This window comes from Pleurodeles waltl, chromosome 12 (genome assembly GCF_031143425.1).
Source record: "Pleurodeles waltl isolate 20211129_DDA chromosome 12, aPleWal1.hap1.20221129, whole genome shotgun sequence".
Classification (NCBI taxonomy): Eukaryota; Metazoa; Chordata; class Amphibia; order Caudata; family Salamandridae; genus Pleurodeles; species Pleurodeles waltl.
Genome location: NC_090451.1, coordinates 202,784,790 through 203,073,147, shown reverse-complemented (window position 1 = coordinate 203,073,147; position 288,358 = coordinate 202,784,790). Strand labels below are relative to the sequence as shown.

The following is a 288,358-nucleotide window of genomic DNA, read 5'->3' as shown; positions in this document are numbered from 1 at the left end:
TATCTACTGTAGTTAGAGGATGGTGTAAAAGGACATTTCCTGCCTACTTCCAATGACGAAAGGGGGTCTTCGATGCATACATGTATACTATTAATTTAAAAAAAGGTGCATGCGAAACCAAAGTTCAAAGTTTTAAAAAACAACGTAATTACAACATTTGTAATTTACGAAACTCCTTTTTGTATATTAGGATGCATTTGAAATGTTTTTTTTTTTATTTCACTCTAGTACCCTTCAAATGGATCATAAAACAGCATATTTGCCATAAACAGAGAGCCTATTCTTTAGTAACACAATGCTGTGGAAATCCCTCAACTGACAGACTTGTTATTTCATTAGCAGTAAAAATGTTGTTAATAGTAACAAGCCTTGGTGAAGCCAGTCGGTCTCCCTTTTCCAGTAGTTGTTGGTCACCTCCATTGATTTTGCAGAGTCCTGTGAAACTGTATCGGTACTGGAAGCCAGCAATTTCAGAATGATATTCTCTATACTCCTAATATGGCTCTCACGTTGTCTTGGAAGTATTGAAAATAACATTCAGCCAAATGTGAACATAATTTTCAAAGATTGCGGCTATATTGTACCTTGACACAATGTGGCAGCCATCTTGAACGTATAGAAACTATATATCCAAGATGACTTGCCACATTGTGCCTATACACAGTGTGGTGGCCATCTTGGAGTATAGAAACTATTTTTCCAAGTTGTCCAGCTACTGATAATCGCTTTTCCTATGCCTTTTTACTAACATTGGCAAACTCAAAGAACTGCAGGCTGTAGGAAGACAGGGAGAGGTGGTGGAAGGAAAAGGGAGAGGCAATGAGCTGTAGCAGCCTCGATGCCACCGAGAAGGGCAGAATGGAATATGAGTTCAGTGTGGGAAGAGAGGCAGTGATTGCTGGAGATGGGGAGAGAGTGAGACGGTGGAGGTAGGGATAGGTTGCGAGTGTACGAGAATAAGAGAAAAGAGCTAGACAGAGAATCAGCAGGACATGCACACCCACAGAGTGCTGAGTCACTAATGCCACAGAAAAAAACAACGAAAAATAGTTTCCTGATATCAGCTGTCAAGGGATGCACTGAACCAATCAAAACTCAGGTTAAAACCTAAATGTTCTTACATTAACCTGTTGTCCAGCAGAAGCAATTGATCCTCCCAAGCTTACTCAACCTCACATCTCATTGGCATGCCTTGAGTACAAATGAATTGGATGAAATGAAAACAGGAAGTCTTCGGAGAGCTGCTGAATATGCCTCTTGCTCCTATCAATCTCTTCATTCATGTCTGAATGATCAACGGATTGTATACCTAGATTTAAATATAGCTCCAAAATATGTAAATCAAGTAATGACACAGAATAACTATAATGAGACCACCTGCCTTAATGGAAAAAAGAACATGGGACGTAGCAGCAATCACATCTATACCAAAGTTTCAGGTTAGTCCAGTTTTATTCTCTTAATGTGCACATGGGGGTATGTTCTACGCACTATAAATGCATGTATCTCTGAATGTAAATAACAGTATATTTCCAGTAATAACGTCACCTGTTTACCCGCAAAGACCACATGACTGTCTCAGGCGGTGTTGTCTGAGGTTTATCCTGAAGCTGCAACCTCCAAGGCCTGTAACATATCTGTCACCTAATCCACCTCTCTCATGCCCACATTTCTTATTTATCCTGTCACAAACACATTAGTCACATATTCAAAACAATTTATATCATTTGCACTTTCATATATGTATATTACCATAACATAATAATACATTTCTTTCCCCTTTTTGTATTTTTTAAGTTTTTTAACACAAATCACATTCCAGTTACAGCACTGATTAATCTTGAGTGTTCTCCACCAAGCTCTCTGAGAAGTAATATTTATCCTCAGACTTTACAAAGTTCAGACAATAAATGTTCCCCATGAAAATTAATTTTTCACAAATTGTCTCGTGTGTCTAAGTGGCACTGTTATCTAATTTACATTAATCATTTGCTTGACGAGGACTAATTTATTATGAGATCATTCTGTATTTAAGTATTATTTCTATTTAGACAAGCAAATCCACAAGATGACTATTTGTTCACTTGCTTAGTTCTGCAACTAACCTTAATACTGTAGCTCGTTTTCTTTGGCAAATACTCATCCTTTGGTGCTAAGGATTCTGTTTTTATTTCCAGGTGACAAGGATTGTTGAAAGAAGCCAAAACCAAGTTAAAAAATGCTGAGCCAAATGGAGGAGAAGGAAGCGGTATAAAGTAGTGCAGGGACATAATATTTCCTCCATACTGAAAACACCTGAGAGCTAAGATTGAGTTTGAAATGCCCATACGAGCTCCCCATATGTATTTGCCTAATAAGACTCTGAAGGACCTGACATTAAATAAAAAAGGTGTCCACATTAGTAGCTGAGATCTGGGAGATCTCGCAAGATGTGGAACCCGAGTCCCACAAGGCTCCTGAAACCATGAGACTGCAGCAGTCCAAATCTTAACTCTGACTTTTGTTAAAGAAGCAGGCAACAAGGAATTAACCTTGCGTGTCTTTGAGCTGGACCAGCACAAGAATAGGGAGGAAAACCAATGAACCGGGAGCAGCAAATTGAAACAGACATGAAAGCTATCACATTTTACTGAGAGGCCTACAAGTGTTGCTCTCCAGACACTCTGAAATATTACATTATGTTCATCAATACATTTGTGCCCGTTGTTATCATGTTCATTGAAATATTTCACTATTTGTGTACTATGTTATTTTGAATATTAAGAATACTGTTTAACTCCTCTAACAATGTCGTTTTGAAAATATAGCCTTTGTCTTTTTCATTGTTCATTCGAAATAGGGTTCTATTGTGTGATTTAATAAAATTCACCTGAAGCCCATGAAAACATATGCTCTCTTTAATTTTCATTTCAAGATCCAAGATTATTTTATGAAATCATAAAGTAAACATTAACATTTTAAATTCTAGTAGTAGCTATCCAATGCTTGAGGCATAAAGATAATAAAAATGACATTTGCAGAATTGGGCTACATATACTTATTTGTATTTACATTCTAGTTTTGAAAAACAGGTTGGAATTCATGCAAAATTGTCATCTTTATGTGTTTTATGTTTGTAATTAATGATGTGGATTATGAAACAATGGGATTACCTCAAATTTGAACATCGTTGGATGCACGTAATTCCTATCACCGACTACTTGAAGTGGATTTTCTAATTTTAGCAAATTGCAATGCTTAAGATAATTTCAAGTCAGTTCTACTGGGCCCAACGGTGGGTGCTGTAGCCTTTTATTACGGATGTCCCAGGGGCTGACCTAGTATGGGATCTGGGCAAGTAGATCAAATACTATCCCTTCAGCACTTGACTCTCAGTAGGAGTGCAGGTCCAGCAATCTAAGGCTCTTAGGGGGAGGTAGGTGTACACAGACTCAAGACTCAAAATGCACATAGTAATTGCAATAACTGATTATCCAGTCAGATACCAGCATTTGTGATGAAAGTAGTATTTAAAAGCATACAAAGCATAAAAAACACACACTAAATAATAGTCACAGCATCTCACGGTTGGCCCACTAGCATCATCCTGGGTTGTATCCCCGAGACCCTCTTTTCCTTCTAGTGGGGCAGGTTATTCCACCTTCAATAAAGGAGATGACTTTCAGAAGTGGCCCACGCTAGTCACAATGCAACAAAATCTGTGTTTCACCTTAAGAATCAACTTTAGCAGCTCTATGTGATTAGTTCATGTAAGTCCCCAGAAGCTCTGCCCACCTAGAACAGTTTTAACCAACCTGTTAGCAGGAGGCAAGTACTAAAGGACATGGGCACGTTTTTGCAGGCTCAGGACCCTCCCTCGATGCGAGAGGACTGCAAACTCTTGCCAGCTTTTCCCAATGACGTGTCAGGGCAGCCACAATCTCCAGATGGCCCATTTTGTTGTCTGACACTTTCACCACAGTTCCTTTGGCTGTTGCTTAAGTGTTACCATGGCAGTGGCCTTCTAGGGCAGGGCACTTGTGGCTAATCCCCTGGCTGGGATCCTCTTGGCATGACATTCTAGGGCAATAGCTCTGACTTCACAGTGGCAATAGCCCTAACTGTCATACAGGGGTTGCTGACTTCATACAGCATAGGCGACGGCCCTAAGTTCACTATGGCCTCCACTTGGCATACAGGGGGCACTTACTTCCATGAGAAAGGACAGACAGCTCACACTCTCACAACAGTCCCAGCTAGATGAGATGTCTCATACTTCGTCCACTGGGATCAACTCGACAGGATCCCCACTTGGTCTCACTCCCTCCAAAAGCTCCCCTTCTCCTCCCAGGGTCTGCTGGTCTTGGCAAGCAGGCAGAAGACTCGTGACCGAGGATCAGGGCAAGTGGTCTTGAATTCTTAGGTGATTGCCCCCCTCATGCAGCAAGGAGACTAGCAGGTCTTGTCCCCTAGTCCTGGTTACAACAGCTAGAAGCTTGGTGATCTTCTTTCCACGCTGGTGCACAGTACTGTTGAAACACTTAGTATATATCCAGACACAGATGAGATTTAGTGTTGGATCCTTTGAAACCTGTTTTGTGGTTGTAGACTCCCTTTGAAGTGCCCTCTTACCTGTCCAGTCCTATATGAAAGGAACATTGTGCCACAGCAGGAGCATCTGCAGTTCCAAGTGACCCACCACACAGGCCAAGGGAATAACCGGATATCACATCCACTGAAATATACCTCACAAAGGTTCAGAGGCTTATGTCCTCTTTTCTATTATAATTCTCTGGTCCAACAGTGCCAACCTTATCAGACTCACCATCTCACCTGACAATAAGCCCAGGCCCCACTGAGCAGTAACTCTTTCTTGAATATTGATGTACACAGAGGAAACTCCACTCCCCTTCCTCCAGTGTGTGCATTCCCAGCCCTCAGAAATGTCAGCAATCCACATCTCCTTTCTGGGGGTTTGCAATCCTCGCTTCCAGCCAGCCTTTTCAATGCCCTGGGCTTCCAAAATGAAATCCAAAGACATCCATGTCTTGTACCATCCAGAAGTAAACATACAAACCAGCACACACATTCAGTCATCACACACTGCATGGCGCTACATAGAGACATCATGTAGGCTAAGGGTGACTTAAGTTCACAGTTGTGGAACCTTACGTAAGTTGGCCGGTAGGCTCCACTTCGATGACCCAGGTAACAAGGCTTGTTCACACTACTGATTACTTTATAACACAAAACAGGTATTTTGCCACCACTGTGCTTGTGTTATTTAACTCCTAGCAAGAGCTCTAGTCTTCTACCACTACAAGGGTAACTCATACAGAGCCCCTCCCAATCTAACAACATCACATTAGCATGAGACAGGCCTTAGTCATGGCAAACATGCATTATCCATGTTTGCCCATGTAAAAGATATCAGTAGCAGATTTCCAGATATCCATGCCGTTGGGGCACTCAGGGTAGGGATGCGCATCTGTCATTGTGAAGGGGACTTTTCCTTCCCAACAGATGAGAACCATGTTCACTTATTAGTAATGTATGAGGATGAATTAGGACAAAACTAGAATAGGCTGAACTATGATTGGGAAGATCAGTGAGCTAGTAGCCACAGTTATTATTGTGTGCGGTTCAGGTCTTGCCATGTATGGTACTTTCTGACCGACTTGAACAAAGTGCCTTTACTTGGTGTTTCAACAGACCAGAAGCTACTTAACAACATATCTCATTCCAAAGAACTGCATATACTATATAAATGGGCTGAACACTCCTTAATTGGAAGATCGTAATGTGGGGTTGTATTCCCAGACTTTCTGGACATGGTTACAGTGGTGGTACAAAGCATTCTTATACATCCAATCCTGATGTGTCAATGCATCGAGATACAGGAGATAAGGGTGAAGGGGTATCCCAAACTTTGCAGTTGTATTTCTATCTCTGAACTCCATATTGTTGTCATGTCACCTACTCCCCACAGCATACCTAACTCCGAGAACACCCATCATTTACGGAAAAGGGATCGGTCTCATGGCCAAAGCAGCACACATCTGTGGGCACATTTAGGGACTTGCTCCCACTAGTCCAGTCTCCTAGGGTCGAGGCCGACCACGAAATTGATACCCTGAGGACATCTCGGCCTACAGACTGGATAGGGAGCAACACCATCACAGACAAACGGTGGGGTCTAGTCCGGTGCCTGAGCCATCATAGAGTCAGTGGCCCTAATGGTGGCTTCGTATCTCATCCATTTACTCTTTTAGTCCTGAAATCCTCAGCACCACCTTGCCTGCCAGGTTGTGGGTCATTCCATTCTCATGAATAACAGAGACAACATGGTCACCTATTGCATTTCAGATGCAAATCAGTCTGTCTGTAAGCCAGTACATAGGGGTGAAGTGAACTCATCTGACCAATGCTGCATTATTTTCATTCACTGATGGTAGGCTCAGCTGATGTGAGTAAAACAATGGGTGATGTAGACTGGACAAGGGCTGCAGGCAAAGGAATTATTTTGTAGTTTTCATGTGTGGTTTTACCCTGGTTTGCCTACTGCACAGATTGACTCCTTAATAACACAACAAAGAGATATGAACAAACAACCCACTGACACTGAACTAGGGGTTTGAGTCACACATACTGGTATAGGAGTAGGTCTGACTTACTCTTGAAGTACTATTGGTTCACTCATGGAAGTCAGTAATAAGCCACGAGCTGGATACAGTAAAATATTTGTGAATCAAACCCATTGACTCTATCAGCCAAATGTACAACCCCCGCCCACCCGGCTCCATGGTCACAGTAAACTGCTTTGTTGCCGTAAGGTATGTACCCAACATTTATCTCTGCATGGGTCATGAAACTGGGTACTAAGTGGTAACAAGCCATAACTGAGGGGTGTACACAAAACACAACCTTAAGGATATATGTTTGGAGTAGTCACTTGCATTGGGTAGGGGACTACTGTTGTCTGGTTAGACATATATTTGGTAGAACAGTATGAGACAAAATGCTGCCCAACCAATGCTGCTCTGAGGCTTTGCCATGGAACTATGATTGTCTCTTAGAGATGGGCAAACTGTTCAACATGAGTATGAATTTGATGCTAAGAATTTACTGGAACAAAACTGTAGGCACACTAGTCTTTGCTGCTGGTTAGGTCCCTAAAACGAACTATTCCTCTCTTAGCTTGTTACAAATTATCTGAGTGAGCAATTCTGCTTGAGACGTGGTTGCAGCAACTCAATGCCGCCTCAGCGCCTGAATCCATGTGCTCCAGGAGATTTCTGGGGGGCTACTACTGTTGTGGATCCCCTTATTCTTTTAGGCTGGCATCACAGCAACATGTTTGTTTGCATAGCAAGAGGCCCATTGGGGTATGGTGCTTTTATCCTGTAAGATGACTCCCATTATTATTGTTTCATGTGCTCGTGCAATAACTTCTAAAGTTTTGTACGATTTCCTGAAATATCACAAGAATTCCCGAAAAATCGCAGGTGCCTCCTAGGTTGCTGGGTTTCTTGGAGGGGCAGTGAATAGCAAGGCTTTGTTCATCACTGCCCACATCCCTCCCTTCCATCATATAAACCTTGCTGGGCTAAGGAGTGCCAACATTTTCCCAAGGAATCCTCTGCCAGCAGCTCAGGCAGGGTCTATTGCACATCTCTCCAACTTTTGGACTCATGTGTTATAGTCCTCTAGATCTGAACCTCTACATCTCTTGCAGAACCTTAGGTCTCAAGTACACTTCAGCCACAGCTACCTCCCACCTGCCTAATCATTGTCTCACACCCGGTATTTCGGCAGACATGTCCTGCCCACGCAGACCATTAGACCACCCTTCCATTGCAAGGAGATGCCTGTGTGTGGTGTCAACCCCAGCAGCTCCTTCCTGCAATGCCACCTATGGATGGCAACAAGAGCATCCATCCAAATCTCATACCCCCTCTAAAAACTGCCATTAACTCCAGGAACCGAGCCACTGCATCGATCTACTTCATGATTCTGTTGGAGGGGACCGTTGTACTGACTCCTGTTTAAGGGAAGAAATTATTTATTAGGATGACGAAGATACTTCGATGATACTTTATGATTTTGGCGCTCATGGAACCTTTGCTTTGTATTTGAATTCAGTGCCTTTCATTGACTTCTCTATGCCAGTCTTGTTGGTGTCATTAGTGTGTTAGGGGTGTAGTGTTGAGCTGCTTGTATTCCCTTCTCTGCTGAGTTTGCTTTCCTCATCAATGGATTTAGGGTTTTATTTTATTTTATTCCACTCCGAGGCATCCCCATGGTAAGTGGTAATACTGAGAAATTTCAATGCAATTTGCTCTGAAATCACAATAATAGCTGATGCCACGTTGATTCAGTTAGTGCCATTCACCGTGGCATGCATGCTGTGTATGGCCTGTACTGCTTTATTCTCATGCTTGGCTTGACTAAGCGAGGATTCACAAATGACTAGCTCAGCATCTGGAAGTTTACATTTCTGGTATCCAAGGTATTTTTCAGTTCTTCTCGTGAGAAAGCTGTGCACCTGCTACCTGAGTTTCAGTTTCAGTTTCTGTCACGTGCATTCTCACTTGATGTGTGAAGAAAAACCTACAAAAACTTCTGCAACTAGGGGAGGGGTTCGCATTAGGTGCTCACTAGCTGATGGAACGGAAATGCTTCTGCTTTGCATAACGATTTTGCACTTTTCTTGTTTTGCTGAATAAACATCACTTCAAATATGTGTATAAGTGATTTGTCTTATGTTCAACTCTTTTCATAGACTTTTGTTTCCAATTGTTATGTTGATTTATCTTCACTCCCCTATTCTTCACTGTTCACTCTTCTCTAGCCCTCTTCTTCCATCTGCTTTCTTCTTCCATCCTTTACCTTACTATTTAATTGCCCCCTCCACTCTCCTCCCTTATTCCTACTCCTTTCTTGCCCTCTCCCCCATCCACTCCCATCTTCACTCTTCTCTTCTTATATCCTCTTATCTCCTCTCGTGTTTCCTTTCTTCACCTCTCTACCCCTTCACACCCGCTCCACTCCTCTCCTTTCCATTCCCCTCCTCATATGCCCTGACTTTAGGTTACTTCTGTCATATTTAGAGGCAGGTGGAGGCCTGGAAGGAGAGCTCGTACTTTCTTTCAGCATTGTGTTACTGCAAATGAATGGCTCCTTTCTCGTATAGCCAGTAGTGCCTTTCATGTGATGTGCGCCTTGGCTGGGAACAGGCACTGGAGGCCACACCGAGCACAGCTAGACCCTCACATCTAGCCACCAAAACCAGCAGCTCATCAGGGGAAAAGAAGATGTACCCTGCAGTATCACTTTACAACTTGTGAAGAGATACACTGAGATTTGATATCTTCAGACTTTCTCAAGTTTTATGTCTATATAAAGGTGTGTAGGTTTATCTGTGCTCCATCTGAATCTTAGGTGTGTTTGTCTATGTGAGTAATCACACAAACAACCATTTGTGTACCTTACAATACAAACTATTCTTTGTATGTAATAAGTGCTTGGTACTACTCAGCAGCACCTACTTGATCGCCCTTAGCATAACAAGAGACTGTATTGAAATTTGCAAGAATTCAAACTTACGCCAGGCAGTTACTTGTAGTCAGTGGGTGCAGAACGCACAGTGCTATTTCACCAGGATTCTAGCTTGTGACCTGCAAGTTCCAGAAGGCCTTCTGGAGCAAAATAATTAATCCAGTGAGCTATCTTACATAAAATAATAATTAGCTACCTTCAGGTTTCAAACAGTGCTCCTCAATAGACCTAAACAAAAAAAGGGGGACTGGAGGGACCGGGAGGTTATATGGTCCAGTGTACAGTCTCCCAAATATAATCCTATGAATTAGAGTACACTGTTCCAAACTACTCTGACTTCCTGGGAGACCTGGGGTCTCAGGAGAAAGGGCCCTCAACATCACAATGGATGACTAGCATCATCATCGGGAAATGCTCCTCGCCAGGCCGGCACTGCAACGCCTGACGGGCTCCCCGAAGGGGGGCTCTTACGCTGTGCTGTTCTAATAGTCAACTAATATGTTCTACTAATTAAGCGTGGAAGCCTACAACAGGAGTAGGCTAGGGTTGGAGAGAACAGGAAAAAAGTTTAAAATTGGTTATTCATCACACCAAAACATCATACCTTTAATCAGTATAGGGTGGATGAAGACCAAGATTAAAAAAATGAGTGAGAGTCACACTGGAGTGCAATGCTCAAATGACTCTCAAAACAACAAACCTAGGGGACTATAAGTGATATAGTACCTCTACACCAAGGTCAACATGTTTCACGTCCTTACGGTCCAGCCGGATCCATGGACGCTTCATCAGGACCAAAAAAAGATTAAACTTCTTCTCCAAAATACAACAAAAGATTTTAAACGCCCTAACTTTAGGACTGAAAACAGTCACTTACATTGAAGGATGGGGGAGCCCGCCAGGCGTTGCAGTGCCGGCCTGGCGAGGAGCATTTCCCGATGATGATGCTAGTCGTCCATTGTGATGCTTGAGGGCCCTTGCTCCTGAGACCCCAGGTCTCCCAGGAAGTCAGAGTAGTTTGGAACAGTGCCCTCCTCAATAGACCACCTGCTATACTTCGTAATGAATCAAACCTGTGACCAGAGATTACACACCCAGGTCTTCAGCAAGTTATCTTACCAGCTGTATAACTTGAATAAGGTTACATTTGCATACATTTTGCAACATGTACCTTAACAATACAATTTCTTAAAATGCAGCTTGTATGTGACTAGTGAAGCATGAACAGCTTCACTGTCACCTTTCCATGTTGCCAGTTTCTTTGGCAGTAGAATTCAGAAAAAAAATAATTTGCAGGCTGATATTGACTCTGCCTCCCCTAAATCCTTCTCTTTCTGCCACCACAAACCCACCCCTAATTTGTGGGTTCCTAGAATATTTTTTCATGGATAGCACTATCAATGGGATTACACAGTCAGCTCATAAACTCATAACTCCTTTAGCCAGTCACAACTTGTTATCCATCACCACTTTCCATAACGAGATATTCAACCATACACTTAAATCAAACTACACGTCCTGAAATACAATGTTGTTGACTGAAAAGCCTGATCTAGATGAATTTGTCTTGTGTGCTGTGCTTAGTTTGTAAAAGAAGCAGTGATGGTGCCTGAAGCTTTGCACAGAAGCCCGGGGTCAGCGCCATTACGTCAGTGCACCGAATACCAAAACTGCATAGTTTTCAATCTACTTTTGCCTTAGTAATCAAATACCAAACAATCTGTTCACTTTTATCACATTTTTGCATGTTCATGCTTTCTCCCTTTGTGGCTTTTTTACCACTTTTATGTTCCTCCATCTTTCCGATTTGTGGGTATTCCCCTTTCTTGCTCTAGGTAAATATCTGAGGCGGAAATCTAAGTGCTGGTCCCAAAGAAGAGGTGCCAGTGGCCCCGTCTGCAAACACCCAGTCCAATTAAGTACTGGCAGTGTGATAAGGGGAGGGGGATTGACAGCTATGCTTTCACCGGCGCTCACTGCTGGGCACTGGGCACTGGTTTTTCCTCCTCACACTTTGACTGAAAAGAAGAGTAAGGATAGAAAGGGGAAAGAAGAATTAAGAAAAAGGCGAACGAACTGTGACATAGGGAAAACAAAAAACGGAGCCTGCTAGAATAAAAGGCCGATTGGGCCATAATCAATTCTGTGCTGCTTTGGTATTCGGTACGCTCAATATTCGGTAGCACCGGATTCTGAGTAAAACCTTGGGACCCGCATTTATTCTTTTACAAATTGAGCACGAACTACAAGTCAGAGAACACACACATTATTCTGTCCATGGCACTCCCACGGAGTAGTCCGCTACCCATCCTCAAACTCCATACCAGTGGCGTAACATAGGCTCCCGCGGTGAGGGGGTGGGCGAGCCCCAGGGGGCCCCCTCAGCACAGTACACTGTGCGCGGGTGGAAGGCTGGGTGCACGGTGGAGGGGGCCTCTCCAGGTGCTTTGCAAGGAGGGTGGGCGCTGAAGTTTCCTTACGCCACTGCTCAAACGCATCAGAGCCTCGTCGGGTATAAGAAGCGCAATATAAATTCAGCCGCGGAGTTCCCTGCTGAGTGGCCAGGCACAGGCTAAGCAGCTCGTGCAGCTGGGTCCAGTGTTAGTTGAAGCGCGTGCCATAAAGTTAACCAATAAAGCAGCGGACACCCGCACGCTTGCACCTGTTCCCTGGCGGGGCGGGGGCTCTCTGAAGCCGGACAGAGGAGACCGCGCCCCATGCACTTGTTCCCCTCCGCCTTATTGGTCTATTGGCGGCTTTATGCAAATGAGCTTTATTTGCGCCTGACCCGCGGGGAATGTCCAGCTGTAGCAGCGCGAGCCGGAGGTAGAGCGTGGCACGCGCCGGTCTCTGTCTGCAGCGTAGGGGTACTCTTGACCAGGAGGACAGGATCACCCCTAGACCCCGAAACAGCCAGCAAAGTGATACTCCAACCCAGTGGTCAGAGCTGCGATTCGGAGAACGTGACACCCAAGAGATTTGAGAAGTAGAACTCCTGGGGGAACGAAACTCCCCTGAAGCAAGAGAACATCAGAACACGGGAGCCTGGGGTGCACCCAGTCCGAGTTATTCAAGGCATACCATCGCCCAGTGCACTCCAAGACGCCCATGGCCTAGCGTGTCCGAGAACTCGGGTGATGTGAGGCACGCCACTACCGCCAGGGACCCCTAGAAACGCAGTAGTGGTGTAAATTAAGACTAGCTGCACCCAGAAAACCCACCATCTAGGTGATCTGCTGAACCCCAAAACTCCGCACCAGGATAACCTAAAAATCATAATTGCCAGGGCAACTCCATCCACTAGGGTATCCGAACAAACGCATCATCGAGCCAGTGAACTCTCAACACCTGGGAAATAACTGCCAGCTAGGGAACAAAAGCAACCAGGGGAATCCTAAAACTGTGGAGACTAGAGTGCCCATGAGCGATAAGAATAAGCCAACCACCCAAGAGAGAAGTATCTAAGGGGACCCCGACACACCAGTGGAAACGTATCTGGCATCAGAGCCACAGCATCGCAGAGCAGGGTCGCCCCTAGAGGGAGCGGGCTCTGGAGGGGCAGGGGCGGGGCGTGGCGTTCTTGGTAGCAGTAGCACCCGAAGGAGCAGGGGGCACTGCGTCACTGGCAGTCCACGGGGCAGCAGCACTGCCCCACGACTCAAGGGCGCCAAGACTCAAGTGGGGCTCAGGAGGAGTGGGCACATTAGCAGCCCCTCTGGCAGCAGTAACAAGGGGGCACGCAGTGGGGATCTAGCGGCAATCGGGGGCTCTTACTAGAAAGTGAAAGATTATAACCCGCAAGGACCTCCTCGGAACCCCAAGGGAGCAATTCCACAATTGTAATTAATATCCCCCAGCTGAGAGTCCACAGCGCTGGAGCCCTGTCACCAAAGCCACTAAGAGCACCCGAAGCGTTTGGGCAAACTTTGTCACCCGGAAGCTCAACATCCTCAATCAAGCATTGAAGTGTGAAGCAGAAACATCCAGAAGAGCTGCTAGAAGCCCTCAATGTTATACGAGCACCCCGGCGTCTAAAGGAGGGGGTGGGGCAACACGACTCGGTTCCGAAGGAGGCGGACATATCCAGCACCAAAGGAGACAGTCTGGCCTAGCATCGTCAGCGACAGGTAGTCCCCCTGACACCATGCCCAGGTCCTTCCTGGTGAAGAAGCCTTCCAGCCACAAGATCCCCGACTACGGGCAACTGGAGACCCGGAGAGGTAACGCAGTGTGAATGGGGAGTCTGGACAGATACTGGGGTAGGTTGCTGCAGCCTGGTAAGGGTTACCAGATGTTGCCATGTCACCAGCCTTCCTTGTTTTTTTTCAGTTCTGGGCTTTCCAATTACAAACCTTGGTTAAGTTCTGTTTAGTCTCACTGGAGCAAACGAAGACTACAACTCCCAGAATGCACTGTTGTTTGCTAGTAGCTCCTGAATGACTCTAGGTGTTCCTCATGTCATGAAACCTCTGGTACACCTATCTTGTGTGCTTTTTGAGCTAGGATACCGCGGTGCCTAGAAAGTAATTTTGCAGCGATATGTCACTCTGCCGATGAGTCTTTTACCTGTAAACTGCCATGCGTCATCACTTTGAAATTAGTCCAGTTTATGGCTTTTCAGGCAGCCGCACGGGTCATTCTGGGTAGTATGATAACACAAAACAATAACAAACCCCTCGCGACATAGACTATGATGAGGGACCCTAAGCCTCCCATCCCTCACATATACTCATTGGCTCGGGGTGAATTAGGGCCGTCTGAAGAGTTGCCCCCTGCGCCACAGAGGCCTGCGTTACATCCCTGATTCTGTGGTTTCTAGGAACATACCTTCTGCTCACAGAACAGCAGTATTGGCGGTGGTCACCACCTTTTCACTTGTATCCATTCTATTGACAAACAAAATACCCCCCACAGGCTTCAGTGAAGCCACCCATTTCTCAAAGCTATATCGCGCTCCAAAAAACTGTTGATTCTCTAGTCAAGTTAATCAGGGCCACCTCGAATTATGCGGTAGGTGGTGGCCAAATTATGTGGCAGTGTTGACTAAATTATGTAACAAGGCAAACTATACGACACATTGCGGCATATTTTGTGGTAGAATTACTTCATTACTTTGTCATTTTTAAACTTCTTCAAAATGTCTACGTGTAGGTTTCACCTCACTAGCCCCAGTTTAAACCACGGATTTTGCAATATGCAGCGGAAAGGTGCCCAGTCGACCTTTGTAAAGGGCCTTCCACTGCATGGCAAAGTCTTGATGCGTTTAGTAACTTTTGGTCCATTTCAGCTAGAAACATTTTGTTTTGTTTAAATCAGCAGACTGTGCAGCTGGTGATGGATAATGTGGCAAATCCACAATTATGCTAAAAATGCAGCAGCCGCAAAATAGCATAATTCCAGTGGCTCTGGCGTTTATGGATTCACCCTTTTAAATGCCTGACTTCATCTTAATTGAACATTTGCCATGTAGGGAACTGGTTCAGGTTACTCAAAGAGCAGATCAAGCCATGAAGCTGCTATGCAATTGACACACACAAAGCGGTATAGGGCAGACACAGGCTGCAGGGCATGCTTTGTCGCTATAGTCCATCTTTCTCACACAGAGCCCGAGCACAGCTCAGACTGCAGTAGCAATGCAAGACACACTTTCGTTTTGCCTTTTTCCAGCGAAGTAATTGAACACTGTGTTCCCAAATACACAGTTTTAAGCCTTTGTGATGCTAGTCTGGAGCACCCGTACGCTTCTAGTTGCTCTGAAGCTTAATTTGTGCTGGGGTTTGTGAGTATTGGGTACCAGCACTCATGTTTGGGGACCAGGACTTCTTTTTTATTATCAGACTCTGACCTAGAGCAACACAGAAATTAAGAAAAGGGAAAAAAGGAGAGGAGAGGCCTAGGACCATCATGACAAAGAGAGAAAGCAGGGATGAATATGGACTAACATGAATGAGAAACTGACTGAAGTCTAGGGTGGTGGATGGAAGAGGCATGAGGTGGAATTGAGACTAAGCAGCTTTGGTTTTTGGCAACCCTAGCATTCAGCTGCTAGGGCGGAGGAGCATCACCCCCCACCAGCAGCAGCAGCTGCCAAACCTCTGCAATACAGCGATAATAAACTATGTTTATTATCATGGTATTGTAGAAGGGACGGGGCTGATAAGCACAGAGGGGCAGTGCTCAGCACTCCTCCTCAGTGCGCATGTATGTTTAGCCGGCTGCCACAGGCTGGCCAAACATACATGCGCACTAAGCTCTGTCCAACCTTGCACTGCAGTGCCGGGTTGGAGAGAGCTGGCAGACTCTCCCAGTCTGCCTGGGTGCGCCTTGGCTGGATGCTGTGACCAATCGGAATGCTGCTGTCATGCTGCCAGCAGCGTTCAGATTGACTGCAGGGCAGGCTGGGAGCCTGTGCTTGCGGCGAAGCAAAGAGAAGCTGAGCAGCAGTGGCTTCAGTTACATTTTTTTATTTTATTTTTATTATTAACTCTCCCCTTGCCCCCCCCCGCATGCTGCAAGCCACTCCTGTTCAGTGGCACCAGCGGTGGGCTCCCTTAGGACCCTGCAGTTAGTGTTTTAACACATTACACAATCAAATAGCTCAGGGGCTCTCTCTCTCACACACACACACACACATACACACACACACACACACGTGGCAGGCATGATTTTCTCATGAGAAAATACATGTGTGTGTGATAGTCTCTCAAAAAGTTTGGTCAAACGATTAATGGGTTTGACCACCACACTTGTGGCATATTGAAGGGTGGCAGTCCCATTTTTATTTTATTTTATTTTTTAGGTCGAGCGTGCAAGCACTCTGATGTGTTGTAATCTCTCTGTGGGCTTTTAACTATGCCCACTGCATGCCCATCACTATCACTTGTTCATGGGCTTGCCTCTCAAAAATCTTTTGTTATCATCGGTAAATGCTTTACGCTTGTCCCTCCTTGGGGCAGTTTTGTTACCCCCTTACCCCCTTTGGCCATTGACCCTGTTACATGGATAATTGCACGTTTGCCGATGTGTTTCACTGCAAGCAAACTTCTTTTTCCTTTTGTGCCGGAGCTGCACCTTCACCAGTGACGGGCAGGACGCAACCATCTCAGATGCATCCTACTCAACACCTGCTCCATCCACAATCACGCCATCAAACTCTGGAACCTACTCGACTCAGCCTTCCCGGACGTCACCTTCCTGACTGAGACCTGGATGAACCCCTCCTCGGCGACCGACATCGCCATAGCCATCCCGGACGGCTACAAGATCACCCGTAGGGACCGCACCAACAGACCAGGAGGAGGCATCACCATCGTCCACAGGAATATCATCAGAATCGCAACCAGCACTGAAGATACCCTCAGCGCCACCGAACCCCTACACTTCCAGATCCACTCCCATCCAAACGCATTGACAACAATGCACCCAGCTGTAAGGAGCTCTTCAACATCGTGAGGGAACTCTCCAACCCCGGTTCCAACACCAATGACATCCCTCCATTGGTAAACCTCTGAGACTCCCTAGCCACCTTCTTCTACCGCAAGATCGAGACATCCATGACAGCTTCAACACCCAGACCCTCGTCAACCACCCACACCACAGACTCCCAGCCACATCAACCTCCTGATCTCTTGGGCCCCGTTAATGACGACAACACCATCAAAATCATGAACACCATCCACTGCGGCTCACCATCTGACCCCTGCCCTCACCACATCTTCAACAAAGCTAGCTCCGTCATTGCACCCCAACTACGGAAGATCATCAATATCTTCTTCGAGACCTCCACCATCCCGGAGAGCTGGAAACAGACCATGATCAACACCATTCTCAGTAAACCCAAGGCGGACCCAAAGGACCTCAAGAACTTCCGGTCCTTCTCCCTGCTCCCCTTCCTGGCAAAAGTCATCAAGAAGATGGTCAACAGACAACTGACCCGCTTCCTCGAGGAGAACAACACTCTGGGCTCATCCCAATCTGGATTCTGCAGCAACCACAGCACCTAAACCGCCCTTATCGCTGCCACAGATGACATCAGGACCCTACTTGACAATAGCAAAACCACAGCCCTCATCCTCCTGGACCTCTCGGCCGCCTTCAACACAGTCTGCCACCACACCCTACGCACACGCCTCAACGATGCAGGGTTCTGCGACAGAGCCCTGGACTGGATCAACTCCTTCCTCACTGACAGGACCCAGAGAGTCCGCCTCCCTCCATTCCACTCTGAAGCCAACAAGATCATCTGCGGCGTACCCCAAGGGTCCTCCCTCAGCCTGACCCTCTTTAATGTCTACATGACACCGCTCGCAAACATCGTCCAATCGCACAACCTCAACATCTTCTCATACGCTGACGACACTCAGCTGATCCTCTCCCTTACCAAGGACCCCACCACCGCCAAAATCATCTTCCACAAAGGAATGAAAGCCATCGCCGAATGGATGAAGAATAGCTGCCTGAAACTGACAAGACTGAGGTCCTCATCCTCGGCTCCACCCCTCCGCCTGGGACAACTCCTGGTGGCCTGCCGCACTGGGAACTGCACAGCTACCCACCAACCATGCACGCAACCCAGGGTTTATCCTGGACTCATCGATATCAATGACCAAGCAAGTCAACACTGTCTCTTCCTCCTGCTTCAACACCCTCCGCATGCTTTGGAAGATCTACGGATGGATCCCCACCGGAACCAGAAGGACCAAAGCCCTTGTAAGCATCAGACTGGACTACGGCAACGCCCTCCACGCAGGAACCACGGCCAAGCTCCAGAAAAGACTGCAGCCATACAGAACGCCTCCGCACGCCTCATCATGGACATCCCCCGCCACAGCCACAGCCACATCAAAGGCTATCTGAGAGACCTGCATTGTTCCCCTTCAACAAGAGAACCACGTTCAAGCTCCTCCACCACTGCACAACGCCAGACCAGAATACCTCAACAGATGACTCACCTTCTGCACCCCAACCTACCAGCTTCGTTCCGCTGACATTGCCCTCGCCACTGTTCCACGCATCCATAGAACGACTGCCGTGGCAGATAGTTCTCCCACCCCAACGCAAGACGTGAAACACCCTTCCTATCCACCCGCGATAGACGCAGGACCTGCTAACCTTCAGGAGACACCTCAAGACCTGGCTGTTTGAGCAGCAGAAGCACCCACCCCACCCCCGCACCTTGAGACCCTCACAAGTGAGTAGTGCGCTTTACAAATGCTAGGATTGATTGATAGTCTCTCCTTCGCACTCATGGCGGCCGTGGCGCTTTGAATTTGCTTGCTTTTGTCAACTGTTTACTTTTCATTTTCAAATTGTTGCAAGAAAATTCCAGTTAGGAATTTACAACGCTAATAGCTCTAACTCGAGCAAACTCAAGACCTATTGCATTGAAAATGCTTGTTTATTATGCTGAATGGTGGTATTCTTATGTCTGCAATATGTTAATGAGTTAGTTATGGACATATTTTAGTTGCTCATGTGCGACATTCTCATGTACGTGTTTGCAGTTTGCTGCTGTTTGACATTGCCCATCTATAAGCTGCAGATGCCCACACCCTTCCCCAATCCATGCTGCACCACACCGGATGTACTTGCAGGCATACCTCAAGCCCTGTTTCTGAATTTGCGCCTATCACAGGCTGCCAGTGTCTATCTTAACATGGGATCAGTGTGCCATGCGTGCGCTCACATGCACTAGGGCAAGGTGCACTCACAGGTGTGGATAATGTCCTATACCAGTGGTTCCCAACCTTTTGACTTCTGTGGACCCCCATCTTATCAATACTGGAGCCCGGGGACCCCCACTGACTCATTATTGGAATCCGGGGACCCCCACTAAGTCATTACTGATAGTTGGAACCTAATATTATTAAATGTTCTAAGCAGTCGCGGACCCCCTGAGGATGCTTCGCGGACCCCCAGGGGTCCCCGGCCCACAGGTTGGGAACCACTGTCCTATACTGTGCAAGTTTCTTGCTGAAAATCCCAGAAACGTTCAACACAGCCCAGACAGGCCACCTAGCCAGCAGCACCACACAAAAACTAATAGCCGGCAGACAACAGGAATCTCACTGACCAATAAGATTGTAAGAAAAGTGTCCAGCTGTTGCCCTGCCTTACCTGGACTAACCACAGCCTTGCAGCTCAGTGAGTAAAACGCTGCCACCTAACCATTGTAAACAACCACTACTGGTCCTCTGGCAGTGAACCCAAATATTCGACCTTGTTATCATACAGGGTGCACAATGCAGTCCCAGGAATGGGCCAGAGCACACTACCCCAGGGCACAAGTGGGCGCAGATGCACGGAGTACCTACTATTTTTAGAAAGGGGACTCTGTTCCCTTTATCCCAACGCTGAGAAGTGTTCCTTAACTAACTGCAAATGTGAAGCACTTTTGTACTGTGCGGCTAAAGAACACCAGCAGGAAACAAGCACGCATTAACAGCAAGTTCGATGTTAAAAAAAAAAAAAAAAATGTACACCTAGCACTTTTTATATCGTCACTAAAAGCAGTTGTAAAAAATATAATTTACACGTTTCACACGTCTTAAAAAATACTCTCACTTTGAGCCATCTCCAAGCTCAGTTGCACCTTTAATATGTGGGGAAAAACGTGACGTATTAAAACTAATAAAATGTCCTTTTTTGCATTCAGCTGTGATGATGTTAATTTGTTATTTCTGAAAAAATAGGTCCTTGACCTTTTTAAGTAGGGGTTATTGTAAGATCATAGCGCCATTTCTTGTGACATCACTTCCTGTGTCGCGGTTTGTGAATTGGGTGACCTCTGGTGCCACCAAGCGCCCTTACACCAAAACTAATATCAAGACGGAGTTACCCGCCTCTGGGTTTTGTTTCATATCAGCTCATGTATGCACAACGCAGTGTTTTCAAAGAATCAGACTCGGAGCCTAGACGTGGAGCGTCTTATGCCTTTAATCAAACACGTACATATAATACATACATAATGTATTTTACACAAACTATTTCACTCTCGGAGATGGGGAAGACCGGATGAACAAATTGGCAGTTATAGCTTCCATCAGAGATCAAATCTTTAATTGTTGGTGATAAACATTTTGATTGTAACTGCTGTACACGCGTATGTTGCTTTCCTTCGGATCCTCTGTTGTCTATAATACTTGCATCACTTTTGTATCGAGACCTACGAGTGGGGAAATGCCTGGGAACGTGCGTTAGAATATACAAATACTTAGCTGAGCACCGAAGCCTTGCAGCCTGCAAAGCGATGCTCCCAACAATATAACCAGGCCCTCTGGCATTATTAGGTTCTGCAGCCGCGGCGATTATCGCATAATTATGGATTTACCACATCATTCATCATTTGCTGCATGATCTGCAGGTTTTAACAAAAACATTGTTTCTGCCGCTAATGAATCAAGTTACAAAAAATATGGCGACTCGGACTCCTGCGTCCCGAACACTTTTCTCAAAGGTTGACTGGTCATCTTTACGTTGGTTGTTGCTGGTGTTTAAATTGTTACTAGTAACGTGAACTCTTTTCTCAGACATTGTTAACAGGTGTAAAAATAACAAAAGAATGAAGTAATGCTATCCCTAAATATCACGCATTATGCAGCACCATTTACCTTTTCTTGCTGCATAATTTGTTCAAACCTGCTATATAATTTATTCCTTCTCTGCCGCATATTCCCAGTGGCCCTGAATGTAACACATTCTTCATCCATACCTAAGTTCACAATAACAACATAACATTAGATACATAACCACACCCTCAGACAAACAGCACTACACGATGCCATCCTGCTGGCAAAGCCAAGCAGCCCTAAGAACACATCCCACTCTGGATACAATCTCTCCCTGAACTAACAGTTGAGACCGTCTGTGACCTTCAAATATATAGTAAAGCACTAAAGACATAGAATTCTCAAAGGTAATGGATCCACATAATCTAACCAATGTCTTACAGATACCAGTTCCACAACAACAACGGAACACATTAGATAAACTCACAGCACAAAAGCCAGTTTGTTGGTAAAATAATGCTAGTCAACAGTGCACACCCCCTCTCCCTCATTCATCTCTCACAGAACTAAAAGAAAATATTAGAACATCTGGCAGACCGATGAATATGACACAGCATAAAAATCACTCCTTTAGCAAAGGAAGGCCTCCTACCTGCACAACCCACAATAACTGTCTGGGCAGTGGACTGCAGTCCACCTTCATGAAATCGGGCAGCTGAGTCCTGTTTCCATTGACTCTGGCAAACTTGCCATTCTCCAGTTATGGTCACACTGTGTTCTTTTTTAATTTTTTATGTCACAGCCTACCAGACAGCACATCTGTCTGGTTTGCTAAAGGCATCTTAGGGACATTCAGAAAGCTGACCTACGAATGTATTCTTTCCTTTGCTTGCCATTGGATTTGTGGTTTGTAACTTACATTTTCCTGCTTTCTATTTGCTGGCTTTATTTGTTTTAGACTGTCAAGCATGAGTTTGTGCCTTCTCTTGCCAAAACCTTATTTACAGTATCCTTCTGAGTGCTTCCTTTCTGTAAATAGGCGTGTAAATCTTGTTCTTATCTCATCACATTTGCTGTGCATTCAAAGACCGAGGTCCACTGTGAGGCGTTGTCTTCCAAGGGTGCTTGTTTAGTTTTCTTTCTCTGAATTTAAAGTGAGAGGATTTATGTGACAATCTTGCTGGAAACTGGGGGTATGAAAGAGTATTTTTCTAATATACGACAACATCTAAATGAACTGAAGTATTTAAGAATATATCAGAATTAGTAACACAACAAAGCACTTTTTTTGTATTTTCTAGACCACTGCTCTCTACAACACTGCACTCTGACACTCTACTCTGCAACACTGCACATTCTGCCACTGAATACTGCATTACTCTACTCCGCACTGCACTACGCTACTCCACTCTATGCTACTGCACTCTACTATGCACCACTCAATGCTATTACACTTTGCACCACTCTATGCCACTCAACTCTGCCCCACTGCCCTCTGCATCACTCAACTCTGCACTGTTGCACACTGCACTGTACTAAGCACTAATCTAATCTAGGCCATTGCATTCTATAACGCTGCATTGTATGCCGCTAAATACAATGTCATTGCACTCAATGCCACTGCACTCTATGCCACTATAGTCTGCAACACTCGACGCCAGTGCGCTTTACACCAGTCCGCACTACGCTACTTCAGTGTATGCCACTCTACGAGACTCCAATGTATGCCACTCCAATACATGACACTCTGCCATCTCCACTCTACAACACTCCACTCCATTCTTCGCCATTCCTTTTTACAACACTCCACGTCACTCTTCTCTATGACACTAGCTTTTAGCCATGCTGAGCAGCAGTCATGCTGGCGTACAACATGGCTAAACACATTGGCAAAGCAAATAACTCCTGCATAGGCAAAACCTATTGGCTTTGCCAATGCTTACTTCCTTTGAAACCATAATCAAAACCATTATTGAACAGGTCCTTCATTACAAGACCAGATACAATCACCTTGCCACAATTACAGTGCTGAATGATAAACTTAAGATCTGTGGGGAAGGGCACCCCAAGACTGCAAAGGGCGATACAAGGCAAATGGCAGAACCCCTGATTACAAATTGTTAGAAATGGGATCTCTAGTTGGCAGTGATTTGCACCCTGTCCAAGTAGTGACCCTCACTCTAGTTAGGGTAAGGGAACCACACAGCTAAGAGAACCTATGCTCACCCTTTTGGTAGCTTGGCTCAAGCAGCCAGGCTTATCTCAGAGGCAATGTGTAAAGTATTTGTACACACACAAACGCACATACAGTAACACTGTGAAAACACCACAAAAGTACTCCATGCAAGTTTAGAAAAATAGGCAATATTTATCTGGGCAAAACAACAGAAATTTAACATACTCAAGTAAAGATACACATTTCTAAAGATTAAATCTTAGTGTGGTGCTTAGAAACACAATAGCTCCAATGTCATTCCCAACAGCCCATTGCCACTCGCGAGGGAGTGCGGGTCGGTCAGAGTTGTACGGACGCCAGGTACAGTACCTTGGAAAACATGGAACCAGATGTTGCATGGAGTTTGGGAGGTGAGGCGTCGCTAGGTAGGGGAGGTGAGGCGTCGGTTCCTTATGGTTGCAGGGGAGGTGATGCGGCGTCAGTGGCGAGGTGTCGATTCCTTACGTCAAGACATGAGACGTCGACTTTGTGGTGTCATGATCACGCCACAGGTGCTGCAGCAGAGTTGGGTGTCACGAATGTCAGTAACATGGCATTCAGGACTCCCTTTGGTGGGACTTCAGAGGCACTGCGGCAGCGACAATCCATCGCCATCTGTCATGGTTGTTGGACTAAGCGGGGTCCATGGCTCTGGTGCAGGCAGCAGCGCAGTGTTGGACAGCGGCGCCCGTTCTGGAGTCGATGTGCTTGTTTCTTCTTGGTTAAACCAGAACTTACTCCTAAGGGTCCAGGAACTGGATTTGGCACCACTGGGTAAGTTGGGTCTCTCAGCAAGAGAGCCCATGTGCTGGCAGATGAAGTCTTTGATGCCCCTGATACTTCTTGACAGAAGGCAAACTCAGTCCAAGCCCTTGGAGAACCTTTGGAATCGGCATGTAGAAAGCAAAGTCCAGTCCTTTCACTCCTAGGACAGATGCAGCAGGCCAGCACAACCAAGGAGCAAGCAGAGTGGCAGTCCCACCTACAGCATCTAGCACTTCTTCCTTTGCAGAATGTCCTCAGTCCAGAATGATTCTAACTTTGTGGGGTCGAGGTCCAGTACTTACACTAATTTCTGCCTTTTGAACTAGGCAGACTTCAAAGAAAAGTGTTTGTAGTGCACAATACCCTACCTTTCTTGCCCTGGCCCCTGACACAGTCCAGAGACTGCTTTGTGTAAGGACAGACACATCCCTATTCAGGTACAAGTGTCCGCTCCGCCCACCACTCTAGCTCAGGAAGACCCATCAGGATATGCAGTGCACACCTCGGCTTTATGTTTAGGCCTGTCTAGAGTGAATTCCCAAACAGCCCAACTGTCATCCTGACTCATAAGTGTATTCCACAGGCAGGCAAAAGCACAGAATGGTTAAGAAAGAAAATTATGACTTTCTAAAATATGTATTTTCAAAACTATAATTTAAAAAACTGCTTCACCAAAATATGTATTTTTAAATTGTGAGCTTAGAAACCCCAAACTCCATATCTCCATCTGCTCCCAATCGGTAATTACACTTAATAGATATTTCAAGGCAATCCCCATGCTACAATAGTGAAAAACAAATGTAGCAGTAATTAACTATCAGGACATGTAAAACACACTAATACATGTCTTACCTTTCAAATACACTACACCCTGCCCTTGGGGCTGCACTGGGCCTACCGTAGGGGTGACTTACATGTAGTAAAAGGGAAAGTTTGGGCCTGGCAAGTGGGTGCATTTGCCAGGTAGAAATATCAGTTTCCAACAGCCCACACACACTGCAGTGGCAGGACTGAGACATGTTTACAGTTCTACTCATGTGAGTGACACAATCAGTGCTGCAGGCCCACCAGTAGCATTGCATTTACAAGCCCTGAGCACACATGGTGCACTATGCTAAGGACTTACTAGTAAATCAAATATGCCAATCATGGATAAACCAATCACAAATACCATTTAGACAAAGAGCACTTGCACTGTAGCCCTGGTCAGTAGTGGTAAAGTGCCCAAAGTCCTAAAACCAGCAAAAACGAAATTCCGCATAGGATCAAAAACAGGAGATCAGAAGTAAAAAGGCTGGAGAAACCAGGCTAAGAGCTGACAGGTCTAACTGAAATGCTGATAAACTCACATCACTGTCTCTTATGTATAATGCACACAGCAACTCTGAGGCACAATTTGGTCCGACAAATTTCAAATCCCTGCTAATATGTTGCCTGAAATGAATTCTGTGTATTAGAAGTAAGGAAGCCTGCCCCAGTACATTGCTGATTTAGTGTATAGTGTGCACTTTTCAAGCAATAGATATAAATAAATGGGTCAGTTTGCATACTGTATCTTCCTAATTGATTTGCCAGCTCTACAGTGGGCACATCAACCCACTGAGTGTTCTTACTAGCTGCATTATAAATTGTCGATATCCCTGGTTATTTTATTCCCCGTCTTGAAGGATGCATGTGTAATTTACAACAGCAAATGTTATGATCTGCAGTGAGGTGTCGGGGTGTTGTGTATGTAGGAAGTCTGACTGATTGCTGACCATTGGAGGTAGGGCACCATATCACTCGTCCTGTTTAGGGTGGACAGACTGATGTCCTATTTTTTTCTGTTTGTCACCACCAGGAAAAACATGGTGGTCACAGAGAGGAAATCTAATGACCTCACACCAAGGGGAATAAAGTCATAGTGAGGGGCTCATTTGTTACTTGTTTATAAATTTTAAAAAACCTTCCACTTTGGAACGGCGGTGATGCCTCTGAAGGTACAGAGATCACTGAGATCACTGCTCGGCCGGCAGTGATCTCTAAACCCGAAGAGCATTAGTCTGTCAGGGATGGGTGATGTCCTCCATCAACCAGACTGACAGACTACCACCTGCCAAACTCTAAATCAGGCACTTGGTATTGTATTTGAGCATTTATATTGCACTTTATCTCATTGTGGGGTGCCAAAGCACATTTTCAGATGAGTGGCACGCTAACGCTATGCCTGGGGGGGTAGGGGAGGTTGTGTGGCTAGAAGAGTGCTGTATTTATTGCCACCCTAGGTGGGAAGCGTTTTTGTGTTGCGCATGAGTGACAAGAGAGGTGCTGCCCTCAGCTGGTGGAGTAGGAAATGAGAGATAGGCACACAAAATGTATTTGTAATAAGCTGGCAGGTATAATTTACTCTGCAGGCCCCATGTTACGTTTCACGGTTCCTATTTTAAAAGAGGCAAAGATTTACCTGGATGGTCTGTAGCTTGTCCTTCGCCTTAGAAGAGAAAAGTGAAAACGCTGGATTTTGACTTTTGTTATTAGTTCTTTTTAGTTATGTCTAGCAGTATTACTTATTTTCAGAGTGTTGTGTGGCAACATAAGGCCTCTTCAAAGCGCCTGGGCTGTTTGGGGCTGAGAGAGTAAATGAAGAAATATAGTAATTAAAAATAAATCCTGTCCAGTGGAGACTGCCTGTAAAATAAGATTGTGAGTTGTATATCATTTACCGGTTTGTGTAGTCATTTAAGGTACGTTCAGGGGGTACACGAGGACATTGTTGGTTCTTTAATTATTTTAAAGTTAGAAGACGTGGCAATACCTAACATTTTAAAAACAAGTTAATTTAGGCTGCTGTCCATTTTACTTTTTCTTTCCATTATTTGTATTCTAGCTTTTTGCCTTTCTTGCTGTTGTTTTGCCTTAACTATTTAACTTAGGCCCTATGCCCAACTTGCCCCAGAAATCAATTTGCTCACAGCATAGCCTCCTGTCCCCTGGGTCTAGGGTTTGACTGTCCCTGGGCCGCAGAGATCATTCAGGCTTTTGTTTGCTGTGTCTGTAACTTCTGCCTGAAGTGCAGCCTCCCTTCAACATTAGCTGTTTGTTCTGTACACTGACCGTGAGCACATGTTTGAGATCCGCTCCACACCATTGTGTGAAATCCTCAGTGCTGGCGCTGAGGTAGGTAATGTGTTACTTGTGCTGTGGATTTCAGAGGGACACACAGGTCTCTGGACGAGCAACTGCCCTTGAAAGTCCAGTAGGTTGTGGCTGGGGCCTAATCAGCTGCAGGGGAGGTGGATTGGCTGATAAGGAAATCAGTGAAACCTCCAATAAGGAGGTTTCTCTAAAAGGTCGATGGGCCATTGTTACTGGCATGACTAGAGGCGTACGACTGACTGTTCTATCCCGCCAGCCTTTTGGATGCCCCTCCTTTTCTGGGAAATGTCCCTATTTTCTACAGGTCAGCGTTTTGCCAATATTTAAGTGACCCTTCCCCAGACACTAGGCATTCAGGGCCCCAAAAACTGTGCGATGAAGTGAGCGTGTTTTTTTCATTTTGTTATGGATTTTACACCGAGTTGTACAGTACAAATGCTGCTCTAGAAGAGCCACAGTGATAGCACATTTACTGGATTTGCATTGAAAAAATAAATAATTCCTATTAAGATAGGATAAATGTCAGCTTTGCTCGAATAGATATCCCGAAAATACCCATATAACTTATGGAAGCGGGTATTTAATACTTTATAATGCAGGGTATTGCCCTGCCCTTAAATAAATCCTTGGTTCTCTTGCTCCCTGTGAACGAGTATGGTTGCAAAGACGTAATGCAAAACCTATACTTCAACCTTGAACATCCCAATGTACAGCTAATAATTTGTTGCAACAACGTACTTTAGGGAGTTTAATGTAAGTCACTTTCAAACAACAGTATATTTGAGCTAATGTGCTGACCTGCAAAGGGATTCTTATGAAATGAAATCTAGCCTTGAAAAAAGGCTAACATCCTGCCATAACTTTCTCCTTTCTACGGTGCATTTCAGGACAGCCAGCTCTCTTCTTTGAGTAGCTGCCTCATTTTCTTATTACAGGTGAGTGCTGATGTCACATCTAAACTGCAAGTAGACATTTTTTATACACGGATTGCAGACTTCATTGCAATATATTAAAAACAATGCTTTCCTAAGCCACCAATTAGCTTTCACTTTTGCAGCCAATCATAAGGAGAGAGTTAAGGCTCTGGAATCCTGTTGTGGGTGACTAGATTCCTTTATCCCAGTGATCTTCTCCCTCCCACACAGTTATTTCACTCAGTATTTTGTACAAGCAGGTTAACTGTTGGGAGAATAATCAATCATAAGCTAAAGGTTAATGGTGAACAGCGTCAGAGCAAGGCACATGGTATTTAGGTCTCGTCTAAGACCGTGAGCATTCGCTGTCACATCAGTACCTTAAAAAAAAAAAAAAAAATCTATAAAGGGACTTTTAGCCAGGCCATTACTTACCATGGGTTGGATTCATTGTCACTCTTGTTTTCTTTCTTTTCATTAGTGAGTGTGTGCCTTCCCATGTTGGCTTCATGTCATCCCCATGTTTTTATTTTCTTCCCTGAAGCATGGACCAAGTACTGATTGCTGTCTTGATCAGTGTTCTTCCGCATTGCTTGCACATGGATTTTAGTCTTTTTTTTTCTTTTTCTTGGTGAGTGAGTTTTGTTTCTATGTTCCACACTGCAATGCCGCTCTATCACTTTTTTGAGGTGCTTTTATGCCTCATTGTTTTGCTGGTTCATCTAGTGTCCACTTCTCTTTCTGCTCAATGTTTGCTTTCCAGATTTCTCAAAATTTCATGTTCTAGTAAGCCGCTTTTCGCTGGCCTGTATTGTCCAAGCCACATAACACAACAAAACACTTTATTAAATGTGAATAATGTTATATGTTGCAGAATTCACTACGGGTGGGTTTATGACTCTTCCTCATTTTGGCTCCTTCCCTATAATGCTGCCTTCCTTCCCAATTTGGGAAAGCCATAGTAAGTTGCATGTTTTTAAATTGTACCACCTGGGTCATTGGTGCCTGCCTAAATGCAGGGGTACGCATGCAGTTAGCTGGTCATAGGTTTATGTCTTAACGCGCCGTGCCATACTCCTACCATAATCTACTATACAATACCAGACCATGACATACCATATTATACAATAACAGATCATAACATATTATACTATAACAAATAACAATAAGACTATACCATACAATACCAAACAATCCACATTATTTCATACTGTATTATACAATAAAAGGTCAGACCGTACAATATCATAATATGCAATCAAGTCACCCTCACCTCCCTTTACCTCAACTTCTACCCACCCCAGAACACTCAAGTCACCCTCACTTCCTTTTACCTCTAAACAACCTTCAACCCTTAAGTCACACTCGCCTCCCGTTATTTCAACTCTATAACCTTCAAATCACCCTCACCTCCTTTTACCTACCCTCGCCTACCTACACTGAGCCCTGAAATCACCTCACCTCCCTTTATCTCTACCCATCCCATAACCCTTGAGTCACCCTCACTTCACTTTAATTTAACTCTAATCACTCTATAATACTCAAGTCTCCCTCATTCCCTTTCCCCCTACCCACCTGAGAATCCTCAAGCCATCATCACCTTCCTTTACTTCTACCCAACCCTGAACCCTCAAGACACCCTCACCTGCCTTTACCTCTACCCAAATCTCAGCCCTCAAGTCACCCTCACCTCCCTTTACACTATCCCGGAGTCCTAAGGTCACCCTCACTTCCCTATGCCTCTATCCACCCATGAGCCCTCAAATCATCATCACCTCCCTTTAGCTTTACCTACCTCAGAACCCTCAAGTCACCCTCACCTCCTTTTACTTCTACCCAACCCAGAGCCCTCAAGTCACCCTTGCCTCTGTTTACCTCTATCTCCCCCTGAACCCACAAATCACCCCACCTCCTTATCCCTACACCCACCCCTGAGCCCTCAAGTCTCCCTCACCTCCCTTTGCCTCTACCCATCACTAAACCCTAAAATCACTTTTTATTAAGTTTGATAAAAGGTTTATCAAATAAAAAAATACCGACATGGTACTTACCTGTGTGCTAAAGGCTGTGAGGTAAAGGCTGTTCCCCTCAGACAGGACCCAAGTGTTCTGGGGGCACTGTTCATTGTTTTATTTCCTTTAGTATGTTTGGCAAATAACTTCTCTCTGACAGTTTATACCCTTCCTCCCACACCCTACACTTTAGGTCTCACCTGAGACCGTGCTTGCTCTGTCACTTGTGGGACATTTTGTTCACTTAGGGTGTTTAGAGCCCACCCTTTGCTTACCATTGGTTGGCTTAATCGTCACTCATTTCCTTCTCCTTTTTTCAGCCAGTGCTAGCTGTACCTCCTCTTCGTATGTTTGTCCCTAGCCTGGAGCATGACCCAAGTACTGCTTCCTTTGCACTGTGTCCTTACACTGCTTGCTGCTTTCAGAGGTACTTTTTCGATTTTACTTACACCACCTTCCTCACACATTGTTGCTTCTTAACATCCTCTTGCATTGTTACTTGTCTAGTCCATCCTTTCTCCATTGTTGCTTGCTCTCCATACCCCACACCCTCCCTCCTCATTGCTTGCCCCCTGTCTCGCCAGAAAGAAGTACCCAAAAGTCGTGCCAACATGTGTTGGGATGCTATAAAGATGCAAACAGCACTACACTCCCTGCTTTGCATGGCCTTTTTAGTGCTGTCTTCATGCATAGCAAAAAACATCAAGCTTCAGCTCAGACGTATGATAATTAAGCATTTTTTGTGACTTCCATACTAGGAAAACTTATAATTGCCCCTCACTGTCGGCACTGGCTGCATTATAGTGCTTCGTTTTTAATTTTCAGCCAAGTTGATCAGCATCTGCACTGCTGTAAAACATGGCTAAAAGAAACTGACAAACCCAATAGCTCTCCTATAAGTGAGGTCTATTGACTTTATCAATGCTTGCTCAACTGTGTAATTAATTAAGTTCAGATCAGAACAACATTCGTCCATTGCTTCACTCTTTGTCCTGCAGGTCAATCAGTCAATCAGGGATTTGTAGAGCGCAGCTATTCACCCATGAGGGTCTGAAGGTGTTGATTGGGGGTGAGGGGACTGCTACTGACCGAACAGCCAGGTCTTGACCTGTCTCCTGAAGGGAAGTAAGTCCTGTGTCTGACATAGGTGGGTGGGAAGAGTGTTTCATGTCTTGGTGGCGAGGTGGGAGAACGATCTGCCGCCGGTGGTCATTCTGTGGATGTGTGGGACGGTGGCGAGGGCAAGGTAAGCAGAGCGAAGCTGTTAGGTCGGGTGTAGAAGGAGAGCCGTCTGTTGAGGTATTCTGGTCTGGTGTTGTGTAGTGCCTTGTGAGCATGGGTGAGGAGTTTGAACGTGATTTTCTTGTTGACGGGGAGCCACTGCAGGTCTCTCAGGTGGGCTGTGATGTGGCGGGGGATGTCCAGGATGAGGCGTGCAGAGGTGTTCTGTATGTGTTGCAGTCTTTTCTGGAGCTTGGCTGTGGTTCCTGCGTAGAGGGTGTTGCCGTAGTCCAGTTTGCTGCTTACGAGGGCTTGGGTGACCGTCCTTCTGGTTTCAGTGGGGATCCATTTGTGGATCTTCCAAAGCATGCAAAGGGTGTTGAAGCTGGAGGAAGAGAGGGCATTGACTTGCTGGGCCATTGATAGCGATGAGTCCCAGGTTGCATGCGTGGTCGGTGGTTGTCGGTGCGGTTCCCAGTGTGGCAGGAGTCGTTCCATGCAGAGGGGTTGGAGGCGAAGATGAGGACCTCAGTTTTGTCAGAATTCAGTTTCAGGCAGCTGTTCTTCATTCGGCGATGGCCTTCATTCCTTCGTTAAGGTTGGTTTTGGCAGAGGCGTGGTCCTTGGTGAGGGAGAGGATCAGCTGGGTGTCATTGGTGTATGAGATGATGTTGGTGTTGTGAGATCAGGCAATGTTTGTGAGCGGCACCATGTACACGTTGAAGAGGGTCGGGCTGAGGGACGATCCCTGGGGTATGCCGCAGAAGATTTTGGTGGCTTCAGAGTGGAATGGAGGGATGCTCACTCTCTGAGTTCTGCTGGTGAAGAAGGAGGTGATCCAGTCCAGGGCTCTGTCGCTGATACCTGCGTCGTTGAGGCGTGTGCGTAGGATGTGGTGACAGATGGTGTTGAATGCGGCCGAGAGGTCCAGGAGGATGAGGGCCGTGGTTTCGCCATTGTCGAGTATGATCTTGATATCGTCGGTGGCAGCGATAAGTGCAGTTTCGGTGCTGTGGCTGCTGCGGAATCCGGATTGGGACAGGTCCAGAGTGTTGTTCTCCTTGACGAAATGGGTCAGTTGTTTGTTGACAATGTTCTCGATTATTTTTGCCAGGAAGGGGAGCAGGGAGATGGGCCGGAAGTTCTTGAGGTCCTCTGAGGTCCGCCTTGAGTTTCTTGAGGAGGGCGTTGATCTCGGTGTGATTCCAGCTCTCCGGGAAGGTGGTGGTCGCAAAGGAACTGTTGATGATCTTCCGCAGTTGGCGTGCGATGACGGAGCTTGCTTTGTTGAAGATGTGGTGAGGGCAGGAGTCGGATGGTGAGCCAGAGTGGATGGTATTCATGTTTTTGATGGTGTTGTTGACGTGGGTCCAGGAGAGCAGGAGGCTGTTGGGCGATAAGTCTGTGGTGTAGGTGGTTGACAGGGAGGTCTAGGTATTGAAGCTGTCATGGATGTCTGGGATCTTGCGGTAGAAGGTGGCTAGGGAGTCGCAGAGGTCTTGTGATGGTGGGATGTCGTTGATGTTGGAGCTTGGGTTGGAGAGTTCCTTCACGATGTTGAAGAGCTCCTGGTAGCTGTGTGCATTGTTGATGCGTTCTTTGACTGCGGTTCTTTTGGCGGTTCGGATTAGTTGGTGGTGTCGGCAGATGGCGTTCTTGAAGGCTGTGTGGTTGTCCGGTGTCTGTTCTTGGTGCCACTTTTTCTCTAGTCTTCGGCCTGTTTGCTTGGATTCTTGGGAGGTCGGCGGTGAACCAGAAGGCCTTTCTGTCTGTGCGTCTGTTAGAGGGTTTCTTGATCGGGCGAGAGTGTTGGCACAGTTGTCGATCCATTGCCTGAGGTTGTGGCCTGCTGTGTCGTTGTCGGCGGTGTTGACATCGACACAGCCGTCACAGAAGGTGTTCCACCTACTGTGATGGCTACCCTGAGAGCAAAGTCTTCCTGAATGTTAAAAATAACGTACAAAAATGTCTTCATGTCCCGATTTAATTTACAAGAAACAGTCCAAAAATAATAACTGTGTTTTACTTAAGTGTGCATGCAGGGTCCTGAGTGTGCACATTGCAATCGAAAATATGTACCTATGCTAAGTGTAAATACTTCACCACAAATGTGCAATTTATTTAATATACCTGGCACACTTTTTTGTGTCTGTTCTCAGCAGTCCACTATCTTAAATAGAAACTAATCTTTGATATATAAAATATAAGTTAAATATGATTCCCATCATCAAGATCTTGCAATCATGCTGTTTAAAGCCCTTTAAGCAAGACTGCAGCAAAATAATGTTATTCTAATCATGTTTTGCAAAGAGTGTCGAGGAATCCTTGGTTGACACTCTTCCAAAAGTACTTCTGGGCTTTTGTTTGTACATTTCTGTACCAAAGCTGGAAATGTGATATTTGGATACTGCAATTCACTTCTGTTCCTAGCTGGTTGCCTGTTCTAAAATCAGAATATGGATTCTGTCTTTTATTTGCCTTTATTTGCTACTTTCTTTTGAATTACTGCATAAAAGATCTCTATTTGCTCCCTCCCTTTGGACCCTTCCTTTTCCAGATCATGTTTTAGTTCTCACCTACACATTGCATGTACTGTGCTGCAAGACATAAGGTACACATCGCCATAGTAGTTCTAGGCCCTCAAGGGAACTGCTTTGTATATGGATCAGGTGCATCGCCTTTGGAATGGCAAAGGAGCGTCACCCCACTGGCTGAGCCATCAGCTATAAAATAAAACAATATTTTACAACTGTTTTGTTTTTCAGCTGCTTGCTCAGCCAGCATGTGCAGGGAGGGGTGGGGCTTGGACGGGGGAGGAGGAGTGGAGTGCACTAACGCGCATGTCAGTTTGGCTGGCTGTGCTGGCCAAACTGACATGCGCACTTAGGTTTCTCCAACCCAGCTGTATTGCACAGCCGGGTTGGAGAAACTGCACAGACCCCAGTGCACTGACTGAGCGGCAGACTAAGCTGCTCAGACCAATCCTGACGTTGCTCTCATGCTAGGTATAGCATGAGTGCATCATGAGGAATGCAAGAGCGAGCCTGTGCTGCTGCCCCAGGGACTCTGGGACACCAGGAGAGCAGAGGAGCAAGGCAGCAGGCAGCTGTGGCGGTGGAACGGTAAGGTTTTAAAAAAAAATATTTATATTATTTTATTTCACCCCCCTGCCGTTTTTCTCTGCCCACACCTCCCCTTGAGAATTGCAGCGGCCACCGCTGATATGAATGTGCTCCTCGTGAAAGAGCAGAATGTAATCGCTCAGAGTGAAGTTAGCAATGGATAAAGTGGGTTGATTTACTGCCCAATGTTATATACCATAATGGAAGGAAGAACGTATTTAAATGACACAATAACAATCAAATTGATGGAGAGGGCTGGCTGAAAGCCCCTAGAAGTAAGAATATGAGCTAAGTTCTTTTGATTTTACTAAATTTCTATGTATAACATCGCACCTAAAAATAGAAAGTCAGGCAATCGAATGTTGGAGCAGCAGGTCTATACCATCCATTATTGATCCTGCACTTCTTCATTGTCATTAATGGAGCTATCCACATACTGTTCTAAAACCTTGTATTGACTGCTACGTCAAACGTGTTGCGTGCAGTGCACTGCTGTTCCTGGTGAGAAAACACAAGTTCTCAGTTCTCTAGGGTGAACAGGCGTTGATGCAGTCATTTCACCATTATTTGAATAATTGTGTGTGCAGAGAGACGGGTATCAAAATAAATCCTCACATTTTTCTCTCAGATATTGCTGAAGGCCCAGATGTTTCCAGTGTCTCTATACTCCCTGTTGTGTGCCAGAATGAGGCAGCACCTCCTTTCTGCTGTGGAAACCCTTGGGACAGGAGCTCTGTCATCACACGGATATCGCTGGACACTGACAACAAAGAGAGCGTCAATTACAGCACCAGAACCATAGATATCGGCCTGAATGACTCACCGCACCACAGGGCTCTGGTCACCCCGCTCAAAGACACCCTGAACAATCTCCACTTCCCATCGTCACCAAGCACAAAAAGAAGGCCAGAGCTCGAGCATTGCAAGGAAGTATCCAACAGACTCCCCAGCGTGCAGAATACCTCTGCCTCGGAGGTACCGGCAAGGTTTGACTGCTGTGACTGCCACAGGTCCTACCACACGTTTTCTGGCCTTGCCAAGCACAGGCAGCTTCAATGTGTGCTTTCGTCCCGGAAGAACTTCAGCTGCAAGTACTGCGAGAAGGAATATGTGAGCTTGGGTGCTCTCAAGATGCACATCCGCACCCACACTCTCCCCTGTGTCTGCAGAATTTGCAGCAAGGCCTTCTCCCGCCCCTGGCTGCTACAGGGACACATCCGCACACACACAGGTAAGACGGAGTCAATATGCATATATGAAACCCTATGTGTAGAGTCCTTAGCGTAGCAGAGAGAGAGTCTTTACTGGTCTGCAGTGTGTAAGACTGTTTGTCGGTTACATGACTCAGTCATAAAATGACTCAACTCTTTTTTTTTTTTTTTTTTTTTACCGTGGCGCAAAAATAGCATTTCACATCAGTGGTTGCAGTCTTATGCTGTTGTGCTACTTGATGGAAGGTTGCAGGCCAGATTACATTACAACAGTACAAAGTCTTTTGAGTGAACGAATCAAATTTAGTGATTCAGTCATCTTTTTCATTGAAAAAGTCAGTCAAGATGTTGGTTCTAAAGCCATATGTGTTTGCAAGTGTAAATAACACCTTGACCCTGAAACAGGTCTGAAGATCTCCTAGGCTGTAAGCCATCTTTTTTAAATACCTTGAGATAGAAAGGTGTCCTCTTAAGAACATTGCAGAGGTCGTGGGGAGAATGGTCCTGATTTGTTGTCTGGTTGTGTTCCTTCCACAGCAAGCTTTCAGGAGTTTCTACCAGAGTACCAACCGACTGCTAGGATCCTCTCAGCTACTCTTCCTAGCTCTGAATAGGCTTATTGTTAGCTTCTTCTTCTTCGTGGTTATAAGACTGTTTCATCCGTCACTTGTGTACTTACCTAGAGCCTTCATCTCTTATGAGAAAATGTCACAATTTCTTCTCTGCCACCTCCTTGGTGAGTTGGTTAACTCTTCAGAGAACTGTTGTTGCCTGCCTTTTCCATGTGTACATTTGTCTAGCTATTTCACCCTTGTTGCATAGTGAGTTATCCCCTTCCAGTTGGCCAAAATAATAGCTGTTCATGATCTGCACTTTATCAATCTTTACCTGTCCCTTACAAAATGCGTCACTTCTCCAATTCCCTAAAGGATCCAATTCCCTAATTCCTGCAATAAGAATGCAGATAGCAAAATCAGTGGTAACTGCAGACCGCTTGTGCCAGTCCTAGTAATCTTCACCACCTGAACTGAGGAAATTATCCCCAAACTGCACCTTCAGGACACACATAAATGTCAACTGATTTAGGCTGTACCCAAGCACGGTGACATTGTCTAGAAGTACCCTTATTGGGGTGTCCTGTGTGAGTTTTGTCATTTACCATTGGTGCCCTCCATTGTGAATAGCTAAGTTACCCCCCTTTGGGCGTTTAGGAGTCTCAGGGTGGCAAGGATGTACAGTTATGGGTTGCTAGCTCCTTCAGGGCCAGAGATGACCTCAAAGGTTATCATAGCTCCTAAGCGCTAGGTGCTATATTTCCACTAACATTGGCTTTAAGGCCAATGTTACCTTATGCAGCTTGGTTTAGGAAGGCTGATATTGGAAGCTCTTTGGCCTCTAGTTCATGGGACTCAGGTCTGTTCTCTGGGTTCCACTCTGGGACCAAGAGGTCGAATAACATGTGCCACCCCTAAAAATATAGTCTGCGACAAAAATAAAAGATGACATTTAAAAAAAAATAAAGCCCAGACACCCACCAGCAAAACAACTATGAAACTGAAAGTGATGGAGTATGTCCGGTTTTCCCTATGCAGATACTTCAAGTCAGTTCGTCCTTATGTATATCTTTGGCCAATTGTGTCTCCGGGGGGGAGTGATGTAGCCTTTGGCCAGCTCTATGTGACCAGGAGGCATCACGGAACTGCACCTTGTCAAGCACGTTAATTTGTCCAACTATTTCTCATTGCAAAACAGAGTTGTTCTGCTTGAAAAGTTTAAATTTGGCTTTGGGATTATGTGTGTGTATATACGTATTATGTGTGTGTGTGTGTGTGTGTGTGTATAGATATATATACAAACACACACAAAGGCAATTTTTTGTTGTTGTTGAGAAAACGTGTATTATATATCTATATCTAACACACTCTTTCCCATTGACCTCTTAGGACTCCCACAGGTTTTATCTGTGGCCCGATGTGTGTCCCCACTAAAATTGACTTCTAGCAGTGTGACTACTTCTTGCATGCGCAGGCCCATGGTTTGACGGGCAGGTAGGGATTCCTCCTCTACCCTGGTCTCAGTGGCAAGGCGACACTACATTGCAGGATCTGGGCCATCTAACGCAGGCTTTGCCCTTTGACCCTGATCCTCCTTCAACAGTGTCAGACCGAGAACACTGAAATGCAAGTACCCACATTTTTGGGGAGGCTACAAGAGGAGCCAAATAAGGAACCAGTGCCAGTGTGCTCCTCGATGCTGCAGTGCTATGGAATTAATAAGAAGCTAAAGAGCTGCTGTATCGCATGGGTCTCCAAAAGGTCTATCGCGGACTACCAGTAGCTCTCGGGCTACTTCAGGTTAGCTCACACATGCTAATTACCTGTCAGTTGGTTTGACAATAGGCAGCCGCTCAAATGCTAAGGCAGCCACTTAACAGGGAATTATCATGTGCAAGCTAATGTGAAGTAACCTTAGAGCTACTGGTAAGTCACGATCGACCTGTTGGAGACCCCTTTGACCTAAACGCTGACTTTAGATTCTGTAGATTCTTAAAACAAAAGTTAAGGGAAACTTGTATTCTGGCAGAAAATACGAGCCCATGCAGTGTGCCCTCTTTTTTAGGTTATACTATTCGCATATATGATTCTATTGTGCCAATCCCAATATCCATGACCTCGTCAGTCATTCTATAACCTGTAGCCCCATTCCTGCAAAATGTGGAAGACAGTCAATATCAGTTATCTGTTGTTGCTGTTGTTGATGTTTGCTTGTGTGATGTTAGTCGTGTATGTTCAGTTTAAAAGTGTTTTGCGTAGCTAAGTGAGACAGTAAGTTGTGTCTTGGGAGATCTCTGTAGCATTTTCTGTGTGTGGGTGGCTGTGCCAAGGAACTCCTGTTTTTCCAGCAGTGACTGGTTGGTTGATGTTCAGCAGCAGTAAGGTAATGTCTATGCAGCACAGTCGGTGTTCTCATGCAGTGTTGTGCCCTTGGGTGGAGTGTTTATCCTAGATTCAAGTGTTTTATGGTGTGTTCACTGTGTTTTGTGACTGTGCAGTTACGACAGAGGTTTGACAAACACATGGTACTGGTGCAAGCCTTCTGTCTGATCTGTATGTTGAAAAAGACCATTTCCTGTTCTGTTTGTAACAATGATACATCCCGGTATTGTGGAGTGGAGAGTGCAGTTGGGAATCCAATGAAAGTCTGATCATGGTAGACCGGGCTTATGTTGTGTTCCTGGTGATTTATAGTGTACTGATTCTGAATGTGGATTATGAGTTTCATGTCTTGGTCTTTGGTGAAGTATGCGTCCCTCAATTTTTCATTTATCTCAATCAGTTGTTCTCTTTCCTTGCCCCATGCGAGTGTCTCTTCTGCCACCCCCCTAAGACCTCTTTCCCCTCCCTACGTCAATAGAGCCCTTGAAGCAAAAGATACAAGTGAAGGGAGAAATTCTGCATGTTTTGAAGCAAACGATTTGAGAGAAGATTATACTGCTTTGCTGTCAAAATTAACTTCGAGTAAATCTATGCACAGCGGAAAAGTACAGAAACTTCACAAGCTTTATGAAGGACAAAATCTAGAACTTTCGCGAAACTTTACTGAGAAAATAAAATTATGCAGTCCCCTGCCTATTACAGAGGATAGCTCTTACAGTCCACCTTCAGCTTTCTGAAACTTCCCATAGTAGGAGTGTGCTGGTCCTCTTTCTGATGGAGTGTTATAACATTTTTCCATCCACTGGGCCATCCCAGTAGGCTCAGTCCTACCCATCATGCAAAGAACTGCGCTCCTATTGTCATCCTTGACAAAGCAAACCAATGTTACAACGATTGAAACAATCTGGGCAAAGGAGCGACTAGTATCTGATTTTGAAAAAACACACTATAGACCACAAGAAGCCCTTTATAAAAGTTTTGGTAAGCTCCACCCAAGAATTAAGCACCCTTCACTGGTTTCCGTTGGCCTTCAGTGAGTTAAGTTGTGCATTTCAGGATCCAAGCTCGAGTGACGTATATTTTCTGGCCTAATGGGATCATTTAGGCCACCACCTGGTGGAATCCTAATGCTGCTGCCTTACCTTGCCTTATGGAAGTATCCGCATTTCTGGCAATGCTGGCTAGTTATAGTCTGGTGACCTTCTCGGGTTCAGCTCTGTGTTGATAATGCGGGAAGGTATATTCTCTAACCAGAAATCCCTTTTCTGGCTCATTGACATAGCTTAATAGGGTCCAAATCCGGCTTGGTTAAACCTACTTGACATTGTGTATATTACCAGTTTATGCATAGTGATATGCTGATGATCTCTGCTAGAGTGACTAAAAAGTATTTTTCGCAAATTAGCAGGGTATGCAAACTACCCCGATGAGTGCCATGAGTGCGACAATATTCTTAATTTCGAACAGTCCTTCAGAACTTGACTTTTTTTTATTGAATCCTAGATCTTGTTTGTTGGTTTTACTTTTGTATTTCTCTTACCTTTCCTTCACTCTTTCTCTGCTCTCTATATTTGTCATTCCTAATTCTTTCTGGCTTTTTGTTGCATCCTCTTTGGATGCATGTGTTTATTATATAATATATTGCTTTTCTGATTGTTACATTTCTGCTGTCGCATGAAAAATAAATGGAAACATCTTTCTGAAGAGGATTTCAGTGTACAAAAAACTCACTGGCCGTTTATTGAACAATCAACACTGCAGCCGAAAGAGTAACTTGGAAATAAAAATTGAATTGCAAATCGGATAACAATGCGAAATATTTCAAATCGTTCGGTCTATTTTACTTGTCTGAACCAGGCCGGATTATGATGCAACTCCTTCAACCATTTTTTTTCATTTAGACGCTTAAATAGATTGAGACCGCATTGCTGATGGTGCAGCACGTGGCCGGCCAGAGTTTTTTGTCAATAGGTTTATTAGGTCAGAGGAAACGTTTGTCAGCTTTAAAGAAGTTGAAGTCACTACTACAAAAAAAAAATCTGCCCAAAGCACTAAAATCTACCTGCTCAGGAAATAGCCCGCCGCCTGCACAGCGAGTGTCCGAGTGTACAGCCACACTCCGCATTACAAAGGTTATGGAAGCGTAAATCAGCACAGGGGGTGGACGTCCTAGCCACTAAATTTCAACTGAACAGGCCATCAGATTATGGGCCAACACTTAGAATGCCCTGGCATGCCAACGTACTGTAACATGTAGTGGGAAACTAACTCTAGACGTTTAAAGACAATAAGAGCAGGCCTACTCCCGGGGGCACAAAGGGCGTGTGCTCACCTGGCGCACAAAGGTATTACAGAAGGGGTTCTAGATGTTTGTGTGGCCCTTTCTGTGCACCAGTGCTATTCTGAGAAGGCTGTCGCAGCTCGCTCCTATTTAAAAGGGTGGGGCGGGTGCAGTACGTGGGAAATGGGGAGGGGCGGGACGTTTAACAACAACAAAAAATAACAAAGTAAAAAAGTACCTCCTCTGTTGCCGCTGCTCCTCTGTCCCTCGTCACTGGGTCTGCAGGCTTAGGCTCCCAACTTGCCCTGCGCCATTCCTGGAGCTGCTCAGAGCAGCGTCAGGATTGGCTGGGAGTGCCCACCCAAGGTGCTGCCAGGCAAACTGGGAGCCTGGTCAGGCTCTCATAGTTTGCGGGCTGGAGAGAGCCTACAGCGCATGTGTGTTTGGCCGGCCTCTGTGCACTCCCCTCCGAAGCTGTCATCCCCTACGCACCACCTCTTTCACTACGAAGGAATAATAAACCTGGTTTAGTATTCCTTCATGGTGAAAGATTTGCAGCTTCTGCTGCTGGCGGGGGAGGGTAGGAAGGGGCCGACGCTCCTCTGCCTTTATGGAGGAGCCGCCCCTGGGCCTTCATCCATTTGCATGGGGGTATGGCGCTGTGAAAATGAGGGAACCCCTTTGCCTCTGCGCCTGCACTGTATTACAGACTCCGGCCCAAGCAGGCGCATACAGGCGCACTCACAGTGCACCACAAAAAGGGGGCGCGCTCTCAATGTGCTTCCTGAAGGCAGCCCTCTGAAGAGGGGAAAGGGTTTCCATGGACCCCTCAAACATCCCCCTGCAGGCGGGTGCAGTCATTCACTGCACCTGCCCGCAAGGGGATCTCTCTCCCTTCTTTAAAGTACAGGTATGCCACCAGCACTGTGGAACTTTGAGCCGCTTTGAAGCAAGCCACTCCATGTTGCACTGGATGTGCTGCTCTGCAGGGGGACAAGCGCATTTATCATTATAGGGTGAACTTTCCCTGTTTGGCCCTGCGCACCTATTGAAAGGTGCACCGTGGCGCAAACAAGGACAGGCATCTATCCATTTAATAAAATGCCCCAGATCTTTCCTAAAATTACAAAACCAGGGACTAGAGTCCTGTTTGACCACCTTGCTGTCATTTCTCTGGCCTCTGAGTCAGTGTTGATGTTGATCCATTCTTTTCTTACAGAGATAAAACAGAGGTTTGATGGTCGACCTTCAACTTCTTAAGTGGTGATAAAACGTGATTCTCCTCCAGTGTTTTACAACTGTTGGCCTGTCTTATCACACGGCGAGAAATGTCTCCTGGTGACAGAAGTGCTACAATCCATGTTGGGCCCGTAAACTTCACTGGTCAGGCACCAAATAGTGGCACAACAGGTTTCTTGTATGGGTGGCAACCAGAGTATGAACATACAGACTGCATCCTTGAAGTAGAAGCGTTTTTAAGATTAGCTCACTCTAAAAATCCCTTCTATGCATTCCTTATAAACAGCATAAGTGGTTTGTGGGATCCCCAGTTCCACACAAAACATGACTATAACAACGTCCTGCATCCGAGAAACCAAGCCTGCCTAGTGCTTTGTTCCTTCTCTGTGGAAATGTGACTGTTTTTCATGCCTTGACAACATTGCAGTAGTTGTCAGGAAAGAGAAGGGTCATGATTACAGTTGTCTAGGAATCACACCAGACCATGAGTCGCAGTAATTCATCCCTATGCCACTTGGACACTTGAGGTTTGGTGAGTTTGATGTTCTGTTTGTACATAAATCCTTTTTCAGTCAAGGAGCTGACTCTATGGACCAGCCTAAAAATTGAGCTCCATACTCTGCCTAATCGTATTCAAATCAGAATACTTGCAACTACACGAGTGAAGGTCTCCCTTTTTCGTCTGCCTTGTGGGTAGGTTTTATGGATAACCAGCTGAGATTTCTTATCCTCCCAAACTGCTGTGGAGACACTAGCATTAACATAGGGTTCCTCTAAGTGGAAAATGGGGTCGGGTTTATGTCCGCATGTCACATCTCTAGTGTATCGTTGAAAGGTGCGGAAACTGCACACATACCCACAAAATAGTGGGAAGAAGTGCTAATGCAAATGAGCTTAATAGCAGAATTGAGAGGGATGTCAGGCTCGCCGTTTGTGAAGAGGAAGTTGCCATGATGGGCACACTCATTAGACGGGATACTGATGGTGAACCCCAGGACGCCAAGAGGACATCATTGCTGGCCAGGCAAGGTTTGCTGTGAGATGAACTTAGGCAGCACAACAATAACAGTCAGGAAAGATAACTCACTAAAAAAAATAGTAATGTGAGAGGGGGAAAAAACAAACAAAGTGAAGTGTTGCAGAGCCCGGTGAGGAACTGGGGGGGGAGTGTTGTTAGGCCCTTCTTACAATGCTTTGTACATTCCCTTCCTCTCAGTTCCCCCAAAGTATTCCAAGAGTGTTCTAAACTCTAGAATGTAGAGTGCTGCCTAGTCTCCCTCCCAAGTGCCACATTCTGTTCTCCATATTCTCTGTTTTGTTCCAGGTCAAAACGAAAATGTGGGCCAGATTTTGTTAGGTGTAACTTGTCAGTTCCTGCGCTAATGTGACTGCAAGTAGATCCTGCCCATATTGTGCAGGTTTGGGTTGATTTACTTTGTGTTGCATGATGTGTGTGTGGTGTGTGTGTATATATTTTTATATACGTTATATATTTATAAATCAAATTAGTTCCAATATCCATGTGGTGTGTGAATTTGTGCATAGGTTATCATTCATGGACTTGGTTGTATGTCTTTTTTTCCAGGTGAGAAGCCCTTCGCTTGTCCTCACTGCACAAGAGCCTTTGCAGATCGCTCCAATCTACGCGCCCACTTGCAGACCCACACGGACATCAAGAAGTACCAGTGCCGGGGCTGCTCCAAGACCTTCTCCCGTGTATCACTGCTCTGCAAACACCAAGACACTGGGTGTGGCCCGGTGCCACCAATGCCTCCCCTCATTGTGCCCCAAAACAGCAAGTGCCTGGCACCTAGGGAGATGGCTTAGCACTGGGGCGACCACTACCAATGAATGGATTTTGTGTGACCGTGGAGGCTTTATTTCAAACGTCAAAATCGTTAAATTGCTCTGATGCTCAATTGTTTGCCATCGGAGCAGGAAAATCTAGTGTGAAAGATACACGTGCCTCTTCATTGCCTGTAACGGCAACAGGAAGTGTGGAGTAGCAACCTTGCAACATCCAGAAGGACCACAAACAAAAATTTTGATTAAAGCAATTTCAATGAGGAGTATATTACCGGATTATCCATCAAACACTTATTGATATATCAACTTTATAATGAGAACAAAAAACTATGCATGTACGTACAGCTGTGCATTGCCCACCTACTATTTCTTGTAATTAGAGGTGGACTGGACTTTATGAAAGCTGGGGCAGTTCTCGGCAGGCAGGTGTATCCTGAAAGACCCACCTGGCTAGGACTGATACCTCTTGCGTGGCTGGTCTTTTTTCACCCCTCCTAGGCCTGTCAACGACAGCATCATATTGGGATATCTTACAATTTACCTACACACCAGTATGCCTTAGTATCCTGTCTACCAATCCTATTCGGCTAATTGTCTGAGAAGCTCTTACTAGTTTATTGAAGATCGTTGCGCCTGACCAATGGAGCACATGGTGAGGGGATAGCGGCAGGAGCTCTGGTGATGAGTAAGCCTATAAGGGAGGCTTGCTTTCCAGGTTCCTTCCCTTTACTGTGAATCTTTAGGACTGCAACAGTGCCCACTTTTCCTTGTTTGTTTAGTGTTTAAATTTAATCTGTCCATTTCGTGTTTCTCTGCACTGACGAGCCAGGTCAAATCCAGCTCCCCAAAACAGTTAAATCATTCTACACCCCTCCGTGAGAAAAGGATTATTATAGCAGAATACGAATAAGAACAAATGTATAATTTTTGTGAATACATGAAGACAATAAAATAAGTGTGCAAAATAACAATAAATTGTATTTGCTTTAGTATAGCTTGCAATCATAATGTTTCATAAAGAAAATGTCATTGTTATTGACCAGCCAGCTGCAAGTGGTAACAAACAAATTATTCTGTCAATTGCTGAGGAAAAGAAATCCGAGATTTAAAACTGTTACACAAAAGCTTATACATTCAAATTTCTAGACAGTATGGGCTACTAGCCCTCTCTCTGCGACCCATCAGGGTAGATGGTCTCTGTGGTGCATTCTGTGCACACCAACTCAAAAATAAAACCAGGGGAATCTCAACATAAAACAAAAAAGGGAAACAAAACATGGGAGGTGGACTTTGGAAGCGGGTCCAATTCTGGTTCACATCCCGTCTTGTGTATCTCATAGGAGCAGGGGCATAATTCAGGCCCCAAAGGTGCAGGGGGGTCCTCTACCCTTTCAGTGGGCCCAATTCAGACCAAAGCCGAAGTATATTTATGAGATATGGGAGACTTGGATTCCCATTATCACCTTCTGCAGGGTGACCCCGTCATTTTGTTTTACGTCTCTGCACATTAGAAGCAGCCCACCTGGAATACCAAAAAAAAGAAAAAAGTTCTAGGGAATGGCGTCACAAAGTAAAATGGTTTGTGTGGTAGAGAAGGGACAAAGGGTAAGGAAACAGCCTGCTCACTGCAGGAAATGTTCTGACTCAAGCTGTCTATCGGAGAGTTTCCTAGTGCCATCCTACAATGTCTCATTAGATAGATTGCCTACATCCATCTGAACTTTCCATCCGCCACTTGCTCCTATATGCCACTGTGCACACGGTATATATTCACAAAAGTTCTGAGCTTTGCCTTCAATACTGTTGTTTGTAAAATATGTTTCTAATTGTCCAGATCTTGCTCATAAATGTCTATCCTTATTTTCTCCCCAAGTTACTTCTTCAATTTCGCCTTCACATTGTCATTGACAGTGGTCTTCATACCAATATTATGCCAGCTAAACACAATTTAGAATCCAATAAGGGTCAAGTATATTTTCTGACCACAATTTTATCCCAATACAAATAAGTGCAGATGTAGCAAATGAGTTTCCACTTGGATAGCTGAACTCGATAACTGTCTGGGTGGTCGTCCTCTTTAGTGTATGTGAAATTGCAAAGTTTTCCCACTGCGACTTTGTGAAGTTTTTAGTTTTATAATTTTTTTAACTCCATTGCTTTTCTGAGGTCCTTGAAGTTTATGAAGATTAAAGAAAAAAAAGTGAAAAAAAACGTTCACTACCTTGCATTTACTTGTAAGAGGAAAATCTCCAGAACAAAAAAACACTCCGGACAGGAAATTCTCTCACATAGTGTTTTTGTCTAAGAGAATTGTCTTCCAGAAACTATTTTCTCGGAAAGGTCTTCTGGAAGCAAAATTTGGGGAAGATAGCAAATGTTCACACACTTGCAGAAGGGAAAAGTTTGACTGCTTCAACCAATTTCATTTTTTTTAGCTGTGGGGTCGTGCTGCAGGCACCTGCCTGGAGTTCTTGTAGTTCCACATAGGCCAGCCCGGCTCCTGGACTCGCCTCTCGTCGCCACTGTGATATGTGGCTGCTGTAATGTAGCGGGCACTCACTCCCCTGACCAGCTTCATACTTTGGGTAACACGCCGTGCCCTTCTCTTCGGTATTAATAGAAGTCGGAATCATAAAGGAAACCGCTTTATAGTAAAATCTGGTCTATATCCAGGGCGAAGCATCTAAATGCTACGAATCCACCTGTTGGAGCGGAGGAAAGAATCTTTCTGCTCTAAATAAAGCCGGATGCTTTCCCCTTCTGCAACAGTGGATGGAAAATAACTTATAAATATGCGCGCCATTCCGGTCAGGTGGAAGCGAGCCAGCGCAGGCCCAGTATTGATGCAGATGGCCGCTGCCAGCCGGGCGTTCTAATCCGGCCCCGAGCTCCGCAGGCATTGGATACTGCAAAGAAAGGATGCGATTTTCCGCTCTTCCAGATCAGTTCGATGCTAGGCCGCACCCCTTGCACGCCCTGCCCGCCACAGTATGTGGAAGATCTCCGTCATCACTGCGTAGCGAGCAATATTGGGTACAGGTATTTAATTTAGAACTAATCAACAGGGACACAGCTTCATTTGGTGCAGCAGGTGCAGTGGCAGCGGGGCCCACCGAACATTCATTCTTGCTATATTTTATAATTCAGAGATCAGCCAGGACACTGTTCTTCCTTGCACTAAGGCCCAAGACACACGGGCTAAGCTATTGCTGATCAACCTACGTCACAGAGTGTTTATGGTACCATTGTCACCGTGTGATCTCGGGGCATCTCGACACTAATGTGCCTGGAATTAAACAGCTAAGGGGGGAAACTGCTTGCACTATAAAAATACCAGTAATGCAACCCATGTTTTCATGGTTTTTTCTCAACCAGAAAGGTGTTTCCTAATTCGGCCGCCTCCATCCCCAGGCCACAGCCAGCCCCCCCCCCCCCCCCAATTGGTTGATCACTGTAGGACAAGATTTGAACCTCTACTGCTGGTGGTTCTTTAATTATATAAAAACTCAGCAAACTGTGTGTTTGTGTATATCTAAATACTGAAGCCAGAAGGAACCATTTCGGATGTCCCTGGCTGTGACATAGCACAAGATGGTGGGATAGCTTCCCCACACAGTGGAAATTTATTATCTGCATTTCTGTGGCTGGAGGGTGGAGCTCTCAACACTGATGTAAGGCGGATGTAGACAGGCCTATGTTTAGAAATTTCATGAGGACTTTGTTAGCAAGGGGCTGCTGATTAGTTCTTCCTGGAGAGAAAGGGAAAGGCCTGAGTAACCCTATGCGACCCAGGGCAAAAAATCTATATGCAATGTAGGGTAACCCTATATGGGTGATTTTACATATGCCTTTATTGGGGTACATAAGTAGTCAATTTATTCACTACTGGAATGATCACTGATTCAAGAGTGCAACTTAATTAGCATTTATTCAACTTGTAACAGTATCTCCCCGTTTTTGCTTGTTGTACAGCACATTACTAACATTATATGAATGTACACATACACATTACAGGTCCTAGTTAATAACTTGTTGAGGTGTCTCCTAATATTATTCATGTGAAAAAGTCCACCTAGTTGGCAGTACTTCCAGTTGGTCAATTTTGACCCATCCAGGAAACGCAACCCAGCTCCAAAGGTTTGGGGTTAATAATATACAATTCTTGTTAGTGAGTGGAAGACTCCAAATGTATAAACAGTTGATGCATTTTGACAAGGACAAAGGACATGTATATTTACAACCGAGATGCTGCAGCAAAAACAATTCCGAAAAAACTCAGTGCTTCTGAATCACTGGAACTAAAGAAATGTCAAGTCACTCTTCTGATGTCTCTCCCCAGTATCGCATCTCGGCTTAGGTGAACCATCCATGTTGTCCATTAGTTCTTCCTGAGCACTGCCATTTGAAATGGTGGTAAATGGTAGGACTTCCAATGAAACCCATGTGTAGAAAACTTGCTCTTTGATGTGTACATATTGTGAGTGCTTCCTTTTGGAGCCAGCCTTCATGCTGCCTTCTGTGAGAAGCATCACTTTTCGAAAGGGTACGATTGGGGAGCAGTTTGAGAAGTACACTTCAAAGAGAAACAACCCAAACCACTTCTGAAGCTTAGACGGTGTATCCATATCTTTTGCCTGGAAAATGTATTAGTGGGATCCAAACCACCCTACATTGTTTCAGTCTCCAGTTCTTCTTGAACAATGAAAGTGCTCCACAAAGTACTCAATCTGCAGTGGAACTAGGGCTGATGTCTGCCAGACAGTCCGTCTTCTGGAGGTAAGAGGACAATACCTGAAGTCATCACTTTTTGATGGAGGAGTTGACAATCTGCCTAAGGGGTCTAGAAGCCTGACTGCTGAGAGAGGGAAGGACTGTGCGCGGCCTTGAAGGAGAAGATACTGTCCAGGAAGAGATACATGTGTTTCCAGCAAGGAGAACACCAGTGAAAGTTCACAACCTTCGAGAGTGTGCCAGATGACATAACCTGCGAAGGGTCTCCCGGCCACTTTATGCAGTTTATGAAGAGAGCCGCTCCAGCTTTCTGCCAGAACATGTCCCCCAGCAGCTGGTCACTGGTTTGATCACTTGGTGCTGCCGCCACCACTGAACAAAGGACTGCATCTCCTTGAGTGGAGAACTCCTCTGTCGGAGGCTGCCACTGCCTGAAGATATCGTGGCAAGATGCAGCGTGGAGGCCACAACTACCTCTGGTGAGTGCCTACCCATAGCCAACTAAGAGGGACACTGATGCAAATTTGTCTTGCAATGCAGCCTGGAAAATCGGCCACCATGACCCCACAACAAAGAGTTCAAGCTGTGAAGGTGGGAGGATGCGACTGCATCCACTGCATGCCTGAGAATGTTGAGTGTAACTGGCAAGGAAACTGCAGGACTTCCCCTGCACTAGGGGAACAGACATGAACTCATACACACCAATGTGCACGCCTGCTAGAAACTGTTGTTTGATCTTAAAGGAACAATAAAATATTGAACTGAGCTGTATCTTAAAACAATGAGAATATCTAAGGTAATAAAGTCTAATTCTCCCTTAACCTGTGTATGGAGATGGTAATAGTGGAAATCTTGGTCTTAGCTAGAAGGACCACAATTACTGGGTTTGTAGTATCTTGCTGATAGAATGCAGCATTCAGCAACTCTGTATGTCACATCCACTGAATTGTATAGCATTTAGTTTTGTTGTTAAATTAAAAATGCTTTCTCTTTCATAAAGATAAGTACTGGGCTGGATCTTACCTTATTGTCTAAGCAAAGAGTTCCCCTCATTAGTACCAGTTTAACATCCAAATACAGCAGTAAGCAACTAAGAGATGACCTTTCAATCTTTGTGAAGGGTGTTCCACAGAAGGGGGAACACTTCACCACCAATGTTCCCTGTAAGGTGCACGAGGGCACACGCGCACCCTTCCTTCACCCACCGCGCAGGCCTCTATGCCAAGCGCACGTTTCCGCAACATCACGTCATAGCCTCCATCACACGAGAGAGTTAACACATACGTCAGCGCTGCGTTTAAAAAAAGAAACAGCACGAAAACACGTCACTCTTCCCAGCAGAGCAGGACAAGAAACGGCAGTGCAGCGACCCAGGGAGAAATCCCTACACAAGGAGAGCACCAAATGAAAGCAGGTACGTGTGCTTGTAATGTAGCATAGTGGGTCATGTATCACCTAGGTAGGAATTCATGGTTACCTACAAGTCATAGATCATGGGGGAATTCAGGGTAACTGGCACAGTTAGATGCAAATTGATGTTTCCCGGCATGTTCGAGCAGTGAGGACGTCATAGGCAATGCTGGGGCTGCCTTTTCCTTGCGGCGGAGGCTGAGAGTCAGTGAGTGCCGGCGGAGGCTAAGGCTGTTTGGAGGTGTGTGGAGGCCGGCAGTGAAGAGCCATTGCCTGGCATTGTTGGAACAGAGGTTTTCACGCTCCTTGACCCGGGAACTCGAAGTACTTGATTCTGCAGGACACCTGAAACTAGACACCGTCTTGATCCAGAGAGCGAAGTGATAACCATGAATTCTCAGTAGTCGATAGTCAAAGGAACCTTCTCAACACTACAATGTATGTGGTTGTGGAAAAAATGTAAATCCATTTTGAAATAGGCATGTAAACACATTTGATTAAAAGGTTATGTTATTGCTTGTTACGTTCTGCATGAAATGTCGATTGTAGTTTGTTGTCCAGCCCCTCCCCTTGTACGACTATGCAGGAATTCAGGATTTAATAATATTTGTATCACATTTATTCACATTTGTGTTAAATATTTGTGTTTATATATGTGTTTGTGTTGCAGTGTGCTTTCTGTACTAGGACATCATAACAGCATATCCGCTAATGTGCTCTTTAATGGCTACTTAATTTCCTGTTAATGTTAAAAGTTAAGGAGTACATACTTAATTTCACAATTTTTTAGGGAATTATCCTGTATCTTTTTACCCCTCACAGATTGTGAGTCTAAAACAGATTTTCTATCACTCATCAGTGCTCCCAATATGTGAGGCCCTATCGCCTTGCCCGTCCACTAATTTTGGGTTTGACAGGGTTGCCACCAGCCGGTATTTCACCAGCTTCACTAGTAAACTAACTTCTTGGGCCGACGCCGATAATTATGAAATATAGCCATAGGAAGGGCCACTGTTTTGTATGTGTCAATGGGATTCCTTCTTTGCATTGTTAGCTAGCTAACTAGCTGCCGAGACCGCTGTGTGTCGGAAATCCCTAATCTTGCGAAAGACTGCATGTCTGGCTGATTACACACATGCGCAGCTTGAAGACAGGAGTCCAGAGAAAGTAGCCTTCGTGGACTGTCGCAAACTTAAAACTTAGCCTCTACATTGTTGAATTCATGAAAAGATAGGTGCCAGGGACCCAGTGCTTAATTTGTAAATAACAACGTGCCAGTGCCCAAAGCCCTCCTTTTAAACATGCAGCTGCTGCAATTAAATGTGCGAACACAGAATACTGAGGCAGTGTAATCCTGACGCCATCTCGGGCCTCTTTAATCCATTCAGAGCCTCTCCCTACCCCTTCAGCTCACTCTTGCAGCTTTCTGCTTTCTCCCATTAAGATGCTTTTTCTCTTCCTTCGTCTTTCCCATGTGTGTCTTTTGCTCGTAGTAAATGCTTGAGGCAGAAAAATGAGTGCCGGGCCTCAAAAGTAAGCGCTGGTGCTCCGCACCGGAAACAACAACCACAAGTTAAGCACTGCAGGGACCATTTTTTTCCAAGGAGCCTCACAGCACAGCTGATGAATGCCAGGGTTGTTGAATACCAAGGCTATCAGTTCTTTAGTTCACTTCATGCCTCTTTCATCCACCAGTATTCTGTGCCTGCCCTAAGTTTTTTTTTTTTTCATCCATGCATTCCCACTTTGCCACTGTTTTCCTGTCTTTCTCTTGCTCCTTTTTCCCCCCCCTTTTTTTCATTTGTTTTCTGATGAATAAAAATATGCCCCAGTCCCCAAAAAAGAGTGCCAGTAGACCCCACCTACAACCACATGCTCAGATTAATCACTGAGCCGAGATTGTCCTCTCAGAGCATGAGCATATGTAGAATGATTATGACATAGGCTGGGTCTCAAAATTCTATTCCATTCGCAAAAAAGTCAGTGTGCAATTTGGGACCACTTTTTTAAATGGAATTTTCGCGCATCTGTTTCTTAATTGCTTTCTCCAAGAAAGTGCCTTGACACAAATATGGCACTCTATGTTGACACTTTTCCACCTCTCTGCCAGTCATGGAATACTTGACTCCATCCTTCATCCTGTAAAGAGTGCCAGGGTAACTAGTTTAGTACTCATGGATGAATTAATGGCACAGCAATATATTGAATATTAGTGATTTTTAGTGTTAATCAGGTCTCTGTTACTCTAAGTTGTACGGTACTATTTACTGAAATGGCTTGTTATTTGTATTTTTATAAAGCAATGTATCGCCCTCTTTGGTGATTGCAATACTTTAAAATAGATTCAAAATTTAAATTTTATGAAATTGTTTCACTTCCTTTCTGTGGGCAATAATTTCCTCCAAAAAGCATGACTCATTGAAGTATGCCAAATGGAGCTGAAAGCAGTGACACCAGAGGTCGTCTAAACTGAAACCCCAGGTAACTATTCAATTGCTCTGCAACTGTCATGTATAATGCTTTTGTAACTCCTATAACCTATGCTAAATATCTTCTTTCCAATTACAGACAGTCAGCATTTGGATTCAAACGGGCAGGCGTGAATACCAAGGAAGATCAGGTAATTCTCTAGATGTTCCAGGTCGTATTCACCCCTAGGGTGCCTTGGACGCAACGGTTACGTCCTGGGCAGCACCGCTCGGGTGCCCAGGACATAACTGTTACATCCAAGTAGGGTACCTCTGGGGAAGCGCTAGCGCTCCCCCTGGGGGCCTCTCACCCCCTCCCCTGGGCAGGGATGGAAGGGGAATCACTTCCCCTTCCAACCCTGCCCCCGCTGATTCCCCCGTGGCGTCTGATGACGTCAGAGGCCTGCCCCTCCGCACTGGAAGCTCAGCTTCCAGCGCAGATCGGAGAAGAAATGCAAAAGCATTTCTCCTCCGATCACGTGGAGGGGCCGAGAGAGGCATCAAAGGAAAGAAAAGGCCTTTACTTTCCTTTGATATGTCTCTCTGCATTTCTGCTGCCTGATTGCGATGCGATCGGGCAGCAAAAATGCCACTAGACACCAGGGAGTTTATTTATTTTTGTATTATTGAATAAGGGGAGCAGCCCCTTGGGGCAAGGGCCGCTCCCCAGGGGGGCAATTTATTTTATGTCATTTCTGCCCCCCTGGGGGCAGATCGGCATATTATAATTAGGCTGATCTGCCCCCGGGCTAAATTTGAGGTTTGCTGAGGATTGTGGGTAAGAAAACATTAGGGAATCCACGCAAGTCACACCTCCCTGGATTCCCTGGTGTGTCTAGTTTTCTGAAATGTTTGGGTTTGGTAGGTTTCCCTATATGGCTGCTGAGCCCAGGATGAAAAATGCAGGTCCTCACCGCCGCAAAAACAAGGAGTTCAGCATTTGATTATTTTGATGTGTCCACATAGTGTTTTGGGGCATTTCCTTTCTTGGGCACTAGGCCCATACAAGTGAGGTACCATTCTTATCAGGAGACTTGGGGGAACGCTGGGAGGAAGTACATTTGTGGCTCCTCTCAGATTCCAGAACTTTCTGTCACAGAAATGTAAGGAAAAAGTGTTGTTTTTTTTGCCAACTTTTGTGGTTTGCAAAGGATTCTGGGTAACAGAACCTAGTGAGGGTCCCACAAGTCACCCCATCTTGGATTCCCCTAGGTGTCTAGTTTTAAAAAAAAATGCACAGGTTTGGTAGGTTTCCCTAGGTGCCGGCTGAGCTAGAGGCCGAAATCCACAGCTTGGCACTTTGCAAAAAACAGCTCTGTTTTCTTTGGGAAAATGTGATGTGTCCATGTTGCGTTTCCTGTTGTGGGTATTAGGCCTAACCACGCAAGCGAGGTACCATTTTCCTCGGGAGACTTGGGGGAACACAGAATAGCAGAACAAGTGTGTTTCTCTACATTTTTTCCTTCCAAATGTAAGACAGTGTGTAAAAAAGACATCTATTTGAGAAATGCCCTGCAATTCTCATGCTAGTATGGGGACCCCGGAATTCAGAGATGTACAAATAACCACTGCTTCTCATCACCTTATCTTGTGCCCATTTTGGAAATACAAAGGTTTTCTTGATACCTATTTTTTACTCTATAGTTCACCAAATGAATTGCTGTATACCCGGTATAGAATAAAAACCCATTGCAAGGTGCAGCTCATTTATTGGCTCTGGGTACCTAGGGTTTTTGATGAACTTACAAGCCCTATATATCCCCACAACCAGAAGAGTCCAGCAGACATAACGGTATATTGCTTTAAAAAAATCTGACATTGCAGTAAAAAGTTACAGAGTAAAACGTGAAGAAAAATGGCAGTTTTTTTCACCTCAATTTCAATATTTTTTTAATGCAGCTGTTATTTTCTGTAGGAAAACCTTGTAGGATCTACACAAATGACCCCTGCAGAATTTTGTCTACTTTTCAGAAATGTTTAGCTTTCCGGAATCCAGCGTAGGTTTCACACCCGTTTCTGTCACTAACTGGAAGGAGGCTGTGAAAGCACAAAAAATAGTAAAACGTGGGGTATGTTCCAGTAAAATGCCAAAATTGTGTTGAAAAATGTTTTTTTCTGATTCAAGTCTGCCTGTTCCTGGAAGCTGAGAAGCTGTTGATTTTAGCACCACAAACCCTTTGTTGATGCCATTTTCAGGGGAAAAACCACAAGCCTTCTTCTGCAGCCCTTTTTTAGGGTCGAGCCTGCATTGCATGCGCTCGCGCATGCGTATCGCAGCGAGACGCTTTAGTTATTAGAAAAGGGCTCGGAAGCCCTGTCAACATCACGTCAGTGTTTTTCATTGGTTCGTGGGCTTGCCTATTAAAATCCGCTTGCTTTCATTAGTCGAAGGCATGCACACGTCATGTCTTTTCCGGGGGCTAGCCCTCCTCGAGCGAATCGACCAAGTACAGAAAACATGCGAGGCTCGCTGTTTTCTGTCGGCTCGTGGACTACTTTTTTTCTATTTTACTAGCGCGATTTCGCTTGGCAGAAGTTGAGCGCTTTACACAGTTAATTGTACTTTTTCGGGTTACGTACATAAATACACTTTTGCCGATAGTGTTGTAAACTCCTAACCCGACTTTTCACCTATCAGCTCTAACATGAGCAAACGCGAGACCCGTTGCATTGCAAATGCTTGTTCTCTTTTTCTTTTAAAAAAACAAAACAAAAGTTTTGCTGTATTATGGCTAATTTTTTGGTCTCCTTCAGGGGAACCCACAAACTCTGGGTACCTCTAGAATCCTTAGGATGTTGGAAAAAAGGAAGCAAATTTGGCGTGGGTAGCTTATGTGGACAAAACGTTATGAGGGCTTAAGCGCAAACTGCCCCAGATAGCCAAAAAAAAGGCCTGGCACCTGAGGGGGAAAAGGCCTGGCAGCGAAGGGGTTAAGGGTCTCTAGATAAATCACGTTCATGATCCACACCTTTGCTTCTATTACAGGTTTGTAGGACTGGGCAAGGTATAGATTTGAATGGGCTGACATGCGTAGAAGCATAAGGACCAGGTAATTATTTGGTAGGTACCCCATCTGTGGTCATCTGGCACATTATAATATGACAACATGCTGTAACCAACTGTTAACCATCTTTTCTTTTGTTGCAGGCATCTCAGACAGTACTGGCCATAGATGAGGACGGGCAGACTGGAGTAGCAGCAGAGTTTTTCCTTCTGATGCATCTGAGACATTGAAACAATCTCTTTTAAAGGCATCTAAGTCCCTGCACACGAACAGGCACACATGAGTAGAAGCAGAAAGACAAGGTAATAATTTAGCAGATTTTCTTTGTGGTGCACCTAGTACAGTGGAATATGACAACCTCCTTTAATCACCTTTTCTTCTGTTGCAGGCATCTCTGACAGCACTACTCATAGATTGCAAAAGGCACATGTGAGTAGAAGCAGAAAGACAAGGTAATTATTTGGTAGATTTCACTTATGATGCACCTACTACATATATAACAACATTCTTCAACTTTTTTTTTGTTTTTTTTGCAGGCTTCTTAGACAGTGCTAATCATAGGTTTGAAAAGGCAGACGTGACTACAAGCAGAAAGACCAGGTAATTATTTAGTAGTTTTTCCTTGTAGTGCATCTGAAACGTTGGAAAATAACCATGTGCTGTAACCATTTTTTTTCTTCTATTGCAGACATCTTAGACAGCGTTACATCTACAGGCAGGTGTAAGAACAAACAGAAAGGCCCAGGTAATTACTTGCTACGTTTTCCAAGAGATAGTTCAGACTTGTCTGGTAGATTGCATTAAATAGCATAAGAACCAATTTTAAATAATGTTCCTCTTTTTCTTTGCAGGCTTTGCGGCATAGTAGGCTCAGACTGATTGCCACCATAATGTTCAAGCGCAAAGCTGTGACTTCTGCAGAGAGCAGTGCTTCACCACAAAGGAAGAAATGCTGTCTTGTGTTCAAAGAAGAATGGCTGAAAGAAATTGTGGAGACTTAGAAACAGAAGTCACAGAGCAAGGTTTGCGTACAACTGGGAGAGCTATTTCTATATAATCCAGAAGCAGGTCTGATTTGGGGACTTTTCAACTGGGAAGAAATTGAGTGATAGCTGGACTACTTGAAACGCCATCAATTTACCAAAGTTCATGAATCTGCTTTGGTGACCCTAAGACATAAAAGTGCTGCTGCCAGGCTGGGTTTCGGAGTGCGCACCATGCTGACGGAAACTGCCAGTGACAGAGCAAACAGACTAGAAGTGGTGTAACGACAAAGATCCCTGCCTAAGGAGATAAAGATTCTCATCAACAATGTGTTGCTAGCAGTCAAAATGAACACTTCAATGTTATCTGTTCAAGACATCCATGACCACGTCGCATTGTATGTGAATATGACCTGACAGCTGAAGGAGCAAGAACAATGCCTTTGAGTTTTTGGAGGCCATCAACAGCGTGATGCGCTTTGACTTAGTGGCAGAACTTCACAGTGCTCGGTATCACACACTGATAGCTGATGAGAGCACGGATATTTCAGTTAAAAAATGCTCATTCTCTACTTCAAATTTCGATCTGTAACATCAACAGAGCACAAAACTGTGTTTGGGGGAATTGTAACTCTGAGTACATGCAATGCAGAGGCTATCACTATAGCTGTAAAAGACTTCTACACTGCCAATAAACTGGACCTTATGAAAATGGTCATGTTTACATCAGATGGTGCATCAGTGATGCTGGGAAAGAACAATGGTTTTGCTACTCGCCTCAAACAATCCATTCCCCATCTAGTTCAGCAGCACTGTGTTGCGCACAGAGAACATTTGGGAGTTGATAATGCCTGGAAAAAAGTGCCAGGGAAATGGAAATGGAAACATTACTGAGGACTGTCTACACTGTGTTCTCCCGCTCACCTGTAAGGAAGTCCAAGCTGGACAAAATTGCTTTGGTCACTGAATGTGAAGCGGTCTCCTTTCGGCCACTCAATGAAGTGCTGTGGCTTTCAAGGCATTTTGCTGTTGGTGCACTCTTGTGTAATTCTGAGGTTGCTCTCAAATATTTTGATCATGAAAGAGTTGAGGAGAATGACCCATTTGCTAAATATTGCTACAAAAAACTATCTGACTCAAACTACCATATTTCCTTTGCAGGACTGAATGACATTCTGGGTGAACTTGCATCTTTGTGCAAATTGTTTCAGAAAAGCTCTTTGACCACTGTTGAAGCTGTACAGTATGCAAGAGCAAATCATAAATTGGCCAACTAAAGGAACAGTACTTGGGCGACACTGTCTTTTGGAGCAACACAGTAAGAGATCTGATGGCTTTGTACAGAGAGGACCGAGAGTATGATAGTGAACCAATGTTATCTTTCATTAAACTTCTTTGTGAGCAAATGGAAAGAAGGTTCCCAGAAGAGGAATTAAAGGAATGGACAAGCTTTCATTGCCATGCAGTAACAACACAATCACAGTTTGATTTTGGGACTGAGAATGTACAGACTTGTTGAAAAGTATAAGAAGGTCTTGGTCCTTGGTGAGTGTGACACCCCTGATGATGTTGTTCAGCAATACAGAGATTATAAATATGTGGTGGCAGAAAATATAAAAAGCGGATTGTTTAGGACCTTTCAAGACATGGTGAATTTTACTCTGTGGAATGTTGCACAGTATAGTGTTGTAGCTCAGTTTGTTGATGTCCGTGCAGATTTCCAGGCTTCAAGTGCAGACTGAGAATGAGGATTCAGCCTCATGAACTCAATCAAGTCCAAATTAAGAACCCGACTCGAGGAGAGTCACCTAGATATGCTGATGAGGGCAAAGGCCTACCTCTCAAATGGGAAAGTTGACTTAGAACGAGTTTATCAGCACTGGAAGAACGGCAGGGACCGGTGAGAAAAACAAACATGTCACACATCTAATGTTGGCACCAGACTTGTCTAAACTCTGTTGCGGCTCCTCCTACAGTCCATGTGTGGGTTGGGTAAGAACATTTCTCATCCTGTCTCTTGGCAGGGACACCATGGCATTTATCAGTAGTGTGCATCAAATTGCAAATGTTAACTAATTGTACAACTTGCTCTATTTGATGTGCATGGCCCTATGCAGCATTCTGAGAGTATTCATTAAAGTTTCATAATGGTTCAACCTCCTGATTTCTGTTTTCTCTAACTGGGGTGTAGGTGGCACTTAACAGGTCATGTCCTATGGGTGTGCCACCAGGTCACAAAACTGCCTTAATGCCATATTACATGGAGCAATGTTTATACAAGTATCCCTTTTTTGCTTTAGTGGTAAAACAAAGCTATGGAGAGGCAAATTCCAAAGATCTTGGTAATTATGCGCTGCACTCGCGTGAATGGTCAATTTCTTGGCACACGTATCCTTGGCTGCAGCGCACAGAGACCTTACACTGCCGCACACAGTGGAAAAAAATTAGAGGGAACATTGTTCATCACCCTTTTAGTCTGTTTGAGCTAGAAACACTTTTTTTTTAAAAATCTGCATATTGGGAAGCACGTGATAGATTGTGGCAAACGCGGCAAGTCCTTAATTACATGGAAATTGCAGTAGCAGGAAAATCCCATAATTCCAGTGGCCCTGCCTACATGTAATAGGTGATATGTGTACGGAGTGTGACAACTTTGGTAACTCAATCTGTAAGTGTGTGCCAGATACTTAATTAGGCAGGATGCCAGTGACCTTGCTCTGGTCAGTATGCTTGTCCCTGCCCCAACGTGGGACGTGGAAGCTTACTTTTAGAAGATGGAACCCAAAGAATCTGTATTCTGAACAGTTTGCTTTCTATTGCTATGACTTAACATAAAGAAGCAATTGAAAAATGTGTAATACAACCAGGAGTGATTCTTCCATCTGCCTCATGTCTTTTCCTTCACCATGCCTGCATCTGGGCAGACTATGCATTGAAGTGGGAAGGCCAGGCCTTACTTCCTTTTCTGAGTAAGGCAGCCATACTGAGAAGCACTATACAAATACTCATTGTGCCTACCTGTGGTTAAAATGTGTGTTCACGCATATTGGTCATTAAACTCCGCTTGCATGTTTTTACTTACATATGCACAAGAAACTTGCTTCATTTGAAATAAACATTGGCAATACCATTAGGTCCTGCTTTTCGTAAACATTAAATGTCAAAGCAACTTTGTGCTGTTCCCAGATGTCCTGCAAAGAAAGTGAAATAGTGCAGCCTCCTCTTGGGCTACAAAAATATGATGCCAGAAGAGGAAGTGTGCATTGTAAGTGGCCAAGTTTAAAGGCATAAATAGCAAAATAATGCATATATTAGATACTTTTTACAAGGAGCCAGTGTTTTTGCAACAGCCATTAGAAACTATATGAGCATCCAGTGCTTATCTTTACTTTGTGAACAAAATGCTGTTAATCCAATAGTCTAAGAGAGAAAAGTAAACAAAATGAACTTGCCTGGATGATTAGTGAGGAACATTTGCCTGCAATTAAAACAAAGGGGATGGTGCCAGTGGGGGCTCTTCGGCTATGGTGGAGGAGCGTTGCCCCCCTCCGCCAGCAGCAACTGCTGCAAATCCTTTAACAATGAAAGGATATTAACCTAAGTTTATTATCCTTTCATTATTAAAGGAGCGGGCATTGGAGGTGATGAGCAGTGAGGGGAGTGCACTGTGCACTCCACTCAGAGCGCATGTGTGTTTGGCCGGCCATCTCTGGCCGGCCAAACACACACATGTGCACTGTGCTCTCTCCAGCCCGGCACTGTGTTGCCAGGCTGGAGAGAGGAGGCACAGGCTCCCAGTCTGCCTGGGAGCGCCCTGGCTGGGCACTCCCAGCAATTCCTAACGCTGCTCTGAGGAGCGTCAGGATTGGCCACAGGGCAGGCTGGGAACCTGTGCCTGCCTGCTTCTGACGGAGATGGAGGATCGGTGGCGCGGCATGCAGGTACGTTTTTTTATTTGTTAAAATTATTAATATTCCCAAATACCGCACGCCACACTCCCCCCCCCCCCCCCCCCCCCCCCCCCCCCCCCCCCCCCCCCAGTAACTGCTGCGAGCCGTGACTGGATGGTGCAACCTGTACAAAAGCCAAAAACTAGCAATTAAAATATCCACAAGGAAGTAAATAAACAAAAGAACACACATTGAGTCTGAATTGCAAGCTATGCAGTACTTGAACACTATCGCCTACGGTAACACAAATGGGACAATGTAACAGGCCACAAAATTGCTTTGCTTCTATGGACAGCTCGTCCGAGCATTGACAAACCATGAAAGCCAATGACTGTAGTGGGCTCACTCAAATCCCACTCTTTCTACGGCACTTTTTAAAAATATATATCTTTTAAAGTATTGGTAACATGAGGCCTTCCAAACACCTACAGCTATCTGTAGCGAGACTTAAACAAAAGATAAATGCAGGGCTAAAAGTTGATAGCAGGAGCCCACCACTGTCATGACGAAGCAGGGCTCGCCAAACACCAAGATTGCTTTGTTTTCTTTCCACCTCATGTCTCTTTCCTCAACCATCCTTCCCTATAGTCTCTCTAGTGCACTAAGTACACCAAAGAGAACACACTGAGGCTGAATGCAGACTAAGAAAAGGACTACCTGACCAATATCACCTATGCTACCCAACTGGGACAATGCATTCCTGCTTTCTTCCTTTGTCACTGTTTTCTTATTCCTCCTTTTTCTCCCTTTCTCTCTCTCTCTCTTGTGGATCAAAAACTGGTGAGGAAAAATAAGTCCCAGTCCCCAAAAATGAGTGCTGGTGCACAACAACTGCAACCACCAGGGCGCATTAAGCACCAGTTTTCTGAATCAACCCATTATTATACAGAGGCACCTTGGGCATACAAGGGATTGTGGATAACATGTCTGCTTACACCTGTTACAGCTGAACACAGACTACTCCCTAACCTTTTGGCTGATGTCATTCCGATCGGTGGAAAACACGTCCTGCTGACCCCCTCCTACTGCAGGAATTGCACTCTATAAAAATAGTTCCTCATGGAGCATTTGCTGGGGGTTTCTCTGGTATATTCTGGTCACCATGTTTTAAATAGCCCCTACGCTTCTATCTATATCCAGCTCCCCTCGCCTTGGCCTACAACTCAGTTACTATGTATACACCGGTGCTGGCACTGAACAACTTTCCATAGCTCAGTGGCAAATGGGAGCAGATGGTGCCGTTCCAGAAAGAACATCTGCACTAGGTCAGGCTGGATGGGGCTCAAGAGAACTGTGAATATCAATTAGCATCAGGTAGCTGGATTTCCAGGAGAGATGTTTTTCTTACTCAAGTTTGTAAACTTTTAAAAAATAGCTTTCCAACATTCATGAACTTCATGGGGCTTTAAAAATAACAAATAGCAAGAGAAAACTTCCATTAATACCACATTACGAGTTTTCCATTAACTGTGTAGGAAAATACCAGGGCTGGTATTAACAGTTCCGGGCAGTATTCCCCTGTGAGGTAAATGACATCCAGAGGTAAACTCCCCAGGATGCGGAATAACCTGCTGGACCCTGAACTACCTGATCCTTCTGCATAGGTTTAACTTTCCCATTTACCGCCTGCTCAGAGCAGCTAGTTACCGGCAGTGGTGGGGGGGTGTTGGTGCAAGTCAGTGGGAGGGGACAGGCGGTGGTGAGACTCTGTGGCCAGGCCAATCCTGGATGTGGCTGCGAAGAGCACTGGCTGCTCGCACTGCGGAGCTGAAGAGTGTGGGTGGACAAGCCTTGCGCCTGTACATCTCCAGCTGAGATTTTACCAGGTGAGGTTCTGCAAACGTTGAATCCAAGCATGGTGGCGTCAGACCAGGTAAAGTCTGGGAACACCGGATGACTCGTAGTTGTCTGGAGGAGAATCCCCCCAGGGATACCGCTCCAAGCAACTCTCATTAGGAACCCAAAAATAGCTTCACATGAGACAGTTCTATAAAAATACACAGTTAGCAGAAGTCAGCTGCAAAAAGTGTTTGCAAGAAAATTATCTTGCTAAGACTTCTCTTTGTACATAAATTCGGAAAACTCTGCAAAGTTAGCAAACTGCACTGCAAATGCAAAGTTAGTCTGGCTGCCCACCTTCAGTAGCGCCACCCCAAATCTGAATGCAGCAGTTTCTTCCGTACGCTCCCTGACTCTACTTAACCAAGCTACATTTATTTGCAATGACCCTTTTCTATGCAAACTACACTTATACAGTGCATGAGCCTTGCAGGTCCCTGTAAGACAGATGGGGGGAGAGTTGGATATGTTGCTAAAAGCAGTGGTTACTTGTGCCTGTGGTTGCAGGCGCAGGGCGCTGGCACTCATTTTGGGGCTCTTGATCCTATTTTTAACTTTCAGACTTTAACCTGCTGCAAACAAGAGAGGAGGAAAAGAAAGATAGATAAACAGTGACAAGGCTGTCTGTTGTGGCGCGTAATGTACAGGAGTAGTTGAGGGGGGCACACACACTGTGCGTCAATCCTCTGTTGGCACACGGGGAAATAAAAAATGTTTTCCCCCCCAGTATCACAGCATTTTGTGTAAATTGATAAGCCATGATCCACACATTAAAACACGTATACTCACACCCATTCATTCACAAGCACATACACGCACACACCCATTCACAGCATGCACGCACAGATATGCATGGATTGCACATTCAACAAGCACTTACTGGGATGCGGTGGTGACATCGGGTAGCAGGAGGGAGATGCAGAAAGCCCTGAGTGAATCCAGGAGGCTTTGGGGAAGAAAGGGACGGATGGAAGATCCCGCCATCTCCTCTCTTTGGCCGACCTTGCCATGGATCAGCCAATGAGAGGAGGACCTTTCCTAACTCCTTCAGTCTGTGAAAGGGTCTCTGAGACTTGCTGATCCCACCCTACACTGTGACGAGGTGTCACTCGTATACAGTTAGCCCTGAGCACTTCAGGGCTTAAACCTGAAGCACCCAGGTCTAATTCAATCAGTGACACTTCCCCTTGTCATGAGAGGAGGACCGCACCAGGCATGGTGGGTTGATGATGTCACGTCCTCAGCCCAGGAAAGCTTGGTGCCAACTAATTACCACATGCAAAAAGCCTGGCTGCCTGACCCTGATGTGGTGACTGTCTGACCTTTGTTCAGCATGACAGACAATCTTCATGCTTTGGAAGAGGGAGGAAGCAGAGCCATGCAGAACTTAATAAAGGGCCACCATAATGACAGGAATGAAAAATATCCTGCAAGAGTGAGATAACTAGACAGGAAGTGGCACTGAAACTGTAGGACAGTGGAAGAAAGAGGCATGATGTGGAATCCAGGCTAGACAGTCATGGTAATCGGCAGCACCAGCGGTGGGATCCAAAGGAGGCCTTTGGGCCCCTGCAGTTATCATTTTTATTATTTTTTTTTTTTATTTTAATTCTGCACTGCTGCAGAGCATGCCTTATACAAACAGTGCAATTTCATCAGTGTTGATTACGTCAATGTTGTTATTGGTTATGTCACTTGCGAGGTAATGTCAGGTGTACTGTGTGTATAGTTGTACAACTAATTGTAATCGGCAAGCTTTAAAAAGTTCAATTTCATAAGGTGGAGTGGTGTGTGGATATAATCACGATACATAATGCCCCTCGAACAAACGTTTGGTTCGGTGAACAGATAAACATGGATTGGCTCGGGATGAGTATAAAGAGGGACGGACGGATGAGGTCACATAGAGAGACGGACGGATTGTAGACCGCTATGTAAACAAAGACCTAAACACACGCCTAGATTAGGGTGCTCCGGGTGTCCCTGCAGCACGAGGATGGATTGAATATTTTCCAGTGGAAGCGGCTGGACCACAAACCTCCCGACGCTTTGTTGCCCAGTGCGGAACGGAGGGTATGTGCTCACTTGTCACATGTATTTCTGTTATGTGTGCCGGCGCTCGCAAACACTTGCTTCGGAAAATTGTTCAGGTGTCAACGAGCTGCAGACACCGGGCTTCTCTAGGCGGATTCCAAATGAGTTTGAAGTGATATCATGACTGCTCGCCTGTTGCAGAGCAAGAGCCAGGGACCGGTCGCAGAGCGTAAGTAATCCGAGCCTTTTTTTCCAGCACCCCCTCTGTTGACACACAGGGGAAGAAAACATTTTTATTTCCAGTATCACAGCACGTTCGGTAAATTGGGAAACCACGATTACAGCTCAGGTTTCCAAAATTACGGATGTAGCCTCTCGGTCGTGTCAGACTTTATTACTAGAACTAGTAGTCAAAAATAGGCATCTCCGCTTTGTATACCAGCTGCTCAAAACACCGCCCCTGGAATGCAGCTAGACCCAAAAAGCACATCCACAACCCACCGCTCTCCTTGAAATTTACCACACACAGTGGGAGCTCCTTCATTTTTAGGCGCAACCACAAAGTGCTCCGTCTTCTTTGGGCTTCTAACCACGCCCATGTCACGTTAGTCACTTTAATTGGTTTCTGGGCGTGCCTTTCAAAATCTTCTTGCTTTCATTAGTGAAAGGCATGCATGCGTCATGCCTTTTCTGGTGTTTAGCCCTCCTCAAGCGCACCAACCAAATACTGAAAACATACGAGGCTCGATGTTTTTTATCGTCCAGTTTCTGGACTACTTTTTCCTCTTTATTTTGCAGCGCGATCTCGCTGGGTAGTAGTCTAGCACTTTGCATGACTTCAATCCTGTTACATAGGTAACTGTACTTTTGCCAGTTACATAGATAATAGCACTTTTTCCGGCTACATGGATAATTGCACTTTTACCAATAGGTTTCTACTGCGAGCGCACTTTTATTTCCCTTTGTGTGTCTGCTTTGCGCTGATGCAGGCCGTTGGCTCGCTTATGTGAAACTTTTACTTTTCATTTTATATGGCAAGAAACGTCCGGTTAGTTATGTGAAACTGTTTTACTTAAATTTTTTTAGTTTATGTGGCAAGAAAAGTCCGGTTAGGAGTTTACAATGCTAATAGCTCTAACTCGAGCAAAAGTGAGACCCATTGCATTACAAATGCTTGTTGAAATTCTGGAATGTGCACACTTTCAAACAACCCTTCTGAGGGCACCAGTTCACTTGCCCTTACAAATTAAATTTGTTGGAGAAAAAGGTGCAATGACACGTTGGTTGTCTTATTTTGTAAGCATCTTCACCAATGTGAGCAATTTGTAATTCACTGAGTTAGATCAGTAAATAAGAAAAATAGGAAGCATTAAGGTTTTTTTTTTTTTTTTTTGTTTTTTTTTACAGGAAGTTGGGGGAGTGACATGGAGGGTGCATTTGGGGGGGCAACAAGGAGGGCCCTGGTGGAAGGAACGGAAGCTACACACAAGGCAGGGGTGGGAAAGAGAAGCAGCAGGCGAGGGAGAAAGAGGGCGTGGGTGGGAGGGAAATGACCTGACTAGGAGGGTAAGGATGGGACTGAGAAGCAAAGGGGCAAGAGATGAGGGCAATGTGGAGTGGGCAGGGGAGAAGCACAGGTGAGAAAGCAAGGCCACCTTTACTTTTATCTTTCTTCACATATAAAACCTTTTTTCATATGAGTGTTTGGGACACTTTTGTACCTTCACAGCACCACTTAACGCCTACGTCAAGTGGGTGTAAGTTTATTGCAAATGGACCCCATCATCTTAAAGGGTCAACAAGAGTCTAGCATCTCTACACCTGGAGAAAAGTTCCTGCTCCATAGTGTCAAGTCCAAATTTGGATGTCAAGAGATGAGAGACCTCCCTTGCACCAAGGGGCAGGGTTCCGCAAACCAAAAAGTATTCAATTTCCTTAGGTACACTACTCACATCAGTACTCACACTGAGCATACATACCGAACACCTAATCTAGCACAACCACATCCCACTGAAGATTTAGAAATATATATATATATATATAGCTTTAATTTTTTCATGTAAACACAATTCATAAGTTTGATCACACAATTAAAAATACAACACACACATATATATATATATATAATTCACAGGAAAAAATATATATATACAAAATTCACTGAAAAAAAACCAAAGGCTACAGGTACGTTATAGTTAGGTTCTGAATTTACTCGTTCAAAAGCATGGAAATTTAGCAGTTATAGTTAGTTTTTTCAAGTAACTATAACTCACACCCTAAGGTAACTATAGCTCACGCCCCCGCCATGCAAAGTTTTTTCTTCAATAATTTTGAGTAATTTGGGGTAATTAGCACTGCATGCCGAGGGTGTGAGTTATAGTTACCTTAGGGCACGATTTATAGTTACTTGAAAGAACTCTTTCTATAACTGCTGAATTTCTATGCTTGTGTACGATTAAATTCAGAACCTAACTAGAACGTCCTTGTAACCTTTGGTTTTCGCAATGAATTTCTATGTTTTTTTTTAACACAAAACATTAATATTTGTGTCATGTTGTGGCAAGCCAATCATGGCCCTGCTTTTTCAAAGGATCTGAGGAGGATCTACAAATCTATGGATCGGCCGAAAAAAAAGGCCAATTTTTTGCCCATGAGGGATCCCTAAGAAACCCCTCCTTGTGTCCTGTGGGACATGTTATGTTTTTACACTGTTGTTTTACCACCCCTCAGGCAATGCGAGAAACACATTTTCTGTCAGGTTGCGGCCAGCCATTCAGGGCCTTGCTTTTCCTCCGAATCCGAGGAGGATCCGCGTCCCTATATATATACATTTGTGTTCCAGTTAATTACAAGAAAACCACTGACTGGATTCACACCAAATCACAAAAAGGTCGCTTTCTGGAAAAGGACCTACCTTTCTGCCAAACTTGGTGTAATTCCTTCCAGTAGTTTTGGCAATATCGCTGTTCAAAATTCCTATGGAAAAATGAATGGAGAAAAAGCGTTTTGGGACTCCCACCTTGTTCTCGGCCCCTGCTTGACAGATCACACCAAAACTTTCCAGACAGCAGATGACGTAGCTGGCAAACTGGGTAAATTTTGTGAAGATTCATCAACCGGCACAAAAGATATAGGCAAGTAAAAAAAATGCTTTTTCCTTAGAAACTAGGTCCTACCTATACTGACCACCACTAAGTAATATATATATATATATATATATATATATATACACACACACACATATACACACACACACACAGGGGAAATCATCTGCAACAATACAATTAGTCTTTACAAGCCAACACATCTACTTTTTATGTCACCAGGTCTCCATTAATTAATTAGATAACACATACAAATCCCCAGTGCATTGCAGATTGCACCTTTAAAATATGTTGATGCATTTTGGTGGGCTCTACAAATAACAGCCACTAGATTCATCCAGTAAGGCAAAAATGACATAAACAAACATATGTTTTCGTCTGTTTGAATGAACCTACACAAGAGCATCATTCTCCATAAACCCACAAGCCTAATTCTCAAGGCATCTGTCTCCTATTTTTTCCTCCACTTTTTCAGGGATCAGAAACAAAAAACATCGCTCAGGCTCAAGGTCTATACACTATTACATAACACTAGCCTGCCAGTCCAGGCCCTCTTGGGGTGACATTCAGTCACAGGGGCCTCATTCACTCAGACCTTCTGAAAGAACATCTCAGGTGTGTCAGGTACTCTCAGTAGGCCCTCACTGTACACCTCCTAAGCAAGCATATCTAATGAAAACTTAATTCCACTCCGTTTCTTCAGTGAAACTCCCTAAAACCTATCCAACTATACCCTTGGACAGCACACCAGTGTGAGAATTCTTAGCACAAAACTGAATCACCTCTCTTGTGTCCTGGTTTCTGGCATTCAACATTCAGCCCAACAAATCGGAAGCGTATGCAGGGCTTATCCCCTCAGTAATATTGATTTTTCTAGCCAAAGTGTCATGGAAAACCCTCCTTTACTCAACTTTAGGTGCCTTGGGAAGATTGATTTATCTTCCTCACTCCAACCATCACCTGGGTTATTCTGTGGGGAGCCTTATCTGTTCTCCCTGTGGTTCCGCACTCCAAAGAGATTTTCTGGGCTGGCCAATCTGTCAGTTTTCTGACCAAGCTCTATGGGGGCCAGTGAGTGTTCTCCTCATACTGGCTTAACTAAATAAACAATGACTAAACCTGTGCTCCTTCATAATCAAATTATAGGATTATGTAATAACATTACATCCTTTCAATCATCGATCAAGTATGTTGAAACAGAGATTCACCTAATTATCGGAATCAGCCCAGATCTCCTTAATAGTACCTCCTCTTTATCTTGTATTTTGCGCACGATGCTAGCTCCAAACTGTTGACATTATCCTTCACTGCTGCAGCTAACCTTCCCAAAAATGCTGCCCCCCCCAGTGCTACTCTTCTTACAATTTCATAGATTAGGAAAGTCAAATAAATTAAACCCATTTGTCTATGTTGCTACCAACTGCATGCTTTAGTACTACTTGTGCTGGTAATTGGGGTTTTAGCTTTCCCACTCCTGCAATTCCACTAACCACAATCTTGCTGCCACTGTGAGGTTTGGATACTGGGGCGTGCCTGGAATTAAGCTCCATCTTCCTCATGCACCTACACAAGCTAAAGCAGTCTTTCACACTTCCAGGGCCAAAACAGCTGCCCCCCTACTCCACAGCAATCTTGTTTCCTCCGCCACTCATTATCTTTCTCCATACAGCTAAAGCAATCCCTACTAATTACAACTGTCCTTCAGTTTTTCTGTCTACCATCTACATTCTCTTGCTGTTACTCGGAGTGGATTGCACACGAGAAGGGTGTGAGGTTTCATAATCAAGTTTCCCTTCTGTCGCCTTGTCCTCCACTTTCACAAGAGTCATCATGGCCTGCCATTCTTTCTTACAGCTCTACAGGCTTTCTCCAGCTCAAATGTCCTTTTTTTCTTGCCCGACAAAATACCCCTCTTCATGCACTATGGCTTCATGTGTGTTGCTTGTAGAAATGGTAAAGAAGCAAAAGCGATCTCTTTAAGTATAGCAAAAATTAAAAAGGATCCACAAAATCCGAAATTTTATCCCAAAATCTGGTGAGTGGGTATGTCTTACATCTGGAAATTCTGGAGTAACTGCTACTCAGAAAAATAGGTTTGTGAATTCAGCACATAATGAAATGTGTCCATATCGAAGACAAACATCTGTCAGGTCTTACAAAATACAGCAAAAAGAAATAGTCAAGAAACCCAGTGGGAAATCTCTTTTATGACAAAGGCTATACAACCAAGCCCTATAAATAATCATCTTTCAACAGCTAAGTGTGGTATCTGGCTCAGCAACTGTAGAATCTTGCACTTGTTGGATTCTGAGAGCAAGATACAGAACACTGTATATGTCATCAGCAGGGAGTAGAATGTTATGTTCTGTACAAGAGGAGTTGCTTGGAAGAACACATGTCAAATGGATCGGATCTTGTTTTCTTCCAATAAAGATCTTCCTTCAAGCTTCTTAGAAATCCTTGCATTAATTTATCCTATAAATTCCTACACTGGCGTAGTCGGCAGGATGAGTAAGCAAGAAGATCTCAACATGTGAGACTACTGGAGTCATCAGTTTCACTGGGACATTGAGCGCTACTAAAGAGACAGCATTCTCTTCTTTGGTTGTGAGAGACCTCTACACACAGCAAGTATTTCATGTTTGAGTTCTGTTTGCTTTGTAAAATGTATTTTGTGTTGGGACAGCAGTTGGACCAGCATCGAGTTGGGGCAGGTGTAGCCGTTATCTGTGGCAGTAATTCAAACCAAATTAGACCACGTAAACTTGGTGCTTAACCCGATGGGGCCCATCCACTAATACGAGGAGGGTTCTTGTAAAAGATTATATTTCCTACTATAGGCTTCATAAAGTTTTAGGATTAGGTAGGTTTATAGGTCGTGAAGAATCGCACTAGATCTTGTAGACTAAGGAAGCGAGAAACATGTTGACCTCAATTTAGAAGCAGTATAGGGGATCTTGCACACACTACACTCCCAGATAAGTGGGTTAGTGATATTTTTGACTTTTTGGAGGGGAGACGACCTAACCTTGTTCTCTCCCCTCACTCTGGTTTTTAATCATGACAGAGGTTAGATATCCAAATAAATTATGTTTTACTTCTAGCTATTATTAACAGCACTCTTTTTTCATACCAATCCTACACAAATAGCACATACCGACTGGCAACTAACTACTGCTAAAAGATCTCAGGCAAAGAGCCCCCTTGTGGGGCCCATCAGGCATTGCAGTGCCGGCCTGACGAGGAGCATAGCCCGATGATGAAGCATGTCACCAACTGGTGAGTGAGGGCTCTTGTTCCACTATTTTTAGACTCCCAGGGACCTTTTTCTCTTTTTCTCCTCTACTAGATACAGGGATCTTTTTCCCTCTCTCTTTTTCAGTGGAACTATGTATACTGTTTTTGCTTTGGGACTTAGGTTTCACCATGAGTCAATCCTCTCATTTAATTGATGCTGCGTGACCAGAGCCGCTGCCATGTAAACAGCACATGCTATTAGTAACAGTCCAGTTGTGCTGTGTAACCAACGCCGTACACAGCGCACTTCATTAGCATCTATCAAGTTTCACCGTGTGTTAATCAGAGCTGCTGCTCGTGCACAGCACACATCATTAGTAACTATTGAAATGAGCTGTGTAGCCAAGCAACGCCCTTCATAGCACACGTCATTGGTGACTCTCCAAGCGGGCCGTGTATCTAGGCAACGATGCTTCTTATGAAATGGGTCATTGCCAGCTTTCTGGTCATGCCTATTAACCGAGCTGCGAGGCTCTTCATCCTCAGCTGATCCGTGTCCTGAGCAAACTCAACAACCCACTAAGCTATGTACAGTGCCTGTCTAAACGGCGTCTAAAGTGTTACAGCACTTCATTAGGAAATACCTCAGTGATACGCACACTGCAGTATAAGCATACTTCGCTGTTGTTACGCTGCGCTTCACTGGGAAATATTTCAGTGATACGCACACTTTTGTGAACCAGTCTTTGCGCTCTCTGATTCATTTAATGTGTCTAAATTGATGCTGCGCTTTGCCAAGAAATACCACAGTGATACGCACACTTCAGTACTAGCATATTTTGTTGTTGCTACCCTGCATTTCACTAAATGAATATTTCAGTGATGTGCACACTTTTATGAATCACTCTTTGTGTTCATTGACCGGCTTAACATCACATGTTTAACGCCACATGTTTCAGTGATACGCACACTTCTGCTAATCTGTCTTGTTTCTTATGCTACGTATCTCTCAGTGATGCACACACTTTTGTGATATGTGCTCACTATTGTTTCCATGACTTAGATGTTGTGCTTCCCATTTATACACATGTTTGATCTAAATATCTATACATTTATTGACCGTAATATATACAATATATTTTTGTATTTCATTTTATTGTTGTAGAATTTATCATGCTAAATATTCCAGCTCCTGCATTTTTCCTCTCTAGCCCAGGCACTCCGCCCGTAAAGTGGCAGAAGTGGAGAAAAGTTTTTGAACGGTATACCAAGGTTTGTGCCACTTCTTTGGGTGCGGAAAGAAAAACCTCTTTAATACTTCATTGTTTAGGATCGGAAGGTCAGGAGATTTTTGATCATTTACCTGGCCTTCCTGAAGTGGAGTTAGAAGGTTTCAATGAGTACGAGATCTGCAATAAAAATTGGCTAAACATTATCTGCCCAAAGTAAATACTATTTTAGAAAGATAGCATTTTTCTAAGAGAATGCAAAGGGAAGAAGAATCTGTAGAAGCTTATGTAAGTGAATTGAGAAAGCTAGCGTCCTCGTGGAAGTTTGGTAGCTCAGTAGAGGAACGCATATGTGATCAATTTATGTTGGGCTGTAATATTGAAAAGGTGAGGGAGCAATTGTGGTTGAGGGTCGAACCCTCACTTGATGAGGTGTTAATAATTGCTAAAAGAATAGAGCACACAAAAAAGTGTAGCGATGTCATAGTGAAAGAAGGGGAAAAAGAGTCAAAGATTCAAATTGTGAAGGAAAGATTTAAAAAAATACAATCAAGAGATAGTGGAGAAAAATATCATTCTACTTCATGTAAATGTTATAGATGTGATAGAATTGGACACCTAGCCAATGACAAAAAGTGTCCTGCACTTAAAATGGTTTGCAATAAATGTGGTGTGAAGGGACAGTTGGGGTTTGTATGCAGAAAACAAAAACTAAAGTTAAGTGTGTTGATGTGAATGGAAATCATGAAGATTTTGAGGTGATGAACTCTGACACAAGTTAATTTGCATGTGGTCAAATAGTACTGTAGGGTGAGATAAATGAGAAAAAGAAAAAACCTAGCCCTATAGATACCATTTTAGTGGAAGGTGAGGCAACCAAAGTATTATTTGACTCTGGTGCAAAAATAACTATTATCTCAAATAATTTCTTCCAATCCAAGTTAAGAGGTAAAGTTGTGTTGTTGAAACTGAATATAAAACCATGTGCATATGGTGGTGAGCCCACCAAATTACAAGGGTATTTCATTGGTCTAATTGAATACAAGGGATGATTGGTTTCCGGGGAAGATATATGTTTCAAAGAAGGGGACAGCATTATTAGTTGGTTTCATCAAGGCAATTTGGGATTAATGCTTGATCCGACTTCTGACTCTTCCATTTGCAGTAAAGACAGGAATGAAATGTTTTGTGTAGGAACAGTCTCAGATAATGAATACTTACAGAAAATAAAATCAGAGTTCCCTAATGTGTTTAGGGAAGAACTGGGGTGTTTGAAGTAATACAAGCATAACATTTTGCCTAAAGCAAATGCTCAGCCCATTATTTGCAAAGTTCGTAATGTGCTGATTGCTCTCCGTCAGGAAATGAAAGAAAAAATCCATAAGCTAAAAACTAGTGGGATCATAGAAGAAGTTGAAGGTACAGAATGGTTGGTTCCAGTTGTTGCAGCAAGGAAATCTAATGGGAGCTTACGCTTATGTGTAAATTTAAGACATTTGAACAAAAATGTAGTTGTGGATAAATAACCTTACCCAACATCTTAGGAGTTATTACTTCTACTTGGAGGAGCAAAAGTATTTAGCACTTTAGACCTCACTTCGGCCTACCATCAGGTCGAATTGGAGGAGTCATCCAGGGACTATACGTCTTTTATAACTCCTTTCAGTACCTTCAGATTTGTCAGGCTTCCCTTTGGACTAGTTTCTGCCGCATCTGTTTTTCAACGGGTAATGGAAAAAAACCTGAAAGGAATAGAGAGTGTCTGTATTTATCAAGATGACGTCCTTGTTTTTGGGAAAGATGATAATGAACATGATGTAAGGCTGAGAGAAGTTTTAAGGAGACTGGAGGAGAGTAACCTCACTCTAAAGACTCAAAAGTGCAAATTTCATACTAACACTATTAACTAGCTGGGTCATAACATTTCTGGTGATGGTATAAAACCTAAGGGGGAGCTGATGGACACGATTATAAAAATGAGTTCATCCAGATCGAAGGAGGAATTGATGACGTTTTAGGCATGGTAGAGTATTACAATAAATTTGTCAAAAACTTTTCTGATCTTAGTGTTAAAATGAGATAAATTTTTACGTAAAAGAGTTACATTTTGCTGGGACTCAGAATGTGAAGAAGAGTTTGAGAAAATGTAAAAGAAACTTAATGCAGCACCTAATTTGAGAAATTTTGGTCCAAAGAAAAAATCTATCATCACTACTGATGCCAGTATGAAAGCCTTGGGAGCAGTGTTACAGCAATCCTGCAGTAATGGTTTACACACCATAATGTTTATCTCCTGAGGACTAAAGGATGCAGAGTATAGATATTTAGTAATAGAGATGAAAGCTCTTACAGTACATTGGGCAGTGAGGAAATTGATGAAATGTTTGTGGGAGGCTGATTTTGAAATCAGAACTGATCATAAACCACTGGATTACATTTTTAATAAAAATGGGTTTGGATCTTATCTCGGGAAGAATAACTAAATGGGTGATAGCGTTACAAGAATATAGGTGCTCATTATGAACACGGCGGTAAAAAACGCTGTGTTCATGCTGGTGGTCAAAACACTAACCGCCAGCGACCCCGGAACACCGCCGGCCAAATTCTGAACATTTCAGAACACCGCCGGCGGGCGGAAATATTGTTTCCGCCCACCGGCTCACAGAAAGGCCTGGCTGGGACATTGACGGCAGCTCCACATGGAGCTGCCGTCAATGACTTTGTGCAGCAGGTGCAGTTGCACCCATCGTGCAGATCACTGCCCAAAAATCAGGCACTGACCTGCGCGACAGGGCACTGCTCCGGGGCCCCTGCACTGCCCATGCAAAGTGCATGGGCAGTACAGGGGCACCACCTCCGTCAGCCTTTCCCTGGCGGGTGAACCCGCCAGGAAAAGGCTGGTGGAAATGGGAACATTATCCGCAGGGTAGCGCAGCTACCCTGGCGGATAGTGTTTCCACTCACTGCCAGGCTGCCTGACGGCGGAAGCCTGGCGGTGAGTGAGGGCTGCCGATGGCGGCCCTCACCATGTTCAGAATATGGCGGGTTGGCCCGCCATGCCGGCTGGCGGTTTCAGCCACCAATGCAGGCGTGGCGGGCCAACCCGCCATGTTCGTAATGAGGGCCATAATTTTGAGGTTAAATATATCCCTGGTGCTGATAATGGGGTGACTGACACACTTTCAAGACTTATCCCAGTTGATGACACAGAAGTGACAACCACTGGACAGTTAGATGATGATACTGAGTGGGTCTGTGAATTAGAAATTAAAGTTATTCCTGAACAAAGGTGGAGAGAAGAACTTAGCTCAGATAAGGTGTTGTGTGAAGCCATATCCGAGGTACGCACGGGGTGGATCAACAAGAAGCAAGCTTCTGATTTGTGCAAAACGTTTTGGGGAGTAAGGGATGAACTCAGTACGGTCATGGACTTATTATTCAGAGGTGCCTTATAGTAGTCTGAGACTAGAGTTGATAAATTTGGTGCATGAGACACATCAGGGACTATCTAAAACCAAAGGGAGATTACGTACATCTTACTGGTGGTCCGGCATGGACATCCAGATTGAAATGGTTGTACGAGATTGCCTTATTTGTCTTACTTGTGATAAGTCCAAATGTACAAGAACACAACCTAGGATCATCAGGGAGCATCCCAAAGGTCCCTGGAAAGATATAGGTTTGGATATTGTTGGCCCAATGCATGGTGAAGGACAACGTATATACATAATTGTGGTGTTGGATGTTTTTTCCTGTTGGCCAAAAAATTGTTTCATGCACAATATAGAAACTAAAAATATTACTAAGCTCTTAACAGAGATAAAGGCAAGAGAAGAACACCCTGAAACTCTGCTCACAGATAATAGAGTACAATTCGTTTCTAAAGAGATGGCTGGAGCCTTAAGCAAGAGATGTATACAACATAAGAAGTGTGCACAATGTCATCCAGAAATGAATGGCTTAGTTGAGAGGTTCAACAGGGTTATTAAAGAAACTATAACCTTAGGCAAATCAAATCCTATGGACTGGAAAGTAGAAGTAAAGAAGAAGATAGAAATGTACAGATTTACTCCTCATAGTACAACTGGGAAAAAGCCTTTTGAACCATTTAAAGGGAGGCTCCCTCTTGCATTAGTAGAACCACCTTGGGTAAATAAATAAGAAATAGAACTAGGAAAAGAAAATTTAAATAGCTCTTGGAAAGAAAGGGAAGCTGTAAAACTGAGCAACAGCAAGAGGAATTTTAATGGGAGGAAAGCTGCTAAAGAAACAGAGGTAGAAGTTGGAGACTTAGGGCTATATTACGTCCTTGACGGAGGGGTTTTCTTCCATCACAAATGTGGTGGATATCCCATCCGCTGTATTATGATCCCATTATATTCAATGGAGATCGTAATACAGCGGACCAGATAGCCATCGCATTTGTGATGGAGGAAACCCCTCCGTCATTGTCGTAATAAGGCCCTTGGTTATAATTAAGCTCGCTTCAAAAAACAGTAATGAACAATATTCAGAAACCACTATGTGTTATTTGGAAATTCAACAATGTGATTAAAAACCAAAGATCACTGCATTTGGAATCTTAACAGAGTAGTGCTTATAAGAGGGAATTCTGTGGTTTCTGAAGAATTGGAAGGAGGTCTGTCTGATTCCTGTGAGAATAGTAAAGATGGTAATATCATTGTGAGGAAGTCATGTAGACTAACAGTGAAACCTGGACATTTAAGTGACTATGTATACTTTTCATTATTTTTTTGTTATTTGTAATTATAAGAATGATAAATGATAATCTTGTAAATATCTGTCAATTATTTGTGAAAGGAGGGAGGTGTGTGGTATCTGGCTCAGCAACTGTAGAATCTTGCACTTGTTGGTTTCTGAGAGCAAGATATAGAACACTGTACATATCAACAGGGAATAGAATGTTATGTTCTGAACAAGAGGAGTTGCTGGGAAGAACAGATGTCGAGCGGATGGGATCTTCTTTTCTTCTAATAAAGATCTTCCTTCAAGCTTCTTAAAAATTCTTGTGTGAATTTAGCCTCCAAATTCTCACACTAACCCTGTTTTGCCTCTCTCCTGTGCTAGCGCGCCTTGTCCTTAATAAGTACACTTACAAGGGGACTATAGGTCGATGAATCTTTTGGATCGCATAGGGTATCCTAGTCAAATCTTATGAGTAACAAACATCCACAATAATAAATTTTTGTCAACACATAATACCAAAGACTAATCCAAGAAGAAAAATACCATCACTCTTAATGAGGTTAGTTCATTTTATTCCCTATTAATGACAATTCTAATTAAAAATTAAAAAAAAACCTTTTTTCAACGAAACCATGATTACCAAACTTTATTAGCAACATGAGCAATGAATTATCAAGATCTTTTTAATATGCAACAACATTAATCGGAGCATAGCAATTCATGAGCATTGAATAATTCAGCAATATGAGCCAGTCAGTCTAAGTCAGAGTCACCATTAGTCACCCTTGTCAGCCTACCTATCTCAAATTAGTATCAGCATGTGGGTCTTCATGCGAAAACAATTTAGTAAAAAAACAATAATTTGGAAAAATCTAACTAAAAGAGAAAAACATTTTTTAAAACAGCGCAGTTGGTACCTAGAAGAAAAAGCACACATTAGTCAGTTGAGCTATAGCTACCTATCCAAGATAGATCAGCAACGAGTCAGTCTTCTTCTCCAGGTCATCAGTCATCAGCTAGGCTCGGGCTCACAAGGAGCAAGCCCAATTTTCAGCACTTTGGACAGCATCTCCTGACGTCATCAACTTTCGCCTCTCCGTTCTGTTTTCTCCTCTCATGTCATGACTTTTTATCAGGGTCTCTCAGTCCGTCCCACAATTTGCCCATTGGTCAACCTTATCAGGAGTTATGACTCTAACCTATAGTTTTTGTTTACCACTTGTCTACGTTATTTTGAGAGTCAAGTTCCATTAACATGATTGGTTCTTCTGTCGATGAGAACATCATCCGGCTCTTCAGGTAACAAAATTGTTGCCCCCAACTTAGTCTGTAGCTCCATTGTTCAAGTCCTGCAAAAGTACATTTAGCCTACTCCACACATAATTGTATCAATTTGTTCTGATTGTCTCCTGTCCGCTGGTGGGTTTGCAGATTTTGCTAGCAGTGCTCAATTTTGAACTCTGTACAGTTCAAGGTCCCTTTCTCCAGTTCCAGTCTTCAGCAGCTCATCGCGTCTCCACGTTAAGCAAGCAAGGCCCAGCGCTGACCAGGCCTCTGGTTTAGCTAAGTTAAGAATACGAAGTATCATAACATAAATTTATATCTTTCATTATAGCATATTAATACATAATATTAAACTTTCATATTATTTAGTATTGTTAACACAGATGGTGACCACTCCCTGTGGGCTCATTTTGCACATTACACGTTATTTTCAATTACTGTTAATCAAACGCCAACTTTTCTCATTAGTAAGTATACGCAGATCATTAGAATATTCTCATATTAGCATATCAGCTGCAACAGTCCCTCCTCTGATGACTAAATATGCCATCACACCTTTCTTCTGTCAAACATTACAAGTTACTTTCAGTTACATTTTGGCCTCTTCTGTTTCTATTTTCCCTATAGATTCTTCTTCTGGGTGGTTCTTCCCTCCTGTTTATTTTTAGCTCTTTTTAATTGAATTTTGTGCCATAATTTGCATGCCCCCATAATCCTAATATAATAGTGATCACAATTAAAATTCCTTGAACAATTTTCCACAATATCCCACCCCAAGTTTGACTAAACCAATTGCCTAGTGTTGCAAATCAATTCCCTACTTTTTCCCAAACTCCTGGTTCTTTCAACTCCTTCAAATCCTTACTTGCATTAGTTAAATTAGTAAGCAATTATTTTACTTCTTTCTCATTTGCAGGAATATACGAACAACAGTGCATTTCAATAATCATTTTGCAGACCCCTACATCTTTCGCCAATATTATGTCTAAAGCAAGCCTGTTTTGAAGCGTCATATCTCTACCTGCAGCTAACTCATTGTTTAGTAATAATATAGCTCTTGTAAAGTTAGTTAACATAGTATCTACTATAGTTGACAACTTTTGTATCTTGTTTGCATTTAATATAACTCCTACTGAAGGAATTACTGCTCCAAAAATATCCCCTACTATTGCAGAGGCTGTTTCTCTTCTTTGTCTTATTCGGTGTAACTCAGTCATTTTCGGTATCTTCTTCAAATCATCTATTTGATAGATTTTAGGGAATACTATTCCCAAGTAACATGTCCCATACCATCCCCTAGGGAGACGGTAATAAGCATTAAGTCCACAAATATAATAAATCCCAGGAATCACAGGGTCGGCACCATTCAACATGAACGTCCATTTACTCTGAAACAAAAACACATGCCTACATTCACTCGTTCCCACAAATAAAGTGTTGGTGCGGGATTTTGGCCTGTATATACAAAGCTTCCCTACATGTACTGTGTCTAAAGCTAACTTTCCTTGTGTTTTAATTGCAGTGTAAGCATAATCATTTTTGTAAGGCATTTCTCTAATCCTTTTTCTAGTTTTTCTTTCAATGCTTTTCTCCTATCATCAGTATGCCCAATAAAGCTCTTTTCCATGGGAGTTAATAAGCAAGTCAAATTGTTACGATGTGCATAAGCTGTGCCAAAGGTTAGTGTAGGCTCAAAGAATCCTCTAACTAATACTATATCATGATCCTTAGCTACCTTACTCAAATATCTAATTATAGGAACGAAAGAAAATACTAAGTCGTAATTTGAATACAAGTACTGAATGTACTCCTGGTTATAGAAGCGTGTTAGCAACAAACTACAAGTTATACCGTAAGTCAGAAGTAGACTATGATAAGTGACTCCTTCTTCCACAGAGGAAGGTATTTGCGTACACACAAGACAATCCTTTGCAACCATTGTATCCACATACTCTCTCAATAAACGATAAAAGACATTAGAAGACAATTCTCCCTTTGCGTTAGTCTAATCATGCAAATATTGCTTATCTAATTTAAACTTCTCTATAGCTGTTAGTGTAGTAGTTTCATGAACAGATGTAACCCTTGCTTCTTTCATCTCATGAATTGACATACCCACAATCATTATTACAAACAATATTCCACACACAATCGCCATTCCTACACTCAAATATCTACAATACCTAATATACCTCACGTTATTATCTAAATTAGCCATGATCTGTAAAGAATCAGAAAGCAGATTTTTCAACTCTTAATCAATATGCAACACAAAAATCAAAAATCTAAAAATATACTTCTTTCTTCACACTTTTAACTTCACATGACAGGACCCCTTCTTCCCTTGTCAAAATCGGTTAGCAGCTGGTCAACTCCAGGGTTTAAGTGTCATATCAGGCTATCAATGTATTTTCCGGTAAATCGGTAATCTCAACCTCTTTCTTTATTCCGCAACACAGTCTATTGTTTCTCTCCTTCAAGTTGCATCAAAATACTGATTCGGAACTTCTCTGTCAAAACAAAAGGACATAAACTCATTCTGCCAGTCACTTGTTGTGGCGTATGCCCACTCTGGTCCTGCGTACTTTCGACTTGCCACTCTCTTTCTTTTTAACCTCATTTCCCCTGTCAGTTCTCCATCACTCAGTTCATCTTTCTTTGTGGTATCTTATTCTTCCTTTATTGTTTCGTTTATTACCAAGTCCTTTTTCTTGCCTATTCGAGACTCAGGCCAATGATCCCCTTTTCTTACACCTTCTGTCAGCAATCTCTTCAAGATCGGACTTTTCTCTTTCATCTTGTCTAATGTGCCCTCTTTTTATGGGCCTGCAACAGGTTCAGGAGGAGTCAGATCACTTTTGCTTTGACCTGCCTCAACTCTTTCCCCCTCAGGCTCTGGCACTGGTTCTCCTTGTTTTTCAGTCCTTTTTGTTTGTGTCAGCACTTCTCCTGTGCATGGATCTCTTAACGTGTCTGCTGCATTGTCTCCACGTTCCGCCTCTTGATTTTCCACACCCTCGTCTCTCACCGGGGTGATTGATCCTTCTTCCGCCAATTCTGGGTCTACTTCCGGCTCAACTTGTTCTTGCTCTGGTAGAATTATTTGCATCGCTGCTGCTGGTGTTCTCAGCAACACTTTTCATGATCCTGAGGACTCACCACCTTTTTTGTATGGCTTGCATGTATCCAATTGGGTAATCCTGCACACTTTAAAGCTGTGGTAGTTGTCAACACCACTTGATATGGACCTCTCCAACGTGGCTCTAGGCAGGTTTTTTGCACATGCTTTTTGATCACGACCCAATCTCTGGCTCTCAGGTTGTGACCTGGGTCATGGATAGGTGGCAGGGTAACAGCTTGTACCTGCTGAGAAAAAGATCGAACCACATCAGCTAGACCCTTGCAGTAGTCTAACACCATATCATCTGTAATATTGACTAGAGCATTGGCTGGTATTGCTGGCAATCTCATTGCTCTTCCCATGAGAATCTCGTGTGGGGACAATCCTGTCTTCCTGTCAGGTACATTTCTCATTGACATCAACACTAAAGGCAATGCATCTAGCCATTTCAAATTTGTGGCTGTGCACATTTTGGCGATTCTTGATTTCAGGGTACTATTCATTTGTTCTACCAATCCTGATGCCTCTGGACGATAGCGCAATGTAGCTTCTGTTCAATGTTCAGTGCTGCACATAAGAGTTTAATCACTTTGTTATTGAAGTGGGCTCCCCTATCTGATTCTAAAGAGATCGGAAATCCAAACCTTTGTATCAGCTCTCTAAGCAGTAGCTTTGCAACTGTGAGACTATCATTTCTACGTGTGGGATATGCTTCAATCCAATGACTAAACACACACACAATCACCAACACGTACTTCAATCCACCACATGCATGCATTTCAATGAAATCCATTTGTATTCTGCTGAATGATCCTCCTGCTCTTCAAATGTGGCTCAAATTTACCACTGTCCCTTTTCCACATTTAATTGCTGGCAAATCACACATCAATGGCACACTACCTCAGCTGCTTGTCTAAACTTCGGATTGAACCAATCAACCTTGAACAACCTAATCATGGCATCCCTTCCAATGTGTGCCTGACCATGGTAATACCAAGCCATGTGAGACAATAGACAATTCGGTAGCACCATCTGACCCTCCTCAGATACCCAGATCTCATCTGGTCTTTGTATATATTTCAGCTTTGCCCACAGCTTTTTCTCTTCCTTGTCTGCATTTTCTTGAAATGTTTTCAAATCCTCTAAGGTGTCAATTACTTTTAGAGCAAAATTTGCGCAACTGGTCTCTTCTTCTTGCATTAGTTCCCACTTATCCTTGAACGATATACAGTTCAGGGCACAAAATCGTGCTACCTGCTCCGTATATCCATTTCCCAAGGAAATGTAGTTCTCTGGTGTGCACTGCATTTTACTATAGCAATTTCTTTAGGTAACTGTATTGCGTACAATAACTCTTTTATTCTGTCACCATTTTGTACTGGGGTTCCACTGGAGGTCATGAACCCTCTTTGTGACCACAATTGACCAAAATCATGAACAATTCCAAATCCATATTGACTATCTGTGGATATTGTCACTCGCAGCCTGGTAGAGATGTAACATGCTCTAGTGAGAGCCACCAATTCCTCCACTTGTGCTGAATATACGCCAGGAAACCAAGATGCTTTTAGGGTTCCTGTAATTGTACACACAGCATACCCTGCTCTCAATGTGCCTGTCCCATCTCTGAGGCATGAACCATCAACAAAAACAATTTGATCATTTTCTTCTCTGATATCATGTTTAGGCTTTGTACAAAGATCCGTAACCTCAAGAAATCATGCTCTATATCTTCCTCCTTTTCGACTTCAACAGTATCATTTGGCAGTAATGTTGCTGGATTCAACACTGTACATCTTTTCAAAGTAACATTTGGAGCTCCCAATATACTTGTCTCATACTTTGTCAGTCGGGCCCCCGTCAAATGTTGTGTTTTTGTTCTTGTCAGCAAAATTTAAACTGAATGTGGCACCATTACCGTCACTGGGTATCCCATGACTACCCCTTCACATTGGGAAAGACTTTGACCAACTGCGGCTACTGCTTGCAGACAACCTGGTAAAGCTGCTGCAACCGGGTCCAAGGTAGCTGAAAAATAGGCTACTGGGCGATAAGCACCTCCATGGACCTGTGTCAAGACAGACAAAGAACAAGCATCACGTTCATGGCAAAACAGTGTGAAAGGCTTTGTGTAATGAGGCATTCCCAACGCAGGAGCTCTGCACAAACTCTCTCTCAATTCAGTGAAAGCCCTCATCTGATCTTCATCTAGAGTAATGGGGTATGTAACTCCTTTGTGTGTCAATTGTTGTAAAGGCTTGGCAATCTCAGCAAAATTCAGGATCTATTGTCTACAGTATCCTACCATTCCCAGGAACATTTGCACATCTTTCTGAGAAGTCAGTGGATTTCTCTGCAAAACCATTGTAATCCTTTCTCTGGAAATTCTCCTCAACCCTTTCTCAATTTGATGACCCAAGTATTTGACAGATTTCTGACAGTATTGCAACTTTGCAGGTGAGACCTTGTGACCAAAGTCTCCCAGATGATTCAACAGAACAATCAAATCATGTTTGCATTCTTCCCTTGTTCTGGATGCAATCAATAAGTCATCAATGTTCTGTACAAGAGTCGATTGGCATGGCAATTCCAATGACTCCAGGTTCTTTTTCAGAATCTGATTAAACAAGGACGGTGACTCCGTATACCCTTGTGGAAGCCTGCACCAGCTGTAGACTTTATCTAAGAATTTGAAACTGAAAAGAAACTGACTATCCTCGTGATGTGGTACTGAAAAGAAAGCTTGTGACAGATCGACTACTGTGAACCACTCTGCCTCGCATTGAATCTGAAACAGTATCACTGCTGGACTGGGCACAATTGGGCAACACTTAACCACCATGTCATTCACTTTTCGCAAATCCTGCACAATTCGCACTTTCCCACAAGGCTTTTTCAATCCCATTATCGGTGAATTACATGGACTGCTCAACACTTCCTTCAAAACACCCTGCTTCAGGAAATCCCCTATTAATTGTGCCACTTTCATCAACATATCCTGTGGCATATTATAATGCGGACGTTTTGGAAACTCAACATTCGGCTTCAAGGGGATTTTAATTGGTTCCACACCTTTGATCAAACCCACTTATTTCCCTGTCAAATCCCAAACTTTCTCCTTCACTGTTCCCTGTAAATCTGCGTGCAACTCCTTCAAAGTGAACATTGGAAAAATCTCAATCAAAGGGTACTCTTCGAATGCTTCATTAAGAACCATGGCTGATGCCTGCTCTTCCTCTTCATCACTGTTTGTCTGGACTTCTATTCCTGCATCTGTACAATTTATGGAGCATTTGGTTTTGCACAATAAGTCTCTGCTTAACAAGGATACAGGACTTGAGTCGCACACAACAAATCTATGCAGTCCTGTATAATTTCCAATTTCGATCTGTACTGGTTCTGTAATAGGATTCGTTAATTGCCTATTCTCAACTCCCACAACCGGCACTGTTCTTCCGGAAAGGGGCAAATCTGGTGCTTCTACACTCCTTACTGTGGAGCGCGTAGCTCCAGTATCAACCAGGAATGAAACTTTATGTCCCATTACCTTTCCCTTCACAAAAGGCCCTCTCTGATCTACCTCTAGGTATGCGGCAAGAATACAGGCTCCTTCATCCGAACTGTCACTCATCCATTCATCGTTTATTTCATCCTCACTGTGAAATGGGAATTGGTGTACTGTATTGTTACTGTTATCCGATCTCTGACCATTGACCTGCTGAGTAAGCATAACTTGTTGGTGCTCCATCGGAGCTTGAGGTATGTGCATTTGCTGTCTAGGCACCATAGAAATCTGCTGCTGTACTGGTGCTAAAGAAGTAAATTGTGCTCGAGGCACCTGCATCTGTTGTACGGGCAAAAAGTTTTGACCTGGGGTTTGGACATTCGGGACTTGGCCCCTCACTATGGGGACTCTCACTGTCTGGACTGTACTGACATCACCTTGCTGAACCATTCCTTCCTGCACCATCAATGGGCACTCACGCTTCCAGTGTCCCACGTTTTCACACAGGTGACACGGCAACATCCTTTTCATGCCCTGAATGTCATTCTGAACAACCACCGTGTTCAGATCTGGACCACGCATCGCATCCATACCACATCCTCTACCCCTAACTTGAGGCTGAAACGTGATAGCTCTCTGTTGCAGCGGCATCGGCGGCACTAAAGCTCCTTGCACTCCTGATTGTGCTGCCTTAATCTGCATCACCATTGCCTTTTCCTTCAATTTCTTTTGCTTTAATTCAATCTCATCACTACAATATTTAGCATACTGCAGCACCTCATCAATCGGCTTTGCCTGCCAACAAATCAAATGATTCTTAATCATCTGCCCTACTTCAGGTCTCAACCCTTCAACAAATCTGAACACAAAATGTAACATGTCTTTTGGTTCGACTGCTTCCTTACCACTGTACTCCTTGAAAGCCTTTAACAATCTTTCATAATAGGTGTGTATTGACTGTTTGGTTTCCTGAACCGTCCCATCAATTCTCTGCCAATCAATGTTTTTCAGAGAAATCCTAGTTTTCAGAAACTCAATCACCTTATAATAATTTTTCATTACCTCGGGTGACGATGCGCCTGTAATCTTATGCCTCTCAGGTTCGCTTGTTGGCCAGTTTACCGCCCTTTTGCACTCGACACATAAGTCAGCTGGTACAACTATCTCAAACAAAGTGTTCAAGTTTTCCCACAAACTCTTGGAGAGTTTCACGAACCTCTCTGACTGTTGGTACCATTCAACTGTCTCCCTCAATTTAGGATAATCATTTGTAAAAGACAGTATGTCAATTCGATGCCATGGAACATGAACAAACTGCCCTCCTGGAATTTCCCTCATCAGTAGCATTTTGACTGCTTCTCCTTTCTCCATTCCCTCTGTTTCACCCTCTGAATCTCGTTTTCATTTATCTTTCCTTTTCGCCCATCTGCCTTCCCACTTCTCTAGTGCTCCCCAAATCTGCGCACTCTGCAGCAAGTCCCTTAAATGTGCCTTCATTCCTGCTGACCTCATGTGTTCAAAATCCTTTGCTTCGAAGTCTAATCTGTAACTTTGACTCAAATGTTTCGTTGTCTTAAGATCGATGTCATGCTTCTCTGCTACTTCTTCTAATTTCTGATGTATTTTTACAACTTCCTTTGTAATCCTCGGACACAAATACCTCAGCTCTTCTTCAGTATAGGATTCTAAACTATTCAATCCCATGGTTCCCTCAACTAATTCATTTGCCTCAATAGTTAGTCCCACTCGATTCAGTTCCTCTTCCCCTTTTGAAGCACCTTGTGAAAAATTCAAACTATCCAGCCAACTATTTAACTGCTGTGCTGTTAACCCTTGTAATGAGATGTTACTCGCATTGGTTGCTGGCAGCTGTTGTATCCCTGTTCCCGAAACTTGTGGTGTCAAGAGTCTCAGACTTTGATTAGCATCTGGCAATGGCACAAGAGGACTACATCCCACAGGAGATTTAAGCTCACCTGGACAAGTACTCGAGGATGATGTCGACTACACTGAGTCTTCCATTCCCCTTCTCCCCAAGTTCTGTGAAGTCTCAATTTGTCCCCCTGCCTCTGATTTCTTCTGGGCATATAAGGGTACCGCTGGACCAACAGTAATCAGTAGCGATATTGCATCTGGAGCTGCTCTGGAACCTGCACTTTGTGTAAGTGGTACTCCCATCTCCTGATTCATAACTGGTGCAAGATCCACTGATGTCCCTGTTAACTGATTAAGCCTCGACATATTCTGTATCTGTGCTGGTGGCAGTAACATTGGAGTCGGGTCAGTCTGAACTAGCACCGGCTGCGGATGCACCTGCTCCCTCGGCACCACAATATTTGAAACAGTCTCAAGAGTTGGTACATTCGGGTAAATTCCTGGTGCTGAAGGTGTAGGTACCTGAACTTGAGCTTCCCTGGGATGTCCCAGGAGTAGCAGGAGGGGCTGCAGCAAAAGTTCCCTGGACCCCCTGCATAAGTGGTCATAGGTGGAGGTCTATCTCTCAGTAACTGTGTAATATAATCCTCAACATCAGAATCGTCATCATCTACACAGGACTTTTTCCTTTTCTTCTTTTCCTCGCTCTCCCTTTCCTTGCTATCATCCCCTTTGTCTGAATCGTCACCTTCTGTGATTGCAGGGAACATCTTAATCTCCTTCATGGTTGCCATTCTCCATCTCTTTTGTTCCCAATCCCACCTAGCTTCGGCTGGTGGCTTTTCTATCTTCCTTATCCTTCTATTAGTCTTCAGCTTGTGCTGTTGTCTGGCCACTAGCTCCCAAACTGCTGAAGCCTCAAACTGTGCTGGTCTCGGTAACGGCCTCCTGTCATACAATGATAGTCGCAACTGGACTAAAACCCTCAAATTAAACGTTCCATGCTCTGGAAATGCTAGGGTGCCTTGCTTCAACCAAAGACAAGAAGCTATGCCCTTTTCTGTCATTACGAGATGTGCTGGACTATCCTCCGGGGGGGGGGTTGGTTCCCCCACTGAAGTCTTAATGTAAGATTCACCCTTCATCGCACTCCTTAATGCCTTCAAAGACTTCATTTTGCCTGTGTTATGTATTACAATTCAATAAATGATATGACTTTAACTCCCAAGATTCCCTTCACCCGTCGCTCAACCAATTGCCTCTCACGGACGGCTGCCAATCCGGTCGCGGCTCTCCTCAGTAACCGACCTATCCCAGCGCGGCACACACTGACGTCACACTAACACACAGCAACTGACAAAGTCTTGCGGCTTCGCCTCCCACAACTCAAATTCATTCAACTAATGCAATTATATTGCGAGCGCCTTTACCAAATAACAACTAAAACAAACCTGCTGGTTTACTACAGGAAGTGACACAATTGTTTCAGGGACCTTACAGATTTTCACTAAAAGGCACTCTCTGGGACCTTAGCTATTCTTCTTTCTCATTCCCCCACGTCTGCAAGTAAAATTTGACCTGCAAACTTTACTCTCAACTGATCTTTAGGTCTGTCCTGGTGCACATAGGACTCACCAAATTTCAGTATTTTATTCATCCAACATTCAATCAGACTTGTTGACCACGACCGATCAACCTACTAAACCAGACAGATTACAACATAAACCCAAGTGTCTCCTACACTTGTCAATATACTCCGGAGTGTTAGAACACGCAGAGTCCGTACATCACCAACAACCACGTGGACAATTTTTGAGCACAAGGTGCCACACACATATGAAGTTCAACGACTTCCCTACTCTCACACCTTTTGGAGTATGCACACTCCTAATAACCCTAATCTGGAGTACGCAAACTCCCTACTTGTCACCTCACATACATCACAATTCACCTGCGATCTGCTTAAGCTTAGGCAAGCGCAATTCTACTACTCTCATACTATTTCAAAACACACCAGGAACATACTCAACCTCACCTACGGGATCCAGGATCTGGGAAAGTCATTTCTGGCTTAAGGGAACATCATCTTTGCTACCATTGTAATTTCAGAAAAACAAAATTCAAACCTCATAAAATCTGAACAACTATAGTCAATTTTAAACTACCACCATAACCTTTACTCACCACTTAACTAGTTCCCTAAGGAAACTAACCATCAAGCTGCTACCAAAAACTGCTAGCGCGCCTAGTCCTTAGTAAGTAAATTTACAAGGGGACGCGTATAGGTCGATGAATCTTTTGGATTGCATAGGGTATCCTAGTCAACTGTTAGAAGTAAGAAACATCCACAATAATACATTTTAGTCAACACATAATACCAAAAACTAATCCAATAAGAAAAATACTATCACTCTTAATAAGGTTTGTTAGTTTTATTCCCTATTAATGACAATTATAATAACAACAAAAAAACGTTATTCAACGAAACCATGATTACCAAACTTTATTAGCAGCATGAGCAATGAATTATCAAGATCTTATTAATATGCAACAACATTAATCTGAGCATAGCAATTCATGAGCATTGAATAATTCAGCAATATGAGTCAGTCAGTTTAAGTCAAAGTCACCATTAGTCACCCTTGTCAGCCTATCTATCTCAAATTAGCAAAGCATGTGGGTCTTCATGCAAAAACAATTTAGTCAAAAACCAATAATTTAGAAAAATCTAACTAAAAGACAAAAACATTTTTTAAAACAGCGCAGTTGGTACCTAGAACAAAAAGCACACATTAGTCAGTTGAGTTATAGCTACCTATCCAAGATAGATCAACGAGTCAGTCTTCGTCTCTAGGTCATCAGTCATCAGCTAGGCTCGGGCTCACAGGGAGCAAGCCCAATTTTCAGCACTTAGGACAGCATCTCCTGACGTCATCAACTTTTGCCTCTCCGTTCTGATTTCTCTTCTCATGTCATGACTTTTTATTAGAGTCTCTCAGTCCGTCCCACAATTTGCCCATTGGTCAACCTTATCAGGTGTTATGACTCTCACCTATAGTTTTTGTTTACCATGTTATTAAGAGAGTCAAGTTCCATTAACACGATTGGTTCTTCTGTCGATGAGAACATCATCCGGCTCTTCAGGTAACTAAATTGTTGCCCCTAGCTCTTAGTCTGTAGCTCCATTGTTCAAGTCTTGGGAAAGTACATTTAGCCTACTCCACACATAATTGTATCAATTTGTTCTGATCGTCTCCTGTCCGATGGTGAGTTTAAAGATTTTTCTGGCAGTGCTCAATTTTGAACTCTGTACAGTTCAAGGTCCTTTTCTCCAGTTCCAGTCTTCCGCAGCTCATCTTGTCTCCACGTTAAGCAAGCAAGGCCCAATGCCAACCAGGCCTCTGGTTTAGCTAAGTTAAAAATGCGAAGCATCATAACATAAATGTATAACTTTCACTATAGCATATTAATACATAATATTAAACTTTCATATTATTTAGTACTGTTAACACAGATGGTGACCACTCCCCGTGGGCACATTTTGCACATTACACATTATTTTCAATTACTGTTAATCAAACGCCACATTTTCTCATTAGTAAGTATACGCAAATCATTAGAATATTCTCATATTAGCATATCAGCTGCAACACCTGTCATCATGTTTTGACTTAAAGGGTATATCTGGGCATTGGTTTCCTAAGAAGTAGAGCACTGTTGTAAGCCATACAGCCAGGACAGGCAGGGTGTCTCAACGTCATATGCACTTGGAGGCTGGGCACAGTCAAAAGGATAAATAAACACAGGTGGGACCGCCTATGGTCACTTCATCCCAAACTTGCAACCCTAATGAAACATCTTTGAGTCTTCACAAAAGCTGAGGCCCGGTGGAAATGGGCTCCTGCCTCCGAGGAAGTATGCTGAAGAGTAAAAGAACCTCTAATATATGACATAACGATGGCGCACTTCAACCCTGAACAAACGACAAGAGCTGTTGGATGACCCAAGCCTGGTGGGGCTAGGAGCAGACCATGTTCAAGAGCAAGGGAAATCATTGTGGGCCCAGGTAGTTTTTGTGAGCTGTGTGCAAACTGACGTTGAAGCCTGGTACACTCAAATCGAAAACAATGCTTTGGCAATTAAGTGTGTGTGTGCCCATTACCTCTCAAAGCATATCCACACAAAAAATAATGAAAAGTATATATCAATATATCAAAAGTCACTAAAATATGTTTCTCCTCATTGAATGTTACGTTTTCAATTTTATTGATAATGTCCATAGTGTCGCGGACATATGCTGCAGTCTTAAACACATAAGGTTTCAAAAACGTATCTACAAACTGGGCAAGAGGCTCTAATATAGAGCCACAAGCTGAAACTATCGGTCTCCCTGGGGGTTCTTCCATGTTTTTATGTATCTTAGGAAGGATATAGAAGCAAGGCGTTCTACCATCATTCTGGTTTAAAAACTCATATTCTTTTCTACTGATCCATCCTTGTTCTTTAGCTGACTGTGTCAGTGCTTCTATCTGGTGTTGAACTTGTTTAGGTGTGTTCGCTGGTAGTTCACGATAATGCGTACGATTATCTAGCTGTCTCATTACCTCTTTATTATATTGTTCACCACTCCAGATGACTATTTCCCCGCCTTTGTCAGCTGGTTTGATTACAATGTCTTTGTTCTCTGCTAAACTAGTAATGGCCTCCTTTTCTATTTTTGAACAATTATCCTTAAAGAAAACCTTTTTAGTATTGAGGGAATCCAATTCTTTTAGCACTAGCTCCTCGAAAACCTTAACTTCTTTCGGCATTTCATTCCTATCGGGTAGGAAGAAGGATTTAGGTTTCAAACCACTATTTGACCATTCTTCTGATGGAATATCCGAAGTAAAAAATGCTCTCAGCCTGATCTTACGTAAAAAATTAAGCACTTCAATTTTACTGTCTATGGGATCCTGATTTTTGATTGGAACAAAAGACAGACCTTTACTTAAAACTTGTTTCTCTGTATCAGATAAAGAATACAAAGAAAGATTGTAAATAGGAATCAGATCATCAGGCTTCATTATTGCCTCCTGTACGCTCTCCTCCTGGTGCAAAAGAAATTCTGATCTTGGAATTGATCCCTGGGGATTCCTCCCCCTCTTGCTCCCCTCCGGTTGCCTCTGCCTAAAAAAGGTTGGCCAGAGGGATATGTGGTATGGACCTCGGCCTCAGAATCTGAGGACGTATCTGAAAAGGTTATAAACTTTTTTCTGGATCTAGTACGATATTATAAATTCAAATTATTAGGGTTGTTGCTCTTATAAAAATCTGGTTTTAAGTAAGGATACACAACTGTGATATCAAAGCTCTTAATGTCCCGAGCTAGTTTAGTTGTTTTCAAACTAATCGTATTTGTTTTAAACTCAGCTATTGTTTTGTTCACAGTCTCCAATAGTTGCTGTGAGTTATGTATAGTGTTGTCTGAGCTAACCTCTTGTTCCAATTCAGCAATTTCTTTTAATTCCTCTTCACTGATTCTTAGTGCAGTTTCCACAGACAAGGCCAGCCAATCTCTTGAACATTTAGTTCCGACCCCACTAAATTGTGTCAGATATCTTGGATCACCTGTGAAGATTATGGGAATATTCCTTACTTGTAAGCCTTGTGGAATAGTGTTGTTTTTAAGATGCTCTAATAACACTTGTGCATGTAATTGCGTCCTAATGTTTTTCTTTTTAAGTTGTTTCAATTTTTCTACTTTATCAAGCTAAAGGGTATCAATCGCTGTTATTTCTCCACTAAGTAACGAAGGGAGTTCTAATAGTTTAGAAATCTGTTCTTCCGTATAACAAACAATTTGTGATTCAGACATATTGGTACTCTATTACACACCACTTTTTTTCCTTTTAAAAAAGAATTACTCAAAACTTTCAGAAGGTAGACAACTGCTCAACATTTCAAAATTTAGGTACCATAAACCCAACAGCCTCATATTGAGAAATTATTTTATCTCAACAACTCCCACACACCTCACCAGGTGTACTATCACATTTACGAAAAAGTAGGGGAGTACCCTATCACCCCAACCTGCTTAGGGTACTATCAAAGCATATCCACAAAAAATATAGCAGGCAGGGACAAATCTATTCATTAATTAAACTAACCATTAAACTCACTTCTGGTTAATAGGGAGAGTTTAAATAATTCAAAAGCACTACATAAATACCTTAAAAGATTGTTAGGTGTTTTCAGCTGGGTGCTAACCCCTTGGTCATCTTTATAAGGCAGGATCATAATGAGAATTGAGCTAGAGTTACCTTTATGAACCATTTCGTTGGGCATTTTCCATTTTGATGTATTGTTTGTGTTTAATTGTGTAGTGTAATTTATGTTACAGGTATTGATTTGTTATGTGATTATTGATGTTTTTTATATGTTCTTATGATGAGGTATGCACTGCTATCTGTGAATAAATAAATAAATATATTTGGGAAATTAATTGACCCTATTAACCAGAAGTGAGTTTACTGGTTAGTTTAATTAATTAATAGATTTGTCCCTGCCTGCTATATTTTTTGTGGCTATGCTTTGATAGTACCCTAAGCAGGTTGGGGTGATAGGGTACTCCCCTACTTTTTCGTAAACATTACCTCTCAAGGCACCCCAGAATTGCTTGGACTCTGGCCTTTTGACAAACAGGAGATACAGAGATGTAGCATTGGTCATACGGGTGTCTAATACAGAGCGAGACAGAGGTATATCTATTGCATGGCCTCCAACAAAAACTAAGTAAATGCTCAAAATGTGATAGTGATCAAGATGATTAAGGTTATCTACAAAAATGAGCTTTTCCAATCTTAACGGATAGACAAATGCATCAGTTATATTGGATGACGATGCGTTACTCACATTGTGTGGCATGCTTCAGCAGTGGCTTCCTCATCCTACCCTAAAACTCAGTGTGCAGGAGTTATTTATAAAAGACACAGGATAAATGTGGCATACAGAACAAAAAACCTAACTACAAATAGGTGAAAATAGGCTTCCTCATCCTACCCTAAACCTCAGTGTGAGGGAGTTATTTATAAAAGACACAGGATAGATGTGGCATACAGAGCAAAAAACCTAACTAAAAATATGTGGAGGTAAACCTCAGGAATTCTCTTTAATAGTAGAAACCTTCGGTACAGTCTAAAAATACACATGGATGATAACGTGGTCTAATGCCCAGTGCATCTGATTACGGCGAATATGTTTCTGGCCTCTCTAGTGACGAAGAAATGGTCAGGGGCATTTGTAAGTGCTGAAAGGTTCCCTATCTCTCAAGGAAATGGTCAGGGGCATTTGCCAGGGCTCAAAGTACCCCATCTCTCAAGTTTTCTATAGTATACATACATGTGTGGGGAAAACATGAATTCCTACCACCACATTAATGCAAGACAAAAAACCCTAATTTGGGGGTTTAATAGTCATGGCCTTATTGAAGCGGAGTAGCCCCTGCAGTTACACATTAGTCTAGGTACCACGCTCTGTTCTGTATAACATGCCGTCCTCCTGTCGATTAATGTGGAGGTAGGACTTTCAATTTGATAATGGATAACGACATTATGGTAGTGGGTAAATATTTACATCCGGCTAAGTTTTCTCATCTCTGTTAGCAGAACTAAAGCACATGCTATTCAAATATGGCCGCCGAACCGACCAGCCCTATTCCTCGTTGGCCGTGATCAACTTGTACACTTTTGACACCTGATTAGTAAAGTGGAAAGAGTTGACAGGTTTACACCTGCTTACAGCTTGCTTGGTCGGTGCGTTATGATTCCAGCCGAGGAAGTCTATCCTCTGAGCTTACCAGGCTTCTTTGTCGTAACTTTGACTCCGCCCTGAAGAGGCGGATGTTGTACCTTTCGATTCATGTTATTGGCTGAGTGGATCTACGGTGTTCTAGTGCGTTCATCTCATTGAATACTGTAGGACGTTACGTTCAAGAATCAGCCAATGGCGTGTGTGGCGTGCGATGAGCCGATGTCCCTCCACTCGGCCGGCCGGGATATGGCAATATATTAGCAGACAAGAGAGCTGAATGTGTTTGATGCCGATCAATTAAAATGTCTGCAGAGAAGAGTGTCAAAACGGTAACCTGTACTGCCCCAGTCAACATCGCCGTTATTAAATACTGTGAGTACGCTGTAGATTCTTAATGCCACGATTGCAGTGACGGGAACATCGACGGCTTGCGCTTGGTACAACTCATGTGATTCCTCTTGCAGTACGTGTGTCTGTTTTGAGTAATACTCTGCTTTGACGATTAGTTTTGTGGGTATTCTGACGTTCTGTAATACTTTTGCGAGTCATGTTTAGCGATGTTACTGCCCAGTGCTCTGACATTATTAGTATCGTGAACCTACGAATTCTCTATTTAGGTAATATTAAGCCTGTGTATGTTAGAGGTGTGAGTATTGTCGTTAATTACTTATGTAGGTACTGTTCGTTGTTATCTCTTAACAATATGTAATTGAGTATTAGCGCTGGGATTCACATTTAATGAACGAGTTCTATTGCACGGATGATCGCTGCTGTGGGAAGTTCTGTCACTGAGCATTGTGCACTGCATGCCATGTGAGTAGTTGTCTGTCACTGAAGAGTTGTGAGGGCATTGCCATTCTGTTGTGCTGAGTAATCTGACATTTAAATGTAGTAGAGTAAATAAGTAACTATCTGGTATGCCGCGTTTCCCTTTTCCCGAGTGTGTGATCTTGTGCTTGGTTTATGATGTCACAGAGTGGAATATTCTTCCTGTAGTTTCCCGTTCTCGGTACCCAGGTAGTGTACACCGCGAGGCTCAGCAGAAAGTCACTCGACTCGTCATGGGGCATACACAGGTCGCTGCCTATTATGACCTATATTTGAAGTAACGAAACTGAAGCAACCTGCTACCCTGTACCACCTGGTAATCTGCATGATGATAATTGCCTTGAAACGATTCCTATTAGTAGCAGTGTTATGAAAAGTGCTGTGACTGAGTACGGATGAAGTGTATTTTCCGTGTTTGAGTGATATCGATGCAGCTAGCTTCTGTCACTAAATACTGATGATGCCTGCACTGTTATTGGTTACTGGGGGCAGGGCTATGTGGCTGAGTTGTTGACCTTGAACTGGATAGGCTACATGCTTGACCAACAACTGGGTCACTCTGGACAAATCAGTTTACCCTTTTGAACCATGAACAGTAAATGCATGTGCTGAGTAAAGTATTATCCAGTTTATGTAACCATTCAGTGTTACTGGTAGAAACGGGTAATACATTTAATCAGTTATGCAACCGATTCTACTCTACGTATTGGATGTTCTAGTACTATTATTAAGTATACACTTGGATGGGATTAGGCGATAAAACAGGGTATAAATCTGACTGCTTATTGGCTCTCAGCCGTTGCCAAATAACTCCTGTTTAGTGAGTGAGGGAAAAACCTTTAATTACAGAATAGTGAAATAATATTTTTAAATTAGATCTCTCCTCTTGTGCAGTATACAGAGCCTGCGCTAAGGTAGGAATACCCTAGACTATGTTTAAAAGGGCTGTGTTAGGCTTGGCACACGAGTTTAGGACTCTTAATGTTGAAATCATCTGTACATCCAGAATGACATGCTTAAACTGTATGCCCGGATTTGGAGCTCTATGTATAATGTTTCTTTATACACCTTACTATAGGAAGCTGGCCTAGTGTGTGGCGAGCACCTATGGTGTTATCACCTTATACCAGGTCCAGGTATCCCCTATTAGTTAAGTGTAGGCAGTGTCTACGAAGCCAGGGCTCTCTAGAGGTAGCTGTGGATGAGCAGCCAAGACTTATCTAGGAGACATGCAAAGCATATGCAATACCACTGTAGTCTCACAGCACTTACACACATGAAAGAACAACAGAGTTTTACAAAAATAAGGGTACTTTATCATAGTAACACAAATACTAAAATACAATATAGACAATATGCCAACTGGAGGTAAGTAAACACACCATTATGTACACATTAGCAATCAGTAAATAGCATAGAAAGCAATAGGCATTGGTAAAAGCAATAGCAAATAATGAGGGCCCTAGGGGAGGGCGAAACCACCTACTAAAAAAGTGGAATGTGAAAGGCAATTCCCCCACCCAAGGAAGTGGGATCAGTAGACAGGAGCTGGAGGAATTAGGAACCCCAAGAGGTGAGTACCAGAGTGACCCCCGGTGACGAAGTGAGCAGAGGTAAGTACCTGGTTTTCCCCAAAATCAACAGGAGGACTTTGGAAGAGGATTGCGCAAGACCCATACAAGACTGGAAGAACCCAAAGGTGGATCCTGACAAAAGAGGACCTGCAAAAGAAAGGGACCAAGTCCAGTTCACAATGGAGTGTCCGGCTGTGGCAGGAGCCACTACCAATCCTTCTGTGGATGCAGGACCAGGTCGACAGTGAACGAAGAAGGTCAGCAGTGTAGCACAGGAGCAGAAGGGGAGGCCCAGAAGTGATGGACGTGATGTCTCACATAGGCGGTCGTGATGCAGTTGGTCATTGGTGCTGAAATACCACCAACAAGCCTTGGCAACTGCAAGAGTCATTGAAGAAGGTTTTGCAAGGCTGAAGAGGACCAGCAAGGTCCTGGGCACTTGACCTAAGGAGGGGAGTCCAGGGTGACCCTCAGCATCTGTGAGTCGCAATAGGAGGCAGCCCCCACAGGTGGCCCACGGGCAGCAGGCACAGGAGTCGTGGTGGGGCCCACTCAGCACACCTGAAGAGGAGCCCCACATCACTGAAGCAGCAGGCAGGAGACTGTTTTTCAGGAAGAAGTGCTGGGGACCTGGGCTCCACATAGCCTGAAGATACCTTGGAGGAGGAACAAACAAGCCTTGGTAGCTGAGTTGCGGTGCACAGGAGTACTGTCCTGCAAGGAGAGGCAAGGGCTTACTGTCTCCCAAGTTAGACAGCTGGTAGAGAGGACCAAGGGGACCACTCCAGACTACCACCTGTGATGCAGTTTCCACACAGCTCAAGAGGAGGGGGAGATCCATGCAGCCGGTCGTCGCTGCAGTTGGTGCTTGCGGATGCAGGGGAGTGACTCCTTCACTCCAAGGGAGATTCCATCTTACTACTTGTGCAGGCTGAAGACTTGTCACCCTCAGAGGATGCACAGCTGGGGAAACATTGCAGTTGCTGGAAGGAGCTAGAGAAACCATGTTGCAGATCAGAGTTGTTGCTGTAGTTGCAGATTGTCGGCTCCTGGAGGGTCCAGTTGCAATCCCAGTGGCCAGAAGATGAAATAAACGATGCAGAGGAGTCCTGCTGGAATCTTGCACGTTGAATCAGGGGACCCACTCAAAAGGGAGACCCTAAATAGGCCAGGAAGGGGGATTGGTCACCTAGCAGGGTGACCACCTATCAGGACGGGGCTGTGACATCACATGCCCATTCAGATGCTCCCAGGGGCCGTTGTCCACCTTGTATTCAAGATGGTAAAATCAAGTGGCCACCTGGAGGAGCTTTGGGAACCACGCTTGGGGTGGTGATGGACAGGGGTGTGGTACTGTCCTTTCCATTGTCCAGTTTCGTGCCAGAGCAGAGGCCAGTAGTCCCTGGACTGATGGAAACCGTTTTATGCAAGGAGGGCATCAAATGTGCCCTTCAGAGCATACCAGTGGCTTGGGGAGGTTACTCCTCCCAAGCTATGTAATACCTATTTCCAAGGGAGAGGGTGTTACCTCCCTCTCGCACAGGAAATCCTTTGTTCCGCCTTCCTCTTCCTGAGCTCGTCAAGCAGCAGGAGGGCAGAAACCTGTCTGAGTGATGGCAGCAGCACGGGATGCCCGGAAAACCCCAGAAGACTAGTAGGAGCAGTGATGGGGGTCCCCTAAAGAGCCCCCATAGTGCATGGAATTATACGACCAATACCGGCAACAGTATTGGGATATGATTCGGACATGTTTGATACCAAACATGCCCAGGTTCAGAGTTACGATTATGTATCTGGACACAGGTAGTGAGTGACCTGTGTCTGGTACACGGGTAGAATGGCTTCCCCACACTTACGAAGTCCAGTATATTAGAGCTGGAGTTTGTAGGGGCACCTCTGCTCATGCAGGGGTGCCTTCACACACAGGTACCTGCACCCAGCCCTCTGAGCTAGGAGGACCTACCATAGGGGTGACTTACAGTGACTTAGTGCAGTGACCTGTAGTGAAAGGGCGCATACACCATTTCACGCAGGCTGCAATGGCAGCCCTGCAGACACATTTTGCATGGGCTCCCATGGGTGGTACAATACATGCTGCAGCCTGTCCCGTAGGATCTCATTTAGTATATGTGCCGCCGAAGCAAGTACAATTATTCTAATGAGACTACTGGATACGGGTGGCAGAATCGCCTGTACGGCGGGGGACTGAGTCTGATTCCCGCACCATGTGATACCTGTCGGCCTGATATGGGTTCTTCCAGCTAACTAGCAGTGCCTCGTTTCCATTCAAGAGTGGGATGAATGTGGCAACCGGGCGCATGACATAGATGATTCCTCCTGTGACAAGGAGAGTAAAACACTAAAATAACCCTACCATAATGTCACTATGCTTTATAGCTATAGTTCCTACCTAAACTATGTAAGAGCACAGCATGTTAAGCTCTAATTCTGCCCTTCAGGTTTCCCCCCTGGGAAGACATCATCCCTCCATACCTGAGCAAGGAGGCCTGTGGTCTAGGGAGACACCATTCCCATATTGGCCAGGAAGCCGATAGTCTAGATAAGCAGCTGTAGCGAAGCAATCAGCATACAGTTGTGGTCATCTGGCTGAAATCTCTCTCTAACGTGTATGGGGTGAAATGGTGTTCTATAATAAATCAGCTGATGTTCTAAGAAAAGTTCCCCACGTAAGAGTGTGTTTCTGTGAATATTGGAGACAAAGCGTACCACGTTTGCCAGCAACCTATCTATACTGTAGCCTTGAGGAAAGCACAGAGTGTTGTTAAGAAAGTAGTGCTGTCCTAGGCAAAGAATGAATAGATAGAAAACAATAAAACAAGACTGCAAATGTGCCTGATGTTAATAAAACAAAGCAAGCCGAATAGAATATATCTAGGCTAAAATGCCCAGCTGCAGGCCTAAGATGCTAAAATATTGTGTATAACACTATAACTAAAATGGCTACACAACACCCTCCCCTTGCCGGTTTAAATGTGGTTCAAAGCCTAACTAAAATATATAAGTCTCTACAATTCTTTTATAAAAGCATATGTACAGAAATGTCAATAAAGACTAGTTAAAAGACACTTGAGCATAAAATAAAGGACAATTTAAAATATTAACTGTGGCTTTGAGAAGGCCGAATTCAAAAGACAGTGTTATTTTGAAAACCTCCAATTATATCCAGGGCATTTGAAGACAAGAAATCTTCCACTTCGGCAGGTGGTAAAACAGTCAAATCATCGCCAAGGAAAACCGAGGAGCACTTGTTCCAAAGCCTGAGTTCCAGCTGAGGCAGCAGCATTCCATGGTGTGCCCGACAGTGTGTTCATGGTTGCAGGATCCACGAAGGGCAGCTCATAAACGTCTTCCCGTAGCAAGTGCACCCCCAACGCGCATGTCTGGTAATGAGCCCTTAGCGAGAACATCAGCAGATCAATGTCCAATGAAAGTAAGCGCTACGTAGAAAGACAAACTTTCAGTGTACATTCAAAAGGGCACCAAAGGCATCGAAACATGGGCTGCACACAATCCAACACTGGTCTGAATAACAAAGACCAGTCACACTCTCATTGTTCTAGGCGGGTGCTCCGAAATACTGCATCATGCGTTCACAACACAGTTGCGCTGGTGGAAGCGCTATTGGTCCTCCTTGTTGTAAACGGACAGCCATTGCGCAGAAAAAGTAGCAACAGCGATATGCCACTTATTACAGCCAAAGTAATCCGAAATCCCCTGAAAACACTGGAAAATATTGAATGCATGGCTGATGGCATTAAGATGAATATAAAAGAGAAGGTGTGAACAAAACTAGAACCAATAGCCCTAAAGAAGTGCGCGATTCCAGTAGTACTGGACGCGTTGAATATTCGTCCCACGAGTTCACCAAAGTGTCTTAGAAAATTAGTACTTAAAAGGGACAGTATCTCTGCAGATAACCTCGCAACCTGAAGCGCATAGGTCTCGCGCGCAGATGTAAGCGCCACATGTTTTTGAAACAATAAAGCCTTGAGCTTGCTCAACTTGTCAAAATTCACATTTGAAGTAGCGATATAGGGCCAAATCTAAGCTACTTCCCTCTGTTTTTTAGTAGGAAAAATTACATTCCTGCAGAATGTAACAATTTGGGAGACCGAAACTACATAAGCTATTCCGACTCGCATTCCACAGCAGCTCTCACTATTAAGGAGCACATAGCTGCCATTCGAGAGCATCTGGAACGCCAGTCTAATCAAGGGGACTGGGACTCCCTTCAGATAACAAGCCAAGTTTGCTGCTGCAAGTGCAAGGACAGCTGTTTACAAACCATTGAATGACTGACAGAAATCTCACAGTTATAACCGCTAAGACAGACCTCTTTCATGCCACTGAGACATTTGTATGAGAAGAGCAGCTCCCACACCTCGTGTATGTAACTATCTCCTAGCCTTTCATATCTGCCTACTGGAATGTGTTTCAAGCAAGATGTGAATTGAAGTGTTGAAATAGGCAGATTGATGACCCCTTGTATTAACCATTCAGCAGATGGTATTTCAGCCACAATAAAAGGCAACTTTTCCAATTTCTCAATATTTGACATGACCTAAGTTGCTTCCTTCTTAGCCATTAGTTGTTGTTTTCTTGTTAAATTAAATGTTGAAAATATGTCCAGTGCACTAACGTATTGCCAGGGAACGTGACCTCCTTTCAACGTTTGTATTGTCCAACCTATCTGCATTATATATCTTAGTTGACTCTGTCTATGGTGTAAAGAGGACATGTCACTTGGTAGAAACAATGTTTGTTAGAAGTATATGTCCGGTCGGACACGGTGTTAATCCTGTTATCAACAACAGCTAATGCCTTCTGTAAGTTTTCGTGATCTATTTGCCTTAACCGGGCACACTGCGTATCAGAAGCACTTTCTACATTGTTTTCTGGGGCCTAACAGGGAATCCTGTAAATCTGTATAATTAGACAGGAGACTGAGGTGTTCTTTACCGGCATCTAGGGAGGAACTCTTCAACCATTGCTGGCATAGTTTCCCTACACTTTATGTTGTCACTATACCTGAGTGTTCCGATGACACATAGCGAGGGTCAGCCCTACTTGTTCTAAAACCCCAGAGGAGTTTACAAAACGTTTATGACACCCATTGGTATCTATTGGCCACAATAACCACCCACCAGGACGTGAAAGTGATGTATTAAATGTGCCATTTTGGACCCATTTATCAAGCTGCTCTTCAGTTGCATTGATAAACATTTGCCATTTGTAAAATTTGGTGGGGGCAGGAATAGTGGGCAAATTCAAATCCTTAATTTTTGCTAAGCCTAAACAACTTGTTTGTTGTACAGTTTCGTTTAGAAATATCATTTGAACAGGTAGCAGGCATGCTCTAAATAAAGCTTCCTTCCCCTTATTTGCCAGTTTTTTTTGTTCCCCACACTTTGTCAGTCGACTTCAACCAATATTCATAGCCTTCTATAGCCAACCGGGAAACAAAGGAATCAGAATAGATGAACTTGGTGTCAGTTAATGAAATATGTAAATTTTCCATCACTGGCAACTTAAAATAAAAAGACTGAGCATTTTTAACATTGTGCCCAGAGAAATATGCAAATTTGTCAAAAATATGTTTTTGAACACCCCAGTGGTGGAGTTGGACAATGGTCCCATTGTGTGTATTTAAAAATAGTCTTTAGGGTGCTTGCTCTATGAATTAAATGGTGTCCATATTATTTATAACAGAATATGTCTCCATAATTTTCTTTGGATTGGTAAACATCCTCATTTTCAAATAAAGTAAAATACTGCACATCAGACATCATAGAATCAACAGTTTTCACATCCCAATCATCAGAAACGACTCCAGGTAGTATTAGATCATTAATGGAAAGTTTAAACACATATGGAATTTGAATGACCTCCGTCGGGCCGTATATATCAAATGAGAGTTTATCCGAAACAAAACCCTCAGGAATTGGTATAGCTGAAATGTTCACGAAGGAGAAGTCTCTGCGGACCTTGTGGGAGGAAAAATTGGGTTTCAGGATCTCATCCACCAGTTCAACTGTAGCTCTTTCAGGAACATAATGACCATGTATCAGTAGGAAGAAAGTGATGACAAAGCCAGTCCAAAGGAGGAAAGCTAATATGGTTAAGGACAGCCACAGATAGTTCCATGGGACAATAAAGTAGTTACTTTTAAGCTAGATTATCAGCTTGGCTACACAGCAGCCCATGGGGTTCCCCTGGTGCCCCAATGCCCTTGGTACTTAAGTACCATATACTAGAGACTTAAATGGGGGCCACCCGTATGTCAATTTTGGGGTGTGCTAAGTCCTAAGCAACCACATTTAGAGGGAGAGAGCACAGCCACTGGGGTCCTGGTTTGCAGGATCCCACTGAACACAGGCAAAACACACTGACAGCAAGCAAAACATGGGGGTAACAATGCCAAAAAGAGGGTACTTTCCTACACTTACATTCTCTGATTGCTTGCTATCTCAGAAAGACTTCCCCCACTATACTCCTAAACCCCTGCTTGAAAAATTGACTTTGATGTGCTTCCACTTGATTCCTTGCCTTTCTTTCTTCAGTGATCCTCTTATTACCTTCCATCCTCTGCTTGCCTTCTATTTCTGAGTATAATCTCTGTCCCATGCCTGCCTTAATCCTTCATATTGTAATTCTGAAACTGGTTGATACCTCATTTCACAGATCACAACAACTTCTCAGTAATGCTCTTTTTACCTTTTATTGTCTGCCTGCCTTCTGTTTCTGAATATAGCCTCCTTTCGGTCTCATGACTGCCTTAATCCTTTTTATGGTAATTTAGAAATTGGCTTGATTTCATGAATCACAACCTCTCCTCTTTAAAACTCTATCCCTTTAAACTAACATTATCTAATCTCCACCAGCCTATCTATCTCACCAACCATTCACCTGAAACCAAATAGCCAACCGTAATGATCAAACCTAACTGGTATTAATATGATCTATCACAAAATAACTGGAGTAAATGTATGCAATTTTTCGTAAGAGCGCATGACTAATTGCAATGACCAATATTGACCACTACAGGGCTAAAAAAAATCACCTTTTTCTTAATTCTCACATATGATTGTACCTTCAAATATGTGAGCTCAGCATTTCTGCAGTACAAAAAAAAACGCTTTTGTTTAAGTAAACTAAAGTTTAGTGGATGCATCACAAGAATCTAACCCACGTAACCTAGGACTTCTTTTAGTTTATTAACAACATTTTCATCAGGGCAGGAATGTTTCTCAGTTTGTTTAAACACTCAATTTTAATAAATATATTTCTGATGGCTACAACTACCTGTGGATTCCGCACCTTATGAATTCACCCTTGCACCAGCATCCGACGGAAAGTCTTCTTCCCAGCGCTCCACGTCAAAGAGGACGTCACAATTGCACGGCTCCACGCAACTTTGTCTGACGTCACCGTGCCAATAAGAGGTCCTCGCCGGCGTGCTGACGTCAGTTCCCTTTTTTCCGTGCCATCGACGCTAACGGTTTTCTCCTTGCTCTCGCTTCTGTTGGAGGTTTCATCTTGTTGCTCTTTGTAGTTACAATGTCTCCCCCTAGGAAGTCCGGTTTCAAGCCATGCAGCGAGTGCGGGGATCGCATGTCGGTCACTGACCCTCATGACGATTGTCTTTGGTGCCTTAGCTCTGAGCATGATGTCGAGCAGTGTGCGTCTTGCCAGAGCATTAATCTAAAGGCGTTAAAGGAAAGGGAGGCCAAACTCTTTTTGGCCAAGACGAAGAAGGATCATAGGAGCCACCGTAGATCCTCTTCCCATGCTTCTTCGAAGAAGCATAAGAAATGGCACCGTCATGACTCTTAGTGCTTTTCGGCTCGGAGCCGATCGAGGTCTCCATCTCGTCGGCGATGTGGGACGTGAGTCCGACGGTGACCCCTCAACCCCAGAGTCCTGAGGCTTCTCCAGTTCCGTCTGTCTTTGAGGTTGTGGCACCTCCGGACAGTCCTCGATTTTCACCTGCTGCTCAGGAGTCTGATGTTCAGCAGGCACCGCTGCAACAGGGAGACCAGCGGTATCCTGCCTTCCCGGCTCCGGGAGCGAATCCGGTGGCATTTTTGAATGCCATGTTCTCTGTGTTCAAGGCCATGGCCCCTGCTGGTGCACCGGCTGGTCCCACAGGTCCATTGGCATTTTTGTTGGGCTCCCCGGCTCCGTACAAGGCGCCGCCGCTTATGCCATTCTATCTGGCATCGCCTCGTGGCCCTGTGGACCCCATGACGTCGCCTTCTAGATCTGTGGCGCCAATTTCATCACCCAGTCAGCCGGCGCCGATGGTGGAGCCACGAGCATCTTCGCGCCATTAGGATCCGTGCCGGCGCCAGATCCGAGTGATGGATTCAAACTGAGTCAACCTTCCTCTCCTGTTCCACTTCAGGTGTTGAAGCCGGTGTCTTTGATGTCGGCAAATTCCATGTCGACGCCGAGGTTGGAGGCTCGATTGAGATCACGCAGGAAGGCCTTGCGACGAGGAGGAAGAGTATCAGAGGCAGTTGTTGGAGGAAGGAGAGATTGTCGAGGCCTTGGGAGAGTACCAAGGCCTGGAGTCAGCCAGTGGGCTTGGATACTTCCCCGGAATGGAACTTGTCTTCACCGGGGGAATTTACGGAGGAGGCAGCTTCTTTTCACACAGTGATCAGGAAGACAGCAAACTTTTTGGAACTTCCATTGCCTGCTGCGGAAGTTAAGATGAACATTTTAACAGAGGTCCTGCATCCTTCTTCGGCTTCTGCAGACCCTTAGCTTCCATTCAACGAGGCTCTTACGTTACCCATATTAGAACTTTGGAGGAAGCCTGTATCGTCGCCTGCTGTGAATACAGCTGTGGCAAGGAGATAGAGTGGTGCCTGGTAATCCGTGGTTTTTATCACAACATCATACCTCGGAGAGTTTGGTGGTTCAGGCCTCTTGCTCTACACGGTCTGCTTCAGGCTCCTTCCCTGTGATTCAATCAGACAGGGAATCCAAGTGGATGGAGCAATCCGCAAAGAAGACTTTCTCATCTTTCAGCATGGCTCTCAAGGCTGGAAACGCTACCTGTGTGTTGGGTAGATATGTCCACGCCCTCATGGACTCTGCGACGGCCGTGGTTTCTGACCTGCCGCAGGATGAACGGAGACCATTTGGGGAACTCCTGTCTGATGCGCAGGCTGCGGCGAAACAAATAATCCAATCTGGCCTGGACTCTATGGACTCGGTGGCCAGGGTAATGGGTACATCTATTGCTACCAGGAGGCACGCTTGGTTGAAGTCCTCTGGGTTTTCTTCAGATGTACAGACCACCTTGTTGGATTTGTCCTTTGATGGGGAAAAACTGTTTGGAGATAAAGCGGACTCTGTCCTAGAGCGCTATAAAGATAGTTGGGCCACGGTGAAGTCTTTAGGATTGCAAGCCTCCTCTGCTACCCCTTTTAGGTCCTTTCTGAGGTTCAGGGGATTTGGATGTGGAGCAGTTTATCGAGGTAGACCCCAGTCCTCGGTCCAGCAGCCTACCAGCCTCCCATATCGGTCCTCTAGAGGGTGGGGGGGGTTAGGAAAAGAGGGGCCACCCAGCAGCACCCTACGTCATCCTCTTCCTCTGGAGGACAATAGCAAGGGAAGCAGCCCTAGTTTTCTCCCCTTTATCGACCACACTTCTCCTGTAGGTGGAAGATAACATCTTTTTCTCCACGAGTGGGAGTTAGTTACATCAGACTCATGGGTTCTAAATATTGTGAGAAAAGGAAATGCTCTCCCTTTTCAGGAGTTTCCTCTTCCCATCCCTCCCCGTCCCTCGTTTTGTTCAGAAGACCATCTCCTGTTGTTACAGCAGGAGGTTCAGACCCTATTGTCAAAAGGTGTGGTGGAGTTGGTTCCAGAGTAGGAAAGGGGTCAGGGTTGTTATTCAAGATACTTACTGATACCCAAGAAGGATGGTTGTTTGAGACCAATCCTAGACCTGAGGATTTTGAATTGGTTCCTCAAACAGGAGAAATTCAAGATGCTGACTCTAGCGCAGGTACTTCTGGCGTTGAACAAAGAGGATTGGATGGTGTCTGTCGACTTGCAGGATGCGTACTTTCATATCCCTATACTCAAGTCGCACAGGAAGTATTTCCGGTTTGTGGTGGGGTCTTACTTCAGCACCTCGCGTTTTCACAAAGGTAATGGCAGCAAGTCTCAGAAGGAAGGGGATATCAGTATTCCTTTACCTGGACGATTGGTTGATCAAAGCCAAGTCTCCAGAGCTTGTGTTGCGTCACTTGCGGATGACAACTCAGTTGTTGTTCAGGCTGGGTTTTTTGGTAAATGTACCCAAATCTCACCTGGAGCCCTCTCAACGCCTCCTGTTCATAGGGCAGTACTGGATACAACATTGAATTGGGCCTATCCTCTGCCTCAGCGGATCCAGGATATTCAGGCGTTGATTCCAATGTTTCAAAATGGAGCGGTTGTTCCAGTCCTCAAGGTCTTACGCCTCCTCGGTCTGTTCGCTTCTTGCACTCTGTTGGTCACTCATGCACGTTGGCACATGAGGGCTCTTCAGTGGTGCCTCTGCAGGCAGTGGTTTCAACACAAAGGGGATCTCGAGGAGTCGATAACGATCTCCAGAGACGCTGCAGCGGATTTACAATGGTGGTCTGTGGACGGCAACCTTTTCGCAAGGAAGCCGTTTTCACTACCGCCGCCGGTGGCCACGGTCATGACGCGGATGCTTCCACTCTAGGGTGGGGAGCTCATCTGGGGGACCTGGAGATCAAGGGCCATTGGTCTTCAGTGGAACAGACTTTTCATATCAATCTGTTGGAATTGCGGGCGATACGTCTGGCTCTCAAGGCCTTCCTCCCATTCCTTCGCAGTCCGTCAGTTCAGGTCCTGACGGACAACACTACCGCAATGTGGAGTATAAACAAGCAGGGAGGTGTAGGGTCGTATCTTCTCTGCGGAGAAGCTCTGCGTCTCTGGTCCTGGCTTCAGGACCATCGGATTTGCTTGATTGCAAATCATCTGGCCGGGTGCTCAAAGTGCGTGCGGACTTTCTGTCGGCATCTTTCGGCCGATCATGAGTGGCGTCTCCATCCGGATCTGGTCCTGCATATCTTTCAGATTTGGGGTTCTCCGGTGATGGATCTGTTTGCCACTCTGGAGAACGCGAACTGCCCGTCATTCTGCAGCCTCCAGTATCCGGTGCAAGGAGCTTTGGGGGACCCGGTTCAGATCTGTTGGTGCAACCAGTTGCTTTACACGTTTTCCCCCATACCCTTGATTCCTCGGGTTCTGAGGAAGATTCGCCCAGATTGGGCTCAGGTTATTTTAATAGCCCCGGAATGACCAAGAAGGGTGTGGTGCACGGACCTTCTCCAACTATCGCTGTGCCCTCCGCTCCGTCTCCCTCTCGGGGCAGACCTCCTCTGCAGTCGCAGGGACAGCTTCTACACCCCCACCTCCAAAGCCTGCACCTTCATGCCTGGAGATTGAACGGGGCAACCTGAGTTCCTTTTCTCTCCCACCAGATGGAGTGGATGTTATTTTATCGACCAGGCAACACTCCACTAGGTCACTTCATGCCGGCCGGTGGGCAAAATTTGTGACTTGGTGTGGAGAAAAGCAAATTGATACTTTGAAGGCCCACCTTTCTGATATTTTATTATTTGCTTTGGACTTAGCAAAGAAGGGTTGTGCAATGGCTACGGTTAAGGGTTATTTAGCTGCTCTGTCAGCCTTTCTTTGCCTCCCGGATCAGCCCTCATTGTTTAAATCGCCTATTGTGGTTAGGTTTCTTAAGGGTTTACTTTATATGTTTCCTCCCGCTCCTTTTCATGTGCCTCAGTGGGACCTAAATCTTGTTTAACTTTTTTAATGAGGTCACCATTTGAGCCCATGCACTCTTGCCCGTTAAGGTTTTTAGTGCTTAAAACAGTTTTTCTTGTTGCCATAACCCCGGCTAGGCGGGTTAGTGAGCTTCAGGCTCTTTCTGTTAAACCCCCCCTTTACCTTGTTTTTCCCAGATAAAGTGGTGTTGAAAACCAGGACGGCTTTCCTGCCAAAAGTTGTCACTCCTTTTCATATAGGGCAGGCTATTACCCTTCCATCTTTCTACCCTCCTCCTCACCCCTCAAAGGAGGAAGAAAGGCTTCACCGCTTGGACCCTAAAAGGGAACTTAGTTATTACATTGAAAGGACGAAGGACTTTCGCCTGGAAGATCAGCTGTTTGTGGGGTATATGACAGAGGAAGGGCAGAGCAGTCCATAAAAGAACAGTCTCCAGGTGGGTTACCCTTTGTATCAAGATCTGCTACCCTTAGGGGGAACCTTTTTCGCCAACGAGTATTGGAGCCCATTCCACCAGGGCTAAGTCCGCTTCTTCGGCCCTGGCAAGGGGGGTTCTGGTGGTGGATATTTGTAAGGCAGCAACTTGGGCGTCCCTCCACACCTTCGCAAAGCATTATTGCTTGGACTCTGAGGTTCAGAGGGACGGCCATTTTGCACGATCTGTGTTGCAGGATTTCTTGGTGTAATCAGATAGGCACCCACCTCCGGGTGCGGTACTGCTTTGGGACTCTATTCATAAGGTGAGGAATCCACAGGTAGTTGTATCCATCAGAAGAACAAGTTACTTACCTTCGGTAACGCTTTTTCTGGTGGATACAATAGCTACCTGTGGATTCCTCACAGTCCCACCCGCCTCTCCGTTGCCTGTCTGATTGCACTAGGATATGTGGTTGTATAGATGTATGTATATATTGATATTTTTTCTGTATATATAAATGATGGTTTTAAATATATTGCATCATGAAGGTTTTGTGTATATATGTAATTATTGGAGTTATTGTGGAGTCTGGTTTTCACCTGTTCGCCTCAAAGGCAGGTAAAAAATGGGTGAAATTGACGTCAGCAGGCTGGCAAGGACCTCTTATTGGCACAGTGACGTCAGACGGAGTCGCGTGGAGGCGTGCAATTGTGACGTCCTCGTCGAAGTGGAGAGCTGGGAAGAAGATTTTCCGTCGGATGCTGGCGCAAGGGTGAATTCATAAAGTGAGGAATCCACAGGTAGCTATTGTATCCACCAGAAAAAGCTTTCCCGAAGGGAAGTAACTGGTTCTACTAAACCATGATGTGGTAACATTGTCCTCTACATACAGTAACTTTCCTAGAAATGTCCAAAAACCTCTTCACTAACTTGCAGCCTTACTGATTAAACTATATAGTGTATTAACAATCTGTGAAAATTGGGTTTCAGAAAACACATTTTTTGCACATCAACATGTAAAGTATTCTGATTTGTTTTCAACCTACTAAAATATTTTTTTATTACACAGAAATATTTTAAAAAGGCTTTCACAACTACTGAAATATATTTTAAAATATTTGTGGTGCTGTTGGGGTAAATGTTGTGTGTTAGGAAAACCCTGACAACCTATATCCTTTTATTTTACATTCTAAGCAGCAGAGGTCTCCCAGTTCACCTTACAAAGTCCTGGAACTCTGCTGTCGGAAGGAAAATTAATTGTAAGAAAACTTACTTTTGACCTCTGTCTATGAACACAGAGCAAAAATGGCATAAGAAGAAGATTTAAAGGCATCTTTTATTGCCCTTCCACTTTTCAACTGAACAGAACTCCTGTTCAGTGTCAACTCACCAGAGGGGACGAGTAAGTATTAAAAATAGCTCAACCTGATCAAGACTCGCCAATGCGAGCAGTCAAGTGAATTTTTCGAGCCCTGCACTAGATTAACCACTAACCCTGGGTTCCAGAATAGCATGCCACTCGCCTTAAAGCGCTTCAATGCCTCATCGGGGTAATAAGCGCTATGTAAATACAATTAGCGTTAAGTAATGACCTATGTGTTTTTCCATGATACTGCCATGGAGTGTAGTGTCTTGGTGGTATAGGCAGTTTGTTGTTGGGCATTAATGATGCAAGTACCTTCAGCTACTTAGTCATAATGCTGTGGTTATTTCATAACTAATGGCACTGTGAGTATTCTCTCTCTACATTTTATTTATGAGTGTTCTCTCACATTAAACACAGATAGCACATTAACCATCAATGTTTTCACATTGCATATATGTGCTAGGGAACTTTACTTTCCCACATCCTGAGTTCACACACCCAAAGCTTGATTCCCCTCTCATAGCTTTTCACTCTATTTGTGCAATAATAATCCATAGGTAATGTGAGGCAAAACAGAACGTATCAAATGTTATCAATGCATACCAGATCTGGATACTATTGATCTCTGCTCTGAACCCCAATGTACGAAATTGGGTTATTAGTTGTGATGGATAGGAGTTCTACACAAGTAATGGGTCCACAATTGTCTCCTTATTGGGAACCAAGTACCCAAATGTAGCACCGGACTCTCTCGGGTAGCATAGCACAGCAGTCCAAGGCCTACTCAGAGGAAGTGATGTGGGCTTGTAATCTCCATTTGCTGGTACAAAAACAATGATTTATTTAAAGAAATTTGGCTAGTAGGAAAGTGAGGCACATATTTGAATCACAGAAGTATGCTTTCTTTTTTTTTGCTCACTTAAATTAATTTTGGTCAGGAAGTTCACTTGACACTAGTTAATTTTAGTCCAGTTCCTCTTGCTTACTGGCCAGTCACCTCATAGGCTACATCTGAGGGGAATGATTAAGGTGTAAGTATTAGTCTTCCATGTTGATCTCATACTCTGTTTTCTCCTTCAATTGGAATGGTGCACTTTGTCAAGGGCCCAATTGAAGAGCATCACTTGACTCCATACAGCTGTACACTATAAGTGAAGATATTACCAGAAACATTCTCCCTCTTAACGCCGAACATAACCTGTGTAATGTCTTACAGGGGGTAAAAGAGATGAAGAGCTGATTCTACCAATCAATTCATCACTCAGCGTAACTCTGCACCAGGATCAGGTTGGTATATGCTTGTGCAGTGTTAAAGCACTTTTTTTTGTTTATGCACCCACATTCTAACGTTGGGATCTTGTATGTTTTGAGGCATCAATCACTTGCCTGATTTCTTATATTTGTTAGTAATTCCTTTGTATAGAAAACAACACGGCTAATCCTCAGACTGGATTTTGTTGGTATGTATAGGGTAAACCTACCAGCAGATACTGTTACTGCATAGTACCAAGGTAACAATCACATTGCGGTCAGAACAAACTTTTTTTTTTTTTTTTGTTTTTTTTTTACATTTTTATTTTTAGATTAGAAGGGAGTGTATTTGGCATAGGATTTTGGAAAAGGTGGGAGGATGATCTTGGAGGTGGCGCCTAAGGTTTCATGCTGCCAAAGGCAACGTCCTTCACTTCGGGCACAGAAATCCTGATGAGTGGAATGGGGATGTGAGATAAGTTGAGTTCTTAAAAATATATAAACTACAAGTGGTAACGTGAGTTTGTTAATGTGTGTGGCCTTACACTAAAAATATGACAAGGCTTTTGGAAAAAGAGACTGAATGGACGTGGGGGTGGCAATATATAACTAGCAGAAAAAGGGAGGTGTGTAACTCCTGCAGAGAGCAACAGGGTCCATCTGGACTATTGTGTCTAGTTCTGAATTTTTAATGCCAATAAAGGTTGGTACTCAGTAGATGGGCATCTAAAGTGGTCAGTTAATTCTAAGCTCTTTGGTTGCATTATATACTGAAGTATCTTGAATCTGTATGCATTTAAACTTACACTTTAAAAGATCAGAAAATAATTACAAAATAGGCAACAAGTGTACTCTCACGCAGCTGCAGTGTTAACTAACTAAATCGCGTTATCAGCTTGTCATCATGTACTTCTAGCATCCCTGTGCGCTTAGTTGAAATATGACTTTCACTCATGGTCTGCATAAAGAGATAATATGGCTTGTTGAGATTTTCAGTAGAAGCAAAAGAGTTTGTGAGGAGACTGTTGCCTTCATTAGTTTTAGTTCTATCAAATTATTTGTAGCATTTCATTTATTCAGTTGGGGTAAAGTGTTTTTTGGAGAGTGAACATATTTTTCTCTCTTAGTTGAAAACCACCACCACTGCTGCAATCAGCCGAAATTTTAAAGAGGACCGCATCTGGTTGAATGGTGTAGAAGACAACATTAACCACTCACGTTTGCAGTCTTGCTTGCGAGAGGGTGAGTAACTGTTGAAGGTGAAGGTCCCCTTCCTGTAGAGCAGGGGTCTTCAAACTGAAGGGTGGACCCCCCAGTGGCTTCAAATTATCCCAAGGGGGCATCAGGCTCTGGCCCAGAGAAGCATTATGCTGGAACAAAATGAGCAGCAGTAAACCTCTCTGTAATGGGCCATCACTTACATGTTTAGTCATTTATATCCTAGCTAGGAGTCAAAAGACAAAGGACTCCAAATATTCTTAAAAAAGCCCACTTCTAATACCCACACTGTGGATACTTTTAGAATTTGGTAAGGCCTGCCAGACCAGAATAGTATGCATGGAATCATGCATTTGATTGCATTTTTAAAACAGTAACAAAACCTAACTGTGATGTTTAAATAAGTCTAGACAAATTTAAACATTGGCAGTTCAATAGAATAATTGTGAACAGTTTGGAAGGGACCCAGTTGATTTATTTATTTATTTCACCCCCCCCCCCCACCCCACTGGGGGGGCAGCATTAATAGGTTTGAAGACCTCTGCTGTAGAGGAGAAAAAAGACCAATGCCCTTATTGTTAATTGAGTTACACCACACCTGCAGTATTAAGCTAAATGGAACAGAAATGTGGCCTTCTGACTGAGTTCTCAACTATAGAACCTTGAACTAAGTAAGGTGGGTGTGGGTGTGGGTGGGTGGGTGTGTGTGTGGGTGTGTGTGTTTCAGTGTCATAGAGTGTGGTTCTCTCCTGGGGTTATGTGTGTCTCTCGTGGAAGATGGAAAAAATGTGTGACTTGTCTGTGTCACCTGTGTAGTTCAGTATTGTGAGGTGGATGTCTGGGTACATTGTATATGAGTGTAGTTTTGAAGACGGGTTGTGTTGGAGTTTTGAGTTATGGTGATGGTGATGTGTGGTTAAGATTTCCATTTTTGTTTTGTTTCTGCCTTGAATGGATTTTTACTTGTTGAAGATGGGGAAACCCATTGTCTAAAGAAGCTGGTCAGTTCCATTCCCCTGCTGTCATGTTACTGTAAACTGTAAACTTCGTACTTGTATAGCGCTCTTTTACCCTGAGGGCATCTTGGCGCTTTTACACATACCGCTGTGGAACCCTTCCTGGCTTTCCCTGTGGAGTGCCCACTCCTGGGTACCCCCAAGGTGAAGCCAGGCATCCCTAGCGCTGTTGGGGCCGTTGTGGAGATTAAGCAAGCTATTGCCCAGAGTTACAGAGTGGGACCCCATGATTAGATTGGCACCGACGCGAGAGTTATCAGGTCTGAGGAAATTGAGCCCAAGACCCGCCGAGGTGGGAATTGAACCCTGGACCCAGGCCACACCTCTGCATCAGGGTCTGCCGCTCTAACCATTGAGCCACAAACTTACTGAGTGTTAGAAATGGGATCTCTGGTTGGCAGTTGGTTTTCACCGTATCCAAGTAGGGACCCTCACTCTAGTCAGGATAAGGAAGATACCTAGCTCAGATAACCCCTGCTCACCCCCTTGGTAGCTTGGCACGAGCAGTTAGGCTTATTTCTGAAGCAATGTGTAAAGCGTGTGCACATAACACACATGAATACAGTGAAACCAATACAAAAGGACACCACACCAGTTTTAGAAAAATAGCCGATATTGATCTGTGTAAAACAAGACCAAAACAAAAAAAATCCAACATACAATAATAAAGATATGAATTTTGCAAGAATTAAGTTCAAAGTACAGTTCCTTGAAGTTGATGGCTCTCTCTGGGGCTATCACAGTGCAGTGAACAACAAATCCAACAGTTCAGGCCGGCCCCAGCATTGCGGGCCAGCTACGGTGTCGGGAAGACCCGCAAACATTACCTTGGAAATGGAGGGCGTCGGGATCCTCACAATAAGATCTGGCGTGCGATGGCTAGCGTCTGTTCCAGAGGTCGGTGCGGGGGTCGTCAGGCTCTTGAAGTCACACGCGTTGCAGATCGAACTCCAGGCTGATGACGAAGTCAGGAGCGCTAGTATAGATGGTGTTGGGGCTGCGGTTTGAATCGGGACAATGCGATGTGCCGTGCCCACAGGTCACGGTGCAGGCAGCAGCTCGGTGACAGCTTTGATATCCTTGAGACTTCCAACAGGAGGCAAGCTCTACTTCAAGCCCGAGGAGAAACTTCACCAGTAGGATACACAGCAAAGTCCAGTCTTTGTCCTCTTTACAGCAGAAGCAGCAACTGCAGGCCAACCCAGCAAAGCACACATAGCAAAGGGGCAGAACTCCTCCTCCTGCTCTTCAGCTCTTCTCCTTGGCAGAGGTTCCTCTTGATCCAGAAGTGTGGTGTTTTGGGTCCATTACTTATACCCCTTTCTGCCTTTGAAGTAGGCAAACTTCAAAGAAAAGTCTCTGTTGTTCACAAGATCCTGCCTTGCCCAGGTATGGCCCCAGTCACACAGGTTGGAGACTGCACTGTGTGAGGACAAACACAGCCCTTTCAGGTGCAAGTGTCAGCTCCTGTCTCCCCACTCTAGCTCAGGAGACTCATCAGGATATGCAGGCTACGACCTAGATCCCTTTGTGTCACTGTCTAGAGGGAATTCACAACAGCCCAACTATCAGCCTAACCCAGACGTGGAGTACACAAGCAGGCAGAGGCACAGAATGGTCTAAGCAAGAAAATGTCCGCTTTCTAAAAGTGGCATTTTTCAAACTGATAATCTAAAAAAACAACTTTACCAAAAGGTATATTTTGAAATTGTGAGTTCGCAGACCCCAAACTCTACATCTCTATCTTCCCCCACTGGGAAACTGCACTTAAAATATATTTAAAGGGAGTCCCCATGTTAACCTGTGAGAGATGGGCCTTGCAGTAGTGAAAACCAAATTTGGCAGTATCTCACTATCAGGACATGTAAAACACACCAGTACATGTCCTATCTTTAACATACACTGCACCCTGCCCATGGGGCTACCAAGGGCCTACCTTGGGGATACTTCACATATAGTGAAAGGGAAGGTTTGGGCCTGGGAAGTGGGTACACTTGCCAGGTCGACTTGGGAGTGCAAGAATATACACACAGACACTGCAGTGGCAGGTCTGAGACATGTTTACAAGGCTGCTCATGTGGGTGGCACAATCGGTGCTGCAGCCCACTAGTAGCATTTGATTTACTGGACCTGGGCACACATGGTGCACTTGACTAGGAACCTATTACTAAATTAAATATGCCAGTAATGGATAAACCAATCACCAGCACAATTTACATAGGGAGCACTTGCACTACAGCACTGATCAGCAGTGGTAAAGTGCGCAGAGACAATAAACCAGCAAAAACAGAGTCCAGCATACCATAAAAACAGGCGGTCATAAAGCAAAAAGACAGGGGAAACCAGCCAAAAGATGCCAGGTCTAACACTGAGCATCTGTGACTGCATGTCTTGTGTGCATAAATGTTGCATGGGGACATTGTGAGCGTGGACACATAGTGATAGATCCTCATGTCTGAGGAGGTCACAAGAGATGCACCTCTTTGTCCTTTGTGCAGCTGTAGCCGTTATCTATTTGTCGGCTCATTTCCTTGTATGACATGAGATGTAGAAAGCATCCTGTTGACCTGTCTCAGAGTTTCTGTGACTGCTATGTTTTTGTGCATCTGTGTGGGTATTTAAGATACATGGGTAAGCTGTATATGGGAGTGAGTGATACGGCAATGATTGTTTTCAAGGCAATCCCTGTTTTTTTGTGTTGTGTAGCAGGGTGCTAAGACTGTAATGGTGTTATTTAGAATTGTATATCTGTGTAAACACGAAACTATGCTTTTAAAAATCTTAAAAATGCAAAGATCTCCTGTGGCTACTGTACTAGACTAAAGACTTTGTGGTTGTGCAGTACATTGTGGGTTTTCAAGTTGTCTTTTAACATTAACAGCAGTGGCGCAGAAGAGGCTATGTAGTGTGCTTCTCCAACACAAATGATCATGTCTGGTAACTCCTTAACCCCTCAGCCTAGTACGAGCTTGTGTCACTTGCTCCTTTTGAACAGGACCTAAGCTATTGGCCCCAGAGGTCCTTCTTCGGGTACGTGAGGAAGTTATCCAAGCTGGATTCCAGTCTGTGAGACACATGGATTGGCTGCATAAGATGCTCCTGGTATGGTGAACCATCTGATTTATTGGTGCCTCCTGCAGGCCAGCTGCAGCCCTCCCAACATTGCTGGATAGGGAGGAATAGGAGTATAAGTTTTGTTTATTTTAGATGAATTTGTGATAATGTATTAGTTTAAGCTATGATTAGTTGAGAAAATGTATACCGTGCCATTTGTATTTATTCGTGATGTGTAGTATGAGCAACATGACCGCAGACAGGCCTAACATGTATTCAGGGTTGATCGTGTTAGCTACATTCACAGAAAGACACATTTAAAAAGATCAGTTGGTAGGAATGTAACTCACGAAGAGTAGGGCACACCTTAACTGCTTAGATAAGTATTCTGCCATTAGGGTGATATTACAAGTTTAAATGTTTGTTTTATAGCCCAAGGGGAGATATTTATTGACAATAAAGTTAGGCAGTACATCACCTGCAGGTGTGTTGAGGCTCAGGTTTTGCACATTATGAGTTCACTCTTGCATTACATGGCTGCACACTACATACAATGTTTTTGATGTAGCGGAGTTCAAGTGATTAGAGGGGACCATAAATAGCCGTGTCTCTCTTATTGCCTTAGTGTAAATTGGCAGCTCACACTGCTCCCTAGATGAGCAAGCCAAATGGACCAGCCTTTATTCAACACCTCACAATGCTCTTCAACTTCTCACATTGTCAAATTGTTCAGGTTGTGTGTTGGTAGGGGGCATTAAAACTGTTGTGGGGCAAAACTAATGTACTTGAGTAGGGCGAATAGAAAAGGCCAGTGGTGTAACAAAGACCCAGCAGCCCCTGCTGTGTGGGAAGGGACCCTCAGCACAGTAACCTGGCATGAGAGCTCCTGAGAGAGTCTGGAGGGGTCCCCTGCATGTACTTTGCAGGGGGCTCCCCCCATGTTTTGTTACACCAGTGGATAAGGAGTCACTTGATTTGGAAAATCTAAACTCATCTCCCAGCCCTTCCAATTATATATAGTACTCTGTTACTCAAAGTAGGTTCAACTTCCATACAAGTACCTTAAATATTACAATACTTATAAATGAAAACAGGTCAATGATCAGAAAACAGAAGATTGCTGATACTGTTTCAGGCACATTGTGCGCCTACTAAGTGTGTGCAGAGAATAATGTCTGGATTGCCCAGGCCAAACTGTGCCAAACGCAAGTTCCTAATATGGTGACTCACTGTGTTAGCTAACGTGAAGGAGCATTCTGTACTCAAAGCACCAAAATGAAAACAATGGGTAAACAATGACAACCTGTTCTTGTCCAGTAGGATCAGCACAGTGACTCCTTCCTGCATGTAACTACTATGTTAACTCAAAGGGACCAACAGGCAAAGGAGGGAACGAGTGATAGAATGGGCAGAGACAGCCCACTGGAAAACCCAGGAGACGACATCTGAGCAAGATTACAGGCAGCAACTCGTGAAATACTAAGAAATACACCATAATGGCTACCTGCAGGGGTTAATGGACCAAGAAAGAGAAGAACGGAAAGGAGAAGACTGATGTACAGACAGACCACTGTGCAAGTACCTGTGGGAAAGACGCACAAGTGAACTGGGCTTCGGCACAGGGTAGAAACCACAGGGACCAACCCAGAGTAGAATGATCCACTGGCAGCATAATAGAGCTGTCAGTGTGTCCCATGACAGGCACAGATGGTCTTGCTAAAGCTTCCGTCTTCCTCAGGTAGTACTAGATGGTTTGCTCAGTGGCTGCACAGCTGACACTTGTGGATTTTCAAGAAGCACCATGAGTGAAGTTTTAATTGGAATGTGGAATAAATTTAGGCCTGAGAGCTCTTCAGATATGCAGACATCAAGTGGTATTGTCAGTGATGTTCAGACCATCTGGATGCAGTGATTTTAAACAGGACATCCAGAAGTTTTCTCTGATGTCCAGTAGATCTTCCTTTAAGGCATGTTTCACAGGGAAAATCTTCAAATCTGATAGTAAATGGTCCACAAGGTTAAAATGATTGACTACAGGCTGGTCAAGTTTCTTGTTCATCATTGGTGACTTGTTGTTCCTAAAACGTGTACGGAGGTCATTCATTGTTTGGCCTACATATTGTTTTTTACAGCTTTGACGTTGGCACTAAATCCTTCAAGTAATGCATGTTGAGCAACATGTAAGATGCTGTCTTATTCCATAGGTCCTTCTTGTAACAGAGCTAGTTACTGATGATGTTTGTAAAAGGTATTCACATGTGATGCACCTTTTAGAATCACAGCAATGATCTCCTGCATTTGTTACAGCTTGCTTATGTTCAGCTCTCACATTAAGCGATTGTAAAGTGGGAGCTCTGCGGTAAGCAGTGACGGCAGACAAAGGTGGTTGTCATGAAAGAATATGATTATATTGAGGAGGGAATGAGACAGCTAATGGATACCAGCACTTACAAACCTTTAGAAACGGATCCCACAGAAGACTTGAACAGAGAAATTAAGAACATGGTTGCAAAGTACAGGAGCTTACACCTCCTTGATGAAACAGCAGATATACTTGTTCATCCCAAACCAAGACCTGAGAGATTTTATCTGCTTCCCAAAATTCACAAAATGAACAGTCCTGTCCTCCCCCATCATATCTGACAATGATACAGCCACTGAGAGACTATCTTTATTTGTCAACCTGCACCTCCAGCCCATTGTCCAAGAACTTCCATCATTTGTTAAGGACACCAGTCACTTCCTTCAGATTATTGAAAAATGTAACCAAACCTACACATTTGATGATGACACGTTTCTGGCTACATTTGATGTTGCATCATTATACACCAATATACCACATGATGATGGGCGTATGGCATTATATGAAGCTCTTAATAAAAGAACTGTGAAAAACCTATCAACAAATGTGCTTACCAACTTTGCAAGACTTATCCTTAAATCCAACAATTTTACCTTCAATGGTAAACACTATCTGCAGACACAAGGGACTTCCATGGACACCCGGATGGCTCCTTCCTTGCGTCCTTGCCATGCACAATTTTCTTATCAATAATTTTATTGCAAATTTTGCAGTGATAATATCAAAGATGCCATACCAGATCTCCTCCATCATTGATATAATAATATGTGGAGTAATTAGCTGTGCTTGGCGACGGTGCAAGTTATAATTATCCTAGGGCGCGAGCTATAGTTACTTAAAAAGAACTCTAACTATAACTGCTTGATTTCTAGGGTTTTGTACGAGTAAATTCAGAACTTATAACGTCTCTGTAACCTTTGTTTTGTTCAGTGAATATCTGTTATTTTAACGCAAAGCAATTTTAATTACTATATGTTATTCTAACCCCCACCGCACACTGCCTTCGGTTATGCATGGCAGGGGTTGGTCACAAGGCCTGGCCTGCAGCCAGGCCTTGTAGCAAAGTCCTTATAACCACCCAACCCCACGCCAAGCATGTCCCTTGGATGTGGGCAGCGCAGGACGGCCACAGGGCCTGTCTCCGTCAGTGGATCTGTGAGTGGGTGCGTGAGTGTTTGAGTGGGTCTGAAAGTGGGTGTGTGAATCTGAGTGGGTGTGAGGGGGTGCATGAGTGTCTGAGTGGGTGGGTGAGTGGACACATGAGTCTCTGAGTGAATGTATGAGTGAATTAATTGGTGTATGAATGAGACTGTGGTTTTTCTTTTAAATGTTTCCACATTCACGAACATTCGCAAATTTTTATGAATATTGTGCATGGTGACACAAAATTAATTTAAGCCCATAATGTGCACCTAAACCACAACTATATTACACCCCTGGGGTCAGGGTACCTTCACCCTGACCCCTTATGCCACATTCAGTTAGAATTTTCACCCCTGGGGACCATATCCCATGAAAATAAATGGCGGGCGCAACTTTATAGTCTGGTTGCAGTCAGCCAATTGCAGTGCTTCTTTTCGCACGCATAGTCATAAAAAATCCACGAATTTCGTGAGTTATTCGCGGCCAGAGATATACAAATTTATGTTCCTTTCGATATCTCAAAAACTACTGAACAGATTCACACCAAATAAAGGAAAGTGTAATCTGCATACAGACAGCTAGCTTTCTGGCAAATTTGGTGTAATTCTGTCTAGTGGTTCGGCCTTTAGTCGTGTCTAGAAAATCCTATGGAAATTAACATGGGAAATGCAACATTTTTTTAGCCCCCTTTTTACTCGGTCCCTGCTTGACGGATTACCCCATGCGCAACAAGAATTACTGCAACATTTTTTTTTTTTATTTAATTCCAATGGAAACATTGTCGTGTGTGTGTGTGTGTGTGTGTGTGTGTGTGTGTGTGTGTGTGTGTGTGTGTGTGTGTGTGTGTGTGTGTGTGTGTGTGTGTGTGTGTGTGTGTGTGTGTGTGTGTGTGTGTGTGTGTAGGTGTTTATTTATTTATATATATATATATATATATACATACATTCAGCATGCAGTGATAGATCCTGGAGTGGATTTAGCAATTCAGGCTTGACCTGGCGCAGAATGAGAACACTGGTATGTACAGTGTAGGGGGAGAGGCAGCCTGAGCAGGAAGATCATATACAAGGTATGTTACCAGGCTCTGGCTGGTATCTCCATGAGTGACAGTGAGCTGATTTACAAGTGCTGGATATTTTAAGCAGCAGCAGCAATACCACTGAAGATTGGGAGCAGCAGTTTAGAGCAGTGGAAAACCGGAAGCAAGAGCAGTGGAGACGGACACGCACCTGAAAAGGCAGAGAGGCATTGCAGGGTGAATGCTCTTTTGAATCATGCTATTTAAGAGCAGAAACAGCCTTGGCTGCACCTGGAGAGACACAACTGCATACCAGTCGTGTTACATCGGAAAGGGAAAAAACGTAATCGAACATCGTAGCACTGTGGTTCTTAACCTTTTGACTTCTCTGGACCTCCACTTAATCATTACTGGAACCAAGGGAGCCCCACTGCATCATTATTGGAATCTGGGGACCACCACTTAGTCATTACTGGAAACCCAGGATCCCCCCGACCATTTTCAATTATTTGAACTTCAGAACTATACAAAAATACAGAAACAAGCAGTCATCAAACAAATACACAAATGATTAAATATTTTATTTAATTCACAATTTTTAATGGTGGAGGTGTCTTAATTCGATTGAAGCCACTCATCATCCATACTGTATTCTGTGTTTTATTAATATTTAATTTTCTAAGCAGTCGCAGACCCAGAGTGCTCAAACGGTCTCCGGACCATAGTTTAAGAACTACTGTTGAAGTACATATAATGTGTGTTTTTTTTTTTTTTTGTTTTGTTTTTTTAAGTGTTCCAAATTTTCACAGACACAATCAAATACATTGTGGAACTCTAGTTTGTGAAATCCAGTACATAATCTCCACGTTTCTGAAAGTTGTTCAGTAACCTGCAGGTGTAAGAGGACAGTTTAGGTCAGGTCAAATCCTAACTGGTCTGTAAATAAAACCAAGAGTCAAGCTTGTGACACTCTCCAGTGACGTCAAAGAATTCTGCTAAGTTGAGATCCAAATACTGAAGCGTCATCATACTTCAAGTAACTGTGCCTACTCTGTCTCGGACACCGCAGCCAGTGGTTTGCATCCTACTTGTAAAGCCAACTTAGTCTCCTGGTCCTCTCTTGCATTCCTGCCCACTGTTCTACCATTGGTGGTCCTCCAAGTTCCGATGCTGTGCCATTTCCTTCTACAGAACAGCGCTTTTTAAAAATCTCATCCTTTGGTTTCCATATAACCAACATGCTGACAAAATACAAATCTTCTCCTTCCTCGTGATCTTCCCTTTCCTTACTCCGAGACACATCGCTCACAGCCATTCATCCCTGGATGGCGGAGAACTTCCTGATCATGTTAAGCCTGTTTAGATATGTTAAATGAACCAGGTCACCATATGGGAACTGAATTGCATTGCAAGACTCCCTGAACCAAGCAACTACTTCTACTTTGACAGCCTAGATGTGTGTTGCAAATCAACCTCAGGACGGCCAGAACGAGTGCAGCTGTACACAACTGACATGACCACAAACACCACATCATTGGCAGATGTGTGCTAGACAAATGACTGCTACACAACTTTTGCTATAGTATGCCCAAAGTTTCTGTTTGACAAGGTCATTTTAGTGAAATAAACAAGTGTTATAGTGTTGCAGATCTGCATTGTTTGGAAGGACACTCTGTTGTATCACGCCGCCTGCGCATCACTTGATGCCAACATCTTCAAACGCTATTTCTCATCAGATCTGCACTGTTTTGGTACAACGTGCTGTTCCAGCATGCCTCCTGTGCATCACTGGATTTAGAGAAGTATTTACTAAAGGACCTTGCTGAGTTGATATCGACAGTATAACTCCGTACATTGACTAGCAAGTGGTGCACTATATGTAATGCAGCAATTCTGTGGAAATGAGTGCTTTGTGGCAGTTTAATCACAATACATTGTTGGCTGCTGCTGAAAACGTGCTTATGTTACCAAAGTGCTTCGAATAGGTCTTTCTGTAATCAATAGCAAGCAGCTCAGTTTTGTTTCTCTGATAAGGTTAACTTGCACTCCCAGCACCCACTCACCACCCCCAGCACAGAGATTTTGTTTCCCTATGTCTAAGGACAGGCAGACACTCAAAGGAGAATTAGATGTCTATATTCAATTTATTGTATATTCCACAGAAGATACAATTGAATATAAGTTGATTTAAAAAAAAAAAAAAAAAAAACTTGAACAGTCAATGACATACATGAGTCACAAAGTCATTGCTTTAAACCATGTAGCCGCGTGTCTTTAATATTTGAAGTGCGTAACGTGGGTATGCTGTAATTTAGGACTGGGCAGACAAACGCATCACATCCCCCAATGGGAAATAAGAGGTTACTGTTGCTGTTTACAGGAGCTAATACGTTTGGCAGTTAATTATCAGAAACCTGGCCACTCCCAGTCTTAAAATTATATACATATCTAAATTAGCTCCAAGATCAAATTGAATTCTTTTAGTGAGATGATTACATAAAAGCACCACCTTTTTATGCTAATGCAATAATTATAATCTTCATCATGACTTTGTACTCTTAACAAATTTCTTTAGCCATAGTTTAAAGTAGTGTTCTTCAGTGAGTATGCTAAGCATAGCCGTAGCAAAATCTATAGAATTGAGGTTTAGTGGCAAGCAATTGAAAACATTTGTTTAGGTAAGTCAAACATTGACTGAAGCTTCTGTAAAGTTCATTACTTTTTAGGTAATATATTTCATTCAATTAAGATAACTGGTCTACAAATAGTGCCACATCCGCATAATTTGCCTATAGCCAAGTAATGTTTTCTTCAAGTGCTTTCAACTTGTGATATGATTTGATAGTGTTCCTTATCTAAACCCTGATTGATCAAAAGGAGTGAAGGTATAGGTCAATTGGTTTGTGGTAAATCTTTACTGCCATTCTCATAAAGGAGTAATCTTAATGAGCCGTTCCGTGAGGAGAAAAAATAAATGTTTTCGACAAACTGTTGGAAGAGTGGGAAAAAGGTTTTAGCCCATGCTACAGGAAAATAATGAAAGACTATTAGTGGTACCGCATCAAGGCCTTCGACCTAAGAAGACCTGAAAGTCAACATGAGTCTGCAATCATATTTACTTTCAACAACTGAGAGACCAGACAATAGTCATGCATGATGTTATAGGATTGTATTGCTATTATCATTGTGTTTTTTCATAAATCATAAAAATAAGTATGTCAACTCTGTTAACCTATTGTCATGGGAAATTTTGGTGCTACAGTCTGCAACATGTTAAGAAGCCACACAAGACCAGAAAGATTGCACGCTTCCACAACTTTGGTGCTCATGTTTGTGGTACCATGGTTGCGAAAAAAGCATCTCCTGAAGTACCTGAAGTTAAGTGTTGGTTGTTGACCTTTTGAGGCTTCCCATGGTTAATATAATATAATCTCCATTTAGATTCATAATTAGCATATACAAAATTAACACTATGAGATGCTGTATTAAGTGGAAACTGGTACCCTGTCAAAATATTATGCATGTCAGTGTATTGAGTTGAAAGACCTTTCAAAAATGGTTTCAATGTATTTTCTGAATGCTGATTCTACTTGAGTATAATTTTTCTATAGCTTTTAACCCGCCATTCAATTGTTTAAGCTTGATGGGTGGTGGAATGGACACATGGAAGGTTAGAACAAATCGCTCACAATCACTACTTCTGATCTCACCTTGTAAATAAGTCACCCTATTTCTGACTCTGAAGTCACCATATCAGTAAGTCCGTATTGGGGAAAAAAAACAGTAGCAGATTTTATCAGTTTGCAGCATTCTGTAGGAACTCGGAGTACATCACCCACTACAAGACCATTTATAATTTCCAGATTCTATTTTATTGCCTAGTCAATTAAGCACCTTTCCACCTCTCCAAATCATTGTTGTATATTAATTGCGTACCAATTCCTCTCTGAACTTAGTTACTCACAATTGCAGTATTTTTGTCTCAATGAATATAATTAATCTGTCAAAGCAAGATTGTATTGTTTCTTGCAATAGTATGATGATAGCAGCAAAACAATAGGGAAGCTGGACCTTTTCAACAAATCTATATAACCCAGCAATTTTCAGAGTTAGTAATTTTCTCTCTGTTGGGCATTATACCTCTGCATGTGAGAGCTATTAATTTGGTGTAAAGAAACCCATTGAAAAACATCAGGATTGAGCTTAGTGCTGCACACCAGCCTTGTGCCACAGCTGTCACTTGGTCACCAGCAGATGGCATCCGCTGTAATGGCTTCAGGAAACGTGTGGATAGTGAGTGAGTGGTGCTACATCTGCGATTTACGGTAGTAAAGTATTCATCCATGCCATAGCATTGAAAATCACCTGAAAAAGACTAAAGCCCTCATTATGAACACTGCGGTCGAAACCGCTGTGTTCATGCTGGCGGTCTTACTACTGACCGCCAGCGCCTCCAGAACCCTGCCGGCCGTATAAAGAACATTCCTGTGGGCCTGCAGGTGGAAACATTGTTTACGCCCGCCGACCCACAGGAATGCCTGGCCGTGATATTGACGGTGCCGCCAATGCCTCTGTGCAGTGGGTGAAGCTGCACCCGTCGCGCAGATCTCTGCCCGTAAATCGGGCAGTGACCTGCGCGATGGTGCACTGCACAGGGGCCGCTGCACTGCCCATGCCAAGTGCATGGGCAGTGCAGGGGCCCCCAGGGGTGCCCCAGTGCACCCCTTCCACCAGCCCGGAAACCCGCCAGGGAAAGGCTGGTGCCTGAGGGATTATTATCCGAGGGGTAGCACCGCTGCCCTGTCGGATGATGATGCCGACCGCCGCCAGGCTGCCTGACGGAGGCAGCCTGGCGGTGAGTGAGGGCCACATATGGCGGCCCTCCATTAGTTCATTATGTGGCGGTGTGGCCCGCCATACCGGCTGGCGGAATTTTCCGCCACCTCCGGCATGGCGGGCCATACCGCCATGTAATTGTACAAACCTCGGTTTAGATGAATGTACCTTGATCACGATGTAAGTCTCACAAGAAAAAGTCAGTTTTCATTAATTCTCCAAGTCTGTGGACATGGCTGTCTTCGTGCGGTCACCTTTTCAAATAACAGCTGTTGGTTACTTGAAACCGTTGACGGAATCAGTCTCCACAGTTGTTCAAAGTCATAGTTGACCATCACTGCTATATTCTGTTTTCAGTCCTGCAGAACCCTTTTTGATAAATGTTAGCTCATATGTCTGCACTTATGTTTCAAAAGATTATGCAAGAGGATGGAGTTCCATTCTAACAATACATCTGAAAAAATGAATAAAGTCAGTTTGCTTGGGCGAGTTAGGCACATTTTTTCCATCGTTTTTGGTAATTCTTTGCATCGTTTTAAAATCTCTTTGGTGGTTTTATTATGTAAGACTATATATAAGCCCTGTTTGTGGTAGTGGTGTGTGTCATCTTGATTTTACTCGCCCCCCCTCCCCCTCTTTTTTCTTGGCCATGTTGGTTGACAACTGAGTTGTGGCATTACCTGATCCATTCTGTATACCCAATGTTTTGTTTTCAAAGCTGTCAGATGGATTGCCTCTTTCCTCACTAGAACAACATAAAAAGTCAGCCTCCCCCTTCACCTCCGAACCCAAGGAAATCATCTGTGGAGTACCCCCAAGGATCATCGCACAGCCCCGCCCTCTTCAACACTTATATGACACCTCTGGCCAGCATCGTCAAAACCCACGGACTCCACATCATATCCTATAGCGACAACACACAACTCATCCTCTCCATCTCCAAGACCAACAGCCACAACTGCAAGACGGATGTTGCCAACTGGATGAAGGACAACTGACTGAGTGAAGCAGTCATCTCGAGCTGACTGGACTATGACAATGCTCTCTTCACAGGGATTGCTGCTCACCTCCTCCGATGAATACAGACCCTACAGAACGCTGCACCCAGACTCATCCTGGATCTCCCTAGATGAACCCACATCGCCCTAAAACTCTGGGAACTCCACCAGCTCCCTTTACAGAAAAGATGCCAGTTCAAGCTTCTGATCCACACATACATGGCCTTACACAATTGTGGACCCTCCTACTTGAACCACTGCCTGAACTTCCATCAGCCTACCAGTCACCTCTGCTCTTCTTTCTCTAACCCTCACCCCCAGCATCTGAAGTAGCAGATGCAGAGGTTGCTCCTTCTCCCACCTATCAGAAAAGACATGGAACAAGCTACCCCTTTCGTCTCCGGACCTCCCCATCTATTTCGGAGTTCTGAAAGTCCCTGAAGACCTGGCTATTTGGTTAATCAACTTGAGCCTGCCAGTGCCTAGATACTCTCAAAAGTGACCAGGAGTGCTCTACAAAACTACTGATTGCTTCATAGATTGATTGACTGATTGAAAGAGAGTTTTTCCCACTGAGTGGCTTGGATATCACACTTTTGTGTACATGACTGAGTGTTCAATCTTTAAGAACTGTGGCTAAGAGTTTTGATGAATGATTGTTTTTGGAGGTAGGCTTCTTAGGTAAGAGCTTCACAGTAAAGGATAACTCATTTTGAAATTAGAGTGCAGAAGTATCTGGTTGGGGTTTATTTCGTAAAGGAGATGTTAACATTTTATCAGCCTTTTGGGGCAATACTTAATTCATAGAACCAAGGAAATACTTGTATTTGGTCTGTTCTATTTTTTGGGGTCCACAGAGACTTCAAGATGATCAACAGTGTTGGTAGGTAGAAAATTAAACTCGAACATCCTTTTGGTATAGTCCCAGGGCTAGGGGGAACCTGTTGGTTCCTTCAGACCAGCCTTCTTATTTTCCATGTTGATGCCACAACAAGACCAGAGTTAGGACTTGATGTTTGTCCCACCAAATGAGTGCTATTAAAATAATCCAGGACTTTAGGCTTTTTAATTTTTGGAATAGCTTGACCATCTTGGACCGGGGACATACCTGGAATTATATGGTTGGGTGAAACTGGTATTGCCCCTTTAATATTGATGGGGCTCAGAGACTGTCACTATATTTCTCAGGGTCCTACTCCTTGAGAGTGACAGATCCATCATTTAACTGTCAGTATATTAGTTGTGCACATAATAATTTGATAACAGTTACATGAAACAGTTTTGATCCCTAACCAAAATAAAGGGTGTGAAGTTTCTGGCCCCTGCATGCAGGCCCTGGCCTGTCAGTTTCTTTTTTACTTCATTGGTAATGCTTAGGGACAGCTAGGAAGGTGAGCTGCCAGGCTGGAGGGGATGGAAGCCTCCCGCTCCCCCCAAGCACCACCTGTGAGACCTTCACCTGATAGTACATAGCAGAGGCAAAGGTTCAGCCGCGCAACCCCAAGTGCTGTATTAAAAAAAACGGACAAGGGATGGGTTGAAACTGTTTAAATAAATGTTAAGAATAAAACAGCACCTCCACTGGAGTTTGTGGTGAACAGGACACAGCAACATGGAGAAGGTTAGAAACTCTGCAGCAAGAGCTATGTGCAAATAACATATTTAAGGCTGCAGTAAAAATTATTCGAAATTAAACAGAACTCCTGCCTGAGTTGTATTACATAAAAGGAAGAAACGCGTGGAAGGAATACTCCAACAGTGAATTGGACGCTGTTCCAGAACCACTTTCAATAAGTGCTTCAATAAGGGCTTCATATTATACCACTGTCACTCAAACCCAAAGATTCTACTGCACTCCCCATAGCACCACTCGCCGCCAGCTACTCAGCTGCAAAACACTTTGGGTTCAACACCAACTCCACTCTGCTCTTCACTCAACATAATATCATTCAGCTCTCACAGTCTTGCCACTGCCTACCCCTGACCAACCTTCACCTCAGCTGTTGTTTTTCGTTTTATCGACAGTATAGGGTGAGAAAGGTTGAGCAGAAATGGGGCTGAAGCGGTGAGGGATGACTGGCCCAATTACAGGCCGAATGCCAAAGCACCCGAGCTTCAAAAAGTGCCTGAGACCAGGGGGTCAAGCCATTCTCCAAGTTCCAGAAAGAGAGAGGGAAGACCAAGAATTCAGCACAAGCACAGAACACAGGGCCCAGGGGTGTGGAATTTATTAAAATATCTACTTGTCCAGGGGACAGGTTGCTTCTCAAATCTACTTGTCCTGTAAAAAGATCTACTTGTCCCTTTGGTGCCATGTAGTGTGGCGACAAATTATGGCAGCAATCTCATTATGTAAGAGCTCTGATAATAGCCTCTCTGATTATGCCAGGGCTACTACCATAGTAGGGCTTGAATACTTGCGTTTCAATCCCTACTGTAGCAATTTCCTTATTTTGCCACCTTTCTGCAGATCTGCATACTGGGGCTGGAGGAAGCAGTAAGCAATAGTTCCAGGGCTGGAATGCCTTTGAGTCTGCAAACCTACTAACCTGCATGTTTTAAAGATTTTCACCAGCTTCTCTCTAATATTTTCCCATAATAAGAAAGGTTGGACATTTACTCCTGACAATGGCAGAATTAGAACTTCTTCCAGGGTTGGGAAGAAAGTGGCTGGAGGGAAGATGAACTTGCAAATGCTCAATAGATTTTCACATGAGCAAATCTACACATGCGTATTTACCCATGCTAAAATACAGTTCACCAATATTTGATAGGGGTACGACATATACCATGGGTGCACTTTTGTGACTTTAAGAATTTGGGGCCACATGTAGGTAGGTTCAGATTTGCGACCCACAAATTGCGAGTCAGAGCGACTCGCAATTTGAGATTTGCAAATCCGAATGTAGGATGGTGTCCCTGACACCATCTGTGATTCGCAAGGGCTTCGCAAATGCCCCCCTAATGAATAATCATGAGGTTGGGTCGCATTTTTCGACCCCCTTGTGAATGGCGGCCCTCAAAGGGATAGTGGCCTGCTGGAGACAGCAGACCACCATGTCTGTGACTGCTTTTCAATAAAGCAGTTTTTTGTTGTTGTTTTTTTTGTAATGCAGCCCGTTTTCCTTAAAGGAAAACGAGATGCATTACGAAAACGAAAAATGAAACGTTTTCGTTTCATTTGCCTACTCCGAAAAAATGTTTACAGTGACATTCACAATGGGGAAGGGGTCCCATTGGGACTCCTTCCCTTTTGCGAAAGTGTTAGCACCCATTTGAAATGGGTGCAAACTGCGATTGGTTTGCGCCCGCGTTCGCGGTCACAAAACAATCCTACATTGCACTGCGAGTCGCAATTAGGAAGGGAACACCCCTTCCAAATTGCGAGTCGCAAGCCCGTTTTGCGATTCGGTAACCAGGTTACCGAACCACAAAACTGGGTTTGTGCATCGCAATGTGCTTTTTGCACATCGCAAACAGCGAGAGTCGCTGTTTGCGACATGCAAAAAGCTACCTACATGTGGGTCTTGGTCCCTAATTAGGTCTGGTGTTAACTAAGACATTTTGTTTTTATTAAACTTCTATTTCTCTCTCTTTCGGCTGGCTTTACTATGAGTGATCGCATTCTGCTCTTCCACAAGGAGCATATTGGCACACAAAGTAGTTTTGTTCAGTGTCAGGAACTACAGTGGCAATCAGCGACGTAACGAAACTGGAGGGTGCCCCTTTGCAAAGAACATGGAGGAGCCCCCTCTCCAGACTCACTCAGGGCAGGTGCTGTGCTGAAGGGGCCCCCTGGAGGGCGGCTGCGGGCCGTTGTTATGCCACTGGTGGCAAATTGTGCTTTCAGATTTCAAAAACTTTTTTTTTTTTTGCCAGTGTTTGTTACAATGTTGAGGGCCTGGTCGCTCCCACAACAATAAAGTGTTACAAAAGCCATGTCAAAACAAGACACGCATTGATGAAACTAAAAGACTTATAAAAATATGTGAGATCAGTTGGCTTTGTCAGTGTTTGTTTATTTTCATGCTTCCCATAATCGTGTTGAAAATGGTTACACTGATTTTCCATTAGAAATATTTTTGGGAAATACTAGCATGCATCAACACATTTTACTAAATGACATTTCATTTGCATATAATCAGAGAGCATTCTGGGAGCATTATACTTAGCCTCATAGCCTAAACTTTTCAAACATGTGTATACACGTTTTATTTTTTTTTAGTACTGGAACCAACGTCAGTAGTGAAGTGTGACCTTAAAACATTTACTTACAGCACTCACCCTAATAATGAAGGTTTTCAAATAATGAACCATAAATACAAGTTCGAACAGCATTATCTTTTGGTAACACATTACCTCAACTGCAGAGAGTTCCACTCTCTGTAAACAGGCAGCCAAAGGGTTTGTGCTGCAGAGGGTTGGGCCTACTTGTCCCAAGGACAAAGTACACATAAAAACTTGTTGCCCTTGACCCCAAACAAGATGTCCCGGGCGTCGGGCGATAGGAATTCCACATCCCTGGGGCCAATGGCACTGGTCAATGAATGAGGGATTTGAGGGATCGGGGGAAATATGCAATGAGGGTATGAGCGCAGTAGCTGCTTCCGTGGTTCATTACACTTAGAATGAGATATTCTTTCAGGGGCCTGAAGTACCCATTTTTATAGCTGTCAACTTGCTCCTTCCAATGACCATGACTTTCAAAGAGCCCGGTTTTTTCACCTAACTACAGGTACCTAAGTTGGACTCTTTGGAGCATCTTCAGAATGTCAAATGTGAAAGAACATGCCCCAAGAAGTATTCTTATTGCTGAGGGCATCTTCCAACTGCTTTACATTTAATCACTTTAAGTATGAAAAGGTACGACTGGTGGAAAGTCGCATCACAACACAAGGCCAGTTGATAGCTAGGTGTTATGCAATTGCAAAGGAACTCTGTTGCATTGGTGTATTAAGGACAGGGATAATGGATAAACTTGTGTTTGTACCAGTAGCAGCCACTGACAAGTAGTTACCAGGGAGCCAAGCTTTTTAGTTGCTACCATCTCATTTCAAGAAGGGAGTGAGAAGTATTCCCTAAGTTTCAAAGTGTGTATAAGAGAAGCTTGAGGACTCTTTTTCCAGTTCCCTTTGGTTCTTTCAGACTTGCAAACCAAACACATCGGCCCCATGTCTTCTCTCCATCCCAGTTCTCTTAAGATAAGATCTCTTCATGTTACTGTAAATGGACAAGGGACACCAGAAGATCACTTAGCCAATTTGTTGGACTTCCAAGTACCTGTTATCCGTGTTTTATCTCGTCCTCCACCTCTCAACAGGATGCATTTCAGAAAGCCTTCTCTTTGGCATCTTCAGTTGCTTTCCAGAAACAGATAATTATTTATGTAAACTGCAGGGCACTCACCTTTTGGAAACCACCGAGACAATGCTTGATGGGCATGGTGAACACACAGTGTTACTGAAAACTTCATATGATTCATGTTGGCTGTCTCTGCCGCCATTGGTCATTTATTCTTATGTCTTGCCCAGGCACAGCTATTTGTGTCTGGCCAGCCCCACGTTTTCCCAAAAAATTCTAATAAAACTACATACAGATATGCATGCAAGCTGTGTGTGTTTTTTTTTTTTTTTTTTTTTTTTCTGTCATCCCTCTTCATCCTTTGGCCTGTGCAACTGTCATTCACATTTTACCTCCGCCCACCTCAGCAAACAACATGGGGCAGTGAGTAAGCACACTTCATTCACTGACACTCGTCCACCATGAGTGTTGGCATTTTTCCAGATCAAACTTTCGCAGCAAGAAAAAATGAGTGATCTTTAGTACAGTGGCAGCTGGGAAACGCCTTTATTTCTAGATGTAAAAAATATTTTTGCCAGATTCTTTCAGCATAATGCCTATGTGTGCAAGTAAATAACACATACTTAAGTATTGCACACTTGCCAGACATATTAACTTTGCCAACGTTTTTCTTTCCTATTAGTCACCCCTCATCTTGTTATTGGATGTAAGAATATGTGGCTCACCTTTTAAGTGATGTACTCCTCGTCTTAATTTACTATGCCTTTCCCCGCATCCTGTTTGAGATAACCCTGCTGGTCTTCGATTCTTAAGGAAGTGGAAATTGCAGCATGCAGATGTGTGGATACACAGAGGGAGGACTAGTTTTGCACCTTTGGCGAAACCAGGGTAGATTTAGCACAGTTACCAGTACAGCCCCGAGGCTGCAGTGTTCCCATACATAGTGAAAAGAACACTTTGGGTGGGGAGGGGTACAGACGTTACTACCGTGAGTAACTTCCTATTGACTTCTTTCACATGATTGGGAAGATCTTTTTTATTTCATGGGAATGTTAAAAATAGGCCAAAAAGGTTTACAAATCGCCCTCTGCATGTTTCGCAATAGCCTCCTTTTGACTTAGAGACGTGCAGCCAGTTTCCATATGAATAAAGGGCACAGGAAGGAACTGTAATATCTTCTCTGCACAGCATTTCAGATTAGGGCATTGAGGAGTGTGTGTAGCGCGTCAGTCCCACCCCCTGATAGACTGTGTAGCGCAACATTTGTGTTACCACAGATTATGTGTTTTCCACAGGTTAACATTGTTTGTAGGCAACATAGTAGCCATTTCGCAGTGTTATCAAATGTGCTACCTTTTTGCTTTTAATATGCTTATTTCTGCAGTCCGCCGCCTTGCGAGGAAGAGACGGGGAGGTGAAGAGGATGAAACTACACCATGGTCCATGTCTCAGAAAGTTCACATTGCTTCCGTCAACAACTTTCCAACAGCTGCCGGGCTGGCGTCATCTGCAGCTGGGTATGCCTGCCTTGGTGAGTCGCAGCACTACACTTTGGTGCTCCATACAGGGAATGGCTTGCCTTCGTGACAAGCTGGGAGGAAAGTTGGATAATCGGGTACTTTGCTTATCAAATCCTGGATTGGAGTGTAGCTGCCTTTTGCCAGTTAAGGTCCTGCCCATACCTGTAGGTATAAACTTACTCAAATATTGTACTTGGTGTGTAGGATGTACATGAAACTACGCATATTTATCCTTCTCTGCCATGGTACTCTTTCTTCCACAGTGCAACACTGTTTATAATCCCAGACCCTAACTGTAGCCTCCCTCCCCCTACCTTGGGTTCTCCCATTCAGTTCTTCTGGCCTCTTGAAGCAATTAGGTTTTATCTTAGGCAAATTTATATGGAGGAAACATAATGCCAACATGTTGCCTTTCTCAAAGTGCAGTAGGATTAAGGCACTGTCAACCTTGAGACAGACCATGACCATCATAAAATGTAGAGACTAGTGACATCTGATGCGCAGGGCTGCTCTGCATCAAGGATGTTAGTAGCGTAGCGAGTGAAGAGCACGTGTTATCCATTTTATAGAGAATGATGGCACTAAAGGCCACCCAGTCCCTTCTAGTCAACCTGTTTTGTTACTTTAGTCGGGGAATCCCGGCTACTTAATTTCCACATTATCAATGTCAGTACCCTAATGCTAACCATTCAAGATAGTCCTTTTCTTTTCAGTCAAACAACAACTGTGCTGTTTTAACACCTAAGTTTTGGTACTTAAAAGAAGAACAAGTAATGCTCTCTAGTCCTGCTTAGTTCTCAGCTGGGGTCCTGTGTCGTGACGGAAATCCAGCAAACATTACAAAATTATACTACGTTGCGCAGTGTCCTGGGTTCAGCTGTGATGGCACCTTCTACAACTTGTCTTTTGGGGTTGTCCTCATAACTGCAAATAGATATTATTCTCAACTTCACTCAACTGAGCCTTGATAGGAGGCTATTGTACCTTCTGTACTACGAAGATGCCAAAGAGTTTCTGTTGTCGGTATCTGTGCACAAATTTCTTGTGAATCACGGATGCCTTACGCTTCATCTCCTCAGACTGACCCCCCCCCATGAGAAAAATCTGTTTTCCACAAAGTGTTGGGTGAGAAAGGTTTTATGCAAGCAACGAGGTGGAGATGGTGAATAGCATGACGCTGATCTGTGCCTTTTTTGTCGCAGTGTATACACTCTCCAAACTGTTTGGCGTGGAGAGCGAGCTGTCAGCGATCGCCCGCCAGGGATCTGGGAGCGCATGCAGGAGCATGTACGGTGGCTTTGTGCAGTGGGTCATGGGACAAAGAGCAGATGGAAAGGATAGCCTGGCGAAGCAGGTTGAAGATGAGATGCACTGGCCGGACCTTCGAATCCTCATCCTTGTGGTGAGTGCAATTCTTATTCCATTCGTTTCGTTACTTTGTCAATTACTTGGGCCTCCAGGACGTTTCATTCAACCTTCTCCTGTAAAACTTGACGTGCACTTGGTACAGCTCCCAAGTAATATGAAAAGTTGAAACACATGGTTTGCTTGTTGCTTGTTGCTTCAAAAGCCTTGTGCTTGGGTTTGTATATTAAAGCTATAGCATCACCCACCACCAGAACCTCGCTTTTTGTCCTCCAGTAAACTTCACCCTGTCCATCGCCTTTCTCAGGGGTGTCCAGCACAGGTCCAAGAGTGCCAGAGCCAATGTAGTTTATCAGGATAGCCACATGCAGTGCTTTAAATGTGCAGGTTCTGTCCGGTACTACTTTAATTTGACAGGGAGATAACTGCACTTCTCAGCAATACATTTACTGGGAGAGTGCCAGCACCTCTCAGGAGCAAACAGGTACTCTAAAGTACCTACCCTCCTATATTTCCATCTCAAGCACTGTCCACATGAGATCAGATACAATTACATAAAATTAATCTAAATGATTTGATCAGGTCAGCAGCTCTCCAGCTACTCAAAACCCTAGAGGATAGCTTGACAATCTAGAAGACCTGTGTAATCTGCCCAATATTTCATCAGTGAGATGGTCTCCTGTGGGGTCCAGAGACTGGAGCAGGCAAGCTTCTGCACTGTCTGTTAAGAGTTTTCGATTTCCCCCACTGATGGGTAGGACTACGAGGGTTGACCTCGTTATTGGTTAGTTGAGGGGAGCTCATGGACAATTTTTCCCTCTTTCCTCCATTTTGACTTATCTAACGCAAAACATATTCTAAAGTTCAATACTTAAACCATCTCTCCTTCCTTTCATCAGATAACTTTATTTAGATCACAGAGACGTGCACCACAAAGGCTGCTTCAAAAGGCGACCAAATAACATCTTATTTGCAACATAGGAATAAACATTTGACAGACGTTTTAGAACGGGACAAGCAGCGCATTAATCAAGCAGCAACCAGTGTGGTTTGGTGAAGCCCGCGAACATGTATGTATGTATGTATGTATGTATTCATGTGGTATTTGTATAGTCCAAATCTAGCCAAAAGGCAGTGTCCAAGTCAACAAATGATGGTGGCTGGGTTCTGGGAGCAGAAGTGAACTGTTACTACATCATCATGCAATATTCCTTTAAGAGTTGTCTTTATTTCCTTCAAAATTGGAGCAGAATTGGAGTGGTCCTAATAGATACGGGGATGTTGTTCCAGAGCCTTTGTGCCTAGATGGAGCAGGCTTTCCACCTTGTTTTTTTCTTTTTTACACTTCTTTGTCTGCAGTCTGATGAAACCTTGGGAGCAGGTGTGCTCAGAGCCACCGGAGATGGGAAGCTGTCAGCCAGATACACAAGGATGCTGCATGGGGCTGATGTCATATTTCTTCAAGATGTCTTGTACTGATGCAAAAAATATAAAACATTAATTCGATCATGTTTGAACAAAAACAGCTTTAGATGTAAATGTTCCTTTTGCCAAATCTACCAAATTGGTACTCGGGAGGTATGTGTTGTGCTGATCCCGAGTGTTGTGGTCTTGGGATTCCATAGTTACCATATAGTTTTCTCAGAGCTTCTTCTTCCTGAACAAAGGGGGTTATTCTAACTTTGGAGGAGGTGTTAATCCGTCCCAAAAGTGACGGAAAAGTGACGGATTTACCACCAGCCGTATTACGAGTCCATTATATCCTATGGAACTCGTAATACGGCTGGTGGTATATCCGTCACTTTACCGTCACTTTTGGGACGGATTAACACTCCTCCAAAGTTAGAATAACCCCCATAGTCTTTCCAGCAGCCCAGCATCTTTTTACAATTCCAAAATCGCTGTGTTAGGGTTCCCACTTCAGCCTCCCATTTCGGGCCTCAATACAACTTTCTGTAATTAACTACGCAAGAGATGTAAACTTTATGGCTGATTTTACTTTGCTTTTGTTATATTAATAACCCTCAAATGAATCCACAGTGCTCCATACAGGGAATAACACAGCCCCAAAATGAATGTAAAGAAGGGTCAGGCCATGCAGCAGTTGCAATTTTCACTATTTTTTAGACTCTAGCAGGCAACTGGGGTTAGACCTTCATGCGCAAGCTCCGATCCATTCATGCCCATCCTCCTTGTTTCACATTTTACCATTTCCTTCCATTTACTTAGGTGCCTCTTGGATTATTCTGCCCATTGTTCTTGGGTTCATTTTTCAGATATTCTTTTTTCAGACAACATGATGTTTAGATATTTTATTACAAATTGAAGGCTAAATAAATATATCACACAATTAGTCTAAAACCTCTATACAAAAATTTCAAAACTCAAACTTCACGTGTTGATAGTATATTTTTTTTAAAATTGAAGGCTAAATAAATTTGATCACACAATTAGTCTAAAACCTCTCTATACAAGGGTTTCAAAACTCAGACTTCACGTGTTGATAGTGGGTCTGAGGCTGCTCGTGTTCCAGTGTAGAACAGGCATATCACAGCAGTTTGCGCTGTATTACTGCGTTAGAAAAAGATTAAAGCTTGTCTCCCCCCTATAATCACACATGCAAGCAGAAAATGTGATGGAATACTGACCAACGGAGATTTCAGTGGTTACAAAGCATTGACTTAATTATTACAGTAATCACTTTTTGTCTACCTCTGTGATCTTTCCTTAAATAGGAAGGTAGCTCAGAGTCAGGTCATGAGTTCTCTGTCCCTAGTGATTCAAGCTGCACCTGGTGAAACCCAGTTGTTATGTGTCTGGACTTACATGTGGTCCTGTCCAGAAAAATAGTTTTTTAGTCACTTGAGCTAGACTGCTTCGATTGGGCAGAACCAAAATTAGTTTGATGCCGTTTGGAGCGATTTAGTTAGGCACCAATGAGCTACAAAATAATGGAAGGCTTCCCAGAGAATTTCCGTGCAGTAAAGAGGTACTGGTTCAAACATTAACTTACATCATTTCTTTATCACCCTAGACTTAATAAAAGGCATTTACTATGCTGTACTGGACTGCTGGTGCTTGTTTGCATTCGGTATAAAACAAATGGATGTGCTTCAGGAGCAGTGATGTGCCCTTCAAGGAACCGTACTTGCATAATGCTTGTCTAATTTCCTTCCCAGGTCAGCGCAGAGCGGAAGCACATTGGCAGCACAGCGGGCATGCAGACTAGTGTAGAAACCAGCCCTCTGTTGAAGGTAAGAAACCAAGTTCACTGTGTTCCCATGGTCCTTCCTGCTTCGCTCTTTTTGCTTTGCCACTTCTCTTGGGGTGCAGAAAGCAAATTGCTAGTCTTGAACAACTTGCTATCCCTTACTCCGTCCGTCTTGAGCAAGAGCCATCTTTCCGAACTGTCCACATTTTCCCCTCGGTGATCACCATTACCTCATTAGGTGTCCTCTCAAAGTGCTGCTAACTTTGGAATTGACAGTATTTGAAGAATTGTGCTGTTATTTTTTTTAGTATCGTGCTGAGAGTGTGGTACCAGCACGGATGGAAGAGATGACAGAGGCCATCAGGCAGCGAGACTTTGAAAGGTTTGCTCAGCTAACAATGAAGGACAGCAACCAATTCCATGCCACCTGTTTGGACACCTTTCCACCCATTTTCTACCTCAATGATATCTCCAAGCGCATCATCAACTTGGTTCATCGGTATAATGACTACTATGGCCAAACCAAGGTAAAACATTTTTTGTGAACTACTAAAAAACTGCCTTGAGTCTTTCCATTCTGTCCTTTCCATAGTCCAAAACTCTGATTATATTCTTGATGTTGATAAATGCAGCGTTAGTTGAACTATTAAACAGGTGATGAGCAAATAGTGGCTTTACTTTACACATGAACTGCATTCAAGCTAATCTACTCTATGTGAATGATGAAACCAAGGAAGTAATTTGAAGATACGAAATGGGAAGATATTCTGTTCTGCATGCACTGTGGCCATGCCAGATCAGCCTTTTTCACAACCAAAGTAATCTATGCCACACACACTCTCACTTGCCTTTTTCACACTCTGTTTCCTTCTCTTTCTTGCTTTCACTTCCCATCTTTTTCTTTCTTTTCTCTGTCTTCCTTTTTCCCACCTGTTCCTGTTTCTCTTAAGTCACTTCTGTTTTGCAAGCCTTTGGGACTAACCAAGATCAATTCTTTGTGCCAAGGTAATCACTTTCTTATGACTTATGGAAAAACTAAGTTGATGTATTTTATGAACTTTGGGGTAAAAACTGTACTGCTCTATTCAACATCTGCCTTGTCCAACACTGGCCAGCTATCATACAGTACCTTTCATTTGTAAAGCAATGTAACAGTTGTTCAATTGATGCATTGCTTAAATTAAGATAACATTTTATGTACATTGTAAGGCAGTGCTGTTAAATCCACACTTGCATTGGGCTGAGAAAGTTGTTCTTTTCTTTTTAAGAGTTGGCATTTAAAGGCCCTATGTTCAAGATATAAAAGACGTTGTATTTTGGCAAATTGTAGGAATTGTTCATAAAGGCATGCAAGTGTAATATCTATTCTAGGGTGAACTCAAGTACCCTCTCTCCATCAACTCTCCGAGAACTCAATCAGGATTTTTTATACAGTTCACTTTTGTTATGCAGGTGGCATACACATTTGACGCAGGGCCCAATGCTGTGATTTTCACTCTGGAACCAGTTATGAACGAGTTTGTGGAGGTGGTAAAGGGCTGCTTTCCTCCTGAGTCCAATGGAGGCCCGTAAGTACCAATCCATTTAGCAAATTTCCAATATTTGCTCTAAAGCGAGTCCAGAAAACCAATGTAGGCAACTTAACTTTCTGTATTAATTCACTGTGATTTCTTTCTTAGTATTTGAGGCATTTAAGTTACTCCACAGAATGCAATGTGAGTGAGGTATATGTCCTCCCTTTGTGTATGATGAGAGCATGGGGCTTGAAACTAAAAAGACTCGGGCTGATTTAAAAGCTTGGTGTATGGGATACTCCGTCATAAATGTGACTGATATCCTCTCCTCTGTATTACAAGTGCATTATATTCAATGCACTTGTAACACGGCAAACAGGATATCAGTCATGTTTGTGACTGAATATCCCATCCTCTAAATCGGGCACCCTTTTTTCTGTAAGTTTTTTGTTCTTCACCATGAATGGACTTCTAGAAGAATCCTTACAGTTTAACATGCAATAGACTAATTAAAGCCTCCTGAACCATACACCATTCTTATGTGAAGCATCCAAAACTGAACATGTAAATTACATATCTTGTCTCCTTACTAAATAATTTCTCTAGAGCTGTACCTGTGAGTTTGGTTAATTAAATATACGCTGGAATCAACAAAACACAACGTGTTTCAGCACCAGCCTTCATCTTGGTTTGCAGGTATCAACTGCCTATTGTGACTTAAAGGTGGAGGGAAGTGTCATGAGAACAAACAAAGGGTAACCTTGGGTTTCAACTGTGTAACATTCATATGACGTGCAATTTCAACACGAGACACATGGTAAATTCATAATATTATAAACCAAAAAATTACAAAATATAATCCAACACAACATCCATATTAGAGATATTCTATCATGTATTGCAGTATTCGTGGTATTCCAGCTTGTACATATTTCAATGTAATTTGCACAGTCTTTATAAACATCAGTAGATTCTAGAAACTTATTCATTCTACAGTTTTAAGTCTGAAAGCAAAGAAATAACCCTGCAAAACAAGGAACATTATGACCCTTATAATATTATTATAGTACGGCCCTAGTGGGCAAATCCATTACAACATATTTGCAGTGCAGCAGATCATAACTTGTGCAGAGAGAACAGGAAATGGGCAAGAAGGAAAGAGAAAAAGGAAGGGCAAGAAGTCTTTCAAGACAAGGACAGAAAACAAAAGAAAGAGCTGGAACTTCCATGGGAATGCAAAACAGGGGAATCAAGTCACAACTCTTCTGGAAATACGAAAGGACTTCTTCTTTGATTTGGTAACAGGCTCTTACACCAGAAGTGCTCAACTGTCGATATAGCTGGCAAGCTCAGAAATAGGGAAAAAAAAAACTCTCACCTTATCTCCTCACTGGAAAGTTTCTTTTTGATCCATCAAGGGGACAGGACCCCCACAATGCATTTTCCTGAGACCATTTTCCATAGGAAAATTAGACTCCTCTATGGCCAAAATGGCTGAACAAAGCCAGAAAGTTAGATCTTGATCTAGAAAACACGATTTTTGTCATATGGTGTAAGCCTGTTCAATAGTTTTTGAGGAATTAAGATAAAAAATGTATGTCCATATAGGTACGCAGATCCTCTGTGGCGGCTCTGAGGACCTGCGGGTTCAAGTGCACATTCTTTTTGGCTGGCTGCAACCTGAGGGGAAAGCTTTTGTTGCCATTTTAGGACTCAGGACTTGGTGCCCGAGTCCTTAAAAAAAAAAAATAATCAAAGAACAGGTAGGGATACCTAATTCCCTTAGAAACATTGGTGGGGACCAGGAGGGCCACTACAATTTCCCCTTTCCCCCACCAAACGTATCCACCGCAAGCCCCAGCACAACCCACTGAAAAATGCCAGGGGATCCACAGCACAACAAAATAAAAATAAAAAAATCTTTCTTAGAAAAGCATTTGCAATGCAGTGGGTCTCGCGTTTGCTTGAGTTACCGCTATTAGCACTGTAAACTGATAACCGGACTTTTCTTGCCACAAAAACTGAAAATGAAAAGTAAAACAGTTTCACATAAGCGAGCCGACGACCGCCATGAGCGCGAAGCAGACACACAAAAGGAAACAGAAGTTCGCTTGTAGTCAAACGTATCGGCAAAAGTGCAGTTATCCATGTAACAGGGTCGATGTCATGCAAAGCGCACAACTGCTGGCCAGGGAGATCATGCTGCCTATGAAATAAAAAGAAAAAGTAGTCCAGAAACCATACGAAAAGTATGGAGCATCCTATGTTTTCAGTAGTTGGCCGATGCCATCGAGTAGGGCTAAACACTGGAAAAGGCATGGTGTATGCATGCCTTTCACTAATGAAATCAAGCGAATTTTGAAAGGCAAGCCCAGGAACCATGAAAACTGATGGGCGTGGTTAAAAGCCCACAGAGAAATTACAACAGGGACAGAGCGCCTTGCGCGCTCGACCCTAAAAAAGGGGCTGGGCACTTTTGAACACAATGTTTTAAACTAACAAAACCACTGAATTGCACCAGTTATATTTATCTTAAGTAACTATAACTTGCGCTCTTAAGTAACTATGACTCGTGCCTTTGCTGTGCACTGCGGTACCCTCACATATTAGATTACTTATGACCAGTTCAGTGACTGCATTGATAACATTCATAACGACATCTGCAATTACGTCATTAATACCAACAGTGTATTCTAAAGGTGCAAGTTATAGTTACTTTCTGATACACGTTACAGTTATTTGAGATAACTATAACTGCTTGTTTTAACTGATATTTTCACCTAACTACGTTTCCTTAATCTTTGTTTTTTCAGCGAGTACAATGTATCATCTCGTTAAAAAAAATCCCTACTATTTGAAAAACAGTACCCTTCAAAACAAGGACATGGAGCTACCTTTCTATCAACGTTCACTGAGCAGACCGGGTGGTGTAAGGCACAAAATACAACTAGATGTAAAAATAAGTTCTGTTCTGTTCTTGAAACTTAGGGTGTAGTTCCTAAGGAATCGCATTTCCCTCTTAGTTTCCTGCCCAATCTCCCATCTTTTCATCCACCTTCTGCTGTAGTCATTTCACTTCTTTAAGTCTTTTCTGTTCTCTTTTCCTACATTGTTCTTTCTTCTTTACCCTTCCCTTTTCTGGTGTCCTTGTTTCCCTATATCTTGATTTTTCTCTCTCACACTGTTTACCAATTATGAGATTCATGCTGTTGTTTGGAGGACCTTGCATTCAACTGTAGAAGAGGTATGGTCTAATATTTTGGGCTGGATTACGTCTTAAGGAAAAGGTCACACTTTGTTTAGAAATGATTAGTCTCCCCCCTAATAGCACAAGCAAGCCACAAAATTTATGGCATACTGACTGTAGGAAGTTGGCTCTGTATGTGCTATTTCAAAGTAAGGAATAGCATGCACAGAGTCCAAGGGTTCCCCTTAGAGGTAAAATAGTGGTAAAAAGAGATAATACTAATGCTCTATTTTGTGGTAGTGTGGTCGAGCAGTAGGCTTATCCAAGGAGTAGTGTTAAGCATTTGTTGTACATACACATAGACAATAAATGAGGTACACACACTCAGAGACAAATCCAGCCAATAGGTTTTGTATAGAAAAATATATTTTCTTAGTTTATTTTAAGAACCACAGGTTCAAATTTAACATGTAATATCTTGTTTGAAAGGTATTGCAGGTAAGTACATTAGGAACTTTGAATCATTTCAATTGCATGTATACTTTTCAAGTTATTCACAAATAGCTATTTTAAAAGTGGACACTTAGTGCAATTTTCACAGTTCCTGGGGGAGGTAAGTTTTTGTTAGTTTTACCAGGTAAGTAAGACACTTACAGGGTTCAGTTCTTGGTCCAAGGTAGCCCACCGTTGGGGGTTCCGAGCAACCCCAAAGTTACCACACCAGCAGCTCAGGGCCGGTCAGGTGCGGAGTTCAAAGTGGTGCCCAAAACGCATAGGCTTCAATGGAGAGAAGGGGGTGCCCCGGTTCCAGTCTGCCAGCAGGTAAGTACCCGCGTCTTCGGAGGGCAGACCAGGGGGGTTTTGTAGGGCACCGGGGGGGACACAAGCCCACACAGAAATTTCACCCTCAGCGGCGCGGGGGCGGCCGGGTGCAGTGTTAGAGCAAGCGTCGGGTTCGCAATGTAAGTCAATGAGAGATCAAGGGATCTCTTCAGCGCTGCAGGCAGGCAAGGGGGGGCTTCCTCGGGGAAACCTCCACTTGGGCAAGGGAGAGGGACTCCTGGGGGTCACTTCTGCAGTGAAAGTCCGGTCCTTCAGGTCCTGGGGGCTGCGGGTGCAGGGTCTTTTCCAGGCGTCGGGACTTAGGTTTCAGAGAGTCGCGGTCAGGGGAAGCCTCGGGATTCCCTCTGCAGGCGGTGCTGTGGGGGCTCAGGGGGGACAGGTTTTGGTACTCACAGTCGTAGAGTAGTCCGGGGGTCCTCCCTGAGGTGTTGGTTCTCCACCAGCCGAGTCGGGGTCGCCGGGTGCAGTGTTGCAAGTCTCACGCTTCTTGCGGGGAGTTGCAGGGTTCTTTAAAGCTGCTTCTTGAAACAAAGTTGCAGTCTTTTTGGAGCAGGTCCGCTGTCCTCGGGAGTTTCTTGTTGTCGTCGAAGCAGGGCAGTCCTCAGAGGATGCAGAGGTCGCTGGTCCCTTTGGAAGGCGTCGCTGGAGCAGAGTTCTTTGGAAGGCAGGAGACAGGCCGGTGAGTTTCTGGAGCCAAGGCAGTTGTTGTCTTCTGGTCTTCCTCTGCAGGGGTTTTCAGCTAGGCAGTCCTTCTTCTTGTTGTTGCAGGAATCTAATTTTCTAGGGTTCAGGGTAGCCCTTAAATACTAAATTTAAGGGCGTGTTTAGGTCTGGGGGGTTAGTAGCCAATGGCTACTAGCCCTGAGGGTGGGTACACCCTCTTTGTGCCTCCTCCCAAGGGGAGGGGGTCACAATCCTAACCCTATTGGGGGAATCCTCCACCTGCAAGATGGAGGATTTCTAAAAGTTAGAGTCACCTCAGCTCAGGACACATTAGGGGCTGTCCTGACTGGCCAGTGACTCCTCCTTGTTGCTTTCTTTGTTCCCTCCAGCCTTGCCGCCAAAAGTGGGGGCCGTGGCCGGAGGGGGCGGGCAACTCCACTAAGCTGGAGTGCCCTGCTGGGCTGTGACAAAGGGGTGAGCCTTTGAGGCTCACCGCCAGGTGTTACAGCTCCTGCCTGGGGGAGGTGTTAGCATCTCCACCCAGTGCAGGCTTTGTTACTGGCCTCAGAGTGACAAAGGCACTCTCCCCATGGGGCCAGCAACATGTCTCTAGTGTGGCAGGCTGCTGGAACTAGTCAGCCTACACAGATAGTCGGTTAAGTTTCAGGGGGCCCCTCTAAGGTGCCCTCTGGGGTGTATTTTGCAATAAAATGTACACTGGCATCAGTGTGCATTTATTGTGCTGAGAAGTTTGATACCAAACTTCCCAGTTTTCAGTGTAGCCATTATGGTGCTGTGGAGTTCGTGTTTGACAAACTCCCAGACCATATACTCTTATGGCTACCCTGCACTTACAATGTCTAAGGTTTTGTTTAGACACTGTAAGGGTACCATGCTCATGCACTGGTACCCTCCCCTATGGTATAGTGCACCCTGCCTTAGGGCTGTAAGGCCTGCTAGAGGGGTGACTGACCTATACTTGCATAGGCAGTGAGAGGATGGCATGGCACCCTGAGGGGAGTGCCATGTCGACTTACTCGTTTTGTTCTCACTAGCACACACAAGCTGGCAAGCAGTGTGTCTGTGCTGAGTGAGAGGTCTCCAGGGTGGCATAAGACATGCTGCAGCCCTTAGAGACCTTCCTTGGCATCAGGGCCCTTGGTACTAGAAGTACCAGTTACAAGGGACTTATCTGGGTGCCAGGGTCTGCCAATTGTGGATACAAAAGTACAGGTTAGGGAAAGAACACTGGTGCTGGGGCCTGGTTAGCAGGCCTCAGCACACTTTCAATTGTAAACATAGCATCAGCAAAGGCAAAAAGTCAGGGGGCAACCATGCCAAGGAGGCATTTCCTTACACAACCCCCCCCCCCCCCCCCAAACGAAAGAGGATCAGACTAACCTTTCCCAAGAGAGTCTTCATTTTCTAAGTGGAAGAACCTGGAAAGGCCATCTGCATTGGCATGGGCAGTCCCAGGTCTGTGTTCCACTATAAAGTCCATTCCCTGTAGGGAGATGGACCACCTCAACAGTTTAGGATTTTCACCTTTCATTTGCATCAGCCATTTGAGAGGTCTGTGGTCAGTTTGAACTAGGAAGTGAGTCCCAAAGAGGTATGGTCTCAGCTTCTTCGGGACCAAACCACAGCAAAGGCCTCCCTCTCAATGGCACTCCAACGCTGCTCCCTGGGGAGTAACCTCCTGCTAATGAAAGCAACAGGCTGGTCAAGGCCATCATCATTTGTTTGGGACAAAACTGCCCCTATCCCATGTTCAGAGGCATCTGTCTGCACAATGAACTGCTTAGAATAATCTGGAGCTTTTAGAACTGGTGCTGAGCACATTGCTTGTTTCAGGGTGTCAAAGGCCTGTTGGCATTCCACAGTCCAGTTCACTTTCTTGGGCATTTTCTTGGAGGTGAGTTCAGTGAGGGCTGTCACAATGGATCCATATCCCTTCACAAACCTCCTGTAATACCCAGTCAAGCCAAGGAATGCCCTGACTTGAGTCTGGGTTTTTGGAGCTACCCAGTCCAGAATAGTCTGGATCTTGGGTTGGAGTGGCTGAACTTGGCCTCCACCTACAAGGTGGCCCAAGTAAACCACAGTTCCCTGCCCTATCTAGCATTTGGATGCTTTGATAGAGAGGCCTGCAGACTGCAGAGCCTTCAAAACCTTCTTCAGGTGGACCAGGTGATCCTGCCAGGTGGAGCTAAAGACAGCAATATCATCAAGATAAGCTGTGCTAAAGGACTCCAAACCAGCAAGGACTTGATTCACCAACCTTTGGAAGGTGGCAGGGGCATTCTTTAAACCAAAGGGCATAACAGTAAACTGATAATGCCCATCAGGTGTGGAGAATGCTGTTTTCTCTTTTGCTCCAGGTGCCATTTTTATTTGCCAGTACCCTGCTGTCAAGTCAAAGGTACTTAAGAATTTGGCAGCACCTAATTTGTCTATGAGCTCATCAGCTCTAGGAATTGGATGAGCATCTGTCTTGGTGACCGAGTTGAGCCCTCTGTAGTCCACACAAAACCTCATCTCTTTCTTTCCATCTTTGGTGTGAGGTTTGGGGACTAAGACCACTGGGCTAGCCCAGGGGCTGTCAGAGCGCTCAATTACTCCCAATTCCAGCATCTTGTGGACTTCCACCTTGATGCTTTCCTTAACATGGTCAGACTGTCTAAAATTTTTGTTTTTGACAGGCATGCTGTCTCCTGTGTCCGCATCATGGGTACACAGGTGTGTCTGACCAGGGGTTAGGGAGAAGAGTTCAGGAAACTGTTGTAGGACTCTCCTACAATCAGCTTGCTGTTGGCCAGAGAGGGTGTCTGAGTAGATCACTCCATCTACTGAGCCATCTTTTGGGTCTGATGACAGAAGATCAGGGAGAGGTTCACTCTCTGCCTCCTGATCCTCATCTGTTACCATCAACAGATTTACATCAGCCCGGTCATGGAAGAGCTTAAGGCGGTTCACATGGATCACCCTCTTGGGGCTCCTGCTTGTGCCCAGGTCCACCAGGTAGGTGACCTGACTCTTCCTTTCTAGCACTGGGTAAGGGCCACTCCATTTGTCCTGGAGTGCCCTGGGAGCCACAGGCTCCAGAACCCAGACTTTCTGCCCTGGTTGGAACTCAACCATTGCAGCCTTTTGGTCATACCAAAACTTCTGGAGCTGTTGGCTGGCCTCAAGGTTTTTGGTTGCCTTTTCCATGTACTCTGCCATTCTAGAGCGAAGGCCAAGTACATAGTCCACTATGTCTTGTTTAGGCTCATGAAGAGGTCTCTCCCAGCCTTCTTTAACAAGAGCAAGTGGTCCCCTCACAGGGTGACCAAACAGAAGTTCAAAGGGTGAGAATCCTACTCCCTTCTGTGGCACCTCTCTGTAAGCAAAAAGCAGACATGGCAAGAGGACATCCCATCTCCTTTTGAGTTTTTCTGGGAGCCCCATGATCATGCCTTTTAATGTCTTGTTGAATCTCTCAACTAAGCCATTAGTTTGTGGATGGTATGGTGTAGTGAATTTGTAAGTCACTCCACACTCATTCCACATGTGTTTTAGGTATGCTGACATGAAGTTGGTACCTCTGTCAGACACCACCTCCTTAGGGAAACCCACTCTGGTAAAGATACCAATGAGGGCCTTGGCTACTGCAGGGGCAGTAGTCGACCTATGGGGAATAGCTTCAGGATACCTAGTAGCATGATCCACTACTACTAGGATGTACATATTTCCTGAGGCTGTGGGAGGTTCTAGTGGACCAACTATGTCCACACCCACTCTTTCAAAGGGGACCCCCACCACTGGAAGTGGAATGAGGGGGGCCTTTGGGTGCCCACCTGTCTTACCACTGGATTGACAGGTGGGGCAGGAGAGGCAAAACTCCTTAACCTTCTGGGACATATTGGGCCAGTAGAAGTGGTTGACTAACCTCTCCCACGTCTTGGTTTGTCCCAAATGCCCAGCAAGGGGAATATCATGGGCTAAGTTCAGAATAAACTTTCTGAACGACTGAGGCACTACCACTCTCCTAGTGGCACCAGGTTTGGGGTCTCTGGCCTCAGTGTACAGGAGTCCATCTTCCCAATAGACCCTATGTGTTCCATTTTTCTTGCCCTTGGACTCTTCAGCAGCTTGCTGCCTAAGGCCTTCAAGAGAGGTACAGGTTTCTTGTCCCTTACACAGCTCCTCCCTTGAGGGTCCCCCTGGGCCTAAGAGCTCAACCTGATAAGGTTCAAGCTCCAAAGGCTCAGTTCCCTCAGAGGGCAGAACTTCTTCCTGGGAAGAGAGGTTCTCTTTGTTCGATGGCATCTGTCGCTGTAGATACGCATGTTCTGCAATAGCTCGCCATCTGGTGTTGGGCCGGAGTGTTACAAGTTGTTTTTCTTCGAAGAAGTCTTTCGAGTCACGGGACCGAGTGACTCCTCCTTTTGTCTCCATTGCGCATGGGCGTCGACTCCATCTTCGATTGTCTTTTTTTCCGCCATCGGGTTCGGACGTGTTCCTGTCGCTCCGAGTTTCGGAACGGAAAATTAGCTAATTTCGGAAGATTTTCGTCGGTATTGTTGCGTTCGGGATCGGCGTACTTAGATTCCACACCGCATCGAAGATCGAAGAGCTCCGGTGCCCTTCGGGGTAGTTTTTCGATCCCCCGTCGGGGCCTGGTCGGCCCGACCGCGTGCTGAAGAACGCCGATGGAACGGACCCCGTTCCGTTTCTGCCCCAAATGCCACAATAAATACCCCTACACAGACCAACACTTGGTCTGCAACCTGTGCCTGTCACCTGAGCACAGCGAAGACACCTGCGAGGCCTGTCGTGCGTTCCGGTCCCGAAAAACACTCCGAGACCGTCGAGCCAGAAGACTTCAGATGGCGTCCGCACCGACAGCCCAACGGGAGTTCGAGGAACAGGAAGAGGAAGGTACCTTCTCGATCCAAGACTCAGACTCCGAAGGATTCGACGATACACAAACCGTGAGTAAGACGTCGAAAACCACACAGAGAAACATTTATAAGGCCCAGGGGACGCCACTGCCATCCGGCCATGGCTCCACCCATAAATTCGGTGACCGACCGTCGGCACCGAAAAAGGCCCAAACAGTGCCGAGGTCGTCCGACTCCGGTCGAGACACCGGCACGCAGCCTTCTCGGGACCGAGAAAGTGCTGGAGACAAGCCTCGACACCGAGATGCCGGTGTGGACACGGCTCGACGCCGAGACAGCGGCACCGAAGCAGATTGACGCCGAGAGGTTTCGGCCCCGAAAAAGAAAAAAGTCACCTCGGAGCCGAAAAAACACGCAGACAGGGTTTCGATGCCGAAACAAACTGCAAGCGACCCAGCTTCAGGCTCTTATACAGAAGAGCACTCGCTAACCTCCCAAATGCAAAAGCATAGGTTTGAGGAAGAGCTACAAGCAACTGATGTGGACCATACGCAAAAGCGTATCTTCATACAGCAGGGGACAGGAAAAATAAGCAACCTTCCCCCCATTAGGAGAAAGAGAAGGTTGGAGTTCCAGACTGAACAGACACCACAACCAAAAGTGGTGAAAAGAGTTAGCCCACCACCCTCTCCTCCGCCCGTGATTAACGTCTCACCAGCACAAACTCCATCACTCTCCCCAGCTCACACCACCATGAGCCAGGGTGACCAAGATCAGGACGCATGGGACCTATACGACGCCCCAGTGTCAGATAATAGTCCGGAGGCATACCCTACGAAGCCATCTCCACCAGAGGACAGCACTGCGTATTCTCAAGTGGTGGCTAGAGCAGCACAATTTCACAACGTAAGCCTCCACTCAGAACAGGTCGAGGATGATTTTTTATTCAACACACTCTCCTCCACCCACAGCTCATACCAAAGCCTGCCTATGCTCCCTGGTATGCTCCGGCACGCAAAAGACATCTTTAAGGAGCCGGTCAAAAGTAGGGCAATCACACCAAGGGTGGAAAAAAAGTATAAGGCGCCTCCTACAGACCCGGTTTTCATCACTACACAGCTGCCACCAGACTCTGTCGTTGTAGGAGCAGCTAGGAAAAGGGCCAACTCTCACACATCTGGAGATGCACCACCCCCAGATAAAGAAAGCCGCAATTTCGATGCAGCTGGTAAAAGAGTCGCAGCACAAGCTGCAAACCAGTGGCGCATCGCGAACTCCCAGGCACTACTTGCGCGCTATGACAGAGCCCACTGGGACGAGATGCAACATCTCATTGAACATCTGCCCAAGGACTTACAAAATAGGGCAAAACAAGTGGTTGAGGAGGGACAGACCATTTCCAACAACCAGATCCGCTCCTCCATGGACGCTGCAGATACAGCTGCAAGGACAATTAATACATCTGTAACTATCAGAAGGCATGCATGGCTCCGAACGTCTGGATTTAAACCAGAGATTCAACAAGCAGTTCTCAATATGCCTTTTAATGAAAAAGAACTGTTCGGTCCAGAAGTGGACACAGCGATTGAGAAACTCAAAAAAGATACGGACACTGCCAAAGCCATGGGCGCACTCTACTCCCCGCAGAGCAGAGGGAATTACAGCACATTCCGTAAAACGCCCTTTCGAGGGGGGTTTCGGGGTCAAAGCACACAAGCCAGCACCTCACAAGCAACACCGTCCAGTTACCAGGGACAGTATAGAGGAGGTTTTCGGGGACAATATAGAGGAGGGCAATTCCCTAGAAATAGAGGAAGATTTCAGAGCCCCAAAACCCCTACTACTAAACAGTGACTCACATGTCACTCACCCCCTCCACACAACATCAGTGGGGGGAAGAATAGGTCATTATTACAAAGCATGGGAGGAAATCACTACAGACACTTGGGTTCTAGCAATTATCCAACATGGTTATTGCATAGAATTTCTACAATTCCCTCCAAACATACCACCAAAAGCACAAAATTTAACGACACACCATTCCAATCTCCTGGAGATAGAAGTGCAGGCACTATTGCAAAAGAATGCAATTGAATTAGTGCCAAACACACAAATAAACACAGGAGTTTACTCACTGTACTTTCTGATACCAAAGAAGGACAAAACGCTGAGACCAATCCTAGACCTCAGAGTAGTGAACACTTTCATCAAATCAGACCACTTCCACATGGTCACACTACAAGAAGTATTGCCATTGCTAAAACTACACGACTACATGGCAACTTTAGACCTCAAGGATGCTTATTTCCATATACCAATACACCCATCGCACAGGAAATACCTAAGGTTTGTATTCAAAGGAATACATTACCAATTCAAGGTACTGCCTTTCGGATTAACAACCGCACCAAGAGTCTTTACCAAATGTCTAGCGGTAGTCGCTGCACACATAAGAAGGCAGCAAATACATGTGTTCCCATATTTGGACGACTGGCTAATCAAGCCCATTCGTTCATAGAGTGCTCAAATCACACAAATCAGATCATACAAACCCTCTTCAAACTAGGGTTCACCGTCAACTTTACAAAATCCAACATTCTGCCGCGCAAGGTACAACAATACCTAGGAGCCATAATAGACACATCAAAGGGAGTAGCCACTCCAAGTCCACAAAGAATTCTAAATTTCAACACCATCATACAACGCATGTATCCAACACAAAAGATACAAGCAAAGATGGTATTACAACTCCTAGGCATGATGTCTTCATGCATAGCCATTGTCCCAAACGCAAGACTGCACATGAGGCCCTTACAACAATGCCTAGCATCACAGTGGTCTCAAGCACAGGGTCACCTTCTAGATCTGGTGTTAATAGACCGCCAAACTTACCTCTCGCTTCTGTGGTGGAACAACATAAATTTAAACAATGGGCGGCCTTTCCAAGACCCAGTGCCACAATACGTAATAACAACAGATGCTTCCATGACAGGGTGGGGAGCACACCTCGATCAACACAGCATACAAGGACAATGGAACGTACATCAAACAAAACTGCATATCAATCACCTAGAACTTCTAGCAGTTTTTCAAGCACTAAAAGCTTTCCAACCAATAATAGTTCACAAATACATTCTCGTCAAAACAGACAACATGACAACAATGTATTATCTAAACAAGCAGGGGGGGACGCACTCCACGCAGTTAAGCCTGCTAGCACAAAAGATTTGGCGTTGGGCAATTCACAACCAAATTCGCCTAATAGCACAATTTATACCAGGGATCCAAAATCAACTCGCAGACAATCTCTCTCGAGATCACCAACAGGTCCACGAATGGGAAATTCACCCCCAAATTCTGAACACTTATTTCAAACTCTGGGGAACACCTCAGATAGACTTGTTTGCGACAAGGGAGAACGCAAAATGCCAAAACTTCGCATCCAGATACCCACACGAACAATCCCAAGGCAATGCCCTATGGATAAACTGGTCAGGGATATTTGCTTACGCTTTTCCTCCTCTCCCTCTCCTTCCTTACCTGGCAAACAAACTCAGTCAAAGCAAACTCAAACTCATATTGATAGCACCAACTTGGGCAAGGCAACCCTGGTACACAACGCTGCTAGACCTATCAGTGGTACCCTGCATCAAATTGCCCAACAGGCCAGATCTGTTGACACAGCACAACCAAAAGATCAGACACCCAGATCCAGCATCGCTGAATCTAGCAATCTGGCTCCTGAAATCCTAGAATTCGGGCACTTACAACTTACCCAAGAATGTATGGAAGTCATAAAACAAGCCAGAAGGCCATCCACCAGGCACTGCTATGCAAGTAAATGGAAGAGGTTTGTTTGCTACTGCCATATTAATCAAATACAACCATTACACACAACTCCAGAACATGTAGTGGGTTACTTGCTTCACTTACAAAAATCTAACCTGGCTTTCTCTTCCATTAAAATACACCTTGCAGCAATATCTGCATACCTGCAGACTACCTATTCAACTTCCCTATATAAGATACTAGTCATTAAAGCATTCATGGAGGGTCTTAGGAGAATTATACCACCAAGAACACCACCTGTTCCTTCATGGAACCTAAATGTTGTCCTAACTAGACTTATGGGTCCACCTTTTGAACCCATGCACTCCTGCGACATACAGTTCCTAACCTGGAAGGTGGCATTTCTCATCCCATTACTTCCCTAAGAAGAGTAAGCGAGATTCAGGCGTTTACAATACAGGAACCTTTTATACAACTACACAAAAATAAAGTCGTCCTAAGGACCAATCCTAAATTTTTGCCAAAGGTTATTTCACCGTTCCATCTAAATCAAACAGTGGAACTTCCAGTGTTTTTTCCACAGCCAGATACCGTAGCTGAAAGGGCACTACATACATTAGATGTCAAAAGAGCATTGATGTATTACATTGACAGAACAAAAAACATCAGAAAGACTAAACAACTATTTATTGCATTTCAAAAACCTCATGCAGGAAACCCAATATCAAAACAAGGTATAGCCAGATGGATAGTTAAATGCATCCAAATCTGCTACCTTAAAGCTAAACGACAGCTGCCCATTACACCAAGGGCACACTCAACCAGAAAGAAAGGTGCTACCATGGCCTTTCTAGGAAACATCCCAATGCAAGAAATATGTAAGGCAGCCACATGGTCTACGCCTCACACATTCACCAAGCACTACTGTGTAGACGTGTTATCCGCACAACAAGCCACAGTAGGTCAAGCCGTATTAAGAACATTATTTCAGACTACTTCCACTCCTACAGGCTGATCCACCGCTTTTGGGGAAATAACTGCTTACTAGTCTATGCAGAACATGCGTATCTACAGCGACAGATGCCATCGAACTGAAAATGTCACTTACCCAGTGTACATCTGTTCGTGGCATCAGTCGCAGTAGATTCGCATGTGCCCACCCGCCTCCCCGGGAGCCTGTAGCAGTTTGGAAGTTACCTTCAATTATTTATATATGTATCATCTCAACCTTAAATAGGTGCATACTTAGTCACTCCATTGCATGGGCACTATTACTACAATTCAACTCCTACCTCACCCTCTGCGGGGAAAAACAATCGAAGATGGAGTCGACGCCCATGCGCAATGGAGACAAAAGGAGGAGTCACTCGGTCCCGTGACTCGAAAGACTTCTTCGAAGAAAAACAACTTGTAACACTCCGGCCCAACACCAGATGGCGAGCTATTGCAGAACATGCGAATCTACTGCGACTGATGCCACGAACAGATGTACACTGGGTAAGTGACATTTTCATTCTGACTGTGTTGCAGTTGGTTTCCCAACTGACTTTCCTTTTCTCTTGGTAGGCTGGGCCATTTTTCCAGACTCCAGCTCTACTTTTTCACCCTGTGCCTTGCATTGTGCTCTTGTTTTTACACACACCAGTTCAGGGATACCCAGCATGGCTGCATGGGTTTTTAGTTCTACCTCAGCCCTTGCTGAGGACTCCAGGTCATTTCCAAGCAGACAGTCTACTGGGATGTTTGAGGAGACCACCACCTGTTTCAGGCCATTGACCCCTCCCCATTCTAAAGTTACCATTGCCATGGGATGTGCTTTAGTCTGATTGTCAGCGTTGGTGACTGTATAGGTTTTTCCAGTCAGGTATTGGCCAGGGGAAACCAGTTTCTCTGTCACCATGGTGACACTGGCACCTGTATCCCTCAGGCCCTCTACACTTGTCCCATTAATAAAGAGCTGCTGCCTGTATTTTTGCATGTTAGGCGGCCAGGCAGCTAGTGTGGCTAAATCCACCCCACCCTCAGAGACTAGAGTAGCTTCAGTGTGGACCCTGATTTGCTCTGGGCACACTGTTGATCCCACTTGGAGACTAGCCATTCCAGTGTTACCTGGATTGGAGTTTGGAGTGGAACTTTTCTTGGGACAGGCCTTGTCTCCAGTTTGGTGTCCAGACTGACTACAGTTTCGACACCAGGCCTTTTTGGGATCAAAGTTTTTACCCTTGTACCCAGGATTGGTTTGTGAAGAGGCTCTGGGCCCACCCTCCTGTGCAGGTTTTTGGGGGCCTGTAGAAGACTCTTTACTATTTTTATTTTTGGCTGTCTCACCACCTTTCCCCTGGGGAGGTTTTGTGACCCCTTTCTTTTGGTCACCCCCTGTGGAAGTTTTGGACACCCTAGTCTTGACCCAATGGTCCGCCTTCTTTCCCAATTCTTGGGGAGAAATTGGTCCTAGGTCTACCAGATGCTGATGCAGTTTATCATTGAAACAATTACTTAACAGGTGTTCTTTCACAAATAAATTGTACAGCCCATCATAATTACTTACACCACTGCCTTGAATCCAACCATCTAGTGTTTTTACTGAGTAGTCTACAAAGTCAACCCAGGTCTGCCTCGAGGATTTTTGAGCCCCCCTGAATCTAATCCTATACTCCTCAGTGGAGAATCCAAAGCCCTCAATCAGGGTACCCTTCATGAGGTCATAAGATTCTGCATCTTTTCCAGAGAGTGTGAGGAGTCTATCCCTACACTTTCCTGTGAACATTTCCCAAAGGAGAGCACCCCAGTGAGATATGTTCACTTTTCTGGTTACACAAGCCCTCTCAAAAGCTGTGAACCATTTGGTGATGTCATCACCATCTTCATATTTAGTTACAATCCCTTTAGGGATTTTCAACATGTCAGGAGAATCTCTGACCCTATTTATATTGCTGCCACCATTTATGGGTCCTAGGCCCATCTCTTGTCTTTCCCTTTCTATGGCTAGGATCTGTCTTTCCAAAGCCAATCTTTTGGCCATCCTGGCTAACTGGATGTCCTCTTCACTGGAGTTATCCTCAGTGATTTCAGAGTTGTTGGTCCCTCCTGTGAGGGAACCAGCATCTCTGACTAATATTTGTGGAGTCAGGGCTTGAGAAGCCCTGCTCTCCCTAAGTAGGACTGGAGGGGGGGAATTTCCCTCCAAGTCACTATCTTCATCCTCTGTGTTGCCATCCTCAGAGGGGTTGGCCTTTTCAAACTCTGCCAAAAGCTCCTGGAGCTGTACTTTGGTAGGTTTGGGGCCCATTGCTATTTTCTTTAGTTTACAGAGTGACCTTAGCTCTCTCATCTGTAGATGGAGGTAAGGTGTGGTGTCGAGTTCCACCACAGTCACATCTGTGCTAGACATTTTGCTTCTAAAAGTTGGAATACTTTTTAAGAATCTAAAACTGGTTCTAGAATCTAATTCAAACTTTTACAAACTTTTAAACTCTAAAAGAAATGCTAAACAGGATCTAACACAAGGCCCTAGAAGGTCTTTTAAGAATTTAGAAAACTTTTCAAATTGCAAAAATCAATTTCTAATGACAATTTTGGAATTTGTCGTGTGATCAGGGATTGGCTGAGTAGTCCAGCAAATGCAAAGTCTTGTACCCCACCGCTGATCCACCAATGTAGGAAGTTGGCTCTGTATGTGCTATTTCAAAGTAAGGAATAGCATGCACAGAGTCCAAGGGTTCCCCTTAGAGGTAAAATAGTGGTAAAAAGAGATAATACTAATGCTCTATTTTGTGGTAGTGTGGTCGAGCAGTAGGCTTATCCAAGGAGTAGTGTTAAGCATTTGTTGTACATACACATAGACAATAAATGAGGTACACACACTCAGAGACAAATCCAGCCAATAGGTTTTGTATAGAAAAATATCTTTTCTTAGTTTATTTTAAGAACCACAGGTTCAAATTTAACATGTAATATCTTGTTTGAAAGGTATTGCAGGTAAGTACATTAGGAACTTTGAATCATTCCAATTGCATGTATACTTTTCAAGTTATTCACAAATAGCTATTTTAAAAGTGGACACTTAGTGCAATTTTCACAGTTCCTGGGGGAGGTAAGTTTTTGTTAGTTTTACCAGGTAAGTAAGACACTTACAGGGTTCAGTTCTTGGTCCAAGGTAGCCCACCGTTGGGGGTTCCGAGCAACCCCAAAGTTACCACACCAGCAGCTCAGGGCCGGTCAGGTGCGGAGTTCAAAGTGGTGCCCAAAACGCATAGGCTTCAATGGAGAGAAGGGGGTGCCCCGGTTCCAGTCTGCCAGCAGGTAAGTACCCGCGTCTTCGGAGGGCAGACCAGGGGGGTTTTGTAGGGCACCGGGGGGGACACAAGCCCACACAGAAATTTCACCCTCAGCGGCGCGGGGGCGGCCGGGTGCAGTGTTAGAGCAAGCGTCGGGTTCGCAATGTAAGTCAATGAGAGATCAAGGGATCTCTTCAGCGCTGCAGGCAGGCAAGGGGGGGGCTTCCTCGTGGAAACCTCCACTTGGGCAAGGGAGAGGGACTCCTGGGGGTCACTTCTGCAGTGAAAGTCCGGTCCTTCAGGTCCTGGGGGCTGCGGGTGCAGGGTCTTTTCCAGGCGTCGGGACTTAGGTTTCAGAGAGTCGCGGTCAGGGGAAGCCTCGGGATTCCCTCTGCAGGCGGCGCTGTGGGGGCTCAGGGGGGACAGGTTTTGGTACTCACAGTCGTAGAGTCGTCCGGGGGTCCTCCCTGAGGTGTTGGTTCTCCACCAGCCGAGTCGGGGTCGCCGGGTGCAGTGTTGCAAGTCTCACGCTTCTTGCGGGGAGTTGCAGGGTTCTTTAAAGCTGCTTCTTGAAACAAAGTTGCAGTCTTTTTGGAGCAGGTCCGCTGTCCTCGGGAGTTTCTTGTCGTCGTCGAAGCAGGGCAGTCCTCAGAGGATGCAGAGGTCGCTGGTCCCTTTGGAAGGCGTTGCTGGAGCAGAGTTCTTTGGAAGGCAGGAGACAGGCCGGTGAGTTTCTGGAGCCAAGGCAGTTGTTGTCTTCTGGTCTTCCTCTGCAGGGGTTTTCAGCTAGGCAGTCCTTCTTCTTGTTGTTGCAGGAATCTAATTTTCTAGGGTTCAGGGTAGCCCTTAAATACTAAATTTAAGGGCGTGTTTAGGTCTGGGGGGTTAGTAGCCTATGGCTACTAGCCCTGAGGGTGGGTACACCCTCTTTGTGCCTCCTCCCAAGGGGAGGGGGTCACAATCCTAACCCTATTGGGGGAATCCTCCACATGCAAGATGGAGGATTTCTAAAAGTTAGAGTCACCTTGTAGGAAGTTGGCTCTGTATGTGCTATTTCAAAGTAAGGAATAGCATGCACAGAGTCCAAGGGTTCCCCTTAGAGGTAAAATAGTGGTAAAAAGAGATAATACTAATGCTCTATTTTGTGGTAGTGTGGTCGAGCAGTAGGCTTATCCAAGGAGTAGTGTTAAGCATTTGTTGTACATACACATAGACAATAAATGAGGTACACACACTCAGAGACAAATCCAGCCAATAGGTTTTGTATAGAAAAATATCTTTTCTTAGTTTATTTTAAGAACCACAGGTTCAAATTCTACATGTAATATCTCATTCGAAAGGTATTGCAGGTAAGTACTTTAGGAACTTCAAATCATAAAAATTGCATGTATACTTTTCAAGTTATTGACAAATAGCTGTTTTAAAAGTGGACACAGTGCAATTTTCACAGTTCCTGGGGGAGGTAAGTTTTGTTAGTTTTACCAGGTAAGTAAGACACTTACAGGGTTTAGTTCTTGGTCCAAGGTAGCCCACCGTTGGGGGTTCAGAGCAACCCCAAAGTCACCACACCAGCAGCTCAGGGCCGGTCAGGTGCAGAGTTCAAAGTGGTGCCCAAAACACATAGGCTAGAATGGAGAGAAGGGGGTGCCCCGGTTCCGGTCTGCTTGCAGGTAAGTACCCGCGTCTTCGGAGGGCAGACCAGGGGGGTTTTGTAGGGCACCGGGGGGGACACAAGCCCACACAGAAATTTCACCCTCAGCAGCGCGGGGGCGGCCGGGTGCAGTGTAGAAACAGGCGTCGGGTTCGCAATGTTAGTCTATGAGAGATCTCGGGATCTCTTCAGCGCTGCAGGCAGGCAAGGGGGGGGTTCCTCGGGGAAACCTCCACTTGGGCAAGGGAGAGGGACTCCTGGGGGTCACTCCTCCAGTGAAAGTCCGGTCCTTCAGGTCCTGGGGGCTGCGGGTGCAGGGTCTCTCCCAGGTGTCGGGACTTGGGATTCAAAGAGTCGCGGTCAGGGGAAGCCTCGGGATTCCCTCTGCAGGCGGCGCTGTGGGGGCTCAGGGGGGACAGGTTTTTGTACTCACAGTCTTAGAGTAGTCCTGGGGTCCCTCCTGAGGTGTTGGATCGCCACCAGCCGAGTCGGGGTCGCCGGGTGCAGTGTTGCAAGTCTCACGCTTCTTGCGGGGAGCTTGCAGGGTTCTTTAAAGCTGCTGGAAACAAAGTTGCAGCTTTTCTTGGAGCAGGTCCGCTGTCCTCGGGAGTTTCTTGTCTTTTCGAAGCAGGGGCAGTCCTCAGAGGATGTCGAGGTCGCTGGTCCCTTTGGAAGGCGTCGCTGGAGCAGGATCTTTGGAAGGCAGGAGACAGGCCGGTGAGTTTCTGGAGCCAAGGCAGTTGTCGTCTTCTGGTCTTCCTCTGCAGGGGTTTTTCAGCTAGGCAGTCCTTCTTCTTGTAGTTGCAGGAATCTGATTTTCTAGGGTTCAGGGTAGCCCTTAAATACTAAATTTAAGGGCGTGTTTAGGTCTGGGGGGTTAGTAGCCAATGGCTACTAGCCCTGAGGGTGGGTACACCCTCTTTGTGCCTCCTCCCAAGGGGAGGGGGTCACAATCCTAACCCTATTGGGGGAATCCTCCATCTGCAAGATGGAGGATTTCTAAAAGTTAGAGTCACTTCAGCTCAGGACACCTTAGGGGCTGTCCTGACTGGCCAGTGACTCCTCCTTGTTGCTTTCTTTGTTCCCTCCAGCCTTGCCGCCAAAAGTGGGGGCCGTGGCCGGAGGGGGCGGGCAACTCCACTAAGCTGGAGTGCCCTGCTGGGCTGTGACAAAGGGGTGAGCCTTTGAGGCTCACCGCCAGGTGTCACAGCTCCTGCCTGGGGGAGGTGTTAGCATCTCCACCCAGTGCAGGCTTTGTTACTGGCCTCAGAGTGACAAAGGCACTCTCCCCATGGGGCCAGCAACATGTCTCTGGTGTGGCAGGCTGCTGGAACTAGTCAGCCTACACAGATAGTCGGTTAAGTTTCAGGGGGCACCTCTAAGGTGCCCTCTGTGGTGTATTTTACAATAAAATGTACACTGGCATCAGTGTGCATTTATTGTGCTGAGAAGTTTGATACCAAACTTCCCAGTTTTCAGTGTAGCCATTATGGTGCTGTGGAGTTCGTGTTTGACAAACTCCCAGACCATATACTCTTATGGCTACCCTGCATTTACAATGTCTAAGGTTTTGTTTAGACACTGTAGGGGTACCATGCTCATGCACTGGTACCCTCACCTATGGTATAGTGCACCCTGCCTTAGGGCTGTAAGGCCTGCTAGAGGGGTGTCTTACCTATACTGCATAGGCAGTGAGAGGTTGGCATGGCACCCTGAGGGGAGTGCCATGTCGACTTACTCGTTTTGTCCTCACTAGCACACACAAGCTGGCAAGCAGTTTGTCTGTGCTGAGTGAGAGGTCTCCAGGGTGGCATAAGACATGCTGCAGCCCTTAGAGACCTTCCTTGGCATCAGGGCCCTTGGTACTAGAAGTACCAGTTACAAGGGACTTATCTGGATGCCAGGGTCTGCCAATTGTGGATACAAAAGTACAGGTTAGGGAAAGAACACTGGTGCTGGGGCCTGGTTAGCAGGCCTCCGCACACTTTCAATTGTAAACATAGCATCAGCAAAGGCAAAAAGTCAGGGGGCAACCATGCCAAGGAGGCATTTCCTTACACAACCCCCCCCCAAACGAAAGAGGATGAGACTAACCTTTCCCAAGAGAGTCTTCATTTTCTAAGTGGAAGAACCTGGAAAGGCCATCTGCATTGGCATGGGCAGTCCCAGGTCTGTGTTCCACTATAAAGTCCATTCCCTGTAGGGAGATGGACCACCTCAACAGTTTAGGATTTTCACCTTTCATTTGCATCAGCCATTTGAGAGGTCTGTGGTCAGTTTGAACTAGGAAGTGAGTCCCAAAGAGGTATGGTCTCAGCTTCTTCAGGGACCAAACCACAGCAAAGGCCTCCCTCTCAATGGCACTCCAACGCTGCTCCCTGGGGAGTAACCTCCTGCTAATGAAAGCAACAGGCTGGTCAAGGCCATCATCATTTGTTTGGGACAAAACTGCCCCTATCCCATGTTCAGAGGCATCAGTCTGCACAATGAACTGCTTAGAATAATCTGGAGCTTTGAGAACTGGTGCTGAGCACATTGCTTGTTTCAGGGTGTCAAAGGCCTGTTGGCATTCCACAGTCCAGTTCACTTTCTTGGGCATTTTCTTGGAGGTGAGTTCAGTGAGGGCTGTCACAATGGATCCATATCCCTTCACAAACCTCCTGTAATACCCAGTCAAGCCAAGGAATGCCCTGACTTGAGTCTGGGTTTTTGGAGCTACCCAGTCCAGAATAGTCTGGATCTTGGGTTGGAGTAGCTGAACTTGGCCTCCACCTACAAGGTGGCCCAAGTAAACCACAGTTCCCTGCCCTATCTGGCATTTGGATGCCTTGATAGAGAGGCCTGCAGATTGCAGAGCCTTCAAAACCTTCTTCAGGTGGACCAGGTGATCCTGCCAGGTGGAGCTAAAGACAGCAATATCATCAAGATAAGCTGTGCTAAAGGACTCCAAGCCAGCAAGGACTTGATTCACCAACCTTTGGAAGGTGGCAGGGGCATTCTTTAAACCAAAGGGCATAACAGTAAACTGATAATGCCCATCAGGTGTGGAGAATGCTGTTTTCTCTTTTGCTCCAGGTGCCATTTTTATTTGCCAGTACCCTGCTGTCAAGTCAAAGGTACTTAAGAATTTGGCAGCACCTAATTTGTCTATGAGCTCATCAGCTCTTGGAATTGGATGAGCATCTGTCTTGGTGACAGAATTGAGCCCTCTGTAGTCCACACAAAACCTCATCTCTTTCTTTCCATCTTTGGTGTGAGGTTTGGGGACTAAGACCACTGGGCTAGCCCAGGGGCTGTCAGAGCGCTCAATTACTCCCAATTCCAGCATCTTGTGGACTTCCACCTTGATGCTTTCCTTAACATGGTCAGACTGTCTAAAGATTTTGTTTTTGACAGGCATGCTGTCTCCTGTGTCCACATCATGGGTACACAGGTGTGTCTGACCAGGGGTTAAGGAGAAGAGTTCAGGAAACTGTTGTAGGACTCTCCTACAATCAGCTTGCTGTTGGCCAGAGAGGGTGTCTGAGTAGATCACTCCATCTACTGTGCCATCTTTTGGGTCTGATGACAGAAGATCAGGGAGAGGTTCACTCTCTGCCTCCTGATCCTCATCTGTTACCATCAACAGATTGACATCAGCCCTGTCATGGAAGAGCTTAAGGCGGTTCACATGGATCACCCTCTTGGGGCTCCTGCTTGTGCCCAGGTCCACCAGGTAGGTGACCTGACTCTTCCTTTCTAGCACTGGGTAAGGGCCACTCCATTTGTCCTGGAGTGCCCTGGGAGCCACAGGCTCCAGAACCCAGACTTTCTGCCCTGGTTGGAACTCAACCAGTGCAGCCTTTTGGTCATACCAAAACTTCTGGAGCTGTTGGCTGGCCTCAAGGTTTTTGGTTGCCTTTTCCATGTACTCTGCCATTCTAGAGCGAAGGCCAAGTACATAGTCCACTATGTCCTGTTTAGGCTCATGGAGAGGTCTCTCCCAGCCTTCTTTAACAAGAGCAAGTGGTCCCCTTACAGGATGACCAAACAGAAGTTCAAAGGGTGAGAATCCTACTCCCTTCTGTGGCACCTCCCTGTAAGCGAAAAGCAGACATGGCAGGAGGACATCCCATCTCCTTTTGAGTTTTTCTGGGAGCCCCATGATCATGCCCTTTAATGTCTTGTTGAATCTCTCAACTAAGCCATTAGTTTGTGGATGGTATGGTGTAGTGAATTTGTAAGTCACTCCACACTCATTCCACATGTGTTTTAGGTATGCTGACATGAAGTTGGTACCTCTGTCAGACACCACCTCCTTAGGGAAACCCACTCTGGTAAAGATACCAATGAGGGCCTTGGCTACTGCAGGGGCAGTAGTCGACCTAAGGGGAATAGCTTCAGGATACCTGGTAGCATGATCCACTACTACCAGGATATACATATTTCCTGAGGCTGTGGGAGGTTCTAGTGGACCAACTATGTCCACACCCACTCTTTCAAAGGGAACCCCCACCACTGGCAGTGGAATGAGGGGGGCCTTTGGATGCCCACCTGTCTTACCACTGGCTTGACAGGTGGGGCAGGAGAGGCAAAACTCCTTAACCATGTTGGACATATTGGGCCAGTAGAAGTGGTTGACTAACCTCTCCCACGTCTTGGTTTGTCCCAAATGTCCAGCAAGGGGAATGTCATGGGCCAATGTTAGGATGAACTCTCTGAACAGCTGAGGCACTACCACTCTCCTAGTAGCACCAGGTTTGGGGTCTCTGGCCTCAGTGTACAGGAGTCCATCTTCCCAATAGACCCTATGTGTTCCATTTTTCTTGCCTTTGGACTCTTCTGCAGCTTGCTGCCTAAGGCCTTCAAGAGAGGGACAGGTTTCTTGTCCCTTACACAGCTCCTCCCTTGAGGGTCCCCCTGGGCCTAAGAGCTCAACCTGATAAGGTTCAAGCTCCAAAGGCTCAGTTCCCTCAGAGGGCAGAACTTCTTCCTGAGAAGAGAGGTTCCCTTTCTTTTGCTGTGTTGCAGTTGGTTTCCCAACTGACTTTCCTGTTCTCTTGGTAGGCTGGGCCATTTTTCCAGACTCCAGCTCTACTTTTTCACCCTGTGCCTTGCATTGTGCTCTTGTTTTCACACACACCAGTTCAGGGATACCCAGCATTGCTGCATGGGTTTTTAGTTCTACCTCAGCCCATGCTGAGGACTCCAGGTCATTTCCAAGCAGACAGTCCACTGGGATATTTGAGGAGACCACCACCTGTTTCAGGCCATTGACCCCTCCCCATTCTAAAGTAACCATTGCCATGGGATGTACTTTTCTCTGATTGTCAGCGTTGGTGACTGTGTAAGTTTTTCCAGTCAGGTATTGGCCAGGGGAAACCAGTTTCTCTGTCACCATGGTGACACTGGCACCTGTATCCCTCAGGCCCTCTATTCTAGTCCCATTAATTAAGAGTTGCTGTCTGTATTTTTGCATGTTAGGCGGCCAGACAGCTAGTGTGGCTAAATCCACCCCACCCTCAGAAACTAGAGTAGCTTCAGTGTGGACCCTGATTTGCTCTGGGCACACTGTTGATCCCACTTGGAGACTAGCCATGCCAGTGTTACCTGGATGGGAGTTTGGAGTGGAACCTTTCTTGGGACAGGCCTTGTCTCCAGTTTGGTGTCCATGCTGTTTACAGCTATGACACCAGGCCTTTTTGGGATCAAAGTTTTTACCCTTGTACCCATTGTTTTGTGAAGAGGCTCTGGGCCCACCCTCCTGTGCAGGTTTTTGGGGGCCTGTAGAAGACTCTTTACTATTTTTAGTTTTGGTTGTCTCATCACCCTTCCCCTGGGGAGTCTTTGTGACCCCTTTCTTTTGGTCACCCCCTGTTGAAGTCTTGGACACCCTTGTCTTGACCCAATGGTCCGCCTTCTTTCCCAATTCTTGGGGAGAAATTGGTCCTAGGTCTACCAGATGCTGATGCAGTTTATCATTGAAACAATTACTTAACAGGTGTTCTTTCACAAATAAATTGTACAGCCCATCATAATTACTTACACCACTGCCTTGAATCCAACCATCTAGTGTTTTCACTGAGTAGTCAACAAAGTCAACCCAGGTCTGGCTCGAGGATTTTTGAGCCCCCCTGAACCTAATCCTGTACTCCTCAGTGGAGAATCCAAAGCCCTCAATCAGGGTACCCTTCATGAGGTCATAAGATTCTGCATCTTTTCCAGAGAGTGTGAGGAGTCTATCCCTACACTTTCCAGTGAACATTTCCCAAAGGAGAGCACCCCAGTGAGATCTGTTCACTTTTCTGGTTACACAAGCCCTCTCAAAAGCTGTGAACCATTTGGTGATGTCATCACCATCTTCATATTTTGTCACAATCCCTTTGGGGATTTTTAACATGTCAGGAGAATCTCTGACCCTATTTATATTGCTGCCACCATTGATGGGTCCTAGGCCCATCTCTTGTCTTTCCCTTTCTATGGCTAGGAGCTGTCTCTCTAAAGCCAATCTTTTGGCCATCCTGGCTAACAGGAGGTCATCTTCACTGAGAGCATCCTCAGTGATTTCAGAAATGTGGGACCCTCCTGTGAGGGACTCACTATTTCTGACTAACACAGTTGGAGACAGGACTTGAGGGGTCCTGTTCTCCCTATTTAGGACTGGAGGAGGGACATTGGCCTCCAAGTCACTAATTTCTTCCTCTGTGAGGTCATCATCAGAGGGGTTGGCTTTTTCAAACTCTGCCAACAGCTCCTGGAGCTGAATTTTGGTAGGTCTGGAGCCAATGGTTATTTTTTTGATATTACAGAGAGACCTTAGCTCCCTCATCTTAAGATGGAGGTAAGGTGTGGTGTCGAGTTCCACCACATTCATCTCTGTATCAGACATTATTTTGCTAAGAGTTGGAAGACTTTTTAAAGAATCTAAAACTGTTTCTAGAATCTAATTTCAAACTTTTAACAAACTTTTAAACTCTAAAAGACAATGCTAAACAGGGACTTAACACACAAGGCCCTAGCAGGACTTTTAAGAATTTAGAAAAATTTCAAATTGCAAAAATGAATTTCTAATGACAATTTTGGAATTTGTCGTGTGATCAGGTATTGGCTGAGTAGTCCAGCAAATGCAAAGTCTTGTACCCCACCGCTGATCCACCAATGTAGGAAGTTGGCTCTGTATGTGCTATTTCAAAGTAAGGAATAGCATGCACAGAGTCCAAGGGTTCCCCTTAGAGGTAAAATAGTGGTAAAAAGAGATAATACTAATGCTCTATTTTGTGGTAGTGTGGTCGAGCAGTAGGCTTATCCAAGGAGTAGTGTTAAGCATTTGTTGTACATACACATAGACAATAAATGAGGTACACACACTCAGAGACAAATCCAGCCAATAGGTTTTGTATAGAAAAATATCTTTTCTTAGTTTATTTTAAGAACCACAGGTTCAAATTCTACATGTAATATCTCATTCGAAAGGTATTGCAGGTAAGTACTTTAGGAACTTCAAATCATAAAAATTGCATGTATACTTTTCAAGTTATTGACAAATAGCTGTTTTAAAAGTGGACACTTAGTGCAATTTTCACAGTTCCTGGGGGAGGTAAGTTTTGTTAGTTTTACCAGGTAAGTAAGACACTTACAGGGTTTAGTTCTTGGTCCAAGGTAGCCCACCGTTGGGGGTTCAGAGCAACCCCAAAGTCACCACACCAGCAGCTCAGGGCCGGTCAGGTGCAGAGTTCAAAGTGGTGCCCAAAACACATAGGCTAGAATGGAGAGAAGGGGGTGCCCCGGTTCCGGTCTGCTTGCAGGTAAGTACCCGCGTCTTCGGAGGGCAGACCAGGGGGGTTTTGTAGGGCACCGGGGGGGACACAAGCCCACACAGAAATTTCACCCTCAGCAGCGCGGGGGCGGCCGGGTGCAGTGTAGAAACAGGCGTCGGGTTCGCAATGTTAGTCTATGAGAGATCTCGGGATCTCTTCAGCGCTGCAGGCAGGCAAGGGGGGGGTTCCTCGGGGAAACCTCCACTTGGGCAAGGGAGAGGGACTCCTGGGGGTCACTCCTCCAGTGAAAGTCCGGTCCTTCAGGTCCTGGGGGCTGCGGGTGCAGGGTCTCTCCCAGGTGTCGGGACTTGGGATTCAAAGAGTCGCGGTCAGGGGAAGCCTCGGGATTCCCTCTGCAGGCGGCGCTGTGGGGGCTCAGGGGGGACAGGTTTTTGTACTCACAGTCTTAGAGTAGTCCTGGGGTCCCTCCTGAGGTGTTGGATCGCCACCAGCCGAGTCGGGGTCGCCGGGTGCAGTGTTGCAAGTCTCACGCTTCTTGCGGGGAGCTTGCAGGGTTCTTTAAAGCTGCTGGAAACAAAGTTGCAGCTTTTCTTGGAGCAGGTCCGCTGTCCTCGGGAGTTTCTTGTCTTTTCGAAGCAGGGGCAGTCCTCAGAGGATGTCGAGGTCGCTGGTCCCTTTGGAAGGCGTCGCTGGAGCAGGATCTTTGGAAGGCAGGAGACAGGCCGGTGAGTTTCTGGAGCCAAGGCAGTTGTCGTCTTCTGGTCTTCCTCTGCAGGGGTTTTTCAGCTAGGCAGTCCTTCTTCTTGTAGTTGCAGGAATCTGATTTTCTAGGGTTCAGGGTAGCCCTTAAATACTAAATTTAAGGGCGTGTTTAGGTCTGGGGGGTTAGTAGCCAATGGCTACTAGCCCTGAGGGTGGGTACACCCTCTTTGTGCCTCCTCCCAAGGGGAGGGGGTCACAATCCTAACCCTATTGGGGGAATCCTCCATCTGCAAGATGGAGGATTTCTAAAAGTTAGAGTCACTTCAGCTCAGGACACCTTAGGGGCTGTCCTGACTGGCCAGTGACTCCTCCTTGTTGCTTTCTTTGTTCCCTCCAGCCTTGCCGCCAAAAGTGGGGGCCGTGGCCGGAGGGGGCGGGCAACTCCACTAAGCTGGAGTGCCCTGCTGGGCTGTGACAAAGGGGTGAGCCTTTGAGGCTCACCGCCAGGTGTCACAGCTCCTGCCTGGGGGAGGTGTTAGCATCTCCACCCAGTGCAGGCTTTGTTACTGGCCTCAGAGTGACAAAGGCACTCTCCCCATGGGGCCAGCAACATGTCTCTGGTGTGGCAGGCTGCTGGAACTAGTCAGCCTACACAGACAGTCGGTTAAGTTTCAGGGGGCACCTCTAAGGTGCCCTCTGTGGTGTATTTTACAATAAAATGTACACTGGCATCAGTGTGCATTTATTGTGCTGAGAAGTTTGATACCAAACTTCCCAGTTTTCAGTGTAGCCATTATGGTGCTGTGGAGTTCGTGTTTGACAAACTCCCAGACCATATACTCTTATGGCTACCCTGCATTTACAATGTCTAAGGTTTTGTTTAGACACTGTAGGGGTACCATGCTCATGCACTGGTACCCTCACCTATGGTATAGTGCACCCTGCCTTAGGGCTGTAAGGCCTGCTAGAGGGGTGTCTTACCTATACTGCATAGGCAGTGAGAGGTTGGCATGGCACCCTGAGGGGAGTGCCATGTCGACTTACTCGTTTTGTCCTCACTAGCACACACAAGCTGGCAAGCAGTTTGTCTGTGCTGAGTGAGAGGTCTCCAGGGTGGCATAAGACATGCTGCAGCCCTTAGAGACCTTCCTTGGCATCAGGGCCCTTGGTACTAGAAGTACCAGTTACAAGGGACTTATCTGGATGCCAGGGTCTGCCAATTGTGGATACAAAAGTACAGGTTAGGGAAAGAACACTGGTGCTGGGGCCTGGTTAGCAGGCCTCCGCACACTTTCAATTGTAAACATAGCATCAGCAAAGGCAAAAAGTCAGGGGGCAACCATGCCAAGGAGGCATTTCCTTACACAACCCCCCCCCAAACGAAAGAGGATGAGACTAACCTTTCCCAAGAGAGTCTTCATTTTCTAAGTGGAAGAACCTGGAAAGGCCATCTGCATTGGCATGGGCAGTCCCAGGTCTGTGTTCCACTATAAAGTCCATTCCCTGTAGGGAGATGGACCACCTCAACAGTTTAGGATTTTCACCTTTCATTTGCATCAGCCATTTGAGAGGTCTGTGGTCAGTTTGAACTAGGAAGTGAGTCCCAAAGAGGTATGGTCTCAGCTTCTTCAGGGACCAAACCACAGCAAAGGCCTCCCTCTCAATGGCACTCCAATGCTGCTCCCTGGGGAGTAACCTCCTGCTAATGAAAGCAACAGGCTGGTCAAGGCCATCATCATTTGTTTGGGACAAAACTGCCCCTATCCCATGTTCAGAGGCATCAGTCTGCACAATGAACTGCTTAGAATAATCTGGAGCTTTGAGAACTGGTGCTGAGCACATTGCTTGTTTCAGGGTGTCAAAGGCCTGTTGGCATTCCACAGTCCAGTTCACTTTCTTGGGCATTTTCTTGGAGGTGAGTTCAGTGAGGGCTGTCACAATGGATCCATATCCCTTCACAAACCTCCTGTAATACCCAGTCAAGCCAAGGAATGCCCTGACTTGAGTCTGGGTTTTTGGAGCTACCCAGTCCAGAATAGTCTGGATCTTGGGTTGGAGTGGCTGAACTTGGCCTCCACCTACAAGGTGGCCCAAGTAAACCACAGTTCCCTGCCCTATCTGGCATTTGGATGCCTTGATAGAGAGGCCTGCAGATTGCAGAGCCTTCAAAACCTTCTTCAGGTGGACCAGGTGATCCTGCCAGGTGGAGCTAAAGACAGCAATATCATCAAGATAAGCTGTGCTAAAGGACTCCAAGCCAGCAAGGACTTGATTCACCAACCTTTGGAAGGTGGCAGGGGCATTCTTTAAACCAAAGGGCATAACAGTAAACTGATAATGCCCATCAGGTGTGGAGAATGCTGTTTTCTCTTTTGCTCCAGGTGCCATTTTTATTTGCCAGTACCCTGCTGTCAAGTCAAAGGTACTTAAGAATTTGGCAGCACCTAATTTGTCTATGAGCTCATCAGCTCTTGGAATTGGATGAGCATCTGTCTTGGTGACAGAATTGAGCCCTCTGTAGTCCACACAAAACCTCATCTCTTTCTTTCCATCTTTGGTGTGAGGTTTGGGGACTAAGACCACTGGGCTAGCCCAGGGGCTGTCAGAGCGCTCAATTACTCCCAATTCCAGCATCTTGTGGACTTCCACCTTGATGCTTTCCTTAACATGGTCAGACTGTCTAAAGATTTTGTTTTTGACAGGCATGCTGTCTCCTGTGTCCACATCATGGGTACACAGGTGTGTCTGACCAGGGGTTAAGGAGAAGAGTTCAGGAAACTGTTGTAGGACTCTCCTACAATCAGCTTGCTGTTGGCCAGAGAGGGTGTCTGAGTAGATCACTCCATCTACTGTGCCATCTTTTGGGTCTGATGACAGAAGATCAGGGAGAGGTTCACTCTCTGCCTCCTGATCCTCATCTGTTACCATCAACAGATTGACATCAGCCCTGTCATGGAAGAGCTTAAGGCGGTTCACATGGATCACCCTCTTGGGGCTCCTGCTTGTGCCCAGGTCCACCAGGTAGGTGACCTGACTCTTCCTTTCTAGCACTGGGTAAGGGCCACTCCATTTGTCCTGGAGTGCCCTGGGAGCCACAGGCTCCAGAACCCAGACTTTCTGCCCTGGTTGGAACTCAACCAGTGCAGCCTTTTGGTCATACCAAAACTTCTGGAGCTGTTGGCTGGCCTCAAGGTTTTTGGTTGCCTTTTCCATGTACTCTGCCATTCTAGAGCGAAGGCCAAGTACATAGTCCACTATGTCCTGTTTAGTCTCATGGAGAGGTCTCTCCCAGCCTTCTTTAACAAGAGCAAGTGGTCCCCTTACAGGATGACCAAACAGAAGTTCAAAGGGTGAGAATCCTACTCCCTTCTGTGGCACCTCCCTGTAAGCGAAAAGCAGACATGGCAGGAGGACATCCCATCTCCTTTTGAGTTTTTCTGGGAGCCCCATGATCATGCCCTTTAATGTCTTGTTGAATCTCTCAACTAAGCCATTAGTTTGTGGATGGTATGGTGTAGTGAATTTGTAAGTCACTCCACACTCATTCCACATGTGTTTTAGGTATGCTGACATGAAGTTGGTACCTCTGTCAGACACCACCTCCTTAGGGAAACCCACTCTGGTAAAGATACCAATGAGGGCCTTGGCTACTGCAGGGGCAGTAGTCGACCTAAGGGGAATAGCTTCAGGATACCTGGTAGCATGATCCACTACTACCAGGATATACATATTTCCTGAGGCTGTGGGAGGTTCTAGTGGACCAACTATGTCCACACCCACTCTTTCAAAGGGAACCCCCACCACTGGCAGTGGAATGAGGGGGGCCTTTGGATGCCCACCTGTCTTACCACTGGCTTGACAGGTGGGGCAGGAGAGGCAAAACTCCTTAACCATGTTGGACATATTGGGCCAGTAGAAGTGGTTGACTAACCTCTCCCACGTCTTGGTTTGTCCCAAATGTCCAGCAAGGGGAATGTCATGGGCCAATGTTAGGATGAACTCTCTGAACAGCTGAGGCACTACCACTCTCCTAGTAGCACCAGGTTTGGGGTCTCTGGCCTCAGTGTACAGGAGTCCATCTTCCCAATAGACCCTATGTGTTCCATTTTTCTTGCCTTTGGACTCTTCAGCAGCTTGCTGCCTAAGGCCTTCAAGAGAGGGACAGGTTTCTTGTCCCTTACACAGCTCCTCCCTTGAGGGTCCCCCTGGGCCTAAGAGCTCAACCTGATAAGGTTCAAGCTCCAAAGGCTCAGTTCCCTCAGAGGGCAGAACTTCTTCCTGAGAAGAGAGGTTCCCTTTCTTTTGCTGTGTTGCAGTTGGTTTCCCAACTGACTTTCCTGTTCTCTTGGTAGGCTGGGCCATTTTTCCAGACTCCAGCTCTACTTTTTCACCCTGTGCCTTGCATTGTGCTCTTGTTTTCACACACACCAGTTCAGGGATACCCAGCATTGCTGCATGGGTTTTTAGTTCTACCTCAGCCCATGCTGAGGACTCCAGGTCATTTCCAAGCAGACAGTCCACTGGGATATTTGAGGAGACCACCACCTGTTTCAGGCCATTGACCCCTCCCCATTCTAAAGTAACCATTGCCATGGGATGTACTTTTCTCTGATTGTCAGCGTTGGTGACTGTGTAAGTTTTTCCAGTCAGGTATTGGCCAGGGGAAACCAGTTTCTCTGTCACCATGGTGACACTGGCACCTGTATCCCTCAGGCCCTCTATTCTAGTCCCATTAATTAAGAGTTGCTGTCTGTATTTTTGCATGTTAGGCGGCCAGACAGCTAGTGTGGCTAAATCCACCCCACCCTCAGAAACTAGAGTAGCTTCAGTGTGGACCCTGATTTGCTCTGGGCACACTGTTGATCCCACTTGGAGACTAGCCATACCAGTGTTACCTGGATGGGAGTTTGGAGTGGAACCTTTCTTGGGACAGGCCTTGTCTCCAGTTTGGTGTCCATGCTGTTTACAGCTATGACACCAGGCCTTTTTGGGATCAAAGTTTTTACCCTTGTACCCATTGTTTTGTGAAGAGGCTCTGGGCCCACCCTCCTGTGCAGGTTTTTGGGGGCCTGTAGAAGACTCTTTACTATTTTTAGTTTTGGTTGTCTCATCACCCTTCCCCTGGGGAGTCTTTGTGACCCCTTTCTTTTGGTCACCCCCTGTTGAAGTCTTGGACACCCTTGTCTTGACCCAATGGTCCGCCTTCTTTCCCAATTCTTGGGGAGAAATTGGTCCTAGGTCTACCAGATGCTGATGCAGTTTATCATTGAAACAATTACTTAACAGGTGTTCTTTCACAAATAAATTGTACAGCCCATCATAATTACTTACACCACTGCCTTGAATCCAACCATCTAGTGTTTTCACTGAGTAGTCAACAAAGTCAACCCAGGTCTGGCTCGAGGATTTTTGAGCCCCCCTGAACCTAATCCTGTACTCCTCAGTGGAGAATCCAAAGCCCTCAATCAGGGTACCCTTCATGAGGTCATAAGATTCTGCATCTTTTCCAGAGAGTGTGAGGAGTCTATCCCTACACTTTCCAGTGAACATTTCCCAAAGGAGAGCACCCCAGTGAGATCTGTTCACTTTTCTGGTTACACAAGCCCTCTCAAAAGCTGTGAACCATTTGGTGATGTCATCACCATCTTCATATTTTGTCACAATCCCTTTGGGGATTTTTAACATGTCAGGAGAATCTCTGACCCTATTTATATTGCTGCCACCATTGATGGGTCCTAGGCCCATCTCTTGTCTTTCCCTTTCTATGGCTAGGAGCTGTCTCTCTAAAGCCAATCTTTTGGCCATCCTGGCTAACAGGAGGTCATCTTCACTGAGAGCATCCTCAGTGATTTCAGAAATGTGGGACCCTCCTGTGAGGGACTCACTATTTCTGACTAACACAGTTGGAGACAGGACTTGAGGGGTCCTGTTCTCCCTATTTAGGACTGGAGGAGGGACATTGGCCTCCAAGTCACTAATTTCTTCCTCTGTGAGGTCATCATCAGAGGGGTTGGCTTTTTCAAACTCTGCCAACAGCTCCTGGAGCTGAATTTTGGTAGGTCTGGAGCCAATGGTTATTTTTTTGATATTACAGAGAGACCTTAGCTCCCTCATCTTAAGATGGAGGTAAGGTGTGGTGTCGAGTTCCACCACATTCATCTCTGTATCAGACATTATTTTGCTAAGAGTTGGAAGACTTTTTAAAGAATCTAAAACTGTTTCTAGAATCTAATTTCAAACTTTTAACAAACTTTTAAACTCTAAAAGACAATGCTAAACAGGGACTTAACACACAAGGCCCTAGCAGGACTTTTAAGAATTTAGAAAAATTTCAAATTGCAAAAATGAATTTCTAATGACAATTTTGGAATTTGTCGTGTGATCAGGTATTGGCTGAGTAGTCCAGCAAATGCAAAGTCTTGTACCCCACCGCTGATCCACCAATGTAGGAAGTTGGCTCTGTATGTGCTATTTCAAAGTAAGGAATAGCATGCACAGAGTCCAAGGGTTCCCCTTAGAGGTAAAATAGTGGTAAAAAGAGATAATACTAATGCTCTATTTTGTGGTAGTGTGGTCGAGCAGTAGGCTTATCCAAGGAGTAGTGTTAAGCATTTGTTGTACATACACATAGACAATAAATGAGGTACACACACTCAGAGACAAATCCAGCCAATAGGTTTTGTATAGAAAAATATCTTTTCTTAGTTTATTTTAAGAACCACAGGTTCAAATTCTACATGTAATATCTCATTCGAAAGGTATTGCAGGTAAGTACTTTAGGAACTTCAAATCATAAAAATTGCATGTATACTTTTCAAGTTATTGACAAATAGCTGTTTTAAAAGTGGACACTTAGTGCAATTTTCACAGTTCCTGGGGGAGGTAAGTTTTGTTAGTTTTACCAGGTAAGTAAGACACTTACAGGGTTTAGTTCTTGGTCCAAGGTAGCCCACCGTTGGGGGTTCAGAGCAACCCCAAAGTCACCACACCAGCAGCTCAGGGCCGGTCAGGTGCAGAGTTCAAAGTGGTGCCCAAAACACATAGGCTAGAATGGAGAGAAGGGGGTGCCCCGGTTCCGGTCTGCTTGCAGGTAAGTACCCGCGTCTTCGGAGGGCAGACCAGGGGGGTTTTGTAGGGCACCGGGGGGGACACAAGCCCACACAGAAATTTCACCCTCAGCAGCGCGGGGGCGGCCGGGTGCAGTGTAGAAACAGGCGTCGGGTTCGCAATGTTAGTCTATGAGAGATCTCGGGATCTCTTCAGCGCTGCAGGCAGGCAAGGGGGGGGTTCCTCGGGGAAACCTCCACTTGGGCAAGGGAGAGGGACTCCTGGGGGTCACTCCTCCAGTGAAAGTCCGGTCCTTCAGGTCCTGGGGGCTGCGGGTGCAGGGTCTCTCCCAGGTGTCGGGACTTGGGATTCAAAGAGTCGCGGTCAGGGGAAGCCTCGGGATTCCCTCTGCAGGCGGCGCTGTGGGGGCTCAGGGGGGACAGGTTTTTGTACTCACAGTCTTAGAGTAGTCCTGGGGTCCCTCCTGAGGTGTTGGATCGCCACCAGCCGAGTCGGGGTCGCCGGGTGCAGTGTTGCAAGTCTCACGCTTCTTGCGGGGAGCTTGCAGGGTTCTTTAAAGCTGCTGGAAACAAAGTTGCAGCTTTTCTTGGAGCAGGTCCGCTGTCCTCGGGAGTTTCTTGTCTTTTCGAAGCAGGGGCAGTCCTCAGAGGATGTCGAGGTCGCTGGTCCCTTTGGAAGGCGTCGCTGGAGCAGGATCTTTGGAAGGCAGGAGACAGGCCGGTGAGTTTCTGGAGCCAAGGCAGTTGTCGTCTTCTGGTCTTCCTCTGCAGGGGTTTTTCAGCTAGGCAGTCCTTCTTCTTGTAGTTGCAGGAATCTGATTTTCTAGGGTTCAGGGTAGCCCTTAAATACTAAATTTAAGGGCGTGTTTAGGTCTGGGGGGTTAGTAGCCAATGGCTACTAGCCCTGAGGGTGGGTACACCCTCTTTGTGCCTCCTCCCAAGGGGAGGGGGTCACAATCCTAACCCTATTGGGGGAATCCTCCATCTGCAAGATGGAGGATTTCTAAAAGTTAGAGTCACTTCAGCTCAGGACACCTTAGGGGCTGTCCTGACTGGCCAGTGACTCCTCCTTGTTGCTTTCTTTGTTCCCTCCAGCCTTGCCGCCAAAAGTGGGGGCCGTGGCCGGAGGGGGCGGGCAACTCCACTAAGCTGGAGTGCCCTGCTGGGCTGTGACAAAGGGGTGAGCCTTTGAGGCTCACCGCCAGGTGTCACAGCTCCTGCCTGGGGGAGGTGTTAGCATCTCCACCCAGTGCAGGCTTTGTTACTGGCCTCAGAGTGACAAAGGCACTCTCCCCATGGGGCCAGCAACATGTCTCTGGTGTGGCAGGCTGCTGGAACTAGTCAGCCTACACAGACAGTCGGTTAAGTTTCAGGGGGCACCTCTAAGGTGCCCTCTGTGGTGTATTTTACAATAAAATGTACACTGGCATCAGTGTGCATTTATTGTGCTGAGAAGTTTGATACCAAACTTCCCAGTTTTCAGTGTAGCCATTATGGTGCTGTGGAGTTCGTGTTTGACAAACTCCCAGACCATATACTCTTATGGCTACCCTGCATTTACAATGTCTAAGGTTTTGTTTAGACACTGTAGGGGTACCATGCTCATGCACTGGTACCCTCACCTATGGTATAGTGCACCCTGCCTTAGGGCTGTAAGGCCTGCTAGAGGGGTGTCTTACCTATACTGCATAGGCAGTGAGAGGTTGGCATGGCACCCTGAGGGGAGTGCCATGTCGACTTACTCGTTTTGTCCTCACTAGCACACACAAGCTGGCAAGCAGTTTGTCTGTGCTGAGTGAGAGGTCTCCAGGGTGGCATAAGACATGCTGCAGCCCTTAGAGACCTTCCTTGGCATCAGGGCCCTTGGTACTAGAAGTACCAGTTACAAGGGACTTATCTGGATGCCAGGGTCTGCCAATTGTGGATACAAAAGTACAGGTTAGGGAAAGAACACTGGTGCTGGGGCCTGGTTAGCAGGCCTCCGCACACTTTCAATTGTAAACATAGCATCAGCAAAGGCAAAAAGTCAGGGGGCAACCATGCCAAGGAGGCATTTCCTTACACACCTCAGCTCAGGACACCTTAGGGGCTGTCCTGACTGGCCAGTGACTCCTCCTTGTTGCTTGCTTTGTTCCCTCCAGCCTTGCCGCCAAAAGTGGGGGCCGTGGCCGGAGGGGGCGGGCAACTCCACTAAGCTGGAGTGCCCTGCTGGGCTGTGACAAAGGGGTGAGCCTTTGAGGCTCACCGCCAGGTGTTACAGCTCCTGCCTGGGGGAGGTGTTAGCATCTCCACCCAGTGCAGGCTTTGTTACTGGCCTCAGAGTGACTAAGGCACTCTCCCCATGGGGCCAGCAACATGTCTCTAGTGTGGCAGGCTGCTGGAACTAGTCAGCCTACACAGATAGTCGGTTAAGTTTCAGGGGGCACCTCTAAGGTGCCCTCTGGGGTGTATTTTGCAATAAAATGTACACTGGCATCAGTGTGCATTTATTGTGCTGAGAAGTTTGATACCAAACTTCCCAGTTTTCAGTGTAGCCATTATGGTGCTGTGGAGTTCGTGTTTGACAAACTCCCAGACCATATACTCTTATGGCTACCCTGCACTTACAATGTCTAAGGTTTTGTTTAGACACTGTAAGGGTACCATGCTCATGCACTGGTACCCTCACCTATGGTATAGTGCACCCTGCCTTAGGGCTGTAAGGCCTGCTAGAGGGGTGACTGACCTATACTTGCATAGGCAGTGAGAGGCTGGCATGGCACCCTGAGGGGAGTGCCATGTCGACTTACTCGTTTTGTTCTCACTAGCACACACAAGCTGGCAAGCAGTGTGTCTGTGCTGAGTGAGAGGTCTCCAGGGTGGCATAAGACATGCTGCAGCCCTTAGAGACCTTCCTTGGCATCAGGGCCCTTGGTACTAGAAGTACCAGTTACAATGGACTTATCTGGATGCCAGGGTCTGCCAATTGTGGATACAAAAGTACAGGTTAGGGAAAGAACACTGGTGCTGGGGCCTGGTTAGCAGGCCTCAGCACACTTTCAATTGTAAACATAGCATCAGCAAAGGCAAAAAGTCAGGGGGCAACCATGCCAAGGAGGCATTTCCTTACACTGACCAACAAAGTTTTCGGCAATTATGAAACATTGGCTTATGCATTTCCATAATCAGTTTTTGTTTACCTCTGCAATTCTTCATAAGTAGGAAGGTAGCTAAGCTAGGCCCTAAGTTCTCTGTTCTGAAGATTGAAACTGAAGAGGCCTAGAGTTACATGCATTCTTGTTGGGCTGGGTGAAGGCTGGTTTGAGGATGTTTGGATCCATTCAGTAAGGCACCAAGAAGCTACACAATAACATATAGCTGCCCAAAGATCTGCACATTGGTTATAGCAGCATTGGTTTGTCTGTTTTTTAAGTAATATGTCTATTGTTCTCCCTCCCATGAGCCCTCACGTCATCCATCAGGATGAGTTATTTAAATTTGTTTTCATTGGGTTTCAGGCCTTTGTGTATTGTGACAATATAGGGCTGTTTATGAAGTGTCATCCAGACCAATGATGAGATACCTCCATTTCAGAGATTTACCACTTTGAGTAGCTTAAATTGGCATTATGTGGACACAAAGTAAACCATTATGAACAAAATGAGATGAAGAAAAGTGGAAATTTGTTTTGAGTAATAATGATGTACATCCATTTGTACACTGTTATGTGTTTCTTTTATTTAGCAATGATTTCAGCATTGAATGGATGTGGTCCACAATAGGATAGGTTTGTGTGAGGGCTATTGTATTAGTTTTATGTTAAAATTTAGGGTTTGCTTTTTATGAGTGGTATAGGGTTTAGTTTACGACTTTTAGGATTAGGGCTGTAGTTAGAGTAAGGATCAGGTTTATGGCAAGATACAAACCTATGTTGGGTTAAGGGTTAGATTATTATGAGTGGGATTAGGCCTTTTCAACAACTAGGATAGTTTTCCCAATATAATCCCTTGCTCCTGATCTCTCTCCAGTTGTCTCCAGCCTATCCGATCTCAGAAATGGTTATTGCAACGTGAACCTTGTTTTATTCACTGTGTTTTAATGTGTACAGTTTTTTGAGTTATTGAGAGGATTATTTTTTTGTACACTGTTATTGACTATTGCATGTGTGTGTTATTGTCCATCCCTTCAACCTCCGGTGGAGTCTGGTCTTGTTGTTTGACCACTGCAAAGTGGCTGAACAAAGAAGGTTTGGAAGCTATGTGTTATGGTATCAGTAGGGATGCTCACTGCTTTTCCACTGAGGTTTGCATTTTACCGCCCTTTGCTACAGAACAGCCACATTATAACAGAATTACCTCATATGCCCTGAATTCTCCTAAATGCAGACAAGTCACTACAGGCAAACCCTCGCTTGGTACACTTTTGTTTCTCTTTTGGGTAGATGCCCCACTATAATCTGCTTCACTCCAATCCACAACAGTCTGCCCCACTTCACTTCAATCAAAAATAACCTGCCCCACTTTAATCCAAAACAATATGCCCCACTCCAATCCAGTCCATCTCGCCCAATCCAATCCACCCCACTGTCCCAATTCTCCCAACTCCACTCCAACCCATACCACACCAATTCAGTCCAGTCCAATCTACCCTACTCAAAATCCAATACCTCACCCGATCCAACCCACTCCAGTCCAACCCATCCACTCCAGTCCAGTCTGTCCCACTCCAATCCAGACCAATCTGCTCCAGTCCTCCCCACCCCATTACAAAACAATCTGCCCGACTCCAGTCCACCCCACTCCAGTCTGCCCCACTCCAATCCAAAACAATCCGCCCCATTCCAATCCAGTTCACCTCACCCCACTCCACTCCAATCCAATCCACCGACTCCAATCCACCCAACTCCAATCCAATCCTCCCCTCTCCAACTCACCCCAATACAGTCTGCCCCACTTCATTCTACCCCACTCCAGTCCACAGCAATCTGCTCCAGTCCAAAACAATCTGCCCATTTCAATCCAAAACAATCTGCTCCACTTCATTCTGCCCCACTCAATCCAGTTCACCCCACTCCACTCCAATCCACTCAATCCAATCTGCCATCTCCACTCCAAAGCAATTGCCCCACGTCAATTCAAAACAACCTGCCCTACTCCAATCAATTTCAGTCTGCCCTACTCCAGCCTCCCCTACTCCAATCCATTCCAGTTTGCCCCACTCTAGTCTGCCCCTCTCCAGTCCAAAACAATCTGCCCCACTCCAGCCTACCCCACTCCAATCTCAAGCACCCAATCCAATCTATTCCACTTCACCCCAATCCAATCCACCTCACTCCATCCCAATTAACCTCACTCCAGTCCATCAAAATCCATCCCACTCCAATCCAATCCACCTCACTCCATCCCAGTTCACCCCGCTCCAGTCCATCACAATTCATCCCACTCCAATCCAGCTCAGTCTAATCTACCCCACTCCACTCCAATCCATCCCAACCCACCCAAATCGACTCCAGTCCGATCCACCCCACTCTAGTCCGATTCAACCCACCCCAATCCAATCCACCCTACTCCAATCCAGTCCAACCCACCCCACTCCAATCCGACCCAATCCACCACTCAAATCAATTCCACCCCACACCTATCAAGTTCACTGCTGCCTAATCCACCTCACTCCAGTCCAATCCAACCACACTGCCCTAATCCATCCCACTCCAATATAATCCAGTTTAATACACTCCAATCCACTTTAATCCGTCCCACTCCAGTCACTCCACCCCGCTCCAATCAATCCAATCCACTTCAGTCCATCCCACTCCAATTCAGTCCACCCCAATCCAATCCACCATACTCCAATCCACTGCACCCCACCCAAATCCACCCCACTTAGTCCAATCCACCTTACTCCAGTCTGATACACTCAAATCCGATCCACCCTAATTCGATCAACCCTAATTTCGATCAACCCCAATCTAATCCACCTCACTCCAATCCAATTCACCCAACAACAATCAAATCTGTCTCACCTCATTGCAGTCCACCCCAGTCCAATCCAGCCCAACCCAGCCCATTCCACCACCTCTAGTCAAACCCACCCCATTTCAATCCACTCCAACCCACCCAATTCCATTCCAGTCCACCCCAATCAACCCCCTCTACCCCACTCCAGTCCCTCACCTCAGTTCAGTCCACCACACCCCACTCAATCCCATCCACCCCAACTCAATGCAGTCCACCTCATCTCAATGCAATCCAGCGCAACTCCAATTTACCCCTCTCCAGTCCACCCCAATCCAATCACCCACCCCAGTCCACTCCACCCTACTCCAATCCAATGCACTGCAGTCCTCCCCACCCCATTTCTATCCGCCCCAATCCAATCCACCCATTCCAATCCACCACACTCTACTACAGTCCACCCCATTCTATCCCAATCCAGTCCACCCATCCAGTTCACTCCACCCCACCCCATTTCAATCCAGTCCACCCCATTCCAATCAACCCCACTCCAGTCCAATCCACCCCTCTCCAATCAATCCACCCCGCTCCAATCCACTGAATCTAGTCCACTCCAGTCCAACCTAATCCACCCCACTCCAGTCCAATCCACCCCACCCGACCCTATCACTCCAGTTCAAACCACCCATCCCAATCCAATCAAATTCACCCCACTCAAATCCACCCCTATCCAATCCACCTGAACCCATTTAAATTATCTCTTCTCCAATCCAAAACAATGTACCCCAGTCCAATCCACCTCACTCTCCTCCAGTCCAATCCACCACCTCAATCCACTTTAACCCACTCCACTCAGACACTCTCGCCACTGAACTCTACTCCCCTCTACTCAACTCTGCGACCCTTTACTCCCTACTTCACTCTGACACTCCAACAAATCCACTCTACGACACTCTACTCGCCCACTCCACTCTGACTCTACACTCCATTAACTTTTAGCCATACTGAGCAGCAGCCACTCTGGTGTACAACATGGCATAAACACATTGCCAAAGCCATTAGCGCTTAAATAGGCGAGACCTATTGGCTTTGCAAATGCTTGTTTTCTTCTATTTACAGCATTTCGTAAGTGTGTATGTGTTTTTAGGTTGTAGCTATTGCTTTTACCCCTTGTTTCCCATGTTTGTTACCTTTTACTTCTCATCCTTCCCCCTTCTATGTTTTGGTACAGCATAGCAGTAGTAAGCAGGCCACATGCTGTTAGCTTTAACAAGGATTTCAAAATACATTAATGGGTTCAAGCTATTGGTATTAAAATGGCGAAGGGGCTGTGCCAAGTAACTTGATTAACTTCAAAGGGGCCTTCTCGGTCACAGGCAGATGTTGCGAACAAATGGGCCTGCCTCATCTTTTGTCTGTTGGGTCAGGCTGGTTTCAATCCTAGTGGAAGTGCCATGCCATAGCATACCATACAATGTCGGGCCATACCACACCATACTAAACAGTGACAGACCATACCACACCACACAATGACAGGCCATACTATATCGTACAAAGACAAGCCATACCACACTATACAAAGGTAGGCCATACCATACCATACCGTACTATACCATGCTATACAATGGCATATCATAACTTTACTAGACAATGACAGGCTATACCATACCTTATCATACCATACTATGCAATGACAGGCCATACCATTCAGCGACAGGCAATATCGTTCCATACCATACCATTCTTTACAGTGATCGGCCAAAGCATACCATACCGTGTCATACAATGACAGGCCATACCATACCATATTATGAATGAAAGGCATACCATACCACACTATACAATGACAGGCCATAGTATACCGTACTGTGCAATGATGAGTGCGTACTACACCATACTATACAATTACAGACCCTACTATCCTATACAATACTACACTATACAACAGTGGTTCTCAACCTTTTGACATCTGTGGACCCCCACTTTATCATTACTAGAATCTGGGGACCCCCACTGAATCATTACTGGAATCAGAGGACCCCCCCCCAATGAGCCATTACTGAAAGCTGGAGACCTAAATATTTAATTTTCTAAGCAGTCGCGGACCCCCTGAGGAGGCTTCGCGGAACCCCAGGGGGCCCCAGACTACAGGTTGGGGGCCACTGCTATACATTGACAAGCCATACCATACGATACAGTGACAAACCATAAGACCGTACCATACTAACTGTACAACAGTGATAGGCCATACCATACAATGACAGGCCATTTCATACCTTATGATACAAAAGTTATCATATAATATTATGTATAATATATATGGTGGGTGTGTGTGTGTGTGTGTATGTATGTGTGTGTATATATATATATATATATATATATATATATATAAATGGAAAATGTCACTTACCCAGTGTACATCTGTCCGAAGTCTTTTCGAGTCACGAGACCGAGGGACTCCTCCCTTTCGGCTCCATTGCGCATGGGCGTCGACTCCATCTTAGATTGTTTTCCCCGCAGAGGGTGAGGTAGGAGTTGTGTATATAGTAAAAGTGCCCATGCAATGGAGTGAGTATGTATGTACATAATGTGTATCAAAATAGTATATATTTACAAATTTACAAATTTCATCAACTTATAACGGCTACAGGCTCCCGGGGAGGCGGGAGGGCGCATGTGAATCTGCAGCGTCTCATGCCACGAACAGATGTACACTGGGTAAGTGACATTTTCCGTTCAATGGCATGTGTAGCTGCAGATACACATGCTGTGCATAGACTATTAAGCAGTTATCTCCCCAAAAGTGGTGGCTTAGCCTGTAGGAGTTGAAGTCATCTTAAATAATGTTCGGAATACAGCCTGTCCTACTGTGGCTTGTTGTGTCGTTAACACATCTACACAGTAATGTTTTGTGAATGTATGAGGTGTAGACCATGTGGCTGCCTTACAGATTTCTGTCATAGGTATATTTCCTAGAAAGGCCATTGTGGCACCTTTCTTCCTAGTGGAGTGCGCCTTTGGCGTAACAGGTAGATCTCTTTTTGCTTTAATATAGCAGGTCTGAATACATTTCACTATCCATCTGGCAAAGCCTTGTTTGGATATTGGATTTCCTGCATGAGGTTTTTGGAAGGCTACAAACAATTGTTTTGTTTTGCGAAACTGTTTTGTTCTATCAATATAATACATTAGTGCTCTTTTAATGTCTAACGTATGTAAGGCTCTTTTTCAGCTACAGAGTCTGGTTGTGGAAAAAAGACAGGGAGTTCCACTGTTTGGTTTAGGTGGAACGGTGATATAACTTTTGGTAAGAACTTGGGATTTGTATGGAGAACCACTTTATGTTTGTGTATTTGTATAAAGGGTTCTTGTATAGTAAATGCTTGTATTTCACTTACTCTTCTAAGAGTTGTGATAGCTATTAGGAAGGCTACTTTCCAGGTTAAGTATTGCATCTCACAAGAGTGCATGGGTTCAAATGGTGGACCCATGAGTCGTGTTAATACAATATTGAGGTTCCACGAGGGAACTGATGGTGTTCTTGGGGGTATGATTCTTTTTAAACCCTCCATAAATGCTTTGATGACTGGGATTCTAAAGAGTGATGTTGAATGTGTAATCTGCAGATAGGCAGATATTTCTGTGAGATGTATTTTAATGGAAGAAAAAGCTAGATTAGATTTTTGTAAGTGTAATAAGTAGCTTACTATGTTTTTTGCGGAAGCATGTAGTGGTTGGATTTGATTACTATGGCAGTAATAGACAAATCTTTTCCATTTATTTGCGTAACAATGTCTTGTAGTTTGTTTTCTAGCTTGTTTAATGACCTCCATACATTCTTGTGTAAGGTCTAAATGCCCAAATTCTAAGACTTCAGGAGCCAGATTGCTACATTGAGAGGTGCTGGATTCGGGTGTCTGATCTGTTGTTTGTGTTGAGTTAACAGATCTGGTCTGTTTGGTAGTTTGATATGAGGTACTACTGACAGGTCTAGTAGTGTTGTATACCATGGTTGGCGAGCCCAGGTTGGTGCTATTAGTATTAGTTTGAGTTTGTTTTGACTCAATTTGTTTACCAGATACGGAAGGAGTGGGAGAGGGGGAAAAGCGTAAGCAAATATCCCTGACCAACTCATCCATAACGCATTGCCCTTGGAGTGAGGGTGTGGATACCTGGATGCGAAGTTTTGGCATTTTGCGTTTTCTTTTGTTGCGAATAGGTCTATTTGTGGTGTTCACCAGCTTCTAAAGTAAGTTTGTAGTATCTGGGGATGAATTTCCCATTTGTGTGTTTGTTGGTGATCTCGACTGAGATTGTCGGCTAACTGGTTTTGAATCCCTGGGATGTACTGTGCTATTAGGCGAATGTGATTGTGAATCGCCCAATGCCAAATCTTTTGTGCTAAGAGACACAGTTGTGATGAGTGTGTCCCTCCCTGTTTGTTTAGGTAATACATTGTTGTCATGTTGTCTGTTTTGACAAGAATGTGTTTGTGGGCTATTAGCGGTTGAAATGCTTTCAATGCTAGAAACACCGCTAACAGCTCTAAATGGTTTACATGCAATTGCCTTTGTTGAACGTCCCATTGTCCCTGTATACTGTGCTGGTTGAGGTGTGCTCCCCACCCTATCATGGAAGCATCTGTTGTGATCACGTATTGAGGTACAGGGTCTTGGAATGGCCGCCCTTGGTTTAAATTTATAGGATTCCACCATTGAAGCGAGGAGTGTGTTTGGCGGTCTATCAACACTAGGGGGGTCATTCTGACCCCGGCGGGCGGCGGGAGCCGCCAGAATACCGCTGCGCGGTCAAAAGACCGCCGCGGGTATTTTGGGTTTCCCACTGGGCTGGCGGGCGACCGCCAAAAGGCCGCCCGCCAGACCAGTGGGAAACACCCCTCCATGAGGATGCCGGCTCCGAATGGAGCCGGCGGAGTGGAGGATGTGCGACGGGTGCAGTAGCACCCGTCGCGAATTTCAGTGTCTGCTGAGCAGACACTGAAATTCAAAGTGGGGCCCTCTTACGGGGGCCCCTGCAGTGCCCATGCCATTGGCATGGGCACTGCAGGGACCCCACGACACCCCTCACCGCCATCCTGTTCCTGGCGGGCGGAACCGCCAGGAACAGGATGACGGTGAGGGGGTCGGAATCCCCATGGGCAGCGGAAAGTCGGCGGTACACCGCTGACTTTCCGTTTCTGGCCGCGGCTGTACCGCCGCGGTCAGAATGCCCGGCGGAGCACCGCCAGCCTGTTGGCGGTGCTACCGCCGACCCCGGCCCCGGCGGTCCTTGACCGCCGGGGTCAGAATGACCCCCTAGATCTTGAAGTTGACCCTGTGCTTGTGTCCATTGGGTTGCTAGGCACTGTTGTAAGGGCCGCATGTGTAGTCTTGCGTTTGGGACAAGGCCTATGCATGAAGACCTCATGCCTAGGAGTTTCATTACAAACCTCACTTGATAGTGTTGGTTTGGGTGCATGTTTAGTATAACATTTTGGAAGGCTTGTACCCTTTGTAGACTTGGAGTGGCAATCCCTTTTTGTGTGTTGATTGTTGCTCCTAGGTATTGTTGTATTTGACACGGATGTAGATGTGATTTTTGGTAGTTTATAGAGAACCCTAACTTGTGAAGGGTTTCTATGACGTAGTTTGTGCGTAGAAGACACTGTTGCTGAGTGCTGGTTTTTATTAACCAATCGTCCAAGTAAGGGAATACATGCATGTGCTGTCTTCTGATGTGAGCAGCTACTACTGCAAGACATTTTGTGAATACCCTTGGGGCTGTTGTGATGCCGAACGGTAGCACTTTGAATTGGTAATGCACGCCTTGGATTACGAACCTCAAGTATTTTCTGTGGGAAGGATGTATGGGTATGTGGAAATAAGCATCTTTGAGATCGAATGTTGACATGTAGTCCTGTTGTTTGAGCAAGGGAATCACGTCTTGGAGTGTCACCATGTGAAAATGATCTGATTTGATGTAATGATTTAGTGTTCTGAAGTCTAATATGGGTCTCAGTGTTTTGTCCTTTTTTCGAATTAGGAAATACAGGGAGTAAACACCTGTTCCTTTTTGATGGTTGGGTTCTAGTTCTATTGCTTCCTTTTGTAATAATGCTTGGACTTCTAGTTGTAACAGATCTAATTGTTGTTTGGACATGCTATGTGCTTTTGGAGGCACATCTGGTGGCGAATGTAGGAATTCTATGCAATAACCATGTTGGATAATGGCTAGGACCCACGCATCCGTAGTTATGTGTTCCCAGTTGTGGTAATAATCTGTGAGCCTCCCCCCCCACTGGTGTTGTGTGTTGGGGGTTTGTGACGTTTCAGTCACTGTTTAGTTTGTGGAGTTCTTGGGCTTTGGAATTTCCCTCTTGTTTTAGGGAACTGTCCACCCCTATATTGTCCCCGAAAACCTCCTCTCTGATATTGGCCCTGGTATGTGGGTCTGACTTGTGAGGTGGAAGGCTCTGTGGTCTGGGCCCGAAACCCCACTTCCTAAAAGTGCCTCTGCTCTGTGGGGAGTAGAGCGCGCCCATGGCTTTGGCCGTGCCAGTGTCTTTCTTCAGTTTGTCTATCGCTGTATCCACCTCCGGCCCAAACAATTGTTGACCGTTGAAAGGCATATTCAGCACAGCCTGCTGGATTTCTGGCTTAAATCCGGAGGTACGTAGCCACGCGTGTCTCCGAATGGTTACCGCCGTGTTTACTGTCCTGGCCGCCGTGTCTGCTGAGTCCATAGCCGACCTTATTTGGTTGTTGGAGATAGTTTGGCCCTCCTCGACAACCTGTTGGGCACGTTTCTGGAACTCTTTGGGAAGGTGTTGAATGAAATGTTGCATTTCGTCCCAATGTGCCCTGTCATATCTTGCCAGTAGAGCTTGCGAATTGGCGATTCGCCATTGATTGGCTGCCTGTGCTGCCACCCTTTTGCCTGCTGCATCGAATTTCCGACTTTCTTTGTCGGGTGGTGGTGCGTCTCCAGAAGTTTGTGAGTTTGCCCTTTTCCGGGCTGCTCCTACTACCACCGAATCAGGAGTTAACTGTTGTGTAATGTACACAGGGACCGTAGGGGGAGGTTTATATTTCTTCTCTACCCTAGGTGTGATGGCTGTGCTCTTAACTCGGTCTTGAAACACCTGTTTGGCGTGTTTTAACATGCCTGGTAACATTGGCAAACGTTGGTATTGGCTGTGCGTAGATGACCGGGTATTGAACAAGAAGTCATCTTCTATGGGCTCTGCATGCAATGCTACGTTATGAAAATTAGCTGCCCTGGAAACCACCTGCATGTAAATAGTACTGTCCTCCGGTGGTGATGGCCTTGCCGGGTAGCAATCCGGACTATTATCTGAGACCGGTGCATCATACAAATCCCATGCATCCGGGTCATCTTGGCGTTGGTGACTGCATCATTGGGGGTGTTGCTACTGGGGACAGATGTGGCAAGTGCGGTGGCTATGGCTGTGGAGAAAACTGTGGTGGTGTTTTTTCTTTAGCCACTTTTGCTTTTGGCTGCATTTCCGCCTCATGGAATGCAAGCTTCCGCTTCATCTTTATTGGAGGAAGAGTTCTGATTTTCCCTGTGTCTTTTTGTATATGGAGCCTCCTCTGGGTATGGTCTGGCTCTCCCATGCCCAGTTCTTGTTCAAACCTGTGGCCTTGTAATTGTGAGGAAAGGCCCTGTTCGTCTGTATAGGAGCTGTGTTTCGGCTAAGAGGCTGCATGTTTCGGCACCAAAACCTTTTCGGCAGTCTTTTTCGGTTCCGAGGAAACCTTTTTGGCTTTCGGGGTGCCAATCTCTCGGTGTCGAGTCTGGTCGGAGCCGGTATCTCGGTGCCGAGTCTGTTCGGAGCCGGTATCTCAACCGGAGTCAGATGTCTTCGGCTGCTGGGAGGCCTTTTTCGGTGCCGATGTTTGGTCACCGTGTTTTCGGGTAAAGCCATGGCCTGTTGGCAGTGGCGTCCCCTGGGCCTTCATGATTTTCGAGTGAGTTTTTGCCGGGGCTGGTTTACTCACGGTTTGTTGCCTCGTTGGCTGCTCACTCTCTGGCTCGTCCGAACCTGGAATGGAGAATGTCTCCTCTTCTTCGACGTCGGGGTGTCCGGCCGGTGTCGATGCCATCTGGAGTCTTCTTGCTCTTCGATCCCTCAGTGTTTTCTTGGATCAAAATGCCCGACAGGCCTTGCACGTATCCTCTTTGTGTTCGGGGGACAAACACAGATTACAGACCAAGTGTTGGTCGGTATAAGGATACTTAGCGGGGCAGTTGGGGCAGAAGCGGAAGGGGGTCCGTTCCATGAGCCTTGAAGATGGACGCGGTCGGGCCGACCAGGCCCCGCCGAGGAGTGGAAGCCCCGAAGGGCTGCCGGAGCTCTTCTTTCTTCGGGGTCGATGTGCTAGCACTAACCCGGTACCGAGCGCAAACAATACCGTCAAATTTTCCAATTGATAACTATCTTTTCCAAACCAAAACACGGAGTGAAGAGGAACACCTCTGAACCCGATGGCGGAAAGAAAACAATCTAAGATGGAGTCGACGCCCATGCGCAATGGAGCCGAAAGGGAGGAGTCCCTCGGTCTCGTGACACAAAAAGACTTCTTTGAAGAAAAACAACTTGTAACACTCCTAGCCCAACGCTAAATATCAGGATAATGCACAGCATGTGTATCTGCAGCTACACATGCCATCGAACATGTGTGTGTGTGTGTGTATATATATATATATATATATATATATATATATATATAATATGGTTCCATCTGTACTGCACAGCGGGTGCTGTAGCTCATAAGGACGGGTTCACAAAATATTTGTTTGCTGGCAGAAAAACGCCACGTACTCACGGAGTATTGCCCTGTAAAGTCAATTTATTGTGCCAACACCAAATCCTCCAAATATCAAGAAACAGGCAAACGTGTTTCGGCTATCGGCCTTTCTCAATGCCACAAGATGTTGAACCTTTACAGTTAATTTAAATTGTAGCCTTGCTTTGTGAAATAGTCAACATAAACAACAGACTGACCAGCTTAAAAAAAAAAAAAAATACTTCATTCTGTTGAATATACGCAGCTGCCATCTTTAAATGGACAATTAATATGCATAATAATGCTTACATATTGCTCATAGCGAAGAACTACGTCATACGTTTAATCAGCTGGTTACGTGTAAAGAAATCATTCACTGAAATAATATTCAAGTGCATGGGAAACAATAATAAATCTCCACAACCCACATTCCTTTCTGATTTACTGCTTCAACTAATCCATTTCATACTTTTTCACCAGCCATTCTATTGATTGTGGTACTTCAGTATCTAATTCAAAGCTGGAATTCCAGGCTACGTTTAGCAAATAATTCTCCTTAACTGTGAGACAGCAATAAAACCCACTAACTTTATTTTTTAACCCTTTTAGATCGATGTTAGGGGGAACAGCTGTTCCTTATCATCCAATCACGTCCTGAATGGGCTTTTCCTAGCCTTATTGGGTATAGTGGTATTACTAATAGTCACTAACGTAAGTGTGTCCACAACTCCTCATCTTTATTCAGACCAAGGGGTACCATCGTCCGTAACCTAATAATGTAACTGGATTCAAGTTTTCTCAACCTTTTGACTCTATCACCCCCTCGCTCATCTCTTGCGTTGCTACCGGGTAAGTAGGATCCTGGCTGCCAATCGCTTTCATATGTTTCAGGATCCTTTTCCTAGCAGTGTGAATTGTTCTGCCCACATACTTTTTGCCACCTGGGCAAACTAGGCAGTAGATTACAAAATCCGAATGACAGTTCATAACTTTATTAGTAGTCCGCCTTCCCCTCTCACCTGGGACTTCATTATCTTTTACTTTACTGCTGAATTTACATGCTTTACATCGTGTGCATGGGTAGAATTCCCCCTTAACTGCAATTTGCCGTTGATGAACTGTATAGGTTCGGCATCTTATGGCATTGAGAAAGGCCCGTAGCCGAAACGCTTTTGCCTGTTTCTTAATATTTGAAGTTGGCACAATAAATCGATTTTTACACTGCATGGCTTTTTTTGCTGGCAAACTAATATATATCTGTAACCAACACAACCATTCAATGTATCTGCAAGTTTGCTTTCAATTCAAATTTACTGAAATAAAAATAAAAAACATTTATGCGCAGCTGTTCTCGTAAAGTTAACATGTCTACACTAGTGTTAGTGATAGAAGCAGAGAGGCCACAGGGACCCAGCCCTAGTCCAGTCTCCTACATCCAACTCATAACATTTAATTTCCACACTATTTCATTCACTGTGTTTAGGTATCAAATTGTCACCGTAATGGGTTCGCTGCCTTCTGAAGGGGCAGGTGCGGCGCGCAGGGGAGGTGGGGGGGACATTTAATTACAATTAAACTTACCTGCTCCGCTGCTGTGCCGATCCTCTTTCCCTAATCACTGCAGGCAGGCACAGGTTCCCAGCCTGTGCTGCGGCAAATATTGATGCAGCTCAGAGCAGCATTGGGATTGGCTGGGAGCGCCCAGCCAGGACACTCCCAGGCAGACTGGGAGCCTGTGCCTGCTCTCTCAAGCTCGGCAACACAGTGCCGGGCTGGAGAGAACACAGTGTGCATGTGTGTTTGGCCGGCCAAACATACATGTGCACTGAGGGGGGTGCACAGTGCACTCCCGTCATCCCCATTGACCACGCCCCTTTCACAACGAAAGGATAATAAACATAGTTTATTATCCTTTCGTTGTGAAAGGTTTGCAGCTTCTGCTGCTGGCGGGGGTGGGGTGGGGGCCATTGCGGAGGAGCCGCTGCTGCGTAATGGGTTTCATCAGAAACACAAAATTATTTCCGACACTGGTACATCTTATCACAGGTTGAGTTTTCATTGGATGACAGTTTGAAAAAAATATCTACTATGCTATATATTGATGTGTGTACCTTTTTAAATCCACCACTCACAGTGCAAACTTCATTTCCTAACTCCTTTTCATGATACTCTTCTTTGGACGAACACACACACACACACACTCTCTCTCAACTCTCTCCCCCTCCTAATCGCACATAAACCTCTACTACCAAACTGTACACAACCAAATAGCCAAACCTATTGGGTTTGTTCATACTTTTTTCAAGATTGTATTTGCTGACCTCTCATTGCTGTGTATGCGCATGAAAAGGGAGGGGCTGGCCTTACCATTCACACAGGTGAAGCTCTTTGTGAGGGACAGCTCCACCTCTGTGAATCACAGCTGTAAGTATTAGTGGAACTAATAGTGGTCACATAGATACTGCATGCTAACCCTCCATTCTGCCTCTCTCTCACCACCAGTGTCCAGTCTGGTAAATTACACCTTTTTTGGCATTGAAACCTCTGCTCCCTTTAGGAGGCAGGAGATACAATAATAGCCCCTTGTGAATCTAGACATGATGGTTCCAATGTCCTTTGTAGTACATCTTCTCTGAATTTTGGATACATCCTTATTCCTATTCTTTGATCCTTTGTTAACTGAGAGCTTCTATAAAAATTATGTTGCTGTGCTGTTTTAGTTAGATTTTCAGCTATTGCTCTTTGATGTTAGTGTTTCAATACACATCGGAGCAGATATTATACCTTCCCAAGATGTCCGATGTATATATTGGGTTTCCATTCATTCTCGCACTATTTATATTCTGTGGTTGCTAATAATGACCTTTTCAGTTATTAGGTGCACAGCTCAGTTGGGTACGAGGTATTTGGGTGGTTAGTGGTCCTTAGCGCTACACCAGGCAGGCTCCCCTCGAGAAGGTTCCTCTTCTTCCTGCAGGTTCCCATTTGTGATATTTGGAAAACTTTGCATTGTCACAGCTTTTTAAATTATTTTTTTTGCAATCCTTCCTTACCATGAAGTCTAAATACTTCTGCCTTTGGGTTCAAGATGCTTCATTGCATGCCTGATCCTTGGTGTCTGATCGGGATTGAAAGTCCTTATCAGGTGATGGAGCGTACACATTCCTCCTCCTCTGGATCGAACAAACCACAGGGCTGAGGACCTTACTTTTGCCGGAACTCACACCCCTGTTGACACTATTGAGCCTCCCAGACATCTTACTCTTCAAATACTTGCTTTGCTCTGTGATTTCTACAGTGTTTTTGGTGTATTTTCAAGAGTTGTGCTTGCTGTGATCAAGCTCATTCCTCTTATTTCTTAGAGTTGGCTTTCTTTCTTTTCCTCAAGTGCGATTGTTTTTTGTTTTTTTTAAACACAAAACTTGAGACAGAAAAGCCACCAAAGCTAATAACACAGAGGAAAGAGCTTAGTTTGGAGAATCAAAATAAATCTGCAACCCAAAATTTAAGGGAGAGGTTGAACTGAAGAGAATTAAGGTAATGAGTGCCCAGGAAGAAATGTGTATCGAAGTGCCAGGCAAAACTATTCCTTGTTACCTGGTACTCGTGTAAGAGAAGGCCACACTCCCATTACAGATCCCATTACAGAGAACAGCTCCTCCCACCTCCATCGCAGAGCACACAAGTGCGCCATGAAATGACAACTGCAGGTTAAGCACATTGAAAGTATTTACTCTCCTATTTAGGCGAGACTTCGGCCTTGTCTAAGATATATCAGTGCCAACTACACTGTTAAGTATTTACAGTGCAAAACTGAATGAAAGCACTACACACCTTATTTAAAGTGTGGCCCTAAAAACTTCAGCCACTTTGTGACAGATAACCAGCATCTGGCAAGCTAAAAGCAGCTTGTTCTTTATTGCTTGTTCTGATTCTAAGTGCATTTGCATGTTTTTTTCGTAACAGTCCCTAGTAAGATGCTGGAAAGAAAGTGTTTTGTGATTACTAAAATCTTTATTTGAAGAATGCATAACTAGGATTTTGACTAGTTGTGGATCTGAATCCTCCTCCACCCCAAGACCCTCTGACACTGAAACTGGGTATTTAACTTTGAAAAGGTTCTGTATCTAGTGTCTCTCTGCCTGAGAAAGTGTATCTGGTATTCCAGAATGAGGGCCTCGTGCCTTGAGCATTACAATCACGCAGGTCACGATTCAAGCAGCGGTGGCAGGTGGTCAAATATGTCACGTCTCAAATGATACAGTAAAGTCCCAGCACCAGGATTCGTGGTGCGTAGTCAAATTTGAAACTAATGCTGGTGTCGTAACTCCACAAACTATTGCAAGGTGTAGGTACTACTCTTTGGGACTGGAGAGCAAAGTTCATTAAACCAAACAATGCACTAGCGTTCTCTAGTTAAAATGCCCCCCTTTGGTTATGCACTGACTTTATTTACTGTTCTCCAGGTTCTTGAAAGGCCTGCCGGTCAGCCCCACTGACCTATCAGACGAGCTGCGATCTGCTGTTGAAACTGAGCCGACGCCAAGGGGACTTCAGTACATCATCGTCACCAAGGTGCCTACACCTAGGAGAAACATATTGGGAGTGGCAGTGTGCAGATGTGACAGAATCTAAAAAGGGTTACAAAACAGACCAGGGACACAAAGTGACCAGGGCCCGGTGCCTCTGGAGAGGTCCTGGTAATAACCTGTCTGGGGATGTTTAGTACTAAATTGCACATGGTATGCCGTATATAGGTATACTCTCTTTACATGTGTTATTTTCATTCTTTTGTGTTGTATAGCCTGGCGACACCATGAGTTACATATCTGCTGCATAAAGGGTCAGTCAAGGTACATTCACGAAGGAAATGAATGCGTAGGGGAGTGGGAGAAAGTATTGGGGTGATTACATCCCAGCCGGGGAGACGCTAAAAGTTCAGCGAGGCATTGATCTCTTTTAGATCAATCTGATTTTTAGTAGGAAATCATTTTACCTTTTGGAACTTAAAATGTTGCGTACAAAGCTATGAAAGTAACTGTTTTGGCCTTGAGGTTTTGGTTTGAGGATCTCTTTTCCGTCTACCACTGCTTTGTGAGCAACAGAGAAGTCTATGAATAAAAGTTAAAAATTAGTCAAACCCCTCATGTAGTCCCCAACAGACCACACTTCTGGTGTGCCCTTTTGCTAGCGGGCAAGAGAGATGATATTTTCTCAAAGATTGCAATAACACGCTTCCTCCTCCATGACAAATGAAAAAGAAGAGCCAGAAAGCACAATGAAATCCAAAAAGCAGAAGTGGTTGGTGTGAAATTTCCCCAAAGTCAGGAGTCGGAGGTCATATGATTTCGAAAAGCACAAGGCGGGAGTAGCAGTTTTACGCAGGACGTGTGGTGTGCGGAGGGCACCGCCAGGAAATTCAGCTCCGAGAGGGAACTCGCACAGGAAGGACTTTGAGCAGACTATTGTGGAGTAGAAATAAAAGTTCTTATTTGGTTCTCTTGGCAGTACCCATCCTCAACCACCGTATTTCCCCTCGGTCCTCGTTTTCTCCCCGCCCCCTCTAAACCAGAAGATTGCCATTTTGCACTACCTCTCTGTGCATATTGACATCTCCTCCTTTTACTCTATGTGAATGTCGCCTTAAATGCTGCTGGTGTGCTACAAAAAGGTTTTGCCCCCTCATCTCGTCTCGTCTCATCTCTTGATGGTTGATCGGCTCTTCATTGCATTTTTTGCCTGTAGTGTGTAGGAACACTGGCCTTGCCAGCACTACGCAAAATCTCATGAATAAATAAATAAATCCTTGTAAGAAAGGAATCTTCTTTAACACTATTGAATGAAGTGACCACCAAAACCTGTTATGTAACTGCAGGTAAACATCTTAATTGTTAATGTAACTTACAAAAACCCTATAAATAGGGAACCCCTGCGAATTTTTTTATAAAGTCACAACATATTAGTGATATTGCCTTAATCCACCTGTTTTTTTCATTTTTAAGTATTGTAAATAACAACTGTTACAATTGCTTAATTCAATGGAACTCAGTTTACCGAACTCAGTTTACCAGCCTCTGAAGGATAAAAGGTGGATTTGGCTTTGCTGGGATTCGAACTCGCTGACCTTCAGGTCACACCAGATATCAGTGGCAATCCTTGAATTCACTGATCTATTTTATCAGTATTTTGACACATGTGACTATTAAAGGAAAACAAGAGCCAATAGTGTCATCGGAAGCTAAAAAAAAGCAGTTTGAACTTATTCTGGGACAAAAGAACATGTTCGCAAGTGACCACAAACCAATTGGGCCACTGTAAATAACAAATGAAGTATTGGTAAGGCGAGGATGCCAAGAACTCCAGCAAGGGGTAGTTTGCCTGTGACAAGAGAAGGCGTATTGATGTTTAAGGTTAGAAGCCAGACATTGAGGACAATATAAATGGATGACGTTATATGCCCAAGAGCCTTCCTTGGGTGGAATTTTAGCATCAAGGACTGCCTTTGGAGGTTGTTCTGTCATATGGCACCTGTTGGCTCCCACCATCAATATGACTTTGGAATGTATAGAATGGCTTTACAAGGGGCAGGGCTTTGGGGGACTCCACCCAGTGGCGAGCTCCCACTGCCTAGCATAGATAGGCCCATACTACAGATCCAAAATCTGTTGCAGGACTTTACTATTTGATTCTCCTCAGTCGATCTAACTGGAACTGAGTAGAAGATGAGCTGTCCGTACAGTGGCCTTTGCAGGCTAAGTTTGGATCTCAGAACGAAAGCTAATGGTTGAGCCTGAGGGGCAGTCTGGGAGGTCAGTACATTTTAATTGGAGCTCCAGCAGCCAAAGCTGCACAGGAATGGTACAGACCTGAGAACCGAACAGCACGAAATCGCTTTCCTGGTGTTTAAACTTTAGGCGTTGTTAAACCTTCAAGTCCTTAAATTATCCAAAAGAGCCAGCCAACAGCCTCCCTGCGCCTGTACAATTGTAAGGAGTAAAGTGCAATGGACCTAATTCCAGACCTAAATAAAACTATTAAAATTAAAACCAATGTGAGCTGACCTTGCGGGCTACTTCAGTGCAGAATCTGTTCTTGCTTTCTCAGTAGATCACCTGACAAACAGCTGAAAGGGACCTCAGGTGGGGCACTCTGGAGGGGGGATGGAGTCGTTCACACCGTTGTACTAATGAAAATTCTTGTTACTCATCACTTTGTAAACTTTCCGTTATAATGTTCATGTTTTATTTCCTCTTGCAGCCAGGTCCCGGCCCACAGCTGTCTGAAGACTCGAGCATTCACCTCCTAGGACCAGACGGAGAGCCCAAGTCTAGTGCCTGAATCTTGTTTTCACAACCAAGGGATTTATGCAAGGGTGTTCTCCCGTGGCCTGTCCTTGGCAGTATTCCTCCCAGCTCTCAATAACTTTTTAACCAATACCCTCTGCACGACAGAAGTGGGAGCTGCTCCTTATCACAGGAAACACTTTACAGCAGAGTAAGGCCTCCATGCAGATTCCACTTGAACTGTCTGGGACAGTAAGCACTGTGGATTCACCCCATCACACTAATGCTTAACATTCACACAGTGCATAGCACACAGTGTATTGTCTCTCTTCTGGTATTTGACCAAGGACTGCTGTTGTCACCCAGTTCAGTGATCTTCATTTTACCTACTGCAGAACCTTCAAAGGCGTTAAGTGCCTTGGCTGGATTGTAACCCGTGATCTGTAATTGTCATTTCTACATTGGGAAAGAACTTGCTGAGCGATTTAAATGTAGTCTTTGCCTGTTTACTGTGCTCGACACAAGCTTCCGAGAAGCAAGGCTGGCACTCATAGTAAGAATCAAAGGTAACATGTTAAAAAGAACAGCAAACTTGGACTTTAACAACAGTCAGTTGCTCAAGAGAAATATATAATCCTTGGTATGTAAGGATCTGTGATAAATGGAGAAAATGTCAGAGCATGGCCACTTCCAAGCAACAAAAAAAAAGCTTTACTGCTGGTTGGTAATGCAGTAACCCTCATCCGAGGGTTAGATGGTGCCCAGTTGGCAGTAGAAAACTCAGTGTATGTGTTGGATCAAAAGGCTATCATTAAGAGTGCAGAGCTCAGGAAATAAGGACTGAAGTGTCGGGGAAATCATCCCAAGGTTTTGCAGTTTAATTTTTTTGATCCCAAGAGGTGAATGGGGTACACGTGCCATCATCCATAGGAGAGCTCGTGACCATTTTTGTATTACCACCTGGGCTTGCATTTAGGTTGGGGTGCATCACAAAATCACAGCAAAAAGTTTCCTTTTTCAGTTCTTCATGTATGGTGTATCGCCGGCATCACTGCGGTGTGTTCAGTGTGTGTCTGAAGATGTGTCTGGAAACCGCGCCTGCTGTTTTAGTGGAGCAAGCAACCACCTTCACTAAAGCTTCCCAAAAATATAAGGCATGTAGCAGTATATACGTATGCTGTGTATACTCCCACCATATTGGTTTGGGTACAAACGTGTGATAGTTGGTTTTCTTCGAAGAAGTCACAATTAGTCACAACTCCACCAATTAGTGGTAATGCTCATGGCTATCATCTCCATTGTTAGATTGTTTTTAATTCACCATCGGGTTCAGACGTCTTCCTTTGAACTCTGGTTTGACACCCCATGGTATTTTGCAGGGCACGTTCGGATCCATATTACTCTTCAGATTAATTTACAGTAAATCTTAGCGTCTGCTCCTAGCGTTGCTTTGCCTTTACTCTGGGTCTGGGTTGGCTGACTTCAGTGCCCTTTGTGGGGCCTCATACCCTTCAGGCCTTCATCCATCCCACGGCACCAGAGAATACACATGTAATGGAAAGGACTCCATTCCACTACTGCCCGACATGTTGAGCGAAGTATCAGAGAACAGACCCCCATCAGATGTGCAACCTCTGTCTGTCCCCCAACCACGAGGAGCCCTCCTGTTCTACGTGTTTCTCTTCCAGGAATAAGAAAACTCTCCTGTACCATCGGGATCATTGCATTGCTTCATCCTCGGGAGCACTACTGTTCGGAGGATACTCTTGACCTGTTCGGATAACAGGAGATTGAAGGGGAACCACAGCCAGAGGCTTCCAGCTCAGCAGCTCATGTGTTGGAGATGGAAGAGTACTTGGGCTCCGATGTCGAAGCAGTCAAGCCTCCACGTGCATAGCGTTCTCAAACAAGAAAGGCCTCAGTGAGTACTGTCGCCCCACCTTCCACCTCTCATCACCATCTGGAATCTGAGCACCGCCTTCTAGAGGGTGGGCATTGAGCTCACCTCACAGGCCACCCATGAGGCCTCTGGTCTGTCACAGGGCCATGGTCGGCACGTAGAATCTGAGTTCGACCCAATGCAAACACACTACTTTGTGTTAAAGTCTGCCTCTAAGCCACGCCCTTCCACTTTGGGTGGCTTGTCAGCTCCAGCATTGAAGGCATCCTTGAAGCAGAGCGTGTAGTCAAAGACCTCAGGACCGAAATCTGGCTTGGTACCAGCAGGACAACAGCTATCCTTGGTGCAGAGAAAGCTGACATCCAGGGTACCATCCTCTACCGCTTCAGAGGGTCAATAACAACCAATCCTCCAGCGCCTTCAAGAGGAGATTGATGCCAGATAACAGAGGATACATATCCAGCCTTGGACTGGACGAATTGTAGCCAAGCCGGCTAACCTGACAAAAGAGCCTTTTTCTTCAAAAAGGAAATTGACTTTTGAAGATTCCTTAAATCCACTGTCCAAGTCGGCACCCAAGAAGCCTCGGTACCATGACAAGGGCACATCACCACCACCTCTTCTGCCACGCCTACCTTGGCCTTGCACTTCACCACCTCCACCATTGCCTTTTTCTACACCACCTCCAGTCTCGCGCTCCCCACTACCACCAGTAGACCCTCGTCCACACTCACCTAAGAGTTCTCCTACTTCAGACTTTTGGGGAGTTGGTCCAGTGTCTCCCTATGCATATACTATGCTATGACATACAACCACATGAGGACCTATGGGATGATTATGATGTGGAACCCCTGGGTGACATGGACTCAGACGTATATCCAGCTAAGCCTGACCCACCGAATGACACTTCTGCTTATCATGAGGTACTGCAGAGGGTAGCCACTTGCCAGAAGATGGAAATACAGATGCTCATACCAGCCCATGCTATCTATAAAGAGCCATTCAAGGTGAGAGCCATCGACTCAGGTGGACAAATGGCTTAAGGCTTCCCCCTCTGACGCTCCTTACATCAGGGGACAACTACCACCTGACTCAAGCAGTTTCTTTCTATCGTTCATATTGTTTTTACATGGTCATCTTTTCTGTATCTCTCGGGTCCATTTACTTCCTCACCCGTTGGGAGGGAAAAAACAATCTAACAATTGAACAGATGCCCATGCACTTTACCACTAATGGGTGGAATCACTATACTGCATGACTTCGAAGACATCCTTGAAGGAAAACAACTTGCACAAATCTGAGCCCAACACTAGATAGCTGAGCATGTACAGTAAGTGAATCTGCAGCACTACATGTCATGAACAGATGCAACCTCATTTTCCTTTTCCCAAGAGCATAATGAGTTGTATAGAATCAAAATGATTTACCTCAAGAGACTTCTTCATGATGGAATAAATTATTATAAGGCCATTCTTGAAACTTAGCATGCTAAATTGGAAAGATGGTACTTGAAAGTGTATTAGCTCATGCGAAGTGGACATGTGAGAAAATATGAAAACGGATAACACAGCAAGAAACATAAAAGGAAACCGTTTTGGCTGTCATCAAAATCAAGTAAAGTAGGATGGCGTGATGATATATATATTTCTACTCATGGCTTAGGTTAAATATTGTTGCATTCTAAAACAATCTAAGCTCACCTGTTCACATTAGACACCAGCTAATGTCAGTCATTCCATTTTCCAAGAAATTTTCAAGGTATTACTGGCATGTTGTATTAGGTAATTATGTTCCCACTAGTGGCGGCTGGTGTCCCTCGAAAATAGTGGGGCATTCATAGGACACGTTTTTGTTGGGAAAGCCTGATCTGTGCATGTCATGCTAGCCACAAGCAAAATACCGGCCAACCACACAGCCCCAGCCGGTCACAGAGGTAAACCACGCCTCCAGCAGTACTCCTCCTGGCTGCTGGCATAATGTGTGAGATATAATTGCTGGCAGGCAGGGTGTCAGTGCTCCCTCGCCCCTATAGAGAAATCGCCCCTGGTTCCCACCTAGTTTTTGTAATTCACACAGACTCAGTCATTATTCCTCTAATTTGTTATTGCATCACTCGGGTAGTAACACTGATTGAAAGCTCTGCCACTGCTGGTAACCTACATTTCAGCAGCTGTCGAAACATGTTCCCCTTTGAGCTCTAGTTTGTATTTGGTGTAAATTAAATAAGGATTTCCTGCTTGACAGTATAAGGAATGTTTTTTTTCAAGGCACAGCAACATAATCTGATTTGTCTGCTTCTTTCAGCTGATTGGGGTTATGTGATCACACCGGCCTTTAATCACTCATCAGTTTCTTGATTCTCTGTGATGCCGCCTTTATCGCTTCCTGCAACTGGGAGCTCAGTTTAAGAGGCCCTTGGCTTGCATTGTTGACTTACCACACTGCGGGCACAAACCTGTTTCTATCTCACAATGTTTTTGTTGCTGAACATTCCATATATATGCCAACTTTCTCTTGTTAAAAATGCAGTTTGAGCGACAAACGCTTCCTTTCGTATTGTTGCGGCTGACACCTGAGGAGCGCTCAAAGGTATATCCTACCTATGCTGTAAGCAGCGATCAACATTTGTCATTAAAGCATAAATATACAAACATGTATTTAGAAAAAAGTTCCAGCCACAGTCCTGTGAGTGTTGGTAGATGTTTGTGGTATACCCACCTGGCATCAGAAGCTTGGCTGGCACTGCAAGAAGGCGAAGCACTTTGGATAGGTAATGTTAGCACTCCCACTGATCGCACAGGGGGCGAGTGGCTGCAGGGACACAGTTTTTATTTTTATTTTTATTTTCATATCAGCTCTGACACAAGCATGATTTCAGACCATTCCCTAATTTAGCTGAGTCTTCATAAATTGCAGATTGTGATACAAAACATGCTTTCAGTCTTAAGAGACGCCTGAAATATTGTGAACCTGGACTGATGAAGGGTAAGATTCTGAGATTATCCATGTCCTGCTCACACGTTTTGTTGCCTGTAAACCAGTCCAGGCATAGATTGCAACGTTTTGACTTTTGTAACTTGGTAAATTGTAATTCTCTGTACAGTTGTAAATTATTAAACTGATTACCATTTAGATGTGTCTCTTGTTACTTCTTTTTGGAGGGAAGATTGAACGATTCATCTGGCCTGCCCCAGTTTCTGTAGTCAGATCTATGTTTTCTTCATCATCTTTTTATGCACTGCACTCTCAAAAAGGGAGATACCATATCTGGGTGCGTACATCAGGCATGAATACTTCTAAGTAACATGACACTGAGGCTGCCGGTATGTATACTGCACGTGAGACAGTGTAAGTGCACATGGAGCAAGCCAGGAGAAAAGAAAAGATGTCACATTCGAAACCACGAAAGTAATAAATCGCACACATGTATGTAAAGGGCAGAGCTCCAGAGTCTGTCAGGGATTTTGAACTAAAACTCAAACATTGGCCCACTCATCACTAGTACTGGGTAGTTATTTGTTGAAAGAGGTGTGTCCTTTACTTCTTAATTTTCCAGGTCGTATCTATCCTACAACCCACTTAGTTAGAGTTCATTTATTCTTATCAATCCATCAGCGATACATTGCTGTTCTTCAGCATTGTGCTAGTCCTTCGCTGCTATTGTCTGTCTGTCCCCAGTACTGTTATCCTTCTCTAGGACCATCTAACCTTCTGGTATTACTGCTTCCAATCTCCTTTCCTCCAGAGTCATGGTGTAGCCACAGCCATCAGAAGGCAAAAGTCATTTTTGGGAGCAAGGTATAAAGAGATCACTAGCACTCCCAAACATCTGCCCCCCTCAACCCCCAGCAGCCAGTTCTTTTACTTCTTCATTAGATAACTGAATGTCGCCCACTGTCTGCTGCTTTTCTGTCCATTGCTGGAAGGGTGTCTCCGGTTTCTTCCTAGTTTTTACTCTGCCTATGACTACTGGAGTACAGAAATGTCACTCATGTCAGGAATATTTCTCTGAAGTTGACTGACCTAGCTAAACCTCTGCTGCCTTGAATCCAAGAGCACTCCAGTCCTGAGTGCATGGTGTCTGATTCCATGTTCTTCATGTGTCAGGATAGTAGGAGTTTCTTGCAAAACAACAAAAGAAACCCCAGTGGATCTCTTTTGTCACGGGTCTCCTAGACCTGTAGACCTGTTTTTCCTGCAGTTTCTCTCAACTGAATGGAAAGAGTTATGCAGTCCACAAACTAACCCATGACGCTTCCACCTGGGATAACCCAGAGTTGCATTTTGCCTACCCATGATATTGGCTCTCAAAAAATGACCTGTGTCACATGACAAGCATTGGAGGATGATGTTCAGAAGTGCCTATTTGGCCTACTATTGGCTTCTGGGGTACCAGACTGGTGTTCCTCACAGCCCTCTAGTATCAACAAACCCTATGCTTACAAGTGGTGACCCAGAAGTGGCAAAAGGCCAAGGTTCTAGGGGACTTGCCCAAATACCTTACACTCCCTACACCTGCTGAGTTGTAAGGGCCAAGAATAAGCCCAGTTTGCAGGGTGACTCAGGCCTGACTCAGGTCTGGTAAACCATCTCCACTAGTACAGGTACAAGCATAAAACTGGCCGAGGAGGTAACGTTTGCTACCGGTTCCAGGATTCTCAAGTTTCAGTAACTAAATGGTCCATAGAACCAAATTCTATCTAACAACCTGGCTCAAAAAAAAGGTGAGGGGGGTCTTTCTCTGTACCAATAGACAGTGCTGGTGCAAATGGCCAAGAGGTCTTTGAATGAGGAATATAATAATGGATTGATCTTACCATGAACAGTTTAGTGGCACCGCCTAAGGAGGAAGCAGCCCTTAAAGGCAAAATAGGAAGACTCAGGTCAGGCATTGGTTTCCCAAGAGGACTGGAACAGTATCTAATTATTGGCACATCGAAGGTGGGTTGATTGTGTTGGTCTCACCAGAGACATTTTCCAGAAATGTGACCTCTTTCAAACATTTGTCGGATCTTGCTCCACCCCAGTGTACCCCTATCAGAGGTGCAATCTTTAATCTTTTGTTGCTGATGGATCAAGTTTGACTCCTGATACTAATAGGAGGTGCCGCTAAGAACCATTAGCACCTACATGTGTAGTAGTTTCCCAGGAATTACACTTGGCCACTTATGTTCCCATAACAAACATAGCTTTGTTTACAAGCTGTTTTTTGATCTGCATGCTGGACCTCTATCTAATTATCATTATTTTAAATGTACAATTTCATAAATCTTTGTATCCAATATTATCTATTTGTGTCAATGATTATACTTGACAGTATGATGCAATTTACTCCAGTATTGGAAATTTCATATATTCACATGCTTGAATCATTCCTCGTCATCGAGACGGAAGTCCCCTGGAATCTTATAATAGCAATGTAATGTTAAATATAATGTATGAAGGTCCTGGGCCCTTCACTTTTGTAAGATATCATAATCAATAAAAATAAAAAAAAACATAGGTTGCAGCCATTCAGACTACTTTGTCCTCTAGAACCCTCCTGTGAGAAGCCCCAGTTCTACCGCATGTCGTGCTAGGGAGTCTCCACTGAACACTGCTCAGTTGTAATTAATTGGATTTGCTTTGGGTCCTTTTTTCCTTTCTCCATAGTGCTTGTTTGCTAACAATCTGACTTTTCATATCATCTCGTCATGTCAGAGGAGGAGAAGAGAAGTCTCTTCAGGGCATGTAAAACTTGTGCAAAAAACTGATTTCACTACTAGGATCCTCACGAGGATTGCATTTATTGCCTTTATCCAGATCATACAGCTAAATACTGTAAGGTATGTTGTACCTTTTCTACTAAAACTTCAAAAGACAGAGAAGGAAGTCTGCTGATTTGGCTTCAGAAACTGAAATCCAGGAAAGAGCCTGTACCTGGTTCTTACAGATCCTCTATGTCCTCAAGAAGATCTCATAAAAGGGACATATCACCCCATTCTCGTTCTTCCAGTGAATGAATCTTACAGAGGCCACAGTCCTTAAAATCTAATGAATCAAAAATTTCTGCTAAACATAAGGAGAAAAAAAGGACAATCTACTTTGTCGGAAAGGCTAACAAAGGCATCTTCTGGACCACCTACATCACCTCCTCAGGTTCGTAATTCTTTTAAAAAGCCTTCCTCAGATCCATCTTCTGACAAATCGTTGTTGAGCTTTCCACTGTCGACAAAAACCTCGCCATCAGCTCTGTCAGCAATGAAGACATACACAGCAGTGTCAATGACGGTAACTAGCAGCGCTGTGTCCATGATATCCACTACTTCCTTCTTCTTAATGACTACATCTTCGTAGGCTGCTGCTCAAACTAGACTGTCGATGCTGAAGGTTTCCCTAACCTCGCTGTTGATGACAAAGGTTTTTCTGCCGACGTCCATACCATTGTCAACTACGGTGAGACTGGCAACGACTCCATTGATTGAAGACATTTTTTTGTGACAATGATCCTTTCAACCTCATAGACGACCCTATGGATGGAGGAAAAAACATTAGCGACAGGAGGAAAAAAAGCAAATATCTAATCACAGCACACACCTCTCCAAGCAATGGGACCCCTTTAGTACCAGCACATCTATTGGTTTAGGAAGACTCTGAGGATGAGGGACTCTTTGGGGTCGCACACAGTCCCTCTGAGCTGCACGTAAATTGCCAGGAGGAGGAAGAGTAATACGATGAAGGAGTATACAAGCAACAGCAAAACAGTGTTTCTCAGGAGTAATATCAACACATTTACCAGGAGATAATGGTTCTGTGCAACAGGTATCCACACCAGCAATGTCCCCTACTGAGGAACCTTCTACTCCCAGACAAAGACCAATACCATTGCCGGAACCAGTAAGGCATACCCCTCAGACAGCCCTTCTCCAAGATCTAGCAACCTCAGATGATAAAAGAGAGGAAGGGGAGCTCCACGACGCACACACAGAATGGGATGATTATCTCATACCCACACCAACTTCTCCTCCCACTCCAGTGGATTCCCCACCTGAGGACTTTGGGGGAATTTCATAATTTATTAGAAAGGGATGCAAAAAAGTTCACACTCCCCATACCCACTAAACAGACCATTGTTTCCTTTATGATTTCAAGGAGCCATTCCAGAAAAGTGTCGGCTCTATTCCCATAGTCAGCTACATTTGGGAAGAGGACCTTAAAGCAATGAAGAATGCGGCCACAGTTGCTGCCGTATGCCCGCGTCTAGACAAAAAAGTACAAGGCTCCCAAAGACGCTCTGGCTTGTCTTATTGGCCATCCAAAGCCTGACTCAGTTATCACCCAGGCGGCCTAACATAGATCCAAAAACTCCTCCACTCCAATCTCGGCATCTCCGGACAAAGAGGGTAGGCGTCTTGATAATATTGGCAAGTGTTTTCCTCAGTGTCAGACCGGCAAATTCTTTAGCTGTTCTAGGAAGGTAAGATTAAAAACTATGTGCTGATATCACGCCATATATAGATCAACTACCAGAAGAAGTCAAATCAGAGGCATGAAAGATCTTACAGGAATGGGAGCCCTTTTCAGCAGAAGTAATGGACTGTGTTCTAGATATTGCCCATTAGACAGGTAAGCTCTTTTTGGCAAGCATGTCGACGAAGCTCCTCAAACCATTAAGACGGATACCGATTTAGCTAAATCCCTGGGAACTCTCCTGTTTTGGAAGCTGCCTTTTCGGGGTGCCAGAGGACAATGTTTTCCATCATATAGAGGAGGATATCAACAACATCGGTACCCCTCCTATATGCCTTCCTCTCTGCAATTTCGACCGCAATACTCTACGGCAATCACCACAAGTAGCATACAACAGGCCTGTGCCTAAAGGCAGAATTGAACATCAGGGAAAAGACGCTGGTCATCGCCAATGACCACTTTCAGGCTCGGTTGCTACTTTTTCCCCTCCATTCAGTCTATGAGGATTAATATCCCATTACATTCAGTACTGGCTGGACATAACATTGGACCAATAGGTCCTGGACCTTATTCAGTTCAGCCATACCCTAGAATTCATTCGGATCCCATCACCATACCAGCTTTACACCCCTGTTCTAAAACATCTATAACAGCCCAAGTTAGAAGTAATAACCATGCTCAAGAAGGGGACGTTCCTAGGGAAACAAACATCCGGTGTTCCCATACTTAGATGATTGGCTCGTCAAGGCCCATTCCAATCAAGCAACACAAAGATCAACGACGGCCTGCATAAATCTATTCAGCAAGGTGGGTTTCGCGTTGAATTGGAAAAAGTCCGTTCTTCAACCCTCAAAGGGTATAACCCTCTTGGGAGCAACACTAGCTACAACACTTGACAAATCATGTCCCACAGCATAGAGGCAACTAAGATTAATATCATTAGCAAAGTTGATACAAAGAAGAGTCTCCTTCAGTGCGCCGCTACAAATCACTATCGGGGATGATGTCATCATGGAAACCCCCTACTCCTGTTCTGCCGGCTAAGAATGCGACCCCTCCAGGAAGAACTAGATAGTCCGTGCTTGATTTGTAAATAAAAAGGTGCCGGTGCGCAAAGACCTCCTCTTAAACACGCCGCTGCTGCAGTTAAATGTGTGAACACGGAATAGTGAAGCCATCTCGGGCCTCTCCATTATATATAACGCCACTCCCTGCCCCTTCAGCTCACTCATGCTTCTTCCCACTTTCTCCCTTTTTGACGCTTTTTCATTTTTCCCTTCACCTGTCTTTCCCATATGTGTCTTTTGTTCGCAGCAAATGCCTGAGTCAGAAGAATAAGCCCCGGCCCTCAAAAATAAGTGCCGGTGCTCAGCACCGGAAACAACAAATACAAATTAAGCACTGTAGATAGTGGATACAAGCTTCAGGTTCTTTCAACAACATCATCAGGGTCACATCTCCTATGATTGCAGCTCTGTCTTGGTGGTCACTGCAACCACACCTGTCAGTCGGCCTGTTGTTCCTCAATCTACTCTCTCCATTGGTCATCACACCCGATGCTTCCCTGGAGGGAATGGTCAGCATACCTCCAGGACCTGCAAGCCAGCGGCAAGTGGCAAAAATCTCATCAATGCTATCATCAATCTTCTCGAGCTCAAGGCAGTACACTTGGTCTTACAGGCTTTCCTTCTGAGGATAAATAAGGAACTCCGCTGTTCTGATACATACAGACCACACAACCACGATGCACTATATAAACAAGCAAAGTAGCACCAGATCACTTCTCCTCTCGGAAGTCGCAGGACATCTGGAATTGTGCCATTTGGAACGGAATGCATCTATGAGTGGAGCACATTCCGGGAGATCAGAACGAGAATGCAGACACTTTCAGCAGATTAAAGACATCTTGCTACAAGTGGGAATTGAATCAGGAAACTCATAATTGAATCTTCTCACACTGGGGCAAGCAGAATCGTGACCTATTTGCCAATCCCCAGAACAGCAAATGCTGATTCTTTTCAAGCTGGCAATACTGTCCAGGATCATGGGGGAATGCATTATCTCTGGCATCTTTGTTAACATCTTTCCGCCCATTCCCCTCATTCCAAATGTTCTCACCAAACTGAAGACCGAACCTTGCAGAGTAATACTGATAGCTCCAACGAGGGCTCAATAGCACTAGTTTACAGAACTGCTTCTTCTTTTGGAGAAAGCTCACATCCTGCTGACAACGACACATCTTCTCTTAATGATGAACAAGGGCCAAGTGTTACACCCAGATCTCTTAACCTATCAGCTAAGCTCCTGAGCACAATTAATTTGCTCACTTAAACATCTCTCCAGGGTATGAAGCATACTTGCCAGAGCGGAGAGTACAAATAAAACCGATCGGTATAAGTGGAAGAGATTCTGTACATGGTGCCAACAGGCACAGGTCCACCCACTTTCATTGCCCCCTAAAGAGATTCTTCCATACCTATTACATTTGACACGCTTCGGATTAGCTCATGCATCCATCAAAGTGCATCTGGCAGCCACATCCCAGTTTCGGCGATTGGACAACCCACCATCATTGTGGTCCACCAGAATTGTCAAACAATTCCTCAAGAGTTTGTTTAGAGTATTTCTACCAGTCAGACCTCCTCCTCCATCTTGGCAATTGAACACAATAGTATCATAGCTCATGAAGCACCCATTTGAACCTATCCATGGGGCAGATATAAAATTCCTTTCTTGGAAAGTTGCTCTTCTTTTGGCTCTGACTCCTGCTAGATGAGTCCGCGAGCTTCAATCTCTCACCATTCAAGAACCTTTCTTACAATTCAGAAGACAGGGTAATTCTTTGTACAAACCCAAAATTAGTCCCTAATGTCCTGTTGGTCTTTCATCTCAATGAACCAGTAATTCTGAAGGCATTCTTTCTGGACCCTACAACACCGGCTGAACAGGCTCTTCATTCTTTGGACATCAGGAGATGCCTAAACCTTTACCTTGACAAAGCCAAAGGCTTTCAGAAATCTAATCCGTTTTTCGTGGCCTACAACGCACCAAGAAAGGGTCATCCCCTTTCCAAGGAGAGCATTGCTATATGGATATCTAGCGCAATTCACTTCTGTCATGAAGCAGCAGGAAAACAGTTGCAGACATCAACACATGCTCACTCTACTAGAACTATATTGATCTCAACGGCATTGTTTGCTGGTGTGCCACTTAAGGACATTTGCAGGGCAGCCACCTGAAAGAATAGGCACACCTCTACAAAGCACTACTGCGTAGACACAATGCCTCAAGGTGATGTCACAGTGGCCAGGCGGTGCTAAGACATCTTTTCCAGTAAAGGCGAGCTATCTCCTTCTACCCACCATCCTCTTCCTGGTTCCACACATTGTTCAACTTTTCTCTACACCTGTTTCACATACTAGGACACTTGTAACTGCTTCACTTGTTGTATTCGTACTGTTGTATTCTACATAAATATATGATAGTATACATCAACATGTTTATATATCTTTATAAAGTTTGTGTACATTGGTGGTGGCAATGTGCTTCACTATTGCTTGGTAGTCTGATTCAAGCATGAGAGTCTATGAAAGTTTCAATACTGGACTAAGAAAATAAGGGTCATATTTATGTAGCACCGCAGTTGTGAATCCCAAATAGCGATTTGTTTCCGAATCACTATTTGGGATTTTCAAAATGTGATGTAACAAAGCAATCGCAAAATATTTTGCGATTACCAAAAAAATCACATTCACAAATATTCGCACATTGAGAGTTTTGTATTCTGGAGCAGCATGATGACATCCCAACCAGGAAGTGAGTCAGTGCATGTTGTTTCCAGAAGGTACAGCTACAGGAGCAGGCAGATAGAGTGAGCACAGCAGCAGGGAGGCACTCAGGAGTGTCAGCTAGGACCCTAACACACAATGGCCACTGAGGGGTATGACAGGGAGACAGGAGACAGAAAAAGAAAGCTCAAGTTCAGTGAGCGGGACTTGGAGGTGCTAACAGAAGAGGTTGTCAAGAGCCATGGAAAGCTCTTTGGGAAAAACTCACTCCATGTCCCTGAGAGTGAGAAGAGAAAATTGTGGAGTGACATCCAGGCAAAAATCAGCACGGTGGGTATTGCGCAGCACATGACTGAGGAGATCCGCAAGCTCTGGTATGATTTACGTTCATGTGCTAAGGGGAGGGTAGCAACCAGGCTGAAGGAGACAAGTAGCACTGGCAGAGGACCATCCACCCAGACACCATTCACCCCCCTTGGAAGACATGGTGGCGTCAATGCTGCAGCCTGAAGCACTAGTTGGTGTCACCGACATAGACACCTCAGACACACCAGGCACCATCAAAGGTAAGGGCAGTAATTAATTGAATCACTATATGTGGTCCCGTAGAGAAATTACATCTTATCACGCACTGTGAGAAATAGTCCATGCCACACTGTGAGAAAGTAGCCTCTTTCTAGCCTTGTTACCCCCCACTTTTGGCCTGTTTGTGAGTGTATGTCAGGGTGTTTTCACTGTCTCACTGATATCCTGCTTGCCAGGGCCCAGTGCTCATAGTGAAAACCCTATGTTTTCAGTATGTTTGTTATGTGTCACTTGGACCCTGCTAGTCAGGACCCCAGTGCTCATAAGTTTGTGACCTATAGGTATGTGTTCCCTGTGTGATGCCTAACTGTCTCACTGAGGCTCTGCTAACCAGAACCTCAGTGGTTATGCTCTCTCATTTCTTTCAAATTGTCACTAACAGGCTAGTGACCAATTTTACCAATTTACATTGGCTTACTGGAACACCCTTATAATTCCCTAGTATATGGTACTGAGGTACCCAGGGTATTGGGGTTCCAGGAGATCCCTATGGGCTGCAGCATTTCTTTTGCCACCCATAGGGAGCTCTGTCAATTCTTACACAGGCCTGCCACTGCAGCCTGAGTGAAATAACGTCCACGTTATTTCACAGCCATTTTACACTGCACTTAAGTAACTTATAAGTCACCTATATGTCTAACCTTTACCTGGTAAAGGTTGGTTACTAAGTTAAGTTACTTAGTGTGAGGGCACCCTGGCACTAGCCAAGGTGCCCCCACATTGTTCAGGGCCAATTCCCCGGACTTTGTGAGTGCGGGGACACCATTACACGCGTGCACTACATATAGGTCACTTCACCATGGTAACTCCGAATATGGCCATGTAATATGTCTATGATCATGGAATTGCCCCCGCTATACTATCCTGGCATAGTTGGCACAATCCCATGATCCCAGTGGCCTGTAGCACAGACCCTGGTACTGCCAAACTGCCTTTCCTGGGGTTTCACTGCAGCTGCTGCTGCCGCCAACCCCTCAGACAGGCTTCTGCCCTCCTGGGGTCCAGCCAGGCCTGGCCCAGGATGGCAGAACAAAGGACTTCATCTGAGAGAGGGTGTTACACCCTCTCCCTTTGGAAAATGGTGTGAAGGCAGGGGAGGAGTAGCCTCCCCCAGCCTCTGGAAATGCTTTCATGGGCACACATGGTGCCCATTTCTGCATAAGCCAGTCTACACCGGTTCAGGGACCCCTTAGCCCTGCTCTGGCGCGAAACTGGACAAAGGAAAGGGGCGTGACCACTCCCCTGACCTGTACCTCCCCTGGGAGGTGCCCAGAGCTCCTCCAGTGTGCTCCAGACCTCTGCCATCTTGGAAACAGAGGTGCTGCTGGCACACTGGACTGCTCTGAGTAGCCAGTGCCATCAGGTGACGTCAGAGACTCCTTCTGATAGGCTCCTTCAGGTGTTGCTAGCCTATCCTCTCTCCTAGGTAGCCAAACCCTCTTTTCTGGCTATTTAGGGTCTCTGTCTCTTGGCATTCCTCAGATAACGAATGCAAGAGCTCATCCGAGTTCCTCTGCATCTCTCTCTTCACCTTCTGCCAAGGAATCGACTGCTGACCGCGCTGGAAGCCTGCAAAACTGCAACATAGTAGCAAAGACGACTACTGCAACTCTGTAACGCTGATCCTGCCGCCTTCTCGACTGTTTTCCTGGTGGTGCATGCTGTGGGGGTAGTCTGCCTCCTCTCTGCACTAGAAGCTCCGAAGAAATCTCCCGTGGGTCGACGGAATCGTCCCCCTGCAACCGCAGGCACCAAAGAACTGCATCACCGGTACCTTGGGTCTCCTCTCAGCACGACGAGCGAGGTCCCTTGAATCCAGCAACTCTGTCCAAGTGACTCCCACAGTCCAGTGACTCTTCAGTCCAAGTTTGGTGGAGGTAAGTCCTTGCCTCCCCACGCCAGACTGCATTGCTGGGAACCACGACTTTTGCAGCTACTCCGGCCTCCGTGCACTTCCGGCGGAAATCCTTTGTGCACAGTCCAGCCTGGGTACACGGCACTCTAACCTGCATTGCACGACCTCCTAAGTTGTTCTCCGGCGACGTGGGACTCCTTTGTGCGACTTCGGGTGAGCACCGTTTCACGCAGCCTCGTAGTGTCTGTTTCTGGCACTTCTGCGGGTGCTGCCTGCTGCTGAGAGGGCTCCTTGTCTTGCTCGACGCCCCCTCTGTCCCCTGACGCAATTGGCGACATCCTGGTCCCTCCTGGGCCACAGCAGCATCCAAAAACACTAACCGCACGATTTGCAGCTAGCAAGGCTTGTTGGCGGTCTTTCGGCGGGACAACACTTCTGCACGACTCTCCACGGCGTGAGGGATCCGTCCTCCAAAGGGGAAGTCTCTAGCCCTTGTCGTTCTTGCAGAAACCTACGCTTCTACTGTCCAGTAGCAGCATCTTTGCACCCACAGCTGGCATTTCCTGGGCATCTGCCCATCTCCGACTTGCTTGTGACTTTTGGACTTGGTCCCCTTGTTCCACAGCTACCCTCGACTGGAAATCCATCGTTGTTGCATTGCTGGTTTGTGTCTTTCCTGCAGAATTCCCCTATCACGACTTCTATGTCCTTTGGGGAACTTTAGTGCACTTTGCACTCCCTTTTCAGGGTCTTGGGGTGGGCTATTTTTCTAACCCTTACTATTTTCTAATAGTCCCAGCGACCCTCTACAAGGTCACATAGGTTTGGGGTCCATTCGTAGTTCGCATTCCACTTTTGGAGTATATGGTTTGTGTTGCCCCTATAACTATGTGTCTCCATTGCATCCTATTGTAACTATACATTGTTTGCACTGTTTTCTAATACTATTACTGCATATTTTGGTATTGTGTACATATATCTTGTGTATATTTGCTATCCTCATACTGAGGGTACTCACTGAGATACTTTTGGCATATTGTCATAAAAATAAAGTGCCTTTATTTTAAGTATATCTGTGTATTGTGTTTTCTTATGATATTGTGCACATGACACTAGTGGTGCTGTAGGAGCTTCACTCGTCTCCTAGTTCAGCCTAAGCTGCTCTGCTAAGCTACCATTATCTATCAGCCTATGCTGCTAGACACCCTATACACTAATAAGGGATAACTGGGCCTGGTGCAAGGTGCAAGTACCCCTTGGTACTCACTACAAGCCAGTCCAGCTTCCTACACACACTATCCATGCTACCCAACAATGCCTTCTGGGAGTGGAAGTCCATACTCCAACACCGCACCCAGAACAAAGATTGCAGCATTGTGTATGGCCATACAGAGAGACAATACAAATGACAAGTAAACACACTATGCCAGGGAAACTGTTCACAAAAAATTGTAACTGTGAACTAATACATGAAATAAGTACTTTTCAACTGACATATTGTGCATTGATGTTGCTGATGATCCTGCACCAGATGCTGCACAAACAGAAACGGGGAAATGAGGAAAGCTAGCCACAGTCTGAGACCAACATCCTTATGACCATTACACCAGCACCACTCAGATGCAGGGCAACAGTGGAACCACTCCCTGAGTTTACTCAGGAGTCCGATGACTTGCCAGAAGACGGACACACACCACCTTCGGATGGTAGATGCACCCACAGACGTCAGTACCTTTTCCAGCACCAGTACACTCCCCTCAAGAGACGTAGAGCAGATGTCAGACAGAGCTCAGAAGAAGGTGAGGACCGATCTCTGTTTGGTGGCCTGGAGGCATCCATGTTGAAGCGGCAACGTCTACAATGTAAGCACATGAAATCAATGAACAGGCAGTTGGTGTCTCTCAATCACAACATGTGCCGGCTGAATGCAACAGTCCAGGAAGGGCAGAAAGCTACAGCAGACAATCTAAGGGAGATGACAAATGCAACTAAGGAACGCTGCACAGTAATGCAGCAGGACCATGTCACCCACCGTAGGCGCCATCACCAATTAATGGGTAGATCGGATAGGTTCAGCAGATATGTCCATTGCCTTACTAATGCAACTGCTTTGCTGTTACGACGTGCTGTGGGCATGCAAGTGGATATGGCACATTGCAGTGGGGACATTGCACAGGGACTGGTGCAGGCTACCAATGCCTTGGAGACCATGCAGACACCCCGGAGTGCTGCGAACGGCGACCTGGGTGGTGGGGGATAGTGAGGAGCGCTCTAGCCTCAGTAGAGTGACTGCCCCTGTGATGGATCCTAGGCGTCGCAGTTCCAGACACTATGGGGGTCATTCTGACTGGGCCACCGACCACGGGAGCACCGCCAACAGGCTGGCGGTGCTCCCACGAGCATTCTGACCGCGGCGGTTCAGCCGCGGTCAGAAGCGGCAAGTCGGCGGGCTCCCGCCGACTTACCGCTGCTCGGGGGAATCCTTCATGGCGGCAGAGCGCGCTCCGCCGCCATGAGGATTCTGACCCCCCCTACCGCCATCCTGTTCATGGCGGGAAAGCCGCCATGAACAGGATGGCGGTAGGGGGGGTCGCGGGGCCCCTGCCGTGCCCATGCCAATGGCATGGGCACGGCAGGGGCCCCCGTAAGAGGGCCCCGCAAAGTATTTCAGTGTCTGCCTTGCAGACACTGAAATACGCGACGGGTGCCACTGCACCCGTCGCACCTTCCCACTCCGCCGGCTCGATTACGAGCCGGCATCCTCGTGGGAAGGGAGTTTTTCCCTGGGCTGGCGGGCGGTCTTTTGGAGACCGCCCGCCAGCCCAGGGAAAAACTCATAATACCCTCCGCGGTCTTCTGACCGCGGAGCGGTATAATGGGGGCGGAATTCTGGCGGGCGGCCTCTGCCGCCCGCCAGAATCAGAATCACCCCCTATATTTTCTCAGAACCCACAACAAGAGATGCCTCCGAGCCCACTGACCATTCTAGTGTGTGGACGCAAAAAGTAATGTGGATATGTTTTAGGCCTTGCATATTTTGTGACAATGCATTACTAATAAGATGTTAATAGTATGTAATTTGATTTAAATACAGATAGTGCTTTTGGACTACCTATGTTCCATCCGCATGTACTTGACCTGAAGTTTAGGCAATACATGTGATACCTGTAGCCAAAAAGGAACAATACATAGTTTCTTTACTCACCTCAAAAATAGTTGTGTGTAATCTCTGCATATCCTTGCCTGCCGTCTGCTGCTCTGGATCAGTCTGCTGATTGAGGGGTTGGCAATGGGTCATCATCCTCATCTAACTCTGTATCTGTGGGCTCCAGGGGTATGCCTCTTGTTGTTGCGGTGTTGTGCAGCATAGCACGTGTGGCCACAATCTTACCAGGGGCAGCTCCACTATGGCGGAGGAGCGTCGCCCTCCCCCACCAGCAGCAGCTGCAAAACTTTGACAGTAAAAACATAATAAACTATGTTTTTTGTGTTTTTACTGCAAAAGGGGTGGGGCCACGTGCGTGACAGAAGGGGAGTGCACAGTACTCCTCCTCAGTGCGCATGTATGTTTGGCTGGCCAAACATACATGCGTACTGGGCTCTGTCCAACCAGCCAACGCAGTGCCTGATTGGAGAGAGCAGGCAGAGGCTCCCACTCTTCCTTGGAGCGTCCAGCCAGGGCGCTCCTTCTAATCCTACTGCTGCTTTTATGTTGCTAGCAGCATGAAAGCAGTGTTCGAATTGGACGCAGGGCAGGCTGGCACCCTGTGCCTGCAGCTGAGGAGCAGTGCAGTGGTAGTGCGGTGAGGCGAAACAGGTTTGGGTTGGTTTTTTTGGTCGCTCCCTCACCTCCCCCTGCTACGCACTGCCCCGCCTCTTCTCCCTCCCGGAAGCCGCAACTGAATCTTACATCATGTTTCAGGATGGTATTGTTGTGAGAAAGTAGCCTCTTTCTAGCCTTGTTACCCCCACTTTTGGCCTGTTTGTGAGTATATGTCAGGGTGTTTTCACTGTCTCACTGGGATCCTGCTAGCCAGGGCCCAGTGCTCATAGTGAAAACCCTATGTTTTTCAGTATGTTTGTTATGTGTCACTGGGACCCTCCTAGCCAGGGCTACAGTGCTCATAAGTTTGTGGCCTGTATGTATGTGTTCCCTGTGTGATGCCTAACTGTCTCATTGAGGCTCTGCTAACCAGAACCTCAGTGGTTATGCTCTCTCTGCTTTACAAATTGTCACTAACAGGCTAGTGACCAATTTTACCAATTCACATTGGCATACTGGAACACCCTTATAATTCCCTAGTATATGGTACTGAGGTACCCAGGGTATTGGGGTTCCAGGAGATCCCTAGGGGCTGCAGCATTTCTTTTGCCACCTACAGGGAGCTCTGACAATTCTTACACAGGCCTGCCACTGCAGCCTGAGTGAAATAATGCCCACATTATTTCACAGCCATTTTACACTGCACATAAGTAACTTATAAGTCACCTATATGTCTAACCTTCACCTGGTGAAGGTTGGGTGCAAAGTTACTTAGTGTGTGGGCACCCTGGCACTAGCCAAGGTGCCCCCACATCGTTCAGGGCAAATTCCCCGGACTTTGTGAGTGCGGGGACACCATTTCACGCGTGCACTATACATAGGTCACTACCTATGTATAGCGTCACAATGGTAACTCCGAACATGGCCATGTAACATGTCTAAGATCATGGAATTGTCACCTCAATGCCATTCTGGCATGGGGAGACAATTCCATGATCCCCCGAGTCTCTAGCACAGACCCGGGTACTGCCAAACTGCCTTTCCCGGGGTTTCACTGCTGCTGCTGCCAACCCCTCAGACAGGTTTCTGCCCTCCTGGGGTCCAGCCAGGCCTGGCCCAGGAAGGCAGAACAAAGAACTTCCTCAGAGAGAGGGTGTTACACCCTCTCCCTTTGGAAAAAGGTGTCAGGGTTGGGGAGGAGTAGCCTCCCCCAGCCTCTGGAAATGCTTTGATGGGCACAGATGGTGCCCATCTCTGCATAAGCCAGTCTACACCGGTTCAGGGATTCCCCAGCCCTGCTCTGGCACGAAACTGGAAAAAGGAAAGGGGAGTGACCGATCCCCTGACCTGCACCTCCCAGGGGAGGTGCCCAGAGCTCCTCCAGCGTGCCCCAGACCTCTGCCATCTTGGATTCAGAGGTGTGCTGGCACACTGGACTGCTCTGAGTGGCCAGGGCCAGCAGGTGGCGTCAGAGACTCCTTCTGATAGGCTCTTACCTGTGTTACTAGCCTATCCTCCTTCCTAGGTAGCCAAACCTCCTTTTCTGGCTATTTAGAGTCTCTGCTTTGGGGAATTCTTCAGATACCGAATGCAAGAGCTCACCAGAGTTCCTCTGCACTTCTCTCTTCACCTTCTGCCAAAGGATCGACCGCTGACTGCTCAGGACGCCTGCAAAACCGCAACAAAGTAGCAAAGACGACTACTGCAACCTTGTATCGCTTCATCTTGCCGGCTTTCTCAACTGTTTCCTGGTGGTGCATGCTCTGGGGGTAGCCTGCCTCCTTCTTGCACCAGGAGCTCTGAAGAAATCTCCCGTGGGTTGACGGAATCTTCCCCCTGCAACCGCAGGCAACAAAAGACTGCATCTCCGGTCCTCTGGGTCCCTTCTCAGCACGACGAGCGTGGTCCCTGGAACTCAGCAACTCTGTCCAAGTGACTCCCACATTCCAGTGACTCTTCAGTCCAAGTTTGGTGGAGGTAAGTCCTTGCCTCCCCACGCTAGACTACATTGCTGGGTAACGCATGATTTGCAGCTGCTCCGGCTCCTGTGCACTCTTCCAGGATTTCCTTTGTGCACAGCCAAGCCTGGTCCCCGACACTCTAACCTGCAGTGCACAACCTTCTGAGTTGTCCTCCGGCGTCGTGGGACTCCCTTTTCTGACTTCGGGTGGACTCCCGTTCACTCCTCTTCCAAGTGCCTGATCCCACATTTCTGCGGTGCTGCCTGCTTCTGTGAGGGCTCCCTTACTTGCTGGGCACCCCCTCTGTCTCCTCATCCAAGTGGCGACATCCTGGTCCCTCCTGGGCCACAGCAGCATCCAAAAACCCTAACCGCGACCCTTGCAGCTAGCAAGGCTTGTTTGCGGTCTTTCTGCATGGGAACACCTCTGCAAGCTTCTCCACGACGTGGGACATCCATCCTCCAAAGGGGAAGTTCCTAGTCCTCTTTGTTCTTGCAGAAACCAAAGCTTCTTCCATCCGGTGGCAGCTTCTTTGCACCCTCAGCTGGCATTTCCTGGGCATCTGCCCACTCTCGACATTGTCACGACACTTGGACTTGGTCCCTTTGTTTCACAGGTACTCAGGTCCGGAAATCCACTGTTGTTGCTTTGCTGGTGTTGGTCTTCCTTGCAGAAACCCCCTATCACGACTTCTGTGCTCTCTGGGGGTTATAGGTGCACTTTACACCTACTTTTCAGGGTCTTGGGGTGGGCTAATTTTCTAACCCTCACTGTTTTCCTACAGTCCCAGCAACCCTCTACAAGCTCACATAGGTTTGGGGTCCATTCGTGGTTCGCATTCCACTTTTGGAGTATATGGTTTGTGTTGCCCCATACCCATGTGCTCCTATTGCAACCTACTTTACATTGCTTGCATTACTTCCTTTTGCTATTACTGCATAATTTTGGTATTGTGTACATATATCTTGTGTATATTTGGCATCCTCATACGGAAGGTACTCACTGAGATACTTTTGGCATATTGTCATAAAAATAAAGTACCTTTATTTTTAGTATATCTGTGTATTGTGTTTTCTTATGATATTGTGCATATGACACCAGTGGTATAGTAGGAGCTTTGCATGTCTCCTAGTTCAGCCTAAGCTGCTCTGCTATAGCAACCTTCTATCAGCCTAAGCTGCTAGAAACACCTCTTCTACACTAATAAGGGATAACTGGACCTGGTACAGAGTGTAAGTACCCCTTGGTACCCACTACAAGCCAGACCAGCCTCCTACAATTGTAGTGCCTGCCACTTTTGTGCAGGCACCGGAAGCTACTCTTCAGCAGGTCAAAGGTCCTCTCTATCTCTCTATGATACTTTGCGTTCTCCTATGTGCCACCTTGTAACGCCGCTCCAATTGGTGTGGCTGGATTGAGGTATGGTGTGAGGATGAAGTACTGCACTGCATAATCACTGTCTCCTACAATGACAGGAGTGAAAATTGAGTCATTCTCATCTTTGATCTCACCTTTACAATTTGCTACATTGTTCTGTGTGAAATTACCAAGTAGGTATCCTTCTCCAAACTCTACAGCAAGTAGCAAGTGTGCATATTCCACTAAATCAGTGATGATGTGTGAGGCATTGTAGATGACCTGTATGTTCCTGGAATGGCTATTTCATAGATTCCTGTAGATGTACGCAGTGTCAGATGGTGGACAGATAGCGACATGTGCCCCATCAATGCAACCGATGAAGTGCAAATTGGACTACCTGATAAAAATGTAATTTTGCGAGCTGCAAGCCCTGTGGGGTGTTGGGGAATTTGATGTGCTCACTGATTTTAGATAACATTGCATTCAGGAATGCATGGAAAAAGCGTGAAAGCACACTTTGGGACACACCTCCTGCTGCTGCTATAACCCCCCAATAGCTTCCTGAGGCTAAGAGGTGCAAGGTGCATAACACCTGCACATGAGTGGGTATGGCATTGGTTCTGTGAGTGTGTTGCTGCAATTGTGGTTGTAAACCTGCTATTAGGTCTAGTATCATGGCAGAATTTAACCTATACTTATCATATATCTCCTCTGGTAAAACAAAGTAATGCGCACGCTGAAAATGCGCTTCTGTCTCCTCCTCCCTCCCTCAAACATGCCAGAATCCTCATAATCCTTGCCATGATTTAGAGTGCAGCCATTGTTGAAAAGGCCTGATGCACTCTGGGCCTCTTTTTGTAGGTTGCACCTGATTGCTTCCTGATTTGAGTTGGTGGTAAATTGCACATGGGAAATCCCCATTTTGTGACCAATCACAGTTTGCAAATGGTTCATACATTTAATTTGCGATTCCTTATTTGCTGATTCGCTAAATTGAGTCGCAATTTTTGGGAATCGCTATTTTTGCGATTCCTTAAAATTGCACTGCGAATGGCCATCATACATTCTGTATGGATATTTTGCATTCGCAAACGGTTGAATTTTGCGACTCGCACAGTTTGCAAATGCAAAATAGTTTGACGCATCTGGCCCTTAGTTACTTACCTGTAACTGTAGTTCTCCAGTACTGGAATCTTTCATAGATTCACATGCAACCCACCCTCCTCCCCTGGGAAAATCACCTTTCCCTCTTAATAAGTGGTTCTCCTGCTCTTGTGCTTTTGAAAATCTGAGGGACTGGAGCTTCTCACAGAGTGTTCTAGAGGACAAAGCAGTCTGATTGGCTGAAACCTATGTTTGTTTTTTTATTTTTTTTATTGACTGATGTGCTACAAAAGTGAAGAGGCTAAGGCCTTCATACACTATGCTTAACATTACATTGCTATCATAAGGTACCGGGGACTCCCATCTTGACGACAGGGAATGATTCAAGCATGTGAATCTATGAAAGATTCCAACACTGGAGAACAACGGTTACAGTTTTATTTGAAAAACTCTGTCATTTGTGTCTTCCCTGAAGAGGTTCTTAGTTTCAAATTCTGTGAAGGGTCTGAAACACATTATTTAGCATTATTGTGTATACTAAGCATGTTTGAGAGAATGGTGTGTCTCTGAAGATGTTACTACAACATTGTATTTTATCACAACCACTACAGCATTGTGCACCCTTTCAAAATACTGCATTGCCCCTTGGACTGAAACAGCCAAAAGTACAATTCCTTGCGCAGTGTGTTCGCACACTAATTTTTACACTTACCCTAAAACGCAGATGAGTGCAAAAACTGCTCACAATTGTGTTTTAGGCAGACAATTTCCTACCTGGTAATAGCTCACCCTACAAATTGTGTGTTAAGTATAATTATGGGTACAGAAATTCTCAAGTACCATTTGTTCATCTTATTCGTCATGTTTGCACCTTCTAGGACAGCTGGATAGTGCTCGTTTTTTTTTTCTGTCCAGCAGCATTGATGTGCACCTCTGGTGCATTATCATAATGTATAACGAAACTGCTAGGGCATATCAGTTGGGGGAGCAGATGAGGAAGATGTAGGAACTAATCAAGAGCTTCTACGTCTCCTCAAACCCCTCCAAATAAAAATAAGTAATCCTTTCTACCCTCAGTGGGTCGTTGGCATCCCAGACTAGCAACTGAACACATTTCTCCTATCATTCTGCTGAGTGACCATTACCTAGAACCTCTCATACTTACCACTAGTAGAACATGATTATAACAGCCAAACAGCTCTTCTTTTTTCAGGCCCACTCAGTCTCAGAACAGTTTTTGGGCTGGATCTCTTAGCTCTTCCTTCTGAGCAAGCCCTTGAAAATGGTGACCTATGGGACACAGTCTCTCAATCTTTTTTAAATATTGGTTGTCCAAAGTCCCTTCTTAAAGGACTTCTATTACTTAAGCATTATTAGATAGACAGTTGGGACTGATGTTTTACAGTCCTAGGGGTAGCAGCCCCCCTTCAGAACCTGTCCATACTCTTTGGACTATTCTGCTTATTTCTAGCTGAGAAAAGTCGAATGTTCTCTTGCTATCAAACTTAAACCTTGAATGACACTTTCAGCCAACTTTGATGTAATGTTGTATCGTCTTGAAAGTCCACCCAGTTAGTCCTTTGAGGTCAGTGTCCTGTGGGTCAAATCTATCTCCTCAGTGGATGGATAAGGCGGATTGAGTTTTCTTCAAGGTCAATACATGGTTTAAGGCAGACGCCTCCCTGTTGTGGTGTTCATGGTACCCCCACTGCTCCCCATGGAGAACAGGATGACCGTGTTCTGCGTCACAGAGCAGGGAGGTGTGCACGCTCATTGATAGTGTCATTTGATCCTCTGTGTGGAAATGGACTCTTGGCCAGGACATGTGACTGCCCATGACCTGGCCTATGTTAGCCCACACTCTCAAGACTTCATATGAAGATAGCTGCATGCGTTTTGAGAGTGGAGCTTCATAAGTTAGTACTTTCCCAACTGTTCTGACTCCGGGACCTGTTTGGGTAAAGGCAATATTGTGAGTAGACTGTGGATCCAGGACCTGCAGGGATTCCTCTTTCTTAGTGATACATTGCTGCTGAACTGTTCTGCAAAGCCAAACATCCCATCCTATGGAGTCCTGAGTGATCTCCAAGAATGATTTCCCAGAATAAGCTTGTTATGCACCATCTTCTTGGGTTCAGTCATTGGTTTTTTTATCTCGTGGTGGAATGAACTTGTCCTGATCTGGACACGGCGAGCTTCTTCTCTCAACAGCTGAGCCTGTTGTATCACCCCTTTGCGCCTTAGTACTTTGGACCAGAGACCCTGGTTATGATGGAACATCAGAGGATAAGGTGGATGTGAGTCAGGTGTCCTTGTCCTTAAGTATTGCTTTAGGCCCTGCCATTCCTAGAGGGAATGCAGTATTAGCACATTACTTTATATCTGCATTAATCCAGCCAGGCTCTCCTCAGTAACCTATTTGCTGAATTTCTTGCTAGTTAGGATGTCTTTCACCATTTCATGGATTGTTATTTTGCATTTGTTAAGCACGTGTACACTCCGGGCAATATAGAAATTCTACTGATTAACTAGTTACCACGGGCAGGTAGGTTTTTTACGTCTCCTACATGTTTCAGCGGTCTCACTGCATTTGTAGTGGAGGGGCAGCTTGTCTCAGAGGCAGGATCTCTGTACTGAGAACAGTCTTTCACCAAGATGGACACCAGTCAAGACCGGAATAGGCAACTTTAAGGAAAACAAATGTTATTTGTATGTTGGGCAATCTAATGTAAGCTGCATTACAACAATCGTGGTTTTATGCATCAACATTGACAATAGAGATGTTGCATGAAAAGAAGTGGGCTTGCAAAATGGAAAGTTCATACGAAGAAAGTCAAAAAATATGCCCAGTCTTGATTGGCAGGAAGGAGAACTTTAAAAGTTTGACCTTACATAAGAAATTCAGATGGCAATAAACTATATAGTTGGCAGCCTCGAAACTCAAGATGGTCTTAATGTGGAACAGAAAGGCAGTGATAATTTATCTCTGTCTGTCTTGAACATCCTTAGCATTTCCCACTTCACTCCTAACAATGTAACACACTCCCTGTATCACCAACCTCCAACGGATTGGCTGTCTTTTAATCCCAATTATCATTCTACTCTCCTCTGCTTCTTCCATCTCTCTATTAGGTTAAGTAACAAATGGCCACATGTGCAAAACTTTGTAGAGGTCGCAAACTGTCCGATTCACAGAATCGGGCCATTTACAACTGCTAAAAAACATTTTTGCACGTACCAAGGGCAAACTGTGATTTGGTAACCTCTTACTAAATCACAATTGGCTTTGTGATTCTGTATTAGGAAGGGGTGAGTTTAGGGCATCCCTTCCTAATACAGAATTGCAGTGGTAAGTGTGAATGTTTTGCAATCAAAATGCAGTTGCAAAACATTTGCAGTTTACCACCATTTTCAAATTAGTGGAAGCCCGACTGCAAATGGAAAAGGGTCCCCAAATGACACCTTCCCTTGTGTGAGTGTTTGTGAAAGCAGTTTCTATAAGTAGTCAGTGGTCCACGGACACTGCCTACTCTTAAAAAATGAAAAGAAAACTTTTCTTTTTTCGTTTTTTTAAAGCATCCCACTTTTCCTTAAGGGAAATAAGCTGCATTAAAAAATAATAATAATAAACCCATTGTTTTATTTAAAAGCAGTCACAGACATGGTGGCCTGCTGACCCCAGCAGACCGCCATCCCTGTGGTTTTTGTGATTTCTAGTGGGTCGCAAAACAAGACCTACCTCATTAATATTCATGAGATTGGTCTATTTGGTCTATTTGCGACCCACTGGGAATTACAAATAAAACTCAAGCATTTCATACATTTGAAATAGTGATTCCCTAATTGCGATTTGCAGGGAATTGGAATTAGTAAATTGCCATTTCAAGGTGTCGTACATGTGGCCCAAACTGTCTAACAGGCCCTTGACCAATCTTCAGTGGGGGATTTGAAGAGGAAGGCCTCTGGGTTCGACTCCGTCCCTTTCTTCCCCTCAATGTTTTCCTGTTACTACCAGTTCCTCTGCTATATTTCCTTGAACCTTGCCTTTGGGCAAAACTAGTGGCTGACGGTCAGCTGTGTTAAGTTTGTGTGACACTAAAATTGCAAGAAATGTGCACTGTCATAATACCCATCAGATGCCATGCCAGTGTAGGCAGTCCACATCTCGACCCGGTAAGCGCCTGAAACCCACAGGGAAAGTAACAAGAACGGGCAGAAGCAAAGAAGGTTAAGCAGTCTCTGCAGTATGGCCCATGAAAATGGCATTTTGGTCTGTGAACATTTGCTCTCTGGGATAGTTGACTGACCCTATGCTTTTGGGCTACCTGGCACAAGGCAGCCATATTGCTGTCTCCTACAATTTCAATGTCATCAGCCAAGAATAGTCTGTCTGTATTGTCTCTGTGGCTCTGACACATCATAAAATGTGGGGGTAAGGTCAAGAGTCTCCTGCAAGGGAGTAGCTAGAAAAAAAATACCCACCACTTAGTGAGACTAAAGATGTAGTTCAGAGTGAGTGAGTGAGTGAGTGAGTGAGTCAAGCGATCCCATCACTCTCTTGCTTCCCATGGGGAATTCTGAAATATGGGTATCAAATTGTATGCTTTACACCTTCATTCTTACTAGACTATGCCATTCTTACTTCCTTCTCTTCATCCATCCTTCCTTCTTGTCATCTACCCATCTTTACTTTTCTCCAATAATGCATCAATCCTTCTCTCCTATTGCTCAATCCTTTTCTTCATCCATCCTTCTCCATCCCTATTTCTTTCACCCACTCACTTTCTAGCCTGATCTCTGTGCATTCTCCCTTCTCTCCATCTATCTCTCAATCCATTTATCACCGTCCAGTCATCCTTCTAATCACTCCCTCCTTCTCTACTGGATTTCCCTTTGTTTGCTATTTTTGCCTGTCCTGTTCTACTTTAAAGCTGCAAGCTATAGTCTTGCAATTGCTTCTGCAGACTTTTATTTGGGACCAGCATCACTGTTCAAAGTCGAAGGAGCAATAAATAACGCAATAAAGGTTTTGTGCTGCACACACACTTCCCAGTGGCACCCAACCCTGCTGAAGCGGCCCTTGGCCCCCTGGATGCTTGCCTACAGTTTGCATCTCTTTCCAGTTGACAATGGATGATTGCCCACAGCACAGCATTTTTGATGAGTCAGAGGAAACCTCAAAATAGGGCAGTTTTAATATACCAATTTTGGTCATAGCAGTATTCTTCACACCACATTGCATTTTTGCTGTTTGCAGATTATTTCCACATCTGGCATGAGTTTTGACAGCTTCTGATATGTGCTGACCATAGAAAGTGCCTTTCTTATTGTTGATGTTCTGGACCACTTCACAAGATGCCCTGTCTCTGCGGTTGTATGTGCTACGCACAATGGGGCATATTTATACTCTGTTTGCACCGAATTTGCGTCAAAATTTGGCGCATACCATACACCCTATTTATACTTTGACGCCCGACCCGGTGAACGTCCAAATTCAGCAGTGTGCGCCATTTTCTGAATGCGGGAAACCGCCTTGTGTTAATGACATGCAAGGTAGGTGTTCCCGTCCCAAAAATGACTTTAAGGCATGTGCGCCTTATTTATACTCCCACGTCATTTTGATGCACAGGAGAGGGTGGGCCTTAAAAAATGGCGCATAGCCTGATTTGCGCCGTTTTTTAACGCCTGGGTGAGGGCAGGGGTTAAGGGACCTGTGAGCTCATTCCCATGGTCTATAACCATGGAAGCAGTCCACTGGTGCCATTCCCTGCCCCCAGGGACACCCCCTGCCACCCTCGGCCACCCCTGGACAACACCCATGGATGGGGGAACCCATCCCTGGTAAGTACAGGAAAGTTGTGGTAAGTATATATATTTTTTGTTTTTTAAGTGGCATGGGGCGCCTAACTTGGGCCCCCCTACATGCCACTGTACCCAATGACCATGCCCAGGGGACAGAAGTCCCCTGGGCATGGCCATTGGGCAGGGGGGCATGACCCCTGTCTTTCCTAAGACAGGAGTCATTTCAATGGGGGTTGTGCGTCAAAAAATGGCGCAAGTCCGGTTAGAGCCATGATTTTTTACTCTAACCTGACTTGCACCATTTTTTGATGCACAACCCCCATTCTTCCCTACGCCTGCACTGCCCAGTTAGTCATTTTGTTTTTTACTCTAACCAGCCCGCAGCGCCGGCTAATGTCAATCCGTAAATAAGGCACCCGCCTGGTGCGGTGGAATGGCGTTAGCCGGCGGTACATTTTTTGACGCAAACCAACGCCGGTGCTGGTTTGCGTCAAAAAGTATAAATATGGGCCAATGTCTCTAGACCACTTGTGTAATAAAGACCCCCAGTGTTTGTTAGTAAAAGCGGACCGAAACTTCACGTAATGTAAGTGGTTGGTTTGTGTGCACAAATCACTCATTGGACCAAGGACAAATTTACCCTTTATCCAAACATTGCTATACAACCATTGTACAGCTAAACTGATTTTAATTGGTCATTAATTCTTGTATCATGTTTTCTCCAGATTTAAGCACTTTGTCACCACCTAATTCACCTCTGTAGCGCTTGTAACTGAATCCTTGTTATAAATAATGAAATTGTCCAAAAAAGAAATATATATATATATGGAAAATGTCACTTACCCAGTGTACATCTGTTCGTGGCATGAGACGCTGCAGATTCACATGCTGTGCATTATCCTGCCATCTAGTGTTGGGCTCGGAGTGTTACAAGTTGTTTTTCTTCGAAGAAGTCTTTTCGAGTCACGAGACTGAGGGACTCCTCCCTTTCGGCTCCATTGCACATGGGCGTCGACTCCATCTTAGATTGTTTTTCCCGCAGAGGGTGAGGTAGGAGTTGTGTATATAGTAAAGGTGCCCATGCAATGGAGTAAGTATGTATGTACATAATGTGATTAAAAGTGATATATTTACAAATTTACAAATGTACAAGTTTCATCAACATATAATATACAATTTTCATCAACTTAAATGGCTACAGGCTTCCGGGGAGGTGGGAGGGCGCATGTGAATCTGCAGCATCTCATGCCACGAACAGATGTACACTGGGTAAGTGACATTTTCCGTTCGATGGCATGTGTAGCTGCAGATACACATGCTGTGCATAGACTAGTAAGCAGTTACTCCCCAAAAGCGGTGGCTTAGCCTGTAGGAGTTGAAGTCGTCTGAAATAATGTTCGTAATACTGCCTGTCCTACTGTGGCTTGTTGTGTTGTTAACACATCTACACAGTAATGTTTTGTGAATGTATGAGGCATAGACCATGTGGCTGCCTTCCAGATTTCTGTCATAGGTATATTTCCTAGAAAGGCCATTGCAGCGCCTTTCTTTCTAGTGGAGTGTGCCTTTGGGGTAATAGGCAGGTCTCTCTTTGCTTTAACATAGCAGGTTTGTATACATTTCACTATCCATCTGGCAAAGCCTTGTTTGGATATTGGATTTCCTGCATGAGGTTTTTGGAAGGCTACAACAAATTGTTTTGTTTTGCGAAATTGTTTTGTTCTATCAATGTAATACATTAGTGCTCTTTTGATGTCTAATGTATGTAAGGCTCTTTCGGCTACTGAGTCTGGTTGTGGAAAAAAGACTGGGAGTTCCACTGTTTGGTTTAGGTGGAACAGTGATATAACTTTTGGTAAACATTTTGGATTTGTGCGTAGAACCACTTTATGTTTGTGTATTTGTATAAAGGGTTCTTGTATAGTAAATGCTTGTATTTCACTTACTAAGAGATGTGATAGCGATTAGGAAGGCTACTTTCCAGGTTAAGTATTGCATCTCACAAGAGTGCATGGGTTCAAATGGAGGACCCATGAGTCGTGTTAATACAATATTGAGGTTCCATGAGGGAACTGGTGGTGTTCTTGGGGGTATGATTCTCTTTAGACCCTCCATAAATGCTTTGATGACTGGGATTCTAAAGAGTGATGTTGAATGTGTAATCTGCAGATAGGCAGATATTGCTGTGAGATGTATTTTAATGGAAGAAAAAGCTAGATTTGATTTTTGTAAGTGTAATAAGTAGCTTACAATATTTTTTGCGGACGCATGTAGTGGTTGAATTTGATTATTATGGCAGTAATAAACAAATCTTTTCCATTTATTTGCGTAACAATGTCTTGTAGTAGGTTTTCTCGCTTGTTTAATGACCTCCATACATTCTTGTGTAAGGTCCAAATTCTAAGACTTCAGGAGCCAGATTGTTAGATTGAGCGATGCTGGATTCGGGTGTCTGATCTGTTGTTTGTGTTGAGTTAACAGATCTGGTCTGTTTGGTAGTTTGATATGAGGTACTACTGACAGATCTAGTAGTGTTGTGTACCATTGCTGGCGAGCCCAAGTTGGTGCTATTAGTATTAGTTTGAGTTTGTTTTGACTCAATTTGTTTACTAGATACGGAAGGAGTGGGAGAGGGGGAAAAGCGTAAGCAAATATCCCTGACCAACTCATCCATAACGCATTGCCCTTGGATTGAGGGTGTGGATACCTGGACGCAAAGTTTTGGCATTTTGCGTTTTCTTTTGTTGCGAATAGGTCTATTCGTGGTGTTCCCCAGTTTTGAAAGTAAGTTTGTAGTATCTGGGGATGAATTTCCCATTCGTGGGTTTGTTGGTGATCTCGACTGAGATTGTCGGCTAACTGGTTTTGAATTCCTGGGATGTACTGTGCTATTAGGCTAATGTGATTGTGAATCGCCCAATGCCAAATCTTTTGTGCTAAGAGACACAGCTGTGATGAGTGTGTCCCTCCCTGTTTGTTTAGGTAATACATTGTTGTCATGTTGTCTGTTTTGGCAAGAATGTGTTTGTGGGATATTAACGGTTGAAATGCTTTCAATGCTAGAAACACTGCTAGTAGTTCTAGATGATTTATATGAAGTTGGCTTTGTTGAGCGTCCCATTGTCCCTGTATGCTGTGCTGGTTGAGGTGTGCTCCCCACCCTACCATGGAAGCATCTGTTGTGATCATGTATTGAGGCACAGGGTCTTGGAATGGCCGCCCTTGGTTTAAATTTATAGGATTCCACCATTGAAGCGAGGAGTGTGTTTGGCGGTCTATCAACACTAGATCTTGAAGTTGACCCTGTGCTTGTGTCCATTGTGTTGCTAGGCACTGTTGTAAGGGCCGCATGTGTAGTCTTGCGTTTGGGACAATGGCTATGAATGAAGACATCATGCCTAGAAGTTTCATCACAAACCTCACTTGATAGTGTTGATTTGGGTGCATGCTTAGTATTACATTTTGGAATGCTTGTACCCTTTGTGGACTTGGAGTGGCAATCCCTTTTTGTGTGTTGATTGTTGCTCCTAAGTATTGTTGAATTTGACACGGTTGTAGATGTGCTTTTTGGTAGTTTATTGAGAACCCTAGCTTGTGAAAGGTTTCTATGACGTATTTTGTGTGTTGAAGACACTGTTGCTGAGTGCTGGTTTTTATTAACCAATCGTCTAAGTAAGGGAATACGTGCATGTGCTGTCTCCTGATATGTGCAGCTACTACCGCAAGGCATTTTGTGAATACTCTTGGAGCTGTTGTTATCCTGAACTGTAACACTTTGAATTGGTAATGTACGCCTTGGATTACAAACTTTAAGTATTTCCTGTGGGAAGGATGTATGGGTATGTGGAAGTAAGCATCCTTGAGATCTAATATTGACATGTAGTCCTATTGTTTGAGCAAGGGAATCACGTCTTGAAGTGTCACCATGTGAAAGTGATCTGATCTGATGTAGAGATTTTGTGTTCTGAGGTCTAATATGGGTCTCAGTGTTTTGTCCTTTTTTGGAATTAGGAAATACAGGGAGTAAACACTTGTTCCTTTTTGATGGTTGGGTACTAGTTCTATTGCCTCTTTTTGTAACAACGCTTGGACTTCTAGTTGTAACACATCTAAGTGCTGTTTGGACATGTTGTGTGCTCTTGGAGGCACATTTGGTGGTAATTGTAGGAATTCTATGCAATAACCATGTTGGATAATGGCTAGGACCCACGAGTCCGTAGTTATGTGTTTCCAATTTTGGTAATAATTTGTGAGTCTCCCCCCCCCACTGGTGTTGGGGGTTTGTGACGTTGGAGTCACTGTTTAGTTTGTGGGGTTTTTGGGCTTTGGAATTTCCCTCTTGTTTTAGGGAACTGTCCACCCCTATATTGTCCCCGAAAGCCTCCTCTTTGGTATTGTCCCTGGTATGTGGGTCTGGCCTGTGAGGTAGAAGGCTCTGTGCTTTGGGCCCGAAACCCCCCTCTAAAGTGTGGCTTCCTAAAAGTGCCTCTGCTCTGTGGGGAGTAGAGCGCGCCCATGGCTTTGGCCGTATCAGTGTCTTTCTTTAGTTTGTCTATCGCTGTATCGACCTCCGGCCCAAACAACTGTTGTCCGTTGAAAGGCATATTCAGCACAGCCTGCTGGATCTCTGGCTTAAATCCGGAGGTACGTAGCCATGCGTGCCTCCGAATGGTGACCGCTGTGTTTACTGTTCTGGCCGCCATGTCTGCTGAGTCCATAGCCGACCTGATTTGATTGTTGGAGATAGTTTGGCCCTCCTCCACAACCTGTTGGCCACGCTTCTGGAACTCTTCGGGAAGGTGTTCAATGAAATATTGCATTTCGTCCCAATGTGCCCTGTCGTATCTTGCCAATAGAGCCTGCGAATTGGCAATTCGCCATTGATTGGCTGCCTGTGCTGCCACCCTTTTGCCCAAAGCAACAAATTTTCGACTTTCTTTGTCGGGTGGTGGTGCGTCCCCAGACGTTTGTGAGTTTGCCCTTTTCCGGGCTGCTCCTACTACCACTGAGTCAGGAGTTAGCTGTTGCGTAATGTACACAGGGTCCGTAGGGGGAGGTTTATATTTCTTCTCCACCCTAGGTGTGATGGCTCTGCTCTTGACTCGGTCTTGAAACACCTGTTTGGCGTGTTTTAACATGCCTGGTAACATTGGCAAACTTTGGTATTGGCTATGTGTTGATGACAGGGTATTGAACAAGAAGTCATCTTCTATAGGTTCTGAATGCAATGCTACGTTATGAAAAGTAGCTGCCCTGGAAACCACCTGCACGTAAGCAGTACTGTCTTCTGGTGGTGATGGTCTTGCCGGGTAGCAATCCGGACTATTGTCAGAGACTGGTGCATCGTACAGATCCCATGCATCTGGGTCATCTTGGCTCATCCCTGTGTGCGTTGGTGACTGTACCATTGGGGATGTTGCTATTGGGGACAGATGTGGTGAGTGCAGTGGCGATGGCTGTGGAGAAATCTGTGGTGGTGTTTTTTCTTTAGCCACTTTTGCTTTTGGCTGCATTTCCGCCTCATGGAATGCGAGCTTCTGCTTCATCTTAATTCGAGGAAGTGTACTTATTTTACCCATGTCTTTCTGTATATGGAGCCTCCTCTGGGTATGGTCTGGCTCTCCCATCCCCAGTTCTTGTCCAAACCTGTGGCCTTGTAATTGTGAGGAAAGGCCCTGTTTGTCCGTATAGGAGCTTTGTTTCGGCTCCGAGGCTGAGTGTTTCGGCACCGAAACCTTTTCTGCAGTCTTTTTTGGCTCCGAAGAAACCTTTTTGGATTTCGGGGTGCTGATTTCTCGGTGCCGGTTCTGGTCGGAGCTGGTATCTTGGTGCCGAGTATATTCGGAGCCGGTATCTCGACCGTAGTCGGATGTCTTCGGCTGCTGTGAGGTCTTTTTCGGTGCCGATGCTTGGTCACCGTGCTTTCGGGTAAAGCCATGGCCTGTCGGCGGTGGCGTCCCCTGGGCCTTCATAATTTTGGAGTGAGTTTTTGCCGGGGCTGGTTTACTCACGGTTTGTTGCCTCGCCGGCTGCTCACTCTCGGGCTCGTCCGAGTCCGAATCTGGAATGGAGAATGTCTCCTCTTCTTCGACGTCGGGGTGTCCAGCTGGTGTCGACGCCATTTGAAGTCTTCGAGCTCTCTGGTCCCGCAGCGTCTTCTTCGACCGAAATACCCAACAGGCCTCGCACGTATCCTCTTTGTGTTCGGGGGACAAACACAAATTACAGACCAAATGTTGGTCTGTATAAGGATACTTAGCGTGGCATTTGGGGCAGAAGCGGAATAGGGTCCGTTCCATAAGCCTTGAAGACACACGCGGTCGGGCCGACCAGGCCCCGCCGAGGAGTGGAAGCCCCAAAGGGCTGCCGGAGCTCTTCTTTTCTTCAGTGTAGATATGCTATTACTAACCCGATACCGAGCGCAAACAATACCGTTGAATTTTCCGATTGTTAACTAACTTTTCCGAACCGAAACACGGAGCGAAGAGGAACACGTCCGAACCCGATGGCGGAAAAAAAACAATCTAAGATGTAGTCGCCCATGCGCAATGGAGCCGGAAGGGAGGAGTCCCTCGGTCTCGTGACTCGAAAATACTTATTCGAAGAAAAACAACTTGTAACGCTCCGAGCCCAACACTAGATGGCAGGATAATGCACAGCATGTGTATCTGCAGCTACACATGCCATCGAACATATATATATATGTGTGTGTGTGTGTGTGTATATGTGTAGGTAGTTATAGTTAGGATCATGTCTCCATAGAAAAAGTGTTTTTTGCTTGCCTATATCCTATATCTTTGGCACCATTTGACGAAACTTCATGAACTTTTCCCAAAATAAAGTGTGCCTGTGATTCTTGTTGTGCGTGGAAAGTTTTGGGGTGATCTGTAAAGTGAGGGCTGAAAAAAACAGGGGGGGGGTAAAAAAAGTTGTGTTTCCCGTGTTAATACCCATAGGAATTTTTGGACACGACCACAGCCTGAACCGCATTACACCAAATTTGGCAGAAAGCTAGCTTTTAGTACGCAGATTGTGCTTACACTTATTTGGTGTAAATTCGCCCAGTACGTTTGGAGATATTATCGGGAAAATAAATTTGTATATCTCTGGTCGCCAATAAAGTATGAATTTTCGTGAATGCGAGCGCAAATAGAAGAACTGTAATTGGGTGGCCACAACTTGACTAGAAAGTTGCAGTCGCCATTATATGCTATTGGATAGGGTCCCCAGGGCTGAAAATAGAAATGATAAGTTGTATAAGGGAGGTACCCTGACCCCAGGGGTGTGATATAGGTGTGGTTTAGGGTCTAATTATGGGTTTAAGATGATTTTTTTTTCATCAAGTGCCATTTCCTTGAATAGTTGAGGATATGAAAGAAAAAAAACATTTACAGACTCATTCATAAACTAATTCATTCACTCATACATGCACTCAGAGACTCATGCGCCCACTCACACACCCACTCAGACATTTAAGCACACACTCAAAGACTCACACACCCACTTTTAGACCCACTCAGATGCTCACACCCCACTCAGATCCATTGACAGAGACATGCCCTATGACCAACCCCTGCTGTGCATTTGCGCAGCACAGGGTTGGGTGGTTGTATGAGCTCGGCTGCAGGGCCTGGCTGCTTCCATCCTGCAGTTAGTCATGGAGGACAGCGATTCACACAATGTCTCTGTTGTGCCATAACTTTGAGTTTGTCGGGCAGTGTAGTCCGTCACAGACCTGTCAGAGAACTCTCCCCGCCAAACTGTTAGTTCACCCACTTTGAGACCAGTGGGGGCTCACGGGAGGGAAAAGGGGTGAGGCAGCACGTGGTGGGGGGAGGAGGGGTGGCACAACTAAAATATATATATATTTTTTTTAAGTACCTTTTGCGCTGAGCCTCGCTGCTCTGATGCGCTCCTCGACTAGACTGCAGGCACAGGCTCCCAGCCTACCCTGCGTCCGACCCTAATGTTGCTTTCATGCTGCTGGCAGCTTGAAAGCAGCGTTAGGATTGGACAGAGTGCCTAGCCAGGGCGCTCCGTGGCAGGGTGAAAGTCTCTGCACAGCCAGGTTGCCCCGCCCCTTTTAATATAAAACGATAATAAACATAGTAAAGGTTTTACAGCTGCTGGCGCGGTAGCAACACTCCTCCACCTTAGCAGATGAGCCACCCTTGTCTGAGACACACAAACCATGATATTTCCACTGGCAGTCTGAATGCCTCAGACCAGTAGCAGCTCCTCCGTTAGGGCAGAGGAGAGTTGCTGTCCCGCCAACAGCAGCAGCTGCAAAACCTTTTAAAGAAAATGATACTAAACTATATTTAGTATTGTTTTCTTTAAAAGGGGCGGGCCACAGGGTGACATGCACTGAGGAGGGAGTGCTGAGCACTCCCTGTTCACAGCGCATGTATGTTTGGCCGACCGTCTCGGCGGTCAGAGCCAATCCTGACGCTGCTCTGAGCAGCTTCAGGATTGGCGCAGGGCATGGTGGGAGCCAGAGGAGCGGGGAAGGACAGAGGAGCAGCGGAGGAGGTAAGTGTTTTTTTTGATTTTTTTTTAAATTAAATTTAATGTTTATTCCCTCCACTCTCCTGTGCCTCCCCGCACCACCCCACCCTTCTGCGGTCCTCCAGCCGCTACTGCCTCAGACCGTCCGCCCTTCTTAGGGTGGACATTCCGATTTACTTTTTTCCCCGGTTTTTATTTTTTCCTATTCAGAACCCTGCAGGACCACCAGGTTTTCATGGTGGACTTGAAGAGGAAAAAATGAAAATCACGCCGAGACGCACTGAGTATGAGTGCTGTGGCAGCGCCCGCCAGAGGTACAGAGATCTCCGTCCAGCAGGCAGACTTCTCTAGATATGGCAGGCGGTCGGTTGGCAGGGGGACGGAGGTTATGACTTCTGCCACCACCATCGGTGATGGCAGGCTGCGCTCCAAACTACACATAGACCGAATGTCATCATCTTCACCGTTGTTATTGGGAAACGGTTGGCAGTTCTGCAGAAACACTTGCTCGGTCTCTGACATTTCTTGTATACAACCGCCAAAGACAGGTTTTTCGAAAAATGTGGATTTGTTTCCGAAGTTTTGGTTCTACGTTTTTAAGAGTGAGGGGACGCTTACCTCTTCAGTTGCAAAAAAAACCAATGTGCCTCTTTTGGCCATGCCAGAACTCACCGCATTTCAGTTCCATCCTGGACTACAACTTTTATACCACTCGATTAACCTCTAAACTTGGGCTGTAAAGCGCTTCAATGCCTCGACCGTAAGCGCTTTAAACAAAGCAATGACAATGCAATACCCAAAACATGTATGCCATTGTCCTCCAACTGCCCTTGCGCTTCAACCCTTCCTCTGCAGCGCTGGCCAAGCGCTCCCCCGACAGCATCACAGCCTGAGGCTGAACTGTGCCGCAATCACCAAGAGGAAGTCCCTTGTCTTACACCGAGAGGTTGGCCAACTTCCCCTACCCCTCTGGAGCTCATTGCGCAGCACAGTGGCAGCGAGTATCCCTCCAGTACACGAACAAGGACACTCAACCACAAAATGGTGGCTGGTAGAGGTGCCCGGACATGGAGTCACCTACAGACTTCACTCTGGCCCAGCGGGCTGTAACCACACCCCAAAGACACCCGACAACCTGGCTTGGCACAGCGCTTGTGTCTGTTCCTTCTTGCATGCTCATTTCTTCTCCTAACGCTGCTGAGGTTTGTTAATCTGCACAATTGTGTCCAAAGCGCCGAGAAGCTTACAAGTGTATTAAGTAACCAAACCCTGTGGTACTAACAAGAACCCGTATATAAATAATGCAGTCGGGCCACCCATAATGTGCCTTTGGCCTCGCAAGGGTTATAGAAAGTCTATATGAGTGAGAATGGAAAATAAAATCTTTACATCTGCAGTAATCTTTTTGGAGACCCTATTTCAAGCCAGCCCCATACTCTGGTCCTCCACATGACGCTGTGTTACTTCTTTTTCGGAAACTTTTTGTTTTTCATGTGTTTTGCACAGCGCTAAAAAGCTGCCTTTCGGATGTTTCAGGGCGCTCCAAAACTGTGCGTACGCTCTGACCTGGAGTATACAGGCAGCCTCTAGGTGTGTTTTTTCCTCTATATAAAGCGCTTGCCTCGAAAGACACCTGATGAAAAGAGAGAGTGTGCCCAGTGCATTCGTATCTGTTTTTTCATTGCAAACGCTGCACTGCACACAATGGAAGAATGTGCACGGGTGAAATACCATATATAATGCCTTTAAATAACATTCCAATTGTGAACATCACAGGATCCAGACAGTGGTCCCAGGGCCTTCTCCATGAACTCTCCTGCTGCCCAATGGTCAGTCACATAATGTGCAAAATGTGTTTACTTTTGCAACCCTTAGCCCTTCCATTTAGGGAGCAGGAGTTGCAATAATAGCACTTTGCGAGTATGAATGCCGAGATCGTGGTCTGTTGTCCCACGCAGGCCCCCATCTCAGCATTTGCATCTGGTCGCAGCGATTCGCAGGGCAACCCTGCCTCATGAATATTGATGAGGCAAAATGTTTGTGAATCTTTAAGACCAGAGTATTTGCGCTGTGAATCGGGCAAAGTATTGTCGGGCTTGCGTGCATGGGCGTAGGAAGTGTGGGGGATGCGGGGGATATGTCCCCCCCAGATTTTGGAGTGGGGGGGACACGGGGGACAAGGGTGGGGGGGACGAGGGGACAGAAGAATTTCCCCTTCTCTTCTGTATTTCGCAGGGCCATTAGCGCATGAAAGCGCTACCTATAATGGCCCTGCACTTGACCTGTGACCTGCCTCCAGGACACTTGCCCTCCTCTCCTTTGTTGTGCTGCAGCACACAAGGGATTCTTTCTCACCTTGCCCCACAGCCGCCTGCAGTCTGCACTTCTGAGAACAAAGGGAGACGAGAGGACCTTTGTTGATTGCTGTCTGCATCCAGTCCCTCCTGAGCCCTACCCTTCCCTTCCCTTGAAAATCGAACCCTGAAGACAGCAGCAAAACTTCTGAAGATAAGGAGGTTTGGGTAATTAAATAAAGTATTGCCAAGTAACTCCCTTTCTTTTTAAATACAGTGCTGTGTTGCAGAGTATCTCCCTTTCTAAAAACAGTATTGTTGAGTTACTAGAGATATGAGCAGGGCGGGCTTTAGCGCGCTAGTGGCACCCTGTGCGCCAATGAATGTTAGGGCCCCCATTTCTGCCACCTCTCTCTCACTCTCTTCTCTCCTCTGTCTCCAGCTTGCCTGCCCCAGTGCTAATTATTGTCCCCTAAGTTGACATCCTGCCCCCCCAACATTTCTATCCCCTGTCTCTCCCTCAGCCTTCCTGGTATTTGTGAAAGCCCGCTCTGAAGGGCAAGGGCTGTCTGTAAATCTCATTTCCTGCCAATGGCCTGTGGATGCAAAGCCGGCACTGTAGCAGGTCACAGGCTTTACAGGACTTAACAGGCTGTGGTGGAACAGAGCCTGGCACTGCTGGATAGACAGCGGAGAGACTAGCACACAGCACGGGTCCCAGGAAGAACCAGATGGCCTGAGAGATGGACAGGGCTAGGTAAGGCAGCAGGGCCAGCTCTAGGGCAATGCAACTGGTGCTGCTGCACTGGGTGCTGACTTAGGATGGGGGTGGTGTGTTTGCAAGTATATTGTGACTTTAAAAGCACCTGCTTGGTGTTCCTTGCCACCAACAGTTTCAGGCAACAATAAAAATCTCAAGATAATTCCGGTGATTAATGGTGTTCCTGGAGAGAGATTGAAGTTTTGTCTAGTCGGAGTTTTGACTCATCATAACGTATAGGGTTACTATGCCTGCTACAAAGAACGTCTACATGCAGATCACAAAGTGTATATAATGTGAATAGGTCAGTGAGTTACTGCTTTTGTCCGATGCAGGAAAGTACCCTCTTTTTGGCATGGTTACCCCACTTTTTGCCTGTTGTCATTATGTTTTGACTATGTGCACTGGGATCCTGCTAACCAGGACCCCAGTGCTCTCTCCCATTACATTTGGTTGCTTGGACCACACACACCCCACATTTGGCGTACTGGTGCCCCTTATAATTCCCTAGTATATGGTACCCAGGTACCCAGGGCATTGGGAGATCAGGGGTGCCCCATGGGCTGCAGCATGCATTATGCCACCCATAGGAGCCCATATAAACTGTGTCTGCAGGCCTGTCATTGTAGCCTGCGTGAAAAGGTGCTTGCACCCTTTCACTTCAGGCACTGCACCAAGTCACTGTAAGTCACTCCTATGGCAGGCCCTCCTAGCCCCAGAGGGCAGGGTGCAAGTACCTGTGTGTGAGGGCACCTCTGCAGGAGCAGAGGTGCCCCCACAAACTCAGCTCCATTTTCCTGTACCTCGTGAGCGCGGGGAAGCCATTTTACGTGTGTACTGGACATAGGTCACCACCAGCTCCATAATGGCAACTCCGAAACCTGGGCATGTTTGGTAACAAACATGTCAGAATCATACGCCAATCCTATTGTTAGTATTGATTGTATGATTCCATGCACTTTGGGGGCTCCTTAGAGGATCCCCAGTATTGCTCCTATCAGCTTTCTAGGCTTTTCCGGGCAGCCCATGCTTCTGCCACCCCTCAGACAGATTTCTGCCCTCCTTCTGCTGCTTGAGCAGCTCATGCCCAGGAAGGCAGAACAAAGGATTTCCTTTGGAAGAGGGAGGCAACACCCTCTCCCTTTGGAAATAGGTGTTACAAGGCTTGGGAGGGGTAGCCTCGCCAAGCTACCGGTATGCTCTGGATTGCATATTTGGTGCCCTCCTTGCATAAACCAGTCTGTACCAGTTCAGGGACCTCAGCCTCTACTCTGGTGCCAAACTGGACAATGGAAATGGGCGTAACCACTCCCCTGTCCATCACCACCCCATGGGTGGTGCCTGGAGCTCCTCCAGGTGGCCACTTGATTCTGCCATCTAGAACCCAAGGTGGGCAGAGGCCTCTGTGAGCATCTGAGTGGCCAGGTCAGGCAGGTGACGTCACAGCCCCCTCCTAGGTGGTCACCCTGCTAGTTGACCAATCCCCCTTTCTGGGCTATTTAGGGTTTCCCTCTTCGGTGGGTCCTCAGATTCAATGTGCAAGATTCCAGCAGGACTCCTCTGCAACGTTTAGTTTGACTTCTGGCCACTGGAACCGCAACTGGACTTCACAGGAACCTACAATCTGCAGCTCCAGCAACGACTTCGCCCTGCAACATTGTTTCTCTGGCTCCTTCCAGCAACTGCAACATTTGCCCGGCTGTGCTTCCTCTGATGGCAGCAAGTCTTCATTCTGCATGAGAAGAAAGAAGGAAAATTCCTTGGAGTGAAGGAGTCACTTAGCTGCATCCGCAGGCACCAACTGCAACAACGACAGGCTGCGTGGATCTCCTCTCCTCTTGAGCTGCGTGGATCCTGAATCAGGGGTGGTAGTCTGGAGTGGTCTCCTTGGTCATCTCTACCAGCTGTCCAACTTTGGAGTCGGTAGGTCCTTGCCTTACCATGCAGAACAGTACCCCCATGCACTGCGTCTCTTGCAGTTACCAAGGCCTGTTGTTTTCTCCTCCAAGGGATCTTCAGGCTCCATGTGGCCCCAGCCCCCAGCACTCTTCTCTGTGAAGCAGAGCCCTCAACGCGCTTCGCCTGCGACGTAGGACCTCTCTCCAGGTGTGCTGCGTGGGCCTCTCTGCAGCTCCTGGGCCCCTTGCCTGTAGGTCTTCTGTGGGGGTTGCCTCTCCTTCTCCAGACTCTCTGCCTTGCTGATGGTCACCTGGGACTCCCCTCCATGGGTTGAGTCCCCCTGGACCTTGCTAGTCCCCGGCAGCTCCACTTTTGACCTACTGCGGCATTTGTCTTTGCCAAGGCTTGCTGGTGGGTTTTCCACACCACAGACTGACTGCAATTCTTCATTCGGCGTGGGACATCGACTGCATCAGCTAGGAACTCTTCATCTGCTCCAATGCTGCATTGCTGACCGTCTTCTCCCCCCGTCCACCAACTCCTGCATCCACAGATGGGCGGGTAGTGGCTCCTGTCACAACCTGACACTCCTACGTAAACTGGATTTGGTCCCCTTATTTCCCAGGTCTTCCTCTTCCAGGATCCACCTCTAGTTTTTTGCAGTCTTGCCTGCGTTTTGCAATATCCTTCTCTGAAGTCCTTTTGGTGGGTTGGGGAAAAACCAGTAACTTACCTCTTTTCTCATGGTCGCTGGGGGGCATTCTGGTACTTACATTTGGGGTTTCCCAGTTCCCGCAGCTCTCCTCTACTGATTACACTTCCTTGCATGGGGACCCGGCTTTCGCATTCCACTTTTTAAGTATATGGTCTGGTCCCCTCTAGGCCTTCAGTGTTGCCTATTGCTTTTCACTGTTTTCTATTGCTTTTTATGCCAATTTCTGATTGCTACTGTACATATAACAGTGTGCTATTTACATCCTATTGGAGTATTGCCTATCTAGTTTTTTAGTGTTTGTGGTACTGTAATAAGGAACCTTTAATTTCGTAACACACATTTCTTTCATATGTGTAAGTGTTGTGGGACTACAGTGGTATTGCATGATCTTTGCATGTGTCGTAAATAAGTCTTGGCTGCTCATCCACAGCTACAGACACTGTCTACACTTCACTAATAAGGGGATACCTGGACCTGGTATAAGGTGATAATACCATAGGTACTCACCACATACCAGGCCAGCTTCCTACATCAGAGAGCTCCTTTTTTGTCCCCTGCAATTTATAAATGATAACTGAATATAGAAGAGTGAGCAATGAACTCATCAAAGAGCTGCATGCAAACATCAAGGTATAGATTAGAGCGTCATGATTTCCCCCCACTTTTTGATTAACTTAATGTTGCAAAACAAGTTAATTTGAGCGCAAATCAATTCTTAATATTAAAGAGAGCCCCCAACCATGGTGTTATGTTTTTAATTCAGAGTTTGCGCTTCTCCAGATAAAGCACTCTGAAACTATACCTGCTACCAGTATGGATGACCTGTGACACCTACACCTTGTACTCCTCTGTCTTATGTAACATTTCATATACAATGATTCACACATATATGATGAGTGTCTCTGCGTACTGTCTGTGTGATGTAAAGTGCTTTGACACCCTAGACTGGTATGAGGGCTGAATGATGGAACAACACATGCGTATATCATGCATGCCTTAACATTGCGGTCTCAACAACGACCACGTCTTTACTACTCATGCCTTTACAACAAATTGCTGTAAAAGAATGTTTGGTAAAGGAACATGCGTGGTAAATTCTCCTAGCCCTGCCCCCTTACACCTGATACCATACTCCACCCCTCCAAGCACTTATAACTGCCCCTGCCCTGAGCCCTAATCCCCCTGCCATGAGCCCTAAAAGTAACCCTGCCCTGTCCTTAAAACTACCCAGCCCCCAGTCTGAACCCTAAAACCTACCCTGAACTGCCCTAAAAACTACCTTGACGCCTCTGCCCCCCTGAACCCTAAAACCTACTCCGCTCTGTCCTAAATACTACATGACCCCCACCCTGTTCCCTAAAACCTACCCCACCATGCTAGCCCCATATCTGTGGTAATGGCAGCGTGGTCAATGCATTGCATTGCATTGATTGCCTTGTAAGGGATATTTCCCGGTATGAGTGGTGCTATAAAACGAATGAAATGCATCTGAGAGAGAGTTGTGATGGATTGTAGTGAGGGAATCCGTGGCGGAGGTGGTCACTGGGGGGCGCCATCAAACAATGTCGCACAGGGCGCCACCAGCATTAAGGCCGGCCCTGTTAGACAGCACAGCAGTTCACAGGAAGGCGGCAGCACAGGGACTGCCACTTGACAATCAGACAAGGACCTAGCAGCAATCATAGGCCTTACTGACCTTCACAGGCAGGCGGGGGGCCAGAGACTGACACAGCCTGACTAGAAAGAAAGCTCCTAACAGGCAGCACAGTGCATTGCAGGCAGCACAGGAATCGACAGGAAGCACTGCGCCCAGCAGGCAGTACATGCCTCTTAGGACTTCACACAGGCAAACAGCAGCACAGAACTTGTCGCTGCCTAATAGGCAGCCAGGGGCCCAGCAGACAGGGAATTGATGGCCGCACAGGACTCGACTGGAGGCAACCGCCTCCTCCTAACGCGCACCCCCTCCCCCCCACGGCAACCCTTCTGGGTGAAAACTTTGTGCAGAGGGCCTACCTCAGGGTTGTCCCTGTCCACCCCAGAAATTTTGTGTCTCCTACGCCCCTGCTTGCGTGGCCGATTCTGTGCAAACAGCGTCTGCAGCGGACCTTTGCAATGATATATCTCACCCCTATTCTCGGGGCTGTGAACGGCGCTGCCCTGGCTACTGAAGGAACCATCCCCTTGGAAGCCCTGGCAGGAACAAGCTCTTTAGAAATCTACGAATCTGGTTGGCTCGAGCTCGGCCAATTCAAACCCATTTGAGGATCATTTATTTTCTTTGCAAAGGTATCAGATGGCATGTGGTGGGACTTCTACAATTTCCCCATTAGATTGCTGTAATGGCTTTTCGAAGGGCTCACCACATAGGCAGGTAAAGTGGCTACAGTGGACAGAAAATACTCCATGCTTCAGGGCAGCTGAAGGAGAAAGGAGACGGATCTAGTGCACGGGGCCAGATTTACAAACTGTACTTAGTGGCACATTTTGTAGTACTATGAAAAGTAATAAAAAGTGTTATTCACAAACCAGGTGTGGAGTTTACGCCTCCTCAACTACTCATACTTATGTGTGTGGAGTTCGCTGTCCCGGCTGCAGAGTCTCTGCACACGTAACTATACGTTTAAGTAGTAACTGTGGGTGGGGCTGGGGTCGGTGGGTGGAAAAAGGGGCGGCCTTACTCCAGAAGGGGATGGAATTAGAGAGGTGTTAGAAGGGTTGAGGGAGGGCCGTGGAGGGGTCAGGGAAGGACGTCACTCACCCACATGAGTAAACCACTTGCTTTACGTAGAAGCTAGAGACATGTCTATTACTCTTTTGTAGTACATTTACACTCGGAGTTTGTAGTCTAGAGTAGAAGGCAATAGAGACCAACTTAACACTGGTAGAAAAACGCCCCAAATGCTAAACAGTCATCTAAAAGCAAGATGATTTTCTATGCTGTGGAAGGAAAGATGGAGCTATTCCACAATTTGTTTCCCAAATATCGCAAAGAGTGAGATTTATGAAAAAAAACATTTTGTTGGTTTGCCTCCATACCAGTGGGTGACCGTGCGAGGGTTCTTGTGTTTTTTTCTGTAGGCATGACATACTGCACACTATTAAGAAAAAAGACAAATTGTCTGTTCTGTCTGACCGTGACATGTTGACACTGATATTTCTACAACTCTGGCATGTTCTTGAAGCCCTGATCTCCTGCGTAGCCTTAAATAGTCATTCTGCATAGAGCACCTAATGTGCAGGGCACCTTCTTTTCTGTATTGGATTACCACTTGCAGAATCTGCAGGTATCCTGATCTGCAGTTCTCTGGCTGTTCTGCAGTTCTGCTGTCAGTTCAAGAGCTTCTGCTTGTTCTTGGAGAACAGATTTGTAGCCTGTCTGCCATCCCCACATCTAGGATGTTGACCAACGAAATCCGAATTGCTTGGGGGTTTGCATGTTAATAGAGTCATCACTGTATGCTCTAGTGCACCCTCCTGGTGATGGGGTCAATCGTATTTTTAAGTGTGGCCATCACCAAGAACCAGCTTGTGTCTAATGTTCTATGGGTGTCACATATAAATGGAATCTGAGGAGAGGGGCTGATGGCAGCAACTATAGTGATTTGCTGTGCTCGTGGTTCAATCCTGATTGTTACACATGTTATTGCCCTTGCATTCCAACCTTTAACTTACACCGTTTTCAATATTTCCTTGAAGAAACGTACAAAATATTGTCTTCCTCTGTTCTCCTACTCCTTTGCTTTCATCTGTCTGCCTCTGCTGGTGGGTGAATATCTGCCTTACCGCACTAGTCCTGCAAACCTGTGTGGCCATGCGTGGTCTGCACGCGGGGCCCGGAATCAGTGCACAAATATGTGGGTAAGTGGTACTGAGGCCAATTTGGACCACAGGAGCACCGAAAACCCTCTAGCCCCTAATACACCGGAATCTTGAGGTGTGCCCTAAAAATATAGAACTTCTGTGTTTTGAGTAGAAACATTTGAGAGTGGAAGGTGTACTGGAAGAGATCATGAACTTCGGATGCACTTTGGCTTCCACTGAATCTATATGGAAGAAATGTAAACAAATATTACACATGACGAACTCTGAGATCCCACCTCATAGATTGCACAGTCAGGACTTTTGTATGGGCCTCAGGGATTAGTTCCACCACTTCTCAGCGCGTGTGCAACACTTCTAATGTGAGGGGTTATGTGCGCACACGGAAATGGTTAACCCTAGTATTTCATTTTTCTGTGTTTACATATGAAGTAATTCAGGTTGCTGATCCCCTCGCTGATGAGAAAATTGACACCCTCCTGTTTAGTGTAGCCATGCCAAAGACTAAGCCTAGCACACAGAGAAGGACACAGGTATGCCTAGAAACTAAAAAGTGTGGCAACAACTAGTTACACATTCACAATCTGCTTTCATATTCCAGCATCACCTCTCCTGGGTGGACTTTAATGGCCATATGACATGGCTGAACATGTAAATGCCCAATCCTATGTTGCCCCCTGTCACTCCTGAATCGGACCTCACCCTTCGGTTGGCTGCGCAGCCGTTGCTCCTCCACTGTTGCTGATTGCCCCCTTAAAGCATTCACTGGTTACTTTACGGTGTCTTTAGGGGATGGGCTTCTATGCCTTTTGGATGGGCTCCATATAGTATTCTCTGACTGCTTAACCATGCTTCCAGGGCTTGGACTTCTGTTGCTTCTGGGTGGACTCAAAATAGTATTCTCTGGTTGCCTATTCGTGCTTCCAGTGGTTGGGCTCCTGTCGCACTTGGGTGGACTGCAAATAGTATTCACTGGTTGCTTAACCGTGCCTCCCGGGGTTGGATGTCTTCTGCTCCTGGGTGGAATGTATATGGTATTCTCTTGTTGCTTAAATGTGCCTTCAAGAGTTGCGCTTATGTTGCTCTTGGGCGGACTGCATATAGTATTTACTTTTTGCTTAACTGTACCTCCAGGGCACGGACGTCTGCTGCTCCCCGGTGGATTGCAAGTAGTCCCCGGTTGCTTGACGTGCCTCAAGGACATGGGCTCGTTGGTGGGCTTCATATGCCCAACCGTAACTCCAGTGCCTGGGGTTCTTTCACCCCTGGGTAGATCCCACGTACTTGTCCCTTAAGACTTAACAGTTCTAAAGGGTGGAGGCTTCTGTCCCTCCTTATAAGACATCTATAGTAGATGACTTGTGGACATCTATGATCCACAGCATTGGTGGCTACTGCTTTATGAAATATAGCAACCTAAAGATGGTGAGCATCCCCTGTGCCTCAGTGTCTGTTCCCATCATTTCCATAACACTCCATGCTTAAGCACAGCAATGAATCCACAATATATTTAGAACACATCTCCTAACCCCAATAGGCCAAACTACAACCCATCCCTCTTTCCTCCTAGTGCTATAAACTCCATGATGCTCACAGGCAAGGGATGCCTTCATTGCTATTTCCCTGGCTGTAGCTATTCTTTGTGAGGAATGGAAGCTTGCGCTGCTATTGCTGCTGTGAAGTGGACGCGAGGGACATGGGCAATGCTGCTGCACGCATGTATGTGTGTGTTTTAGTGTACCTTGCTACAATTTTTTCTATATTTATAACATTCAAATGCTTGGCTTTGTCAATGCTTTTTTTGTAATATAATTTCATACATGAACTGTACGTCAAATCGTATTCTTAATCCAGTTTTTGTTATTGCTTCGAGTTATTTGACTGATGCCTGTCCACAATTGTCAGTTGAACCTCGCTCTTGGAGCTGGGCGTAGAATCCTGTTTTATAGTTTCTGGTTCAATCTCACGACTGAAACACGGCTCTGGGGATACTTCTTTGCACTATGTTTTATCCCCAGTAAGTTGTCTCTCGCTTGCTGAGCTCTCTTAGGGCACCTTGAAAGACAAATCACTCGTTATAATGCATTAGGTACCAGGTCACTGGTAAGAGGAGATGGACCTTCCTGCAGTCCAGGAAGCTGGATTGTGAAACTGCACAACATTCCTTCCTGGGTCCTGCACGAGCATCTGGTGGTCCAGGGATGTTGTTTTTATGCAAGAGCTAGAAACATTCCCAGTTCTGCAGATTCCTGCAACCACCAACAAACACTGAAGGTAAACATGAAAAATCTAGTTCCATTCGTCAGGTTTTAATCTAATGGGATTCATTGCTGCTGAACTGTTTCTCAAAGGAAGGATACTGTGACATCCCTCCTTCCAAAGGTGCCCTTAACAGGCCATGGTCAAGCAGGCAGCCTGCCCAAAGTGTGAGAGAAGTCAGATGTGAACTGTAAGTTCCCTTTTACCAAGTGTCCCTGATTTGTCCAATTTGAGCAGGAATAGTGCATAGGGAGCAGCAGCGCAGGCTTCATTCAGACACGTAACATAGAGCACAAGCTTCATACACAGACCATGGAGGCAGCAGCAGCACACGCTTCCTTCCCACACCCTCAGAAGGTACCGTAGAGACAACATGACTGCAATACACACGAAGCCCATAGTCCTTGTACACCATAGGCAGAAGCACCGTAAACTTCAAAACTCATACACAAAACAGGTAGAGCATTGCAGGAGAGAGCATGATCCCACCACACAAAAGTAATCACCTGCTGGTGCTGTTGGCGAAATGATGTTACCAAGCCAATACCAAATACAGTTTCCAACACCTTCTTGGAATTAACGGTCGTCCTGTCTCAGTGGAAACAAGTCAAAGCGCTTCCCCTCCAGGAGAAAGCGTCATAGGACCCTTCAGTGCTCTCCAACTACAGGCCTATCATTTACTGGCTGCCACCCAAATGTTAGAAAAACCGCTTAATACCCACTTGTCATATTACCTTCAAGGATTTGAACTATTACAACCATCTCATTCATGGTTCTGGCCGAGACCCAGCACAGAATCAGCACTGCTTGAAGTATCCGGAGTGCTCGAATCATATCCTTATCAAGGACACAGCACCACCCTGACTCTGTTAGATCTTTCTGTGGCGTTCAACACAATATCCCACCGACACTGCTCCAGGTGCTCGGGACATGGGTACTTGTGGGTTAGCCCTTCAGTGGATTTCATTATTCCTCAAAAACGGAGGGCAATCAGTTTCACCAGCAACTGTTCCAGCCACAAAATTATAAGCTTTTGGGTTCCGCTGAAGTCCCTTCTAAGCCCCATGCTATTTAATGTTTATTAGACCCAATTTGCCCGGTTATCAAATCCTTTGTCATTCAGGTCGTCTCATACAAGGACAACACTCAACGTATCTTGTCTATGGGTAAAACTGCATTTCCACGCCTCCTTGCAGGCCTTCACACACTGCCTACTACAGCTGATGGATTGGATGAACAAGAGCAGTATCACATGTAATGCAGGAAAGATTGAACTCCCGCTGTATGTCCAAGTACAGGATGACAGGCCCAGTAACTGGTGGCCTTCAGATTCTTTCGGTAGCTGGCATGTGTTTCTCCCTCCTCAAGTTGTTAAAGATAATTTTGGAGTTTCTCCTGCTTGAGTCGAAGAGAAGTCTACTCCATGCCTCCATCAACTCCAGAATTGATTATGCTAATGTTCTCTATTTAGATCTTCCAAATAAATTACTAGCAGATTGCAGAGCATTAAAAACATGGCAGCCTGGCTAGTTTTGAACATACCTTTGAGGATATTGGTATCGGCACATCTGAAACTGCTCCACTGGCTGCCCCTAAAAAACGGATCCTCATTGAGGAGCTGGTGATGGCTCATAGAGGGTTTTATAACACAAGGCATAAATAGTTGAGTGGAAGACTTGTCCCATACTGTCCTGCTAGGACACTGACAACCACACTTTGCCGCCTTCTGAAGATCTCCAGAATCAGACTAGCTAAAAGGGGTGAATGCTCCTTTTCCTTTTTGGCCTCTAAGGCTTGGAATCATCTACTATCAGATGCGGACAGATTGCATGTAGCAAAGGTCTGTGGTGGGCATGCTACCCGTGTGGCACCTCAGTAGGCAGAATTAAGTACTAGTGCTGACCACCAGCAACCATCAGTTCGACTTGAGTACGGGACAGAACATTTTCTCACACTCTCGACCTTCTTCCCTAACACTCTATCGGAGTACCAGAAACAGGCTTTTGGGATCTTAGGGTATAGAATCTCATGATGCCACAATATCTCAATAATGTGGTCACGGGGTTGAGGGAGGCGCAGTTGGCATCCTCTGCGCCCAACACGGGGACTCTCCCCACCAGAGATCAGGTCACGTTTTCGCATTGTTATTTGGCAATGGCATGCATCTTTGGGAGGGCTACATTTGAATAAACAGCCCCTTCCACTGTCCTCTAGTCTACAGTATGTGAGTACATTCCCTCCTCCCTGTAAACTCTTGCCCCCCTGTTCTATTTGTATATTTGTAAGTATCTTCTTATAGTCTTGACATCCTCCACTGCCTATGGTAAGCGTTTGATTGTGCTGTAACAGGCACACAAGAGCATGCAAACCTTGTGCTATGTGAAGCAGTTCACACACTCCACAGACCTTGGTTTGTGCTATGTAAATGCCCCGAATGAAACAAATAACAACAACATTGTACAAGAAATATGCAGTCTCTAGCTTTTTAATATTGTAATAACCGTATAATAATGGTAAATTCGTCTCTGAAAAGCATGTATAAGCAACATAGCTATCTAGCCAGTGACTACTGGTCTGGCAACAAGTAATTAGGATTCTCTTTCATGACAGTGTTAAGCAACTTGTTTCAACACAACAGCCAGGCTAGATCTTCCGGTTTGCAAGTACACTGAATAACTGGCTGCACTGCAAGAGAGCTTTTGCAGCTTCATGTGAAGGTCGCCACCCTGCTTCCATGGCACGCATCCATGAGCCTATGAAGATGCAGGTGTTTGCCCCATATTGACAGTCTAGCTCGATGAAATGGAATGTTGGGGTACAAGCAAAAAAGTTAATTCACCAGAAAAAAATTGGGTTGGCTTACATCCAGGCTTCCACATATCTAGTAAGCCCTAAAATATGTCTAGGTTTTTTAAATTACCATTCCAAAGGTCACACTTGGAGTATTGTGTCCAGCTCTGAGAATCTCAAATGGAATGTGGTGACCAATTCTCAGTACCTCACATGGGACTAGCAAAGACCATGTGCTCTGGCCCAAAGAAAAAACAATAACTGGCAAAGTCTGTAGTTGTTTCCTTAAAAACAATGCTTGTTTGTCATTGGGGAACAGCAACCTCACCAACATGAAATAATGCTTTGCAATGACGTATAAGAGTCCATGTGTCACCATTTAAGCTCACATATACATTTTGACGCAGGATGTCAGATGCCCATCTTGAAGTGATTCATTGAAAAAATATGTGAGTATCAACGTGAATAAAGCAGCCCTCAAAAAGAAAACAAAATTAATTTAATAAAAAGTGTTGGGAGGGGGTGGGTGAGCAGTAGAGGGGCGAGTGAGCAACAGAGGAGCAGGAGGGGAGGATGAGCTAGAGCAACTTGGAGAGTGCATGGGTGGGAATTCGAAGGAGAAAGAAAGCATCACATCAGAGAGAAAGCAAAAAAACACATACACTTCCATGTAGTGAGGATAGAAAGAGAAAAACAAAGTTCTCTGCACATAAGTGTTGGAAGGTTACTAGTCGTCCAGTCAACAGGATGGGAAAGGAACTATTCTTAAGGGAGAGACCAACATAACAAGAGGGAGGCAAGCCATCAAATAACAAGCAAGCAAAAGAGATTAACAAGAAAGCCAACCAAAGGGAAGCAATGGGCTGACCAAAAATCCAAGTATTTTTTACTGTCCACGATACGGCTTTTAGACTTAAAAACAATCCAAATCAATTTTCACCATGTATTCTGATTGTTTGTAAGGAATGAAGCAAATGGTATTAGCACAAAATATGGTGTCAACTTATTTCACCCCTTTTGACGAATACATAAAAAGAAGTGGAAAGATATATTTCTGCAACTATCCAGATGTGAATTATGGGTTAGCTTTTTAGTTTTTTTTATAACAAACATAGCAAAATTTATATTAAATCAGTTTGCTTTAGTTTTAAAGCTTTATTTGTGGATTATGATGTCTTTGTTATATCTGATGTGCCTAAAATTATTCATAAGCCATACTTGTATTGCCTGTGATATCACATTGCAATTTGCCATTTTTTCCTGATGCTAAGCTCTTTGTGTGATGTGGGCTGAAGCAAAATCCCTGTCCTACATTCTGTGTTACGCAAATATTAAAAACGGTGCAAATTTATTTTGTCTGCTTGTCCTTGGCACCAGTGCAAGGTTTCTGCGATATGGCCGTCGGAGTACTGTGTCCTGCTCTTGAAGGCCACATTGAAAACACTGTGTTCAGTTCACAAGGCTACCTCTGAGCTATTGAGCCCACTTCTCGCTTTCTGTACAAAAAGTATAGTGTCAAATTCGGAAAAAAGTGACACAAACCAGCATAACATTTTTTTTTATAATTTGCTTTCCAGCGCAAAACAATATTATTTGCTTTCCACCGCGAAACTTGTTTTGCACTGGAAAGTGACTAAAGGTAGTGAAAAGAGGCCTGAAGCACTGCGTTGAGTTACTTAGCGGGGTGTTACATGGGCGTTCCTATGCAACTACCCACCCTATTTGAGCCAAAACGTACCTACCAAAAATGTGAGGTAGGGTTTTGAGTCAAAAATACGCCTTTTGAAACCAGGGGTTAAAAAGAGAAATGTTTGATTTCTCCTTTCTTTTCCGACTTTGCATGTGTGCTGCACTGTAAAACACATATACAAAGTAGGAAAAGTTTTAAAAGTTGTCTAGGCATAGTATCCTATTCCCCTTCCGATTCACTCAAAGATTAGGTTCATTGTTCCTGGTGAATTGCTCTGATTGATAGCGACAACTCTGGCAAGAATCACGTCGACCTGTATGCACACTTACCTTTTGAGATGTTTTGGATCATTGCACCCATACTCAGTCACTCACTGTTTTTTTTGGTAACATTAAAATTCTCTTAGGTACCTTTATGTTTTTTAATCAATTTATACCGGTCTACACATAGGGCACCTACACTTTACATCTGCTTCTTAAAAAGACCTCCGGCAAAGAGCCCCCTTGAGGGGCCCATTGGGCATTGCATCACCGCCCCAACTAGGAGCCGCCCGATGTTAAAGCATGACACCTATCTGGGTGTGTGAGGGCTCTTTTTTCTGAGCAATCAGATCCCTGAGATCTGCTTGCTCATTCCCCTGCTGGCCTACTTGTGTTCTTTTCTCTTACCCCAAAAGAACTGCATATTATTTTTGTTTATATAGCCATTACCAAAAGGACAAGTAACAAAGCCTCTGCCCCAAAAGCGCACCCAGCAGTAGTGGAGCTCCGCTCCAGAGTTGGGCATCAATTCCTAAGTCAAGCCTCAAAGGCAACAAACTTCAGGGCTGGCTTCAGGACTGGCTCCAACACATGGTGCGGGTAGACCGCTACAACAGTCTTGCACACATACCAAGCCTCCCAACAACAGCATCAAGACACGCCAACAGCCAGCTACACCTCCATCCAGAGGGGTCAAGCATCCTCCTTTGGAGCCTAGACAGTGCCAAAAGGCCTGCCGAAAGCAGCTCCCAGATCGATGCCAGATCTGTCTTCGACTGAGCTCGGGCACTGTTGAGGCCCCCATCCTTCTGCAGCAGCTACAGGTCTCTAACACCCAGAAGTGGACAATGTTCATACACCCGGACACTAGCAGTATCCCCACTAGGATGCCCCTGGGCAAGCCTCCACATGCGCTTTCAGGCATTGGCAAGAAGCACAGGCTTACATTTGAGGAGGAGCTAGCTTTAGATGCACCCAGGCTTCTCCTCAAGAAATAAAAAAGACAGAGACAAACGCCCACCACCCAGCCTCCTGCTCTAAGGCACTCTCCTCCCCTACCACCACCTCAACCCTTCCCACAACCTTCCACTCCCCAATGCCACCATCTCCTGACTCTGCTGAGAAGCCAGCCCACACTTTCTTGGACTCAAGTAGCCCTTATAATCCAATATACCCTTTTCAGGAGTCCCTAGGGCCAATGGAGGGCAGGACTCCTGAAAGCACTACGTGATCAACCCTACCTACAGATGACCAAGTCATACAGCCATACACCACAAAAGTGTTCCAACCTGATAACAGTACTACCTACCACACTTTTGGCTCAGAGAGCTGCCCAACACCACAAGGAGGATATGCACGTTCCTCAAAAATAGGATGATTTACTTGTAGAAATCCTTTCTAAAACTGTGAGGTTGTACAGTTTCTCCCCATGTTAAAGGGCATTTAGAAGATTACCCAAGACAACTTTAAAGAGCCGGTAAGGGGTAAAGTTATCTCACCAAGGATAGACAAAAAGTATTAGGCCCCACTCTATGGCCCCTCTATCTCGCTATGTCAGATATCAGTGGGAGGAGATGGAGGAGCTGATAACGTACCTGAGAAAACCATAGAAAGAGGGAACCAGAGTTTGTGGCAGAGAGGAAGGTCATTTCAGATGCTAATATCTGCTGTGGTCTAGGAACCACAGAAATTGCTTCCTGAGGCATTGACTCAAGCATCCCTCTTCAGTGCCATAAATGGCTCCGCCTTTAGGGGTTCAGCCTAGGGGACCAGCGAAACTTCCTCAACCTTCTATTTGACAGAGAGCATTTCTCTGCCCCTAGGTTAATGGGATGCTGAAAAAAATAACAAATACACCAAGACTGCTAAGTCTATGGATGTTCTGCTGAACCCTACCATGAAAACTGCATTTTGAAGACAGCAGTTTAAAGGGGTAGCTAAAACAACCCTACCGAATCTGGCCCACGGTTACCACCCTCGGCAGCTGTCTTTTAAGGGCAACCAACAGGCAGGGGTTACACCAGAAACAAGGGCAACAACCAGGGCAGAGATAGCATTGGCTCCAACAGGGGCATCTTTATAGCCAACCAATGACTTGCCATGTGTCCCTTTGGCCCCGATCACATAACTCCTGTTGCGTGAGACCAGGGGATTCCCTCCAGTGGTGGGAGGAGTTCACCTCAGATCAGTGGGTGCTTACAATTCTAGGGGAAATGGATAAATAGGAGTCCCTAATAACTTTATATTTACCTGAGTATGTGAACTATGTGTAGAAAGGGTCCCCTATAGTGATAGATCCAGACTTTGTGATCAAGCAGTTGAAGAAATAGTCACTATTGCAATACGTTAAATAAATCTGGAATATCTAATATACATATATTCACATACACTGAGTATGGATTCTTGTCAGAAAAAGGGATACCATGGAGAACATCAAAGGTTACTCATTAGGGCCCAGATTTAGGAAAAGTAGTACTTCATTTCATGAAGCACCACTATTCTTGCAGCCTATACAGCCCCCCCATGCCACCATGTGTGTGCTGTATTTAAGATATGACGCACCATGGTGCAGGTTAGGGACCATAGTGTCATAATATTTATGCTATTGTTGTACTTTGCAGTATTTGCGCCAAAAAGTTTGTTGCTAATCCTGTAAAGTACATAGAGGCCTATTAAAAATAATGGAGTGCCTCCTTTAAATGCCTGCCCTGTGCAGGTGTTAAAAATGCTCTAAAGATAGCGCAGTGGAATCTCATTAACTCCATTGTGCCATTTTTGAAGGCCCCCTAATGGGGGAACGCCCCACTCGCATACATTGTGCCTGGAGCAGCCATAATGTTGTGAAAGGGTTTACGAACTTGCGCAATGCGCACACTGCACCACTTTGTAAATATGGCGCAGCGTTTCGCCACACTTTCGCCACATTAGCATAAAAAAAATAGGCTAATGTAGCGATAGTTGATGCTAGGCCTTTCTTAAATTGGGGCGTAAGTCTTTTATTCACAAAGCTCTGTCATATTGTGTGTAAAGTTGTATTTCATTTATAATATTGCACAGTCTTTACATTCGTTTTTCAATTGAGCTATCTAAATTTATATAACGTTTGTGGTACACCTGAGAAGTCTTCTAATTAGTCTGTTCTGAAGACCTCTATTTTTTCTGGTCTTTTGTTTTTATTATATCTGATTCTTTTGAATTCATAACTTTCCTGAGTGGACCTTTCAACACTGTCAACACGTTTTTGCCTATATCAATAGGGCCTTCTCAGGACATTAGCACAAGAACTGAAGCATTCAAACAAACTAGTCATTGCAGCTGAAAGCTCACTAGTGCTGGTTCTCTCTATGTAAAGGATTAGGAGCACCTAGTGGGGATCACATGTCTAACCCAATATTGGCTTTTGTAGCCAGACAAGTTGGTTCCAACAAGTTGCCTGTGTCCAAGCAACTACACAATCCTAGGTTTGTGGTATGAAAACCCCACATCCACAGTACTTTGGTGTGTGTCGTTCGTGGCAGGGATACCACCGGTTGCCACCGTGCGATGGTAGGGCTATTACCTCGTGTTCCAAACCACCCCTCCAACATCCTGCCCTGCATCCATGTCCTCAGCCAAGACCACCCCATGTTTTTGGAAGATGAAGTTCAGGCACTCCTTATATACAGCGCCTTAGAGCTGGTGCCACCACATCAATGAGGCCAAAGAGTGTACTCCCTCTACTTTTTGAGTCCAAAAGATTAATGGCCCCCTTCAGCTGATCCTAGACCTCTGCTACCTCAATCACTGCTTCCTGTTGCAGTACGTCCACTGGACCAGTCCCCGGGTATCACTCTGCTGCTCAAACGAGTAGGCCTCATGACTGTGCTGGGCTACAAGGATGCCTGCTTCCATATTCCCACTGGTCTAACCTACCACAGGTACCTTTGCTTTGTGGTAAGTGGACAACATTACCAGTTCAAAGCCCTGCCTTCTGAGTCACTGCAGCTCCAGGGGTATTTACAAAGTGCCTATCTGAGGTGGCAGCGCATCTGCGCAGAAATGCTTATATTCATATATTTCCATGTTTATCCAGTTGGCTGGTAAAGAGCAGCAACAGGCAACAATGCCGCGCACACATTCAAAAGGTGGTGCACCTACTCCACGGTCTAGAGTTCACAATCTATGTCAAAAAGCTCCAGCTCCAGCTCCAACCAATCCAGCCCTTTCTAGTCTTGATCCTAAATGCTGTCACACAAATAGCGTATCACAACCTATAGAGGGTGATGGCATTCCAACAGCTGCTCCCTCTTTTTCAAACAGGATGCTCTCCTACTGTATGGACTGTAAACAAATTGTTGCGGTTGGTGGCCTAATGTATTGCAATAGTGCTGAATGCCAGTACACATGCGCCCACTTCAGGAGTGCTTTGTGAGGCAATAGCCACACCCGGAGGTTAACTGGGAAGATCTAGTGTTGTAAAGGCCCATACTCCATGCCCGCTGCAATTGTGGAACAGAAGCAACAGGTTGCTCAGCAGGCTTTTTCTTGACCCTCTTTCAAAGGTGACTATTACCACCAATGTCTCACTGTTGGGGTGGAGACCTCAATCACATTACTATCCAAGGCACCCTGAACCCTCAGTACCGGGGTTGTCACATCAGCTACCTCGAACTCCTGGCAATCTGTCTAGTCCTGACTGCCTTCTTGAGGCTCATCCATGGACAAACAGTCCTCATAAAGGGTGCTAACATGGCTAAAAGTTATTACATTCAGAAGCTGCCCCTGCTAAAGAGATAAGGCATTGGACAGCCTGCAACAAGTCATCTCTTAGCGCAGTACTTGCTGGGGGTGAACAGCAGCTTTTCAGGCCTGCTCAGTAAAACACGAGTCGGAACTCCACCCACAAGTCCTCCATAGATACTTTCATCTTTGTAGCACATTCACAAACGATCCTGAAATTGCAAAATCGCCAAACTTTGCATCTAGCTAACCACACCCACAGGCAATGCAATTTGGATGACTTAGCCAGGAATATTTGCCAACTCTTTTCCACTTCTTCCCCTCAACCCAAACGACGTGAGGAAGAGGACATTGGTTTCTGTTACACTTATCCCAGTGCCACAGCCTGGACCAGATAACCGTGGTACTCAATGCTGCTGGAGATGTTCATAAGTTCACACAAGAAGCTGCCACAAAGGCCAGATCTTCACACTTAACATCTGGATCAACTCAGAAACCCAGACAGCTCAACCTGGCGATCTGGCACCCCAGCTCCTAGAGTTTTGTTATCTATACCTCCCAGAAAAGTGTATACTTATACTTACACAGCATGAGGCCATGGAACCCAAAGCAGTCCTGGCAATTTCGTCAGACCAGACTCTGGGATGTGGGAGGGGGAATGCAAGTGCGAAGCACTGCTGTTTTTGTTACTGGGGGTTGAGTTTGCAGCACTGCTGCAAAACTGACCCCAGGCAACAAAACCAGCCCCCACTGCTGCAAAACCGGCCCCACCGTTCCAGGCTCCCAGGGAAATGCTTGATGCCTGCTACGGCCTGTCCAAGCCTGCATGAGGTGCATAAACTCACCAGACATGCATGCTACCGGCTGAGGGGAAAAGATGTGTCCACTAGTGCATCTCAAAGAAAAAAGACCCGTTTAAGGTCTCTGTACAAGATATTATTTGCTACCTTTACAATTATAAAGGCAGACATAACGTACACCTCCATATGCTTACCCTTTACGGCTGTTGCATTGTACATGCAAAATAGGAAACATTCATTCTTCTTCATAATCCTTGTGGTGAAGGCCTTTGTGGAAAGGCATGAGGGAGTAATACCTCAAAGAATGCCTCCTGCCCCTGTGTGGAATCTTAACATAGTCCTCGCTTTGCCCAAGGGCCCACCCTCTTGACCCTTCCACTCCTGTAACTTGCAGATCTGTTGCTGAAGGTAGCTTTCCAGTTAGCAATAATCTCACTGAGGTGTATTAGCGAGCTCCAAACTCTAACAATCCAGGAACCTTTCATCTGGGTTCACAAGGATCAGGTGGTCCTCAGAACCAACCCTAAAATTGTCCCCAAGGTAGTGTCACCTTTCCACATCCACATCAATCACACGTCAATCATGACACTAAGCTGCTTGACTTCTTTCCGTAACTTGGTGGACAGGTCCTTACACACTCCAGACCAGTGGTCTTCAAACTTTTTAATGCTGCTCCCCCAGTGGAAAAAACAAATTATTGCCCCCCCCCTCTGAATTTTTCACAATTATTCTATTAAATTGGCAATGTTTAAATATGCCTAGAGTAGACTTGTTTAAACATTGCAGATAAGTTTTGTTACTGTTTTAAAAATGCAATGAACTATATGATGCCAAAGGTACTATTCTGGTCAGGCAGGCCTTACTAACGTGCCGAAGTATTCAGAGTGTGGTTATTAGAAGTGGGGGTGGGTTGGGGGAATTGAAGAGTATTTGGAGTCCTTTCCCTTTTGACACCCCCCCAGCCAGGATATAAATGACAAAACATGTTAGGGATGGCCCATTACAGAGAAGTTTACTGCTGCCATTGTTTTTTCAGCTTAAAACAAAGCCCTGGTATCAGCATAATGTTTCTCCAGGCCACTCGGAGAGAGTGGGAAAGAGGTCAGAGGACCTTGGGGTAGGAATAACCTTGGAACAGAGTGCCTAAACGTCCAGGATTTTTATGCTAAAATAGTACTCATTCTCCTACGAATGTTGAGGACCTGGGAGCGACATTTTCAGAAATTCTGCCAATACTTCGACGCCTCGTCAGTTGGTAGTAAGCGCTACATAAATACAATTACTATTCGGGACTTGGTTTTTCCAAAGCTATTAAACTGCTCATGTGCCGGGCGCGTCACTGCGCTATAAGCTATTGTTGGCTTTAGTAGTGAGTTATCATTTGAGTACAGGCTGGAATCCCCATGAGGAGGCCAACAATCGTTACGTTGTCTCTACACGGAATACCTGCATAAATAAATGAAGTCCTCGCCACGCCCCCACCTGGGCGCTCCGCAGAGGAGGAAGTAGGTCAGGAAAATCCCAAATTGCAGCAAGCACTGCAGCGAGTAACACGAAGAGGAGGCGGGGCTCGGCCAGAGGGGGCGGGGCAGGAAGCCACCACAGGGGGCGGGGCTGTGTGGAGAGAACAAAGTCACCGCCCAACCTGGTGCGCTGTAGTCACATCTGGGGAGGGCAGCGACCACTGCGCACTGGTACACAGCTCAGCAGCATCCTACCCCGGGAGGAGGACGAGATCCACAGGCAGCCATGGGGCAGATCGAGTGGGCCATGTGGGCCAACGAGCAGGCGCTGGCAGCTGGGCTCAGTGAGTACCACAGAGGGATACTTAGTTGCTTTTCTTTTTTTTGGGGGGGGGGGGGGGGGTGCGGAGGATGGGGTGGTGGCAGCAAAGCTTTTCGATTTGAGACAGTTCGCGGGACGCCTCTAGGTGGGTGCATTTCGGTGTGTACCAAGATAAGAAATTCGATTTCTTTCAAAGCTTATTTTAAAATGTGTATTTCTTTGGAGACTACTTGACTGTGCTGAATTGAGTCAGAGAAGGGATGTGGGTCTACGTGAACTCCAAGTGCTCGATCACCAAATTTGATTTCTCCTGTGCATGCTTGTTTTTTCCTATCTTTGATCAACTTCATGGCTACACATCATCGCGCGTGCTTTTGAATTTACACAATTTTCAGTGAAAGCCATTTACCTTAAGACTGAAATCTCCACCCTTCTCAGATTTCACAGATATTTCTGCAACAGTTCGGCTGCCGTTGTTACAGAATTCTCCTGCGATGAGAAGTGAATTTAAAGCGTGTTTATTTCAAGCACCTCTTCCGCCCACAGTCATCTCGCCTCTTGGCACAATGTGGCATGCACGAAGGGGCGGGGGAGGGCGAAATTCTGATTGCTTTGTGAAATGCTCATGATAACCAGGGGAAAAAAAGTTGTAACAAAGTCTGTTATAATCTTACATATGTAATCGCTCTTGAGTGAGTCATTACAAGTGCCAAGGGCCCGATTCAGGCAAAGTTTCTTCTATGCGCAGTTACAGGAAGGCACCTGTGGCAATACTTTCAATTGAAATTCAGGCTGTCTTGTGCTTACCAGAAACTAGAGAGAAGGAAGTGCGATGGGGAAGTAAGTGCAGCTGCTGTTTGCTGACACGAGACACGCCTGTCTGTGGGTAGGAGGCTGCCAGGGCCCTTCCCTGAGGGCGGCCTGCCCGTTCCCCTGACCCCTGACCCCTGACTGCTTCTTCATACTGGCCCGCTGGAATTAGAAGGGGCTGGAAGACCAGGTTACATGGCAGGGCCGACCAAATTATGCGGCAAATTCTGCGGTATAAAGTGGCACATTCTGTGGCAGTATGTCGTTATGACTTCCCTCCTCTATTCCTCCATTATTCTATTCAAACCTACTAACAAACGCACATATCCTCTGCTCAAATCAACTCATATTTCCCTACACTAATCCACCACTAACCATTGTGGGTTCCGGAGTAGCGTGCTACTCTCGGAAAAGCGATTCAACGCCTCGTCAGGGGTAGTAAGCGCTATAGAAATACAATTACAATTAATAACTTCTGTCCAGAGCTGCATCTTATTCCTATTTAACACCTGAATGCTACAATCGGCAAATGAAAAGTAACCGGTTAACACTCGCAAAGGATCAGCCGCTGTTCTTCTTTAATAACATTTGATCAGTTGAGCCAGAAACAGCTTTTTTGGTGCAGTCCGCAATTTATGCAACAGGTGATGGATTGCGTGGTAAATGCGGCAAATCAACAATTCTCTGAAAAACGCGGGAACCACAGAATCACATAAATGCAGTGGCCCAGCCCATGCTTCATAGCATCAATGTGCAAAACTAGGTATGATTCCCGGTTCCCCCTTTACGTCTATGGTGAAAGTGTAAAAAACTACAACCAAAGTGGTACGAACTATAAAGTCTGCGCCAACTGTGCATCTCACATCTGACACAGGATAACTCAGATGGCGTTTTTAAAATCATTGTTACTTTGGTGACATACACAGCTGTTTCTGTCTTAAACATGTCCTTAATAATCCAGTGATTCTCTATGATAATTGCTCACATGTATGTCTGGCAGTAGATTTCGAAGGGAGGAGGTAAAATTGGCACTCTAAATTGAACTTGCACTTGCAAGTGAATCACATTACTTTCAATGCATATTTTACATTTTGCAAATTTTGCGACAACAGCTAGATACGTTTACGACTCAATGTAAAATGCTTTCACTTGACAAAAAGCCACAAGGTCTTTCAAGTAGTTCTGAAGAGTTCTAATACTTAAATAGTGGTCTGGTCAAGCCCATCAGAATTCCAAACATTCTGGGCCACTTGGGCCCACTTAATCATTGCAAGCTTAAATTAACCTCAATCACTGGTAATTACGTGGGACAGTGACCCAGTCCATCGTTTTTTTTGCATATCATGCCACCTCAGATTAAACTCAGCCACATGCAAATCAGTGTTGGTCCTGCTCAAATAGCTGCAAAGCCAGGTCCTTTCTGAACCAGAACATAAGTGCGAAGCCATGCCCTTTCTGAACACAAGCAACCCAGTACTGGTCTCAGCTTATTTAGCCTTCTTCAGGAGGAGCTTTATTTAATTGGAACCCATGTCTGGGCATACTAGTCACACTTAGGACATCACAATGAAGAAATAAAAAAAAAGTGATGTATTGGATACTTGAATTAGTCAAATTCACTGGTAGTTACGCAGGGCCTTATCCCAGGTCCATCATGTTCTTTTGCCCACCATTCCACTTTAGATTAGGCCCAGTCATATCAAATCAGCTTTGGATAAGGTCCAGTAGTAACAGTCTAACCCAAACTGGCAATCTATGCCCTCTTTGAACTGGAACACTAGCTACTCAAACCCAATTTCGGCCGACGTGGGCCTCTCCCAGAGAAGCTTGGTTCCAATAACATAGTGAACTTGGCACCTGTGTCTCTACATACCTGTCACGCTTAAAGCATCCCAATGAAGAATACAACACACTGATGGACTGCTTGATTTAATCCAAGCCACCAGTAATTACTCCGGGTCATATTCCCTCAGATTAGACTCAGACATATACAAATTAGCCTTCGTCCAGCTCCAATAGGAACAGTTTAGCCTGAACTGGCAAGCCAGGTCCTCTCTTAACCTAATCACAAGCAACCCAAGACCAGTTTTAGCCTGTTTGGACCCCTTCTGTTGGGAGAAGCTTATAGCCCATGTCTGGGTATTCCCGTTGCACTCAGGGCATCACAATGAAAATTACAAAAAACAAAGGGACGGAATGCTTGAATTAATCTCAGCCACTGGTAATTACTCAGGCCGTATCCCAGTCGGCCACTTTTTTGCCCGCCAAGCCACTTCAGATTAGACCAAGCTATATGCGAATCGGCTTTTGACCTATTCCAATAGCAACATTCCAGCCCTAGCTGCCAATCCAGACCCTCTGTAAAATAGAACTCAAGCCACCCACAACTGGTTTCAGCCTATTTGGACCTCTCTCTTCAGTTGCAGCTTGGTTCAAGTGCCACAGTGAATACAGGACCTGCAGGATGCTGCAGACGTGTGTGCCAAGGGTGGCCACTGGATGCCATACACGTAGTCACCATTATTACTGGTGAAAACTGTGGCTTTGAGAGTAGACCTTGCGAGCAGCCAGAATACAGACCCAAAACTCAGTGGTAGATCACGGCATATGTTTGTAATCTGAATTCTGATTTTGAATGGTCTTGGACATGAAGATATAAAGTTTGCACACGCTCCTCCTTATGGAAATTGTTTTTTTTTTATAATGAAACGTTTTGTCATTTACATTACTTTTTCTCCTTATGTATCAAGTCCCTAGGACTGTACTAGTGGCATGCATCAAAACACCACATTATCGCATGCAGCCAGAATACATACATTACACTCGAAATGATAGCACAAAACCAGCCATGCCTACTGTATTTTCCCATTCCCTATACATTGTACCACTGGCACTTCGGCTTATCCCAGTTATATCTCACATGGATGGACCCATCCTTTGTTGTCCCCCATCACTCTTACACATGCCAGTTTAGCCAGTCCTTTAGAATCTCTACGGAGTTCCGCCTAGGGGCATAGTTACCATTAGTGCAGAAGGTGCAGTGGCACCTTTGCTTATTGAGCCCTGATAATTGTCAGGGCGCTTGGGATAGAAATAACCCCAAAATCCACCCATCCTTTGGCCAGGCCATCTGCTGTATTATAGTAGGAGTTTGTTTCTGAGAAACAAAATGTCACTGATGCAGTCATTTTTTTTTTTTTACCTGCACATGTGGGCGATTGCTTATTGTTCCTGCTCAGGGCCACCACGCATCACACAGTGCTCTTGGATAAGAACAAGCATTGGCTAACCCAGTAGGTCTTGCCTATACGAGGTATATTGCCGTTTCGATTTTTTTAAGCAGTATTTCACAGCAGCGCGGTTCAAAGTGAAAAAAAGTGCTACGGGGCAGTCAGTGCTGGCCACATCATAGTGCTTTTTATGAGCGAGTGCAAAGCGCTCCAACCCCAGCTGTAACCTCTCTTTGGGCTTGTAAACACGCCCATGTCACGTCAGTCACATTGATTGGTTCGCAGGCTTGCCTTTTAAAATCCACTTGCTTTCATTTGTGAAATGCATGCATACGTCATGCCTTTTCCGGTGTTTAGCACACCTAGACAGCACCAGTAAACTACTGAAACCATTCGAGGCTCGATGTTTTCAGTATGGTTTCCGGACTACTTTATCTTTTTATTTAACATGCAGAGCGACCGCCCTGGGTTTTACATAGCACAATCGCGCTCAGTATTTCTATTTTCAATTTTCAGCGCATTTGCGCTGCATTTTACAGAGCGCAATCGCGCTGTGTTTTTTTCTTGTAATTTGTGTGCCAAGAAAAGTCAGGTTAGGAGTTTACAACGCTAATAGCTCTAACTCGAGCAAATGCGAGCCCCGTTGCATTGCAAATGCTTGTTTTTACTTTCAATCATGCTGCACAGCTGCGGCGGTGCTGTACAAAATAGCTTGATAAAAACGAAATAGCTCTTACATATGTAAGAGCTATCTGGCTTTGTCAATTTTGTTTTGTGGTCAGAGAGGTGCAGGTGGGACATGATAATCAACAATCTGTGAGAGGAGGCACTGTGGATGTTAGGGGCAGGTGAAGCTTGAAGCAATGAAGGGGCAAGCAGCGATGCAGGGGCGCACAGGGTAAACAAAAACAAATGAGCAAGCAACAGGGCAGGAGTGGGGAGGTGAAAGCAGGAACATCGGACAATGAATAATAAACAAAACCCCCAGACTGGATGGCAAGCTCTATGTAATTTTAAAATCTACCTGCTGTGCACATTCTCTTTAAGCTCGAACTATCCTGTACAGGGCCGGCTCCAGGGCGGTGCGGCCAGTGCCACCGCACTGGGAGTTGACATCGAGTGGGGGGCACCGTGTTTTGTAGCTATACTATGGTTTTAAAAGCACCCGCTGCGGCGTTCATTGCCTCAGAAATTTTCAGGCAACAATAAATATGTCAAGGTAACGCTGGTGACTAAGTTCTGCCTGGAGAGAGATGGAGTTTTCTCTAGTGGAAGTTTTAAGGTAGTGCAGTGGGTTAATATGCCTCCTGCAAAGAACGTGAACCATGCAGATCACAAAGTGCATATAATGCAAATAAGTTAGTGGGTTGCTACTTTTGTCAGAGCGGTCCTTTTGTGACTTGCCGTTTATAAGTTAAAATCCTAATATAAAACAGTAAACTATTAACTGCCAATGAACTGCATGCATACAGCCAGATATAGATTAGAGCATTATGATTTTTTCCCCAGTCTTTCATTATCCTAATGTTGCAAAAAGGGTTAACTTCCGTAGAAATCAATTGTTAATATTAAAGAGAACCCCCAACCATGGTGTTACATTTGAAAGTCTGAGTTTGTGCTTCTCCAGGCCCAGTACTCTTAAACTATACAGCCTACCAGTTTGGACTCCTACACCTTGTAGTCCCTTGTCTTATGTAACATTTCTTGTACACTTATTTACACACATATGATTGATTGTCAGTGTGTAACATGTGTGTAGTGTGCTCTGACACCCTACACTGTTATGAGTGGCGCTATAAAACTGATCTGAGAGATAGTGGTTATGGAGACTTGAGGGGCATTATTAAAGGGTGGTAGTGAAAGAATCAGGGCAGAGGTGGCCATTGGGGGGGCACCAACAAACATTGTCGCACAGGGCACCACCAGTGCTAAGGCTGGCCCTGATCCTGTACAGCAGCCAGTGAGGTGATGAGGGTTAGACTCTAGTGTTCTCCCTCTCTGCCTCTGAGGAGAATCGGTAGCCTGAACCATCCGTGGTTCAATTCTCTCTTCCATTATCTGAAGCTCCTTAGAACCTCTGGAGTCCTTTATCACTGACCCCTATATCTCATACACCAATATGCTGATGACACTCAACTCTACCTTAAAGCAGGTAGTATTTAGTGTATGCCATGTAAATGGTTAATATAGAGGAATGGCTGGCATTCCAGGTGCCTGCCTTGGGATGTCTTGGCGAGCTCCCAGCAGCCTTCAAGGCAGCTGCGTCCTGCCCGTCTTTAACAAGAAGTTCAAAAAGGAAATTCATTTAAGTCCCAAATTCCAGTTGCCTTTGAACCTTATCTTTCATTCTTACACCGTGCGATACCTACCTGGAACTTTTTTTAGCATTTTCCTTCAGTAGCTTTGAGATGAGAGCAAGCTTCAGCTTTCTGTGTGACCCGCTCATCATGCAGCCCTCCTGTCCTGCTCTCACCTCCATCTTCAGAGCCCCTGTGCTTGTATGTGAGCATGCACCCAGTAAGGGAAGTGGGGAGGGCAGGGGTGAGGGGGGGGGGGGGGTGAGTTAATTTTGCATTTTTTTCCCTTTCATTCTTTGTTGTCCGTATTTATTCCACTCTTTTTTCATCTTCCAACTTTTATCCCCTTTATTTTATTTTTTTTGCCCCTCCCCCCCCCCTTTTACCTTATTTTCCTCAGCATCTTCACCTCCTCCTTTCTTTTCCGTGTTCCTTTTTGCTTCGCTTTTCTTCACTTCCTCCTCTGGTTTGTTCGCTCCCTCAGAGTGCTCTTTTAGCACAATTGAAGCACCCTGTCGAAGACAATGCCTTTAGTGATACGGCCTAAAGGACATTTCATACTAAGTCTCCTGCATATCTCAGCTTGCTGTACCTAACGCAGGGTCACTATCGCCTGTCCCATCAGGTCGGGCATCTTGCCATAATTAAGGGTGTATGAAATTCGTGTAGTTGTGCACAATTATGCAACATTTCTGCAGAATTATGCAAAACTGTGCATAATTTTGAAAATGCAAATCTGTCATTGCGCTGTATTTTCTTGTGTCAAGTTAGAATAACTTGAAATTCCAAAAATTACAAACAAATATGCTGGTTTAATTTAAATGTTGCCCAGTCCTAGCCTCAAGTAAATATCTCTGTTATGACCCTGCAAAAACTACATTGCTACTTTCCTTTTTTAGGTTTGGCTTGTGCGCTTTGCTTTCGAAATTATTTGTGGATAAAAAAACTTAAAAGGGGCTTAGGACCCTACCCTTAATTGCCTGAACTTATCATTGGCTTAGTCCAATGTCAATTTAATGTATGTGCTTCTGATTGACCAGCATGTCGTCTGCTTTCACTTCCTGCTCTCTGCTGCTTGCTGCTTTGCCACCCTGCTGTACTGTGGATTAAGGACCAAGTACTCCTTCTGGACACTGCCATTGGCTAATGGTAAGTGTCCTTCCACTGACCATATGCTTCCATAGATACTTTTTTGTTTATTTTGAAAGCGCACAGGGGAATGCGTGAAGGGTGTTAGCCGACTCCATGTGATTTGTGCTGCTGTGCTTAAGAATATGAACATTGTTATGGAATGTTTTCAACATTTATTTATTTTGAAGCAACTTGCATATTTTTAGACAGATCGTTTAGCTTAGTAAGTTGTTTGTTGCTTTTTTAGTAGAGTGTTTGTTATTTCTCTTACACCGAGTGTTGAGGCTCCCATCGCTAATTGCTAACTCGCATCTCCCATTGGTGCCTCAGCAGTAGAGGCCCCTCTCTCACACCATCAGTGCTTTTCCCTCCGTTGTTTACCTGGCATCACTCATCGGTGTGTGTAGTCAACATTCACCTTTAGGAACACATTCACAGTGCAAAGGGCTACATACAGCATGTTGGCCCACTCCATGTGATTTGTGCAGCTGTGTCATTGAACAAGCTCATGGCATCTTATGCATTGTCACTGGAATAGAGTAGAACATGGCTAACAAACTGTTCGATTTCAATTTGCCTTCTCGCCAATCAAAACGAAAGATATATTTTTTTCAGAACCGCATTTTTGTGGTTTGTTTGTTTGCTACACATGGTTCTACGTGCTTCACGAACGGGCAGCGGTTCCATGCATGCATGAATGCTAGGTGGGGTGGGGTGCCCCAGAGTGCATCCAGCCTGTCCCTGAAGCCCACATGTTCGGCGCTTGCCAGTGGGACTGCACAGTGGACAGCGTGGGCAATTATGGGATAACATTGGTCTCTTGTGACCCCTGGGGATAAACTCACAGCAGTGACCAGCATAGCTGGTCAGATGGGTCAGTGGAGCGCATGTGTAGCTATTTGCACACTTTAATCCCAGTGGGCGATTCTGCCTCTTATCCTTCTCAGGTTGATAAAATGAGCACAGTTGTGTGAGCTAACAAATCCAACTTTTACGCAGATAGAAAAGTAGGAATCCCTTTAAATGTACGTATATATATTTTTTAACTCCTCATCAACTTGAATAATCTGAGGCTGTGTCTGTGACCGTAAGCGTGTCATACTGCTTTTTTTTTACTTTAAGACATGCTAGCTAGTGTTATTGTCTAAAGAACAAAAACAACAGATTTCGTACAGGCAATAGCTCTTGTGTGGGGCCACTTCTTGCAGTGGTGTGTGATGGGCCTAGTACCATCCAACATGCGCAGTCCAGGCATTTGGATGGAGTGGCTTGGGCACACACTCAAACATGCAATCACCATGCAAGAGGGATACCTCACTAGGCAGAGACACGCTCATTCACATGATGACTTTGTTAAAGCCCCAGAATGCGGGCCACAAGGCATCGATGGGTATGAGATGTGCTGGAAAAGAATGACAGCTGACACCGAGGGCTGGTGGACCCAGAGCACAGGAACAGGAGCTGAGCGAGGAGATGGGTAAATGCCTGGCGTGATATCCCTATACCACTACATCCGTGGCAGACAGTGTGCTCCTTGGTGACAGCCACCCCGCGGTATCAGGTGGACCTCCGTAGCACACAGAAGCTATCTCTAGCATGATAGTGCTGATACCTGGGATAATATTAACTGTGACTTAATTACGGCCACTATTTGCATATTGTGGGCATTTAAGGCATGATAATAGCCTCCCAGGGCATAATATAGGCATCCCTGGAATAATGGTGCCTGCCTCTAGTACACCTGTGGCTGTATTTGGCATACAGTTGGCATGTTGGATGTTAGTTACTGTGTGGTCCATGGTATGCTGGAGGCGCTAGCATGATGGTGGTGGGCTTTGGCATATTTTTTACATTCTTAGAAAGATGGTGGTAGCAATCTCCACCATATGATATCCCAGCATGTGACTGTGATAAATGTTAACATAAGATGGAGCCTCTCCATGAGCCGCAGGGGTCCATGTGAGACCTGACAAGCTGGTAGTCCATGTATGTTTGCTAAAATGGAAAACTACTATTTCACAATAAAAGTGGTGTTTTTCGAAAACATTACAGGTTTTTGTATGGATGATTAATATTATTTATGTAAAATGAATGGCTTGTATTTGAAAGCTAAGCGTGTATTTTGATGAACTGACTAGCTAAAGTGTGGGGTCAAAATTATTGCATTTCTAAAATATACTTAAATATGATGTTTCAGTGGCAATTCATGCTGAGTTAGAGTGGCACTTGGTATTTTCTTGGAGTCAGAGCACACATGCTACTATTTTATCACTTTTGTGACTGCACTTGATAATTTATATTCATCAGGGGTGGCTCCTCCATAAGGGTATGGTACACCATTTTGCTAACATGTTATCTTTAAAAGGCTGAAACCTCATTTGCTCTGAGGGATTTGGCGTACCTTTTCATACTATCAAAAGACTGTAATATTTCAGTAGCCCCTTACTAACATATGTCTCGAGCTGCAAAATGCACCATTTGGTCCAATTTTGTTTTTCAACATGTCCGTTCCTTTTCCCTAACCCTCTTTGGAGGACGCCTGGTCTGTCCTCTCTGCGCAGTTACCTTCAAAGTCCTCAGCCGCAGCTTCCAGGCCTCCTTTTATGAGGAACCTTCCACCTTCTATGCAGAGGGATCCACCCGATACGTTTTAGTGCACTGTGTAGCAGTTTGGTTGTATTTTCACATGCACAGCTAAGGGCACCCGACACCTTCCCAGGCTTTCTATGTTGTGCATATTGCGACTTCTGACCCTACTGACCATGCTGCTGCTGAGGCAGAGCTGGTGCATCATTGAACTGAAGACAGGAAGTTGCTTATGGCTCTGCTTCACAGGATCAGAGGTGAGGCACTGACCTGTTACGGACAGTGCATTGACTTGCAAGGATGTTGTCTGCAGGTGACCATCATCATTCTGTCAATGATGCAGGACTCACTGAGTACAGGGGATCTGCCTGAACTGTCATCATATCGCTTGGTGGCACCAGTTCACTGCTCACGTCTTTGGGAAATCTGTTTTCCAGTGACACAAACTGGAGAGAAAGGGTCCCAGTCGAAGTTGGGTGAGGGTGAAACCGCACAGTTACGCTTAAGCTAATTAGCTTTCTAATTGACTTAATAAACTTGCGGCATCATCTGTGAGTAAAACATTCTACCTGGTAACCAGGCTGTTTATACTTTACTTCTGAGCCCTGTCTGTTGGGGTTCCTCAGGACTTGGTCACTGATGGGTTACCCCATAAGCCACTGATGGATATATTCTGGAGTAGAGACGTGACCTGGGATGCCACAACTGTGTTGAGACCCATCTAACTGCAGTAGAGTGAGCAGAGCACCCATAGCACCACATGCCAACTGAGAATGTGAATTAACATATAGATATGTGCCTTAGTGGTGGCTTATGCACCCCAAATTGAGAATCCATATATGAGCCTTTATGTATGCTGTTTTACTTTATTAATCAGTTGTGATTTTGTTTTTGTACCTGTTTAACGCCCACTAAGGCCTTGGCATTATGGCACACTCACATGCATTTTGTTATCCTGTCTGTTACAAATTTTAGTAAAATGTTCTAATAAGCATAACTTCATTCTGATGTTGGCACACTGGAATGAAAGTAACATTCAGCTCCAGCTGACAATAAGGGCCAGATGTAGGAAGCCTACAAAAACGCAGTTTGCGAGGCGCAAAAGGCTGAACGCGATGCAGAATCACATTTTGCGAGTCGGTACCGACTCGCAAAATGTGATTCCGACTCGCAAATAGGAAGGGGTGTTCCCTTCCTATTTGGGGACCGCATCGCGATGTAGAGTTGCTTTGTGACCGCGAAAGCGGTCGCAAACCAACTCGCAGTTACCATCCACTTGCAGTGGATGGTAACTAATTCGCAAAAGGGAAGGGGTCCCCATAGGACCCCTTCCCCTTTGTGAATGCCCACAAAAATATTTTTTCAGAGCAGGCAGTGGTGCTATGGACCACTGCCTACTCTGAAAAAACCGAAACCAAGTAGTTTTGGAATATTTTCTTTTTGCAGCTGGCTTTCCTTTAAGGAAAACGGGCTGCAAAGAGAAAAAAAAACTGCTTTATTAAAAAAGCAGTCACGGACATGGTGGTCTGCTGTCTCCAGCAGGCCACCATCCCCGTGAGTGCTTAGTCTCCCTATGGGGTCGCAAACTGCAGCCCACCTCATGAATATTCATGAGGTGGGTCTTTGCGACCCCATAGCGAGTCGCAGAAGGTGTCTGAGACACCTTTCTGCATCTCGGATTGCGAGTTGCAATTTGCGAGTCGCTATGACTCGCAAATTGCAAGTCGCAATCGGTTACCTACCTACATCTGGCCCTAAATGTATCCTTCTCACATTCATCCCATGAGAAGAGCCTGGCTCCTGATCATTAGCGCCTATCTGTAAGTTTCTGTTTTATCACGTGTTTCCGCATCCATTTGCTTCTACTGAGAGAAAGTCTATGAATGTAGCACCAAAATGTATCGATTTTAGTATTACATGTTGCAGCTGATCAGTGCTGTTCCATTAATTAGGCAATTGCCTTATTTATTTATGGACTTTTATGCGCTATGCCGGATAGCAGTATTTTCTTTTATACCGGGAAGTACTTGAGGTGCAATAACATTACACGATGAGCAGAAGGTGCTGCTTTATAAACGAGGCACAAAGAGTATAAATGTTGATACATTCGCACAAACCTGGAACCAGGGCAGTCGCCTGAAGACGCTGGATCTTGAGGTGCTTACGGACGCCCCATTACTGTCCAGTTGGCCTCGGAGTGCACTGAAGATTATTCCAAACTCCGACTCCTGGAACCTCCACGTCCCTTTACACACTAGAACCCAGGATGCTCAAGCAGTGCTCTGCAGCGGTGAATCCCAATCTAATGTTGATACAGAGAGAAGCAAAAAGTGATAGAAAGGAAATACTTGGTCACCTGAACTTCTGCTAATTACTGCAAGTAGCTGCAAGTCATCAGAGAGGCTAAAGGGGTCTAAACCCAGTCTATGGTTGCTTCTGGTTCTGTTTGGAGAGTACGATACCCATCAGGGTGGGCTCGACCGCCCCTTCTGAGATGGGGTGGAGTCCGCATTGCATATAGTATTTTTCTGTAAGTGGAACAGACAAAATACGTTCTGATGGAATGGACCGCTATCCGGGTGGGGTCCTGGTGGGTAAAATTACTTCGATAAATTCACTATGTATACACTGTACACCTTGTATATGACTTAAACCACCGACAAGCCTAAGGTACTGTAGCTCTGTGTAGCGCTTCCTACCACTGTCTTGGTCCCGAAGCACTGCCTGGGTTGTCGGTAGGAGGCCAGCCCATTTGTCATTTATGGTGTTTAGAAAATGAGTTTATAGTCTGTCTTATATTGGAAGTCTTGGCTGACATTCTGATTTACTTGGCCAACTCCTAGATTTGAGTGACAACTTATAAATCCACTTAGGTCGGATCTCCAGGCTGAATCCGATCCTTTCTCGACAGGAACAAGCAACCCTGATAGATTTTACAGTGCATCACTGGGAAAGGCAAGGCCTGATTTGAAAAAAAACATATCTAGCTCTATCTTGTTGTCTCTCACTCACTCTCTCTATCTCTTTCTATTTTAGGGGACACTGAACTCCATCATGGATTAATTCCTGTTATAGTTCAGTGTGTGTGAAAGGAAAAGCACTAGGTGTCGCTGCCTTCCTGTTTGTTGCATTAATTCTAATAGCATTATACAGTATGTTGTCGGGATATACAGGTTCATTTGAAACCAGAAAGAAGAAACCCATTACTGTGTATTATAAACCTCTTGTTTATATGTTTCGCTTCATACTTTGGAAAGTACCTAGATCGCTGTTCCTTATAAAGGATTTGTTTCAGTTGTTTAGTAACTATGTAAAGAAGGGGCTATTGTGGTCTTGCAAAAGCAGGAACAGTGCACATATTTTCAGTGTAGAAGGCAAAATGCTCTTTTGCCTAGGGAGCTCTCCTCATCCACAGAAAAAGACCGCCTTCTGTTCATGGGTTGGCTTTCCTTGTGACTCTCATTTGCTCGCGTCTTATTTGTGCCCCAGCTTCTCAGCCTTGCATTTGTCCCCCCCATAGACTATTGCTTCTTTAGCATGTGTGTTCTTCTCTGGTTTGAAGTTAGGGAAGTACTTGTTTTGTTTTTGTGCGAGCACTCACAGAGTGCATGTGTTTCCAAGCTGTTTCCCTGGTGAGGCTCTCCGCCGCCTCGTGCTGCTTGCTGCAAGTCCTCATGTGCGTCTCCTCACCTCCCTCCCTGCTGTGCCCGCCTGTGTACTTCTCTGTGGGAAGCCTGCTCCCTTGCCCTCCCCGGTGTCGGTTCTGTGTCCTTGTTTTCCCCTGTGTTGCTTCCGTTGGTCCCTCGCTTCGCTACCTATTGCTTAAGCTCCCCGTCCGCTCTAAAAACTTACAAAAAATATACTTTTGTGGCTCAGCAGCTAAAAACTGAAAAACAAGATGGCGGGTAGTGTTGCTAAAAACCATCAGTGTACTCAGTTGGTCACACAGGACAGCCCTAGTTGGTTTGCCCGTGACTCATTAATGTAGTTTTTGTCTTGTTAACATGATGTGCCCCTTGTCACGGTGCCAGCAGTCTGCGTAGGGCTCTATGATTTGCTGAGGACCCCCTCCACTTCTCCAGACGCTGGTAGAAAGGCATCGGTCGTTACTGCTACCTTTGGCTAGTAGGGTTGCCTGTAATGTTGCCCTCGATGATGGAAGAAGACATGGTCTGGTGGTTAATTTACCGACATCTGTCCGGACATCTTGGTTATATTCCTATTGTCTATCAAAGTTGTGATGCTTTGAAATAGACTACCCTCAAATATTGTGTTGAATAAAAAACGAATCATTTACATTCACATTATATATTATGTACAAAACTCACACTCCCTTCACTGAACTCCAAACACAACATCATGGGCCTTCCCACCATGCTCTTTCAGAAGCACTCCAAGAAAGCGCCTGTTCACCTAAAGGCCTGCTGGAGAACACATATTTTTAAAAAAAGTTTAGAGGTAAGTGTCAGATCATAGCAAGAACAATACACATATCATTATGTGAATCAAAGTTTTTCAACTCTTCAAGCATGGGGGAATGTTTTTGCACGGTGGAGAAGTTTGTGTTGAAGTCGCCCATGCTAACCACTGTTGGTCACGGTGGGGATGAAGTGTCCTCAGAGGTCCGGCCGGTGCGGATGAGGAGGAGGTTGAGGGTCAGAGGAGTTTTGTGCACGTACCTGTGTGTAGCAGTGGAAGGCCTTGCTGCAGCTAACTTGTTTTTTCTTGTCTTGCAGTTCTTCTCACCGGAGGAATTGTGGCTGTTGCTGGACAGTTTAAGAACTGGGAATTCGCAGCCTACGCCATGTATCCTTTATTCCACAGTGCATGGAATGGTTTGAGAGCACAAGACTAATCCAGTAACCAACAATAACCTCTGGATTAACCATAAACCTGGGGTTCCGGAGTAGTGTGCTACTTGTCCTAGAGCACGTCACTGCCTTGTCAGCGGTAGGAAGTGCTATATAAATGCATCTACCGAGGATGTTCTAGATCACATAGTATCCCGGGACTGAGCGGTGTACAGGGACAGGAGAGGCAGTAGGACGCAGCAGCTCACTGGCCTCCTAGGAAATTGAGAAATTCACCAGTAGGAAGAGCCTCTGTACATTTCGTCAGATATTTGGCTTCTAATCAGAATATCAAGTATGATGTTTCCAGAGATCTTACAAGATCTGAAGAAGTTACGTTTAAGTAGTTCTCCTATTCATTATGTTTTTTTAAGTCTTGCCTCAGCCAAGACTTTTTGATTTGACTACAATGATACCACACTATAGGATACTTATAAAGGCTTTAAGCCAGGCATCTTCATCCATTGGTCTGCTGTTGTGCCATTCACGTTTTTGTTCCTTCCACTACAGCATACAGCATGGGGCTGTGGATCAGCCCTCTTCAGCCACTGGCTAGCTTCTTTGTGAGTGAAAGGCATCCTGCTCTTACACAAGAAGCAAATCTTAACACAAAGTGCCAGCGACCAATATAGTGATTTGCACTACTGCTTTTAGCCAGTGTCCTTTTTTAGTATTCACAAGGACCCAGTAGCTCCCTCAACAAAAGAGCTTTACAAAAACCAGGACAAAAGACAACAAGCATTCAAAAAGTCAAATGTCTGGCAGCCATCGCCTGACCTATTGGCCTTGCCAGTTCTTGTTTTATATTGAAGACTTTGTTGTTTTGCTTATCCAATTATAAAAGCAGAATGAAAGGACAATATTAGGGCTGGATTAACCACTCACAATAGGCTTTAACAGCATGAAATCTATTGACATCCGAACACCTATGGAACCCAAATAAGTTGATTCCACAAATGTCGGTAAAATAAATCTTTTTAAAGTGATTTGCACCCTTGATTCTCCTGTCTTTGCTGTATCTAGAGTGCAAATGAAGCTTCATCCCATTCTGTTTTGTTTTTTACTATTAGAAATCTCTTTGGCTGTTATGGGGAAGCATTCTAACTTTATTTGCGCACAAGTTCTAATTTGTGGTGGGAATTAAAAAAGCAGGCGGGGAATGGAGCTTGATGTAGTAATCTGTAGTGGTGTGGTCTTGTGAAAGGACTTTAGAGATCCACCAGTCGTCGTTCTGACCTTAACAGGCACAACTTAGAGCTGCTGGAGCATTAATTTGTCTACTGGAGTACCCACGGGGGAAGAGGAAGAAGGGCACAACGATGGAGAGATGGTAAGAAGACTGTCCGCTTCTGAAGCAGACACAGGGCCTAATCTAGGAATGTCAGCAGGTTTCTGCCCAGTGCTATAGACCTATATGCACACAAGCACACACCTTTTCACTATACAAGGCAGAGGTGTAAGAGCACCTCTGGGTCAAAGCAGGAGTAAAGTGAGATGTAGCAGCGCAGGAGTAAATGTGCAGACAAGGTCTGGGGGGCAAGTGGGGCAGTCCAGTGTCTAGGGGGGAGCAGAACAGAGTCCGGTACACCACGAGAAAACAGCAGCAAAGCATCCTGGAGGACAGTGCGTGGTCCCAGGAGGGAAGGAGCCCAGGTCCTTGATGGAGGGTGCATTACAGGGTAAGCATCATGCAGCAGATATGGGGCGGTGCAGGCTCCAAGGGCTCCCAAGAATCCGCGTGCTGTCTGAAAATGGAGGGCAAGACAGAGACGCGGACAGTAGCGCAGGGAGTGGCATAGAGTCCGGGATGGCAGTGGATGAATAGACAAATATGGCATAAATAGTGAAACCTGCAGGCGCAGAGAGGGTTAGGAAACCAAAGTTCAGACGCAAGTGATTGAGGCTGTCTGCCAGGTGGTGGCATGCTTGTGACATGGGCAGGGCCCTACCCGGTAGTGCGGATTCTTTTCACACGTGTCTCACTGTACAACTGGGAGTGTGGGTGAGTTGTCCCGGGTGGGAGAGAGGAAGGAATGGTGGGCACCAAGGGCACAAGGAGGAGCCGAGATCCAAGATGGGCCTCTTGCTAAGATTATTTAGTCTGCTGGAAGGTGATGCAGGCATCATAAAGCTATGAGTTGGGTACCTCACTGTGAGGTATGGCACTCTCAAAGCCACTGTGGGGTCAGAGGAACGCTGGGAGAACTGGTCCAACGAGGGGGAGGGGAATGTAGCAAGGGCAAGTGGGCAGCAACGAGGCAGGACACAACCCAGGCAAGGGAACAAGAAATGGGACGTACCTGCAAGCATGTTTAATGGCAGTGTCCCCTGTGTGTGCGGTACCACTGCAAGTATCACACCTGGCCACAATAAACTACGTGTCCTGCTGTAGGTGATGGTTTACCTACCATTGCCAGACTGCAGAGCAGTCATTTGCTCAAAGCGGACCGTCTGCCCCTGTGTAACAGATGGTCAATTCCCCACCTAAGAATTGCAATAGAAGCACATCTTTGGCAATTTAAGGGTGTTTCATGGAATACAAGACATCTGTGATGAATCTACCACCTACTTCCTGCTGACTCGTCCATTTCTTAAAAAATACACTCCCAACAGTTACTGTACTGTGGCTCTACTTACTCCAAAACGTTAAAAGAAGAGTTGAATGTCATGGACAGACAACTTGTTCAAGTGTGCAAATGTCCTCACTTCCAAAATGGCCAGTGCCGTGCTGTGCAGGTCTGGTTGCACCCAGAGTGCTTTTAAGTTCCATAGTGTACAAACTAAACACAAGCCAAAGTGGCCGCTGTGCTGTGGTCTAGTGGAAATTTTGTCAACTAGTATCACAAGGCCTCAGTGCTTAATTTGTAAATAAAAACGTGCTGGTGCTCAAAGCCCTCCTGTTAAACCCGCGGCTGCTACAATTAAATGTGGGAACACGGAAACTGAGGCAGTGTAATCCTGAAGCCATCTCAGGCCTCTTCAATCCATATAAAGCCACTCCCTACCCCATCAGCTCACTTTTGCAGCTTTCTGCTTTCTCCCTTTGTGACGCTTTTTCATTTTTCTCTTCCTCCGTCTTTCCCATATGTGTCTTTTGCTCGCAGCAAATGCTTGACGCAGAAGAATAAGCTCCGGCCCTCATAAATAAGGGCCGGTGCTCAGCACCGGAAACAACAAGCACAAATTAAGCACTGCAAGGCCTACATTTGAACGCTAGCCTCTTAGAAGATTCATGTAAGCAGTCTGAATTTTAGTAGGTAAAATAATTGATTTCTGGGAAACATATATTTGTGTCCCAGTTGCACAGTAACAAAGTAGTCAATGAACCACCTCTCCAAATATGTCTACATTTCAACATCACCTAGGTCCTAAAGAGACCTAAATGAACATGTGCACATGTTACATAGCGCCATCAAAAGCCACTATTCTGGGTAGCATGAGGCACAGAGAAAGATTACCTGAAGTCACAATTGCATCAAGTGTTGGGGCTGGGACTCCAATTCCTGCAGTTCTTCCGTGATGAAACTAAATTTGTTTTCCCTTTCTTTTATGAGTAGGCTCGATTAATTTCCTGAATTCATTGGTGGTTTTGTACGCTGAAGGAGGGCTGCTGATGTTCCCTATCACTCTTTTACAAATGTAATCTTCTTAATTTCCTTTCCCTGACAGTGGTCAGCAGTGCATGACATCTGTGGTGAAAGCTTTTGGACCTCTCACTAGGAACTACTACATCCGTTCCATCCTGCTTGCTGGGTGAGTTATTTTCCTTTCCAAATATATTTATACATATTATTTAAGAACGTTCACACGAAGGAAGTATCATGAAGAAGTTTTATGACACCTTGTCGTTGAAAAACTGGTATGATAGACCAGCCAATCAAACGTGATGCTGATCCTTTGACTAGCCCTGCTGGGAATGCTGATGCCAGTTTACTAATTTCATCATTCCAGTCACCTCTTGTTCAGATTGTGTCCATTTCAGTTGTAAAGACAGATGGGCACCATCTGATCTCCTGTGGACGTGTCTAGACTTCACTAGTAGGTGGGGTTCACTTACCACAGCCACAGGTCTAACCACAGCCCCATTCTGACAGCACCAGCAGAGAGCCTGAGACTCCAAGGGGCATTGCATCGCACCCTCCGAGAGGAAGAATCCCTTGGTTTGTGTCCAAGCTACTGCTGGTGGTTTGGTGGCGGCTTCGATCAAGCTCCTCTTGTCAACCAAGTCTGCAGTTGCACCAGTGTAACATCCGTGTCTCTCTACTTTCCATTGCACTCTGGTCACTGGTGCAGCGTTCAGGCTGGTGGTTGATCAGATGGGAATAACTGCTTAGAGCGGTACAGTTACTGTGCTGGAAAAGGAAAAGGCTACTTACCTGAAACAGCATGAGATTCTCCTAAATTCACATGATATGCATTAGTCTAGTGTTTTTTTTCCTGAAAAGTCATATTAAAAATATCTTTTTGGTTTGTGGTATTAACAGTGGCGTCAACTGTAAGCCAAACGCACAACTTTGTGACTGCCATGCCCATATTCTATTTTTGACTATAAGGTTTTGCAATGTTCTCCAGTAGACTTATTTTGTGGAGTATCTGAAAAACATGATGTGTAATCCTCGGAAAGCAGTTAGTACTGTCTCTTAGCATACAGAGTAAGTAAAGAAGTAGATATGAAGCCTAGTCTGTTTACTACGAGCAACACATGAAACTGAACTCAAATTAAAGTACGTTGACACAAACCACTGCACACTTGTAATCAATGCACGTTCCTTGGCGCAGATGTAAATGTGTCCATTATATGCATATACGACCAGCAAATGTACTTGTACAAGGGGAACAATCAGAAAATAAGCCATATTAATTCAGGAATAATAAGTCTGCATTCGAGTGCCACCAAATGAATGTGAAACGAATAGTTATTTGAGCCGATCAACTCCATAATGTGAGCTACATAACTCTACTTAGTCAATGTCACTCACTGTTAAAATGAAGACATTTAATTACCAAAACAATGCTTTGTTTGAGAATTAAGGTTAAAATAGGTGCAATGTACAAGAGCGAAGTACTGAAATGCATCAGTTAAGGGGTGTTAAAAAAGAAATGGCATAATAGTGCTACACAAAACCCAATCCGAACAATCACCCATACACCACAGCTAAACACAGAAAATGCTGATTGAATTACTAGGGCTGTCATCAAGTGTTCAGGAAATATGATGAAAAAAGCCAGCGGAAATCTGGGATGGTAATAAAAAGGACCAGATTTTAAATATACATTTAGAATTGCATGACTGATATACCAGCGGACTATAGTATATCATTTTAGAACCATCGTAAGGCATTAAGTAATCAAACAATGCCATGATGGTGAGGGGATAAAGATTTTTCTGTGGTTTTGAGTAGTTTCATCTGACCGCATGTGAATTTTACCGATGCTATTCCCAGTTATATTCCATTTATACTGTTCTTTTTGTTTTCCTTTTTAGTATGGCAGTGCCTGGTGGATTTTTACTCGCCACAGTGCTTGGCACTGTTTGCCTTGGCATCGCAAGTCTCATCTACCTATTGGTAAGCGGCAACCCTAGAGCTGTTTCTGCCTAGGTCTGGCATGAAGGAGAAAATGGGTACTGGGCAACCACGTAGTTTGATTTAAATGTTGCCTGTGCTCTTTGGCCAGCGCGAACAATTCGTCCTTCACGTTTCAAAAGCAGCAGTGGGTTGTCACTCAAGCAAGTGGGGGACTCTTGCGACCAGTCTAAGATACCCTGGGACTGTATAGAATGAACAACTGATGAAATCAGGACAGACAAAAAACTGTATAATGGTATCAAAATCTAGGCACTGGCTAACAAAAGTGGGCTCACTTCATGACCTTGAGACATGGGACTCAGTTGTGTGTTTCAGGGTGCATTGCAGAGTGCTTGCTCTAGTCACCACTCGGAATTGGCCACCAGACGGAATACCCCTGGTTAGCATCACTTTGTTGTTAGTGTTCTGTAAGTGGAACACCTCATTTTTGTGTATGCTTTACAGCATTGTTTGATAGGCTAATGGCCAGTTCTTTCAATCCGACCTTTACTTTTCCACCTTCTCTGCTTTAGGCTGCCATTTATGGAGAGGAGTGGAGACCCTTGGAAGCCCGTAGACAGGAGAAGCCACGGGCGGCTGAGACCATCAAGCGTCCTCCAGAAAATCCACCACCACGACCACCTGTTGATGCCAGGAAGAAGCAAGCGGATGAGGTCCCTGTTGGTGGAGGGCGGGACAATCCCATCACGGTCACGGATGAAGTGTAGAAATCACATGGGAATGCGAAGGACGCTGATCCCGTCTCCTACGTCCCCTACCGCCTGGTGTTGCATATCTTAAGGATCGATACATCAATGACTGTACTCTGATCTCCGAGCCAAGCATGAGGCAGCATTTTCCAATGAATGGAATGGATGGGGAAGTAGGGGTTAAGTGATTGTTCAATGGGGACATATGCTTTAGCAATCACTGTTCCATACATGCCTATGCCTACATTTCTTCAAAAGTGGCTTTTAGGAGGTACCTAGCAAGACTCTCTGACATTCGCCACTGGGTTTAGTCCACTCTGACTACTTCCAGCTTAGTTTGCTTGCAACAGATTGTGGTCTGCATGGTCTGTAGCTCTGTGGTATTTTCTTATTTGTTTATTTAGGTGTTATTTCCTGGTACATGAAGATCAAACATTGGAAGTTTTCAATCTGCTCCATTCAGGATCTACTCATCTGATTCCCTGTGCGCCTTATTCCTGTGCTAACAGCAAAAGAATGTTATATATCTATGACTGTGACTCCATGAGATTTTAAATAAATAAGCCAAAAACAAGTAATCAAAGTGGCCTATATCAGTAAACTGGCTGTCAACAGCTTGTTGTGTTAACATGTTAACTGCATAGGTGGGCATCACTTGTAAGCAAAACTTTGAACTCTCACTGGATCAACTCAATTTTGCTTCTATCTTCTCAAATATTCTTTCAATGAGTGATATTGCTTGCTATTTACCCTTTGCCACACAAGATGCATAGCCTCGTTTGCAGCTGTTTACCCATTTGTTCTGTTGTTTTGGGCATTGAACAAGGACTACACTTTTTTAAACTAATGCATAGAATCATAATGAATGAATGGCACTCTGCAGATATGGGTCCCTACCACCTCTTCATCTAGGGCCCTGAGTCATGCCTTACAAGGAAGACTACTTCTGTATTAGACATTGTATACTAGTGTTCAGTGCCTTCCTAAAAAGAAGCAAACTAGATGAGATGTGCATATCCATAAGCATTGAAGGGCAGTGGTCTTCCACTGAAAACATTTATTGCTTGCCTTGCTCTATCCCTTTAGTTTCTATAAGGTCTCATAACATTTTGGGCCATATTTATACTTTTTGACGCAAAACTGCAGCGACGCAGTTTTGCCTCAAAAATATTACCGCCGGCTAACGCCATTTCTGTGCGCAGTGCAGGCGTCAAATTTATACTTTGACGCACGGTGGTGCAAACCACAGATGTAAGTCATTTTCTTTGACACACACCACAGCGTCATGTTGTAAAGGAAAACGACGTGAACACGGCAGAAATGACTGTGAGCTGATTTACGACACCGCAAACCGGATATGCAGCGTTTTTTGACGCAATAGCGTCAAAACTCGCCGCAAACACAGCCATTTGTCCAGAGGAGAGCCAAAATGGATCCCAGTTGCCTGTACAGACCCCAGGAGGATGACAACAGACCAGGAACCAGCCAGGAGGACCAACACAAGACCCAGGACAGGGAGAAGAAGAAAATAAAGTGTTGCTTCAGTGCAGAGGAGCAGGAAATTCTGGTGAAGGAGGTGACAGAACACCAGCACCAACTGTTTGTCACCTCAAAGTTGCCAATCAGTAGGAGAGAGGCAATATGGAAACAAATTGTTGAGAAGATTAACAGTGTGGCACAAGTACGCAGAACAGTCATCGAGTGCAAGAAACACTGGCATGACTGCAAGCGCAGGACCAAGGAAAAGATGGCCAGGAACAAGAAGGCAGCACTGCAGACTGGAGGTGGGAGTCCAGCACCACAGGAGTCCCTGGACCACATGGAGGAGATGGTTGCAGCCGTCATCCCTGAGGAGATCCTCACAGGGATCCAATGACAGGACAGCACAGACTACCAGGAGACAACGCACATGCAGGGTAAGTCGCATGGGGAATTAAAATGAACTAATGTTAACTGCCAGCGGGGGGGGAATACCTACTACACAATGCATGTAAGTCATCATATACATGGAGTGGCATGGGTAAAGGGGCACGGCACGGGGCATGGTCCATTCAAAAGAAACCTGGGGCACACCACTACACAACACCAACAACCTTTCCATGGGGGTATGCTGCCATGCCAACGATGTTGCAAAGGTAAAGCCACGCCAGGAGGGAAGGGCACACGTAAAACTGGCATCCCATCACACGTCAGCCACTATACTCCCTACATTAACTAGGGCCCAATTAACAACCTCTAGCCATACCGACAACTGGAATGTAACATTGACAACAGTTGCCACTACCACCTCCGCTGTGCGTGCTGGTCAAGTAGCCAATGGCAGTAACGTCCCCATGGATCATACACACCCAAATTAGAGGGTTTAGGATGACAACGTTAACAATCCCCTGAAACAAGACAAATGTTCCAGTCCTGCCAAATGTGAATGTCCATAGTTGCCGCAAACATCAGCCAATGTCATCCACATTAGGAGGTACACAGCAGTTATGTCACACCCATGCTGCTTATGTCAGGGTCCATCCTGTGCCTGGGTCACAATGCAACATCCCAAATGTCATACTGCTCAGACAACAGCATTGAGGGGGAGGACACGTGTAACTGGTCACAGAAATACACCTGCACAGTCAGATGAGGAAATAGGACACTGCTACGACTATCAGGGCAATCCAATGTACCACACATTCCCCTGCATCAGCAGTACACATTAGCAATGCTGACATCCATATTGTGCCATAGCAATGCTATAAATAGTATACGCTACTTTTCAACTACATATAGGTGGATGTGAAAGATCAGAGACTGGGGCAGGTCCAGATTGTTAAGTGTGGTGCTAGTGCCATCAGAGCACCCACAGCCAGTGAAAGGCCTCACCATGAGAATGGAAGTAGACGTAGGGTTGAGTAGGACAAGAAAGTGGCAAATCACTATTTGGCCAGAAACAACACGTAGAGGAGATGATACTGACAAGTCCACAAGCTGGCCACAATACATGTGACATGCAGGTGGGGCATAGGCCTGGGAGAATGCCCATCTGAAAGACTGGAGCAATGAACAGGAACCAAGATCACAATGTGAACATCATCACAAGGCAGGCATGTCACATTACAAAGCCCACAACACTGACACACTAATTGTACCGTATTTCATTGCAGAGGACAATGGATCTCCTGCGGATATGCCTGTCCAGGACTACCCTGATGACATGGATGACGAGCTGACAAACATCAGCCACCAGACCCTCCAAGAGGTCCGTGGAACCCTCCAGACCCCACCTTCAGTCACAAGGAGGACCACAGATACAACAGCCATCGCACAGGGCCCACCCACTGCCCCAATTGTACGACCTGCCAGCTCCAATACAGCTAAGGACTCTGACGACACTGGCACCAGCTTGGAGAGAACTGTAGTCGGAGTACAGCGGGAGCTGGCCAAGGAGGTGCGGGTGGGGATGCAAACTATGGCAGCCAGCCTAGAGGGGGTGCGTTTGTGCATGATGTCAACTGAAGAACAGGCAGCAGCTATGCAAGGGCGAACAACTATCTTGCAGGAAGTAGAAAAAAGGCCGAAAGAAATCAGCACAGCTGTAATACAGTTGACCCAACACCTACAACAGCAATCCTGTCAACGCGTGCACGAATGCAACATTGAACCCCTCTGGGCCAACCTGGCTGCCTACCATCGTGATGTGGCTGCTATTCTGAAGAACCAGCAGATCCTTCTTGCAGCAGTACTGCCCTTAAGACCCCCACAGGTACCAGCTACCGGGATGTCTGACTCCACGTCTACACACACTGAGGTGTGTGTTGCCCCTTCACAACCACCGCCAACAAGGGCAGAGGAGGCAACACACACAGCAGAAGATGAAGACCAGGAACAGATCACCTTCACACGTAAAAGTACCCGGTAGCACTAGTCCCTGCCACATGGCCACCTATTACCAAGGTCCTGTGCTTTGTAACATGCCAGTCTTGCAACAACTGTACTCAAGCACTGTTCTGCAAATCACTGTTTATCTTGTCAGCCTGCTCAGTGATTGTCTCTCACTAACTCATTGGCAAGTTCTGTCCCTCTGCACTGTCTGACACTTCACCCCAGCATGTCCAATGGCATGTCCTTTTGCACTTGTATAGGATCACAATGGAAGATGTCACTATAATGGACTCGCAATCATGGACAATGTACATATAGCACTACACCACTTTTAAATAAATAGCCGTTACACCAGCACTTTGTCTCTGTATAATGTGGTACATCAACCGTGCAGTAGATCAGTGAATTTGGCCTCCTGTCAATTATCATAGACTGTCAATACAACTGTCCTGAAATAATGAAGGCTGATAACTATGCACAGTGGCCTGGATTCCACCATACTCTGCCCTTCCTGAGGGTAATTTCTGAGGAAAAGAGAAACTATACACCATAATTCTGTGTTGGACAGATTAACGCTTCCTCAAGGGATGTCAAAACCAGAAAATAGTGCCTTCAAAATGTTGGTTCAAAGCAAAACTAACGTATGTAACATTGCCCACAAATATAAGCTAACACACACCAAACTGCATGAATGGAGGTGTATGAGTTTACATCCAAATAAGTAATCATGCTGGACAATGTAACAAATGATCTATGTGAGTTATGTACACTATACCTCAAGAGAGCTTACTACCACTCACCTTATAAGGATTTCCTTGGACATCAGACTGCAGTCAGACCTAACACAGTGTCCCCAATACTAAATCTGAAAGCACAGTATGTGACATTGAAAACGTACATCACGAAAAAAACACATTATGTAACCTGACGTCCATGAAGACAGATGTACAATGACTATGGCATACCATACTAAAGGGTGAAGCACACTGGATTAAAATTGTTAGTCTGTGTGTGTGTAGAGAAGGGTTACCTACATATGTATTAAACAGTAAAAACAGAAGTGAAAACTCGGGGAAAGACCTTACCTACCCTAATCTACTCTAACTACTCATTACCCACAACTGTCCCTAACTAATCTAAGCTAAACTCACTTATCACATTTAACTAAATGTTCTAAACATCAACCTCCCACCCCCCTTATGAGACGGGACACATGGAGGACAACAGATACTAACCTAAACACATACTATCCTATACTAAACAAATATATATATATATATTTTATTTTTTGTAAAAACACAAGAACCTCAACATTGCCCCCCACCCACCCACCCATAAAAATAAACAGTATTAGGAACCCCCACCCACTAACACTAACTAAACTAACAGTATAAGAACCAGGAAAGATGAGGGAGGGGAGGGAATCATGTCCGTCTCATTGTCTACAGGTTGGCCCTCCGGAGGGTCCTCTTGATGGAACGCACCCGCCGGTGGACCTGTCGCACCTCCTGCCGCAGCCTGCTCATCTTTCTAAGGACACGGTCCAATTTCCGTTGCATTTGTGCAAAAGCAGCAGGGTCAATGGCTGCAGCAGGGGTGGTCTGGGTGCCAGCTGAGAAAGTATGGGCCTGTGTTGTGTCAATGGCTGTAGGCTGCCCTGCAGGTGGTGCTGTGCTTGGTCCAGGAGCAGTTGCTGTGGATGGTCTGGCAACGGTCCCAGCTGCTGGTGGTGCCACCTTGGTGGTAGTGGTGGTGGTGCTGGTGGTGGTTGTGGTAGGCAAAGAAGGGCCGCCTTGTGCAAATGCCCTCCAGGCTCCGGAGGCTTGTTCATGGCGATATCTGCTGGCCATTTTTCAGTACCCAGACTCGACATCAAAGATGTGGCGGTATCTCATTGCCTGCCGTTACTCCCTGACCTGGATGGGAGTCCTATTTGCAGCTTTTAAGACAAATAGAAAATCTGTCATTAGGTACTGCATTGTGTGAAATGGCACAAGAAGTAAATCAGACAATACATCTATTGTAGTTGTAACGGCTCATATCATCATACAGATCATTGATTGTCCCTGAGGAAGCACATAGCAAGCCAGCCTACAAAGGTCCTACCAAACATAGCACATCCAAACCCTACAAGATGGGTAACAACTGGCATGATTTTGGCATCATAGTTCTGCCAGTTGTCAGCTAACAATCATGCTGCACATCCTCCACCACTGCCAGGGCTACAAATGTCATTTTACGGGATGGAAATCTAGGGCCACATGATCTGTGAGTTGTAAATGGACTTGCCAGTATAGTAAGCATGTGCTAAACATGAGTGTGTGTACTAGGTTCAGACAAGTGATTCACTGATTTACATGTCTGTGTACCAAACTTGTATCATCAGTCCTAGGTACCCTATTCACAACCCTATGCCTGTGTCTGGGGGGGGGTAGACTATCAACTAATAATTTCTAACAACAAGGACACACAGGAAGTTTAGGAAAGCTGGACATGTGTTTGGCCCAGCACACACACCACAGGTAAGGAGGATCTCCAAATAGGAGACAGCTAACCCTTGACCAATCCCTTCGACACTCATGTTTGGAAATGCAGACCCTTGTCCACATCATTTACTACTAGTAAGCCATGACTTACAACAAACAGAGAGATGCAATAACACCTCTGGCCATGAGTTGCATGCACACGTAGGCCATTGCACTCAAGTGCCACATACTCGTATCACTACATGTGGAGCTACATGCTGCTAGGAAGTTTAACATACAGTTCAACAAGTACATTAGTGAATAGGGAAGCAGAAGTCTGTGGGTAAGCATTTGGCATCCCTAATCTGGGAGATTTCGGGTCTGACTGGCTGACTAATTCACTAATATGGTCCAGTGTGACTTTTTCTGAATCAAGTTTTATCCACATGACTCATCCCTATTCACATTGCCGTGCCTACAGGACTGACCTAGAATACCAAAATATGACAACACGATAAGGATTGGCCAACTCAAGGATGGTGATAAAATGATATTCCACTCATGGAACAAAACAAATGATTGGCCAGCGCATCACTCCTTGCTATGTGTCCAACACACAGGAGTCCATCACACATCACCAGCAAACACAACACATAACAGACATATCAACACTTACTGGAGTTGTCTGGGTCCTCGAATCGAGCCACCTCGCCAACACTGTAGGGTGCCGGTTCACCTGTAAGGTATGGAAGGGAGAAATGTGCTCAATGTCTGTGCACTGTACAACAATTCCAAAGACAAATACTATGTGTAAGATTACATCAGAAAGTAAAGCCTCTCAGACATGATGATACTTCATCCTACATAGCACGGCTAACATGTACAGACCCAGGGTCTCCAGTGAGTGATACACACATATCTGCACACATGCAGTGGCCCTAACTATCATGTGGTGGCAAACATGCTCCTTCATCAGTGAGCAGACATAATCAGGGAGTGTATTCGTCTCATCATGTGTATCCATGAGAGACACCCAAAGCCGCTTTCCGTGAGGACTGCATTACCAGTCAACCAGCCATTGTGACTATGACAAATTTATGACACACAGGTACAATGCACAGAGGGCCAGGGAAAGTTGTTAGCCCTCATTTTGTTACAGTTTCTTCATTTGATGTGGCACAGCTATGATGAGTTGCACCAACCACAGAGATATGAACCCATGTGCATACCTTTGGCTAGCCATCCCTATTCGAAATGTGGCACTACAAACTCTAAATACCAGTCTAAGATGTTAGCTGAGCGCAGCTAGAACTTGTTACCTATGTGTCCAAATCTAGATCAGACATGTATCCGAAATGCAGGAGGGGCACAATAATCCCTAAGATTTTTGGAATTTCCATGATCGGTTTCCTTATACACTCACCAAACACACATGAGACATATGTTAGCGCCACATTGCTATCATCAATTGACGTGAACCCTGCACTAATTTACAGCCTCGTGTTGTGTTTAGAAAGTCAGTCTAGCTGTTGCGTCAACAAATGACAGTAAGGAGTTGGAAAATTCTATACCTCACAGGCAACTGTGGCCTATATCTGTACATAATTGACCCCTGATTTCTGTTGCAGTTTGACACAAAGGTGGCACTAACTTACCTAATGCAAATGTATTCAGTAAGTTTGCGGAGCTCTTGCTTCCTAGCAGCTAGCAATTGTGGTCCTTAACAAAGTAGAAATATGGCCCTGTATGTTTCAGTAGCATTCCACACACTCAACAACGTTGGTAGCAGATATTGTAAAAATCAGCTGATGTCACTACAGAGCATTTAAACATGCACATTAACAGGATTTGTACTCACCAACAGGGCCACCAATCACAATCCCCAGGTGGTCCAGCAGATCTTGCTCCCTGGAGACAAGGTCAGCCCAGCGGTGCTTCAGCTGGTGCTCGTTTCTGGCTGTCTTATAAATCCTTTGCAGATGATGCAACACCTTTGCCCACCGGAGCCTCCGTGCCTCAGTGTGATACCCCTGTATCACACACCCACCTGCCTTAATCATTAGGGGTAGGAAATGACACCCCAGCCAAATGAACCCACCCA

General features: G+C 45.2%; 4 protein-coding genes and 2 long non-coding RNA genes across 9 annotated transcripts; 5 read left to right on the top strand and 1 right to left on the bottom strand.

Moving 5' to 3' along the window:
- Positions 1-12,229: 12,229 nt before the first annotated feature.
- SNAI3 (snail family transcriptional repressor 3) lies at positions 12,230-44,994 on the top strand. Of its 3 annotated transcripts, none has more exons than XM_069217637.1 (3): positions 12,230-13,757; positions 35,057-35,659; positions 43,681-44,991. In XM_069217637.1, the coding sequence occupies exons 1-3, from the start codon at positions 13,682-13,684 to the stop codon at positions 43,920-43,922; spliced, it is 921 nt and encodes a 306-aa protein (XP_069073738.1). In that variant the 5' UTR covers positions 12,230-13,681; the 3' UTR covers positions 43,923-44,991. The 3 variants fall into 3 exon arrangements, with proteins under 3 accessions (XP_069073738.1, XP_069073740.1, XP_069073739.1); XM_069217639.1 differs by having other exon boundaries at positions 13,708-13,796; positions 43,681-44,993; XM_069217638.1 differs by lacking the exon at positions 12,230-13,757 and adding an exon at positions 30,417-30,512 and having other exon boundaries at positions 43,681-44,994.
- A 10,967-nt stretch (positions 44,995-55,961) lies between these two features.
- Positions 55,962-58,556, top strand: LOC138267981 (uncharacterized). The gene is made up of 3 exons (XR_011199899.1): positions 55,962-56,115; positions 56,204-56,260; positions 56,367-58,556. It is a non-coding gene; the product is annotated as an uncharacterized lncRNA (long non-coding RNA).
- Positions 58,557-94,346: 35,790 nt separating this feature from the next.
- Positions 94,347-201,906, top strand: MVD (mevalonate diphosphate decarboxylase). Of its 2 annotated transcripts, XM_069216479.1 has the most exons (10): positions 94,348-94,546; positions 111,436-111,506; positions 112,598-112,712; positions 133,801-133,947; positions 135,139-135,338; positions 138,481-138,555; positions 138,821-139,039; positions 139,965-140,080; positions 194,058-194,166; positions 196,849-201,906. In XM_069216479.1, exons 1-10 carry the CDS (start codon positions 94,477-94,479, stop codon positions 196,927-196,929), a joined length of 1,203 nt encoding a protein of 400 aa, XP_069072580.1. In that variant the 5' UTR covers positions 94,348-94,476; the 3' UTR covers positions 196,930-201,906. The 2 variants fall into 2 exon arrangements, with proteins under 2 accessions (XP_069072581.1, XP_069072580.1); XM_069216480.1 differs by lacking the exon at positions 194,058-194,166 and having other exon boundaries at positions 94,347-94,546; positions 196,849-197,039.
- Positions 201,907-204,667: 2,761 nt separating this feature from the next.
- On the bottom strand, positions 204,668-258,478 carry LOC138267712 (uncharacterized). The gene is made up of 3 exons (XR_011199855.1): positions 258,403-258,478; positions 214,184-214,306; positions 204,668-205,283 (listed from the first exon to the last, which is right to left on the bottom strand). It is a non-coding gene; the product is annotated as an uncharacterized lncRNA (long non-coding RNA).
- A 119-nt stretch (positions 258,479-258,597) lies between these two features.
- Positions 258,598-280,505, top strand: CYBA (cytochrome b-245 alpha chain). The gene is made up of 6 exons (XM_069216868.1): positions 258,598-258,763; positions 273,532-273,601; positions 274,901-274,975; positions 277,315-277,398; positions 279,131-279,212; positions 279,746-280,505. Exons 1-6 carry the CDS (start codon positions 258,706-258,708, stop codon positions 279,938-279,940), a joined length of 564 nt encoding a protein of 187 aa, XP_069072969.1. The 5' UTR covers positions 258,598-258,705; the 3' UTR covers positions 279,941-280,505.
- Positions 280,506-280,606: 101 nt separating this feature from the next.
- Positions 280,607-284,660, top strand: LOC138267710 (uncharacterized). The gene is made up of 2 exons (XM_069216867.1): positions 280,607-281,838; positions 283,075-284,660. Exons 1-2 carry the CDS (start codon positions 281,832-281,834, stop codon positions 283,827-283,829), a joined length of 762 nt encoding a protein of 253 aa, XP_069072968.1. The 5' UTR covers positions 280,607-281,831; the 3' UTR covers positions 283,830-284,660.
- The last annotated feature ends 3,698 nt before the right edge of the window (positions 284,661-288,358 follow it).

Excerpts from the sequence above, each read along its gene's own strand:
- SNAI3 (XM_069217637.1), top strand. The coding sequence starts at position 13,682 with ATGCCCAGGTCCTTCCTGGTGAAGAAGCCTTCCAGCCACAAGATCCCC. Across the intron at positions 13,758-35,056 it reads GCAACTGGAGACCCGGAGAG|ATATTGCTGAAGGCCCAGAT; the intron begins GTAACGCAGTGT and ends TTTTTCTCTCAG. Across the intron at positions 35,660-43,680 it reads ACACATCCGCACACACACAG|GTGAGAAGCCCTTCGCTTGT; the intron begins GTAAGACGGAGT and ends CTTTTTTTCCAG.
- MVD (XM_069216479.1), top strand. The coding sequence starts at position 94,477 with ATGTCTGCAGAGAAGAGTGTCAAAACGGTAACCTGTACTGCCCCAGTC. Across the intron at positions 138,556-138,820 it reads AAACCAGCCCTCTGTTGAAG|TATCGTGCTGAGAGTGTGGT; the intron begins GTAAGAAACCAA and ends TATTTTTTTTAG. Across the intron at positions 139,040-139,964 it reads ACTACTATGGCCAAACCAAG|GTGGCATACACATTTGACGC; the intron begins GTAAAACATTTT and ends TTTGTTATGCAG.
- CYBA (XM_069216868.1), top strand. The coding sequence starts at position 258,706 with ATGGGGCAGATCGAGTGGGCCATGTGGGCCAACGAGCAGGCGCTGGCA. Across the intron at positions 277,399-279,130 it reads CGTTCCATCCTGCTTGCTGG|TATGGCAGTGCCTGGTGGAT; the intron begins GTGAGTTATTTT and ends TTTCCTTTTTAG. Across the intron at positions 279,213-279,745 it reads CAAGTCTCATCTACCTATTG|GCTGCCATTTATGGAGAGGA; the intron begins GTAAGCGGCAAC and ends TCTCTGCTTTAG.